Source organism: Rutilus rutilus (genome assembly GCF_951802725.1).
Source record: "Rutilus rutilus genome assembly, chromosome: 11".
Lineage (NCBI taxonomy): Eukaryota > Metazoa > Chordata > Actinopteri > Cypriniformes > Leuciscidae > Rutilus > Rutilus rutilus.
In genome coordinates, this window is record NC_140216.1 from 37,029,342 (window position 1) to 37,317,699 (window position 288,358).

The 288,358-nt window shown below is 39.0% G+C and overlaps 8 protein-coding genes, 4 long non-coding RNA genes and 1 pseudogene across 16 annotated transcripts; 9 read left to right on the plus strand and 4 right to left on the minus strand.

Moving 5' to 3' along the window:
• Positions 1 to 2,724: 2,724 nt before the first annotated feature.
• On the plus strand, positions 2,725 to 6,842 carry LOC311299500 (E3 ubiquitin-protein ligase TRIM39-like). The gene is made up of 7 exons (XM_084423089.1): positions 2,725 to 2,869; positions 3,444 to 3,997; positions 4,112 to 4,207; positions 4,526 to 4,759; positions 4,851 to 4,989; positions 5,803 to 5,838; positions 5,986 to 6,842. The coding sequence occupies exons 2-7, from the start codon at positions 3,446 to 3,448 to the stop codon at positions 6,366 to 6,368; spliced, it is 1,440 nt and encodes a 479-aa protein (XP_084279215.1). The 5' UTR covers positions 2,725 to 2,869; positions 3,444 to 3,445; the 3' UTR covers positions 6,369 to 6,842.
• A 24,192-nt stretch (positions 6,843 to 31,034) lies between these two features.
• LOC311299499 (E3 ubiquitin-protein ligase TRIM39-like) lies at positions 31,035 to 39,389 on the plus strand (the record flags this gene model as incomplete). Its single annotated transcript, XM_084423088.1, has 6 exons — positions 31,035 to 31,604; positions 31,719 to 31,814; positions 32,132 to 32,365; positions 32,457 to 32,595; positions 38,068 to 38,094; positions 38,247 to 39,389. 6 exons carry the CDS (start codon positions 31,035 to 31,037, stop codon positions 38,792 to 38,794), a joined length of 1,614 nt encoding a protein of 537 aa, XP_084279214.1. The 3' UTR covers positions 38,795 to 39,389.
• A 4,395-nt stretch (positions 39,390 to 43,784) lies between these two features.
• On the minus strand, positions 43,785 to 182,085 carry LOC311299515 (four and a half LIM domains protein 3-like; the record flags this gene model as incomplete). The annotated part of the gene is made up of 3 exons (XM_084423113.1): positions 43,785 to 44,101; positions 166,282 to 166,468; positions 181,993 to 182,085. 3 exons carry the CDS (start codon positions 182,083 to 182,085, stop codon positions 43,953 to 43,955), a joined length of 429 nt encoding a protein of 142 aa, XP_084279239.1. The 3' UTR covers positions 43,785 to 43,952.
• On the plus strand, positions 54,659 to 69,075 carry LOC311299523. Its single transcript, XR_014629140.1, has 4 exons — positions 54,659 to 54,979; positions 66,225 to 66,300; positions 67,477 to 67,578; positions 68,227 to 69,075. It is a non-coding gene; the product is annotated as an uncharacterized lncRNA (long non-coding RNA).
• Positions 70,633 to 75,052, minus strand: LOC311299525. 4 transcript variants are annotated; one of them, XR_014629144.1, is made up of 5 exons: positions 73,656 to 75,052; positions 72,825 to 72,926; positions 71,973 to 72,095; positions 71,719 to 71,815; positions 70,633 to 71,045 (listed from the first exon to the last, which is right to left on the minus strand). It is a non-coding gene; the product is annotated as an uncharacterized lncRNA (long non-coding RNA). The 4 variants fall into 4 exon arrangements; XR_014629145.1 differs by having other exon boundaries at positions 71,703 to 71,815; XR_014629146.1 differs by having other exon boundaries at positions 71,719 to 71,868.
• LOC311299347 (C-type lectin domain family 4 member F-like) lies at positions 85,793 to 115,974 on the plus strand (the record flags this gene model as incomplete). The annotated part of the gene is made up of 7 exons (XM_084422864.1): positions 85,793 to 85,859; positions 87,741 to 87,842; positions 90,369 to 90,416; positions 90,564 to 90,626; positions 90,773 to 90,930; positions 91,072 to 91,184; positions 115,517 to 115,974. 7 exons carry the CDS (start codon positions 85,793 to 85,795, stop codon positions 115,683 to 115,685), a joined length of 720 nt encoding a protein of 239 aa, XP_084278990.1. The 3' UTR covers positions 115,686 to 115,974.
• Positions 148,696 to 151,142, plus strand: LOC311299528. Its single transcript, XR_014629150.1, has 3 exons — positions 148,696 to 148,882; positions 149,611 to 149,712; positions 150,321 to 151,142. It is a non-coding gene; the product is annotated as an uncharacterized lncRNA (long non-coding RNA).
• Positions 152,701 to 155,926, minus strand: LOC311299526. Its single transcript, XR_014629148.1, has 5 exons — positions 155,794 to 155,926; positions 154,964 to 155,065; positions 154,171 to 154,293; positions 153,910 to 154,030; positions 152,701 to 153,117 (listed from the first exon to the last, which is right to left on the minus strand). It is a non-coding gene; the product is annotated as an uncharacterized lncRNA (long non-coding RNA).
• LOC311299520 (E3 ubiquitin-protein ligase TRIM39-like) lies at positions 159,488 to 162,982 on the plus strand (the record flags this gene model as incomplete). Its single annotated transcript, XM_084423119.1, has 6 exons — positions 159,488 to 160,039; positions 160,157 to 160,252; positions 160,571 to 160,804; positions 160,896 to 161,034; positions 161,956 to 161,982; positions 162,138 to 162,982. 6 exons carry the CDS (start codon positions 159,488 to 159,490, stop codon positions 162,683 to 162,685), a joined length of 1,596 nt encoding a protein of 531 aa, XP_084279245.1. The 3' UTR covers positions 162,686 to 162,982.
• A 46-nt stretch (positions 182,086 to 182,131) lies between the features above and the next one.
• LOC311299497 (E3 ubiquitin-protein ligase TRIM39-like) lies at positions 182,132 to 187,680 on the plus strand. Its single transcript, XM_084423086.1, has 8 exons — positions 182,132 to 182,431; positions 184,360 to 184,446; positions 184,603 to 185,138; positions 185,245 to 185,334; positions 185,424 to 185,657; positions 185,749 to 185,887; positions 186,701 to 186,727; positions 186,883 to 187,680. The coding sequence occupies exons 2-8, from the start codon at positions 184,380 to 184,382 to the stop codon at positions 187,419 to 187,421; spliced, it is 1,632 nt and encodes a 543-aa protein (XP_084279212.1). The 5' UTR covers positions 182,132 to 182,431; positions 184,360 to 184,379; the 3' UTR covers positions 187,422 to 187,680.
• Positions 187,681 to 203,576: 15,896 nt separating this feature from the next.
• Positions 203,577 to 209,191, plus strand: LOC311299494 (E3 ubiquitin-protein ligase TRIM39-like). The gene is made up of 8 exons (XM_084423083.1): positions 203,577 to 203,703; positions 205,781 to 205,865; positions 206,030 to 206,601; positions 206,716 to 206,811; positions 207,130 to 207,363; positions 207,455 to 207,593; positions 207,906 to 207,941; positions 208,097 to 209,191. Exons 2-8 carry the CDS (start codon positions 205,850 to 205,852, stop codon positions 208,642 to 208,644), a joined length of 1,641 nt encoding a protein of 546 aa, XP_084279209.1. The 5' UTR covers positions 203,577 to 203,703; positions 205,781 to 205,849; the 3' UTR covers positions 208,645 to 209,191.
• Positions 209,192 to 240,425: 31,234 nt separating this feature from the next.
• LOC311299508 (E3 ubiquitin-protein ligase TRIM39-like) lies at positions 240,426 to 257,393 on the minus strand. Its single transcript, XM_084423105.1, has 4 exons — positions 257,047 to 257,393; positions 241,744 to 241,983; positions 241,196 to 241,222; positions 240,426 to 241,046 (listed from the first exon to the last, which is right to left on the minus strand). The coding sequence occupies exons 2-4, from the start codon at positions 241,979 to 241,981 to the stop codon at positions 240,508 to 240,510; spliced, it is 804 nt and encodes a 267-aa protein (XP_084279231.1). The 5' UTR covers positions 241,982 to 241,983; positions 257,047 to 257,393; the 3' UTR covers positions 240,426 to 240,507.
• Positions 257,394 to 270,937: 13,544 nt separating this feature from the next.
• On the plus strand, positions 270,938 to 281,750 carry LOC311299522 (E3 ubiquitin-protein ligase TRIM39-like; annotated as a pseudogene). The gene is made up of 6 exons: positions 270,938 to 271,489; positions 271,604 to 271,697; positions 272,016 to 272,249; positions 272,341 to 272,479; positions 281,021 to 281,047; positions 281,203 to 281,750. The product of its transcript is annotated as an E3 ubiquitin-protein ligase TRIM39-like (transcript).
• The last annotated feature ends 6,608 nt before the right edge of the window (positions 281,751 to 288,358 follow it).

The window sequence follows — 288,358 nt, forward strand, 5'->3', positions numbered from 1 at the left end:
CTGTGGTGACTCTGACATTACAATGAACAAAGTAATTATGCAATTATTAAAATACAAAAATTTAGGCTAATAAGTGATAAAAACATCTAACATGGCCACTTCTAACGGATTTAAATTGTCTGCTACTTTTTGCCAGCCCTCTCTCCTGGCTTTTGTAGACTTTGAGGTGTTCCCTGGCGTTTTAATTAAACATTAAAATTCCGAATAAACTTTGACTATTAGTTCTTGCTCTGCTAAGGAGAAAAACTGTGCGCACTCTTTGGCCACGCCCACGCTGAGCAGCCAATAGCAGCGTTGCTGATCAATGTTTCTACTATCGATACATATCCCCTTTTAAACCAGCGCATGAACGCGCAATTATCTCAGATGACTCAATCCAGCTATACTAATCATATCCGGCAAGTGTGTTCGAAGAACCGAGTTAGCCAGATCATGATTAGCACAATGATATCATCTTGGATGTCTCATTTGATCTCGGATGTTTTAAGCAACGTACGAAGAACGGGCCCCTGGAGTTTGTTCAACTACCATCATGGTACAGGCCCCTGTTTTCTTGTTAATTACTCTAATCAGCTGTGTCTCGTTTCCCTGATCTGTTCTCTGTGTATTTAAGCCCTGTGTTTCAACTGTTCCTTGTCTGTCATCATTGTGTTTAGTAGGTTGTTCTGTTCATATTCCTTTGATCCTGTTCTTGAGATTTGAGTTTGTTTAATAAAGATGCTGCAATTAGAACCTGCATCCTCTCTGCTTCAACCTGCTTGTGACAATATGAACCATATTGTTTTTACCATGGACATGGTAGTGAGGTGCCATGTTTTACCTGTGCTTATCATGATCTAAATATGAAACCTATAAGACCAATGGTTAATTTGAATAAGAGTAGAGTTCAGTAAGAATAGCCTATTTAAACTTTACCCTTTAAAAATTAGGCTTTTACATATATATATATATATATATATATATATATATATATATATATATATATATATATTTTTTTTTTTTATTATTATTTTTTTTTACAGATGTTACCTACTGTCTGTGTTAATGAAAATAAATGTACATTTGTATCAGAACTGCTACTGTCAAGCTACTGTCAAATGTGCATTTCCAAGAGACAAAAAAATTATAGCTAATGCTTTTATATTTGTATGTTTCCTTTTGTTCTTCGATTGTTGAAAGGTGAGTAGAATAATTCTTTGTAGCCAGTTTAAAAAATATTAGCGCGTTCATAGAGCGAGGTCGGAAGTCACTGCTGCGCAAAGTGTCATGGGGCCTGTATATAGGAACAAGGAGGATAACTGATAAAAGCAGTCACTGTGGCCCCGAATTTCCACCAACTGCGGAACGGCTGCGGATCGGCTCCGTGCTCTGCTGTCCTTCAGTACCCACCAGGACCGGATTTGTTGCGGAACGGCTATACAGCCATGACTGACAGCTGAGATCTCGCGAATTCGCGTATGATCGCGCGATATAAGTAGGCTACTGAACTCCGCCGCCGTTCCGCAGTTGGTGGAAATCATAGATATCATATATAAACACTAGATGTCTTATGGCGCAGTCACTTCCGGCATCATCGTTCGGCCATCTTGTGACAGTGCTCTGTGCATTAAGGTGAATGATCAGCACGCACACAAATCCTCTTATCTCGCTGAAATCTTGACGGATTTACAAACGGTTTGGTTTCTTACAAACGTTATTAACGTGGCTATAATTCCGAATGCTTGAACATGTATGTTATAATTTTTCATATGTATGCAGTGTATGTATGCAGTGTCATAACTACATCTCTGACGTTTATAACAAACCAAACCGTTTGAAAATCGGTAGAAAAATGAGCAAGTTATGGTTATTTAAAAGTACATGCACCATTGAAGTAGTGAGCGAGTACACTGTGGCAAGATGGCCGCCACGTGCGGACGTCGACCTCCATTGGCCAGCAGTGCGCACGAGACATCTAGCCTTTATATGATATCTATGGTGGAAATTACCAGGCCGCAAGGAAGTTGACCGGAAGTTGAAGCCGGCCGCGTGCCACCATCTTGTAGAAGAACTTCACCTGCAGTTAGCATCCCATTGACTCCCATTCATTTTGGCGTCACTTTGACAGCGAATAACTTTACATCTGAGGCGTTTGAAGACTTCATTTGTGCATTATTTATTTCTAAAGAAACACGACAATGTATAAAATGCTCCATTACCTTGTAGCTTATGTTATGGCCCCGTAGAAGCAGTTTTTGTAAAAGTAGGCTAACGATTGCGTCATAACCACGCGACTCTGTCGCACAGTAGAGAGATTACCGTATGGACGGGAGGAGAAGCTCGCGGGCAATCGGGGGGACGTGGAATCAGAATACCTAGCAAAAGTTGCTCCTGCTCCTAGCTCATGGACAGCTCCTACTCACACTCTCCGTCTCTGCAAGATTCGGAAGGGAATGATTCAGATTTCTCTTGGCACAGCTACTAGAAGACAGACGGGTTGCTCACGTGGTCCGTGTAACGCTTTGCTCGGTTATTTTTTACAGGGTTTGAGTCTGCGCGTCAGAAACGGAAGTGCTAAAAATGGGCTTCACTTGTCTCAATTGAGTTCCAATGGGGTCGCTGTGTCCATTTCTTTTACTGTCTATGGAAATTACCAATGGTGAGAGAATGGCGGCATCTACTGGAGACTTCGGAAAAATACGGCTTCTTAATTTTAAAATGTTAATGTGTGAATACAGGAGCTCTGACATCACTGTAGTTCAGAGAGATTCAGAGAAAGTGAAACTAACTTGATCAACAGCAATATGGACTCCTGAAACGATCAACCTCTTTAAACTACAGAATATTTATTGATCCGTTCAAAGAGTCTTGTGGAGTCTGATCCTCACAGGTAAGAGATAGAAATATAAGAGAGATTGTGCTGAACAGGTTTCTAGTGGAAGTGAACTGGTTTAGTAGGTTTATGTCGAACTGGAATAAGTTGAACAGAACCAGGTTTAAGCATGTCAAATACTTAACTATTTTAGTTGTTCACTTCACTGAAATGGTATCAGAATTGTATTTAAATATGTCATTTGATTGTTTTTGATACAAAGATTGGCGTTTCTGTCATTTTGTCACAAAACATAACGACTAAAGAAACAGGAAGTACATGACCCGCAGCAGACAGACTGAACACAAAACTTCTAAACTGCAGATGAAAATCACATTTACATTAAACATTATTAAGATGAAAATTACTCTTGGCCATATAATATATTTTATGGAGAGCTTTATATAATTGTAAATATACGAGCCCGGTGCGTCGCGCAGGTGTCGCTCATTATCAATCACGCCACCGGCCTCGTCCTGCTCGCCACAATATATTTTAATATTATAAGAAACTTAAATGGAGTGTGTGTATCAAGTGTGTCCAAACTTTAGAATAGAAGTGGGTGATTTATCTTCATAATTTCTCTCTCCAGTGATGTCTTCCTCCAGCGGTCCACTGACTGAGGAGCTTCAGTGCTCTATATGTCTGGACGTGTTCACTGATCCAGTCAGCACTCCATGTGGACACAACTTCTGCAAGACCTGTCTGAATAAGTGCTGGGACAACAGCCAGACCTGCAACTGTCCATATTGTAAAGAAACATTCAAGCACAGACCCGATCTCAAGATTAACACCACACTCCGAGAGCTCGTAGATCACTATAAAAAGAAAAGTCCTGAGAAAAAACCTGAAGTTCTGTGTGACGTCTGTGAGGAAAGAAAGCTGAAAGCCCTGAAGTCGTGTCTGGTGTGTCAGAGCTCTTACTGTGAAACTCACCTGGAGCCACATTTGAGAATGGCAGGTTTAAAGAAACACAAACTGATCAATCCTGTGAGTAATCTGGAGGACTATATATGTCAGAAACATGAGAGACCTCTGGAGCTGTTCTGTAGAGATGATCAGACATGTGTGTGTCCGATCTGCACTCTAACAGACCACAAGAACCACAACACTGTTTTTATAGAAGAGGAGAGTGAAGAGAAGAAGGTAGAAGTTACTGACAAACTGATTTTAAATGGCTCTTATCATGAGGAATCACATGTTCTTTAATATAAATGAATCAGTTATGAAAACATATTGTGTGTTGTTCTCTGTCTATAGACTCAACTGATGAAGACACAGAAAGACACACAGCAGATGATCCAGGACCGAATCAAGAAGATTCAAGACGTCAAACACTCAGCAGAAGTCAGAAAAGTGAGTTTAAAATAATTAAATTAAATGAATTTTAATATCTATCATTGTTTATTGAATTGTTGTATAAAAGCAATTTCACACTCACAGTCACACTGTTGGTCTGAATATCGACACGTCTGTGATTCCCTGATCATTTAGTAAAGTAATAACACATCTCTCCTCAACAACACACATGATTTGAGGAATCATTCAGTGCAAACGGGGCAGAATGAGGGATTTTGAAAACCGCCTAAAAACACTGAAGTATGAGAAATAATAACACTGATTCTTCTCTTAACAAACGCCACTAATAATGTGTTGATTGTCCTGGTTGAGCAGAGAAACACAGAGAAGGAGAAAGCAGCCCGTGTGGAGCTCTTCACTGATCTCATCCGCTCCATTGAGAGATGTCAGACTGAACTGCTGGAGATGATGGAGGAGCAGCAGAAAGCAGCAGAGAAACAGGAGGAAGAGCTCATTGAAGAGCTGGAGCAGGAGATCACTGAGCTAAAGATGAGAAACACTGAGCTGGAGCAGCTCTCACACACTGAAGATCACCTCCACCTCCTACAGGTCAGTCAACATCTCTCTGATCAATGATAATGCAGTATATGACACCATAACACTCCCCATGCTGAAGGATTTCTCCTCTCTCCTGCTGTAGATTTACTCATCCCTGTGCAGCTCTAGAAACACCAGGAACTGGTCTGAGATCAGTGTGAAGACTGATGAGAGTCTGGAGACTCTGAGGAGAGCTCTGACTAAACTGCAGGACTCTCTACAGGAGAAACTCACGCTAACTGGTACAGCAATATCAAATACACCGTACAGATACATATATTTATCATCTTTTAATATCAGTAATGAAGAATGAGTCTGTTAAAGCTGAAATAAGAGAAGTGTGTGATCATGTGTGTGTGTGTCATTATCATCACAGTTCTTCTTGAAGAGAGCAGGTCATATTCATCTCTAATTTCAGGAAACATGCAGTAAATTCATCTTGTACTAGAAGCTTCATCACTGTAACCAGAACCTTGAGGCTTTAGTAAATCTGTGAACACTTTTAGATGAGAAACAACAGAAAGTAACATTCATTTTCTGCCATTTTCAGTCTTTTCAGCGGTTTCATCTAAATGTTGTGATTATGTGTCGGATCAAATCAGTTTAGCAGAAGAAAATCAAATCATAGACATCATGAATTTAAGATGCAAATTTGTTAATTTTTAGAGGAATATTTCTGACCTGTATCAAACAGCTTCGCAGTGCTGGGCTTCATTTTCATTTTCTTAAAGATAATTTTTTATAGTGTTGTCTTTGCTGAATAACCACAACACTAATACACTCCAAAACTGAGATGAATAACATTAGGCATACAAATATATCAAATAAAAATATCATAAAATGTTTCACAAAACATTCCCAAAGATGTTCTAAAAATGAGGAATATTTCGAGCTCAAACACAATAGGAGTTCAGGGATTCTCTAAATATCAGCAGAGAAACATTGATCAGATAAAACATGATGTTGTACACAATTCTTTAAATATAACCTTAAATCTTGTCTATAATTCCACACATAAACATGTCAAAGATCTGATGGTGTTTTATTGTCATTAGTCTCTACAGAACTGAAGAGGAGACAGCAGTATGCAGGTACAGTGTGCTGTCTGCACTACACTAGATTACATTCAGATACTCACAGCTTCATCACTGACCGACAGTATGATTAAACACTGATTACATATTACACACATCATCACTAAATATCTGTATTGTGAATTATATTCTCTGTTTTCTCAGTGGATGTGACTCTGGATCCTGATACAGCTCATCCTAAACTCATCCTGTCTGATGATGGAAAACAAGTGAGATGTGGAGATATTAGACAGAAACTCCCAGACAATCCAGAGAGATTTGATTACTGTGTAAGTGTCCTGGGAAAGGAGGGATTCTCCTCAGGGAGATTTTATTTTGAGGTGCAGGTGAAGGGAAAGACTGACTGGACTTTAGGAGTGGCCAGAGAATCCATTAACAGGAAGGGAAATATCACAGCGAGACTCAGTAATGGATACTGGACTGTGTGGCTGAGGAATGAGAATGAATATGAAGCCGGTGCTGATTCTCGTGTCTCTCTGTGTGTGAGAGTGAAGCCGCAGCGGGTCGGTGTGTTTGTGGATTATTAGGAGGGTCTGGTCTCCTTTTATGATGTGGAGTCCAGCTCTCATCTCTACTCTTTCACTGATCAGTCTTTCACTGGGAAACTCTATCCATATTTTTGCCCGTGGCCTAATAATGGAGGTAAAAACTCGACTCCACTGATCATCACACCTGTCAAATATAATAAATGAATTTTCTTCCGTAATATGAAATACACAATGAAAATGATTTATATAATTAAAAATCTAAACATGTTTTGCAATATTTTCATAATTAGTTTTTCATTGTTAAAATCTATAATTCTAGCTATAATTGCAAATTATATTGTGAAAATATAATGCTTGTTTAACTATTTTATTTTCAACTTTTCATAATTATTCATGCCATTGTTTTCTCCCATCTCAACCTGACAAAGTGAAAGTGTCTGTATTTTTGTTTTTATATACATCAAAATAAACCAAACTATGATAAAATTGATAAAGTATATCAAAGCTGTTTCTACCATTTCAATTACAAAATAATCTGTGATAATACTGAGGAAAATCAGATGGTAATTCCTCAACATATATCACTGTATGATTATTACCATATTCATACACAACACTATGGATCTTCAAAATTCCATGATATTATGATCATGGTAAAAACACATCAGATTCATTTAAATGCTAATTTTTTATTGATACAGTTATATACATCGTCAAATGAAATATAGGACTGTTAAATATCTGATGATGCTGATATGAAGTAGAGATACAAATATGAAACCGTATAAAAGATATTTTCCTTCTATCAGGACATAGTAGAGATTATTCTATTAAAGATGCCTATTTATATTGCTGTTTATGTTTAATGTCTTTTGATCTGTATGAAAATTGAGCACAGCTTCTTTTTACAGTAGATAGTGATAAAATAAGGTCATCGTTTTGAAGGAAGAAAATATATATATAGAAAGCTAGTCACACATTCTGGTCTTTTCACATTGTTCTGTGTCCTGAGAGAAAGAGTAGAAAACTTTATCTCTTTAAAGTAAACCAGTCACAGTAAAGAAACTCATACAGGTTTGGGGAGTAAATGATGACAGAATTATTATTTTTGTGTGAACTATCACTTTAAGATTATCTGAGGTCTCTGAGCTACAGCATTACTGTAGATAATGTTCACTAGGTGGCGCTATAGTTTCAAATCAGAAAATACAGAGAAAACAATGAGGTTCACACAGTCAAGGAAAACCTCGAAATATGTTATTTAAAATTTTTACATTTAATTTGTTTAGTGATTTGTTGGTTGAAATTGTTTTTTGTGAGTGCTATGTCTGGTAAATAATTTTTGATCATGCATCTTTAGTCCTAATTATGATTAATATATATATATATATATATATATATATATATATATATATTGTCATGATATTGAGCTGACAACTTGATGATGAGAGTTTAGTATAATATAAATCTTAAAGTCATACAGGTCAGCATCAGCTTTCTTCTGCTTTAGGAATTCCAACAGCAAGACTGATCGGAGGAACAGGAAGTTCAAGGAAGCGGAACGTCCTCTGTCACATCAGTGGCAGTCAGTAATTTAGAAATATATAATTAGAAATAATAACAAAGATATTAAACAATAATTAACCCTCTGGTTCTCCTCATTTGGGAGTTTAACTTGTTATATTCGCGGTCAGATGTGACCAGACACAGTAAAAAATATATATATATTTATATTTTAATGATACGTTTCGTATTTACAATGTTTATGCATAAAAATAAACATTGGGAATTTTATATCCAAATGCATAATGGTGAGCATTAATAGTAGACATTAATGACTGTTAACTGTTCTGACAGTATTGAGGCTATGATTACACGGAAACGATCTGAAGAGAAAACGCATAAGTGGCGTTGCGTTATCATTTTTTATTCTGTGTTTAGACGAGCGTTATGGGGGGGAAATCTGCGTGCATATGGTGACGCAAAAGTGTGTGAAATTCGATGTAGTATGCACTCCAGGCAGCTAGGTGGCAATGTGAAGCACTGCCACACAAGAACAACAAGTCCGCGCGCCTGCGTACAACCTTCCTTCTACTTCTCTGCCTAGTAGCGCGAAATCAAAACACAACATGGCGAAGCGAATGGAAATGTATGGAAATAATCTGACATGTTTGTTGTTATTTTCCTGTACTGGCGCATGTCTGTGACGTAAACGCGTACGCGACGAGAGCCACCGTGAGCAGAGCAGACGCGACGAGAGCCACCGTGAGCAGAAGGTGATCTTTCGAGAACAGTCACCTCATATTGCTTAGCTATACAGAGTGGGGGCGCCATGTAAAACGCCGCACTAAGTAACTGGTTGTCTACTGCGGCTAGAGATCCCTGAGCTCACAGAAACAAGCCAGAACCCAATATATATTGAAAAAGGCCAGACACTGTCGGGCCTGACAATATATATATATATATATATATATATATATATATATATATATATATATGTATGTATGTATGTATATATGTCCATACATCCATATCCAACCTAGTATACCAATAAGACCGGACACAGTCGGGTCTTTCATGTATAAGGGATATCTTAACCGGCCATAGGCGGGTTAAAAAATGAAATGAATGTGTGCTTATGACATTGACATGACATGTAGATAAGACCAGACACCTAACGAGTCTAAATCATACAGAAAGGACCTTTGCCTGCAGGGAAGTTACCTCCATATTATAGCATTTCACAAATGTAGAAGGTAAGGACCAGCCGGCCACCGCACAAATATCCTGAATAGGAAACCCAGAGGACCAAGCCCAAGATGAGGCCATGCCTCTAGTCGAATGGGCTCTAGTACCAATAGGGCAAACCTGACCCACTGAGGTATATGCCAGAGATATGGCATCCACTATCCATCTGGACAGCCTTTGCTTCGTGACTGGAGATCCCTTGGATCGACCACCAAAGTAGACAAAGAGCTTTTCTGAATGTCTAAAAGACGTAGAATGCTCCAGATATATTCTCAGTGCTCTGACAGGGCAGAGTAAATTAGCCTCCCCATCCTCTGCGGAAGGGGGAAGAGCTAATAATGTGATAACCCGTGCTCTAAACGGTGTTGAGAGCACCTTAGGTACGTAACCGTGCCTGGGTTTGAGGATGACTTTAGAGTCACCAATTCCAAATTCCAGACAGGAGGGGCTCACAGAGAGCGCCTGCAGATCCCCCACTCGCTTGACAGATGCCAGTGTCAGCAGCACGTGAGTAGTTTGAGATCAACCGACTGGAGCGGTTCAAATGGTGGTCCCTTCAGGGCCACAAGGACCGTGGAGAGGTCCCATGACGGTACAGACGGAGGTCTGGAGGGGTTCATCCTCCTGGCTCCTTTCAGAAACCGTACCACCAAATCGTTTCTTCCTAACGATTGGCCAGCCACCGGAGCATGATAAGCTGCAATGGCTGCCACATATACTTTGAGTGTGGACGATGACCGGCCCATGTCCAACAGCTCTTGTAGGAAGGAGAGTACCACTGGTACCTCACATGACCTGGGTTCAAAGTGTTTGTCCAAACACCAGCTGGAGAACACTGATCACTTCAAAGCATAAAGGCGCCTGGTAGACGGGGCCCTAGCCTCAGTGACTGTGTTCAGGACCTTTTCAGGAAGGTCCCTGGGTACCCGTTGAGGGGCCACACATGGAGGGCCCATAAGTCAGGTTGCGGATGCCATATCGTCCTGTTCTCATTGCTGTTTTCAGGCTAAAAACACCCTCCTTTACCCCTTGTATGAACTAGTGATTAATAAAAGACCCAGAAGCATTATTCTTAAAAATAAATAAAGCTGGGTTATGCAAACAAAAGAGAGAGGAATTCAGAATTAAGAAAATAGAAAAAAAAAATAATTACAGTAATTAAGACAGCATGTAATGTTACATAAATCTTTATTTAATATTTGCCTTTAAATATTATTGTAAAAATGCAGGTTATAGAAAAGACGTGTGTGGTTTCTATAGCAACAGACTGTAAATATATTGCTTTGAATCTCTGTGTTTTTTTAACATTAAGTCTTATATTCAGAGCATATCTATATTTACATCTGCAGATTACAACAACACCCCATAAATGTTCATAATCTCAGTGGCTTTCTGTCCTGCTTTTGGCGACGGGTCAGTCCAGTTTCTTCCCTATTCAAATCCATTCCAGCACAAGATCAGCCACAATCCACAAGCTTTAGGAGAACAGCAAACCTCAAAATACTTCATTTACCCGAGAGAATCTCACAAAAACTGTCAGAAATGACCAAGTTAAGACCATACTGTGTGCATATTCTCAGAAGCTGTTGTAGACCAGCACTATATGGACTAAATATGATCAAATCATTAGCATACTAATTAGCATACAAGGTATAAATTAGTGAGTCACCAACCCTACAACCTGTACCACATGCATTTAAAATCACAGACAAATCATTCATATACATATTAAAAAGAAAATGAGACAGAATTCCGCCCTGGCGAACGCCATTGGTCACTTGGAAGGGAGCAGACGTTACATTCCCGCATCTCACTCTCATTGTCGGATGCGAGGACCAATAAACCAAGATTATAATTAAAAAACCAGGGACCCCACTTTAACTCATGATTAACACGATCGAATGCTTCAGAAGCATCAATGAAGCACAAGAACATTGTGGAATTTTGCCTATTATATTTATCTTAAATTTCCTTTAGTGCAAAAATACACAAATCAGTGCCGTGCTTTCGTTTAAAACCAAATTGGTTATCAGTAAACAGGACGTACCACTCAAGTCTACACCTATAAAACTGTCCCAGCACTTTGGACATAACACTGGCCAGAGCTATAGGCCTGTAGTGAACTACAAGAAGATTTGTGTTAGTGAACTACAAGAAGATTTGTGTTAGTGAACTGATTGTGGCCACCGGCTAGCGGTTTCTTCTTTTTGTTTGTCTCACCCCCCTTCCGTAATAGCCTCGGTGTGGATTGGGCCCATAGGATAGACTAGCCCACCGGGATCTAGCCTGCTTTCCTCAGAGTGTTTCCCCCATTTGGAGCCGATGTGTGCAGTGTAATGCTGTGAAGTGTGTGTCTTTTGAAATAGCTCAAAGAGCATGGTTGCCGTGTTGTGTAAGCTGAGTTTGTAGTGTTCGTTCTACTCTAAAGTGGTGTGTTAGCTCACATGTGGTATTGAAACCTAGGCCTGGTCAACCTTGTATTCCGGTGCCCCCCCACCTGTGGCTTATCCCTATGTTAAATGATGGATTTGTGTGTTATTTATTGACAACCAAAAGCGACTCATTTTTAACTAAGATAAAATAAAGATTGTATCTTTTTACTTTGCTAAGCCAAGCCTGTGTGTGCGTCTTTGTACAATAGAGTCCCCTTGCTCTCGCCAGTCTTGTCCAGCGGGTGGCGTAGTCAGCACTGCCATAGACTTACAGGCGGCGACATAAGAAAGACATGCAATGGGAGCAGGAACTCTTCCATATCTTTCTCTCGTCCAACCAGAAGGTGCTTTCTCATTTCACACTGCCAAAAATCATATTTTCAACATGTATTGTAACTTTTTTTGTTTTTGTTTAAATATCTAAAAAATTATTGTGAAAAAACAAGAAGAGCAAGATAAACCAATTTAAAACCAATTTAAAAATAGTGCTTTTCAATTCAATCTGATCTTGTTTTAAATATTTTTACACATTTTTATTGAGAAAAAGGCCAAGTAAAAGAAATGCTATTTGTCTACAAATGTATTATATTATGGAGACATGTAGGTCTATTAAATGTTTTAAATGAGTAATGAAATACAGGCCAAATTACAGGCATTTTTTGTTAGCCTATAAGCTAGCCAATTTTTTTATTTACTTTTTGCATTTGTATTTATACTAAATCTGACTAAACACAATAAAGCCATTCATCAGAAACCATATGTGTGCCATGTGTGGTTTTACCTGTGGTTCTCATGATCTAAATGTATGATAGCTAGACCAATGGTTAATTTTAATAAGAGTATATTAAGAGTTCTAACTTATATCTCAGTAAGAATAGCCTATTTAAATTTTGCCCTTTAAAAACGAGGCTGTTATTTATTTTTTACAGATGTTCGCTTCTGTCTGTGTTAATGAAAATAAATGTACATCTGTATCCCAACTGCTATTGTCAACTCAAGCTACTGTCAAATGTGCATTTCCAAGAGACAAAACATGTAATATTATTAATACATGCTGTATCGTGTGTTGGTGCCACTGGTCTCAGATATTCTAGAGCCCTGTCCAATCTGCCGCCGTTAAAAAAAAGTCTGGACACCCCGACTTTAAAATTTAATTGTCTCCCCTTTTCACTTCTAATCCCAGTGTTTACTGGAATCTTTCTAACCTCCTGAGACCCGAGAGCTTGCCTGGTGTGCATTTTATAATTGTTCTTGCTATTTGGGATAAGTTGGACCTAATAAGTATAATAACTAAAATTTGTTTTTGTACTGGAAGTAGTTTTTGCAGAAAATGATGTCCTCATGCGAGGACAGTGGGTCTATGTTTTACCATATGATGTCCTCATGCGAGGACAGTGGGTCTATAATTTACCATTTTACTAGCAATTATGTGAAGTGTCAGTACAAATGAAGTGATAAACACTTGACAAAATCTGATTTTTATAATAGTACTGGTAATGGCCAGCAGGGAGCAGTAGAAGACCACTTATTGGCTCACTTTCATTTTGAAATTCTTGATTTTTACCAGTTTTCTGCACTAAAGCAAACCAGTTTTTCCATGTTAACTCAATAATTCATGCTCACACACACACACACACACACACACACACACACACATACACACACAGACAAATGTTGTTTTTTCAATGCTATTGTGATCCGTCTAAAAATTCCCAAGTTTAGCTAACCACATGGTAGAATAAATAACGTAATATAGTCCCAATGTCCTCAAACGAGTGCTTCACATTTACTGATGTCCTGGAGTGCTACTATTACTAAAATATGTCAAATTTTAATCCCCATATGATGATGGAGACAGTATTGTACATAAATACATTTGTTTCATTCATATAATTTGAATAGATTTTTTACCTGGGTCATTTTTCTTTCGGGAAGTGTTTTGCTGATATTTTGCTGATTTTCCAGCCATTTTCTTCTCACTGACATTGGTGTAATGTTGTTATATCACCACAAGATGGTGTGGGCAGTGTCCCTAAATGTGGCCAACATGTCTAAGATTTACAAATTTGACTATCATTGTGTCAAGAGGCAAAAATGTAATGTCCTCATATGAGGACACAGGGTCTCAGGGGGAAAGTAGGTAAATACAATATTGTCTATCAAAATGACTGAAATACCTTTGAAATATTATCACTCAATGCTAAAGTTAATGAACATTTCTAAGGCCTTAGAAATGTTCATTAACTTTAGCATTGAGTGCATATATATATATATTGTATATTAGCATATGTACATATTGTTGAAAGTAATTTTTAAAGCTTTTAAATTTTTATGTTTCCTTTTGATGTTCGATTGTTGAAAGGTGAGTAGAATAATTATTTGTAGCCAGTTTAAAAAAGATATTATTGCGTTCATAGAGCGAGCCTTTCACTGATTGTTAACAGTTTAACGGAAGTTACTGCTGCGCAAAGCATCATGGGGCCTGTAGGCGATATTTTTTTCCCCAGGATGGTAGGGGAAGACTCATGAATATTCATTCGGGAAGTCATCCCTGATTGGTCTTAACCCCAGTGACGGGTAGGTTTAGGGCGGGGTTAGGGGTCAGACCAATCAGGGATGACTTCCCTAATGAATATTCATGAGTCTTCCCCTACCATCCTGGGAAAAAAAATATCGCGGCCTGTAGGAAGAAGGCGGATAACTGATAACAGCTTCACTGTGAGAGAATGGCGGCCTCTACTGGAGACTTCAGAAAAATACTGCTTTTTCATTTTAAAATAGAAATGTGCAACACATTAAAGGTTTTATTTAAGAAGAACAAAACTTTACATACAAGAGTACATATAACCATACATGTCAGGGGTAAAGAAGAAAAAAAAAAGAGAGAGAAAAGGAAGGCGTTTTACAGAAAACACTGTACCTGTCAAACAGCTGTGCAGTTTTCCTAGCTTTTAGGTTTTTACTTTTGGATATTGTTTCTAAATATATTTTAACATCGATTTTAAAATGTTCAAAATTTGGTAGGCTATTTTTCCATTCTATTTGACTTTATGAATATAGTAACATTTCAACATAACATTAATTTCTTCAAAGTTAACAAGAGTCATAACTTTTCTTTGCAAGTAATTACTGAGTTCTTTCCAAAACATTTGAGTCTTGGGACACTCCCAAAACAGATGGTTAATAGTCTCAGGGGAAATTTAACAAAAAGCACAAATATCTTCCATGTTCACTTTAAAACGCTGTACCACAAGTGACTTAACTGGGTAAACTCGAGGAAAAATGTTATATGAAACCTCTTTCACTTTGTTTGTGATGCAATACTAATGAGGCGTCATCCGAACTTTACTCCAATCAATACGTTTAAATAAAGAATTCCAGCGACTCAGCGAGTAACAACAAGTACATTTAGATTGAAGAAGGGAACGCAGAAAAGTATTATTACATCCAGAACTTGTGAAATCCTTGCCCTGCAACTTAATACAAGAAGTAAATTATTCTACTGTTGTTTGTAGAGAATAATTATTATGACCTTCTAATAATCTCAACATTTCCTTGGGAATTGCATGTGTTAATGAAAAATTCATTGTTCTTGTGTCCATTCATTTAAAACTTGTTGATTTCACTTGAGTGTGTGTAAAAGCATTTCTAACAGCTGAATTGGGGGTAGGAAAGAGCAGATGTAATAAACCAGATAGCCCGGGGAGATAACAAACACCTAGGCACGAGAAAGAATCTTAGTCGAAGAATACAGGATGTCGTATAGTAGGGTCCCAGGCCCCCTCCTGAGGAAAGCAGGAGGTCATTTAGATTGTAAATGAAGGCCTTTTGGCTTCTCAGGGACAAAGAACAGCATGACCTGCCCAGGGGGGGGGGGGGGGGGGGGTAGAACCAGTCCATACTAGATGTCTTTAAGGAAATTTACAGAGACTGGGAAAGGAGGAGTCAAGAATGTCAGAAACCTGTATAAAATGTCTCAGTTTTATTATGTCAGGAGGCTTTCTGTTTCACATCTGGGTGGCTGCGGTTGCGAAAAGATTCCTCAAAGAATAAAGCCTTTTCTTCTATATTACAATTTTGCCTTTTGAGTGTTCCTTAACCCTGTGATGCTGTTTTTCCCAGTGAGATAAAAAATTGCTATTACAGCTGGTGTCAGAAGAGGGATCCTGTGCGGACGCTTCTTCTCCTGGTCCTGAGAACGGATTTGACGGGAAAGTGCACAACCTCGGCAGCAACAGGCAGCCGTCTCATACCTCGACGGTTTGAGATAGAAACTCAACAGATTACGAGAGAAAGAGCCAACACCGCGTTCAGGACCAGAAGGGGAAGCTCCCACCAGGACAATAAAGAATCCGCGGATTGCGGGAGAAACAGAAAAAAAGCATCTGGGTAAGAAACGGCAAAATTGTTTTATTGAAGTTGAGTGTAATTTGATAATTGTGAGTGAACGTGAACCATATTGGCTGAGTTTTGCTTTTGGTACGAGCGAAAAGGTGATTCAGATAATCACACATTTTTTGGGGAAGAAATTGATCTGACAGATTCGGATCAGTTCTACCACACTTAAGCTCGTTGGTGGACGGAAGTGCCACAGGTGATTCAGATAATCACAATTGCTGATTAATTAGTTTTACTCAAAAACTCTGTAACCTGAGGAAATCTCGTACAAGTGGACGGAAGAGCCACATCAAATCAATCGTACAAGTGGACGGAAGAGCCACATCGTACAAGTGGACGGAAGAGCCACATCAAATCAATCGTACAAGTGGACGGAAGAGCCACATCGTACAAGTGGACGGAAGAGCCACATCAAATCAATTAAGTGAATCAGAAATTAATCGAGCGCTAGAAAGTGCCTGTGGGAAGATTTTGAGTAGAACGTAATTACAGAAACCCGACCGATTTTGGGTAATGAAAAAAAATTGGGTCTGTTGAAGACGTTTGACAGATACTGTAAGACACGTGTCGAAATTGTGAAATCCAGAAGGGAGATTCAGCCAAAATGGGGTCATCTAACAGTAAAGTAGATCATTTTTATACACCAATTTTCTGTTAAAAGAGAAATAATGATGGTGGTAAATGTAAATGTATTTCCCCGAGGCGGGAACCTTGAGTAAGATAAGACTCAATGTCGTAAAAGAATCAATAGAAAAGAACGAGGGAAAACAGAATGGTTGTTGTGTGTGTGTTAAACATGTGTGTAAAGGACGCACACACGAATGCATACGCTGATTTAGTTTCTGCTACCTGCAATGAAAAAAAAAAAAAAAAAAAAAACCGTTGGAAATCTTTATGTGTGGCTGATGAAACTTTGAGCAAAGCTATGACTGATGATTTGAGCAGTGTTGTGAATGATGAGCATATGAGATTGTACAAAGGTAGCCTACAGGGTTTTCTGAAATGCGTAACTTATCCGTTACTAGTCAGAAAGGGTTGTTGAAGTTTGTTCATGAGTGTAAAACTGTGAACGGACAGTGAATTGTTGGATGGGAAAGAAGCAGATAAAAGAGAACAGAGTCGATGCAGAAGGAACTGACATGTAGGGAACGATAGAGTTCATGGAACTATTAAGTCAAATTAAGTTGAAATGGTACGAAAGGTGAGTTTTAGATGGAAATGGGGCGTTGAGTATGATTAACAGGGATTGGCATGATATAAGGATAAGGAATGTTTCATTAAGTAAAACGATTGTCTTTTGAACCTAAAGGGTCCAGCTATGCTGGGAGTACAGCAACAGCGCTTGCTTGTTCAAACCAGCTTCTGAATGTTAAATGTATACTTGTTTTGTAATCAGTGTTGTTGATGATAATATCAAATTAGAAAATGTCCAGAGATTGGATATTTTGTTGATATTAAGCCATTTAAGGAAAATATATTGTTTTATAAAGGAAATTATGGGTTGGAGATAATTTCCCCAGACACGTGTGACTAAAGTTAATCAGAAACTTTGTGAAACCCGTTTAGAATATTTAGATTTTCCGTGTCGCTTATGAAAATTAATGTTCTGCCAATAATGACGATGTGAATGCTTTATTGTATTAATGTTATGAAAACAAGGGTATTGAAGAATAGATTGCCATACTTTTGTAACAAGAGTTGAAGGTGCAAGCGGCTAAGATAGCTGTCTGTGTAATTTAGAGACTGAGAAGATTTAGAGAATCTTGTGATTTCTGTGGAACAGTAGAGATAAGTGGGACTGAATAATGATAATATTAAGTTGAATCTGCATACTAATCATTTGAATAAGCTATCAAACCAGTGTTAATGAAATTAATGACATGCTAAATTTCTTTATACTGTATGAAGAGTAACTGAATAGTCCTGATACAAAAGAGAGCAAATGCTGTAAGCAGCTCTGCTCTGAAGCTCTCAGTTTAAAGAGATTTGCAGATTATGTTTTTGTAAAAGTTTGATTCTGATTGGAAAGATAAATAGTAACTTGACTGGCTCCAAACAAAGAAAGTGCCAAACTAACACAAATTTAAAGAAAAGTCTGTGTTAATATGAGTTAGAAAGTAGATCAGTGTTAATATGATGAAGATTGTGATTCGGCTATTGTAATTGAATTTGCAGCTGGGACAGTGGGGGAAAATGCAGAGAACTTATCAGTGGCTCTGTTTGCATTTCCTGAATAGGAACGCTCTGCTTCAGGGGCGTAAAGTAGGGTGGAGATGTTAGAAAGATCACAGTGATTGTAGGTAGAATAACAGAGAGTGTTTTACTGCGGTCAGCGAGGTCATTCAGTGACTGTAAAATGACAACTGTATAACTGTAAAAGTAGATGAGGGAGAAAAGAAAGTTGATAGATAAACTTTTGAAAGTTGTTAAGAAGATTGAAAGATATTAAGTGTAAGGAATTCCTTTTGAAAGGAAAAGAACTATAAAAAGTACCGGTGGACGTAAAATTACAGATGAGCTAAATGAGTTGCAAAATATTTTAAAAGTACCGGTCACTAAAAGGATGATTGTGTTTTGAATGAAACGCTTTGATAAGGTTTTAGATGATATAGAGAGACAAATCTAACGAATGATTTATAGTGATAATCATAAAATGTATGACAAGCAGAGAGCGCAGCCTCAAAAGTTAGTATGAACCATAGAAGCAGATTGATAAACTCCTAGAGAAAACATTGAAGTCGGGCATTAAATTATGGTAATTGAAAATAAAATTGAAATGAAATTTGAAACGTTATTAAGAACTAGAATAATTATTATTCCTTTAAGATAAAATAAACAGAAGCAGTGTTACAGGATTAACAGTTGCTAAATGTAAAATGTGTAAAAGGCATTTGCTTGTTAATGTTGATTTTAAAAGATAAGAATGTGATTTGGCCAAAACAGGTTTGCTTATCTGAATCTGGCATGTGCTGTAACTGAAACTGCCACAGTTTCAGTACAACAGAGACTCATTCTGAGTGGATATTTGTAATGTCTAAATTATAATACATGTAATTTATGGAAAAGATGCCTTAAGATGGTAGATAAAGTCTGAAGTTAAAAGTTTATGAGAATGCAGTGTACCAGTCCTGAATGCCTCAAGAGTCTCTCTCTCATTCAATATCAGCTGAAAGCTGTTGTCTGAGCCTGTGTAAAGCACAGTGTTTCAGTTGAAAATCATAGACACAGAGATGTTAAAGGAAATCATTGCCATTCAAAGAGCAATTTGTACTTAAAACGTTTTAAAAGTAAAACTGAAAGACTTTAAAGAAGTCTTTAAAATAATACTGTTTTGAACTTGTATATTTTAGGACCAGTGACTTCGTCTCATTTTAGCCTCCACCATAAAACAGGGCTGATGGCTCCGGCTACAGAAGTAACAGTACACTGAATGTACGATTGTGATCTAAATTCACTGAGGATAATCTAAGCAGTTGCTGCCTTTAAAATGATTAATGAATTTAAGTGATTAAATACTGTTGTTATTAACTTGTCTCCCTGTGAACACTATTAGGTCCGAATGGCTCTGATGACTCTTGAATGCGCCTTTTCCTAAGCTCCAGAAAACAACAGATTATGTTGAAGAAAACGGTCACAGATTCTGTAATGGGGAAAAGCGGTTACCAGTGTGTACGAGTGATTACTTCAACGACGGGTACGATCTTTTAGGCCAAAAGGACAACCTAAGACAGAGGGGTCACGCAAAAACACTGGGCATTTCCTGATGGAGGTGTTTTTTTTATGTGAGAAAGGTATTAGAGTTGAGCGGTGACTGTGAGGCCAGCAGCATCAGCAAACCATTGAGAGGCGAGATGAGCTGTAAGAAGTTACGGCCGTCTGACCCAGAAAATGTGAGTTCCTCTATATACCACTCACCAGAAACCGCGTTGATTGAATGGCTTGTTTTTCTGACAAGTGTCTGCAACTATGCCAGGGGACAACACCCTGAAGAAAAGACAATTATAGGTTAAGAGCTGATCTGAATGGGCATTCAGGAGCCAGCAGAGACCATTGAACTAGTGGTTATCTGTTGTGGAGACAGCTTAAAAAAAAAAAAAAAAAAAAAAAAAAAAAAAAGTTGTAATGTTAGTTGCCTGATGAGCAAGGAAAACACAGAGATTTGTGTCGATGCTGAACTAATGTGTCAGTTCTGACTCCTGTAGATCATTTAGACATGACAAAGGACCACTATAAGACATGGTGGTGGCTAAAGATGACTCAAGAGAATTTTCTGGAAAACAAAGGTTAGGTAAATTGAGTATTTAAACTAAAGATAACCTTAGAAAAGATCATAGAACGATTGAATATGACTATGATTATTTTAGTTACAGTCCTAGGAGGCTGTTGAAAAGATTATTTGCTTATAGTGAGAGAGAAAGAGACTGCTTGGGATGGTACTCTGTCTGTCCTTCTGTTATCAGTCAGCCAAAGAAAGCTGAAGCAAAGTAATAATTATGCACCAAAACAATCCAGCTGACTTTTCTAAAATCAGATGAATAATGAACAGACATGCTTTGAAACTGGTTAAGAGGCCATAAAAACATTAGATAAAAGATACAGGAAAATGTAAGGTTAAAATGTCATTTAAAATTTAAATCTTTTTAGAGAAAAGATATGAATAAGAAATATGAGCAGTTCATAGTCAGGGATGAGTGTGAGTGTTAATTCATGTTTTGTACAGTATGTGTTAGTTTAGGACAACTGTTCTGTCTGAATAGTGTGTATAAATTTGTCATTAACCTCTGGAAAGAGTGTTTTAGCATTATAGATGGGTTAAGGCGAATGACAAATTTGAAAGTAAGCTGAGGATTGTGAGTCAATCTGATGAGAAGGCAACACAGAACAGGATGAGCTTTAAGTTGATTGATCATCGAGCTCTGTCTATTAATTATTATTTTGGTCATTCATGATGTGCAGTAGATTTGAATTACTTTCTGGACAGGTTTAAGTATTGATAAATTAGAATTGTGAAGTCATAGATAGCCGTCAGTCATGTTTTGAGAAAAAGTTATAAATTTGACAGCAACAAACACGTACAGTAGGCTAAGTAAATATCAGATTATCCAGAGAGCCCTTAACAGTTATGTATTGTAAAAAGGGGAAGGTTGTTATTCGACTGACGTTGACGAAGTGTACTGACGTTGACAAAGTGTACACGACCTGACCTGACCAATTGATGACCTGGAGAATGTTCGTAGATGACAGTTGATTAAGAGACCAAACAATAGGCTTGAAAAGCAAGAAACGCTGTGAGACTAGGGGCCGTTGCCTTAAAAAAAAAAAAAAAAAAAAAAAAAAAAGCAATTTGATAAGAAGATGAAATTGTGGCTTTAAGTAATATTTTTATTTCAGAGGCAGAGAAAGATGGGAAATTTGGCTGAAGGACAACGTTTGGGTTAGCAAACTTTATCCAAACAAATGTTACCAAATAAATATGAACAAATATTGCAGTTTTCTATAGCTCAAACAGTAGAGCGTTAGCGCTTGTAACGCCAAAGTCATGGGTTCAATTTCCGAGGGAAAGCAAGAATTGATAAGAATGTAAATGTGTACCTTGAAATGTAAGTCGCTTTGGATAAAAGCGTCTGATAAAAGTAAGAGAATTTTATTATATTAAATTTATGCACGAGATGGGTGTTGTGCATCAAGAGGAGGATGAATATGCTCATGGCGGGAACAAGAGAACGCACAGTAAAACAAGTGGTCAGATGAGTCTTTGAACTTTTTAGTATGGATAATTTGTATTCAGGCCACAAACAAAGACATTTCGGCCTCACAGGTGGGAAAACAGTAAATCCAGGGGGGAAGGGCTAAACCCATTGTCTTCACAGCAGGCTGAGAGGTTATCTAGCTTTGACCTCATCGGTATATGAGGACAGTAAAAGTCCAGGAGGGGTTTATTTGAAGAACTTTATTTGTATTAACCAGCTAGATCTGGTTTACTAAGGGGTTCACATTTGCTGAAAGCCATCGCACAGGTGGGAAGATAAATGTTGGGAGGACATTGGGTTTAATTGTGTGTATTGTTTGTATTTTAAGTGTGCTAATAACAAGAATTGTTTTGACAGGAAACGCCGGAGCAGATGTGGCAGCACAGCAGACAAAAGAAAACTATGTGACAATAACCTCAACATTTGTTTTTCTTTACAGAAGATGCAGACTTTTGCGCATGGCATGAGCAAAGTGAAGAAACAGTGCCTAACCCTGTGTAATGCCTAACTTAAAATTTTCATTTTGCAGGATGTCAGGATGGATTGAACCAAACAGAACTGATTCTGTATTGTTTTGTTAACATGAACAACATGGGTTGAATGTTTTTTTCAGGGGAACAAGGACCCTGAGTGCTATTCAATGAGCAAGAAATTATCCGGTGATATGTTTCAGGTTGAAAATTCCACAGGTCACACCAAAGGGACGACAAGACACGCGCTCACTAACAAAATCACTTAAGGCCTCCATTCGCAGGTGACAGTAGACAGTAAATGACTCATTCCAGTGGGGGTGCGATCGTGATCTAAGGGAAAATCTTGTAAGGATTTGAAAATGATTGAAGGATGTTAGACCTGGGTCCGAGCATCTGACCTAAACTATACCAACCAACATCAACAACCTCACACGCCAGCGCAAAGAATAAAGTAGGGGATCAATGATATGTGCTAGAAACAAATCTCCCCTGCCAACGTTGGAAAAAAAATCCTCTCTACGGCATGCAAAGTGTCATATTGGTGAAGATGGAACGTCCATGAGGCAACGAGATGATCAACATATCTGGAGAAAATGTTGACCAATTAATGGTTGAAGAAAAGTTTTGCGATTTTATTTGATTGAATCAAATTAGGGCTTAGTATTGATATACATGAAGGGTATAACTGTTCTTGAATTAAGACTTGAATTAATTCTATTCTTAAAGATTTAATAGTATAATGGGTTTGATTAGAAAACAAGAGTGAATTTTTCTATGTTGTTTATCAGAGAATGATAAAGAGGAGGAAATGTTGTGGAAAAATTCATCTTTTCTTTGTATTTTATTTTCAACGATTTAACAAACGAATGCCATGCGTTCTTTGGCTGTATTTTGAGTTTCTTTTATGATATTGATACAGCTGCAGGGTGTGTGTGTGTGAGATTTCAGAGGTAAGGAGATTCCCGTGCTGGGGAGGGGTCAAGGGGGGTCCCTTTTGTTCCTTGTGCTGTGAAGGGTTCAAGGGGGGGTCCCTTTTGTTATTTTGTTTAGTGGGGGCTGTAGGAGATAGCTTTTGAATAGAACACTATAAAGTAGCTGGTCAACCTCTGCTCTGAGTCTCACTCCGCCTGCAGCTGGACTGTGGATGGACTGGGAACATTCTTGCAAGAATAAATATCTTTTAAGGACAATTTGAATCCTGATGTCTCTTATGCCTGATGCTATTTTGTTAGTTACTTGTTTTTGCCTCAACAGTTATTTCTCCCGGGATTTTTCTCCCATAATTTGCATGGCCCAAACTCCTTTATGAATAATCGGACCAATATGTTTGTCTAATGTTGACCAGTTGCCAGATCTTGTATTAAATGCATTATATTCACACAATCCACACACCATATATAATTTCAACCCGTTTGTCACCTCAACCTGGCAACCTATAACCCAGTTGCGCAGTCGTGGAAAGTTTAACCCGAAAGCGAGCCGATAGACATGGCAGGTGACGGCGGTGTCCTCGCAAAGAAAACGAAGTACAGTTGTAAATTTATGTTTCCATTTATGGGTATTGCCAGAGTTTTTCCTGCATAGAAAATTATGAGGCGGCCGCCTCCGTCAAGTTTCGTGCCGCCTCCGGCTCTCGACAAAACTCGGACAGACAGTCACATGGTCAGATACACTTTTCCCACCGTGATGGTTCTGTTGCGGTTATAAAAATATTTAAAACAATCTAATTTAATACAGTTATCATTTTCAATGTAAATTATTTAATTTGATTGGTAACAGCCTAGTGTCTTATTATTTTAATTGGATATATTTATCACATTTAAGAATTTGAAATGAAAGATGGAGCATACAGTTAATACAATTAGGGGGAAATGCCCTTTATAAAGGTACAAAAAACTATTCTGAGTGTTTTCAAACAGTGATGTAATGAAAAATGGACAATTTTAAGTTTGAAGGGAGTAAAGCCTCTGTTTAGGCTATTAAGGAAATATAATTTTGCCAAAAGAATAACTTTTATTTTAAATAAATGTTCATTTTAAATCAGCCTATGTCAGTGTGATATGTTACCATATTATCATGCTTAACACTAAGAATTTGAATAATTGTAATGTGATGATCAGATGCAGATATCTAAATCAGAGAATATCATAGGTTCGGGCGGTTTGCGGGTGGATTATTTATTTTTAACAGTGGATTTGAGTGACTCAAAGTGCACCAGATTAATGAACTTACCTTTAAAATGTACAAAATTTTCTTACGGGGGAGCATGCCCCCGGACCCCCCTAGAGGTACCAAGTACACTTAACAGCATGCATGCACCAACACAAAAAGTCCCACAGCTGTCCCCCCCAATGTGTGATTGACAATTTCGCCCTGGTGTTCAGCTGTAATATGATCTCTCAATATTGCTTCAGCAGAAGTGATAACAACATCATCATTATACTCTACATTATCCACTACAAACAGATTACTTTTTACACAGTTTAACAGTTCATAATAATGTTTCCGCCATAACTGTGAGATTTCATCAGGACCACCACACCACATTAGATGGAAGAGATGTTTTGCAATTATTAATAGTTTTTATTTCTTTCCAGAAGATTTTTTTTGCAGCTTCTATGCCAGTGAATCTGACCTCATGTCATAGTGTTTTCATTTCTTTTAATATAGCAAAGTGCATATTTAAATCTAGCATTAGTGCATTTCTTATTTTCAAACAAGGGGCAATGCCTGCTTCTGCCTGACTCAGCCCATTTTTAAAAGCATTTCGGGCCTCTGCATGGAGCTCTTCTACATGATCCTTCCAACCTGGCTTAGCATTGCACACTTTTGTCCTAGGTTTATATAGAGGCCTACTCGAAATACGAGAGACTCCACTATAGCTTCATACAGGGAACATAAATCCTTACAGTGTTGTACATTCTTACAGTTCATTCATATCCCGACACAACAAGGCATCTTCTGGGACCTTGATATCCCAAAATATATCAATAATATCATCATTTGTTAAAGCTGTATTGTGTTGTTTTATTATGACCGCCGCTAGCGTAGCTAGCGAAAGCGGTCATATAGGGATTGTCAAAGTTTTTTTTTTTTTTTTTTTTGTCAATCTACTGAATTTTCCGTCAACGATACCAGGGACACCGAAACACCGGGGAACATGAAATTTGGTGAGCATGTAGCCCCACTAGACTTTTACGGAAAAATTTCGTTTGGTCCCCGGGGGCCACTCCCCCCCCCCCCCGCGCTGGGCCCCCCCCAAACCCAAAAAATGCAGTTTTTCCTAAATAACTACCTGAACTGTGGCACCGAGGATGAAGAAATTTGCAAAGTATGTTGGTCTTAAGGGCCCACATCAACCTAGCCCATAATCGATTGTCAAAGTTTTTTAGTTTTTTTTTCCCGTCAATCTACTGAATTTTCCGTCAACGATACCAGGGACACCGAAACACCGAGGAACATGAAATTTGGTGGGCATGTAGCCCCACTAGACTTTTACGGAAAAATTTCGTTTGGTCCCCGGGGGCCACTCCCCCCCCGCGCTGGGCCCCCCCCAAACCCAAAAAATGCAGTTTTTCCTAAATAACTACTTGAACCGTGGAACCGAGGATGAAGAAATTTTTATGGTATGTTGGTCTTAAGGGCCCACATCAACCTAGCCCATAATCACTCATTTGTGATTTGCGCCCCTCCCATAAAAAATGAAAATGCAATATTATTCTGCTTTAATCGCCCCTATCTTCAGTGGAGATGTTCAGAACTGCACCATATTTCATGTGTATGATTAACTTGACATCCTCTGGGGGTATGCTAAGTTTCGTAGAATTTCATCCATGGGGGGGTATAAAATAAATTCATTTATGTGCACATTTAGTGACTGTACACTCATCGGCCTGTAGATGGTGCTGTTGAGCGAAGGGTTGCTGGTTTAGGATGATACTGTCACACACACATGCAGGAATACAAACAAACGCAAGCATGCACACACACTGACATCCACACGCACAGACACACACACATACACATACAAATCCACATGCACAGACACACACACACAAACACACATGCGCACACACAAACACACACACATACACACACACACAGACAGACATGCACATACTACTACTTTTTTTAGGTATATACATAAACACGCAATACAGCCAAATTGCTCCACGTCATTTATTTTTGTGGAAAGCCAGTGCAGGCCTGAGCGGCGGTCATATTTTGTTCCGCCATGCGGTACATCTAGTTAACATTAATGACACAGGAAACAGTAGGAATATTAGGTGTGTGCTGTCACTTTAAGACTGACTGCACGTACTGAAAAACTCTTTCTCAACTGTTCACTTATGACTTATCCGAGAGAATACTTGCTGCGATGGGTATTTAGACATAATTTTCTGTTTATGTGTCCGTTCACGGGCAAGGAAACGCGAAAGAGGAATACATTTGTGTTCGAACGCTGTCTGAAACGCGTCTCTCTCTCTCTCTCTCTCTCTCTCTCTCTCTCTCTCTCTCTCTCTCGGCTGTGTGCGCAGATAACGTGCAAGTCCCGATTTTCGCCTCTTCTTCTGCGTTTAAAATTGTTTGAATGTGTAAATTGGCAAGACAAAACACGTCCAAATTATAAACTTTCCCTCTATGAGGGTTAAATTAGCAGAATCACATGCGTACTGAACCGCGGGGCCTGGGGCCTCATGTACAAAGACTTGCGTGGAATTCATACTAAAACATTGCGTACGGACAAAAAAAAATCAGATGTATAAATCTCTGCGTACAAAGGATCCCACGCATATTCTCTTTGTACATCCCAATTAACGTAAAATTGAGCGCACATGCACGAGCACAACGCCCCACCCAGTCTCCTCCCTTAATTAGGGCAATTTAAATATGGTAATGAGTCCACTTTGGCAAAAGAAAGCAGTAAGAAAATGGCTAAAGCAAGCGGCAAGAAACGAAACTTTACAGAAAGTGTGGAGGTGCTACTATCAGAGGGAACTATTTGGAACTTTGTCCTCCGGAATTAATAACAAAAGGAAAAAATATGAGCGGGAGTGTTTGGCTGATGCCGTCAATGCGGTATTATTATTATTATATAAATTATTTTATATATATTATATTATTATATATTAAATATATTATTATACATTATATTATATATATATTTATATATATATATATATATTAATATTTAATTTTGTATTAATATTATATTATATTATATTTGAAATTATTTTATTTTATATTTTATTTTATTTTATTTATAGACTAAGGGTTGTATCAATTTGCATATGCTTTTATATGTTCTTACTTAATTGCATAATTGATAGAATATTCCCATAAGGCTCGTGTGACAATATACCGGTATGTCAATTATTTTACAAATTGCAAATTAATCAATGCTTCCCTCGGTTGGTGGTGCGATAGACTTGTAGAACAATTCGTTGTGTAATGTTTGCAACTTCACTTCATTGCCTGTAAGAGTCGCCAACGGACAAAAACAATGAGAAATGTACGTACGCCAGACATGAAATTGGCGTGGAGGAACGCACATTCTCGCGTTAATTTCACTGTTAGTACATCCGACCGTGAGCGTGAAAGCTGGCGTACGCAAAGTTTTTGTGCGTACGCAAGATTGATACATGAGGCCCCTGGTCCGTACGGATCAACTGCGTTCCGTTGCACCGGTGATAGACACGGTACTTCCTTGAAAATAAATTCCAGCACAGCGTTACAACAACCATAATGAAATTACCCCTCACAATAGATGATGCTGTACAATCAACTTTGTTTAAGAGCAACATTTGTCATTTTTTTTGTTCAATAAAATTCCTCATTCACTTGTTGAGTAATAAAAACACCATCTCCACATCGCCTTTACAACATTTCCAATCAGTTCTCGCCATCTCCAAAAAGTCAAGCCAATGATGATTCTTGTTTTATTACGAGCTACATGTACGACATAGTGTACCTTTAAGAGAAACAGCCAATTTGATGATTGTTTTGCAAGATTTGTAAATTACTTTGATTCAGTGTATTTAGTGGCCTGATGTGTTAATCACTTTATGTTTATAAACTTTCCTTTTCCTCTGCTCATAGACGAGCCAGGCAGCGGGACAGAGAGCGACATGTCCCCGGACCTCCAGAACCAGGAAAACGAACCCAGCCAGGAAGACACAGAGGAGGCAGACGGAGCCTTACAGGACCTGAAACCCCAGAAAGCCGCTTCGTCTTCCTCTGGAAGCCACCACAACAGCCACAAGAAACACAAGAACAAGAACAGACACAGGTACCCGATCTCCAGCATGCCCTTGGGGTCCAGGATATAAGATGGTTATTTATTTAAGACCTCATTCCGGCTGATCCAGTGCTAATTCAGAACAGGCTGTGAAATTTTTGATGTAATGTCCTGTGGACTCCTCTGAGTGGATGTGGGAGCAGTTATAAATTGACATATTCATAGATGATTATAATAGGATTTTGGATTTTTTTTAATCATAGCAGTGTTTCTCAGAGCCGTCCCATAAAAATCAGATATGAGAGTGTAAAGACCACCCATTGGCCCAAAGACGTTCAGTTCTGACTTTAGTCAGTGGATGCAGGGTTTGCTTGGTTGCCTACTGCTCACTCATACAAAAAAAGTGTAGTTTATTTTAACCACTTCCATACAACTTGCTAAATCAGTGAAAGACAGAAATCAAAAGGTCTTCAGATGACGTGCCTACTGCTCCGTTCATATATGTGCCTTTAGTTTGACATATCCTGGACACAGAGCTGCGCTAGCACCAGCTCATTATCTACTAAAATAATGATTTCAGAAAACTTCAGAATAAATCAGGATGTAACATTTATTTGTCAGGTAAAAATGTATCATGTCAATTACACAAGTAAATGATTAAAAGCCAATTCAGAAATAATAAATACATTAAAAATCAATTACTCCAAGATGACTCTAAAAGTAAGCAATGCATTCCTGACAGAGACACACAGTGGTGTGTGAGTGTGTTCCAATGGGAAAACACTGAAACAGCACTGAATGGGGGATATTCCTGGTTACAGGTTCCCACGACTGCTCTGTCACCTACCCTTAAATACCCAGACCAGAACAAAACGATTATACCAATATTTTTTTTAGTTGTTTTGGGTCAAATCATGTTCCCCATGGTTTCGGGGAGATATCTTGAAGAGACATCACCCAAAGAGGAGAACAGGATTCTCCTCGGTTCTCAATCTTTCTCATTATTCCAACGAGCAGGAAAATCAGTTCTTACAAGAGCAACAGATTGACTAACGATTCTTATGACTTTATGAAACATCTATAAGTTGTGCAGTATTTGTCCTGGAAACTCTTCACAGATATCACCAAACAATCAAGCTTTTGTAAATCTGCTATTTTTCTTTTTCAGGACCTGACAGAAACATCAGTCCCAATACAAATAAACACATGAACCAAACACACCGAATACAGGGACAAATGTAAATGTGTGAATACAGGAGGAGCTCTGACATAACTGTAGTTCATAGAGATTCAGAGAAAGTAAAACTAACTTGATCAACAACAATATGGACGCCTGAAACGATCAACCTCTTTAAACAACAGAATATTTATTGATCCGTTCAAAGAGTCTTGTGGACACATCTGATCCTCACAGGTAAGAGATAGAAATATAAGAGAGATTGTGCTGAACATGTTTCTAATGGAAGTGAACTGGTTTAGTAGGTTTATGTCAAACAAAAGTTGAACAGAACCAGGGTCTGTTTGCATAAACTGCTAAGACTTGTCTTACAAGTTAATCAAATGTTTTTATTTAAGACTGTTCATAACTTTTTTAAGTCAGTTACATGAAAAAGTAGATTGGTCTAATTTGATAATGAAAAGTGAAAAGTCTCAAGAACTCCGGTAACTCCTAAATAACTGCGATTTAGTTCTTTAGACAGTCTTAACATAATAGTTTTATATGCAACTTCCCCGAGGGTTTAATCATGTCAGAAACTCACTCAACTATTTTAGTTGTTCACTGAAATGGTAGCTATCAGAATTGTATTTAAATATGTAATTTGATTGGTTGTGACAAAAAGTTTGGGCTTTCTTTAATTTTGTCACATAAAGACTAAAGAAACAGGAGCATAAATGACCCTTATACAGACACTGACAGAAAAACCTGCTGAACCGGTTACACAGTTTTGTGCACAAATGTGTCAAACACCTTATGAAGAGTGAAGAAAGTATGACTGAATGCAGACACACTTGACAAGATGAAATAATACTTACATCAGTTTATTTTGTGGGAAGACATTTTTGTCAGAAAACATTTTCAAAAGAAGTTTATGTTAATATTGTTTGTGTTTAATATCAACACCAAATGATTCGTTTTTTATGAAAACTCTCACTGTTTTGAAAGGAACTTTTCTCCTACAAATGTTTACTGCGCTAAAATGGTCTCAGAATTATTAATACAATTTGTTAATAGTTTTAATAAAATATTTCATTTAAAATAAACTGCAGCTGAAAATCACATTTACTTAAAGCAAAATTAAATGTCACTTGGCCATACAAAATGTATGTTAATTTTGGGGGAAAGGTTATCTGTGCTGTCCTTTAATGTAAACATTATTTCCTATTTAAGATTATTCTGTTGTTGTTTTCTTTTGCCTTGAAAAGGCATGAAGAGGTGAAAAAATGGCAGAATCTTTCCCACCATCAACAAAAAAACGAGAAAGGAAAGGGATTATGAGTGATCCTCCATGTGAGTCAAATAACCCACTCAAATTTATCTTATTTTATCTTGAAAATAGCCTCGCATTGGTTAGAATTAAACTCTGCACATTCTGGACATTCTCTCAACAAGATTTTGACTTTAAACTAATGCAGGTGATTTATCTTCATCATTTCTCTCTCCAGCGATGTCTTCCTCCAGCGGTCCACTGACTGAGGAGCTTCAGTGCTCTATATGTCTGGACGTGTTCACTGATCCAGTCATCACTCCATGTGGACACAACTTCTGCAAGACCTGTCTGAATAAGTGCTGGGACAACAGCCAGACCTGCAACTGTCCATATTGTAAAGAAACATTCAAGCACAGACCTGATCTCAAGATTAATACCACACTCCGAGAGTTCGTAGATCACTATAAAAAGAAAAGTCTTGAGAAAAAAGCTGAAGTTCTGAAAAACCCTGAAGTTCTGTGTGACTTCTGTGAGGAAAGAAAGCTGAAAGCCCTGAAGTTGTGTCTGGTGTGTCAGAGCTCTTACTGTGAAACTCACCTGGAGCCTCATTCGAGAGTGGCAGGTTTAAAGAAACACAAACTGATCAATCCTGTGAGTAATCTGGAGGACTATATATGTCAGAAACATGAGAGACCTCTGGAGCTGTTCTGTAGAGATGATCAGACATGTATGTGTCCGATCTGCACTGTAACAGACCACAAGAACCACAACACTGTTTCTTTAGAAGAAGAGAGTGAAGAGAAGAAGGTAGAAGTTACTGACAAACTGATTTTAAATGGCTCTTATCATGAGGAATCACTTGTTCTTGAATATAAATTAATCAGTTATGAAAACATATTGTGTGTTGTTCTCTGTCTATAGACTCAACTGATGAAGACACAGAAAGACACACAGCAGATGATCCAGGACAGAATCAAGAAGATTCAAGACGTCAAACACTCAGCAGAAGTCAGAAAAGTGAGTTTAAAATAATTCAATTAAATTAATTTTAATATCTATCATTGTTTATTGAATTGTTGTATAAAAGCAATTTCACACTCACAGTCACACTGCTGGTCTGAATATCGACACGTCTGTGATTCCCTGATCACTTAGTAAAGTAATAACACATCTCTCCTCAACAACACACATGATTTGAGGAATCATTCAGTGCAAACGGGGCAGAATGAGGGATTTTGAAAACCGCCTAAAACACTGAAGTATGAGAAATAATAACACTGATTCTTCTCTTCACAAACGCCACTAATAATGTGTTGATTGTCCTGGTTGAGCAGAGAAACACAGAGAAGGAGAAAGCAGCCCGTGTGGAGCTCTTCACTGATCTCATCCGCTCCATTGAGAGATGTCAGACTGAACTGCTGGAGATGATGGAGGAGCAGCAGAAAGCAGCAGAGAAACAGGAGGAAGAGCTCATTGAAGAGCTGGAGCAGGAGATCACTGAGCTAAAGATGAGAAACACTGAGCTGGAGCAGCTCTCACACACTGAAGATCACCTCCACCTCCTACAGGTCAGTCAACATCTCTCTGATCAATGATAATGCAGAATATGACACCATAACACTCCCCATGCTGAAGGATTTCTCCTCTCTCCTGCTGTAGATTTACTCATCCCTGTGCAGCTCTAGAAACACCAGGAACTGGTCTGAGATCAGTGTGAAGACTGATGAGAGTCTGGAGACTCTGAGGAGAGCTCTGACTAAACTGCAGGACTCTCTACAGGAGAAACTCACGTTAACTGGTACAGCAATATCAAATACACCGTACAGATACATATATTTATCATCTTTTAATATCAGTAATGAAGAATGAGTCTGTTAAAGCTGAAATAAGAGAACTGTGTGATCATGTGTTTGTGTCTCATTATCATCACAGTTCTTCTTGAAGAGAGCAGGTCATATTCATCTCTAATTTCAGGAAACATGCAGTAAATTCATCTTGTACTAGAAGCTTCATCACTGTAACCAGAACCTTGAGGCTTTAGTAAATCTGTGAACACTTTTAGATGAGAAACAACAGAAAGAAACATTCATTTTCTGCCATTTTCAGTCTTTTCAGCGGTTTCATCCAAATGTTGTGATTATGTGTCAGATAAAATCAGTTTAGCAGAAGAAAATCAAATTGATATACATCATTAATGTTGTCATAAAACAGAATGACACAAACAGGTAAAGTAATAGATGTTTTCATTTAAAGCACTTAGGAACAGACATGGCAGGTGAGTAGATGAATTGAAGAACGATTTAGATAACAGATGCAGATGTTGGATTTGATTGAGTCTCTTATCTGGTGCAGGTTTGGTGATGTCGTGATGGGAAGAAGATGAACGACTGGCAGAAGACTGGAGTATACACGATGCAGGTAAATCTTAATTAACAGTCTGGAGAGTACCCAAAGGAGAGTCTGGTTGACGAGGTAATAGCGACGAGACCAGACAGTGAACTGAGAGAACTGGGGTATCTTTATGGTGCAGGTGATGAGTGTGATGATTGAAGACAGGTGGTGATGACAGGTGAAGGTGATTAGTACTCAGGAGACATGGAACGAGTGGGCGGAGTGTTGAGGTCTGGTGCTGTTGATGGTGTTTCCGTGACAGTACCTCTGTAGATGGACGTGTGCTGAGTCCCAGACCCTCTCGCTCTCTTGAAACCAGTGGTGGACTACTGGAACGTCGGAAGGCTCTCCTGACCAGGGAAACAGGGTCGGTTCGTAGTCGAGTATGCACTGAAAGGGCGTCAGACCCATGGTGGATTGCTGTAGTTCTGTGCATACTCGGCCCAGGGTAGGTAGCGGCACCAGCAGTCCTGATGGTCATGGCAATATGACCGCAGGTACCTCCCGATCTCCTGTATCTTCCTCTCAGTCTGGCCATTCGACTGCGGATGATATCCAGAAGTCAAACTCACAGATACTCCCAGGAGGTTGAAGGATCTCCATACCCTGGATATGAATTGTGGACCACGGTCTGATACAATGTCTTCGGGTATGCCAAAATTTCTGAAGATTTGGTTGAAGAGAGTCTCTGCAGTCTCAAAGGCTGTGGGTAAACCAGGCAGAGGAATCAATTTGCAGGCTTTTGAGAAACGGTCTACCACAACCAACACACAGGTGTAGGAATTTGATGAAGGAAGGTCCATAATGAAGTCCACCCCGATATGAGACCAAGGTCTTGTGGGTACAGGTAGAGGAACAAGTTTTCCTTCTGGAAGCCGTCTGGGGACTTTATCCATGGCACAGACTGAGCAACTCTTTACATATCGGGAGAGATCCTGGGTCATATTGGGCCACCAGTAGCGTTGTTGGAGGAGCGAGAGGGTTTGTTGGCTGCCTGGGTGTCCAGAGCCCGGAGATGTATGGACTGAGTCCATGAGGGACAGACGTAGATGGGATGGTACAAAGGTCCGTCCCACAGGACTTCCTGGCGGAGCAGGTTCAGAAAGAGTGGCTTGAGCGATATAGTCATCCAAACTCCACTGGATAGGACTGACAATCATGGCTGGAGGGAGGATGGGTTCAGGATTATTAGCAATGGATTCAGGTTGGTACAGACGAGAGAGGGAATCAGCTTTTACGTTCTTTTCTCCTGGTCGATAGGTTACTTTGAAGTTAAACCGGGTGAAGAAGAGTGACCAGCGGGCTTGACGGGTGTTGAGTTTTTTTGCATCTCGAAGGTATTCCAGGCTACGGTGATCAGTGTTGACTTCAAAGGGGAATTTTGCTCCCTCCAGCCAGTGTCTCCAATCTTCCTAAGCCAGTTTTATGGCCAACAGTTCCCGGTTGCCGATGTCGTAATTCTGCTCCGCCGGGGACAGTTTCTTTGAAAAGAAGGCACATGGATGGAGTTTTGGAGGCTTCCCCTGCCGCTGGGAAAGGACTGCCCCTACCCCGGTTGTTGAGGCGTTAACGTCAACGAGAAATGGAAGATCAGGGTTAGGATGAACGAGGGTAGGAGCGGAACTGAAGGAGGCTTTGAGCTTCTCGAAGGCATTGGTGGCTTCAGTGGTCCAGGACAGAGACTTGGCCCCTTTTCTCAACAGAGAAGTGATGGGTGCGCTGATTTTGCTGAAGCCCAGTATGAATCGCAGATAGAAGTTGGCGAATCCTAAGAAGCGTTGAAGCTCTTTGATGGTTGACGGTAACGGCCAGTTGGAAACAGCCTCCACCTTCCTCTGGTCCATAGAGATTCCATGTTGGTTAATCACGTAACCCAGGACCTGGACCGTCTCTTGGTGGAACTCACATTTTTCCAATTTGAGAAATAGCTGATGCTCACGTAGCTGTTGAAGTACTAGTTTCACATGGTGGTGGTGCTCGGTCAGACTGGCAGAGTAGATGAGAATGTCATCAATATACACAATGACAAACCGTTGAAGAAAATCTCTGAAGATCTCATTCATGAATCCTTGGAAGACGGCGGGAGCATTGGAAAGCCCATAGGGCATGACCCTATACTCATAATGGCCTGCAGGAGGGATGAACACCGTCTTCCATTCATCTCCTTTTCGTATACGTACTAGGTTGTAGGCACTGCGAAGATCCAGTTTAGAAAAGATCCGGGCATCACGTAGTTGTTCCAGGGTGGCTGGGACCAGAGGAAGGGGATACCGGTACTTGACAGTGGAGGCATTGAGGGTGCGGTAATCAATGCAGGGGCGCAAGCCTCCGTCCTTTTTTGCGACAAAAAAGAAGCTGGACGCGGCAGGGGACGTTAATGGTCGAATGAATTCTTGACGAAGAGCCTCCTCGATATACTCCTCCATGGCCTTCTGCTCCGGGATGGACAATGGGTAGAATTTCCCACGTGGTGGAGTAGCCCCAGGCAGCAGGTCGATCTCACAGTCCCATGGCCGATATAGTGGAAGTTTTGTAGCCAGTTTTTTACTGAAAACATCCTGGAACGCCCGGTAGATGGTTGGTATCTCTTAATGTACTTTGGTGGCTGGACTCTCGACAGAAGTAGAGCAGATTGCCACTTCGGATACGGAAGTAGACGGTGGATGAGTTTTCTTGACAGGATACAGACAATAAGAAAAACTGTATTTTCCCCACTGACATATTTCACCTGAAGACCAGCAAATGTAAGGCGAGTGAAGTTCCAGCCACGGGCGTCCCAGGATGATGTCCGCTGTAGAGCCCTCCAGCACCAAGAATGAAAGTTCCTCCTCATGCAAGCATCCAATTCTCATTTTGATGGTGGGACTGCAATACCGGATCTGCCCACGACTGAGTGGCTTTCCAAGGATGGACTGCACGTGAAGGACTTGAGGAGTGGTTCTTTGGTGGACTCGTAGTTTTTGTAGTGTGGAGTGCGAGATGAAATTGCCTGCGGCACCGGAATCGATCAGCGCTTTCGCTGGAAGAGATCATTGAAGATACATTAACAGTACAGGAGTGAATTTCATGAAGGAAATTGATGTAGGAAGTCGAACTGTACTCACCGCTGGTCGTGGGGGATGGACTAGACAGGTGACCAGAAGATGACCTGCTGTACCACAGTAGAGACAGAGATTGTTGTGGATGCGGCGTTGACGTTCAGTTGATGATAGATGGGCAGAGTCAATTTGCATGGGTTCTGATGCTGGAGGGCTGGTGGTGGTCAAAGGGCTCGGAGGAGTCAGAGCAGGCTTATCTAGCTGGCAAGCAGTGCGTCGTTGAGACACTCGAATAGAGCGTTGGATAAGGCTTTCCAGGCCAATGATATCATCGTAGATAGCCAGTTGTAAGCGAATATCTTGGTTAAGACCATGACGATATGCAGTGATTAAAGCCGTCTCATTCCATCCACTGGTTGCTGCTAGAGTGCGAAATTGCAGAGCACAATCGGACATAATCGGACACTGAGGTTTGTCCTTGCCATAAACGAAATGATTGATCATGGACAGAGAGGGAATTAGATGCTTGTGAAAAAACTTTGCAGAAGTGGCCGATGAAGTTGTCAAAAGATTGAGTAACAGCTCCCTTCGCATCCCATAGCGCCAGAGCCCAGAGAAGTGCTCGTCCAGTGAGAAGGGATATGACAAACGCAATTTTCGCTCTTTCAGATGCGAATTGTGAAGCTTGCATTTCCATAAAGAGTTTGTACTGCAGAAGAAACCCACTGCACTCACCCTCCTCACCTGAGTACGTCGCTGGTCGGGCCATGGGACTGACAGAGGCAGACGAGGAAGAACAGATGACGGGTGGATGAATAGCACACTGAATTTCTTGTAATACTTCAGCGACTGTGACCAGGGTTGAATCGTCCTCTTCGCCGTAATCTGTTGGTTTGTGCATGTTGGTCTGGTCTTCTGTCATAAAACAGAATGACACAAACAGGTAAAGTAATAGATGTTTTATTTAAAGCACTTAGGAACAGACATGGCAGGTGAGTAGATGAATTGAAGAACGATTTAGATAACAGATGCAGATGTTGGATTTGATTGAGTCTCTTATCTGGTGCAGGTTTGGTGATGTCGTGATGGGAAGAAGATGAACGACTGGCAGAAGACTGGAGGATCAGAGTGGCTGAAGGATGCTCATGGACGCCAGGTGAGTATACACGATGCATGTAAGTCTGAATTAACAGTCTGGAGAGTACCCAAAGGAGAGTCTGGTTGACAAGGTAATAGCAACAAGACCAGACAGTGAACTGAGGGAACTGGGGTATCTTTATAGTGCAGATGATGAGAGTGATGATTGAAGACAGGTGGTGATGACAGGTGAAGGTGATTAGTACTCAGGAGACATGGAACGAGTGGGCGGAGTGTTGAGGTCTGGTGCTGTTGATGGTGTTTCCATGACAAATGTCTATTCATGCAGATTTGTTCTTTTTTTAGAGGAAAATTTCTGACCTGTAGTTCAAACAGCTTCGCAGTGCTGGGCTTTCATTTTCACTTTCTCTAAGTTTATTTTTTATGTTGTCTTTGTTGAATAACCACAACACTAATACACTCCAAAACTGAGATGAATAACATTAGCCATAACAATATCTAAAATAAAATTTTCATAAAATGTTTCACAAAACATTCCCAATGATGTTCTAAAAAGGAGGAATATTTCGAGCTCAAACACAATAGGAGTTCAGGGATTCTCTAAATATCAGCAGAGAAACATTGATCAGATAAAACATGATGTTGTACACAATTCTTTAAATATAACCTTAAATCTTGTCTATAATTCCACACATAAAAATGTCAAAGATCTGATGGTGTTTTATTGTCATGTGTCTCTACAGAACTGAAGAGGATACAGCAGTATGCAGGTACAGTGTGCTGTCTGCACTACACTAGATTACATTCAGATACTCACAGCTTCATCACTGACCGACAGTATGATTAAACACTGATTACATATTACAAACATCATCACTAAATATATGTATTAAGTTGTGATTTATATTCTCTGTTTTCTCAGTTGATGTGACTCTGGATCCTGATACAGCTCATCCATATCTCATCCTGTCTGATGATGGAAAACAAGTGAGACATGGAGACATTATACAGAAACTCCCAGACAAACCAGAGAGATTTGATCCATGTCCCTGTGTCCTGGGAAAGGAGGGATTCTCCTCAGGGAGATTTTATTTTGAGGTGCAGGTGAAGGGAAAGACTAAATGGGATTTAGGAGTGGCCAGAGAATCCATTAACAGGAAGGGAATGATCACAGTGAGTCCCAGTAATGGGTACTGGATTGTGGTTTTGAGGAATGAGAATGAATATAAAGCCGGTGCTGATTCTCCTGTCTCCCTGTGTGTGAGAGTGAAGCCGCAGCGGGTCGGTGTGTTTGTGGATTATGAGGAGGGTCTGGTCTCCTTTTATGATGTGGAGTCCAGCTCTCATCTCTACTCTTTCACTGATCAGTCTTTCACTGGGAAACTCTATCCATATTTTTGCCCGTGCAATAATGCTGGAGGTAAAAACTCAACTCCACTGATCATCACACCTGTCAATTACAATAAATGAATTTACAGCCTATTTTCTCACTGTTTATATGCTATTTTTTCATAATTTGTTTTTCCATGTTAAAATCATTTCTAGCTATAAGTGCAAATTAAAAATATAATGCTTGTTTAACAATTTTATTTTCAATTTTTCATAATTATTCATGCCGTTGTTTTCTCCCATCTCAACCTGACAAAGTGAAAGTGTCTGTATTTTTTTTTTTACATTAAAATCAACCATATTGTGATAACATTAATAAATTATCAAAGCTGTGTCTAATTGCTGTGATAAAAGCTGTGATAATACTGTGGTAAATCAGATGATAATACCTCAATATATATCAGAACTGTATGATTACCATATTCATACACTACACTATGGATCTTCAAAGTATACATAAAAACACCATGATATTATGATTATGGTAATAAAAAAATAAATAAAAAAAAGGAGAAGAAGAAGAAGAAGAAGAAAAAGAAAACTGTAACGGTCACCAGCTGGAGTGCCCTTGAGAGCCACCAGAGGGCACTCCACATCAGACTATTATCACTCCCTCACAAACTACATTTCCCATAACTCATTGCCCGGACTCATCATCACTGATTGCATTCACCTGTGTCTCATTACCCTGTTAGTCTCAGCCTATTTATACCATGTTCACTCATTCACTTACTGTGAAGTTTTTTATGTTGTTGAACTGCATTTCTGAGTGTTTTCCCTGGTTTCATGTCTCTTGGTTTTTGGATTTCTTGCCTGTTCCGTGTATTACTCTTTTGCCTCTGACCCCTGCCTGTTTTGTTTGTTTGTTTGTTTGTTTGTTTGTTTGTTTTGTTTGGACTGCCTACCTGTGTTTTGACCCATTGCCTGTACTTTGGATTACGCCTTTGGATTGCCCATAATAAAAGCAGAATTTGGATCTCACCTTCGAGTCTCGGAGCAGTTCGTGACGCAAAACTTCGCCACACCAAGACCCAGCAGCGACGACCGACCGACCTTTGGCTTTTTTCAATGAACTATGCCTAATGATATTTTCCCGTGGAGGGCTATCCAAGTCGTTCAGCTCCCTTATGCCACTTCATCACCCTAGCTGGACTCTGAAACATTATATTGACTTGGCCCTGCAACTGAGCTGCTCAACTTTTTCTGTGAGTTTGGTAGGGAATGATGGGAATGATGTCGTTCACTCAGAATTCGGACACCACTAAAAAATGGCCGACACCCTAAATAGTGCACTACATAGTGGATAGGGAGCGATTTCAGACACAGCTAGTGTCTCCGGTCAAGATGGCCGCCGCCGAGCCAGTGTCTCCGGACAAGATGGCAGCCACCGAGCCAGTGTCTCCGGACAAGATGGCTGCCGCCATGTCGCCTGAGCCCACAGCAGAGATGGGCGCCGCCACGTCACCTGAGCCCTCAGCAGAGATGGCTGCCGCCACGTCTGAACCTGAGTCCTCAGCAGAGATGGCCGCCGCCACGTCTGAACCTGAGTCCTCAGCAGTGATGGCTGCCGCCACGTCTGAACCTGAGCCCTCAGCAGAGATGGCCGCCGCCACGTCTGAACCTGAGCCCTCAGCAGAGATGGCCGCCGCCACGTCAGCTGAGCCCTCAGCAGAGATGGCCGCCGCCACGTCTGAACCTGAGCCCTCAGCAGAGATGGCTGCCGCCACGTCTGAACCTGAGCCCTCAGCAGAGATGGCCGCCGCCACGTCTGAACCTGAGTTCTCAGCAGAGATGGCTGCCGCCACGTCTGAACCTGAGCCCTCAGCAGAGATGGCCGCCGCCACGTCAGCTGAGCCCTCAGCAGAGATGGCCGCCGCCACGTCTGAACCTGAGTCCTCAGCAGAGATGGCTGCCGCCACGTCTGAACCTGAGTCCTCAGCAGAAATGGCTGCCACCACGTCTGAACCTGAGTCCTCAGCAGAGATGGCTGCCGCCACGTCTGAACCTGAGTCCTCAGCAGAAATGGCTGCCGCCACGTCTGAACCTGAGTCCTCAGCAGAGATGGCCGCCGCCACGTCTGAACCTGAGCCCTCAGCAGAGATGGCCGCCACCACGTCTGAACCTGAGTCCTCAGCAGAGATGGCCGCCGCCACGTCTGAACCTGAGTCCTCAGCAGAGATGGCCGCCGCCACGTCTGAACCTCAGCCCTCAGCAGAGATGGCCGCCGCCACGTCTGAACCTGAGTCCTCAGCAGAGATGGCCGCCGCCACGTCTGAACCTGAGTCCTCAGCAGAGATGGCGGCCGCCACGTCTGAACCTGAGTCCTCAGCAGAGATGGCGGCCGCCACGTCTGAACCTGAGCCCTCAGCAGAGATGGCCGCCGCCACGTCAGCTGAGCCCTCAGCAGAGATGGCCGCCGCCACGTCTGAACCTGAGTCCTCAGAAGAGATGGCCGCCGCCACGTCTGAACCTGAGTCCTCAGCAGAGATGGCCGCCGCCACGTCTGAACCTGAGTCCTCAGCAGAGATGGCTGCCGCCACGTCTGAACCTGAGTCCTCAGCAGAGATGGCTGCCGCCACGTCTGAACCTGAGCCCTCAGCAGAGATGGCCGCCGCCATGTCAGCTGAGCCCTCAGCAGAGATGGCCACCGCCACGTCTGAACCTGAGCCCTCAGCAGAGATGGCCACCGCCACGTCTGAACCTGAGTCCTCAGAAGAGATGGCCGCCGCCACGTCTGAACCTGAGTCCTCAGCAGAGATGGCCGCCGCCACGTCTGAACCTGAGTCCTCAGCAGAGATGGCCGCCGCCACGTCTGAACCTGAGTCCTCAGCAGAGATGGCTGCCGCCACGTCTGAACCTGAGTCCTCAGCAGAGATGGCTGCCGCCACGTCTGAACCTGAGCCCTCAGCAGAGATGGCCGCCGCCATGTCAGCTGAGCCCTCAGCAGAGATGGCCACCGCCACGTCTGAACCTGAGCCCTCAGCAGAGATGGCCGCCGCCACGTCTGAACCTGAGTCCTCAGCAGAGATGGCCGCCGCCACGTCTGAACCTGAGCCATCAGCAGAGATGGCCGCCGCCACGTCTGAACCTGAGCCCTCAGCAGAGATGGCTGCCGCCACGTCTGAACCTGAGCCCTCAGCAGAGATGGCCGCCGCCACGTCTGAACCTGAGCCCTCAGCAGAGATGGCTGCTGCCACGTCTGAACCTGAGTCCTCAGCAGAGATGGCCGCCGCCACGTCTGAACCTGAGTCCTCAGCAGAGATGGCTGCCGCCACGTCTGAACCTCAGCCCTCAGCAGAGATCGCCGCCGCCACGTCTGAACCTGAGCCCTCAGCAGAGATGGCCGCTGCCACGTCTGAACCTGAGCCCTCAGCAGAGATGGCCGCCGCCACGTCTGAACCTGAGCCCTCAGCAGAGATGGCCGCTGCCACGTCTGAACCTGAGTCCTCAGCAGAGATGGCCGCCGCCACGTCTGAACCTGAGTCCTCAGCAGAGATGGCCGCTGCCACGTCTGAACCTGAGCCCTCAGCAGAGATGGCCGCCGCCACGTCTGAACCTGAGCCCTCAGCAGAGATGGCCGCTGCCACGTCTGAACCTGAGTCCTCAGCAGAGATGGCCGCCGCCACGTCTGAACCTGAGTCCTCAGCAGAGATGGCCGCTGCCACGTCTGAACCTGAGCCCTCAGCAAAGATGGCCGCTGCCAGGGAGTCTGTTCCTGTCCCTGAGCCGGTGCCTGTGGGTCCCTTGATAGGACCATGGAGGCCGCGCCACCATGGTCCCACGAACTACCTGGTCCTCCCTGGCCGCCTGAAGGGTCGTCATCTTTTAGTTTTACATGCCTTTATTTAAGGTAAAAAAATTCTTTAAATAAATAAAATGTCCGAAATTTGGCATCTGATAAAAACGAGTAAATTAAAATTACAATTTAAAAACTTCACATGAAGGGTTTATTCATGATTAGAGATGTTTGGGTTGAGTATAGGCTATGCAGGATTTCCATAACCTTATATTCTTATATTAAACTGCATATTTTATCAGACATTTTGTCTTAGAAATGTATATGTACATGTATAGTTAAAAATAATAGAATTTTACTGAACCTCAAATATTTGAAAGAAGTTGTTTATTATGTAACAAATATTTTATGAAAGGAAACACAGGAGCAGTTTTACTGAAGCCATTCATATGTAAAAATACATCAAACATTTAAAAACAAAGTTAAAAGTATTCTTTTGAAAGCAACAGGATAGGAAGCCATCTGTTAAATCATAATTAATATGTTAATATTTCATTTGAGAATTATTAAAATGAATGGATAAAACACTAATTCATGTGCATTAAAATAGTGCACTGTAAAATTCACTGTTTAATACAAACAACATTTTCTGTCCACATTCTAATGCATCATTACATGATTCAATCCTGTCTCGCTGAACACACACCTCACATATTAACACTCAGTGTGTGTTTTGTTCAAATGTAAGTTTCATTGAGGAATGTTGCTGTTGGAGGGAATTTAAAGGCCTGATGTTAATGCAAACACATGGAAAATTACTCAACCGTAAAATCAAAACTGAGTCACTTTGGCACGAAACACGTTCGGTTCAAATTATTTGAGTTTATCATTTAAACTGTGAAATACATTTACACAATGTAAGAAAAAATGATGTGGACGTCGACGATCTCAAAAATGAAGTTTATTACAGCAGTGGCAAGGTACACAAAGCACCTTGGGTTCACCGGCGTCAGAATGAACACAGAACATCCAAATCTTAAACCTTTTATCCTGTTCTTCATGTAAATGAAGTTGCTCTTTTTGTAACAGCTGTGGTCTGTATGTTAATGAAGTTGTGACACCCCATTGTCTGAGAAGGTTCTCTGTGTCCCACACCCAGTCCCATTCTACAATTGACTACCATTTGCTCAGGATGTGATAAACCCAAATGATCAAGAAACAATATAACTTGACTGCCTTAATCGATAATTAAGCCATTTTGGGGATGAGCTCATTCTAAAATATATTTAGGAGTGGAATATGGGTCGAGGCAGACTACAATTTCTTACAACAATCTAATGTGTTGTTCTAGTTTAGAGATTTTTAACATACAGATTTGGGAGAATGTAACACCTAAATGTATATCATGTATCATACATGTATAAATGATGTCAAACGTTTCATAAATGTGTTTCTATTACCCAGCGCTCTGTTCTTCAGCACATCTACAGAAGCAGTTATGAATTATTTGGCATTGCAGTTTTTGCAGAGAATCTTTGTCCCGTCGGGGAAGAATCCAGCGCCGACCAGAGACACCGAACACTCAGAACACTTAAAACACGACTGATGCCACTGACGATCCTCAAACGACACACACTTCCCTTCTCCAAAACCTGACAAAAACATTGAGAGGAGTTTCATTTTGAGCAGCCGTTTCTAAAATCTCTAGAACAACATTATCATAATTTCATATAACATCATTTAATTTGTTAATAAACATTGATAAGGATGCACTCTAAGAAAAGTCTGTAAAAATATGGCACAATGTGTTAATGAAGGAATATTCCGTATTGATGTTTCACAGGTGTTTTACCCGTATTTTGAATTCTGCATTGTGTTGTGATGTGTGGTTAACAGAAAACTCCGTAAACTTAACTGTAAACAGAACTTTTCTGTTTTTTATGGATTTTTTTTTTACAGTGTTGTTCTGCTAAAGATGATTTACTCAATGTTGTTCCAAACTTATATTGCTTACTTCTGTGCAACAAAAGAAGTTCTTCTAGACATAATGAAAGTGAATGGGGACTGGGGCTGTTGAGCTTTTTATAAATGACAAAAAACAACAACATGGTTTATGCAACTTGTATGTTATGTTTAAGTCATGTTTTGCTTGACTACATTTGTCATTTTTTTATGTGTGGAGCTTGACAGCCCCAGTCTCCATTCACTTTCATTAAATGGAAAAGAGCAACACGGACATTCTGCGTAATATCTTCTTTTGTTTTCCATAGAAGAAGTCATTGGGGTTTGGACCGACATGAGGATGAGAAAATCTAAATAAATTGATGTATTATATAATACGAGAGCAAGAAATTGCATTGAGAGCAAAGGAAAGCGTTTTGAGAGAAACACTTTTTTATTTTAGAGAAAATGTTTTCACACTGATGGCAAAAAATATATATTTGAGAGTTTTTTTCAAAGTATTTTGAAAGAGTTTTTTTTCTCAGAAATAATTTAAATAATTTCAAATTTATATTTTTTTATGTTCTGTGAGAAAATACTTTTTCTCAAAACTTTTTTTAGTCTCAAATATTATTTTTTGCTATTGGTATGAAAACCTTTTCTCTCAAATATTATTTTTTTCTCTCATGAAATGCTTTTTTGCTATCAGTGTATCAAACTTTTTTTTTTTCTCTCAGATCATTTATTTTCTCGCATGTAATAAAGACACAATTCTAGCTCCATAATGAACAAGCAGAACTTTATTCAAACACACTCAACAGTGTGTTTACTGACTCACTTGTTCGATCTTGTTCATTAAAATGAACGAATCTTTTTTCGAGTCATTTCGTTCATTTAAAGCCCTAATATAAAATACACAATGAAAATGATTTATATAATTACAAATCTAAACATGTTTTGCTATATTTTCATAATTTGTTCTTCTTTGTTAAAATCTATAATTCTAGCAATAATTGCAAATTATATATATGTTTAACAATTTTATTTTCAACTTTTCATAATTATTCATGCCGTTGTTTTCTCCCATCTCAACCAGACAAAGTGAAAGTGTCTGTATTTTTGTTTTTATATACATCAAAATGAACCAAACTATGATAAAATTGATAAAGTAGGCCTATATCAAAGCTGTTTCTACCATTTCAATTACAAAATGATCTGTGATTATACTGAGGTAAATCAGATGTTAATTCCTCAATATATATCACTGTATGATTATTACCATATTCATACACTACACTATGGATCTTTAAAACACCATGATATTATGATCATGGTAAAAACAAAAAAAAATTGAAGAAGAAGAAGAAGAAGAAGAAGAAGAAGAAGAAGAAATTGTAGGTCTATTACCAAGATGACATGTCAAATGTTTAATGTTTAGAAAACTTTCTCTCTTTAAAGTAAACCAGTCACAGTAAAGAAACTCATACAGGTTTGGGCAGTAAATGATGACATAATTATTATATTTGTGTGAACTATTACTTTAAGATTCTCTGAGGTCTCTGTGCTACAGCATTACTGTAGATAATGTTCACTAGGTGGCGCTATAGTTTCAAATCAGAAAATACAGAGAAAACAATGAGGTTCACACAGTCAAGGAAAACCTGGAAATATGTTATTTAAAATGATTACATTTAATTTGTTTAGTGATTTGTTTTTAGTTTACTTGGTTAAAATTGTTCTTTGTGAGTGCTATGTCTGGTAAATAATTTTTGATCAAGCATCTTTAGTCCTAATTATGATTAATAATAAATATATATATATATATATTGTCATGATGTTGAGCTGACAACTTGATGATGAACTCAGAGTTTAGTATAATATAAATCTTAAAGTCATACAGGTCAGCATCAGCTTTCTTCTGCTTTAGGAATTCCAACAGCAAGACTGATCGGAGGAACAGGAAGTTCAAGGAAGCGGAACGTCCTCTGTCACATCAGTGGCGGTCAGTATTTTAGAAATATATAATTAGAAATATTAACAAAGATATTAAACAATAATTAACCCTCTGGTGCTCCTCATTTGGGAGTATAACTTCTTATCTTCGCAGTCAGAAGTGATTAAAAATGTTTAAATAAATAAAAATTGCATAATGGTGAGCATTAATAATTAATAGTAATTAATGACTGTTAATTGTTCTGACAGTACTGAGAGTAATCATAAACATATCAGGGAATAACTGCATTCTTTTGGTGCCACCATTTAATCAGATTATCAGGTTTGTTTGCATTTGCCTTTTTGGAAGAAAAACAAAAGACATGTCCTCTTTGTCAACTTGTACTTTGTCACAATGATACAAAACAAAATTATTTGAAATGATTTGATTTGAACGCACACATAAAATGACACCAAATACAAATTCAAGGCTTGAAGAATTCACAACACGACTCTCAGGTTTATTTGTAAACTGTGGGATATTGCATTTACATGATTTCTGATGTGTGTTAAAATTTGTCTATTATTCTATTCTATTCTTATGGTTAAACAAACCTAGTTTTATTAGGTAAAACACAATTTGCAAGACCTACAAACTTTTCACCCGGAAAGCGTACCTTCTATGGGGGCATCCATTGGCTAGCGGACCCCCACCTGCTGTTAGCATTCCATTGACTCCCATTCATTTTGGCGTCTCTTTGACAGTGAATAACTTTACATCTGAGGCGTTTAAAGACTCCATTTGTCCATTGTTTATTTCTAAAGAAACACGACAATGTATAAAAGGCTCCATTACCTTGTATCTTACGCTATGGCCCCGTAGAAGCCGTTTTTGTAAAAATAGGCTAACGATTGCGTCATAAGTAACCACGCGACTCTCTGTCGCACAGTAGAGAAATTACCGTATAGACAGGAGGAGAAGCTCGCGGGCAATCGGGGGGACGTGGAGGCATAAAGACCGATAAAGTCAAGGGAGAAGTCCATAGAGAGTCATAAAGTTTCTCCTGCTCCTAGCTCATGGACAGCTCCTACTCACACTCTCCGTCTCTGCAAGATTCAGAAGGGAATGATTCAGATTTCTCTTGGCACAGCTACTAGAAGACAGACGGGTTGCTCACGTCACATCTACGTGGTCAAGCTCAGTTTGAGTCTGTGCAGTACGCTCAGCCATCAGGAAGTGAGTGCTTCTAATTGACTTCTAATTGACTTCACTTGTCTCCGTTGAAATCTATTGCTGTGTTCGAAACCGCAGTAGGCGAGCGAAAAAGTATGAATCAGTATTCAGTATTCATAAAAGAGTAGGCGAGAATTACCTGGGTGACGTACTAATTCTCGCGAGATTCGGACATGAAAAGCCAGTCTATTGAAAATTGACTAGTGCATGAAAAAACACTTTTTTTTGCCTGTAGTGTCTTGCTGTAAAACAACACTTTTTTTCTCAGTGTAAATAATATTTTAATAGTCTTTTTCCATATCTATAAAGAACCTGACACCAGAGAGAAGTATCAGCAACCGGAGGAACAACACACTGTAACCTTCGCTCACTCTCTCCCTCCGTCTGTCCTCTCTGGTCTCAGACACACTTACTCCCGCTAATCATCTCATCATCATCAGACACTAACAGTGCAACTGATACTCTTTCTCCTCTCTAAAATCTTGCTTAGACTTCTGCCCCCTTTCCTCCAGGCCAGCCCGCGTCACCTCCTCTGCCCCTGGTCATGTGATGTTCTCCGCGAGCATCGGTCTAAACTCAGGGCTGCAGATCCCAGTCAACACGTGAGATCATGAGACCATTCTCATACAGTGACACTCACAGTGTGAATATTATATCAGCTCATTGTGAATTCAAAATGTTGAGCAGGATGAGAGGAGGAAGTTCAAATGTCGGTCACTGGGAACATTATAGTTCCTGTTTCTCAACTCTGGAAAAACGTGGACACTGCAGGATTTGTCAGCAAACCGTTTGTGCTGTACAGTTGTGTTCTGGACTCAGCGTGGAATTGTTACACTGGAGAAATGGTGGGTGGTCACTTTAATTGCATTTCACATACGCTCATATGATATTATAATGCTAATATGCACTGTGGCCTGGCCCTGTGTTAGCAGAGTACTGTCACATGACCAGGTACATGTGAACCATCCATCTTACCAGCTCATGTGTAGAGTCACCTGGCTTCAGAAATCACACCAGTAATCAAACATATTGCTCTCTGTGTTTCAGGATGTCAAGTTTTTTCAAGGGGAAAAAGAAATAAAGGTTAAGAAGTGAAAAAGAGTCACCAAAACCACACCAGAATCTGAATGCATCCGTCAAATAGAAATATTTGTGTCAAATGTCAAAACCTGAAAAGAATACAAAATAAACAAGAAAACTGAATTTTTGAAATACTTTGTTGATGGAAATAAAATATGAACTTCTACATGATGTTTGTGATATAACTAACCAATATTAGAGGAATTTTAGATCACAGTAAACTCACTAAACTAACAGAATGAGAGTTTAACACAATGACTTTACAGTTGTCTCTCATGCTGAGCTCACAGTTTGAGCGCACAGTGAGTGAGCTTTGAGGTTACACTTTTAGCTCACTGTGACCTCACATCGACCACAGTGAGTATCCTGGGATGGTGAGATCACATTGACCACAGTGAGTATCCTGGGATGGACAGATCACATCGACCACAGTGAGTATCCTGGGATGGAGAGATCACATCGACCACAGTGAGTATCCTGGGATGGTGAGATCACATCGACCACAGTGAGTATCCTGGGATGGTGAGATCACATCGACCACAGTGAGTATCCTGGGATGGTGAGATCACATCGACCACAGTGAGTATCCTGGGATGGTGAGATCACATCGACCACAGTGAGTATCCTGGGATGGTGAGATCACATTGACCACAGTGAGTATCCTGGGATGGTGAGATCACATCGACCACAGTGAGTATCCTGGGATGAAGAGATCGCATCGACCACAGTGAGTATCCTGGGATGGAGAGATCACATTGACCACAGTGAGTATCCTGGGATGGTGAGATCACATCGACCACAGTGAGTATCCTGGGATGGAGAGATCACATCGACCACAGTGAGTATCCTGGGATGGAGAGATCACATCGACCACAGTGAGTATCCTGGGATGGAGAGATCACATTGACCACAGTGAGTATCCTGGGATGGTGAGATCACATTGACCACAGTGAGTATCCTGGGATGGTGAGATCACATCGACCACAGTGAGTATCCTGGGATGGAGAGATCACATTGACCACAGTGAGTATCCTGGGATGGAGAGATCACATTGACCACAGTGAGTATCCTGGGATATGGAGAGATCACATCGACCACAGTGAGTATCCTGGGATGGAGAGATCACATCGACCACAGTGAGTATCCTGGGATGGTGAGATCACATTGACCACAGTGAGTATCCTGGGATGGTGAGATCACATCGACCACAGTGAGTATCCTGGGATGGTGAGATCACATCGACCACAGTGAGTATCCTGGGATGGAGAGATCACATCGACCACAGTGAGTATCCTGGGATGGTGAGATCACATCGACCACAGTGAGTATCCTGGGATGGAGAGATCACATCGACCACAGTGAGTATCCTGGGATGGAGAGATCACATTGTTGACTGGAAGAAGAAGTGGCGCAAATCGAAAGATCCCGCTGACCTTGGTTTGTATAAATCCCTCCTCTCGAGCTTCTCTGCTAATGTCTCTCTACTGCTAAAATAACTTACTACCACAACAAAATGAACAATTCTTCTGACTTTTCAAAACCCTCCTCGTCCCTCGTAACAGGGCACACAGTAAAACTCGCTCTTATCTGGGATGAACGACTGTCCGCCGATGGGCTTCTCACAGCCGCAACAAACACAACATTCCTCGTGCCACGAGCAACCTCCGTACTCCAGCCGCTTAGAGCCGGAGAGATCCACATCTGTTCAAACTAACTGTACAACACTTCATCTACAGTGAGAGAGAGCAAAGCAACATGACAAAACCATTTTAACTTCATGTAAGAAAGACAATGTAATGGGAGCAGGAGCTCTTCCACATTTTAGAATAGAATAGAAGTTGTTTTTTTTAAATAAGTTTGAATATCTAAACATTGTTGTGAAAAAACACAATGAGCAAGATAAAACAAGCTGAAACCAATTTAAAAATAGTGCTTGTTTTAAAGATTTTTACACTTTTATTGGAAATAAGTAAAAAAATACTATTTGTCTACAATTTAATTATATTATGGAGACATGTAGGTCTATTAAATGTATTAAATGAGTAATGAAATACAGGCGGCAAATTACAGACATTTTTGTTATAAGCTAGCAGTTTTTTTGTATTTGTATTTATACTAAATGTTTTAATAGACTAAAAACCAAAAAAGCCATTCATCACGTGTCACGATTTGAGCTTGTTTGCTATATTTTGAGTTTGCTTCTGACCTGTTTTCCTGTTCTGTGATTGTCTGTGTTTCTAGGTTGTTAATTTGATCCCTTTCACCTGGGGCCGAGACCATGAAGCCGGTTTAGGAGGCTAGCCAGCTGTGTTTCAGTTTAGTTTGCGCCAACCCTGGGTTTTAGGCACCATGAAAGTGGTTTGGCTTTTAGCAGTGTTCATCGCCATAGTAACTTTACGCTGCACGGCTAACCTGGTCCGGGGCAGGTTATGTTCCAGGTAAGAGATCTCAAACCGAACTTGGACCAATCAGCTGTGAGCGACACATGTCTGATGCGATAAAGTCACTCCACCTGTTTCTACTCCACATTAAAGGTCACTACATAGCAAATAATTTTTAAAGTCAAAATCGTATGGCTTTTAGTAACACTTATGTAGTAACACTTTACGCACAGTTTAAAGGAATAAATATATAAAGGTAATATAAATATGCTTTAGAACCAATAGATAAAGCTATAAAATGACTACATTCTCTCAATAGACCTACCTTTATCAACTGTAAAAACTCACAATATTTTACTTGCACTTATATAGCAAGACTTTTTCTTTTGTCCTCTTTCATAGACAGCTATTTTCTTCTTGCTGTGTAAATTTGTTTAAATTCGTAATATTTCTTTTAATCTCAAAATATTCTGCTGAAGAGAGAAGTGAATGACGCTGCTTCTCTCGCTAGAAATGAATCGCAGTTTCCCTCTTTCTCAGCATGTGATTGGCTGTTCGCTACTGATGTCACACCTAAACTCCTAAACTCAGGTTCAAAGCCTGAGCTGACAGAGAAAGTTGATGATCAGGTCATGGTACCAACAAAGCCTGGTTGGATTGGTTTGGTTTTGTCAACTCGAAACTAATCCTGTAACCTGGAGTTTGTCCAACTACCATCATGGTACAGGCCCCTGTTAATTACTCTAATCAGCTGTGTCTCGTTTCCCTGATCTGTTCTCTGTGTATTTAAGCCCTGTGTTTCAACTGTTCCTTGTCTGTCATCATTGTGTTTAGTAGATTTTTCTGTTCATATTCCTTTGATCCTGTTCTTTTTGATTTGAGTTTGTTTAATAAAGATGCTGCAATTAGAACCTGCATCCTCTCTGCTTCAACCTGCTTGTGACAATATGAACCATATTGTTTTTACCATGGACATGGTAGTGAGGTGCCATGTTTTACCTGTGCTTATCATGATCTAAATGTATGATATAGCTATAAGACCAATGGTTAATTTGAATAAGAGTAGAGTTCAGTAAGAATAGCCTATTTAAACTTTACCCTTTAAAAATTAGGCTTTTACATTTATTTTATTTTTTTACAGATGTTAGCTACTGTCTGTGTTAACGAAAATAAATGTACATTTGTATCAGAACTGCTACTGTCAAGCTACTGTCAAATGTGCATTTCCAAGAGACCAAAAAAATATAGCTAATGCTTTTACATTTGTATGTTTCCTTTTGTTGTTCGATTGTTGAAAGGTGAGTAGAATAATTCTTTGTAGCCAGTTTAAAAAATACTAGCGCGTTCATAGAGCGAGCCGTTCACTGATTGTTACCAGTTAACGGAAGTCACTGCTGCGCAAAGTGTCATGGGGCCTGTATCTAGGAACAAGGAGGATAACTGATAAAAGCAGTCACTGTGGCCCCGAATTTCCACCAACTGCGGAACAGCTGCGGATCGGCTCCGTGCTCCGCCGTCCTTCAATACCCACCAGGACAGGATTTGTTGCGGAACGGCTATACGGCCATGACTGACAGCTGAGATCTCGTGAATTCACGTATGATCGCGCGATATAAGTACTGAATTGCTGCGGAGCTCTCCGGCATCCGGCAAAAGTAGAAGCTCCAAGCTCTGCGTATCTGTTCTGGAAGGCTGCGGATCGCCGGAGTCGGAACGCAGACGTTCCGCAGTCAGTGAAAATACACACATTGACTTTAATGAAAACCTATAAGCTGTGTCTGAAATTGCTCCCTATCCACTATATAGTGCACTATTTAGGGTGTCGGCCATTTTGTAGTGGTGTCCGAATTCTGAGTGAACAACATTATTCTAGGGTGACCATATTTTAGTTTTCAGAAAACAGGGCGGGGGCGTGGTTTGGGAGGCGTGGTTAAGGGGTGGGGGCGTGGTTGGGGTGAATGCATCAAAAAATACTTGACAAATGCATTCACAACCTTGCAACTATGTTATTGTACTTTAATACATAAAGTAATACATCCTTTCCATTCAATGTTTGGCCCGCAACAATAGAATAGCCTACTATTTAAGGCGAGCGTTCGTAACCTTGCACGTAGAGAGCGCTCTTAAGAGCTAAGATACATCGTTATCGGGAAACCCGGCCCTGGTCGAGTCACGCTGCTAAAATTGAAATTCTGTGTCTGTGAACGTAAAGTCCGCCTACTTTGATTTGATTGGTCATTTCAAATATTGTGACATTGACGAGCAGTGTGACAGACCAATGAGGCTGAGATGAACACACACACACACACACAGGCCTCTGTATTCTGACATGCTCTCTGCTTGCCGCTGCGGATTGAGGAACGCGCTGATTATACGCGCCGGTTTCCTATGTTTTGTGTGCAAAGGCAAGCATGCATTTAAAGTACATGCTTAATGGCCCAATGAAAAATAATGAAAACCAGGACATTTTCAGCACTTTATAAAAAACAGACAGGACGGCCAGGACAGGACGTGAAAACAGGACATGTCCTGGGAAAACAGGACGTTTGGTCACCCTAATTATTCCCTACATTCGTTCACTACTTTTACCCACAATCCTCTCTGAATTCGAGTGTACATCCGATGTACACTTGCTGAGACACTATTTCCCACAATCCAACACGATAAGGCGATAGAGCGCGAATGAAAAATAAATATGGCGGACGGCAACAACGGAGGCGGCAACTTTTTTTTTTAAAAAAGCCGTTTTCTTCTCCTCAGGAAAAGAAGTTTCATCAGAATTAAAACGAACAGGATGGAGTACATTTTAAAGGCCATGTTGCAGGTTTTTTTTTTCATAGAATTTGTGCAGTTTACTTGTTGGTAATAAACATTTAAACTGTTATCCATTGTATTTTATGTTGTTGGGTATCACAAAACGCAATATAATACGAAAAAGTAGGCTATCTTACAGCGGTTTGCAACGATTCTCCTTTCCGCCACAATGCATTGCATTACGTCACGTTGGGGAGAGAATATTCCAAAGCCCGCCTTGAGAGCGTTGAGAGTGACTAGAGAGACTAGAGTGACTTATGAAGCTGGTTCATAATAGGGATGGGGAAATGAAGCCTCATGAATCACTGAGGCTTTCCCCTGACTGTTCCGGGAAAAGATTCAAAGCTTCGAGAGTGTCGAGAATAGCGCTGAGAACAGCGCCATCTGGCGCTTATTTAAAATAAAGCAGCCAGAAGCCTGTTTTAGAAGCTCTGGCAGATGAAGCAACCACAACACACTCCATAGTTTCAATGTTATGTGTACAAATAAAAGCCTTACATGTTTGTGTTTGATTTGTTCATTAAAAAAAATTCATTTTCCCATTAAAGTGTGACCATAAAAGATAATAGCTTATAAGCTTATATGATTCAATAAAATTTAATGTAGGCCTACTCTCTCTCTCTCTCTCTCTCTCTCTCTACACACACACACACACACACACACACACACATACACAATGAATAAGGACATTGTCTGATAGGATCATCCGTTATTAAATGTCAATTTCAATAATTGAAAATATCAACCAGACTGAGGCAACAATGACTCGTTAAATACGATCTGAAGTTCGAGCCTTATGACACCCGAAGCGAAACACGCACGTGACTGGACAGAAAGTGAGGCTTCAGGCTTGTTCGACTTCATGCAGCTCTGCGCAGACCGATCGGCGGCTGACTTGGCGGTTAGAAATGTTGTCCGACTTGATCAAATGGCGGCATCTACTGGAGACTTCGGAAAAATACTGCTTCTTAATTTTAAAATGTGTGAATACAGGAGCTCTGACATCACTGTAGTTCAGAGAGATTCAGAGAAAGTGAAACTAACTTGATTAACAACAATATGGACTCCTGAAACGATCAACCTCTTTAAACTACAGAATATTTATTGATCCGTTCAAAGAGTCTTGTGGACACATCTGATCCTCACAGGTAAGAGATAGAAATATAAGAGAGATTGTGCTGAACATGTTTCTAATGGAAGTGAACTGGTTTATAGGTTTATGTCAAACTGGAATGAGTTGAACAGAACCAGGTTTAAGCATGTCAAATACTTAACTATTTTAGTTGTTCACTTCACTGAAATGGTATCAGAATTGTATTTAAATATGTCATTTGATTGTTTTTGATACAAAGATTGGCGTTTCTGTCATTTTGTCACAAAACATAACGACTAAAGAAACAGGAAGTAAATGACGCGCAGACAGACTGAACACAAAACTTCTAAACTGCAGATGAAAATCACATTGACATTAAACATTATTAAGATGAAAATTACTCTTGGCCATATAATATATTTTATGGAGAGCTTTATATAGTTGTAAATATACGAGCCCGGTGCGTCGCGCAGGTGTCGCTCATTATCAATCACGCCACCGGCCTCGTCCTGCTCGCCACAATATATTTTAATATTATAAGAAACTTACATTGAGTGTTTGTATCAAGTGTGTCCAAACTTTAGACTAGTAAGGTGATTTATCTTCATCATTTCTCTCTCCAGTCAGTGGCGGAGCCAGGATTTTTTCATAGGGGTGGCCAGGCAAGGGCCAGCAACCAGTCTGGGGTGGCACAGAAATCTTAATTATTTTATCATAAAAAATAATTTGACTATAATGTATTGGACTGTTTTAGTGCCTACACAACTGAATAAAGTTATTTTGTACTTAATTGTAATTGAGATAGTAGTGAATTAGGAATCATGGAATACATGAGTGATTTTTTTTTTTTATTACCCACCACCTTATGTTAAAATTAATTAAATAGTAATAAAAGGGCACACACTATAACTAAAGTTCAACTTGCTCAGTTAGCTTGGTTCTGGTTCTCAAAATCTCTAATAGCTTGTTCTACATTGTTGCATCTTCATGGATGAGATAACGTGCAGATAATACTGTAGTCCAAATATTATTCAACCTTCAATACGTTTTATATAATCAATGAACTCTTCAACCAATTCTGAGTTTGTCAAAAAAATGTTTAACTTTCTATATTGGTTGTCAAAATAAATAATTGCAACAGTTCTATCATACCTAAATTAAAAAGGAAAACAAAAGTTCTCTATTGAATCCCCATGTGCAAGAATGTGAACAAGGCGGAAGTCAACAGCACATAATGTAAAATGTTATGTTTTTCATAATGTAATGTTGCCAGAATGTAAAATTAAGTTATTTTATGGATTTAAAAATTATCCATTTTTGTTTGTCCTTTACAAATTAACGCAAAATGAATGCCTATCGCACAGTGCTCACATTTATTTGGACATTAAAACATTACATATCTGTGCCTTATATTGTGATCTCACATAGCAGAATATTTTAATCCAGACAAATGTGAGCACTCACTATCAACAACCGTTGTCATTGTCAACAAGCGTCAACAAGCTTCCCCTTACTTTTTGACAAGCGTCCTTGACAGGGCGGCCAGAGCTTCTTTGCAGCTCAAGTCGGCGGCGTTGTGAACGTACAGTTACTGTTTCCTAACCTTGTTTTTTCTGATGCGTTGCGTTAAAAATATTTATTTTTTACTTGGCTTGGTTGAATTCCAATGTAGAATGCGGTCTGTTATTTCTTGATAACAGACCGCTGCGAAGTATAACATACCGTTGCCATGAAAAACAGAGCGTTGCTATGGACGCGGAATGGACTATTTTCTTTAGCGGGAGCAATACAATCGTTTTTAAATCAATAAACTCCTTTTTAAATCAATATTTTGTGTCAAATTATTTATTTATTTTGTAGGTAAATATATACTATATATTTATATAGTATATAAATACTATATTATATGCTTCACGTCGGGGTCCCGTTCAGCCTGTCGGGGTTGTTATTCGCATTATCCCTTACATAAAGTACAGTACTCACTCCAGCCCTGCTCATTCGCTCTGTTTGGTTTCATTACAGTGTGCTCCTTAGCACTGGGATCTCCCTCTGCTGTCCATAAGGGCCACGCCTCCTTATTTGCATACACCCCTCAATCCTCAATCCTCAAATGCCCAATCCTAAATCCCCAAATCCCCAATCCCCAATCCTAAATGGCTAAATGATTAAATGCTCAATCCTAAATACCAAATTCCCAATCCTAAATCCCTAAATGCCCAGTCCTAAATCCTAAATGGCTAAATGACCAAATGCCCAATCCTAAATACCAAATGCCCTATCCTAAATACCAAATGCCCAATCCTAAATACCAAATGCCCAATCCTAAAAACCAAATTCATTTTCGACTTAGACTTTTAGTTTCAAATTTAGACTTTTAGTTTTCGTTTAAGACTTTTAGTTTTAGACTTTTCGTTTTAAATCTGACCCAATAATCCCTCCATAGTATGTAGGCTACAGACGGTGAACCACATCCTTCTGCCATCTCAACACAGTGGTTCTCATTCTGCGGCTTTATTCTGATGAATCAGCTGACCGCCAGAGGTGAGCCATGCCTTCGTGCCGGAGGTTGTTGTGTGATGTGTTGTGCTTCACAATCTGAGGCAATAAGGGCTGGTGGAGTGATGGAGGGTCTCGTAAGGGCTGGTGGAGTGATGGTGGGTTTCGTAAGGGCTGGTGGAGTGATGGTGGGTTTCGTAAGGGCTGGTGGAGTGATGGAGGGTCTCGTAAGGGCTGGTGGAGTGATGGTGGGTTTCGTAAGGGCTGGTGGAGTGATGGAGGGTCTCGTAAGGGCTGGTGGAGTGATGGAGGGTCTCGTAAGGGCTGGTGGAGTGATGGTGGGTTTCGTAAGGGCTGGTGGAGTGATGGTGGGTTTCGTAAGGGCTGGTGGAGTGATGGAGGGTTTCGTAAGGGCTGGTGGAGTGATGGAGGGTCTCGTAAGGGCTGGTGGAGTGATGGAGGGGCTCGTAAGGGCAGGTGAAGTGATGGAGGGAAGGTGGAGTGATGGAGGGTCTCATCCATGGCACCATCTCCAGGATTCAGCTCTGTGCTCTTCATCCTCAGTGCTCACACCAGCCTGCTGACATTTCAGATCCTATAAAAATGCAGAAACATAACACAAAAGCAGTCATTTTAACAGCACAATGTCACTTGATTTCAGTATTATTTAGAAGACAAAAACGCTTTTTTTCACAAATGCCGTCACCATCTTCCCTTGCAGGTCCTGCTCCACCACAAAAGTACAGAAATCAAGAATCAGAAAAGTGCTGTAATAGCTCTGTTTGAAATTACAATAATTAAAATAAACTACAACTTAATATTTAAATAGATGTTGTTATTCATTTCTGTAATGTCACAAAGCCTTTGATGGCAGCATTCAGCTTCACGAGCCACTCTCCACCGGATAAACACACAAGTGTTCATCTGTCCCTGTAACATCCAGACAATTTATCAACAGTACTAATGGACAAATAAAATAGATAACGAATGTTTAGTTACTTTATAGATTTGTTCTACATAATAGCACACATACATCACTCAGATGTCTATTTCATATCTATTAGACGTAGTATTCTGCAATTCTTATAGAAGATTTTCTTGCCAGATATTAAATAGACATTTAGTAATTGTATTTAAGATGTATATGGTTTAAAATGTATGCAAATCCACTTTGGAGACGTATGTGTCCTTACTGGAGCTCCTCTGTTAGCTATACATAATAAAATGTGATTTACAGCAAAATCACAAATATATAGCGTCTTTACACCTTCAACAATTCAACAGTTTACTGTACAGTAGTTCAACACATGCGATCATTTGATTTGTAATACTCACATTTGAAAACAGTCTCGTCCGTCATCCTTTCCGTCACGTTCGAGTATGACCTATCCTTCAGGCTTGTTCGACTTGAACCGGCGCTGCACAGACCGATCGGTTTATGACATCAAAGTACCGCGAGAGCAATTCAAAAGCATATAGGAGCCGTCTACTTTCTATTCGCTCTCGCGGTACTTTGATGTCATTCACCGATCGATCTGTGCAGCGCCGGTTCAAGTCGAACAAGCCTTTCGTCTTCTTTTTTATGACGTATCCTCTCGCGTGGCCTCCTGGGATAGAAGAGTATCCATCAGTTGAGCACTCAAAAATCTGGGCGAAAGCAGTAAGCCATCCGGGAACTTCTCGCCTACTCTTTTATGAATACTGATTTTCGAACGTACTGCTTCCTTCACGTAGGGCCTACTGTTTTCGCCTACTATATAGTAGGAAAGTAGGCATATTAGAACGCACTTAAGTCTGAATCTCGCGATAATTAATACGTCACACTCACACAGGTAGCCTAATTCTCGCCTACTCTTTTGGATTCGTACATACTTTTTCACTCGCCTACTCTTTTTACCATACTAAATAGTAGGGAAGTATGCGGTTTCGAACGCAGCCATTGAGTTGCGTTGGAGTTATCCGTGGTCTCACCACAGATTCACTCCGTGCTCCTACCACAGATTTTAGTTCTGACTATAGCCAAGTGAGCAATAGGTGTAAAACGCCATCAAACTGGATTTTATGATGACAGGACGAGACAAAATGTCAAGTTAATTACATGCCATTGCAACACAGTCGACCTAAAGCTTATAAGTTCCTAAACTATGCAAATAATGCTGTGAATGTTATAGGCCTAAGTGAATGTAATGAAGTAGTTCAAATTCTAAAGAGCTGTTAACCAGGATCATTGATTGAAAGACATGTTTCTTGATTCAGTGAGGTTTTGACTGAAAGAGCCTTTGAGAAACGAAATCGTTCAGATCTTATAAAAACGTATGTATATTATATTAGGCGACGTAACCATATGTCTGCAAAGACTACTCACTGAATGCCATTGATGAGAAGAAATGCCCTCAGGTATGTTTCGTTACCCTTCAAACTCAGGGGCGGTTTCTTCATTAGGGTGATTGGGCGACGTACCCCCAGAAATGTAAAAGGGACTTTTTCAATCACATTCGCATTCAACCACAAAGTTACTCTAGCAGTCACTGTTGTTCTGCCTCTGGATATAGTCCAATTAGGGTCAAGTCACTTTCTGTGGAGTAGGCAGTCCTACAATTCCGTTTTTTTTTTTTTTTTTTTTTAAGCACCAGCCGCCACTGATTTTGAATCAAATTGCGAATTGAAAATACGGCCAATGGAAACACGTCAATTTCGCCAAAACTCCCTATAACGAGAAAAAAAAAAAAAAAAAGAAAAAAACAGGGGCAGAACTGGGCCCTCATTAAATTATGGAAAAATTGTTAAAAAAAATATATTAAATAGGCATATTTGTGGGGGAAAAAAATCTAATATTTGAGTTACATAAAAGCTTTTTATTTGTTTTCTTCCTAATTGTCCTTGAAATAGTGGTCAAGAACCCCGCCAAAGCCTTATTTGATCGGTGAGTGATGTAGAATAGAATGACTGACTGAATGAAAAGCGCCCCGGCCGCGCGCGCGCACTCTCACGTCTTCAAACAACACGTCGATCGCTGTCTTGCTCTCTCTCCCTCGCGCATTTTAATCAAAATCAATTGACACGATAGAGGGTTTTCACCTACGTCACGATTTGGTAAGTTACCCGGATGCGCAGCCATATTGGAGGTACTCGGATGTAAACAACAGCATGGATTGCACTGTTTATGTACTATTGAACACATTGTTACACTAATTTCTGATGTCTAAACCACGGGAACAACACATGGAAGCTGTGAAATCATATAGAGAAGGACTTAAAGCAGGAAAGAGCTCAACATTTTGACAAACTTAAGGTAATATGTGGTAAAGATCTGAACGAGCTAGCTTCTCCAACTAGTCCTTACTTCTATTTCGTATCCCGACATTGGCTACGTTCAGATTGTCAGTCCAAAAAAAAAGCTCATGAAATCCGTTTCAAGCTACATCCATATGTGGTTTAATATCCTATTCAAATCACATATCAGGAAATCCACCAGTCTGAACGCTCTTTCGCGTGGTTTATGTGACTTTCTCACGCCACGTAAAATATAAACATCAGACGTTGTTATAGGGAACATGCTGAAAGTCGCTGCCGAAACAAGGCTGTGTTGTTGCAAAGTGCCGGACAAGCAGAAAATTATTATTTTTGAAAAGTATTTTGAAACCGGCGCGGAAAAAGAGTTGTGCATACCAGCCTCCTACAGTTCTGCAGCTCGAGACGCAGTAGTCCAGCGCAGCGGCTACACATCTCCATATTGTAAAATTTAAATAAGAAAACATTTATATTGCAAATGCAAACCCCTCCATCAACGCAACATCATTGCCGTGTTGTCAAAGAGCTGCGTGGACACACAAATCGGACCTGAACAGTTGCAATTGAGAACTAGATGCGAAAGTTCGTCGAGACAAACTTTAAGTTGGCTTGAGAAAGTTTGGACCGGAAAGTTTTTTGCTAGGCGGTTGTTAGGATGTTATGGGTGGTCGCTATGGTGTTGCTAGGCGGTTGCTAAGGTATTCTGGGTGGTTGCTAGGCGGTTGCTAGGGTATTTTGGGTGGTTGCTAGGGTGTTTTGGGTGGTTGCTAGGGTGTTTTGGGTGGTTGCTAGGCGGTTGCCAGGGTCTTTTGTGTGGTTGCTAGGCGGTTGCTAGGGTGTTCTGGGTGGTTGCTAGGATATTTTGGGTGGTTGCTAGGGTCTTTTGGGTGGTTGCTAGGGTATTTTGGGTGGTTGCTAGGCGGTTGCTAGGGTGTTTTGGGTGGTTGCTAGGCGGTTTTGGGTGGTTGCTAGGCGGTTGCTAGGGTATTTTGGGTGGTTGCTAGGGTGTTCTGGGTGGTTGCTAGGCAGTTGCTAGGGTGTTATGGGTGGTTGCTATGGTGTTGCTAGGCGTTGCTAAGGTATTCTGGGTGGTTGCTAGGTGGTGGCCAGGGTGTTCTGGGTGGTTGCTAGGCTGTTTTGGGTGGTTGCTAGGGTATTCTGGGTGGTTGCTAGGGTCTTTTGGGTGGTTGCTAGGGTCTTTTGGGTGGTTGCTAGGCGGTTGCTAGGGTCTTTTGGGTGGTTGCTAGGGTCTTTTGGGTGGTTGCTACGGTATTCTGGGTGGTTGCTAGGGTCTTTTGGGTGGTTGCTAGGCGGTTGCTAGGGTGTTCTGGGGGGTTGCTATGGTATTCAGGGCGGTTGATATGGTGTTACTAGGTGGTTGGTAGTTATCACAGATGGTTACTATGGAGTTTTTATAGAGTTCTTAGCATGATCTTGGCATGATTTAACACTTAACTAATCGCTATTAGCATGTAGCTATTCACTGCTAGCATATGTAGCATGTTGGAAGTGCTGTTTGCTAGCATGAGTCAAAAGAGCCAAACCTCATCTCTATACGATGTTCTGATACAGAGATATAGGTCTTGCAAAACGGTTGCTAGGGTACTCAAGTTTGGTTGCTATGGAGTTGCTTGGGAGCTGGGAGCTTTAAACTTAAGAAGTTTAAATTGGTTTGAAGTTTTAAGTAGTTTAAAGTAGTTTGAAGTTTATGATAGATATATAAATAAGTTAGATAGATACAAACAAACACACACACACACACACACACACACACACACACACACACACACACTCACACAGACTACCTCGCTCACACACTCACTCAGACACACACACTCACACACTCAGAGTTTATGAGTTTAGAGTTTATAAGTGTACAAGTTTTTGAGTTTAGAGTTTATAAGTTTAAATGAGTTTAGAGTTCAGAATTTATTAATTTATGAGTTTAAGAGTTCATAAGTCTATGAATTCATGAGTTTATTAGTTAATTAGTTATTAAATTTAAGTTAATTAGTTTATAAGTGTATGAGATTAGAGTTTATTAGTTTAAATGAGTTTCATTGGCTAATATATATAGAATGGCAGTTTGAATTAGTTTTCAAGGGATTTAGATTTAAATTTTTGTCGGTTGGTGAGTTTGAATTTTTTTAGAATGCCCAATGTTAAGTCAATGGGAGTTTTTCCGAGTTTTGATCGTCATTTGTAGGAAAACCGTAAGTCCGATCAGTCTGAAAAGATATAGCACACTTGGTCAGATCAGTTTGAGTGTCTGAGCCGAGTTTGGAGTATGTAGAGTTAAAGCTCTAGGACGAGTTTGATATAGAAATTTTAGTCTCGGAATAATAATAATAAGTTTAAATAGGATTTCAATATGTTGGCTCTCTCAAGCCAACTTAATGAGGAGATGTCGTCACGCCACAGCGCCCCCGCCCTCAGAGACCGCGTCATCCTCCCCTTTCCGCCATTTTGGGAGGATACCCGCCAGCACCGGTCATTGTTTGTATTGGTAGTAGAGGAGGTTGTCGCACTATTTTAGAATGCCTGGAAAACACTGCTGTGTAAAAAACTGCTCCAGTGTCTCACACGATTGTCATGGAAACCGTAGGAACCATGTGTTACAGTTTTTTCGTATTTTAAAATTTAAAAAAAAAAAAAAAAAAAAAAAATTGTTTGGCATTGGTAGTAAGTTTCTCCCTGTAAGGACCCTTCTCTTTTGCCGCATTCTTCTCCATTTCTTCTTAATTTTCTCGTAATTTTTATTATAATTCCTCGAGCCGTCTTTCCTGCTCCGTCTCTGTATTGCTCTTGCACTGTTGCCCCTGGCAACCGATAGCGTATCCTCCCAAAATGGTGGACGGGCTCAATTCGTCACGTGACAGCAAGCTACCTATGAGTATGTCCTCATTCTCAATACAGTGTGGACATCATTTTAGATCATATTCCAATCGGATACAAAGATAATCGGATTGACAGTGTGTATGTACCCATAGTTAACTATTTTACGTCAAAATTTTAGCCATAGTTAACGCTTCATTTACACATGTGGCTGATGCTGTGCCTCTCTCAACCACAAACGCCATCTTTCATCAGTTTTTTGCACTCTTCTCTTTAACTTTCGGCAGTCTATAGAACTAGAAATGTTTTTTCTCGGTGCGACCGATGAGTACAGACCAAAACTTGACAATTTTTCAGAAGCAATAATCAGCCAAATTTGCGAGTCCGTTCAGTTCAATGGCACTGTTTACGTTCAGTGCCTCCAAAATGGCCGACTTCCGGATTGATGACGCGTCGTGAAAACCCTCTATAGTAAAAGGTCGGAAGACCGCAGTTTCACGTGGAGCATTTTGAGATTTTTTCTCCTGAATTACCGAGGGGTGTGAATTGTGCTAAAAAACGTTGCCTTATCTTCTCTAAAAACAGTTGAAGACGAGACAGAGTTCTTTATTAAACTAACAAAAGACAAAATAATTACGGGAATAAGTAACGAATAATTGACGAATGCCATTAAATTATAGGGACAAAAGTCCCTAATTATTTTTACATTATTTTTCAACAATTATTTTTGCATTAGGCTACTGATAGAACATTTCACTAAATAAACCAAGAGATATAGGCCTATAGCCTACATTTTCCTTTTTTTTTTTTTTTTTTTTTTTTTTAAGGAAACATAATGAGGTTTGAATTGAGGAACTGATTAAGCTGATAAAATACAGGGAAAAAGGCTTCCTATGTATTTTAAGAGAATTAGTTAAATGATGCTGTTTTATTTATAGACACCATTGTTAGTTACCAGCATGCTTTCCACATGGCTGGAAATGGAGAGTAAATATTGAAATTAAGCGTTATTTTATGTGTTTTTGAGTAAAGGGAAACTGTTATTGTTTAATGTCCAGTTTTTGTTTGACATTTGAAAGAGTTTCTATATGTTGAAGTTTTGATCGTTACCATTGTGCGAGGCTCATGCTTAGGTTGTGAATCACAGCATGCGTTAATACTTTGAAGCATGTTGCGTTCATTGAGCAATAACTTACTATATTGTGCAGTATAGATTGTTGCTGTGCTAGTAGCATGCAGTCTTGTATTTATACAATATAACTCGAAGTCAAATATAAATAAGTCATCTCTGATTTATAGAATTGTGAGAAAATTTAAATTATAAAGCATAGGCCCTACTTCACTGAAACAACCTGGTCTCACAGGATTCCGTGAAATGTCCACGGGCCCTTAACTCAAAATCCGTGGAGCCATCACGGAATCGCCCCAAATTCCGTGATGCCGCCACGGATATTACTCCAATGCAAGTCAATGACACTGACCTTCCGTGGTCCACACACGGATACCCGTTTCAATGACGGAGTACAGATGTCACTCAACGGACGTGCTTTCTCATTTGGAAACGCAACATTTGAAGTATTTGTTTATTTTCCAACATCAAATGCCATAATGACGTTAACCTGACTGTTATTGTAGCTATTGCAATGTCCTGTCATCATAAAATTTCAGTTTGTTTCAGTTAGCCTAATCAAAGTCCCGTGATGGCACCACGGACCTCAACAACCTGACCTCACTCGTGGACGTTGTAATGTTGCTGGCTTGTTTAGGAATTTATAAGCTTTATGTCGACTGTGTTGCAATGGCATGTAATTAACTTGACATTTTGTCTCGTCCTGTCATCATAAAATCCAGTTTGATGGCGTTTTACACCTATTGCTCGCTTGGCTATAGTCAGAACTAAAATCTGTGATAGGAGCACGGATTGAGTCTGTGGTGAGACCACGGATAACTCCAACGCGCAAGTCAATGACACTCATCTTCCGTGGTCCACACACGGATACCCATTTCAATGACAGAGAACAGATCTCACTCAACGGACGTGCTTTCTCATTTGGAAACACAACATTTTAAGTATTTATTTCTTTTCCAACACCAAATACCATAAAGACTTTAACCTCTCTGTTATTGTAGCTATTGCATTGTCCTGCCATCATAAAAATTCAATCTGATTTTGTTAGCCTAACTGAAGTCCCGTGATGGCACCACGGACCTCAACAACCTGACCTCACTCACTGGATGTTGTATGTTGCTCACTTGTTTAGACACTTGAAAGCTTTATGTCGACTGTGTTGCAATTTTGTCTTGTCCTGTCATCATAAAATCCAGTTTGATGGCGTTTTACACATAATTGCTTGCTTGGCTATAGTCAGATCTAAAATCTGTGATAGGAGCACGGATTGAGTCTGTGGTGAGACCACGGATAACTCCAACGTTCGTGATATGGTCACGTAATTTAATCTATTGATTCGTGCCACGGACACGTTTATTTCGTTATTTTTCGTCTTTCGTGATCACAGCTCGATTATTTCTGCCTGTCGGCTGCAGCAGATAAGCTGTTTAATATATTTTAGTTGTATTGAAGTTGTATTTTTTTTTAATGTTATTATTTCTGTCTTATTGCCAGGGAAGCTGGATTGCTTTGCTGTTTATTGATATTTTTTAAAATGATATTTTATCAGTAGGAAATCGCGCTGAAGAAGTCTCGTTCCGAACACATCGCGAGATTTGGCATCAGTTCACGTGTGTCAGCTGTTGGTAAGTAGTAAATAAATACCTAAATACGCTGTCCTAATAATGTGTGATATAATGTCTTTTCTGTTTGTCGATATTTATCTGCCATTTCCACGGAGACTTTGCGTTTCATTGCTTTCTAATTCAAAATAGGGTGATTAAACACTGCCTGTCACGTGACGTGCTATAGGCCTAGATATTCATATCAGATTAAAAATAGTACAATTAGTTCCAAAGTTGTATTTGTAGTAGAAGCACAGTAAAAACAACACTTACCATGCTTTTACCACAGTAACATTAGTTTTGCTGTGATAAGTGTAGTAAAAAGACAGTAATCACAAAACTTACCATGCTTTTACCACACTATTGGTAGTTTTAATGTGATACTTATTGTAAATGCACAGTAACCACAACACTCACCATGCTTTTACCACAGTAACCCTAGTTTTACTGTGATAGGGTGTGGTAAAAGGACAGTAACCACAAAACTTACCATGCTTTAAACCTCAGTAACCTTAGTTTTACTGTGATTGGTGTAGTAAAGGACAGTAATCACAAAATTTACCATGCTTTTACCTCTGTATTGATAGTTTTAAAGTGATATTTGTTGTAAATGCATATTAACCACAACACTTGCCATGCTTTTAATGCTTTATAATGTAACATCCAATATTTGTAAGGTAAATCAGTACTTTTTCCTTTAAATAATCCTATATATTATACATGAAAAGGAGTAGGAGGATGCTTAGGTAGCTAGCTTGAAGCCAATGGGGCTGTCAGTAAAAACAGGTCCAGTCTAGTCACTCTGATGTTAAGATCTTTTATTTTCCTTCCAAATCAGGTATTGGATATGGGTGTGTATGTGTGAGTGTGAGAGCGTGTGAGCGTGTGGTTTCTACAAAGAACAGAAATACAATGTTTTAGTTCACAATAAACATAACATGGAATCCACAGGAAATAAAGGAACTTAAACAATACATGAAGCCATCTACTCATAATATAATCTCAAATACATATGTAAATAACTAAAGAACATGCTTAAGCAGGAAATATAGCAAAATAAACACATTTAGGACAAACTTAATACAGAATAATAATTAAGTGTCAAAAAAGCACTTACATGGTCAAATACACACACGCAGGGAAAAACAAAGGAAGAACTCATGAACTCTAATGATATTTTCTTTTCTCTTTTTACAGCTGAAAAGACCAAAAGGGCCTTTCAGACTCAGTCGGCCCATTATTGTTTGAGGAGAAGTAAACGGAGGAGACGGAAAGCTGCAAAGGCAAATATTCACAATGGTATGTCTTGGTTTTAACCCTAAATCAAACATTTTATCAAGCATTTGTTGTTTCTTAAAACTTCTCTCACAAAACCCATAGCCCAATCAGTACAAACATAGTCTGCAAGTTTTAATAATTTACGAGATTTAACAAGTTGTCAAATTCGTATGATACTCGATTGTACGAGTATACAAATATGTATATTTGTATACTTGTACAATCCTGCAGCTTTTACTCCTAGTGCTGTCATTGGCTACTGCCTCAATTCCTGTACATATTTATCGCGATATTTGTAAATCAGTTGCGCCACTTCTTGGAAAGTTGTCGGATGTCCCACACACTGTCAGAAAGTTTATATTAATTGCAAATTGGTCTCCGTCTGTTTATGTTCCAGTGATACATGATGTTTCTCCACACCTCATAACCTACCTGTTTGCAAGAGTGCAAAAGCTTATGTGACTTGTCACATTTCATCAGATACTCGATTATTTTGTCATAATCAGATCAGTTACACTGCTGATAACTGTCCCGTTTGCATGTAAATCATGTTCATATGATTATTGCTTGCTATTAAAGACATACTTTTATTCATAGAAATGCCCACATATCAGTGAACTTATCAAATAAAAATGCTTTTAACATTTAATTATGCAACACTCTTTACAGAAAACATATCCCACGCTTATGGATAAACTCACAACGTCATCATCAAGTGCTGTGCTGGGCACATTGGGCAACAAGTGTCCTCCAACGTATTCGATCCGTGGCCAAGTTCTCCACATCTTCCCATAGGACTCTGACATTCTTCAGATCTTCGTGAAACATCTGTCTCCGTGTCTTCCTTGGTCTTCCCTGTCTCCTGCATCCTCCTGGTGGTGTCCACTTCATCACTGTGTTTGGGTGTTGTTGTTTGGGCATGCGTAGGATGTGTCCAGCGAGGTGCACCCTTTGCTCTGTCACAGTTTCTGAAAGTCTTCATGTGGAGTCCCATTCCTCCTCGTGATCTCTTTGATATATGCAGAACCAATATTGAATATAGTGATTTATCTTTTTCCATATTGTTAAAGCATTTTGTTTTCTCTTTTCAGCTTCATAAACTGTACTTGATTTCTGCCTAATGCCTTTATAAAAAAGGGTCAGTGCTCATCAGGTGTTTTGCTAAAGGACATATTCATTGCATAGTTACAATAAAAGTGACCAATAATCACAAGGATATAGATTAGAATGAAAGTTGAGAATGTAAAATGTTGCGCTTATGTTTTTGCCTATTTGTTCTTTAAAGCGACAAAACAAATGTATTTTCACATAACAAAGTTGAATCTCATCCTTTGGTTTGTAAATATATAACTTCATCATAGCAATTTTTTTTAACGTTAATGTATGTGTCACTATAATAGATTGCCCCTGTATCTGGATATTTTTAATTAACTGATTTTTATACTGTTGTGCAGTAGTTTTGGCGCTACATTTGTCTTTAAACAGTTTGACATTAAATATTGGAATAAGCTTTCAAAATTGTGTCCATTCATTGTGCTTTTGTTACATTTATTTGAATATAATTGATATATCTTTGACTATACATACACTGTAAATGTTAGAAACACTTTAGTAGGCCTACATGCAATTATCTTTAATTAAAATACAGCAAAACTACCCTGCTGTAGGACATTGCTTAGAAAAAAGTTTCTCTTTCAAATGTTTTTATGCATCAATCTAATCAAATGAGCAAATTTGTGTCATTGATCATGTGAACTCGTTTTTGGATGGTAACCACACAAAGGAGTCTTTTGTTTTTAAATATGAGCTTTATAATTTAATTAGAAATAATACATGTTTAACAGCCTAAATATTAAATATTTATCTATCCCTGCAGCCAGAACCAGAAGAGATCTGTCATCATTTGCCATAAATGGGCATGTAAGTGTGACGCATTTGTTCAGCTGGGTTTTTATTGGCTGTGACTTTATCGCAGAACTCGCTGTGATTGGACAATCGTTTAACCCATATAAACTGGCGCTTCATGTTACAAAGTATGGTTTGGTGTTATTATTACATTAGTTATACATTAAGCTAACTATAAAGTGTCTCTATAATGTGAGAAATTACTCCTTTACCGAGATCCTAACCCTAACCCTAAGCATGTCTGCACATTTCAATGAACTACAGGACAGTGTTTCCTGTTCCATTGATAGAATGACAGAGATATGTGGGTAATGTAGTATAAAACGTTTAGTAATAAAACAATAAATGTTAAATAAATAATATATTTAATGGACAACTGGATATCTTCATTGTGCAAACCTTTATGACATATATGAGGGACAGGCTAAAATTTGATATTTTACTGTGAGCACTTTAAAAATAACCTTTATGCCAGCTTTCCATATATATCTGAAAACTGTGGCCAACATTATTTATTATACATAGCATAAGCAGTCATCCTGCCGATTTTCTCTTTGATACACTAACTGGACTTTGAGTTACAGCCATTTGAAATGTGCATTTGTTTGCTCTTCTGGGGGCCATTGCTGGGCCATACAATCTACACAGATCTACACACACTATTACTATTACACAAGGGTAATGCACCATTCAGTAAAACAACAAAAAAACAGTGCCAACATTTCCTTTTCACCCCCTGATTGCTGCTTATATGCCTGACATCAGTGATATATGCTTTCATTCGAAAAGCAGTTGTAGATGTACTAGAATGATCAACATGGATCATCTTCAATTAAGCGTTAAGTATTTATAGCAAGATAGCCCACTGTAGCCTCTTGTTATTCACATAGCTTCCTTTTATTTCACTGCAAACTGGCATGCATGCAAGTACGTGCAACTTTTGTTGCATTGTTGTCCCAGATATCATTAACCAGATCTAAATGTTTTTATGTCCCAAGTAAAAGAATCATGGTCATTAATTATATGTAGTAATTTATAAGTTATTAATTATATGTAGGCCTAGTTATTTTTTAATTAATTAAACTAAAGAAATAAGAAATTTAAATTTCTCAAATAAAAATGTCTATTTACTGTACCAAACACCACTTTCAATACACAATAGTCACCATACTTTATTAAACAACACTTTATTGGAGGACAAAGCATAAAGTTAATAAAGTAGCATAAAGACAAATGAGATTCAAGATAAATAAAAATGTGTCTTCAAAAATACATTAACATCATAATAGTCCATTCACAGCTGCTGAAGCCATAAAATTAGTGCCAGAGAATCATATTTAGTCACCTACAGAAAACAGATTTGATATTGTGTTGGAAAATAATGATTCATTATCACAGCTAAACTGGTTTCTTGTTCTTCCCTGTACGTCTCTATCGTGTTCATGTTCTTCTTCTTCGTCTAAACAGTTTGTTCAGTTGAAGAACAGAAGAACAGAATATGTGATCACTGGTGTGGTGTAGCTTTTTCTCAACCAGAGGAAGAAGTCTCAATATCCCATTGTCAGGCGTTCTCCAGTCCTGGTCTGAAAGTAAAACAGAAAACAGAAACCATTCAAATGAAGTTGTTTAATGGATAGTCGGGTCAGCTTATGTCCTGCGTTATTTAAAGCAGTGATGGTTTACTCTGGCCCTCAGCGTCCACTGTCCTGCAGATTTAGCTCCGACCACAAACCCTCCTGCCTATTGTCTAGAAATAAACCTGAAGACTTTGGTTACAATTTTCAGATGTGCTCGATTAGGGTTGGAGGTTAACTCTTAATTAACCTCAAAAAGTAGAATGCAAAGGGCCAGAGTTGCCTGTTCCTTACATAAATTTACAAAGCAGCAGTCAGTACATTATATAATATACACATTGAAGTATTATATATATTGTATATATATATATGTATATGTGTATATATAAAATATAATATTGGAGCACATAATATAAGCTAAGTACTGAACAAAAACAGTTTTACCCATATCAACAGCAACCTATTTTAAAAGATTTTTAAGAAAGGCATTGTCTCTTTTGAGCCTTTGCCAGTGATGCTTGATTTCTTTCCAGACAACATAATCTTCTGTCACTTGTTTCAAGAGCTTCACTTGGTCAAAAACCAAGTGAAAACCTGTACAATGTAAAATTGTCAACATCAAATTATGTACTACATTTTACAGCATTGTTTCAATTCAAGACATACCAATGGACTCACGCACCTTTCTGTCTTCTTTGGGCACCAGATGTTCCTTCCTTACCCGAAACAAAGGACTTATTCGATTAGCTTGCGTTGATATAAGGACTGGTATTCCTTCTCTGCTGTAAAACAAGAAAGTCTCGACTTACTCTATGTGCAATTACTATTGTTCCTGAAACATAAATTAAGACAGTATTAAATAAGTTAATTTACCATATGATTCAGGAGAGAACATTTGATGAGTAAATACTGATTGCAATATTCTAGAAACTTCACCTGGGAAGGGCTGATCACGGCAAGATTCGCTGCGACTCACTAGTAGCTCTGGTAATGGTTGGCTCTTAAAAGAGCTGTTGAGTTTGATATTGTAGAGCTTTAAAAAAAAAGGACTAAGTAATCCTGCAAAACAGAAAGGAAGGTCATTTTAATACATTACTTGCAAATAGTCAGTTTATAACTGGTTAACTCTTTATGTTTTCTGTAAAGAGTGTTGCATAATTAAATGCTAAAAGCATTTTTATGTTATAAGTTCACTGATATGTGGGCATTTCTATGAATAAAAGTATGTCTTTAATAGCAAGCAATAATCATATGAAAATGATTTACATGCAAACGGGACAGTTATCAGCAGTGTAACTGTTCTGATTATGACAAAATAATCGAGTATCTGATGTCATGTGACAAGTCAAATAAGCTTTTCCACTCTTGCAAACAGAGGTAGGTTATGAGGTGTGGGGAGACATCATGTATCACTGGAACATAAACAGACGGGGACCAATTTGCAATTAATATAAACTTTCTGACAGTGTGTGTGACATCCGACAACTTTCCAAGAAGTGGCGCAACTGATTTACAAATATCGCGATAAATATGTACAGGAATTGAGGCAGTAGCCAATGACAGCACTAGGAGTAAAAGCTGCAGGATTGTACGAGTATACAAATATACATATTTGTATACTCGTACAATCGAGTATCATACGAATTTGACAACTTATTAAATCTTGTGAATTATTAAGACTTTCAGACTATGTTTGTACTGATTGGGCTATGGGTTTTGTGAGAAAAGTTTTAAGAAACAACAAATGCTTGATAAAATGTTTGATTTAGGGTTAAAACCAAGACATACCATTGTGAATATTTGCCTTTGCAGCTTTCCGTCTCCTCCATTTACTTCTCCTCAAACAATAATGGGCCGACTGAGTCTGAAAGGCCCTTTTGGTCTTTTCAGCTGTAAAAAGAGAAAAGAAAATATCATTATGTATAATAAATAGGATTATTTAAAGGAAAAAGTACTGATTTACCTTACAAATATTGGATGTTACATTATAAAGCATTAAAAGCATGGCAAGTGTTGTGGTTAATATGCATTTACAACAAATATCACTTTAAAACTATCAATACAGAGATAAAAGCATGGTAAATTTTGTGATTACTGTCCTTTACTACACCAATCACAGTAAAACTAAGGTTACTGAGGTTTAAAGCATGGTAAGTTTTGTGGTTACTGTCCTTTTACCACACCCTATCACAGTAAAACTAGGGTTACTGTGGTAAAAGCATGGTAAGTGTTGTGGTTACTGTGCATTTACAATAAGTATCACATTAAAACTACCAATAGTGTGGTAAAAGCATGGTAAGTTTTGTGATTACTGTCTTTTTACTACACTTATCACAGTAAAACTAATGTTACTGTGGTAAAAGCATGGTAAGTGTTGTTTTTACTGTGCTTCTACTACAAATACAACTTTGGAACTAATTGTACTATTTTTAATCTGATATGAATATCTAGGCCTATAGCACGTCACGTGACAGGCAGTGTTTAATCACCCTATTTTGAATTAGAAAGCAATGAAACGCAAAGTCTCCGTGGAAATGGCAGATAAATATCGACAAACAGAAAAGACATTATATCACACATTATTAGGACAGCGTATTTAGGTATTTATTTACTACTTACCAACAGCTGACACACGTGAACTGATGCCAAATATCGCGATGTGTTCGGAACGAGACTTCTTCAGCGCGATTTCCTACTGATAAAATATCATTTAAAAAAAATCAATAAACAGCAAAGCAATCCAGCTTCCCTGGCAATAAGACAGAAATAATAACATAAAAAAAATACAACTTCAATACAATTAAAATATATTAAACAGCTTCTCTGCTGCAGCCGACAGGCAGAAATAATCGAGCTGTGATCACGAAAGACGAAAAATAACGAAATAAACGTGTCCGTGGCACGAATCAATAGATTAAATTACGTGACCATATCACGAACGTTGGAGTTATCCGTGGTCTCACCACAGACTCAATCCGTGCTCCTATCACAGATTTTAGATCTGACTATAGCCAAGCAAGCAATAGGTGTAAAACGCCATCAAACTGGATTTTATGATGACAGGACAAGACAAAATTGCAACACAGTCGACATAAAGCTTTCAAGTGTCTAAACAAGTGAGCAACATTACAACATCCAGTGAGTGAGGTCAGGTTGTTGAGGTCCGTGGTGCCATCACGGGACTTCAGTTAGGCTAACAAAATCAGACTGAATTTTTATGATGGCAGGACAATGCAATAGCTACAATAACAGAGAGGTTAAAGTCTTTATGGTATTTGGTGTTGGAAAAGAAATAAATACTTAAAATGTTGTGTTTCCAAATGAGAAAGCACGTCCGTTGAGTGAGATCTGTTCTCTGTCATTGAAACGGGTATCCGTGTGTGGACCACGGAAGATGAGTGTCATTGACTTGCGCGTTGGAGTTATCCGTGGTCTCACCACAGACTCAACCCGTGCTCCTATCACAGATTTTAGTTCTGACTATAGCCAAGCGAGCAATAGGTGTAAAACGCCATCAAACTGGATTTTATGATGACAGGACGAGACAAAATGTCAAGTTAATTACATGCCATTGCAACACAGTCGACATAAAGCTTATAAATTCCTAAACAAGCCAGCAACATTACAACGTCCACGAGTGAGGTCAGGTTGTTGAGGTCCGTGGTGCCATCACGGGACTTTGATTAGGCTAACTGAAACAAACCGAAATTTTATGATGACAGGACATTGCAATAGCTACAATAACAGTCAGGTTAACGTCATTATGGCATTTGATGTTGGAAAATAAACAAATACTTCAAATGTTGCGTTTCCAAATGAGAAAGCACGTCCGTTGAGTGACATCTGTACTCCGTCATTGAAACGGGTATCCGTGTGTGGACCACGGAAGGTCAGTGTCATTGACTTGCATTGGAGTAATATCCGTGGCAGCATCACGGAATTTGGGGCGATTCCGTGATGGCTCCACGGATTTTGAGTTAAGGGCCCGTGGACATTTCACGGAATCCTGTGAGACCAGGTTGCAACGAAAATATGAAACTCATTGTATCACAGACTAAAAAAATTAGGGGATTTTACATGATTTATTCAGGTAGATTCCATGAAAAAAGATCAAGCCAAAACTTATGAAACATATCATGTGTAATATTGTTACCCTTTTTTTAAGCTTTTTTTATTTTAATTTTTTATTTACAGTGTACATAACCGAGGCGTTATGAAGTGTGTGTGAATTACCCGTCTGTGCATCTCTCAAAAGTGTCTCTGATAGCGAAACTGAAATAACTAATAAATCTTATAAATAGTTGTTAAAAGTACAGTAAGTAAACATGTATAGATCAATTGATAAAAAAAATCATTAACAAATTAATTGACAAAAATAAATATACAGAATAATTTATTTTTATTTCATTTACAAATTATAACTTGCATAAAAATAAATAATGTTTATAGAACGATTTTGTTTCATTTACAAATTTGTATTTACATAACCAAAATTGTATTTCTACCAATCCAGAAGAACAGTCTGTCTATTCTCTCCCTGCTCTCCTCTCAACAAATATTTTATATTATATACAAATAATGCATCATGTTTCCTTCTGGAGCAATAGTGTATGTATGAACCTTGTATAATACTTGCGTATGAGTCCCTCAATTGTCCTCAGTGTAAAAAGATGGATCTCAAAACCACACAGTCAGTCACTGCTGGAAAGGGTTCAAATATGCAAAAAAATTTGCAAGAGAATTTCTGAAGAACTGCAAAGGTCTCATTAACAACCATCATAAAACATCACAACCATTGTGGATCATCCAGGTAACAAAGTATTAAGAATCAGTACATAAACTTCTGAGCTGGGTCATTTTTATAAATTCAGCCATTTTTTGTCTTTTGGACTATATGTAAACATCTTTTATTTAAAATATCTTGTATTGTATAAACTTTTGAGCACGGTCTGTATTGATAATTATAATAAACATGACAGATCAGAAGACCCTCAATAAAGAAGTTGCTCTGAATAAATGGCTAAAGTTCTTCTGATAGTTCAGTGTCTGTCTTGTCTTTGCTCTCAGAGGCGTCTGTACCCTGCTGGTGCTTCTCACACATGATGCACGTCACTATTTTACTTCTAAACTCTTCTTCCATAAATGTGAGCTTTTGATATCTGTTTATTTGTGTTGCATCTGTTGCTTTTTTAAATTCAGATTTCAATGTGTCTGTGTCTGATCAGGACCACAATGCCTAAGGTGAGGTAAATACAGCAACCAGAAAATTTCACTTCTGATTTGTGTAGAGAATGAAAATAGAATAAAAGTCTGCACCAGTATCTGATCTTCACTGTGCTTCTTTGTTTTGGATGCAAATTACAAAAGATCAGTTTGATGCACTTCACAGCCAGCATGGTTTCCCACTACTTTCCCTAAAAACAACACAGGTTGTGCACTTTGTGCCGTCCACTGGATTCAAGGTCTAATTTGTTTAAAGGTTTTTTTTTTATACGCTGACAGTTAAGAATTTTATTATTTTTTTAAAGTGAATAATAAGTCAAAATTCTTACATAAAACATCCATGAAACCTTTAAACTGCACAAAAGGTTATTTATAGTGGGAGGTTGTTAAGATTATTAACTCTTTCCTCGACATTGATGGAAATTTCCAGCTTTCTGTGTTTGCACATCTTCTGAAAGAGTTCTGAATCTCCCGATAAAAATACATATGAAGATGATGCAGAAACAAGTGATAGCATGTAATCAGATGCATATGTAATATAATGTGATCAACAACAATAAACAGCATATAAATCAAAACTGCCTAATGTTACTGAATGAAATGTTGAACCAGGAGTCCAGGATGAGCTGTAGGACTGTGAAGCTTTGAGGGTGTTGATGGACTTAATCTCTTCCACTCCAAAAACACTTTTTCTCAGCCTTTTGCTCAAAATGTTGTTTTTTTTTTAATGAAACTTACCCACATTCAATTGTTAATTAAAAAAAAAAAAAATAATAATAATCCATGAAGCTAGAATAAAACGTTTTGGGGTTTTGTTTGTTCTGTTTTTTTTTTTGTTTTTTTTTTAAAGCAGAGGGTCTGTTTCTTGTGATATATTGCATATTCAGATATTCATACAACAAAATATTCTGGGGCCATGAAATGATCAAAAATGCTGGCGGTGGCTGGTAACTTTCTTTTTTTTAACGCTGGTGAGAAAAAAGTCAAATGTTCTTCAAACTAAGAAAAAATTGGATCACTATAAGGTTCTTTGGAGAACAAAAATGCTTCTATGACATCACTGTCAAAACCCTCTTTGGGAACATTTCATTTTAAGAATGTATATATTTATACTACGTGTAATGCATCCTTATTACACTTGATTTCATATTCTACAGTTAAAGATTGTATATACTGAGACGGACTACACATAAATATTTTCTATAGGCCTGCATTAAGACTTCTTTGCAATCATTGATGACATTTTAGCAATCAAAATGTTGCTAAACAAAATATGCTAAACATTACTGTAAATATTATTGGTCGACATGAAAAATGAACCCATTTTTACTTCCATAACGCAGCATATTTCTGAGTGAAACTGAATGAAAGGCAAATTATTTATTTGTTTAGAAAAGTTACTTAAAAATGAGTGACCTAACAAACATTTTATTATAAGAATTAACAATATTTGCAGTACATAATGCCAAGTATAAGCTAGATTATAAGATAAAGCAGAAGTTAAATGCAGAGTAGAGAATTATAGGAAGTTCAGCTGATTATGGTTGTGGTTTAGTTCTCTAGAAGAGTGACTTCAGCATTGTTTGAAAGCGGTTTTATGTTGACCTTAAATAGTGTAATTCTCTGCTCTGAACTATAAGCGACTTACATCTGATCTCACTGTTAAAACTGTTAATTTTTTTCTCCATCTGTATTTTCTTTCCTCTAAAGTTAAAGTGACACACTGGATTGGTCTTAATGATTTGGACACTGAGGGACACTGGGTCTGGGTGAACAACAAATGATTCAGCAGAGTAAGAGCTTCATTTATGTTTAAAATACAACCTTTGCATGGAAAAACATCCAATAGTTGTATTTAGTTTTTTGCTTCTGCAGATTCTGGATAAAGCGAGAGAATGTCAGAGAGCCTGATAACTGGACTAAATTCTCTAATTCAAGATTTTGAATCTTGAATCAATTTTCTCTCTAAGAAAAGATTTGTGTGTGAAGCTGCAGCTGAACATTCATTATGTTTTCATCACTTTGAATTGAAAAAAAAAAGTGCATAGGACCAGTTCATTTGTAATACACAGTGTCTGGTTCTATGCATTTATTTCCATTCAAATGGAGTTAAATGACATACATGTTTTCAGTAATTCACTGATATACCATTAATACTGAAAACATATATGTCAGGTGCCAGACATGATTAAATATATTGCTGTCCATTTAAAATGAAGATACATTTGTAGTCTTTTTAAAATTAATAAATAAGATTTAGAGATGTGGTATGAATAAAACAAGCACTAATGTTTTAAACTGCAAGCTAGCACATTCGGTAACACTTTAGAATAAGGTTCCTTCGTTAATGAATAACTACAAAGGAACAAATGAGTAACACAATATTTACAATCTAGTAACTAATATTAACAAGAAACTCTGATTAATGAATTAGTAAGTAATAGCACACAGATGAAAGTGTTAGTTCACTATTAACTAATCAATAACTACTATTTATTTAATCCTTCCCAGAGAACTACTGAAAAAGTTTCATAATTCATGCAAAACTAATCAATAATGCAGGACAAATGTCTAGCACTACATTAACATTTTAACTGCTATTGTAAATTAAGGTTATTTACATTATCAATATGTAATATAACAGCAGACTTATGATTTGAGAAAGCTGTCAATAATATATATATATATATATATATATATATATATGTGTGTGTGTGTGTGTGTGTGTGTGTGTGTGTGTGTGTGTGTGTGTGTGTGTGTGTGTGAATATCTTGTGAATGATTAGAAGATTCTACACTTTAGGATTGGCTTTTCATTAGTAACTACTGTAAGAATCATGGTAACTAACTAGTAATGACTCAAGTGTTACTGCATACTTCTATGGGAATTACTATATAAAACTTCACCAAAAACCTCAAAAGCTTAAAATGACTTCAGTAACTAGTTAGTTACCATGATCTTCACTTTATAATACGGATCCAAATAATTAGTAATTCCCATAGAAGTATGCAGTAACACTTGAGTCATTACTAGTTAGTTACCATGATTCTTACAATAGTTACTAATGAAAAGCCAATCCTAAAGTGTAGAATCTTCTAATCATTCACAAGATATTCTCTCTCTCTCACACACACACACACACACACACACACACACACACACACACACACACACACACACACACACACACACACACACACACACACACACACACACACACACACACACACACACACACACACACACACACACACACACACACACACTCACACACACACATACATATATATGAGCTAGCTAATTATTGCTATATGACAGCATAGGCTTTTTACTGACAGCTTTCTCAAATCATAAGTCTGCTGTTATGCTATTACATATTGATAATGTAAATAACCTTGTATATTCGTTTACAATAGCAGTTAAAATTTTAATGTAGTGCTAGACATTTGTCCTGCATTAGTTATTGATTAGTTTTGCATGAATTATGAAACTTTTTCAGTAGTTCTCTGAGAAGCATTAGAAAAATAGTAGTTATTGATTAGTTAATAGTGAACTAATCTGTGTGCTATTACTTACTAATTCATTAATCAGAGTTTCTTGTTAGTTAATAGTAGTTACTAGATTGTTAATATTTTGCTACTCATTTGTTCCTGTGTAGTTATTCATTAACGAAGGAACCTTATTCTAAAGTGTTACCGCACATTCTCATATATCCAGTTCAGAATCACTGAATCAAATATATGATTTGTTTACTTTTTATGTTATCTTCAGTGAGAGTTTGTTGTAATATTTGTGCACTTCAGTATTATTATCATTTTTCAGTATTATTAAATATATTCTAAAATCTATTTTAAAAAAAGTATTTTAAAATTATTTTTGAAGGCTAAAATTCACACATTAAGTCAGTTTAAAAAAATTAAAATAAAAAACTTAAATGTTACTACAGGAACCTTCTTAAATACAACCTTGGGAATAAGTAAGTATAATATAGTCTCAGCAAAAAAGAAATGTCCCCTCACTTTCAAATGCTTTTTTTTCCCATCAAATTTATATATTTCATTTCAAAATACTGAGTCTCTGAACAAACAGGAGGGATCATGCAAGCTTCTTCATAACTACAATTACACCGAGAACTTTTTACCAATCTTATTTCTTTATTCTCTTGAATCCCTTTTAATCCTTTAATTATTCAGATCAATGCACTCACTTCTCTCTTCCAGCTAATTAGGTGCCAAGACCTATATATCTATAATCAAAAGTTGTAAGTGTTCTGCACTCTAAAATTATTTATTAAGTTAAAGCAGGAGATAAAAACTGATCCAAACGTTTCGCCTGTCTAAATATTAGTTGCTAGATGTGTTCTTCAGACTCATTACTTCATTATTTCCTGTCTGTATAAATATGAATGGCATTGTATGTGACTTCCTTATTCTGAACAAACTCGAGCAGAACTGAAGTCTCAGCGGACACATCTTCTGTCAGGCTCATGAAATGGATTCAATCTATGAAAATACTGATTTCAAACTTAAAACAGTTTCTTCAGATGAAAACCGATCTCAATACAAAGGTAAGGCTGGGAATATCATCAGTATGCATTAGAATTTCTATTTCTAAGATTTAGCACTGCAGTTACAGTGTAAGTTTTTTTATTTTTTTATGTTCATTCAACAATTACACATTTGTCAGATGTTTTTGTCCAAAGCGGCTTACACTGCATTCAGGGTATTTTATCCATTCATGTGTTCCCTGGGAATCAACTCTATCATTTAACCCTCATATTGTGTGTGGAGTCAATATGATCCCGATCGACTATTCCTTAGTTAAAATAACAGGATTCCCTTCATCTCAGCATAATATTTTGTGACTTTTTCTACATTATCTATACACACCAAGGTTATTATGGTTTTGCATTTTTAAATTAGTTTTTATTTTAATATCATTTTCAATTTTGCTTTCAATTTCAGTTTAGTTTTAGTTAGTTTCATTAATGGTTTTGTTAGTTTTATTTTGTAAACACATTTCTATTTAGTTTTTTATTTATTTAGCTCCAGTTTTAATTATAGTTTAGCAGAGCAAACAGAACACTTCCAGTGTAGACCAAAGCAAGACGTTTAATTTAAGCTAAATTTAAAGCAACACCATGGAGTTTTTCAACCTTCATAATATATTTCCAAGACCCTTGTGATGGTACATCGACTTACAATAGGTTGAATGACACGTCTGCCATAGCCTGACGGGGTCTGTATTGCTTTTACTGCATGGCACTATGGAACTTCGGGGTTCGGGTAGTAACCCGAGCACAAAAAGAACTACAAAATTCGACTGCTTTATGGGATACTTCACTTCACCACCAGCCACCACCCCACATTTCCTCAAATTCGGACGTGAGAGCCAAACTAGCGTTTGTTTGCCGGTTGGTAAAGCGTGTATGTTGTTGTCATGGCCGAAGCAGCAACGAAACCGAAGAAGGCAAAGTTTTTGTCGGAGGAGACTAGGAAGAGAAAAAGGGAGAGTGACAAAATCTTGCAAGTAGATAATACATGATTAGACGGACAAAATCATATTTTAGGCTTAGTAGCCTAATGACTGCAGGCTGATAGTCATGTTTGTTTATTTATTTTTCTGGTGAAAGTGTCTTGCCATAGGCTACTATAATGACGCTGGCTTGTAAACGTGAGATGTGCACTACGCGATCTTTTGGTGTTTGAAAAAAATAAAACCCATGAAATTATATTCATATGACATGCTGAAATATATTCCACTGTACCTGGGATGAAGACATTTCACACACAACGCAGGCAGTCTGCCCAAGACATGAGAACTCATTCTGCAGAGTTCGGGGTTATCGGCTTGTCAACAAATGCACGTGTATCCCCTGGTGTAACCATGACAGATTTTACAACAGTAGTAGAAGACAAAACTGTTTCCCAACTGTAGGGGGACCCCGAGAGCAAAACTTACATAGTGTTGCTTTAATGTTTGCACAGATTACAGTTAACTTTTGTGCACATCTTAATAATAAAAATAAAATAATCATATGAAATTGAACAAAGCACCAAATAAATACAACTAAAAAGTAAGTAAAAATTTCAGACAAATTCATATTAAAGATGAAATCTTGTTAAACATGCCTAGTTTACTTTTTTTCAGCTATAGCAGTATGAACACTGGTACATAAAAAAAAAAACAGCTCTATTCATCTGACTACAGCCAACACAACCTGCTGTGAAGACCGTGTGATTAAATAATGAAGTATCTATGCAGTGTGTGTGTGTGTGTGTGTGTGTGTGTGTGTGTGTGTGTGTGTGTGTGTGCGTGTGTGTGTGTGTGTTTTGTCCTGGTATTCCCTATTTTGGGGGAATGTCTCCACATGGATCATAATATTATTAGCAGTAAATGTTTTGTAAAAAACAAAGACAATGACAGAACCTTTCAGCCTGTCAACCTTCATGAAATATGACATATCAAACCAGTGTTTCCCATAGGTTGAGAATTTACTTGTGGTGGGCAGGGTGGTGTGGCGCGACGCTTATTGAGTGGGTCCAGAATAAACTAGTCAAACAAAGGTTTATGAACTCTGTTTATTACATCACTGAAAAAAGGATTCGTTGAATTTAATTAAAAAAAAAAGATCGTAAGTGGTTGCACACAATTGATTTTAGCTACATTTAAACAAATGCATTAAGTTGAACTTAATCAATTTGAGGTCAACTTAATGCATTTGTTTAAATGTAGCTAAAATCAATTGTGTGCAACCACTTATGATAAAAAAAATATTAAATTCAACGAATCATTTTTTTTCAGCAGAAAATACTCAATACCATTAACAAATAATTTAGAAATACTGTAGGAATTCATATTACGCATAAATTTATATTTGTAAAATTTTACTACGCATGAACAAATATTTTCATAATGAAATCTTCAGATTTCCAAAACTATTTACAAAGTTGACCGTTTCTGTCTGAGCAATACATTTTTCTCTGCTTTGAAAAAAAAAAAAAACTTTCTAAGGCCTGCCTGATAGCTTCAGGGGTAAGTCCGTTTATACTAATCCTTAAGCATGCAGGTGCTCTCCTTGAAGTTTATTTCATATGTCAGTTTTGATATGAAATAGAAACAAACTTGCATAACCATTTTGTAAGATAGCACAAGAGAAAATTAACTGACAATTTTCAAATTGTGTTTTCTTGCAATATGGTTTAAAATCACTTACCCTGTTCATTGCTGATAAGTCTTGCTCACAATTTAATATAATTTAAGGCCATTTTGCGATTTCAGTCTATATATTGTTTAGTCTATGTTGTTTAAATGGATATCATATAGATCAGTGGTTCTCAAACTTTTTAGACTGGCATGCCCTCTAAGGCTCTTAACATCCTGCGTACCCCCACTCCTCAGTCTCACCTTTGACAATATTGCAGATGAAATTTAGCTCTGTGGCTAATTCTGGGACAGTTTCTTACTGTCCATTGTCCCTGTCAAATAAATAAAAAATGAAAATGAAATGAAATGATTTGCCCCCTTAAATCGATTTTCCAGTGCATTTTTTACCTTTACAAATACCTTTATAAAATAAATAATGCTTTAAAAAAATAAAAAAATTCATTAGAGAAATATGCAATGATGGTAAAAACAAAGTGATGCTTTTAAAGGGATAGTATAATGCCATTTTCACAAGATGTAAAATAAGTCTCTGATGTCCCCAGAGTGTGTATGTGAAGTTTTAGATCAAAATACTCCACCGATATTTTTATATAGCATGTTAAAATTGTCACTTTTTGAGGGTGAGCAAAAATGAACAGTTTTTGTGTATGTCCCTTTAAAAGCAAATGAGCTGCTGCTCCTGGCACAGAGGGCGTAGCTTCAACAGCTTGTGTCATTTTCCCTCACACATACATGCACTGAAAATGTCAAGAACTTTTAGCCTTTTATGTTCAAACCGGAGTCAGACAATGTTGGAGAGACTGAAGAAGAAGTGACAAAATGTAGAATGCAACAAGACATTTCTGAATGGTTAGTTGATGAATTTATGTAGCTTATGTGTAGTTATCTTCTAGTCATTGGTTAGCATATTCTGTCCTGATAATCTAAAAATAGCATTCCCGGGGGCGAGGTCTATGTACATTTTAGAGGAAGATTGTGTAGTCCCTACCAGCCATTTTTGTTGTAGTCCTTAAAAAGCAATTTCTTTAAAAGAAAATATCTCCCTTTGCTTTGAACTTTGAGCTTTGTAAATTTGCATATGTTGTTTATGCTAAAACAGCAACACTACACACTAACTAAAGTTAGGAAAGTGAAATCATAATCAACCACCCCTTTAAATTAAAACCACCAGTAAGTGGCGGCAAATCACAGTCTTCGTGAGTGAGTCATCGAGTCATTCATTCAGTAATGATCAAGCAAGTGGCTGTAATTATGAATGAATCATTGACTCTCACGATTTGACAGCCGACCCCATACTCCCAGAGCACCCTCCACAGGACGCCACGGGGGACACAGTCGAATGCCTTCTCCAAATCCACAAAGCACATGTAGATTGGTTGGGCAAACTCCCATGAACCCTCCAGCACGCTGGAGAGGGTATAGAACTTGTCCAGTGTTCCACAACCGGGATGAAAACCGCACTGTTCCTCCTGAATCCGAGTTTCTACTATCATGTGGAAATTACATATATGGACTGGCGACAAAAGGGGGACTAAGGGTGGCAAGGGATAGTGTCACACATCGCGCACCCTCTTGGGGACGCAGAGATAGAGGAAACTGCTCTTTGATTGAAAATTTGGGTACCGCTGGCAGCCAGTGGCGGAACAGAAACAAAACTGAAAAAAAGATTCTCCAATCAGCCTTCCTCTGGGGGAAGAGCAGCTCCGCCCATCTCTGGGTCACACGTCTCAGGGGTGGTGTTTCACCGACCGCTTAGAGGATTAGCAGCGGAGACGGGTGGCATTGTCTTCCTGCGGAGGCTTAACGTCACGGCTGAGCTGGCCATGCCGAGTGCTTTATTTTTTTTCCGCAGTGGAACAGACTGAGGGGCAGCTCACGATGTCCTAGTAGCATTTCGGTGCGGGCTCTTGATTGCCTCAGTCTGCTTCTGGACTGCCAAGAATTGCTGGGCACACTCCTCAGCAGCGTCGCCAAAAAGGCCACCTTGTGAGATGGGAGCATCGAGAAAGTGTGTTTTGTCGACAACTCACACCCTTACAATGTTTAGCCATGGGTTATTTCTGGGCCACCAAGGTGGACATCGTCCAACCAGATGACTGTGCTGTGACTTGATCACGGTCGGTCATCATGCGCAGTTCCTGCATCAACCCGGCTCAGAACGTTATTTATTTATTTACCTTTATTTTACCAGGCAATAATAACTACCCTCGTGTATTTGAGTCCTTAGACTTGCAGGGCGCCATTGCATGCAGGGCAGAGGTGGCCTAACCAGCAGCACTATAAGCCCTAGCAGCGAACTGCTGTTGTCTCACAAGTGCTGGATGTGAACTGTGGATGACCCCACCAGGTGGCAGCACATTGGGGGCATGGACAGCAACTGCACACTCCACCTGGGGATTCCCCACGAACCTACTGACCACCCCACCATCAAGGGTAGAGAGGAAAAACTTTTTAAGCACATTTTGGCATCTTTGGCGTTCAATTAATTTCAATTCACGTTTATTTGTATAGCGCTTTTCACAATACACATCGTTTCAATGCAGCTTTACAGAAAATTCATGAGTCCAGTTTAAAACATCTGCAAAGTTACAACGCTCAAAGTTCAAAGCAAAGGAAGATATTTGCTCTTAAAGAAATCGTTTTTTAAGGACTACAGTGCTATGCATAAGTTTAGACACCTATGCTAAAGTTGACAAAAATGAGGAATAAAAAATCATCTTTTGGAAATTGAACTTAATGCCTTAATTAAAAAACTTCAACCAAAAATCCAACCTTTAAGGACACCAATTTTCTTTGTGAATGAATAATGTATCGTAAATAAATAAATGTTCTTCCTTAAAATACAGGGTGCATAAGTCTGGACACCCCTATGTTAAATTCCCATAGAGGCAGGCAGATTTTTATTTTTAAAGGCCATTTCCCACTAAGCAAAATGATGTCCAAAACACGTCTTTTCAACGTCTTTGTCACAAAAGTCGGACGTTGAAAAGACGTCCACTGAGGAGCCAGAATGAAAGTTTTAATTACGTCTTTTTTTGACGTGTTCTGCACGTCCGATATCTAGACGTTCATCGAACCTTCGTACAAGGTTAAAACTAGTTCAGATGTGGCCATTGTGGACATATTTCAACATAATTTATGGTCTCATTTAGACATAATTTCTTTGACTATTGCTGTCAGATGATCTTAGTGAGAATTAACAGAGGTTTACATGTTGATATTTGTTTAATTTGAAGTGTCACCATTGTGGTGATTAGTGTTTGCTTTAGTTGGGCTCTTGGTCCCCGTTACTTTTACTTTAACTTTTCTTTGACTGCTTTAACTGTGTGTTTGTAAAACACAATTTATAGTAATTATAAGTATGATAGCAGTATGCACAAAATGTACTTAAACACAACTATAATTTGCGCTGCAATGCCTTTTTAAGTGTATTTCCATTAGAATGATGATACAATGCAATTGTACTGTAAGTGTGCTTAATTGCACATGAATCTTGATTTTCATTAGTGTATTTTAGTGCACTTGAAGATTAAAAAAAGTTGTTCCATTTTAGTATATTTACACTTGAAGTGTAGTCAAATAGATGTTAATTTGAAGTTAATACATAATTGAATACACTTAACTATACTTAAGTATACAAATAGTACAAAATGTTGAAAATATACTTAGTACACTTAATTAAAGTATATTTTTAATAGAATTCTTTTTCACCTGGTCCACATCAGCAACAAATTCATCAAACGTCCTGTTGCAATTCTACATGTTATCACATCGTCTCTCCATCATTGTCCGACTCCAGTTTAAACATAAAAGGCAGAGCCAAGCTCTTGAAGCTCCGCCCTCTGTCAAAAACTCAAATGGAGCCCAGAAAATGACAAGCACTGACAAGTATATAATATATATATATATATATATATATATATATATATATATGTGTATGTATGTGTGTGTGTGTGTGTGTATTTGTTTTACTATAGATATATTTATGTTCTATTGGTATAATGTATAAATCTTTTTAATTACTTCAACAATTTGTACGGAGCCCATCAAATAAGTAGATGAAAATATATATATATATATTGTGGCCAAAATTATAATAATTTGTTTTAGGTGCCCCCCAGGCCTAATAAAGATTGCTTATTCAGCTTTTTTTTAAATACAGAAAAATAACAATGTTTGTTTTAATGTTAAAAGGATCTGTAGTTGGCTTTTCAAGCCAAACTATTCTGCCAATTAAATATTTAATAAAATAATCAGCGTTGTACTATTGAATCATGCTGGAATTCAGTCATCACATTTGATTTCTAACCACAGGGAATCAAGTTACTTCCTCAAAGTGGACTAAAGTTCTTCTGATCGTCCTCGGTGTCTCTCTTGTTTTGGCTCTTGGAGGTCTGTGTGTTCTGGGGTTCATGTGTGAGTATAATTCTTGCTCTATTTGATCTTTGCTCTGATGAAAACAGCCACATTTAAGGCAGTTATACACTTATACAAGAGTTATGGTACAGCTTATTGATTTATTTCCTGTGGGTTGCAATTGTTAACACTTGACAGATATAAATCTGCTAAAAAAATACCCTGAGGAACAAACAGACTTTCATGGACTGTACTAAAACAACCTCTCATTTTTAATTTGTTGCTTTGTTTGTTAATGTCTTCTGTATCAGACTCTGAGAGAGAGCTCTTAGTACCAGAGAGTTAAAAACTGGCACTGTCATAATCGTTTAAATTCGAGTTAAATTAAATATTTAAATAGTGCATCCCACGAACGATAATCCATGAACCGCATTATTAGATCGTTTTCTAAGGCTGCTCAATACTGTATATTAAAACAATTATAATATAGCATATCATAGTGCAAACATTTATAAACCTACACTAACACATGATAAAACATCAGTATCTATATTTATCTGTATTTATTCTAAATATGTGAACTGTTGTTCAAAATAAAGGTTTAAACCCTCGCTCTGAGTTTGCATGTTTTGATGTCCACATGTTCTTGTTCAAGAAATTACAGTGACTGTAGCATCTCTATCATAAATAAGTCGTCAAATAGTAAAGATGAACTTGAATTAAATATTGTTTGGCCAATAAGAAACAAGTATTTGATCTTGCTGTAAAGTGTAACAACAATCACCAGGCCGCTGGCGGATTTTATAATCCATCACGGATTCAACAACACCATCCCTGCGTCTCAATGTCCATACTATCCATCCTAAACAGTAGGTGAGATTAAAATAAGAGTGTCCCAAAGCATAGTATGTTGAAAAGTGTATGCCAGAAGTCCCCGGATGGTTTACTATTTCCGGTTGATTTTCGAAGTGTGGATCCATGCTCAATCTGAAGTCTAATATTGCCCACAACCCATTGTGCTTTGGAGGAGGAACTACAACATGAGTAAAAAGTGGTAAAAAACTACAGAACATGGCTGATGTGCGCGACGACGGTGGGAGGTTTGGATAAAGGTTTGAGTGACTAATCAAAGTTTAACCTGATAAAAAAAAAAAATATTCAGTGTTATTCGTGTTATATTTCATATGCAATAACAATGTGGACTTTCATCAAGATCCGTTTGGCCATTAACTTTTAAATGAATCATTATGCATTAATATGATGATAGTCTCTGCATGAAATACCCCGACAGCAGATCAACGTGCTACTGCATTTCTCTCCGATATGGTAGGAAATTACATTAAATGTGGAGGATTTTATCTTTGACAAGATGATTGACAGGCCAGTTTACTGTGTCAGGAGCAACCGTTAAAGACGCAATTGTATGACGTGGTAGTATGTCCCAAAGCTTACTTTCTGCTACACACTCAAAAGTATCTACCTTTTCTTCACAAAAAGAGTAAATACTTTTAGGGCGTAGTACAAGTAGGCGAACTGAGATGCAGCACATCACTCCAGCCATTAGCACCAGATTACCACACTCCGCCCACTCGTTCTCAATCACCCGAGTTCTGATCACCTGCACGCCCTCATCAACACACCATGTATAAACCGTCATTCCCTTCACCTCATTGACTGGTCTTGTCTATGACAATCTCTGCAGACCCTACCTGAACTAGCCTACGTCTGCCATCTGTTACTTGTATCCTGTTGTGTTCTCTTGTTTGTCCGCCACCATCACAAGTCTTCACCTGCACAGAGAAACACCAGCTGTTTACACCAGATCATCATTTGCCTTTTGACTCGCCTGTGTCGCCTCCCCGCTCTTCTTCATTCTCTCCTGCAATAAAGCTTTATATTTACTAATTGCCTCGTCTGTCCTCTTCTATTTATGACAGTACATTTAAAAGTCGTTTGTTTGTATTAAATTGTTGTTGTTTTTTATCGGTGTTCAATAAAACCATAAAATGCCTGTTTTTGATCCTCTATGTAAACCAATTATTATGCGTCATTGTTATGTATTTTAAGTCATTTTAAAAGGTATTCACTTTTATCACAAAAAAATATTATCTGATTACTCGTTAATCGTTAGTGACAGCCCTAGATAAGGAAAATGCACCTGCATTGTTTTGCTTTTTGTAACTAAGTCCAAAACAAATATTATTTTTCCAGTCATATTTTGTCACTGAAGCTTTTTTAAATAAAGTGTTCTTAATGTCGTCTTGTTCCCATGAACCCAATATAGTGTATCATCTCATCTCGTGAGCAAAGTGTATCGTCACACCCCTAGCTCTCAGTAATCATTGTTTCTCACTGGCTCTTGTTTATAGTCTTAAAGGGGCTATATGTAAGAATTTTCATGTATTAATCACTTTTTTATTGCAAATATATCCACATTGCTATAATCAGATGCTTTCTTAACTGCTGCTTCTTACCACTGATTATTGAGAGGAAATCGTGCAGTTGCTGGCTTCAGTTCACTTAACTTTGCTAAAAACAGGGGTTTCTGAATTCTAAATACATCTGCAATTGTTTTTATCTAATCAGATGTCAGTGTTTCAATGCCACCGTCTGCCCTGGAGACCAACAGCACAAGTGAGTAAAATATATTCAATGCACCCAGTAGGCCTACAACATTTCATTAACAGTTTTTAAAGAGAAATCACTACTTAGTGATTTTGTCTTTTTTTATTTATTTTTATTTTATTTATATATTATGTTATTCATAACTTTCTGTATCAGTCATGGTGAAAGAGCTCACAGACAACTACACCAGAGTTAGAGACCAACTGTTATCTTACAAAGGTGAGCTATTTCTCTTCTAGACACATGACACAGGCTTAGACAAATTGTTTGAAAATTTTTGCACATTAAGCCAAACTTTGATTAACAAGATTGTTATGATCTGAAGAATGTTTCATTTTCATGTTTTTTTATTATTATTATTTCAGCATTCACAGCTCAGTTTTTGAACAGTGACATGAAGTTGAGAGATTGGGGTGGAAAGTTGTACTTCTTCAGCTCTGATCAGCTCACCTGGTCAAGCAGTCGTGCTTTCTGTGTTTCAAAAGGAACTGATCTGGTGACCATAAGCAGCCAATCAGAACAGGTAAGACAACTATACTGCATAATGTGATTTTGCACCAAATAAACAGGTACAATATACAAAAATGTTTTATTACAAAATCTCATCTCACCACTGAATTTTTAGCTTTATATAATTGTGAATTATGTGCCTTTTCTCTATTAGATGTTTCTGCTTTCTGAACTTGAAGCCGATTACTGGATTGGTCTCAATGATCTGGACACTGAAGGACGCTGGGTTTGGGTGAATAACCAAAGTCTCACTGAAACTGGAGTACAGTAAGAACTCTGTCTGCAATTGTTTGTTAAACAATGTAATACACTGTTCTACTACAGGAAAGAATATTAAACTATTTGCAATAATGGTATATTTTACAACAGCGGTTCTCAAATTGAGGTCCGTGACCAATAGCCAGGGGGTCCGTGAAATAATTTGCTACACCGTAGTTTCCGTATTATTATTATTATTATTATTATTATTATATTATTTTTTTATTAATATATTTATTGTTTTTCCAGATACAGTGTACAGAAGTGGTTCACTATAGAAGTTAATCTTTTCTAACAACCTTTTCTAATTCAGAATTAGAATACAATTGACTCATGTGTCTGTATTGTAATGTCCAGGGGTTTCACTGCTGATGCAAAAAGTAGCGGAGGCCAAGGACACCCCTGCCTGGTTCCTCTTGATAAAATTGTGAAGACAAATCGGAATTAGTTTGGAGAGCTGTAGATGGATTTTTAAATAACATATGAATCATGTCAAGAAATTGTGGACCGAAATAAATTTTTTGCAGAACTGCCAACAAGTAAAGCCATTCTACTCATAGCTTTTTCTGCATCTAGAGAAAGTGCAATCACCGGGGAGTCTACTTGTTTGGCAAAGAATATATTCATAAGCCTCTCTGTATGTTGTCAAAAGAGGACCTATTTTTAATAAATCCAGTCTGTTCCCCGACTGAAAGGGAACAAAATTGTATCATTAATGCTCAACCAGAAACACACCTATTTTACTCTATTGCACTGTCTTTGGGTGATCACAGGGCCGACCCTCCCTATACGGGAACTAAGCGGCTGCTTATGGCCCCCAAAATATGGTCCAACCATAGACCGTGACCTGTAACTCGACGTACGTTCGCATCACCTGCTAACGCAGAGGTAGAGTTACACTCACGGGACACTGCACTTATTCGCAATCACAAAAGTAAAACCTTAAAACCTTGCCGGTTAAACATGTAATTCGCCTGCTGTTCTAACGTGCGTTTTTTTCGAGCACCTACCTAAAGGCAAGTGTCCAGAGGCTCTGTCTCCAGACAGACAGGAAGTTGCCCAGACTGAAGTGTCCAATGTAAGTGACACCAGGTCAGGCCTTCCTGGTGGCATTTTGGGTGGTACGTTCCCCTGAAAATTGACTGGCTGGGGTTCTCTCGGGACCCCTTCTAATTTGAAGCTATGGTCCTAGGCCATTGAGCAGGCCCAGGTAGGCCTCTAATCAAACCATGTTTATTAAAGGGACACTTCACCCATGGGAACATTGATCTTCATTGAAAGTGGGTCATATATGTAGTCGAAATGTAAAATAAATTTTGAATTTGGTGCCTTCTTGACCGAGGAAAGAAAGAAAGTAACTTCAGGACGCATTTGTATGAAAGACAACAACTCCCACAATGCACCACATTGCACAGCTGCGCAAGCCACTCCCACTAATCCAGAACAGCATATGAATCACTCATCCGTCCATAAGGCTAGCTACCTACAACCGGAGCTTGAAATTCATTTCACACAAAATGTCTAACGTTAGTTATTTGGCGAACTCATTAATGAATTACTCCTCATTTGTATTTCTTTCGAAATGGTGAATTATTGCATGGTAACGTTACCGGGATGTTCAGTCAGATGCGGTGCGACCGTGCGAAACTAGGATGGTTCACAACACAAACGTCCGTGTCCTCGTCTGATTCAGAGATTTCGTCTAGGAGAAATTCTTTGCCGCAGACGGACTCTATCTCTGTGTTCGTAGCGGTTCGTAGTTGCATAGTGAGATCACCGGCGCCACCAGTCCGCCCTAACTCGAGCCAGTCTGGGCTTCTCGTCCGCGACAGGCAGGTCTTCCGCCTCGGCTGCTCTTCGCTATAATGTGGCTTGTAAAGGTAGCCACAAACACCCGATTCGAGCAGCAGACTTCCGAAATCCTCTTCTTCTACATCATATTGAGTAACGTTACCCTCCGCTATTGTCATATCTTCACAGCTGGCTCCACAGTGCCTGTTAGCTTAGCTTCCAAACAAGATGGAGGATATTGCTTTCAGTTTCAGAAAGTGAAGTCCCACCCACTGATCTGTAATAGGTCTGTAGCGTGAGCGGGTCCCGCCCCCTGGAATAATGAGGAGCTAGTGTTTGTAGTCTCTACACTTTTCAATGAAATGTGACTTCCTGCTTATTATGACGCAAAATGATGATTTTTACGTCATAATAAGCAGGAAGTAAAACACTTAAATCCTCATTTCTCCCATCTCAGGGAAAAATGAACGAAAAATCCACGTTTATTATAATATATGACTGGGTTTCTAACAATACAAAGCTTAATGCAAATGGGTGAAGTGTCCCTTTAAGGTTTTCCTGTGAAGCTTGTATTTTGGGCTGTGACCACAGGGAATGCTGTCACTGACAGCTCAGTGTGACCTGAGGGTGAGTGGTTCTGGCATTTCATTTGAACTTGCTGGTTCTGACAGTTGTCACTGCCAAATGGCATGCACTCCCCTTAGCATGGTGGCATTGGTATATCGTTCCCCTTAGCGTCAATCGACGTAGTGTGAGTTCCCTTTCGAAAGGGAACGACTAGGTTACGACTGTAACCTCCGTTCTCTGAGAACAGGGAACGAGACACTGCGTCTTTCACCATGCCTCTGGGCCTGCCTGCCAAATGGTCCATTCAGACGAAAAGGTGATTGTCATTTGTGCAAGGTGCCCTTATATACTTCCAGGTTGCACGTTAATGAAGTCAGCAGCTGTCGCCGGTCAATATGATTGCCGTGATTTGATTGTGATTTCAGACACCCGTCACGCCTGAGGCATTCCCCCTTAGCGTAAATCAACACTGTGTCTCGTTCCCAGGGAACAGAGGTTACAGTTGTAACCTAGACTGTCTTAAATGGTCAGTAGCCTAATAATAAACATGCTGCCGCTTGTTCTTAAAGGGATAGTTCCAAAAATGAACATTCTGTCCTGTTCATTCTGTACTCACTCTCCATTTATCAATTTCTTTCTTCTGCTGAACACAAAATAAGATATTTTGAAGAATGTGGCTAACCATAAAGTTTCTGGTCCCCATTGACTTCCATGGTAGGAAATATATACTATGGAAGTCCCTGGGGATCAGCAACTGTCTGGTTACCCACATTCTTCAAAATAAATTTTATGTTCAACAGAAGAAACTCATTCAGGTTTAAAACAACTTGACATAGAGTAAATAATGACATAATTTGAACTATCCTTTTAATCTTAATACATTTATTATTGTTATCTGATCTGTTCATTTTATGTCTTATTTATTTAATATTGCCCGTTTTGTTCAATTAAATTAATTTTTTATAAATGGTTTATTTATCTACTTTCAGTACACCACATTAAATATACACTTGTAATTACCACTACTGTAAGACTTTGAATATTAAAGTGCAAATTAACACCCGGTCACACTTGCTACTGTAACAATTTAAAACCGTAGAAGGGTAAAACATGCCAGGCAGACATTGATGTAAGCAACACAGCTACAACTAATAAAATTGATAATGGGTGTTTTGTAGTCTGCGAATAATCAAGCTTCGACAATAGTTAATCATATTGGCTGGTGCCAAATCATCATTTGGGGTGTCATCATCATCATCATCATCATCATCATCATCCTCCTCCTCCTCCTCCTCCTCCTCCTCCTCCTCCTCCTCCTCCTCCTCCTCCTCCTCCACGGGGCCCAAAATAAATAAAATAGGGCCCCATAAAGGTTTGAGCCAGCCCTGGGTGATCACCCTAATAGAGTCCATTATAAGTCCACAGAGTTCTTTGGGTATGTCATATGCTGGTATCTTAAAACACAACCAGATGAGCATGATGCTGTCGAAGATAAGTCTCTGCTGAGTTTTGGAACTAAAAGCTCTCTAGAAAGGTCTCTCTGGTAGCTGGATCTTCAGTGTCACAGGATTAAAAACATAACCCAAATGATATTGTTATTGCGAAGTTGTCTTTTGAGTGCACAAAATTCTTGCCGTTTTCTGAACAAAGTTGATGACATGTCACGGAATATCATTATGGTGGAGTTACCATAGGTGAGCTTGCCCTTTTCTTTAGACGCGTTGAAGATTTTGACTGTGTCCCGATGCCGGAGTAGACTAGCTCTACGTTTCTGCCAGTCGTCGCTGCAGAGTACAATGCGCTCCACTGGTTTTCTACATTCCACTCCCTCTGGAAATCCGACAAGGCGTTGGAAACTTTTCCAGCTCATCAATTTTGCCTTTCAGTTGTTTAATCTCTTCGTCATTAGCCAAACTGACATCCACAATATCTTAATGAAGGCTCGTTACTCGCTTTTTCAATCTCCATCTGTTTTGATTCCACCTCCACCATTTTCAGTTTCATTGATTGCTGTTCTTTTTAAATTTTTTCTATGGATTCTGCGATTTCAGATGTCCATTCACAAGTTCCTTTGCCCATATAATCTTTAAGCTTATAAGGTTAAGCGTATTTGGCTTGCTGTCTGCAATGGAGGGGCTCAAGGAAGCAGCTTCAACTCAAGATTAGATATACCCCCTAGTGGGACTACTAATGCTAGGATGAGGAGTATGGTAGCAAGATGCCTTAATTTTGTTGGTGGAGGGATGCCAAAACAGCTGATGCCAGATTAAGGTGAGCGGCTGCTTATGTGCTCCGGCAGTTAATTGAAAGATTAGATAGGTTCACTCCCTTCCTAAATTCCGTTGTGAAATTCACTAAATTAACTCCTAGATTCTCAAACCCTTTTCCATTTCTGCGTGAAACCATTTTCTTTTTATGTCCGGCATGATCATCAGATTGTTGACAAAAACGTTATTTTTTTATATTAAAGAAGGTGCTTACGTCGTATTGAATACATTTAGAGGAAATTATTTAGATGGAATTATTAGGGAGTTAAGTACACCACACCTCACTCTAGCGTCACCGTAACAGGTGTCTCAACCAGTTCTCAACCTTTTTTTCCACTGGGCTGCACTATGGTCCAAGTGCAAGTCTCATGGGCCGCATATCATTTACAGTACATTTGACCACCAATGCAAACCAATCAGATTTAATGTTATAGTATTAGCAAAAAATATTATCATTATGTAGCGTTTATACGCCCGTATAAATATAATTAATTATTATTCATAACGGATTATGAGCAATAATTAATAATTTAATTATTTTCAGAATTTACTGTAGCAGAATTAATAGATCATTTTATCAGTTTATCCAATGAACAGAAAGCATAAACAATTATTAACTCTAGGAAATATAATATCTTCCTGGCCAAGAAAGAATAATCCCCAGCTAACAGTAAATTAAGAAATAAATCAAGGGTAAAAGCATAGGTAACTTAGATCGCAGTTCAAGACAATAAATTCGTAAGCACATAACACAAGTAATACTTCTCTTTTCAAACACAAACAATACTTTATTGATTATATAGCCTACTAACACATAAAACTAATATCTAACACAAACACGCATACACACACATTCATACAAGTTGCTGAAAGAAAGAAAGAAAGTGTTTGGAAAGAATGAGTTTAAGAGTGAGATGATGAAATCTCAAGATTCTATGCACTTATATGACATAACCTGAACGAACCATCAAGCATTAATTCAACCTTTCTATCGTTTTAGGCAGGTTATTAAATTTATATCAATGCATCAGTTCAGTTTAAGAGTCTGGAGGTACTTGCATCTTTGCTTTTGGGGATTCCCTTCTGTCGTGGTAAAAGGGGGTTTCCCGTTCGTTGGCTGGTCTCCTCCTGCTAGTTCAGGGAGAACCAGTCACGTGGTGTGCTGGCGGATGGTTGAAGCGTCTTTGAAGTTGAAAGCGTGCGTTGCAGCCGTGAATCGTGGACCGGAACTTTGCAGCAAAACTTAACTTAAAACCGAGACTTTCAATGGAAAAGAAAGGAAAACTCAGAAAAGAAAGAAAATTGAGACGAGAGTAGTAAGATGGCTTGAATAAAGCTGTTGAACCCGTTCTTCTGATCTTAATTTGGGTTCGTTGTCTCTTCGCATCTACATGGTTACTAGTCTGATTTAGATCTTCATCTCCCGCTGCATTTTTGTTCTGCGCACCTACATGGTTACTATAACCATCGTCTGCCGTCTCCGTCTTTGTTCTGCCCAACTTAACGAACGCTCTGCGCTGGGGTTTTTTTAACAAAAAAAAGATTGTTACTCCTACAAATGGGAGTTCTGACTGCTGCTTTGTTTTCAAAGTCATGTGTTCCCTGTACTGGGGGTTTCAGTTCTATAGCTTTAAGTGGAGACCAGATACAACAGTTTAGGCATGATTTCTAATTATCAGAATACGAAACATTTTACACAGATTTAATTCCAGCCATCTTTTGAATTAAGAACATACTATCATGCTGACAGGAAGCACGACACACTTTCATTCACACACCTAATAGTTATAACAATTACATGAATTATATGGCATCTAAGTATATTAGATGCACACAAATATTGTAGAAACAACATAGAATGATGTAGTTGCATGATGTTTGATTATAAGTCCATTGAAAATTGTTCTTGAATGATTTTATGTATAGTTATAGGTAAAACCTCAGTTCTCGTGGTTTGAAGAGATTTTACTCTCTGTGTCATTCAGAGGTCCTTAAAGATGGGGTCTGTTTTGTTGCAGGGGTCAGGTGACCTCTTGGTAGGGCCCTGGGGTCTCATTTATAAAGCGTGCGTACGCACAAAACGGGGCTGGAAACGTACGTACGCCAGTTCCCACGCAAAGGTTGTGATCTATAAAAAACAAACTTGACGGGAGAATGTGCGCACCTTTAAGCAAACTTTGAGCCGTGCGTACGCACATTCTGGAGACAGGGAATTGGCGACACCGATGGTGAGCTGGAGTTAAGTGTCTTTTTGGTCACTTGTAGACAGAAAATCTAAAGAAAATTTAACATATAGGCCTACAGAAAGATAATACAAATATAATTTCACTCACCAAGCCTGTCACTTGAAGCAAATATCCATCCCTTCTTAAATGTCCGCGCCGTTTAGTGAAACTGATGCAAATAACAGTTTAAATAAATAAAATAATGATTTAAACTATGTTTTACTTTTGATATAAACATTTAGATTAAATATGCCATTCAAATTAATGGAGTTAAGCACTTAAACATGAAATCATTACTGAGAAGTTACAACATTTTTATATTCAAATTCAGTCAATAGAAATATTTGTTGTGGATGCGGTGTTTTTGAACACTTTTCCTGTGGCGTGCTGTGTTTTAATGTTTTAACCACAGATAATTGCTTATCATGATAATACCAGATTGTCTAAGAAAATAGTTTCATGCAAATAATGCCCAAGGCCTATCTGTTTCCATTAAAAATATCAATTAAAAATACAATTCGGCCAGTGGAAAAGAGTGAGAAAAACTTTCTCTGAAATGTATTTTACACTATTTGATTTATGTATTCAAAAACAAGGCAAGGATAGGCAACTACTTGATTTTTATTAATGTAATGTGTCTTGTACCGTTAAACGTTATCACGTGGCTGAATAATCATATGCAAATGATATGCAGATGAGGATCTGCATAGTAAAACTAGGCGTTGTAAGCTCCATATATGGTCATTTCGGGGTGGAGACGCATGTGCGCACAATCTTCCGCTGACTGGGATTTATAAAGTGAATTCTGCGCAGGTTCTGGCGTACGAACGGTTTTATAAATCCGGAAAAAAATTTGCGTACGCCATTTTTGGCTTTCGGGCGCACGTACACTTTTAGTAAGGTTCCTACGCACAGTTTTATAAATGAGACCCCTGAGCAGTACCATCTCTCGTGGGACCTTGGTCTCTGTCATTCTCTTAACCAGTCAGTGTTCAGCAACAAATCTAGCATTGTCCATTCATTAGGGCTGGGGGGCTCTTTTAAATAGCCAGAATGATGATGATCATGAGACGTTCTGAACAAATCTTCCCCCCCTTCATTCGCGAGAAGTGGAGAGTTTGAATTAATCTTCTGGAAGACGATTAGTCTGTGTTTGGTTCATCCTCGCAGTCGCTACAATTATTATACCTAGATGTTGAACACACAGAAGAGGCAGTGTTTTCTGGTGGCACATACAGTATTTTATTTGTCACACTCTGCAAAATCAACAAACACAACAAGAAATTAATTTTTTGTTTCACAGTGTGTTGAAATCAAAGTGAAACTCTCTTGTTCAATAAACTCACGTTACACAATACCTTGATGCACAGTATGTCACAGAAACAATGTTGTAGCAAAGTTAGATGTTATGGGAAGGGGGAGGTGGGAACTGGTGAACGTTCAAAAGATTTTAATAAAATAAATAAACAAATACAAAAACAAAAGTAAAGACGGCAGTCACTCAAGGTCGACTACCGCCACACATAATAAAACAAAACATTAAATAAAATAGTCCAGGCCTGGTCCTCTCTCGTCCTTCACGATCATCACTCCTCCTTTTATGCTTCCGTTCCTCTGTGAGAGATACGAGACCGGTGCGTCGCACAGGTGTCGCACATTACCAATCACGCCACCGGCCTCGTGCCGTTCTCCCAAGGCCCTCGGCCTCGTCTTGCTCGCCACATACCCCCATCGCCCCTCGCAGGCTGGGGTTACACCAGGCTGCGTCTCGACCGCTTCGAGTGTCCATGGCGACAGACTCTGCTCAGCCATGGCTTTTGGCATTGTACTGTAGGTTCTGCTTCATTTTTACTGACCTCCAGAGGCAGTGTAAACACTATGGATTATCGCAGCGCCAGGTAGATAGGTCGAGAGAATATTCCAACAAAGTCACGTGGCGTGACGTATGCTGAGCCCTGGAGGTTTATAGGCTACACTATCTCAGCACTCTACCTCTTTCGCTTTCTCGCCTGGTTGAGAGCGGTTGTATTTGGTTGAGTGATTATTCGCGCTGTCAAGTGCAGCTTACAAGAGCAGCGAGATTCGTCCTCACAAGCTGTGACAGCACGCGTCTACGAGGATTTCAAAGGATTTGGATTAAATTAACAGTGCTTGGTGAGTTTTGTTTTTCTATTTGAGTTCTATTGCTTTGTCGGTAACACTCTGTGCATCTCGGTGCAATCCGGTGGCTTGTGTTTTTCCGCGCCTATGAGTTAACGGTCTCCCGTTGACATATCTACTCACATTTTTTGTCCCTCGGTTCAATCCGCCGTCCATTTTAGACATTTTCTCTTTTTCGTGAGATATTTGTTGGTATTACCTGTCGGTTCACCCGAGGTAATTGTTTTATTTTATTTGTATTAATTTTTCATCCCGCTTAACTTAACCTTACGGTGCTATCCGAGGGTGTTTTTATCGAGTAACTATGTCTCACAGCTCGATCGCCTCTGGTTTTCCACTAACTTGTAAGCTGTGCCCTAATAATCTCCTCCCTGATGACGGTCATGATATCTGCCCATCGTGTTTGGGTGTTCAACATCTGCAAGAGGCTCTCACGGACCCGTGCATGCACTGCAGCCTTTTACCTATGTCGGAACAATGGCTCCGTCTTGCCGAGTTAGACCCTAATTCAACAGTGAAACTTGGGCAGTTAGATGTAGCCCCTTCGCGCACTCGGAAGCGCAGGACGTCGGCGGCAGCTGGTGCTCCCCTATCTGTCCTTCGGATGAGACGTAAAACCGAGGTCCTGACTCTCTGTGGTCATTAAAAATCCCAGGATGTCCTTCGAAAAAGAGTAGGGCCATTGGCCCCTGTCCATTGGCATTTGCCCATTGGCCCCTGTCCATCATGGCCTCCTAATCATCCTCATACACTGATTGGCTTCATCACTGTCTCCTCTCCACCAGTAAGTTGGTGTGTGGTGGGCGTTCTGGCGCAATATGGCTGCCGTCGCATCATCCAAGTGGATGCTGCACATTGGTGGTGGTTGAGGAGATTCCCCCGTTCCATATGTAAAGCGCTTTGAGGTCTCAGAAAAAGCGCTATATAAATGTAACAAATTATTATTATTATCATCTAAGAAGGCCAAATCGCGAGGTGATGAACATTCACATGTTGAGAAAAGTTAACTTTCTATGACGGTGTCGGCGCTTTCTTCAGAGATGGCAGAGCTGAAACGCCTGCTTCACTCACTTCAGCCTGTCACATCTGCTACACCTGTGAAGATGACACAGGAGGATGAGAATGTTCAGAATCAGGGAGCTGGGGAAGAGTCTCTTGATTCCCCTTTTTTTTCTCATCGTTCAGAGTTTGATGTGCTTTCTATAAGTGCTTCAGATTCCTTTTTTCATGATCATGGGGATACTATGGATGTTGCTGCACAACCATCACCTCAGGCTGTTTTCACTGGTTACCCAGCAGCGGAGGGGTCTAGTGGGGTGTCAGTTCAGTTGTCTGGACAAGCCCAGTCCTCATCCGATGATACTTTGGCTGTGCTTCAAATGGCAGTTGCTCGTCTAGGACTTGATGAGTCACCTGTCCAATCTGCCCAAACAAATGTGTTTTTTAGACAGACCACAGCTGCAACTTCTTTTGTCATGCCACCATGTAAGGATTTTGTGGCTGAATTCTCAAATGCTCTCACTGGTTCTGGTCCGCCTAAGCAGCGCTCAAAGATTGATCGAACACTAGCATCTATGGCAGATTCTATCGGGGTGGGTCGTGCTCCGGAATTAGAGCAGCCTGTGGCAGCTTTGGTGGTGTCTCCTGATGAGGCTCTACTAGGGAATGTGCGATGTCCCAGTGCGCAATGCGGTCATACAGATTCCTTGCTAAAAAAGGCATATGAGTCTGTTGCCTACATTACTCGAGCAGAAAACACAATCTGCCAGTTACTTCTTGCTGCCACCAGTACGCTGGAACCTGCAAATGTGGATCCCTCTATTTCACAATTTCTGCAAACTGCTCTGTTGGCAACAGGCCATGTGACCCTCGAGCTGGGTAGTCATACAGCCACGCTTCTGGCAGCCCGCCGCCAAGTGTGGCTTGCCCAAGCACGACTGCCGGAGGACTGTAAGAAAACCTTGAGAGATCTTCCATTTGTTCCCGGGCATCTTTTTGGTCCAAATGTTCCTGGAACTATTGGAAAAGAGGGTAAAGCTGTCTAAAGCCACTCGTCAACTGACACAGGTGCAGCGCAACCCTACCTTTAGGATGCCAGCGGTTTAGACCCGACATCACTATGCCACATCAGAGTAAAGTTTCTGCCGGCACGCTACACCTCAGTCACAGCCCCCTCAAAGACCTCATGTTCCTGAAGATGCGAGAGTTTTTCGCCCACCTCATCGACAGTTTCCAGGAGGACCCCGTCAGCGTCCCCCCGTGAACACTAAAAGTCTTACACATAAAGCCTGAGACAGTCGCCGGCCTGGCCGGCGGTAGATCGTTTTTCAATAGATCAACTGGAGTACTGGAGATCCAACACAGCAGACCCCTGGGTGTTGGCGACTCTGAGCAGGGGATATACTCTACAGTTTCGACGCCGGCCTCACAGATTTTCAAGAATTGTTCCTACGATTGTCAGAGACGCGGTTCGCGCAGTGGCTCTCTCTCTGGAAATTTGTTCACTGTTAGAGCTCTGTCTCCTCTTTGGATGAGAGGTATGTGTATTCTTCCTTATTTGGACGACTGGCTTCTCTGTGCCCCAACAGAGCAGCAGGCTGTACAAGACTCCAGACTGCTTTTGAGACATGTGCAGAATCTGGGGTTTTCTATAAACAAGAAAAAGAGCCGTCTGATTCCATCACAGACCACTACATGCATAGGAATGACCCTGAATTCCTGTCTAATGTCTGCCTCCCTGTCTCAGGAACGTGTGACGAACATTCTGCAACTTTTGGCTCGCTTTCGCCCGGGGGTGTCTTTGCAGTACGAGGTGGTCCTACGACTGATAGGGATGTTAACCGCAGCTACAGTGGTGATCCCCCTGGGTTTACTCCACCTCAGACCACTCCAGTTATGAAACAACAGTTTGCGGCTAGATCCCACCAGGCATCACCATCGACTGGTTATAATTTCTCACCGTTGCATATGTGCGTTGAGGCGGGGAGGACAGTTAGAGTTTCTGAAGGCAGGAGTGCCTCTGGGTGTTGTTCCCTCTCGTCGGGAGTTGGTCACGACAGACGCTTCCCTCACAGGATGGGGGGCAATGTGGAATCGGAGAGGAATTTGCGGGCGCTGGACACCGATCCAGGCTACAGAACATATCAACCTGCTGGAACTACGGGCAGTGTTCTTGGCTCTAAAGTACTTCATGTCGGTTCTGGCAGGCCGCCATGTTCTCGTTCGGTCCGACAATACCTCAACAGTGTTCCATCCGAACCACCAGGGCGGCACGAGATCCCGCAGGTCTCTATGGCTGACTCACGAGATCCTGACATGGTGTCAGCCACGACTCGCTTCACTAAGGGGCAGCTCATATTCCAGGAGCGTGCAACAAGACAGCGGATGCTCTTTCCAGGGATCAAGTACATCCAGGGGAATGGAGGCTTCATCCAGATGTAGTGCAGGAGATCTGGCTACGATTTGGAAGAGCAGAGGTGGATCTTTTTGCTTCAGAGATGACCACCCACTGCCGATTATGGTTCACAAGGACAGAATCCTTTTTCAACCCACAGCCGGAATCCTGAGTCCTTCGTGCCTGGTTTGAATAATGTGTTGCCCCAAATGGGCCTATACTGGAATAAAGAGTCAGCTATTTTCATGTACTCTCTAACTTCATACCATACTCTAATCATATTACAAACAATGGGGTGCGTGGTGACTGTTTTCAGTTGTTTAAACTTATTTGAATATATATAAAAGTTTAATGGCAACGCAAAACCACATGACTCCATATCCACCCAGGATGGTTTATTTCCAGAGGAAAAATAAAACATTATTGTTCTTAATTGTACAGCTAAATAGTACCAGTGCAGGTTGGGACATTTTAACCCTCCAGTGTCAAATGGAAGATAAAGAAGAGAGACGAACTCGAGGGCATTTCTTGTTCCAAATAAATTTCCTGAATAGTGAGTTATTCGAGAACACTCCAGCTGGTGGCGCCAAGGGGATATTTTGGAATAAATACATAAATTTAGGCAAAATATTCATCTTCAATATATTTATCCTTCCTATCAATGAAATTGGTAAAGATAACCATCTCTCTAGGTCTTTAGATGTTGATTCCATTATATCATTATAATTTGTAGAAATTATATTTTCTAATTGGGGAACAATTTTGATACCCAAATATGTAAAGTAGGGTGATATTTTCAAGGTAAATAAATGTGATGTATTTGGACAGCTATCTTTATTAAGCAGCAATAACGATGACTTTGATGTGTTCACTTTATATCCAGATATATTTCCGAATTGATTGATCAGATCTAAAAGTGCTGGTATAGAGGTGTTTAATTGTTTTAGGAATAACACTACATCGTCAGTGAATAAAGCTATTTTATGTTCCTTGCCACCCATCGTAATCCCTTGTATGTGATTGTTAGATCTTACAGCTATTGCTGGTTCGATAGCCAAAATGAGTAAAAGTGGGGACAATGGTGAGCCTTGAGGGAAACCTCTTGAAATATTAAATGGCTCAGAAATCATCTCATTGGTTAAAACTTCAGCCATTGGGTTGAAATGTAATAATTTGATCCAATATAAAAAGGAGTTTCCAAATCCGAATTTTACGATAACGTCAAAGAGATAAGCCCATTTGATTCTATCGAATGCCTTCTCCGTGTCGAGCGAGAGAAGAGCAGTATCCTTTTCCTCTTTTTGGCTATGCAAAATATTTAAAACCCGTCTTACGTTATGAAATCCCTGTCTGTTCTTAATGAACCCTTTCATCACCCACAATGCCCGGAAGCACCATCTCTAACCTTTTTGCCAAGATTTTACATATTATTTTGGTATCTGTGTTTATTAGGCTAATAGGTCGCATATTTCCACACTTTGTGTTCGGTTTTCCTGGTTTTGGTAAAATGACCAAAGCCTCTCTCATAGAAGTAGGAAGACAGGCACTATTATAACATTCTATATGGAGTGGCTTAACCATTTTATCACTGAAATATTTATATAGGTCGATGGGCAGGCCATCAGGCCCTGCTGTTTTACCGCCTTTTAATGTATTTATAGCCTCCATAATTTCAGCTGCAGTAATCTCACCATCTAATTTAATTTTTAGTTCCTTAGATATTTTAGGAATGTTGAGATTATCAAAAAACGCGGAGTGGGCATCAGTCGTGTCCTTATATTCAGAGCAGTATGGCTTTTCGTAGAAATTTCTAAACGCTTTATTAATTTCCATCGGATCTACAGTCATATTTCCATTTTCATCTTCAATACTTGTAATTGCTCTTTCTGATTCCTGTTGTTTTATATGCCAAGCAAGAAGTCTGCCTGTTTTTTCTCCCTGATCGTAAAATTGTTGCTTTAATCTTAATAAATTGGCCGCTGCTTTTTCATGTGTTTTTTCATTATATTGGGTTCTTAACAATAGCAATTCTTTTAAAACATTATCAGTATTTTGGCCTGCTTGTAAACTTTTTTTCCTCGAGAAAGTGCATTTTTGTTTCAAGTGTTTTAAATTTCTCCTGTTTCTCTTTTGTCTTCCTACTCGTATATCTTATAATTTGTCCTCGTATAGCTTAAAGGCTTCCCATCTGATTATAGCTGATGTTTGGGGTGGTGTTATGTTCAAAATAGTAATCAATTTGTTCCCCTAAGAACTCAAGAAATCTTTTGTCTTGCATCCAGTGTATTTGAAATCTCCATTTAGTACGATTATGAGTAAACTTTGGTTCAACGTATGTCAGAGACACAGGAGCGTGATCTGATATAAGAATACTACTGTATTGACAATTTCTGATACATGAAATTAGTTCAGCTGATATCAAAAAGTAATATATTCTTGAGTATCCTTTAGAAGTACTCGACCAACATGAATATTCCCTTTTTATTGGGTTTTGAGCCCTCCATATATCCACCAGGTTGAGTTCCTTTATAAAATGTTGTAAAGCTTTTCTAGACCTTACATGAGTGTTATCGATACCAGATGACCGGTCCTTACTGGGCTGCAAAACACAATTGAAATCACCTGCCACAATGTGTTTTCCGGGCACTGTGGAGATTCTCAAAAATAAATCATTAGAAAAATCTGCGTTATCATCGTTAGGTCCATATACATTAACCAGATTAATCCGAGTTGATAGAATGTTTCCCTGTACAATCAAAAATCTACCTTTGGGGTCTTTAGTTATTTTATCAATGCGCAAAGGAATAGACTTATGTATCATAGTTATAACTCCTCTGGAATTAGAACAGTAAGCTGAAGATAGTACCTGACCTGGCCATCTACGCTTAATTTTGATTATCTCATGATCTAACGTGTGTTTCCTGCAGGAACACAATTTTGGCTCTTAGCTGTTTTATTCTGCCTATTACTCGTTTTATTTTAGTAAGTTTACGTAGGCCTCAACAAATGACAGACATTTGACTGAATGTGTATCTTGGAATTGTAATGTCATAATTAACATAAAGAGAGGTAAATAACCTTAGTGCAAGAATGCGAAACCTTAGTGCGACCCACCCAAAACCCAGGCCTGACTCACTAGAACATACAAGCTCCCCCAAACCCCTAAATAACTTCCCTCCATTATCGGGAATAGGTCCACGCTATACTGAGGAACTATTCTCCTGTAAACCAAAACTCAGCTCAATTGCTTGTCTATGTACAAAAAAATAATCCAGATAAGCTAGTTTATCTATCAACTGAAAATAAAATGTGCGCCATACTACATGCACGTACTTTTCAACACTCACATACCTAATTGCACTTTTAAGAAGAAACCAAAAGAAAAAAAATCAAAAGAAAATATAGCTTTAAACAAGGCTTATTAATACTTTATACTAGTATTTTAAAAGAATCAAGTCTGTAAGTAGTACGGTGTCAATTTTCCAGCAGAATTAGGCCCTACATACCTCTTAGTTTCCAGCAGCCACTTCTAAAGAGATTGTAAGCTTAACAAGAGTTCTACCAAAAAGACTCAGGAGAGAATTATTGAATGCAATAGATTTATTTGTGAAAGATTACAGACGGAATAAAATTGATGCTCGACAAGCTCCGTCTCGGTTCTTTGGCGTGGGCTCTGTCCTCCGTCTGGGTCGGTGAGTTAGCCGGTAGGTCCTGCCTGATGGTCTGGACAGGGGCGGAACCTAAACCCCCTGACGGTTGGACAGGAGCCTATACCTGGTGGTGGTGGGGAGGATGGGGGAAAACTTTTCTACGACACCTACAGCAACGAAAGGGGGAGGTAAGGTCAGTCTTTTATATCTGATGTTGAACTGTGATTGGTAGTGCGAAATTACATATTAGTGACGTGGCAATAGAGTCTTTCTGGTAGAACTTACGCTGACGCTTCCATTTCTCATCAAAACACACTTAATTTAGTCATCCTCAGTCACTGGCTCCAGTTTCTTGATGTACTTGTTCACGTCCGCTGGTGTATTGAAGACGACAGTGCGGTCATCGTTTGTCAACAGGAGCCGTGCGGGGTATATTACCCGATGCTTGTCCAGACCGAGTTCCCGTAACCGCTTCCTCACGCCGTCGTAACTCCTCTGTTGCTTATACACCTCCGTTGGCAGGTCAGGAAGAAACCTTATTTTGTTGTTTTGGTACATCACCTCTTTCTGTATCCGCGCAGCTTTCAAGATGTTTTCTCTGTCCTTGTAGTTTAAACACTTGATAATGATGGTTCTCAGATACGTGGTGGAACTTTGGCTCGCTGTTATCCGGTGCGCTCTCTCCAAAACCGGTGGCGTTATCTTCAGAGTATCCGCTATCCACTTTTCCATAAAGGAACAGGTATCATTCATTGCCTTCTACTTTCTCAGGTATGCCCAGTACACGCAGGTTATTACGTCTACTCCTCCCTTCTAAGGCTTCGACTTTGTTATTGAGGTTTTTTGTCTTGCTCTCAAGTTTTTCGATAGTTTCTTTCAGGGTTTGTATCTCGTCTTCTGCCGTAGATATCCGCATTTCGGCCTCCATGATACGCCCACTACAGTTTTTCACGTCCGTTTGGACAATTCTTATTTCCGTCAGTACACCGTAAATTTTTGTGTTAAAGTCTTGTTTGAATGAGGTCATGGCAAACATGAGGTCCTTTGTTGATGGATTATCCATGTTTATGACTTGTTCGGCGTCCGCGGAAACATCAGCGTGTGCCTGCTCCGGTGAGCATGGCTCCCCTTCAAGTAGCTCCTGGCCTGCATCCTCACAGCTCTCCATCGTTTTCTTCTCCTTAGCCACTTTTTTTGGCATGTTTGAAGTAATTTACTCTTATGCTTACAATTTTGTCTCTTTATATGACCTCTCTCTGGAATATTATGCAGGATTTATTGAAAAGCAATTGAGCACGAGAAAAACGCGTCTGCTCACCTTGCCGCCATAACTGGAAGTCTCCATAGTAACTTTCTGAGGATGTGGTCTGATCTGTCTGACCTCCGTGCCACACGAGGATGTGCTGATCTCCTTTCTGATATTATTGATTTTCTCAGAGAAGGAAGCAACTCTCTACAGTAGCAAAAAGAGTGTGTGTGTTATTTATATTTCTGTTTATAATATTTGAGAAGAAAATCTGTCTAGCTTTGCTTAGTTCCACATTGAAAGCATGAAGGCTGTCTGTATAGATGTTATAATAAACTACAAGTTTTGTCTTCTGCCACATGCGCTCAGCTTTTCTGCATTGTCTTTTCATATTTTGCACTGCTGTTGAGTTTCTCCAAGGTGCTTTTTGTCTGCCACTTCTTCCTGACTTTCACAGGAGCAATATCATCAATTACACTCTGTACTTTTGAGTTAAAGGACTCAAGGAGAGAATCAACAGAGTCCGCAGATATGCTTGGTGTTAACCCTCTGAGGTCGACAAACGCGCCCGCGCGTTGTGCTGGATTTTTTTCAGTTCAGTTCAAAAGAAATTAATTTTGCTCTGTTGACTTTGATATTACAAGCAAATTTCATACATCAATCGATTCTGTTAAATGTGTATTATTTTTGTGTATACTCACAATAAAAACAAACTGTTGTGCTTTTTGCCAAATAAAGAAAAATAAACGTGATGCTAGTTCTGCCTTCTCTCTGTCAGTGAAGACCATTCTGAAACGCGTCCGAAAATGAACAATAACTCAGCAAATACTGAGTCAAACAGACATACAGACACACAGGCATGAAGCTTGAATTCTCTTCTTTAAAATGAGGTAATTTATATAAAAAACAAATATTCTCATCTTGTGAAATCTGTATTAAAAGAGAGCGATTCCAGTCGAGCTAATTAGAGCTCATTCAAATGTAATGTGAACCCGCCCACGGAGAGCGCGTGCTATTCAAACGCAAATTACTGAGGCAATCCACGCAAACCTGTGAACGCCCCCATATCAGCTCGAGAAAACACAAGTTTATTCAGATCATTGTAGCCTACGTGTTTACACCATCTGGCAGCGCTGTGAGGAATAATAATAACGGAAAATCTACCTCAGAGTGCGGGTATTGCAGGAGAGAGGATCCGAATATGTAGTAAGTTTTTTTTTCCTTCTCAAGTTAATCGCGTTTCTGTGAATGAATGAATGGCAGCCGCAGAGATGCACGCTGTTTATCACAGCTCGCAAAAAGACAGTTTAAATTTAAATTGCGTCTCTTTGTGAATGAATGATGATGTTTTAGCAAACTGTATTGCTATACTGAGCTGAGTAAAAATCGACAGAAATATGTTGAAATAAAATGTAGGCTATTTGTATAAGCAACGTATTAAACTGAAAATTAACATTTATATGCCCTAATATTTCATAAAAACAACGTTACAGTCAGGCGTTTCTGTTTGTGAATGAATGTTTCGGTTTTAGCAAACTGTATTGCTATACTGAGTAAAAATCGACTGAAATATGTTGAAATAAAATGTATTTGTATAAGCAACGTATTAAACTGCAAATTAACATTTATATTTCTTATAATAAAAATGAAAGACCTATGTTACAGACATATAAGACATAAAATATCTGCCAACTCAAATAAGCTTTTGTTTGCCAATATTTGCTCATGTTAAATATAGTATGTTTTGTCAAAAATAAAGTAATCAAATAATCAATCAAATCCTTAACTTTGAAATATGTATGATAAAATGTATACTTTCGTTTTTACAAAGAAAGATTACACTTGAATTGTTGTTGTAATTGTAACCTTTTTAATAAAAAAATATATTTACAAGGTAGATGTAAACAAACTATTAAAAGGTAAATATAAGCCTTTTCTTTAAATAATTTTTATTGTGTTTTATTAGTGACAAATTTGGGGAGAGGATAAATATTCCAAAACTGAAAATACAGTATGAGAATTAACTACACAATTACTAGACATGTTTTCCTTGGATATTATAGGCCAAATTGCAAGCACAATATGTGGAAAAATAAAACAAAAATTGAGATGCTTCCAACTGTTGCTCTTGCATTCTTGTGGCTCAGTGACTCACCTGAATGAATGGCTAATTAAGTATGCAGGCCCCATTGTCTCCTAAGGTGTGAACCACTAAATATGCATGATCTGTGACGCCCACTCCGCATATTGCCTTTCCAAACAGAAAGTGCTTTGCAAAATTCAAATCAATGTATTGTGTTATGTGAATGATTAGGCAGGGTGATTTTCACATCATTTTGAAGAAAAAACACTAGGCAATGACATCTATTAGACAAAAGTCTTATTGGCACATATTAAGTATGTGTTTTATGGCCTTATTTCAGATACTTTAGTTTTTAGTTTTTTCAATAACCACGCATAAACATTATTCTCTCAAAAATGCAGACATGTACATTCTTGTTGCTCACATATTATGGTAGTTTTGGTTATTTTTTGCCATTAATATGTTTATAAGCAACTGAAAAAAACACAAATGTCAGGGCATGTCAGAACATCTCAAGGACCCCAAAAACACCTTAGACCCCAGAGATTGCGTCCGTGAGCAGAGGTTGTTGTGGCTGCGTGGTGTTATCATTGTCCTTGTGTGATATGTCAACCGCATGTCCATTCAGGTGCTCAAGTGAAGTCCTTTGTTCATTTATACTCTTTCCAGGTGTGCGTGTGACATTCAGGTTTAGTGGATTGGCACTGCTGAAGGATGATGGAGGGAGAAGTAAATGTTGTCCTTTAGCACTCTTGCACCAAGTTTTTTTGGGTGGAGGCCATCCTGATGAAACAGTTGTCTCTGACTTCAGAAAAGATTGAAGTTGTCAATGAAGTTTACTTGTTTTATGTTGCAGGTTTTTTGCAGCCAAGTATTAAGCTCAAGCAACTGTGAAAACCGATTTGTTCCTCTTGCTGGAATTGGTCCACTGATAAACGTCTGAACTTTCAGTCTTCTAATTGTTTCAAAAAGTTAATTGAAGTCACACTTGAGCAGTTCTGACTGCTCTTTCTGTGTATCATTCTTCCCCACATGAATGATAAGTTGATTTGCAGACTCAAGTTTCATCAGAATGTTTTGAAGTTCCCTCTTTACATCATAAATTGTTGCTTGTGGAAGGCAGCACGCAGTTGTGTCCCTGCTACTAATGTTTCTGATTATGGAGTCCCCCACTATCAGAGTCCTCCTGTGCTCGGCTGCGCTCTGAGCTGAGAGCCGCTGTCTGCTCAACCTTGAGCGCCAGTTACCATCAGTTTTAGCTACTGGCTGACTCGGTCTGTGTTCAATCACATTCATTTCGTTTGGGGATTCCTCATCTACATTCACTGGTACTTCAAATCTGTTCTTAAGATGTGTAGGCAGTGGTAGGAAACTGTATGCTGAGGGCGTCCATGACAAAGCTTTGTTGTGTGGTCCGTCTGGTTTGGTAGTCCCGCAAGTAACTTTGTTTCAAGAACTGCAATCCTTTGTAAAAGTCTATGGCAATTTGTGCAGCAATAGATTCTTGAACTAGAAGAGGCATTTTCTTTCTTATCCTTTTGAATGTTAGCAGCTGTGTTTTCCCTTCTCCGGAATGTAAGCTGATTGGGAGGCTGGTCGGATAGGAAATCTACTTTTTTGTAGTAATCTTCCAGTCACAAAAGTTTCTAGTTTTAACGTTGATGCCAAGTGATTTAGCACTGTGCTGATTTGCTGAATTTAAAATTAGGAGATAAAATATAAAAGCAATAGAGCAAAGTGCGGAGCAGTAAGCAAGAGCGTCCAAACCGAAATTATACACAGAACGTATATAATTTCTTTATTTTATGAAAGCAAACATTTTGTTGTTATTTTGAATGTTCACTAAAATAGAACACAGTTTTAAATGATGTCTTACTATTATCTGTATGACCATAAATGACGGAGTTGTTTCAGCTACTATAAGTAAAACATTTTTTTTTTTTTCTATAAAATCCAAATGATCACGCCAGCGCCTCACACAAACAACATATAAGTTCTAGCATTTCTAGCTGTATATCACAGGCCATTCATCCATCCTCAAACAAAATTGATGTCATCCAAACATAGAAAAACTTATTTGGCTCAATTTAAATAGTCTGTTGTACAATATGTAGGCTTTGCCTCAGTGTGATGTAATTAAGCCAAATACTGTGACCAATCCGATCTCACGGCAATTCGTATGCATTTTATGAGGTGGCTAAATCGTACAACCTCACTCGTACAAATTCGTACGTATTAGCCACCTTGTAAAATACGTACGAAATGCCACGAGATCGGACTGGTATAAACCAGTGGTTCTCAACTCCAGTCTTCGGGACCCACTGCTCTGCACATTTTGTATGTCTCTAATCTGACACAGTCAGTTCATGGAGTCTCTTCTAACTAGCTGATGATCTGATTCAGGTGTGTTAAATAAGGGAGACATACAAAATATACAGAGGAGTGGGTCCCGAGGACTGGAGTTGAGAACCACTAGTATAAACTAGAACAGTTCTATATAAAACAATAGTGGGATTAACATCAAAATGTATTGTCTGATGTTAAAAAAGTATGTTTTTTTTATGTAGTCCTAACTGTTACGATTGGTTGCAGCAACAGAGGAAGCAGGATCTAAGTGCAGCAGTTTTTTTATTTAGCGAAATCATACAAAAAAAAAACCTCAGGATTCTCCAAAACTGAAACAAGGACAGAACAACCAACCTAAAGCAACAATAAGAACTGACAAAGAACAAGACAGAACACAGGGTTTAAACAGACAGAACTGATTAGTAAATTAACAAGACACACCTGAACTAAACTAATTATCAATCAAACACTAGAGACAAACAGAGGCTGAGGACAGATAACAGATAAACTAAACACAGTACAGAAATCAGAACAAACTGACATTGTGACAGTAACCTTCTCCCCTTAAATTGCTTTGTCAATTTAAGCGTAATTCATGCAATTTTATAGTATTTATTTGAAAGAATTAAAAGAGCAGTTTTGTGTCTATCCTTGCATTGTTCAACTGGTCAAGGTTGATATGGGATTTAGAAAGTATTTAGTAATAAGTAATTCAATACTTTTTAGAGAGAGTAATTAGTACAGTAATCTAATTACACTGTTGAAGATGTAATTAGTAACTAGTAATTGGGTGATTCTTAGACTATGGGCACTTTTATGTACTTTGGTCATATTTTTTAAAATACATAACATTTTGGACAAAATCCTCTTTCTTTTCCAAACTAACAATAAAACCTCCTTAAAAACTTTTTACTACCTTTCTATTATGATTTTTTCATACTTTTCAACCTCCTTATAGGTGTCAAAATCACTGTTTTATCCTTGTCGCACACCCAGACTTTTTAACTTCAACAATGAAAATACAGTTTAAAAGTATGACTTATCTGGTAACTATTAATATACCTAAATTAAGCACTAGTAAAATAATTAAAATACATTATAGTATTTAATGTGAGACCACCATCAGTATTACTTTTTATACAAAATATAGCTGTCGCACAGTATTGGTGTCATTTCCACCACAACACTGTAATGTCCCTTTAAAAAGTTTGTGTGAAAGATTGTTTAGGTGGTTTCTATGGAAATGTTCAGAGACATCAGAGCACATGTTGGACATGGAGGCAATTTTAAATTTTCATCAAGAACAAAATAAGAAAAATCAAGGTAAATGTTGCTTGATCAGTTAATATATTTATTCTACGTCATTTCCAAACATGCTGTACCTTCAAGGGTGTTTTTAAAAAGTTACAAATTTTAAGTTAAATAAGAGTATTTTGCATACATGAAATGCTAAGTATTAATTCAAAGCTAATCAGTGAAGCTATCTTCCATTTTTTCACAAAAAACTACAGAAATGTCATTTCCATCACAGTCATTTCCACCACACTGCCCTTTGTGGTGGAAATGACAGCATGTGGTGGAAACATGCTGTACCTTCAAGGGTGTTTTTAAAAAGTATTTTTCACAAAAAACTACAGAAATGTCATTTCCACCACACTGCCCTCTGTGATGGAAATGACAGCATGTGGTGGAAATGACATTTATGAGTACAAAGTACAATTGATATGGATTGCAAGAGTAGATTGACTTTGTAAATTGAGTTTACTGAGTGTGATGAGTTTAAGAGTTTTTCAGATAAATATTTCTCTAAATGTTTCTGTTTCTCTACATTCACGTTAATTCATTGTCATTTCCACCACCACCGTCATTTCCATCACCACACACATTTTTTAAAAACATTTAAAAAGTTCTCATCACACATTAAAACTGTATCCACAATTTACAAGATCATGCTCTACTTAATATAAACATTCAAGTTATTTATTTTCTAATAAGCTCTTGCCCAAACCAATATTAAATTTCAGAGTGTGACAGGTGTACAGTTCACCATTTGGTCCTTAGGGCAGTCAATTTATCTCATTGACAAATGTATAATTATTGTACATTGTGGAAAAACTGATAAAACTAGTTACAAAAATGATCTTAGATTATTCTTGAGTGGCATAAGTTATTCTGTTTTTAAATAACAGCTGTATATAGAGATGTGGTGGAAATGACATTTGTTCATTGCAGGTCGGAAAAAATTTAAAATATTAACAATTTCTCTTGTAATCTAAGTTTGTCCTCTTACAGACCTTAAAACTAGACAAATTATTTAAACTTATGAGACTGTGTTACGTGACTTTTGAACAAGTTTTTTTTATTCAACTTCACAAGCCTAAAAGTGCCCCTAGTTGAAGAAACGCCCAATTACTTTTTATAGATTAACTTACCCAACACTACTCCCACCCACATTAACTGAGGGGATCCTTGGAACATTTTCTACCCTATAAAGGGTCCCTGGCCCCAAAAACTTTGAAAACTCCTGTTTTACATAAACTAGGTTTTCTTTAAAATATTCTCGAAAGGAAGAATATGGTTTTAACACTGACCATCTGTTTCTGCTATTGAAGGTTTTGGATCCAGAGGAAGTCTCAGAAAAGTGAACCTGATAACTGGAGAGTAGACGATCCCAATGGAGAGAACTGTGCTGTTGTGACAATTTATTCCAACTATTTAAACAATTGGTCTGATGTTTCTTGCGATTATACGTATAAGTTTATCTGTGAAAAGACATTTTAATTTACCTCCTTCAGTGATGTGTAATGAAAGAGGTCTAGTTTAGAGAAAAGAAAAACATTATGTCTTGATTTGGATTTTCTTGCTTAAGTTGAAATGCTGAAAAATGTATTTTTAAAACCTAGAATCTCTAAACTGTCAAAGCAACCGCATTTCTGTAGCTCAAACTGTAAAGCATGGCGCTAGCAACACAAAGTTTATGGGTTTGATTCCCAGCAAATGCATGAACTGATAAAATGTATTACGTTGAATGCAATGTATGTTGCTTTGGATAAAAGCGTTTGCCAAATGCATAAATGCACAAGCAGCTTTTTATATTGAGTGCACTTATATCCCATCTTGTAGAAATTGTTATGCTCTTAAGAGCAGGAGTGAAGCATATGATTTCTGTCACATTTTAGACAAATACCTTTTTACCTAAAACAACTTTTTTTTCAAAACATTTTCAAATGGGGATGATGCTTCTGCATAAGATGAGATGTTCTTATAAAGTTCTTTAATATTCTGTGTGAAACTGTGCTGTGGTCAGCAGATGGCATTGTACTTCTGAGACGTTCCTACTGTATGTGCTAGCTATAAGTAGCCTATAAATAAATAAAAATATATATATTGACAAGATCTGTTTTGAGTATGTATCTAAAATAACTGTAAGAAATAAACATTTTAAAGTTAGAACAAAAACATTGTGATGTTTAAAACTACAGCCTGTGTCTAGGAAATTATAAAAGAAATTCAGCGACAAGTGGGACGAACATTTAAACGTCTCATTAGTTATATATCAATAGATTACATAGGTATTTTAACTCAACAGCACTTTCAATTAATCACTGATAACCCCTTCATTTGCCTTCATCTCATGCCTGAATTTAAACAGTGCCGTTTTACTGTTGCCTTTTTAAAGCCACAATGCAGGTGAAGGAATAGTGGCAAAACTGCAAAATATTTTCACTTCTGATTTGTACAGTGACAGAAATGAGAACAGAACTTACCAGCTTTTGAACATGGCTTTTCTGGAGATTCAAATGTGTCACTTCTTCTTCATTATATCATTTACATTTTGGGGTAAACAAGTGGTGTGACAGTGTCCTTATTTTTTAATTCATAATCAGTCTCTAAATTAAAATATATCCATTTTTATCATGAGGGCATGAAACATTTCACCTCTGCTTATTAAGCTTCAGGGCAGCTGTCAGAACTTTTGCACAGGCAAGGCTCTGATCCAAAACCTACTGAACTGTCTCACTGTCTACATAGCATCCTTATTGTCATGGAAGCTCCTAAGTAACTCATTTGGAACACTATAGGCAGCATGTGCAACACAATTAATGCTCACATGGGAGACTTGTAAGGTAAATTCTAAACCGTGTTTTTGCGCCCTTGCAGGAGACTTTAGGAAGGGGATGCAATTTGTTGAATAGTTTCAAACAAAAGTGAACACCAAAATCCCTTGACAAAGCGCTCTTATATAGGTCTGGGCGATAGAACGATAACAATATTTCTGCAATATAATTTTCCTCGATAAAATTATAACAAAAGTTCAATAAGTGTTCAATATAATGTTTATGCACAACGCAAATAATGCTGTGAATGTAATGAAGCAGTTCAAAGTCTAAAGAGCGTTTAACCAGGATCATTGTGATCGAAAGAGATATTTCTTGGTTCAGTGAGGTTTTTACTGAAAAAGCCTTTGAGGACTGAAATCATTCAGATCTGATTTTGAAAGTGTTCAACAGTAGGCTACTGATGATGTGGTTTTTCAGGCAAATCGAAAAAGGTTTAGTTTGCAACACTACAATGGAAACAGGTCATTCACAGGTCACCTGGTGTACGTAAAAGTAGATCATTCTTTAAAATTATAACACCCTTTACATCTTTAATGTTATAAAACATTGAATTTTTTAATGTGAATGTCACAGGTCGGGATGGGCCAAGCCGGACTGCGCCCACCCCTGAACCAGGACCACCCTGAGGAGCGTGTCAGAGACGAGACGGAGACAGACTTTAAAAGAATAACAGTTCTTTTTATTAAAGTTAAAAGTAATTTGAATAACCTAAACTAAATCTTCCTTTCTTCTTCCCAGGAATCGAGGCAATGCAGTAGTCTCCGGGGCCCACTCCCACGCCGGTGCAAGGTTCACAGGGACCTACGACGAACAGGTGAATTTCCACAGGTGAGTAGACGGTCGGGGCCTTTCCTCTTCCCACGCCGATGTAGGGTTCACAATGGTATGCGATGGACAGGTGAGTTTCCACAAGTGAGTAGATGGTCAGGGCTCTTCCTCTTCTCACACCGGTGCAAGGTTCGCAGTGGCCTGTGAGGGACAGGTGAGTTTCCACGGGTGAGTATGCGGTCGGGGCTGTTCCTCTTCCCACACTGATGCAGGGTTCACAGGGATGGTCAGGGCTCTGGAGCTGCAGCAGACTCGAAGTCCACAGGCTAAGCGGGCCTTCTTCTGGACAGGCAGTATCGACACTGGGAGCAGAGGATACAGGTTTCACGTGTGTTGCCGGGAGATGAACACTTTACCTCAGACAGGTGGACTATAAGGCTGCAGCAGACTCGAAGCCAACAGGCGGAGCAAAGTCTTCTAAGACAGACAGAGTCAATACTTCAAGCAGAGGATGCAGTCCTCACATGTAATACAGAGGGATGAACACTTCGCGCCAGACAGGTGGGCTATGGGGCTACAGCAGACTCAAAGTCGCAGGCTGAGCGGAGCTTCTCTAGGACAGACAGAATCAACTTCAACAGCAGTATACAGTTCTCACGTGTGTTGCAGGGGACAGATAACTTCACACCATGCAGATGGACTTGGGGTTGTAGCAGGCTCAAGTCGCGGGCTGAGCGGAACTCCTCTAAGACAAACAGAATCAACTTCAACAGCAATATACAGTTCTCACACGTGTTGCAGGGGACAGATAACTTCACACCATGCAGATGGGCTTGGGGTTGTAGCAAACTCAAAGTCGCAGGCTGAGCAGAACTTCTCTAAGACAGACAGAATCAACTTCAACAGCAATATACAATTCTCACGTGTGTTGCAGGGGACAGATAACTTCACGCCATGCAGATGGGCTTGGGGTTGTAGCAAACTCAAAGTCGCAGGCTGAGCGGAACTTCTCTAAGACAGACAGAATCAACTTCAACAACAGTATACAGTTCTCACGTGTTGCAGGGGACAGATAACTTCACACCGTGCAGGTGGGCTTAGGGCTGCAGCAGACTCAAAGTCAACAGGCTGAGCGGAGCTCCTGCTAAGACAAACAGAATCAAGATTGCAGATCGAGGTGCAGTCTCACGTGTGTTGCAAGGGGGGGGGCGAACCTTCTCACCATACAGGTGGGTTGACAGGCAAGTAGCGAACTTAAGTCAACAGGCTGGACAGAGCTTCTTCTAAGACAGTCAGAATCACTACTTCAAAACAGAGAGGTTAGTTTGACTCACAGATGCTATTCCTTCTAGTCCTCAACAGATGGGGCCGATCGACATTATTAAGCTCCAGTTACTGACAGTAGACCAGCATGGCACGTGGGGAGTGCACTGCAAGAGAGAATAAATCTTCCACACACACACGGCAATTTCACTCCAAACATGCAACGTGAGGGGGGAAACGTCAATTTAAGCACTGCAATCCACTTCAATAAGTGCAGATAAGGCCAGCACTCACCCAGAGGTCTCCGTGTCACAAGCAACGAGCTTCAATGTTGAGAAAGGATGTTTCGGGGTTTTCCTCCACAGACATAGACAGGATTCACATCACCGTTCCAACACGGGGGAAGAGGGTAAGAGATCGAACATGAATCAGTGTAATTTACTCAGTGACGTTTAAATAGCACAATCAAAACACTCCAATCCACCTTAAATTCAGTGTTGAAACATGCAGGTAAGAGATCCAATGGTCGATTACTTATCTCTCTCCCTTCCAAACAAACGGGGTGTTTTCACAACTCTTCCACGCTCCTCGAGTCCCCTCCAACAACACTTTCCCTTGCACACCACAATTCTTCTCTGCAACACTCAAATAGGGTATATGTCGAACGTCGCATGACGAAACCGGAAACCTGGTCTCATCGCATCCGCTTGTCATAGAAAGTGTTAACAGCCGTATGAACTGACGCCGATATCTATGGAATTTTAAGGTAATCAGCTAACCTACCCATCTCACTTTGTTATTGGCGTTTTATTCTATTTAAATATCTAAACGTTAGTGTGAAGATTTTTTTTTTTTTTTACTTTTAAATATCGATCTTCACATGCGAGGGACATTGGTTATGATCATCTTTGCTCGCTCCTTTTAAGTTATCTTGAGTAAAACAGTAAAAAAATGCAAGAAGCACATACAAAAGACCTGAACCGGAAGCGATGCGTTCTGTTTTCCGGTTTCGTAATGCGACGTTCGACATATACCCTATAGAACGACTTCTCACGGGGGAGAACCACGCAACAGTCTCTCTTCACTGGCTTTTTATATCCTTCTCAATGCCCACATGGCTTCGTCATGGCTCTAGATTAATTCCCCACACCTGATGTCGATTTCCTCATCCCAGTTGGCAAGGCAACAGATACACATTTACACGGGGGGTGGTGTGTCCTTGTTATTGTACCGGAGGGGACACAATTGCGGCGAACTTTAGTTCCGCCCTCTCATTTGTCACACCGTGACATGAACACCAATAGAATTGTCAGTTCACCACCATATCTGCATGGCGCCTGAGCGCTCCTGTGAAGCACACTATAGAGACAAGCTTTCTCCCAGGTGCGATCTTAGAAGTAAACTGACGCGCCAAGGGAACGACTCTCATTTTGTCTTTTATTGTTTTACAAGTACACAGTGCTTCACTGCCTGTGTGTCCTTTGCTGCCAGCCCTGATATCCCCTATAGTCTGAGGCCGGTAACAATGGTGTGTTTGGACAGAAGATGAGACAGAGTTCTTTATTTAACTCATAAAAGACAAAAGAATTACGGGTATAAGAAAGGAATAATTGACGAATGCCATTAAATTAATAGGTACAAAAGTCCCTCATTATTTTTACATTATTTTTCAATAATTATTTTTACATTATATTTCAGTAATTCAACGGCCCTGAGTCAATTATACCGCTAAAACTACGGTTACCACGCCTTCAAACACTGTTCATATGATGTATTTAAAGACATTTGTCAGTTTTTTGTCCTTAAAACGCTCTGTTGCTAATTTCAAAACGTAATTTTAGGGCTTAATGCAGTTATCAATGCATTTATAGAGCGAGAGAGAGAGTTCCCTTTCAGTTTATCAAGTTGGACGTCACATCGACATACTGACGAATTGAGATCCCAATTCTTTGGTGCATCGACGTGACGTCGAACGTGACCGACTGAAAGGGAACGAGGGTTACATTTATAACCGAGGCGTTCAAGTGTGTGTGATTTACCCGTCTGTGCATTTCTCAACAGTGTTCGTCAGCAGCGTCTCTGATAGCGAAACTGAAATAATAACTCTTGTAAATAGTTCTGTATTTAAAGTACTGTAATTAAAAATGTATAGAACAATTTATTTTGTTTCATTTACAAATTAATTGACATGACAAAAATAAATATACAGAATAATATATTTTATTTCATTTACAAATTATAACTTGAATTACAAAAATAATGTATAAAACAATTTCTTTGTTTCATTTTGAATTTTAACTTGCATTACAAAAAATAAACAATGTACACAGAGATTGCTTTTTTGTTTCATTAACAAATTATAACTGGCATAACAAAAATAAATAATGTACATATAGAACGAGTTTGTTTCATTTACAAATTTTAATTTACATAACCAAAATTATATTTCTCTACCAATCTCTCAAGAAGAGAAAACAGTCAATAGTGAATAGGTCCCACCACCTGTCAAAAATGATTGATTGACAGGTGCCACGCCCCTTCCGGTGACATGTCCCACCCCTTCCGGTGACAGGTGCCCGCCCCTTTTGGCATATGATCAAAGGGATCAAAGAAGATCAAATGAGATCAAAGGGTTAATCTTTGACCCGGTTAGCCCTTGATCATGTTTTTGACAGTTAGTTTTGACAGTTAGTATTGACAGGTTGTCCCCTCCTAGCCCTTGATCATGTGGTTATTGACAGTTAGTTTCGGGTTTTGATGCCTTTTGATATTGACAGAAGGTTTTAATCGCCACTGTTATAACAATCTGACATGGTATCTGACAGAAAGTCTGATTGTTTGAAGCCTTTTGATATTGACAGAAGGTGTTATAATAATAATTCATGGTATCTGACAGAAAGAAAGATACTGATAATATACAGCTGTGTGTGTGTGTGTGTGTGTGTGTGTGTGTGTGTGTGGAGATCAGACATCAGAGGAGATGTGACCATATGTGTGTGTGTGTGTGTGTGTGTGTGTGTGTGTGTCACGGGATTCCCCTCCCACCCTTTTTGAGCTCTGACATCTGAAACGTACTGTTCAGACACTGTGATTAAACAATTTCATACAAAAAAAAAAAAAAAACATTCTATCCTTTAAAATAATTATCGTGCCAATTAAACTAAAGTTGAAAAAACATACTGTTCTCATGCTAATTTAACTATAAGGTTGAAAAAACTGGAAGTTTATCTCACACAAATGTTGAAAAACATTCTGTTCTTTTAAAATAATTTAAATGATTATAAAATAAAGATCTTACTAAAACCTCTATCAAAAAGTTGAAATAAATGTAGAACTATCCACTGAACCAAGCATTTCAGTTTAAATAAAATGGATTCACAACCAAATTGGGTAACCCTTTATTTTACAGTCCCCTAATTAGGTATTACTATGGAAGCTTGTTTCCGCCACTGAATAAAACATTTTAAAAGATAATTGCGACTTTTTATCTCACAATTGCGAGTTTACATCTCGCAATTCTGACTTTATTTCTCAGAATTGCGAGATATAAAGTCGCAATTGCGTCTTATAAAGTCAGAATTCTGACTTTTTTTCTCGCAATTGCGACTTTATATCACGCAATTCTGACTTTATATCTCAGAATTCTGACTTTATATCACGCAATTCTGACTTTATAACACATAATTGCGAGTTTATATCTCGCAATTCTGACATCTTTTCTCGGAATTGTGAGATATAAAGTCCAATTCTAAGGGGGAAAAAAAAAGACGGACTTTTTTTTATTTTTCAGAATAGTTTATATCTCAGAATTCTGACTTTATAACACGCAATTGCGACTTTATATCATGCAATTCTGACTTTATATCTCCCAATTGCGTGATATAAAGTCAGAGTTCTGAGATATAAAGTCAGAATTCTGAGATATAAAGTCAGAATTCTGAGATATAAAGTCAGAATTGCGTGATATAAAGTCGCAATTGCGAGAAAAAAAGTCAGAATTCAGACTTTATAACACGCAATTGTGACGAATTCTGACTTTATATCTTAGAATTCTGACTTTATAACACACAATTGTGACTTTATATCTCGCAATTGTGAGAAATAAAGTCAGAATTGCGAGATGTAAACTCGCAATTGTGAGATAAAAAGTCGCAATTATCTTTTTTTTTTTTTTTTTTTGTGGCGGAAACAAGCTTCCATAATTTACCTAGTAAATACATGGTAAGTTATAGTTGGTTATTGGTAATTACCACAGGTAACAAGTATGTAAATGCAGAGAAACTACAAACTAACTACTAAGTATTTACCTGGTAAGCATATGGTAAATTATAGTATTTTAGTGTGTAATTACTTAAGGTGATTGGTATGCAATTACAGAGAAACTACCAGGGAAAAAAACACCACTGTTAAATATCAACACAACAAAGTCCTGTGTACTTGTTACCTGTTTAGGTTGGTAATAACTCCGATTTAATTGTGTACTTCCTCAGAATGTAGGCAGACTATTTTTAGAAAAACCTCCAGTATTACTCATCAATTCAAGTTAGGTTTGTAGTTATCCTAGGGTTATGTTGGTAACAGTCCATGTTTATTTATTACTATCTTGAAATTAAGACGTAGTTTCCAATAAATTACATTGTCTTACATAGTTGTTGTTCATTGCTACACCCATTTATAGAGGGTTTATCAAATAATTTACCTTACACTTACCTGGTAACTACCCCGCAGGAACAGTTTTCCCTAATGTCATGGCACATCTTAAATACTGGGTATGTTCTTGCAGATGTTTTTACAATTTACTCAGTAAGTAAAGTGCAACTGTACTGTAAAATTAAGCCTTGTTTATTTCCATGGTATTACCGGAATTGTACCATATAACTTGATCATTCCCTTTTCCATATAGTCACACTTTTTTACCTCATATGTCCTGCAACGTTACCAAGGAAAACATGACAATTTACTCAGTAAGTAAAGTGAAACTGTACTGTAAAATGAAGCCTTGATTATTTCCATGGTATTACCGGAATTGTACCATATCATTCCCTTTTCCATAGTCACATTTTTATTTATTTGTTTTCCTAGTATGTCCTGCAACGTTACCAAGGAAAACATGACAATTTTCTTGGTAAGTAAAGTGTAACTGTACTGTAAAATGAAGCCTTGTTTATTTCCATGGTATTACCAGAATTGTACCATATAACCTGATCATTCCCCTTTTCCATATAGTCACAATTTTTTACCTCGTATGTCCTGCAACGTTACCAAGGAAAACATGACAATTTACTCAGTAAGTAAAGTGAAACTGTACTGTATAAGGAAGCCTTTTTATTTCCATGGAATTACTGGGATCTTACCCCATAATCTGTTATAGCTACGTAACTGTAGCTATTACAGATTATAGGGTAAGATCCCAGTAATTCCATGGAAATAAAAAGGCTTCCTTTTACAGTAACGTTCCAGTTTCACTTTACTTACTGAGAATGTTCAACGTGATCTCATGAGAATACGTGTGCATTTTTACGTAAAGTGTAATTCTACCATACGTACATTTACTTACGTTTTATACACACAGAAACGTATAGTATTTACAGCACTAAAACGTAAAATGTTTGCATTAACAGCACAAAAACATAAATTATTTACATATGAACAACTCTATACCGACGTATTTGTACGCATTCTTATTTATGCATATTAAAATCGTGGCATTAATGTTTTGACTCTATTCATTGCATTCAAATGTCTTATCAATTACGTTTTCAGTCGCATTTATGCAGTTTACTCAAGAAATAGACTAATAACATTTCGCTCTGTTCGTGCCTTCTGCTGCAAACTCGTTTTGGAGGATTAGCATGCAGTTAAACAAGAATACACTTTAAAACCTTAAAAGTACCTTATTTAATCGTTTTAAACCTTATTTAAAGGGACACTTCACCCATTTGCATTAAGCTTTGTATTGTTAGAAACCCAGTCATATATTATAATAAATGTGGATTTTTCATCCATTTTTCCCTGAGATGGGAGAAATAAGGATTTAAGTGTTTTACTTCCTGCTTATTATGACGTAAAAATCATCATTTTGCGTCATAATAAGCAGGAAGTCACATTTCATTGAAAAGTGTAGAGACTACAGACACTCGTTCCTCATCTTTCCCAGGGGGCGGGAACCGCTCACGCTACAGGCCTATTACAGATCAGTGGGTGGGACTTGACTTTCTGAAAACTAAAAGCAATATCCTCCATCTTGTTTGGAAGCTAAGCTAACAGGCGCTGTGGAGACAGATGTAAAGTTATGACAATAGCGGAGGAGAGTGCTCAATATGATATAGAGGAAGAGGATTTCAGAAGTCTGATGCTTGAATCAGGTGTTTGTGGCTACCTTTTCAAGCCGCATTATAGCGAAGAGCAGCCGAGGCAGAAGACCTGCCTGCCGCGGACGAGGAGCCCGGACTGGCTCGGGTTAGGGCGGACTGGTGGCGCCGGTGATCTCACTATGCAACTACGAACCGCTACGAACACAGAGAGAGAGTCCGACTGTGGCAAAGAATTTCAACAATGACAACTTCTCCTGAATGAAATCTCTGAATCAGACGAGGACACGGACGTTTGTGTTGTGAATCAGACGAGGACACGGACGTTTGTGTTGTGAACTATCCTAGTTTCGCACCGCATCTGACTGAACATCCAGGTAACGTTACAATGCAATAATTCACCACTTCGAAAGAAATACAAATGAAGAGTAATTCACTAATGAGTTCGCCAACTAACTAGACATTTTGTGTGAAATTAATTTCAAGCTCTGGTGGTAGCTAGCCTTGTAGACGGAAGAGTTATTTCTCTTAGGCAGATATGCGCTTTCTGGATTAGTGGGAGTGGCTTGCGCAGCTGTGCAATGTGGTGCATTGTGGGAGTTGGTGTCTTTCATACAAATGCGTCCTGAAGTTACTTTCTTTCTTTCCTCGGCCAAGAAGGCACCAAATTCAAAATTAATTTTACATTTCGACTACATATATGACCCACTTTCAATAAAGATCAATGTTCCCATGGGTGAAGTGTCCCTTTAACCATTTTAATATTTAGTTTATTTACAGTGAGACACAAAATGCGTTTTTTCCAATAGAACAATAATACACCAAAACCCAACATAAATTCACAAAAGACATCAATTTTATTATAGCCTACTTGATATAATCCAAATCTTTAGAATCCATACGTTTGCAAGAAAGATCGAGATCCAAACTCAGCCCTTTATCCAGTGAGTGATCTTCATCTCCATTCCATAGGCTTTAACAACAGAGCGCAGTCTGTAACTGTCAAATCCCGCGGACCCGCGCTCGTCGTTGATGAATTCAAATTCAAAAATTGCGCCCTCAAGAAGCGTTACGACATGTTTTACGGCAGTGATATCAAACGCTCATTGGCTCTCGCCTGTTCGTCTATGTTCGTCACAGATTGCGACATGTCGTATTTCAGTCGGTAAACTATCAAGGGTCAGAGACTAGAGCTGTGTCTGAAATCGCTCCCTATCCACTATATAGTGCACTATTTAGGGTGTCGGCCATTTTGTAGTGGTGTCCGAATTCTGAGTGAACGACATCATTCCCTACATTCGTTCACTACTTTTACCCACAATCCTCTCTGAATTCGAGTGTACATCCGATGTACACTTGCTGAGACACTATTTCCCACAATCCAACACGATAAGGCGATAGAGCGCGAATGAAAAATAAACAAAAATGTCACCATGGCAACGGCGCACGCGAGATAGAAAACAATCATTTATAAGACCAGACGCCTGGTTATTTATTTATATATATACCTTTATATCTATATTTGAATAAATATTATTTTCACATATAAATGTAAAAAGTAAATAAATTGTGTTTTTATTATCTTTTTTTATCAAATAACGCAATAAACGTGAAAAATACATACATACAATTGTTAGATACAATTCATACAGCCAAAAAAGGAAATATTAAAGATGGGTAGGTAATGTTTATGACGAAATTGTCCGAGCTCTCTGGCGCGTGATAATTATGTCAGCGTCCGAATTCGCTCACTCGTTTTCGTTCACTCTTTGCTGATGTAGTGCACTCAACTGCCATTCACTATGTAGGGATTAGTGAATGAGTGAACGAGTGAGCGGTTTCAGACACAGCTTAGGGCTGCGTCCGAAATCGAATACTTCCCTACTATATAGTATGCGAAAAACAGTACGCGAGCGGAGTAGTATGTCCGAAATCATAGAATTCGAAAAACAGTAGGCGAGAAGTACCCGGATGACCTACTACATCCGGCGAGATTCCGAAGTGCGCATACGATGGACACTTTACTATCCCATGATGCCACGGGAGAGGAGTTGTCGTCGTTATATTTGAAAATGGCGGAAAACGGAGACGCGGCTGTTTTCAAGTGTAAGTACTTTACAACACACTTTTTGTTTATTTGTGGTTAAATTGTATTCGTTTAACATCATATAAGTAAACGATTGACTTGTTAAAAGTTTAAATAATGTAAATCGAGGGTACAAGTTTGTGAATTGGCTGCAAAATGACAATTTTATCATTATTATTATTACCCAGGGGGGAAGGAAGTCGACCGGAAGTTGAAGTCGGCCGCGTTCCGCCATCTTGTAGCAGAACTTCACCTGCAGTTAGCATCCCATTGAGTCCCATTCATTTTGGCGTCACTTTGACAGCGAATAACTTTACATCTGAGGCGTTTAAAGACTCCATTTGTCCATTATTTATTTCTAAAGAAACACGACAATGTATAAAATGCTCCATTACCTTGTAGCTTATGTTAAGGCCCCGTAGAAGCAGTTTTTGTAAAAGTAGGCTAACGATTGCGTCACAGCCACGCGACTCTCTGTCGCACAGTAGAGAGATTACCGTATGGACAGGAGGAGAAGCTCACGGGCAATCGGGGGGACGTGGAGGCAAAATGACAATATAATTAATCAGAATACCTAGCAAAAGTTGCTCCTGCTCCAAGCTTATGGACAGCTCCTACTCACACTCTCAGTCTCTGCAAGATTCGGAAGGGAGTGATTCAGATTTCTCTTGGCACAGCTACTAGAAGACAGACGGGTTGCTCACGTGGTCCGTGTAAAGCTTTGCTCGGTTTGAGTCTGCGCGTCAGGAAAGGAAGTGCTAAGAAATCGCTAAAAATGGGCTTCACTTGTCTCAATTGAGTTCCAATGGGGTCGCTGTGTCCATTTCTTTTACTGTCTATGTTATTACCGAACAGAACGAGCTAATGCCTGTCAGCTAAGTTAACATTAGTTAACACTGTTTTATTTGAACAACGACGTTGTTTCTCAGTTAAATGAGAGGGTTACAAAACTTTTATTTTTTAATTTTACAACGATTTTATTTCTTTTACCAGTGTTGATGTAGTATGTGTTGGCTACGTAGCAAGCTACTGTTATCAAGTGTACCTCAACTTGTCCATGTAACATTAATATTAATTTAATAATATAGATTGACCATGGTTCATCACTAATGTTAAATTCTGTGTTGATTTTGCAGGGGGCTGATGACCACACCTGGAGAGTGGCTAATGAAAGGGAGGAAAGAAAAGAAAGAGCGACGAGAGAGAGGAAAGATTCCTTCAGCTTTTAGAAATAATTGCTAAAAAACTAATTATAATAAAGAAAACAAATGTTGCACACTCTCTTTCCATTTATTTGTTAGTAAGTTCATTTTGTAATGCTGTTTTAGCAAGTTTTATTACAAAACACTTAATTCCCAGGGATTTACAGTAGTTAGATTGTCAGTTGTAAAGTGTTTAATATGTGGCATGGAGTAATTAATGTTTTTAAAGGGTGTTATGTGTGCACTTATTTTGTGGCAGATTCCAGATGTTTTTTTTGAAAAGCAAATTGAAAAATATGAGTGCCACACTGAAGAGAAATACCCACACACCCCAGACACCTTTAAAATGTATTTGCTTTATTTTTGTATATTATTTAACTTTTAAATGGATACAGAATACAAAAGTTTAAAACAAAATCACAAAACTTTGGCACAAAGTAGTATAATAGAGCTTAAAGCACCACCAAAAGCAAAAGTTTTAAAACTTTTTTTATTAAAGTATCATCTTGATGGAAGAAAATGAACTTCAGCAGCTTCAGTAAGGTAACCTTCACAGGTTTCTAAAATATCTAAAGGGACTTTCTTACTAACAATCTCATTTGTTTGGCATCACTTTAAAATAATTTAAAATCTGTGTCTTTAAAAGCATGTGTACAAGATGAGAACTTTACACCTTGGGTAATTTTTGAATTTCCACTTGTATTTTTCCTACCCAAATTTAAAGTAAATAATTTGTAAAAAATTAAGCTCAAATATGTGATATGTAGCTAGAACACCAGCACCTCAATGGCCTTTTTTTCCACCCATGGTCGCAATCAGTGACTGGATGGACTACCGTGAAAGTCAGAGGTCGGGGTGGAGGTCAGCTCCATCTTTAAAATATATATGAAGAATTGGAGCAGTAGGTTGTAGGGCTCACAATCTGTAAACGTGTTCATAGTTTATTTTAGAATACAATTTGAATCGACAAGACACTTGTTTTCAGTGTTGGATTATTTATAAATATAATATGTATGTATGTATTATATGTATATGATCCATTTCTTATGTATGTGTGTGTGTGTGTGTATATATATATATATATATATGAATACTTAAGATGTAAAAGCCTCTAAGTGCCATCTGGAATTTTCTTCTAGTTTGATTATTTTTATCAAGCTTGTATGTTTATGTTCAGTTATTTCACTTTAATGGCAATGAAAAGGACCTATTAATTGTCATTGAAGTGAAATTACTGAACCTAAATAATACAAGCTTGATAAAAATGCTCATTTTAGAAGATTTTTTTTCTTTTACGTCTTAAGTCTTCATATATACACGAATGAATGTGTGTGTGTGTGTGTATTGTATCTGACCTCAGTGTGTTACCCTACAGTTCACTGTGTGTGTGTGTATATATATATATATATATAATATATAATATATATATATATATATATATATATATATATATATATATATATACATACATATATACACACACACACACACACACACACTGTGATATTGCCATCCATGAATGAATCGACAGAGATAAACACACGCATACTATTGATTCATTCATGTTTATTCACTGATGGTAATATCACAAGCAAATAAATTACTTTTTCCTTACCAAAAATCAACCTCTGTCATTGTTCACAGGTTTGTGTGTGTGCGAGCAACTGACCGACGACTCTGAATTGTGAGCACGAACGACGTAAAAACGCAGACGAAAGCGGAGAGAAGAACTAAAAACATTGCAGTCAGTGGAACGGGCTCTTTAAATTTTCGCGCAGATGTGACCACGCATGTTATGCTATGATGTTACGTGACAATACCAACATGGCGCATGTAGTACGTCCGGACTCCATTCATACTACCCGTATTCATACTATATAGAACGTACTTTTTTAACGGTCGCGAAGTACGTTCTAATTTAAATGTAGTACCTACTCACAAAGTACGCGATTTCGGACGCAGCCCATCTGTGTCCCAAAGTGAAGGCTGCGTCCTTCGAAGGCCGTATTTGAAGGCCGGATGGCCGTATTTGAAGGCCGATTGCGTCACCGCGGCGCGACGAAGGACGTCCCAATTCAAAGGCTGCATCCTTGGAAGGTCGCATTTGAAGGCCGATTGCGTCACCGCGGCTCGATGAAGGCTGTCCCAATAGGCTTGTTGCATAAATAGAACGTTCGATATTTCCGGGTTGTCACGGTAGGCCGCACGACTTCCGGTTACTCCTGTCAGAGCGAGTCTGACAGCGAGCAGCTGCTTGTCAGAGCGAGAACGTTAACGTCAACTTTAGTCAACGAGGAAGATGGAATTTTACACACGATGCTTGCAGGACCTGCCAAGGATAACCGTAAACGATGTACATAGGATTATACAATCCTCAACATCAGCCCCAAAGAGCAAGCGGGAGAAGGGGTTTAAAATGTATATTTCCAGCTACATTGACAATTACGAAGGTAAGTTAATTTACTATGCTTTGTATTAGTCTAGCCTATGAGCTATCTTGCTAACCGGTAACGTTAAACATTGAATGAGCCTGACGAATATTATCTTGTTTTAAGTGTTTTGAACATGACATTATTCTTAACTCAGTGTCAAACAAAGAGCCAGAGACAGGGAGAGTGAGTGTCCGCGCTACCTGCCATAGGTCACTGAGGAAGAATGAGAAACCTCACGACCTCAGAGTAGGATCAAAGATAGTTCAGTTGTTCCAGCCAGTTCTGCTCCAACCATGTCCTGGGGATTTTGTGTCGCTAGGATAGGTTCTGTATCAGTAAATTCGGCAGAAAGTAGCACTCAAATATCTAACCTAGCCCACATGAAAACTCCAGGAACTGGTTGTGACGGCTGTTATGTATTATAATTTAAGTTTGTGTGTTAAGTTGTAAGTTAAGTTGTAAGTTAGTTGAAGTTTAAGTTATCTGTATGTTCAGTATTCATGTAACGTTTTTGACTTGTAATAGCCTACTAACATCTCACATATGTAATACTAACATAATGTTTAAAAAAACAGAACTAAAAACGACTATTTTTAGTCATTTGTTAACTAATATGACTAATATGATATGGTTAAGCCTACCATGACTAACAATCTGAAATGTTGATTTACTCGTCTCTAGGCACTTTTCTTTGCATTCTTTAATTTCAGCGGCATTAAACTCAACAGCCTTGGAAATCTCTGCGATCATGACACTGTTTCTCCGCATTTGCGTCGCCATTTCTTCTAGTTTTTCATCTTGTGCGTCAAACCGAGCGGTCAGTGAAGTGATAGCTTTTAGCAGCGTTGCATTAGTGATGTCTTCGTCGCAGGACCTTAATTTTTTCAAGGTGTTTGCTTTAGTAGGGGTTAAGTGAGACGAGTCACGACGTTTACCTTCAGGGTCGGTCTGTACCTCCATCTCTGAAACGACCGAGACTGGAGCTGGATTCGAGCCATGAGCTGGAGGGATGATAATCTTCGGGTGAGTAGCTTGCTGAGAAGATTTCCGCATTTTGAGGACAGCAAGCGCACGAGGAGTAATTAAATTGTATTTTAGGTAGGTGTAAATGAGATTTGTGTACTTTTTAAAACAGAATGGAGACTAACTAGGCAGCTCGGTAAAAACGCATGTGTTCAGCCGCCATCTTAGCCGGAACCTCCAATTCTCCATCCTCCAAAGGCCGTATTCGAAGGCCGGTTGCGTCATCGCGCCGCGACGAAGGCTTCCCTGATTCAAAAGCGACGCCAAATGCACCCTTCGTTTCCCCGTGAAAAGAAGGATACATAAATGGACACTTAGCGGCCTGTTCTACCCCATAAGTCATTGCGTGCCGTTGACGACAGCATTTATTTATTTATTTTTAAAGGCGGCCGAGACTAGAGATCGGTGGTGGACAGCAAATTCACATTTAAATGTAAGTATTATGTTTTCATTTACTTAAATAGCTAGCGAAACCAGAGTTAAATTTTCTTATAAACTTCTTAACTCCTTCGTCACCATTGCATGGCTTCATTTATCAGGTAGTTTTAGGCAAAACTTGTGGTAATAACGTTATTAGTTTAACGACCTATTTGTAATATTTGCACTTGTGTATTATAAGAAATATCACTCACCCAATAAAGCCCAAAACAATAAGAAAAGCAGTAGATAAGGCAATGGGGTTTCACTTTTATGTGTTTTTGTAGTGCTGTCATGCAAGCTATGTGGTTTTAACCAAATTTTAGTATACAGAAATATGATTTCTTTAGTATTTTGTATGCATGTCTTGATGTGTCATATTTTGCACTGTTAACAATACACTTAAGATTGCTCCTCTGTGTTAAGTACCCTTTTCTGCTTTTTTAGAACAATTCAGGAAAAAATGGGTCTATATATAAAGAACAGTAATACACACATCTTTGCTGAAATGTATTGTCCTGTTGTTGTTAACAAGCCATGGTTCATTTGCTCTGCCTTTAGGATTGCAAGTGTCCTGGGACAGGAGAGGGTGTGAGTGGGAAACCCACTGCTGCAACTTGGCCCTGGTTTGTCCTTATGGATGAGGTGTTGGGACAGATGCATTGCACCAACCCCCCTGTCCTCATCGCCTCAATCCCTGAGGACACACCAGGGCCGAGTTCAGTAGTGGGTGCCCACGGTGAGGAGGAGCCAGGGGCAGCAGCACCAGCACGAAGGCGGCGAGACAGGACGAGTTTTTGGACTTGATCAGAGAAGAAATGCAACTACAGAGGGAGGCAGAGGCGAGGAGTGCACAGGAAAGAAGGAAGAGGATGGACAGGCTGTTTTCTCTTCTTGAGAGAATGATTGAAAAATATATATATTTTCTACATATTCTTGTTTAACTTTTTTCACTTTTATTTTTTAAAAGAAAAATTATGTACATTTATTTTTATGCAACTTTAATTGTGTAAATAAAAGAGAATGAATTGTTCTGGACATTATTTATTTTTGTAATGACAGTAATACTTTCTGCATGAAACAAATTCTATACCTTTTTATTTTTTCAAATAAAATTGGTAAATGAAAATCATTTGTTCTTTAGGCTACATTAAAGTACTTTTTCCAACTATTTACAAAATACGTTAAACATATCAAAATCAACATAAACATTTAATTTTACAATACATAAAATAAGAAAAAATTGATGTAGACTCTATTGAGCTGAGCTGCTGGACCGGGATGGGCTGCCCCTAAGGCCTCCTGCTGGTGGGACATCATCTGGGATGGTCTCCAGAGTGTTAAAGGGATACTCCACTTTTTTCGGAAATAAGCTCATTTTACATCTCCCCCAGAGCTAAACAGTTGAGTTTTACCGTTTTAGAATCCATTCAGCCGAACTCCGGGTCTGACGGTACCACTTTTAGCATAGCTTAGCATAGATCATTGATTCTGATGAGTCCAGTAGCATTTCTTTCAAAATGACCAAAGAGTTTCAATATTTTTCCTATTTAAAACTTGACTCTTCTGTAGTTAAACCGTGTACTAAGATCGACGGAAAATGAAAAGTTGCGATTTTCTAAGCCTATATGGCTAGGAACTACTCTCATTCCAGCGTAATAATCAAGGAACTATGTGGCTGTACCATGGGTGCAGCAGGCGTAATGATATGACGCAGCGCCTGAAAATAGTCCCCAGCTCGGTAACTTCTTCCAACGTGACCGGGACTAAGTTTGTCTAACCTATTAGACCTATTTTCAGGCGCTGCGTCATATCATTACGCCTGCTGCACCCATGGTACAGCCACATAGTTCCTTGATTATTACGCTGGAATGAGAGTAGTTCCTAGCCATATAGGCTTAGAAAATCGCAACTTTTCATTTTCCGTCGATCTTAGTACACGGTTTAACTACAGAAGAGTCAAGTTTTAAATAGGAAAAATATTGAAACTCTTTGGTCATTTTGAAAGAAATGCTACTGGACTCATCAGAATCAATGATCTTTGCTAAGCTATGCTAAAAGTGGTACCGTCAGACCCGGAGTTCGGCTGAATGGATTCTAAAACGGTAAAACTCAACTGTTTAACTCTGGGGGAGATGTAAAATGAGCATATTTCCGAAAAAAGTGGAGTATCCCTTTAAAGTGCATATTTCCACTATCCACTAAGCTGTCTACCAACAGGTTTGCAGGGCTGATTCAATCGACGGCTTTCTGAAAAAAGTACTTTTAATAACTACTGCATTTATATTAGGCTATTACTGCGTAGGCTATGTTGCAGTTTACTTCTGTATATTTTCAATATACAGTAATATCTGGTTGTTACATTATATACTTTTGTGTAGTGTAATGTAATCACATTGTGATGTGAGGGAAAAAAGTACTTAAGGTTACTTCACATTTGTAAGTGAATACGAAAACGAAATATGCAGTTCCGAAAATTAAAGTAACAAAATGTAGGCTTATTGTCACAATATTGACAAATTGTTGCTAACTACAGCAGCGTCCCATATCAAAGGGCGCATCTGAAGCGTTCGGACCGGTCTAGCCTACGGAGGATTGTTCTTGTCGCCTGGCAACCGTGACAGCTGCAGATGACGAGCGCGAGAAATACTGGACTTTTTATATTAAATTGGGTTTTGTATTCAAACAGGGCTAAACCGAAAATACATGATCCGGCAGCGCCGGGGCACACCATGACCTCCAGTAAAATATAAAACATAAAAATGACAATAGCCAATTCTGGCTCCATAGCTGTTTACTCAGTTATCAAAATGAATGATCAGGATAGCAGCTGTCCTCTCGCACCGTTGCTTGGCGCCAGGAGCGGTGATCGGGAACACCTGGTTGCACAATTAGGAAATCCTAGGAAGGCTACATGGTGCGTCCTTCAGAGGACGCATAGGCTGCATCCTTGAAGTCTGCGTCCTTCGAAGGATGCAGCCTTCAACATTGGGACACAGCTAACGTCTAATAGGAAGAGAATTGGCACTCTCTGCTTACTTCCGGGTTCTGGATTGGTTGCAGTAACACGTCTCTGTCCATGCGGGGGCGCTCGCTCGCGAGTGCAGAATGAATGGAGGTCTATGGCGAAAAACCCTCAAAATCCACTTTTCTCAGGATATAATTTTTTGTCTAGTAATTTGAATGTTGTATTCGAAAGGAGATGCAAAGAAATTACACATTGCTGGGTGTTAGATTTTTTAGAGCCACTTATTTGGTTTAAAAAGTCTTTTAAAATGTCAATGACGTCAGAATGCTGACGTCATTAGCAGAATGCTAGCGTGTTATGGGCAACAACAACTCAACCTGTAAGAAATCGAAAAGAAATAAGTACTTGTTCATTCAACTTTCGATCTATAACCTATGTTGAACTTGCAAAGCCTACAATAAAATCTGAGATTTCTCAACGGCAATCGGGTGAAAGAGACACATTTAGCCGTATAGCCCCATTGACTCCCATTCATTCTGCACTCGCTCGCGATCACCCCCAGTGGAATTCTAATGGAACTGCAACCAAAATCAATACAATGGGGCTGAATAGGGAGTGCCAAGGCTCTCCGTAGACGGGCTCTGCAAGGGTGCAGGGATTTGTATTATTTTGAAGTACCCCCGGACGCCGCCATTGGCTAACGGAACCCCACCTGCAGTTAGCATCCCATTGACTCCCATTCATTTTGGCGTCACTTTGACAGCGAATAACTTCACATCTGAGGCGTTTAAAGACTCCATTTGTCCATTATTTATTTCCAAAGAAACACGACAATGTATAAAATGCTCCATTACCTTGTATCTTACGTTATGGCCCTGTAGAAGCAGTTTTTGTAAAAGTAGGCTAACGATTGCGTCACAGCCACGCGACTCTCTGTCGCACAGTAGAGAAATTACCGTATGGACAGGAGGAGAAGCTCGCGGGCAATCGGGAGGACGTTGAGGCAAAATGACAAAGTAATTAATCAGAATACCTACAAAAAGTTTCTCCTGCTCCAAGATCATGGACAGCTCCTACTCACACTCTCCGTCTCTGCGAGTTTCGGAAGGTAATGATTCAGATTGATCTTGGCACAGCTACTAGAAGACAGACGGTTTGCTCACGTCACATCTACGTCGTCGAGCTCAGTTTGAGTCTGCGCAGTACGCTGGACCCCCAGGAAGTAAGATTTTCTAATTGGCTTCACTTTGTCTCCGTTGAATCCAATGGGGTCGCTGTGTCCATTTCTTTTACTGTCTATGTAAACTATATTTGAAATGGAGAAGCGCGCGCGCCTTCACACAGAGCGAAGCCGGATTAACATTTTCATGGATTAATCATTTAAATTCTGCTCTGTAAATTACCTCATTCAAAATTATTATATACTGAAAGAGAGGGCTGTGACTGCAACACATCGTCATGTGAACGACTTTTGGTACCGGTTTTGACATTTTCGCAATAAATAAATTATTGTGATTACACGTATGTTGTTTTTCTTCATAACTGTAGCCTATGTAGTGTTCTATCTTTGAAAATTACGTGTTAATACTACGTATTAACAATGAGACCAGGCTGGAATGTTTTAGTTAAGTTGCAGAACACACGGTAAAAGTTTGTGATTTCAAAAATGTTTAAGCAGTAGCAAAGGATGTGGTAAGAGTCTGGTAATACCATGGAAATAAACAAGGCTTCCTTTTACAGTACAGTTGCACTTTACTTACTGAGTAAATTGTCATGTTTTCCTTGGTAACGTTGCAGGACATATGAGGTAAAAAATTTGACTATATGGAAAAGGGAATGATATGGTACAATTCCGGTAATACCATGGAAATAAACAAGGCTTCATTTTACAGTTTCACTTTACTTACTGAGTAAATTGTCATGTTTTCCTTGGTAACGTTGCAGGACATATGAGGTAAAAAATTTTGACTATATGGAAAAGGGAATGATATGGTACAATTCCGGTAATACCATGGAAATAAACAAGGCTTCCTTTTACAGTACAGTTTCACTTTACTTACTGAGTAAATTGTCATGTTTTCCTTGGTAACGTTGCAGGACATATGAGGTAAAAAATTTGACTATATGGAAAAGGGAATGATATGGTACAATTCCGGTAATACCATGGAAATAAACAAGGCTTCATTTTACAGTTTCACTTTACTTACTGAGTAAATTGTCATGTTTTCCTTGGTAACGTTGCAGGACATATGAGGTAAAATAAAAATAAAAATGTGACTATGGAAAAGGGAATGATATGGTACAATTCCGGTAATACCATGGAAATAAACAAGGCTTCATTATACAGTACAGTTTCACTTTACTTACTGAGTAAATTGTCATGTTTTCCTTGGTAACGTTGCAGGACATATGAGGTAAAAAAAATTGACTATATGGAAAAGGGAATGATCAAGTTATATGGTACAATTCCGGTAATACCATGGAAATAAACAAGGCTTCATTTTACAGTACAGTTGCACTTTACTTACTGAGTAAATTGTAAAAACATCTGCAAGAACATACCCAGTATTTAAGATGTGCCATGACATTAGGGAAAACTGTTCCTGCGGGGTAGTTACCAGGTAAGTGTAAGGTAAATTATTTGATAAACCCTCTATAAATGGGTGTAGCAATGAACAACAACTATGTAAGACAAGGTAATTTATTGGAAACTACGTCTTAATTTCAAGATAGTAATAAATAAACATGGACTGTTACCAACATAACCCTAGGATAACTACAAACCTAACTTGAATTGATGAGTAATACTGGAGGTGTTTCTAAAAATAGTCTGCCTACATTCTGAGGAAGTACACAATTAAATCGGAGTTATTACCAACCTAAACAGGTAACAAGTACACAGTACTTTGTTGAGTTGATATTTAACAGTGGTGTTTTTTTCCCTGGTAGTTTCTCTGTAATTGCATACTAATCACCTTAAGTAATTACACACTAAAATACTATAATTTACCATATGCTTACCAGGTAAATACCTAGTAATTAGTTTGTAGTTTCTCTGCATTTACATACTTGTTACCTGTGGTAATTACCAATAAACAACTATAACTTACCATGTATTTACCAGGTAAATACCTAGTAATTAGGGGACTGTAAAATAAAGGGTTACCAAAAATTGCAATGAGTTAAATGTTTATAGAGAGTTGAAGAAAAAACATACAGCTCATGAAACAACGCAATGTATGAAACGGGTTCACAAAAAAAAAAAAAATTCATCTTACATGTTTAGAAATCATGGCCCTCTGGCCTCTCTTTACACCAGCGTTTGACCTTGACCGACCATAATGCTTCCCAAAGTAAAAGCCAGAGCACATCGTATTCCAGAGAGCATCAAGGCACTGTGATTAAACAATGTCAAAAAATTACAATCAGTTAAATGTTTAGAGAGTTAAACAAGTTTATGAATGGGTTCACAAAAATGCATTAAATATAAAATCACATAGTGGTTCTCTCTCTCTCTCTTTCTCGCTCTCCCTCTCTCAGCACCGGCTGTATCTGAGCCAGAAGAGATAGTGTGTGTGTGTGTGTGTGTGTGTGTGTGTGTGTGTGTGTGTGTGTGTGTGTGTGTTTGTGTGTAATATTTGACCTCTGACATCTGAAACGTGCTGCTCCTCCAGAGCACAGTGAGAAAGGGGTTTTCCTAATCATGTTGTATATATCAGACTAACTAAAGTTGAAAAACATTCTTTAAAAGTGTATAAATGAAATGTTTATAATATAAATATCTTATTGATCCAATTGTTTTAGCTGAAAAAATAAAATCATCTTACATATGATAAAACATTCTGTTCTTTTTAAAAATGTTTTAAATTAAATTCAATAAATTATTAAAAGTTGTAATACAAAAGACTTTATTTAGTTTTTTCCTGAATGCCTCTCTAGCGCGGTGCGTGTGTCTCTGTCTGTGTGTGTGTGTGTGTGTGTGTCTGTGCAAGCGCCCTCTGACATGAACCCCCTCCACATTCCTGAGGTAACAGTGAAAGTGAGAAAGAGAGTTGTCCTAATCATGTTTTATATTTCACACAAAAGTTGAAACCCATTCTGTTATTTAAAAGTATATAAATTGTATAATATAAATATCTTATTGAACTAATTATTTTAGTTTTAGATAAACAAAAATAAAAACAAAATCATTTTTAGAGAGTCACAAAAGTCATCTCACACCTGTGAAATGTTCAATAATTCCTTAAGATGTATCTGTGAGAAAATGACCACATAGGCCTATCTTCAGAGAGAGAGAGCAACAATGAAAACATTTAGAAACTGTGAAGCCTCAGGCTGTCTTATTGGTAGGCTGCTTATAAGGTCCTTCCGATCAGCGCTGCGTCTTCTGAGGAAGAAGTAACTTGACAATAATGTTAGCTTCAGGAAATAGGGTGACAGATCGTGTCACATCGTATGTAATGTTAGTCTGCTAACGCCTTTCCAGAGTCAAAGTTTTGTTCACACTAAATTTATTTCAAAGCATAATCGTAAAAGTTTAAATGTGATCTTTTAAAATGAAAGATTGTTTTAGTCTGAAGTTTAAAGTTCTTAACTTTCTTTCTTAAAAAAGTCTTTAAAGTTTGAATACATTCATATCTTCTATTTATCTTTTAGAAGATTACTGTAATGATTTTGTTTAACAGTGACCCTAAAGTATAATTGTTATTAAACAATGTCTGTTCAAAAACTTTAGATGGTTGAAAAACGGTACTTAGTCGTCTTAAATCTCATTTATATGAAAAGATTCAATCAGGATTTTTTGTCCATGCTGGGGTTTCAATTTTTATGGTGGTGGCTTTCCATAGCCATAATGATTTTTGTACCGTAACTGCATATTCGATCATGTACACCTAAACACGACCATCACAAAAAACGTCTCGGGTTACGTATGTAACCCTCGTTCCCTGAGTAGGGAACGAGACGCTGCATCGATACTCGATACTTTGGGGAATGCCTTCGGCATGAAGCGTCTGAAGTCTACTTTACAACTATTTCAATCTGGATTGGTGCAACGTCACCCGTGACGTCGCATGTGACGGTGATCCGGAAGCTACAAAAGGGTCACAGGAACCAGGAAATGTTAGCTTCTAATTGGTCAAAGCAAGTCGTTCTCAGGGGCGCGAAAAGTGTGGCCGAGGGTTACATACGTAACCTGAGACATTCCCTTTCGTAAAGGGAACTCCCGCTGCATCGATACTCGATACTTTGGGGAACGAATACCCACGCCGCCACACTGAGAGAAAAAACGCCCTGGTATAAAGCATCTGGTACACTCACGGACGATAGAATGAGTAGAGGGCAGATCCAAACTAGCTTGTCATAAGATCTGGTGCAAGAAGGGGAGGTCTGGAGCAGGAGGCTCGACTGACCTCATGGATGGGAGCCCCAGACAGTAGAAAATATTAGATGAGAGGTGAAGGCAAAAGCGCACCTTGTACTTCAAATATGAGTGGTTTTAGATATCCAACTGTACTCTTAATAAAGGGAATAGCTCCTAACCCTTGATGCATAACTAGATGGGCTGACTCCTCTCAGCCTGAGGCCTAATGTAGGAACCTCAAAGGCTACGACCTTGACCATCCGACACATGCGATGGAGGATGGAATACCCGAAGAATCTTAACATTGCCTAAAGGTACTTCAGTACCGGGCAAAAATAATGTTGAGTGGCTCCCACGCTAGCAAGTAAGAGGGGGCAGCACCACCGCTCTTCCAGGGAGTAAGACGAGCAGGAAGCAGACTCAATAGATTCTCCTATATATACTTATATATCTCAAATATATATTCGTATACCTCATCCACAGGACATGATGGGTGCCAGGGATAACCCATCAGCCTGATGCCAGTAGGCTGGATGAAAAGGATTCATCCTCCAATCTACAGGAACATGGAGTTTCAGTGGGAACGTCCTTTCGAGAACACCCTTAGAGGCTTGCAGAGGGCACTGAGGCCGCCACAGAGGCCCTAAGCATGAACAGGAGATCCTGTTAGAGAGCGGGATGGAACACCAGTACTGAAGCCAGTGGGCAGTGATAAACTGGGTTCAATGCCCTCCCTAACTTAATTGTTTAGTTCCTAGTAGAGTGGGGTTCTAGTATGGATGTCCTGACCACCTCGGTGGAAAGGGCAACCTAATTATGGGTGGGACCCCCTCAGGGGCCAGACCCATAGTCTCCATAACTCTGGTCGGGGATGAAATAATGTACCATCAGCCTGAGACAGAAGATCTCTCCTAACAGGAATTTTCCATGGAGGACTCTCCAAGAGACTAATAAGGTCCGAAAACCAAATTCGGGCCGGCCAGTACGGAGCTACAAGGAGTAATCTCACACCATACCTCCTGACCCTTACTAGAACCCCAGGGAGCAGAGCGATTGGGGGGAAAGCGTACAGACGTGACCTCGGCCACATCTGTACCATGGCATCCAAGCCCAAAGGAGCTGGATGTGAGAGAGAGTACCAGAGCGGGCAATGAGAGTTCTCATGAGAAGCGAACAGGTCAACCTCCGCCAGGCCAAACTCTCTCCATATAAGCTCAACCTCTTCGGTGTGGAGCCGCCATTCCCTGGGCCTCAGCCCCTGCCTCGACAGGATGTCTGCTCCCAAATTTTCAACCCCAGGAATATAAATAGATCTGCTACAGAGAGAAATTTAACCTGGGACCAAAGAAGAATCTGATGCGCCAGTCTACAAAGAGGGCGAGATCTCAAACCTCCTTGGCGGTTGATATAAGAGACCACCGACATATTGTCTGTCCTAACAAGAACATGATGGCCTCTGAGGTCCACAAGGAAGTGCCTCAGGGCAAAAAATACAGCCAACATCTCCAAGCGATTAATATGCCATGAGAGATGATGGTCCTTCCAAGTACCTCGGGTGTAACGGCCCTCCATAACCGCACCCCAGCCCGTGAGGGACGCATCCGTAGTCAAAGTCCTTCTCTGACATGGTGCTCCCAAAACTGGGCCTTGAGACAGGAACCATGGTTTCTTCCACATGACAAGAGAACGAAGGCATCTGCGCGTAACTCTGATCATGCGAAAAGGGTTTCCCAGAGGAGAAACCCCTTGTTCCTGAGCCACCACTGCAAGGCCCTCATATGGAGCAGACCAAAGGGTAATACCGTGGAAGCTGCAGCCATATGACCCAAAACTCTTGAAAGTGTTTGACAGTGATAGCCTGGCCTAACCTAATACTCCTCATTGTGTTTAAGATAGTATTAATACGAGCAGGAGACAATTGTGCCCGCATCGTAATTGAGTCCCACTCTACTCCCAGGAACATAGTCCTCTGAAGAGGAGTTAAGGAACTTTTCTTCACATTGAGTCTCAATCCCAAGCACCTCAGATGACACAAAACAACATCTCGATGTTGAATTGCCAGTTCTTTTGACTGAGCTAAAATGAGCCAGTCATCTATATAATTTAAGATACGGACCCCCTGAAGTCTCAATGGAGCAAGGGCCGCATCCGTACATTTAGTGAAGGTGCGAGGGGATAAGGCTAGGCCGACTGGAAGAGTCCGGATCTGATGCGCTTTTCCCCCAAAAGCGGATCTCGGAAACTTCCTGTGATGGGGTTAGAAGGGAACGAGGAGTTAAGGAGCTTGTGGATCTATCACGACAGACCAGTCCTCGGAGCTGGTCTGACTGACAGTCGGTATCTTGAATCTGAACCCCCTCAGAGGTCGATACAGTACCTTGAGATCAAGGCTTAACTCCCCTCCCCTCACAGGAACTATGAAGTACCGGCTGTAGAACCCGGGCTCCCGTAACCAAGGAAGAGCCCACTTTGAGGTTTCCTGTGTTAAGAGGGACTAGACTTCCTGTTCCAAGAACCGACCCTGCTCGGGGCTGGCCAACATGTGAACCACCCTTAGTAGATAATATTTGTATATTAGCTCCACTTTAAGCAGGACCCCCTAGGCTATATTTTGAAAACTCCTCGGGGTGTCTAAATATGCCATTATGGGGACCAGTCCCTCAAGACTGGCCTCGGCTATAAATTTCTAAATGGCTTCGGTGACCTGAAGCAGCTAACTGGCAGGAACTAACCGAAATATGCTCTCTACAGACCTGAGAGTCTTTTTGTCTTTCTCCCCGATCCCCAAGCGATTAAGCCATAAATGTCTCTCTGAGACGACTAGTGCTGCCATAGAACGGCCAATAGCACAGGCCTTCTCTTTAATAATATGGAGAGAAAAGTCAGCTACTCTACGAAATTCAGAAATACCATTGAGTGAGACCTCCCAGTTATCATCCACCTGCTTGAGGAGGTCAGCCAGGTATGCCTGTAATAACCCCATCATGTGTGGGCATGCACTGGCTCGACCACCGCCATATATGCTTTCCCTAACAAATTCGATGTATGAGATTTGGAGGGAAGTGTCTGAGCTATCAGGGGTGACGCAATGTCGGGGAGAAAATATTTCACAAAATATTCCTCAACCCGAGCCATCACCTCATAACCATTTTCATTAGATTCCCTAATGGATGTTAAATATATACATGGGGGGAAAATAATTGAGATGAAAATGTATTTTTCCACGATCTTGATACCTCAGTATGGAGATCAGTGAAAAAGGGAAGGCTCTGACACGAAGATTGTGACTGGGTCTGCAGGAAGCGCTCATTCATTTTATTTTTCTTAGTCGCTTCCTGCTTATTATATGGCCATTAAACATTTAATTTAACCACTGCCCTGATTACAACCTCCAGCAACTCCTCACTAACGGGAATATGGGGTGGCAAATCCCCATATCCACGTGATTCAGTGTTGATAGATAATATCTAACTCCTCGGAGCCAGATAAATGAAACGCTGTGTCTTTAACATGGTCGGAAGAAGCCGCAGCGCGGGCTTCCGAACCGTGCGCGAGACCAGTGGAGCTGGTTAATAAACACTGAGAAAGGGTCGCAACCGTCTCAGTATCATATGCCAGCCCCACGTGCGAATCCCATGCACACAAGCGGCGCGATGCCTCAACAGACGCGGGACCTGATGCACTGGAAACGCGAGCCTGATCTAATTGATCGAACAAGCTCAAACGGGAGCGGAGCTTTTTCATTGAAAACAGTTTGCACAGACAGCGCCCTCGAGCACCGCCCGTGCATGCTCCACTCCCAGACAAACTACACAAAGCGAGTGTGTGTCACCCTTGCTTAAATAACGTGGGCAAGGGGACGCACACTGCCTGAATAGCTTCTCTTTATTCGCCATAAATAATACTCTTTTCACGGGACAAACAACACCAAATAGAACAGACAAGATGACATAGAGCGCTTGCTGAAGACCAGATGCTAACATTTCCTGGTTCCTGTGACCCTTTTGTAGCTTCCGGATCACCGTCACATGCGACGTCACGGGTGACGTTGCACCAATCAAGATTGGAATAGTTCCATAGTTGACTTCAGACGCTTCATGCCGAAGGCATTCCCCAAAGTATCGAGTATCGATGCAGCGGGAGTTCCCTTTACGAAATGGAACTACATTTGTACATTTTTCATAAATGAAATAAATAAATAAAGCAAAAAGTATGCTTAGGCATCTTAGATCTTATTTATACAAAAATATTTCAAACAGTATTTTTGTCCATACAACATGTTGTCAAAGTTTGTCACAATGTTTTGATGTTGTGTTGTTTTTAAGAAATCCGAGGACTCTACATTGCTCTTATTTACACTAAGTCTGTATCATTTGGAAAATCACCACACAATTTCAGAGACGCGATGTGCCTCTGTGGTCCATGACGCGGCATAAGTCAAGTTGGCGAATATTTAATTTTACTCGTCTTAATTCAAATCATGATCTTACTGGTAGCTATGATCTATTACACGTATAAGATCATTTTTACTTGTAACTCCCAAACTATCCTTAATCAGTGTGGAAACACACAAGGTGAAACCCTTTACTGAGAATATACTATCGGTTATCTACTCAAAATATATGTAGAAGTTTAAATCCGGTGTTTAAAATCTGTCTGGTGGCCGTATGAATAGACTTTGGGGAGAGTTGATGATACTATAGCAGGAAGCATGCCCTTTGACCTCCTTGATTTTGGAGACTTTTTTGTTAAAGACCCTACAAGTTAGTTCTCCCAAAAGAATTTCTCCCATCTAGTGGTGACATTGTATTTTGCATTTTAACGAATAGTGCTCTCTAGCGCCTCGCTTTTCAAATCCGTATTGCAACTACGGTAACCATTATGTGCCAAGAAGCTATGACAACATGTCTTCCAATTGCGCTTCATCGAGTTTAACTGTTCATGTTCTACTGTTATGCTGCCTAAAAAATATTTTACACAACCAAGCAATGAAAAAAGCTTGTCATTTAGACCGTAACTTTGACTTACCTGTCGAGAAGAAAGCAGGCAACTTCCCTTTCAAAGTCTTTCTCCTTCATTAGCTCTTTCCACCTGGGAAAAGCTATCCCGATATTTATTTACATCCCGGTAAATTACATTTTTGCTTTTTGGCCACGAGGATTCCTTCTCCTGTGGCTCTGCATAAGTATGATCCTGCATTATATTGTCCCGTGCAGTGCAGCCTTTCAAATGTGCCGGGGCAGTGACAAGCGCCTCTCACTGATCTCCTTGTCCACTTTAGCTGGTCTCAGGCAGCCGGCTCTGAACGAACACGCGTTGATGATGAAACGTGTTGAGGTAGCTAGTGCTTTTTTTTTTGTCCCTCTCTGTCATTATAGTTTTTCAAGATGGCGGAATGACATGGAAGCTTCCATGGACTTACCCGTCCCATGTAAGTAAAGATATTTTTCGCTTACAAGGATAAGTCAGATCATTGGCAGAGGTCATTTTACACCAATGAGGTATTTTATTTATTAATATTATGGCTTCATGTTGATTTAAAGTTTTTTATTTGTTTGTTATTAACTAACACTTCAACATCCAGCACAAAAGTAAAGAGATGTATGAGCTAAGGATGTTCTTTGACCCCAAATAAATAGATAATGGAATGTTCACAATCTACAATATAAAGTTAGATATTCTCCTGCTTAGTATGTGTGTAAGTAGTTGTGCTTAAATCTTTGGATGTATTTTTACACACCATAGTGATGCAAAGTTCCACACTCTTGTAAAGCCTATGGACTAACTTTAAAACATAATCTTTATACAGGAATCACACGTCCTTACAATCCATGTAAGATTCAAAAAACCAAATCACTAAGAATTTGTGATACACAAATAAATACACAAACGTTTCAAAATTATGGTTTTATTACTCCACTAGATTTAGTCATCTTGTTCAGATAGCAGACGACACTGTTTCACATTTTGTATGTTGGACTGTATGTGTTTTAGGTGAAGACGTTTCTTTGAGAGCCGTCAACATTCAGTGTTTATAGAAATAAATGACGATTAAGAATTTAAGTGATAGTCTTTCTGTTTGACTACATTGATACTTTGCTTAGCTTAACTTTCCCTCTATCTACGAATCACACAAAGTATGAGTAACAAAGTTACACTTAAACTATTACAACATAATCACATCTGACTATTGCACCGAGAGATGCATACTCATCAAAGCTTGAGGCTGTTAAACAAAGTTCCACACCCTATGGACCAACTTTAAAAAAAAAAAAAAAAACCCATACAAGAATATATATATCATACACAAATCATTTCTTAACTAAGCAACTGTTTCTTAAATTATCAGATGTTAACATCATACACATACTGCCCTACAAAGGCAAAAGACCTTAACTCACCAGAGTGTGAAACTGAGAAAAACGACTTTAAAGTTTTTTTGTTGTCCTGCCAATTGTATGATAGGTAGGACACTGAAAATTTGCCAAGTAGTTGTCATAATGAATATATTTATCTACATAAAAAAAATTTGAGCTCAAACTTGACCTTTAACCCTTATTCGGAAGTTACTGCATTCTGCCTTTGCATTATCTGCAAAACAATAATGGCTCATACAAAGGCAAAGTACCTTAACTTCTAATTTATTGACCATTTTGACTTTTATCACTCTATAAAAACATTTCTATGATAACAATGATAGTCTTAAAATAACATTTAGTGAGTTCTGTTTAGAAGGCTTAATATTACATCAATAGAATATTACAAAATAAAAAACAATGAGAAGGCTACTGGGTAACACTTTAAAATACGGATCCTTCGTTAATGAATAACTACACAGGAACAAATGAGTAACACAATATTAACAATCTAGTAACTACAGTTAACTAACAAGTAACTCTGATTAACGAATTAGTAAGTAATAGCACACAGATTTAAGTGGTAGTTCACTATTAACTAATCAATAACTACTATTTTTTAATACTTCACAGAGAACTACTGAATTTTTTTACAGATTTAAGTGGTAGTTCCCTAATAACTAATCAATAACTACAATTTTTTAATACTTCCCAGAGAAATAATGAAAAAAATTCACAATTCATGCAAAACTTAATAACTAATGCAGGAAAAATTACTAGCACTAGATTAACATTACTGCTAGATACTGCAACCCTGTATCACATGAAATACGTTCTGAGGAAACTATTTTGCAAATCGCAATTACGTTACATGCCAACATATAAGCAGTGCTATTACGTTGGTCCTTAACCTAATATAAGCAGTGCTATTACGTTGGTCCTTAACCTAATATAGCCAATCTATTGCAGTGCTATTACGTTTGTCCTGAACATAATACATCCAAAGCAGGTTTCTTTTCACACGTAGCAGCTAATGCTGTTCATTTTGTTTTAATTATTTACTCCCTTTTTTCTCATTGGGCTACAAAATATTATCTATGCCAGGGCGAGTCAAATGGCGGCACCCAGATCATTTTTATCTGGCCCTCCAACTGGTTTTTGATGTTTAAAACCCCTCGCAATCTGATATCAAAGTCCCCGCAAAGGTTTAGCGCGTTCAGCGGTGAGTTTAACAACGCACGTGATCATTCAGCGGTGAGTTTAACAACGCACGTGATCTCACGGCAGTTCGTGATATGGTCACGTAATTTAATCTATTGATTCGTGCCACGGACACGTTTATTGCGTTATTTTCGTAATACCAGCACGTTTTTTAAACTAATGTATTTTCAATGGGAAGCGTCTTTCGTGATAATAACAGCACGATTCTTTCTGCCTGGCTGTCGGCTGCAGCAGAGAAGCTGTTTAATCAACATTTATTCACGAGATCTTATGTATTTTTATGTATTTTTTAATGTTATTATTTCGGTCTTATTGCCAGGGAAGCTGGTTTGCTTTGCTGTTTATTGATTTTCTAAAATTATATTTTATCAGTAGGAAATCGCGCTGAAGAAGTCTCGTTCCGAACACATCGCGATATTTGGCATCAGTTCACGTGTGTCAGATGTTGGTAAGTAAATACCTAAATACGCTATCCTAATGTGTGATATCATGTCTTTTCTGTTTGTCGATATTAATCTGCCATTATATCTGCCATCTCCACGGAGACTTTGCGTTTCATTGCTTTCTAATTCAAAACAGGGTGATTAACACTGCCTGTCACGTGACGTGCTATAGGCCTAGATATTCATATCAGATTAAAAATAGTACAATTAGTTCCAAAGTTGTATTTGTAGTAGAAGCACAGTAAAAACAACACTTACCATGCTTTTACCACAGTAACATTAGTTTTACTGTGATAAGTGTAGTAAAAAGACAGTAATCACAAAACTTACCATGCTTTTACCACACTATTTGTAGTTTTAATGTGGTACTTATTGTAAATGCACAGTAACCACAACACTTACCATGCTTTTACCACAGTAACCATAGTTTTACTGTGATAGGTGTGGTAAAAGGACAGTAACCACAAAACTTACCATGCTTTAAACCTCAGTAACCTTAGTTTTACTGTGATTGGTTTAGTAAGGACAGTAATCACAAAACTTACCATGCTTTTACCTCAGTATTGATAGTTTTAAAGTGATATTTGTTGTAAATGCATATTAACCACAACACTTGCCATGCTTGTAAGGCTTTATAATGTAACATCCAATATTTGTAAGGTAAATCAGTACTTTTCCCTTTAAATAATCCTATATATTATACATAATGATATTTTCTTTTCTCTTTTTTCAGCTGAAAAGACCAAAAGGGCCTTTCGGACTCAGTCATTCCATTATTGTTTGAGGAGAAGTAAACGGAGAAGACGGACAGCTGCAAAGGCAAATATTCGCAATGGTATGTATGTGTTGGTTTTAACCCTAAATCAAATATTTTATCAAGCATTTGTTGTTTCTTAAAACTTTTCTCACAAATCCCATAGCCCAATCAGTACAAACATAGTCTGAAAGTCTTAATAATTCACAAGATTTAACAAGTTGTCAAATTCGTACGATACTCGTACATATTTGTATACTCGTACACAATCCTGCAGCTTTTACTCCTACTGCTGTCATTGGCTACTGCCTCAATTCCTGTACATATTTATCGCGATATTTGTAAATCAGTTGCGCCACTTCTTGGAAAGTTGTCGGATGTCACACACACTGTCAGAAAGTTTATATTAATTGCAAATTGGTCTCCGTCTGTTTATGTTCCAGTGATACATGATGTCTCTCCACACCTCATAACCTACCTCTGTTTGCAAGAGTGGAAAAGCTTATCTGACTTGTCACATGACATCAGATACTCGATTATTTATATAACTGTCCCGTTTGCATGTAAATCATTTTCATGATTATTGCTTGCTATTAAAGACATACTTTTATTCATAGAAATGCCCACATATCAGTGAACTTATTACATAAAAATGCTTTTAACATTTAATTATGCAACACTCTTTACAGAAAACATATCCTACAGTTATAAACTCACAACGGCATCATCAAGTCCTGTGCTGGGCACATTGGGCAACAACTGTCCTCCAACGTATTTGATCCGTGGCCAGGTTCTTCACATCTTCCCATGGGACACTGACATTCTTCAGGTCTTCGTGAAACATCTGTCTCCATGTCTTCCTTGGTCTTCCCTGTCTCCTGCATCCTCCTGGTGGTGTCCACTTCATCACTGTGTTTGGGTGTTGTTGTTTGGGCATGCGTAGGATGTGTCCAGCGAGGTGCACCCTTTGCTCTGTCTCAGTTTCTGAAAGTCATCATGTGGAGTCCCACTCCTCCTCAGGATCTCTTTGATATATGCAGAACCAATATTGAAAATAGTGATTTATCTTTTTCCATATTGTTAAAGCATTTTGTTTTCTCTTTTCAGCTTCATAAACTGTACTTGATTTCTGCCTAATGCCTTTATCAAAAAAGTGTCAGTGTTCATCAGGTGTTTTGCTAAAGGACATATTCATTGCATAGTTACAATAAAAGTGACCAATAATCACAAGGATATAGAATGAAAGTTGAGAATGTAAAATGTTGTGCTTATGTTTTTGCCTATTTGTTATTTAAAGCGAAGAAACAAATGTATGTTCACACAACAAACTTGAATCTCATCTCTTGGTTTGTAAATATATTCAACTTCATCATAGCAATTTTTTTAACGTTAATGTATGTGTCACTATAATAGATTGCTCCTGTATCTGGATATTTTTAATTAACTGATTTTTATACTGTTGTGCAGTAGTTTTGGCACTACATTTGTCTTTAAACAGTTTGACATTAAATATTGGAATACGCTTTCAAAATGGTGTCCATTCATTGTGCTTTTGTTACATTTATTTGAATATAATTGATATACCTTTAATATACTATACATACACTGTAAATGTTAGAAGCACTTTAGTACATGTAATTATCTTTAATTAAAATACTGCAAAACTACCCCTGCTGTAGGACATTGCTTAGAAAAAAGTTTCTCTTTCAAATTTATTTATGCATCAGTCTAAGCAAATTTGTGTCATTGATCATGTGACCTCATCTTTGGATGGTAACCACACAAAGGAGTCTTTTGTTTTTAAATATGAGTTTTATAATTTAATTAGAAGGAATGCATGTTTAACAGCCTAAATATAAAATATTTAAGGTATCTATCCCCGCAGCCGGAACCAGAAGAGATCTGTCATCGTTTACCATAAACCAGGGCATGTAAGTGTGACGCATCTGTTCAGCTGGGTTGTTATTGGCTGTGACTTTATCGCAGAACTCGCTGTGATTGGACAATCGTTTAACCCATATAAAACGGCGCTTCATGTTACAAAGTATGTTTTGGTGTTATTATTACGTTAGTTATACATTAAGCTAACTATAAAGTGTCTCTATGTTGTGAGAAATTACTCCTTTACCGAGATCCTAACCCTAACCCTAAGCATGTCTGCACATTTCAATGAACTACAGCACAATGCTTCCTGCTCCACTGATAGAATGACAGAGATATGTGGGTAATGTAGTTTAAAACGTTTAGTAATAAAACAATAAATGTTAAATAAATAATATATTTAATGGACAACTGGATATCTAAATTTGTTCACTGTGCAAACCTTTATGACATATATGAGGGACAGGCTGAAATTTGATATTTTACTGTGAGCACTTTAAAAATAACCTTTATGCCAGCTTTCCATATATGTCTGAAAACTGTGGCCAACATTATTTATTAAACATAGTATAAGCAGTTGTCCAGCCGATTTTCTCTTTGATACACTAATCAGACTTTGAGTTACAGCCATTTGAAATGTGCATTTGTTTGCTCTTCTGGGGGCCGTTGCTGGGCCCTGGGGGTGGAAGGAGAGTATAATCTACACAGATCTACACATACTATTACTATTACACAAGGATAATGCACCATTCAGTAAAACAACAAAAAAACAGTGCCAACATTTCCTTTTTACCCCCTCTGATTGCTGCTTATATTCCTGACATCAGTGATATATAGAGTATACTAGAATGATCAACATGGATCATCTTCAATTAAGCTTTAAGTATTTATAGCAAGATAGCCACTGCAGCCTCTTGTTATTCACATAGCTTCCTTTTATTTCACTGGAAACTGGCATACATGCAAGTATGTGCAACTTTTGTTGCATTGTTGTCCCAAATATCATTAACCAGATCTAAATTGTTATGTCCCAAGTAAAAGAATCATGGTAATTAATTATATTTAGTTATTTATAAGTTATTAATTATATGTAGTTATTTTTAAAGAAATAAGAAATTAAAATTTCTCAAAAGAAAATTTCTATTTACTGTACCAAACACCACTTTCAATACACAATAGTCATCATACTTTATTAAACAACACTTTATTGGAGAACAAAGCATAAAGTTGATAAAGTAGCATAAAGACAAATGAGATTCAAGATAAATAAAAATGTGTCTTCAAAAACACGTTAACATCATATGAATCCATTCACAGCTGCTGAAGCCACAAAACGAGTGCCAGATAATCATATTCAGTCACATATGATACAGAAAACAGATTTGATATTGTGTTGGAAAATAATGATTCATTATCACAGCTAAACTGGTTTCTTGCTCTTCCCTGTACGTCTCTATCGTGTTAGTGTTCTTCATCCTCGTCTAAACAGTTTGTTCAGTTGAAGAACAGAAGAACAGAAGATGTGATCACTGATGTGGAGTAGCTTTTTCTCAACCAGAGGAAGAAGTCTCAACATCCCATTGTCAGGCGTTCTCCAGTCCTGGTCTGAAAGTAAAACAAAAGACAGAAACCATTCAAATAAAGTTGTTTAATGGACAGTCGGGTCAGCTTATGTTCTGCGTTATTTAAAGCAGTGATGGTTTACTCTGGCCCTCAGCGTCCACTGTCCTGCACATTTAGCTCCGACCTCAAACCCTCCTGCCTATTGTCTAGAAGTAAACCTGAAGACTTGGGTTAAAATTTTCAGATGTGCTCGATTAGGGTTGGAGGTTAACTCTTAACTAACCTCAAAAAGTAGAATGCAAAGGGCCAGAGTTGCCTGTTCCTTACATAAATTTACAAAGCAGCAGTCAGTACGTTATATAATATACACATTGAAGTATATATATATATATATATATATATATATATATATATATATATATATATATATACACACACACATACATATATATATATATATATATATATATATATATATATATATACATACACACACACATATATATACACACATATATATACACACACATATACATATATAAATATATATATATATATATATATAAAATATTGCTAATTGCTAAGCTAAGTACTGAACAAAAACAGTTTTACCCATATCAACAGCAACATATTTTAAAAGATTTTTAAGAAAGGCATGGTCTCTTTTGAGCCTTTGCCAGTGATGCTTGATTTCTTTCCAGACAACATAATCTTCTGTCAATTGTTTCAAGAGCTTCACTTGGTCAAAAACCAAGTGATTACCTGTACAATGTAAAATTGTCAACATCAAATTATTTATTACATATTACAGCATTGTTTCAATACAAGACATACCAATGGACTCGCGCACTTTTCTGCCTTCTTTGGGCATCAGATGTTCCTTCCTCACCCGAAACAAAGGACTTATTCGATTAGCTCGCGTTGATATACAGTAAGGACTGGTCTTCCTTCTCTGCTGTAAAACAAGATAGTCTCGACTTACTCTATGTTCTTGAAACACAAATTAAGACAGTTATAAATAAGTTAATTTACCATATGATTCAGGAGAGAACATTTGATGAGTAAATACTGATTGCAATATTCTAGAAACTTCACCTGGGAAGGGCTGATCACGGCAAGATTCGCTGCGACTCACTAGTAGCTCTGGTAATGGTTGGCTCTTAAAAGAGCTGTTGAGTTTGATATTGGTAGAGCTTTAAAAAAAAGGACTAAGTAATCCTGCAAAACAGAAAGGAAGGTCATTTTAATACATTACTTGCAAATAGTCAGTTTATAACTGTAGGATATGTTTTCTGTAAAGAGTGTTGCATAATTAAATGTTAAAAGCATTTTTATGTAATAAGTTCACTGATATGTGGGCATTTCTATGAATAAAAGTATGTCTTTAATAGCAAGCAATAATCATGAAAATGATTTACATGCAAACGGGACAGTTATATAAATAATCGAGTATCTGATGTCATGTGACAAGTCAGATAAGCTTTTCCACTCTTGCAAACAGAGGTAGGTTATGAGGTGTGGAGAGACATCATGTATCACTGGAACATAAACAGACGGAGACCAATTTGCAATTAATATAAACTTTCTGACATCCGACAACTTTCCAAGAAGTGGCGCAACTGATTTACAAATATCGCGATAAATATGTACAGGAATTGAGGCAGTAGCCAATGACAGCAGTAGGAGTAAAAGCTGCAGGATTGTGTACGAGTATACAAATATGTACGAGTATCGTACGAATTTGACAACTTGTTAAATCTTGTGAATTATTAAGACTTTCAGACTATGTTTGTACTGATTGGGCTATGGGATTTGTGAGAAAAGTTTTAAGAAACAACAAATGCTTGATAAAATATTTGATTTAGGGTTAAAACCAACACATACATACCATTGCGAATATTTGCCTTTGCAGCTGTCCGTCTTCTCCGTTTACTTCTCCTCAAACAATAATGGAATGACTGAGTCCGAAAGGCCCTTTTGGTCTTTTCAGCTGAAAAAAGAGAAAAGAAAATATCATTATGTATAATATATAGGATTATTTAAAGGGAAAAGTACTGATTTACCTTACAAATATTGGATGTTACATTATAAAGCCTTACAAGCATGGCAAGTGTTGTGGTTAATATGCATTTACAACAAATATCACTTTAAAACTATCAATACTGAGGTAAAAGCATGGTAAGTTTTGTGATTACTGTCCTTACTAAACCAATCACAGTAAAACTAAGGTTACTGAGGTTTAAAGCATGGTAAGTTTTGTGGTTACTGTCCTTTTACCACACCTATCACAGTAAAACTATGGTTACTGTGGTAAAAGCATGGTAAGTGTTGTGGTTACTGTGCATTTACAATAAGTACCACATTAAAACTACAAATAGTGTGGTAAAAGCATGGTAAGTTTTGTGATTACTGTCTTTTTACTACACTTATCACAGTAAAACTAATGTTACTGTGGTAAAAGCATGGTAAGTGTTGTTTTTACTGTGCTTCTACTACAAATACAACTTTGGAACTAATTGTACTATTTTTAATCTGATATGAATATCTAGGCCTATAGCACGTCACGTGACAGGCAGTGTTAATCACCCTGTTTTGAATTAGAAAGCAATGAAACGCAAAGTCTCCGTGGAGATGGCAGATATAATGGCAGATTAATATCGACAAACAGAAAAGACATGATATCACACATTAGGATAGCGTATTTAGGTATTTACTTACCAACATCTGACACACGTGAACTGATGCCAAATATCGCGATGTGTTCGGAACGAGACTTCTTCAGCGCGATTTCCTACTGATAAAATATAATTTTAGAAAATCAATAAACAGCAAAGCAAACCAGCTTCCCTGGCAATAAGACCGAAATAATAACATTAAAAAATACATAAAAATACATAAGATCTCGTGAATAAATGTTGATTAAACAGCTTCTCTGCTGCAGCCGACAGCCAGGCAGAAAGAATCGTGCTGTTATTATCACGAAAGACGCTTCCCATTGAAAATACATTAGTTTAAAAAACGTGCTGGTATTACGAAAATAACGCAATAAACGTGTCCGTGGCACGAATCAATAGATTAAATTACGTGACCATATCACGAACTGCCGTGAGATCACGTGCGTTGTTAAACTCACCGCTGAATGATCACGTGCGTTGTTAAACTCACCGCTGAACGCGCTAAACCTTTGCGGGGACTTTGATATCAGATTGCGAGGGGTTTTAAACATCAAAAACCAGTTGGAGGGCCAGATAAAAATGATCTGGGTGCCGCCATTTGACTCGCCCTGGCATAGATAATATTTTGTAGCCCAATGAGAAAAAAGGGAGTAAATAATTAAAACAAAATGAACAGCATTAGCTGCTACGTGTGAAAAGAAACCTGCTTTGGATGTATTATGTTCAGGACAAACGTAATAGCACTGCAATAGATTGGCTATATTAGGTTAAGGACCAACGTAATAGCACTGCTTATATTAGGTTAAGGACCAACGTAATAGCACTGCTTATATGTTGGCATGTAACGTAATTGCGATTTGCAAAATAGTTTCCTCAGAACGTATTTCATGTGATACAGGGTTGAGATACTGTACACTAATTATCAATATGTAATAGCGTAGCAGACTTATGATTTGGGAAAGCTGTCAATAATTAGCCTATGCTCTGCTGTCTTTTAGAGAACTATTCATAAACTAAATAATTTTTAAGAATTGTTTTTATAAATGCACTTGTCTGGAACACTTACCCTGTGGCCGATTTTCCGGCATTCCTCTGGACTGGCTTTGAATAACTAGACTCATCATGGTGAGTACTGGAACATACTGAGTCATCAGCCATCCAAATACCAGTTATTTTATTATAGCTTGAGTCATTTGAGACACTTGAGTCATTACTAGTTAGTTAACATGATCTTCACTTTAGAATACGGATCCAAATAGGGGTATGTAGTAACACTTGAGTCATTACTAGTTAGTTAACATGATCTTCACTTTAGAATACGGATCCAAATAATTAGTAGTTCCTATAGAGGTATGTAGTAACACTTGAGTCATTACTAGTTAGTTAACATGATCTTCACTTTAGAATACGGATCCAAATAGGGGTATGTAGTAACACTTGAGTCATTACTAGTTAGTTAACATGATCTTCACTTTAGAATACGGATCCAAATAATTAGTAGTTCCTATAGAGGTATGTAGTAACACTTGAGTCATTACTAGTTAGTTTACATGATCTTCACTTTAGAATACGGATCCAAATAATTTGTAAGTCCTATAAAAGTATGCATTAACACTTGAGTCATTACTAGTTATCATGATTCCATGCTGTAGTTACTAATGAAGAGCCAACCCGAAAGGGTAGAATCATCTAATCATTCACAGGATATATATACACACACATATATATATATATATATATATATATATATATATATATATATATATATACATATGAACAAAGAGACATACATAAAAACAATTTTGAGAGGTAGGTTAAATAATAAAATAACTGGTATTTGGATGGCTGATGACTCAGTATGTTCCAGTACTCACCATGATGAGTCTAGTTATTCAAAGCCAGTCCAGAGGAATGCCGGAAAATCGGCCACAGGGTAAGTGTTCCAGACAAGTGCATTTATAAAAACAATTCTTAAAAATTATTTAGTTTATGAATAGTTCTCTAAACGACAGCAGTGCATAGGCTAATTATTGACAGCTTTCCCAAATCATAAGTCTGCTACGCTATTACATATTGATAATTAGTGTACAGTATCTAGCAGTAATGTTAATCTAGTGCTAGTAATTTTTCCTGCATTAGTTATTAAGTTTTGCATGAATTGTGAATTTTTTTCATTATTTCTTTGGGAAGTATTAAAAAATTGTAGTTATTGATTAGTTATTAGTGAACTACCACTTAAATCTGTAAAAAATTTCAGTAGTTCTCTGGGAAGTATTAAAAAATAGTAGTTATTGATTAGTTAATAGTGAACTACCACTTAAATCTGTGTGCTATTACTTACTAATTCGTTAATCAGAGTTACTTGTTAGTTAACTGTAGTTACTAGATTGTTAACATTGTGTTACTCATTTGTTCCTGTGTAGTTATTCATTAACGAAGGATCCGTATTTTAAAGTGTTACCGGCTACTGTACTGGATCATTTTAAAACTTTATCGGTGTCAGAGAATGTCTAATATGGCGAGAAGTTTCACTCTCACTACACTTCCGGCTTCTGAACTGGTTGCAGTTCCACTCTGATTCCATATGAGGGCGCTCACAGGACGAGTGCAGAATGAATGGAGGTCAATGGCGGTATACCCCTCAAAATCCACTTTTCTCAGGATATAATTTTTTGTCTAGTAATTTGAATGTTGTATTCGAAAGGAGATGCAAAGAAATTACACATTGCTGGGTGTTAGATTTTTTAGAGTCACTTATTTGCTTTAAAAAAGTCTTTCAAAATGTCAATGACGTCAGAATGCTGACGTCATTAGCAGAATGCTAGCGTGTTATGGGCAACAACAACTCAACCTGTAAGAAATCAAAACGACATAAGTACTCGTTCATTCAACTTTCGACCTAAAACCCATGTTGAACTTGCAAAATCTACAATCAGATCTGAGATTTCTCAACGGCAATCGGGTGAGGGAGACAAATTTAGCCGTCTAGCCCCATTAACTCCCATTCATTTTGCACTCATGGCGAGCGCCCCCAGTGGAACTCTGGTGGTACTACAACCAAAATTCGGTACAATAGGGCTTAATAGGGAGTGGACAGGCTCTGTCGGTGTTCTTAATTTAAGTAAAATAACACTTTAAGAAGTTAAAGTAACCTTTCACAAATATGAGATGAACACACACACACACACACACACACACACACAGGCCTCTGTTTTCTGACGTGCTATCTGCTTGCCGTTGCGGATTGAGGAACGCGCTGATTAGCCGGTTTCAAATGTTGTGTGTGCAAAGATAAGCGCCAGTAAATTTAAAGTATATGCTTAACGGCCCAATGAAAAATAATGAAAACCAGGACATTTTCATCACTTTATAAAAAAAAAAAAAAAACAGCCACGACGGCCAGGACAAGACGTGAAAACAGGACATGTCCTGGGAAAACAGGATTTTCATGGATTTTGAGTTTGACCATGTTAAAAAAAGGTAAGCTGCAATCTAAGTTATATCTGCTGGGTTGGTTTGTTTGTTTGTTTGCGTGGTAATGTTTTCTCCTCCCCTTACTTATCGTGAGGCGTCCCCAACCCACTCGCGTTGTTTTCTGTCAGTGAGTGCATCGACTGTCAGATTGGCTGGATGGATAGTATCCAGGCTTTGATTTATGGTGTCTTACAGCTGACACACCATCTATTATGTAACATTAGGCTATTTTTGGATCAGGAATAGTTGTGTTTTGTGTGTCAATGTCTTCCTCCAGCGGTCCACTGACTGAGGAGCTTCAGTGCTCTATATGTCTGGACGTGTTCACTGATCCAGTCAGCACTCCATGTGGACACAACTTCTGCAAGACCTGTCTGAATAAGTGCTGGGACAACAGCCAGACCTGCAACTGTCCATATTGTAAAGAAACATTCAAGCACAGACCTGATCTCAAGATTAACACCACACTCCGAGAGCTCGTATATCACTGTAAAAAACATGAGGTTCTGAAAAAAGCTGAAGTTCTGTGTGACTTCTGTGAGGAAAGAAAGCTGAAAGCCCTGAAGTCGTGTCTGGTGTGTCAGATCTCTTACTGTGAAACTCACCTGGAGCCTCATTTGAGAATGGCAGGTTTAAAGAAACACAAACTGATCAATCCTGTGAGTAATCTGGAGGACTATATATGTCAGAAACATGAGAGACCTCTGGAGCTGTTCTGTAGAGATGATCAGACATGTGTGTGTCTGTCCTGCACTGACGGAGATCACAAAAACCACAACACTGTTTATTTAGAAGAGGAGATTGAAGAGAAGAAGGTAAAAGTTACTGACAAACTGATTTTAAATGGCTCTTATCATGAGGAATCACATGTTCTTTAATATAAATGAATCAGTTATGAAAACATATTGTGTGTTGTTGTTTTCTGTCTATAGACTCAACTGATGAAGACACAGAAAGACACACAGCAGATGATCCAGGACAGAATCAAGAAGATTCAAGACGTCAAACACTCAGCAGAAGTCAGAAAAGTGAGTTTAAAATAATTCAGTTAAATTAATTTTAATATCTATCATTGTTTATTGAATTGTTGTATAAAAGCAATTTCACACTCACAGTCACACTGCTGGTCTGAATATCGACACGTCTGTGATTCCCTGATCACTTAGTAAAGTAATAACACATCTCTCCTCAACAACACACATGATTTGAGGAATCATTCAGTGCAAACGGGGCAGAATGAGGGATTTTGAAAGCCGCCTAAAAACACTGAAGTATGAGAAATAATAACACTGATTCTTCTCTTCACAAACGCCACTAATAATGTGTTGATTGTCCTGGTTGAGCAGAGAAACACAGAGAAGGAGAAAGCAGCCCGTGTGGAGCTCTTCACTGATCTCATCCGCTCCATTGAGAGATGTCAGACTGAACTGCTGGAGATGATGGAGGAGCAGCAGAAAGCAGCAGAGAAACAGGAGGAAGAGCTCATTGAAGAGCTGGAGCAGGAGATCACTGAGCTAAAGATGAGAAACACTGAGCTGGAGCAGCTCTCACACACTGAAGATCACCTCCACCTCCTACAGGTCAGTCAACATCTCTCTGATCAATGATAATGCAGTATATGACACCATAACACTCCCCATGCTGAAGGATTTCTCCTCTCTCCTGCTGTAGATTTACTCATCCCTGTGCAGCTCTAGAAACACCAGGAACTGGTCTGAGATCAGTGTGAAGACTGATGAGAGTCTGGAGACTCTGAGGAGAGCTCTGACTAAACTGCAGGACTCTCTACAGGAGAAACTCACGCAAACTGGTACAGCAATATCAAATACACCATACAGATACATATATTTATCATCTTTTAATATCAGTAATGAAGAATGAGTCTGTTAAAGCTGAAATAAGAGAAGTGTGTGATCATGTGTTTGTGTCTCATTATCATCACAGTTCTTCTTGAAGAGAGCAGGTCATATTCATCTCTAATTTCAGGAAACATGCAGTAAATTCATCTTGTACTAGAAGCTTCATCACTGTAACCAGAACCTTGAGGCTTTAGTAAATCTGTGAACACTTTTAGATGAGAAACAACAGAAAGAAACATTCATTTTCTGCCATTTTCAGTCTTTTCAGCTGTTTCATCTAAATGTTGTGATTATGTGTCAGATAAAATCAGTTTAGCAGAAGAAAATCAAATTGATAGACTTCATGAATGTCTATTCATGCAGATTTGTTCTTTTTTAGAGGAAAATTTTGATTAGATTAGATTAGATTAGATTAGATTAGATTAGATTAGATTAGAAAAACTTTATTGTCTGTCACAATACATGTCTGATTACATGTCTGTCATTTCTGACCTGTATCAAACAGCTTCGCAGTGCTGGGCTTCATTTTCACTTTCTCTAAGGTTATTTTTATAGTGTTGTCTTTGCTGAATAACCACAACACTAATACACTCCAAAACTGAGATTAATAACATTAGCCATAACAATATCTAAAATAAAAATGTCATAAAATGTTCACAAAACATTCCCAAAGATGTTCTAAAAAGGAGGAATATTTCGAGCTCAAACACAATAGGAGTTCAGGGATTCTCTAAATATCAGCAGAGAAACATTGATCAGATAAAACATGATGTTGTTCACAATTCTTTAAATATAACATTAAATCTTGTCTATAATTCACACATAAACATGTCAAAGATCTGATGGTGTTTTATTGTCATGTGTCTCTACAGAACTGAAGAGGAGACAGCAGTATGCAGGTACAGTGTGCTGTCTGCACTACACTAGATTACATTCAGATACGCACAGCTTCATCACTGACCGACAGTATGATTAAACACTGATTACATATTACACACATCATCACTAAATATCTGTATTGTGAATTTGTGAGTTATATTCTCTGTTTTCTCAGTGGATGTGACTCTGGATCCTGATACAGCTCATCCTAAACTCATCCTGTCTGATGATGGAAAACAAGTAAGACATGGAGACATAAGACAGAAACTCCCAGACAAACCAGAGAGATTTGATTACTGTGTATGTGTCCTGGGAAAGGAGGGATTCTCCTCAGGGAGATTTTATTTTGAGGTGCAGGTGAAGGGAAAGACTGACTGGTATTTAGGAGTGGCCAGAGAATCCATTAACAGGAAGGGATCAATCACAGAGAGTCCCAGTGATGGATACTGGACTGTGTGGCTGAGGAATGAGAATGAATATAAAGCCGGTGCTGATCCTGATGTCTCTCTGTGTGTGAGAGTGAAGCCGCAGCGGGTCGGTGTGTTTGTGGATTATGAGGAGGGTCTGGTCTCCTTTTATGATGTGGAGTCCAGCTCTCATCTCTACTCTTTCACTGATCAGTCTTTCACTGGGAAACTCTATCCATATTTTTGCCCGTGCCTTAATGATGGAGGTAAAAACTCAACTCCACTGATCATCACACCTGTCAAACACAATAAATGAATTTACAGCCCTAATATGAAATACACAATGAAAATGATTTATATAATTACAAATCTAAACATGTTTTGCTATTTTTTCATCATTTGTTTTTCATTGTTAAAATCTATAATTTCTAGCTATAATTGCAAATTAAAAATATAATGCTTGTTTAACAATTTTATTTTCAATTTTTCATAATTATTCATGTCGTTGTTTTCTCCCATCTCAACCTGACAAAGTGAAAGTGTCTGTATTTTTTTTTTACATCAAAATCAGCCATATTATGATAATATTAATAAGAAGAAAACATTGTAGGTCTATTACCAAGTTACCATGTCAAATGTTTAACCATAACAATATAATAGAATAATAGACAAATTTCAACACACATCAGATTTATTTAAATGCTCATTTTTTATTGATACAGTTATATAAAAACAAAAACAAATTTAAAAACAAATTCCAAGTGCTGCAAAACAATGTTATTCGGTACCTATTAAAAGCACCCTCCCGTACTCATATAGGTAGGGAGGAGTTTACAAGAGCTGGTCTACTACCTGTACATCTAAGAGTAGAACAACTTAAGTTGACTCATATGTTTAACATTGTTAATGGTCATGCCCCCAAATATTTATGCTCTAATGTAAACATGGTCCATACGCAGCATGGCTATAATACTAGGGCCAGCATCCGCTCCTGCATAGTTCCTAGAGCTACAAATGCAATTAAAATGTATTTTTTTTATACTGGTATCATGGCATGGAATAGTTTGCCTACTGCTACAAAACTCCTATCATCAAGAGGGATTTTTAAAACACAGGTCAAAAAACATTTATGGAACAGGGTGAATTAGTTATTGATAATTTGGAGAGTCTTTATAGTGTTTTTATTTTGTTTTATTTTGTTTTTATGTGATGTTTTCTCTTTTACCCTCTTCTCCATATTGTATGGGTTTGTTTTTTGTTTCTTTATTCTTGTCCGTTGTGTTTCTGTTTTATTGTTTTACTGTGTGTAACATCAAGGACCGTGCTGGAAATAAGTATTTTTACTTTAGCACATTATCCTTTTGGATTACTGTCTCTTTTCTTTTTGTACCGGTTTGATCCAGAAATAAAATCAATCAATCAATATACATCTTCAAATAAAATATAGGACTGTTAAATATCTGATGGTGCTGATATGAAGTAGAGATACAAATATGAAACTTTATAAAAGATATTTCCTTCTATCAGGACATAGTAGAGATTATTCTATTAAAGATGCCTATTTATATTGCGGTTTATGTTTAATGTCTTTTGATCTGTATGAAAATTGAGCACAGCTTCTTTTTACAGTAGATAGTGATAAAATAAGATCATCGTTTTGAAGATAAATATATATATAGAAAGCTAGTCACATATTCTGGTGTTTTCACATTGTTCTGTGTCCTGAGAGAAAGAGTAGAAAACTTGATCTCTTTAAAGTAAACCAGTCACAGTCAAGAAACTCATACAGGTTTGGGGAGAGTAAATGATGACAGAATTATTATTTTTGTGTGAACTATTACTTTAAGATTCTCTGAGGCCTCTGTGCTCCAGCATTACTGTAGATAATGTTCACTGGGTGGCGCTATATAGTTTTAATTTAATTTAATTTAATTTGTTTAGTGATTTTGTTTTATTTAGTTCACTTGGTTAAAATTTGTTCTTTGTGAGTGCTATGTCTGGTAAATAACTTTTGTGCATCTTTAGTCCTAATGATGATTAATAATGATGCCTGCACCACTCATTAATGGATGAATATATTGGATCCACATTTTAATGCTCTGTTCACGAGTTCACATCTACATATAATTAATACAATAAGTTTATGCGTATTTGGCGTGCTGTCCGGGGGGAGGGCTCCGAGCTCGGAGTTAGGCCCGAACCCAAAGTACTCCCCCCAGTTGGTAAGTGTAGATGGAACTGGAAGTGAGGAGATGGGGTGGAGGAGGGATGCTGACAAACTTTCAATGAACAGAGATAGGTCTGCTGTGAATTTATACTCTGTCATTGAGTTGATTACTGATTAATCTCCAGCTTTGCATAATTTGGTTAATTATCTGAACCTGCTCCTTCCGAACTTTGTTAATAAAACATCATTTTGTGTATTGAGTGTGTGTTTCAGTATTTAACACATGATGGATTGAGTGATTGAGTGATTGAGTCAGCTACTGTTCGGACGCTCTTGCTTACTGCTCCGCGCTCTGCTCTATCGCTTTTACATTTTATCTCCTATATTTTTATATTTTATTTCCTTTTATCACCTAATTTTATCTTCAGCAATCAGCACAGTGCTCAGACAACAAAGTTTGGATTACTACAAAAACACAGAATTATTTTACCCGACCAGCTTACATTCCGGGAAAGGAAAACACAACTGCCTACATTCAGGATAAGAGAGAAAATGCCTCTTCAGGTTCAAGAATCTACTTGCTGCACAAACTGCCACAGACTTTTACAAAGGATTGCAGTTCTTGAAACAAAGTTACTTACGGGACCACCAAACCAGACGGAGCACACAACAGAGCTTCGTCATGGACACCCACAGCATACCGGTGAGTCCCATGAAACTAGTGCTCCTCGACAGGTAGAGAAACAAGCCGATCGACTTACAAATCGATGGCACAAACAGGGAGCGAGACCCAAAGGCACTCGAGACATCAGATTGTCACGAGCATCACATATTGCCGCAGTAGCATGCTCTACCCCAGATACAGCTCCGACAAGGATTGCAAACACTGGTCTGCTACCACCACCTATACATCTTGAGAACAGATTTGAAGTACTGAATGTAAATGAGGAATCCCCAAATGTGATGAATGTGATCGAACACAGACTGAATGGGCCAGTAGCTAACACTGATGCTAACTGGCGCTCAAGGTCGAGCAGACAGCGGCACTCAGCTCAGAGCGCAGCCGAGCCCAGGACTCTGATAGTGGGGGACTCCATAATCAGAAACATTAGCAGCAGGGATACAACTACGTGCTGCCTTCCACAAGCAACAACAACTGATATAAACAGGGAACTTCAGAACATTCTGATGAAACATAAGACTGCAAATCGACTGGAATCGACTGGGGAAGAATGATATTCATAAAGAGCAGTCAGAACTCCTTAAGAAGGATTTCAATGAACTTTTTGAAACACTTAAAAGACTGAAAGTTCAAACATTCATCAGTGGACCACTCCCAGTAAGAGGAACAAACAGGTTTTCACGGTTGCTTGGGCTAAATACATGGCTGCAACAAACCTGCAATATAAAAGGAGTAAACTTCATTGACAATTTCAATCTTTTCTGGAGTCAGAGACAACTTTTTCATCGGGATGGCCATCACCCAAACAAACTTGGTTCAAGAGTGTTAAAGGACAATTTCTACTTCTCCCTCAATCATCCTTCTGCAATGTGTGCCAATCCACTCAATCTGAATGACAAGCAGAACAAGCAGAACTTTATTCAAACACACTCAACAGCCTCCAAACACACGACCCTGTTTATGTGACAACTGTCTCTTGTTTCTGACAGTGTTTCTGTTCTCAGCTGAAGGAACTGCTAATGAAGAGCGCTCTTGTTATAAGGACACATTAACACACACTCACCTGTGATGGGTTTGTCGCAGGCGGCACATGTTTGGGCGTACAGGTTACTGAAGCACTTCACACAGAACGGATCTTCACCCTGCGTTGTGAAAGGCTGTCCGGCCAGCTGGACTTTACAACCCGAACACAAGAAACATTCTTTATGCCAGGGCTCGTCTCTGTACGTAACGCCACCCTGAACCAAGATCTGGAAGAGACGAGACCAAACACACTGTCATTCACTGCGTACAACTTAACGAGGTTAGCAGTGAAATAAAAGCAGAAATACTCAGTTTTAGATTAATCTTCAGATGTGTGTAGTTTACACTCTTAAAAGTAAAGTTTCCAAAGGGGGTTTTCACAGTGAAAAGAAGAACATTTGCCAAAGAACATTTCAGTGAACAATTCTGAAGGCAAAGACACATAAATAGGGTAAAATTTTAACAATAATAAATATCACCATACTTCCTGTGTTGATTGATTACATCAATAATTCCAAACATTTGTGTAAGTTTTTTTTTAAATATAATGTTTAAATATGCAAATGAGGCATTTTCTAATTAACTATGCATTTGCATAAACTCCAAAACAAAAATCTGAATATTTGATGAAGTCAGGTTCAAAATTCTTGTTTCATTTTGTTGACATATTAGAATTAAAGGTTTTTAGAGAGGGGATTTATCAATAAATACATTTTCACCATGTTTTTAGGAATAAATTGTTGTAACATATCAGGCAAATGATATATGAACAAACCTCTCTGTAAAAACCTTCAGAATATAGATATGAATAAAACTGTAAAGTTTGGTGTGTGTAAGTGCTACTGAACTGGAGGAGAAAAAAAAAAACTCATTTTAAAAAAACAACCTTTAAAGATATGAATTGTAATTTAAATCTAGAGATGCAAATATATATAGTGCCATAAAGTAAACACTTAAAAGTGTATTTTGGATTTTTTGTTTCCACTAGTCTGAAACAATAATGATATGAAAAGCCAGTCTATTGAAAATTGACCATTGCATGAAAAAACACTTTTCTCAGTGTAAATAATATTTTAATAGTATTTTTCCATATCTATAAAGAACCTGACAGCAGAGAGAAGTATCAGCAACCGGAGGAACAACACACTGTAACCTTCGCTCACTCTCTCCCTCCGTCTGTCCTCTCTGGTCTCAGACACACTTACTCCCACTAATCATCTCATCATCATCAGATACTAACAGTGCAACTGATACTCTTTCTCCACTCTAAAATCTTGCTTAGACTTCTGCCCCCTTTCCTCCAGGCCAGCCCGCGTCACCTCCTCTGCCCCTGGTCATGTGATGTTCTCCGCGAGCATCGGTCTAAACTCAGGGCTGCAGATCCCAGTCAACACGTGACATCATGAGACCATTCTCATACAGTGACACTCACAGTGTGAATATTATATGAGCTCATTGTGAATTCAAAATGTTGAGCCGGTTGAGAGGAGGAAGTTCAAATGTCGGTCACTGGGAACATTAGTTCCTGTTTCTCAACTCTGGAAAAACGTGGACACTGCAGGATTTGTTAGCAAACCGTTTGTGCTGTACAGTTGTGTTCTGGACTCAGCGTGGAATTGTTATACTGGAGAAATGGTGGGTGGTCACTTTAATTGCATTTCACATACGCTCATATGATATTATAATGCTAATATGCACTGTGGCCTGGCCCTGTGTTAGCAGAGTACTGTCACATGACCAGGTACATGTGAACCATACATCTTACCAGCTCATGTGTAGAGTCACCTGGCTTCAGAAATCACACCAGTAATCAAACATATTGCTCTCTGTGTTTCAGGATGTCAAGTCTTTTCAAGGGGAAAAAGAAATAGAGGTTAAGAAGTGAAAAAGAGTCACCAAACCCACACCAGAATCTGAATGCATCCGTCAAATAGAAATATTTGTGTCAAATGTCAACACCTGATAAGAATACAAAATAAACAAGAAAACTGAATTTTTTAAATACTTTGTTGATGGAAATAAAATATGAACTTCTACATGATGATTGTGATATAACTGACCAATATTAGAGGAATTTTAGATCACAGTAAACTCACTAAACTAACAGAATGAGAGTTTAACACAATGACTTCACAGTGGTCTTGCATGCTGAGCTCACAGTTTGAGCGCACAGTGAGTGAGCTTTGAGGTTACACTTTTAGCTCACTGTGACCTCACATCGACCACAGTGAGTATCCTGGGATGGTGAGATCACATTGACCACAGTGAGTATCCTGGGATGGAGAGATCACATCGACCACAGTGAGTATCCTGGGATGGTGAGATCACATCGACCACAGTGAGTATCCTGGGATGGTGAGATCACATCGACCACAGTGAGTATCCTGGGATGGTGAGATCACATCGACCACAGTGAGTATCCTGGGATGGTGAGATCACATCGACCACAGTGAGTATCCTGGGATGGTGACCTCACATCGACCACAGTGAGTATCCTGGGATGGAGAGATCGCATCGACCACAGTGAGTATCCTGGGATGGAGAGATCGCATCGACCACAGTGAGTATCCTGGGATGGAGAGATCGCATCGACCACAGTGAGTATCCTGGGATGGTGAGATCACATCGACCACAGTGAGTATCCTGGGATGGTGAGATCACATCGACCACAGTGAGTATCCTGGGATGGTGAGATCACATTGTTGACTGGAAGAAGAAGTGGCGCAAATCGAAAGATCCTGCTGACCTTCACTGTTAGAAAAATCTGTAGAAATTACAGTATTACTGGCAGCTACTTGCCAGTAACTTACTGTAGATTTAAATTTATGTTATTTACTGGCAACAATTTGTTCAAAATTAAATGAACATTAAACATTAACAAGTCTTTATCTTTACAGAATAAAACTAAAATAACAGCCTCATGCAAAGCATTCTGGGAACCAAAATCTGAAGGAAAAAAACAGAAAAAGGTTGATGAAGATTTCTGGTTCCCAGAATGCTTTGCATTAGATTGTTATTTTATAATTTTATTCTGTAAAGACAAAGACTTGTTAATGTTTAATGTTCATTTAACTTTGAACAAACTGTTGCCAGTAAATAACATAAATTTAAATCTACAGTAAGTTACTGGCAAACAGCTGCAAAACTACAGCAAATTTTTTACAGTGTTGGTTTGTATAAATCCCTCCTCTCGAGCTTCTCTGCTAATGTCTCTCTACTGCTAAAATAACTTACTACCACAACAAAATGAACAATTCTTCTGACTTTTCTAAACCCTCCTCGATGGGCTTCTCACAGCCGCAACAAACACAATATTCCTCGTGCCGCGAGCAGCCTCCGTACTCCAGCCGCTTAGAGCCTGAGAGATCCACATCTGTTCAAACTAACTGTACAACACTTCATCTACAGTGAGAGAGAGCAAAGCAACATGACAAAACCATTTTTAACTTCATGTAAGTGTGCAGGTGCTGCTTTTAAGACATTTTTCCGTGTTGTTTATTTTTTTTCTTTTCTTTTCCCGCTAGCCGGTGGGCTGTAGTTAGTGAACTACAAGAAGATTTGTGTTAGTGAACTGATTGTGGCCACCGGCTAGCGGTTTCTTCTTTTTGTTTGTCTCACCCCCCTTCCCTAGTAATAGCCTCGGTGTGGATTGGGCCCATAGGATAGACTAGCCCACCGGGATCTAGCCTGCTTTCCTCAGAGTGTTTCCCCCATTTGGAGCCGATGTGTGCAGTGCAATGCTGTGAAGTGTGTGTCTTTTAAAATAGCTCAAAGATCATGGTTGCCGTGTTGTATAAGCTGAGTTTGTAGTGTTCGCTCTACTCTAAAGTGGTGTGTTAGCTCACGTGTGGTATTGAAACCTAGGCCTGGTCAAGCTTGTATTCCGGTTGCCCCCCCACCTGTGGCTTATCCCTATGTTAAATGATGGATTTGTGTGTTATTTATTGACAACCAAAAGCGACTCATTTTTGACTAAGATAAAATAAAGATTGTATCTTTTTACTTTGCTAAGCCAAGCCTGTGTGTGCTTCTTTGTAAAATAGAGTCCCCTTGCTCTCGCCAGTCTTGTCCAGCGGGTGGCGTAGTCAGCACTGCCATAGACTTACAGGCGGCGACATAAGAAAGACATGCAATGGGAGCAGGAACTCTTCTTTTTCTCTTCGTTTTTTTTTGTTTAAATATCTAAAAAAATATTGTGAAAACACAAGAAGAGCAAGATAAAACAATTTAAAACCAATTTAAAAATAGTGCTTCTCAATTCAATCTGATCTTGTTTTAAATATTTTTACACATTTTTATTGAGAAATAGGCCAAGTAAAAGAAATGCTATTTGTCTACAAATGTATTATATTATGGAGACATGTAGGTCTATTAAATGTTTTAATTGAGTAATGAAATACAGGCCAAATTACAGGCATTGTTGTTAGCCTATAAGCTAGCCAATTTTTTTATTTACTTTTTGCATTTGTATTTATACTAAATCTGACTAAACACAATAAAGCCATTCATCAGAAACCATATGTGTGCCATGTGTGGTTTTACCTGTGGTTCTCATGATCTGAATGTGTGATAGCTAGACCAATGGTTTGGTTAATTTTAATAAGAGTATATTAAGAGTTCTAACTTCTATCTCAGTAAGAATAGCCTATTTAAATTTTGCCCTTTAAAAATGAGGCTGTTATTAATTTTTATTTTTATTTTACAGATGTTCGCTCTGTGTTAATGAAAATAAATGTACATCTGTATCCCAACTGCTATTGTCAACTCAAGCTACTGTCAAATGTGCATTTCCAAGAGACAAAACATGTAATATTATTAATACATGCTGTATCGTGTGTTGGTGCCACTGGTCTCAGATATTCTAGAGCCCTGTCGAATCTGCAGCCGTTAAAAAAAAAAAAGTCTGGACACCCCTGCTTTAAAAGTTAATTGTCTCCCCTTTTCACTTCTAATCCCAGTGTTTACTGGAATCTTTCTAAAGCAGGGAAATACAATATTGTCTATCAAAATGACTGAAATAACTTTGAAATATTATTACTAATGCTAAAGTTAATGAACATTTCTAATAGAGTCCTGTGTTTCATGGCCATTAATATTAAGCTTTCTAATAGATGTTTACTCTCCATTCCTTTTCTCCAAATTATAAAAGTATCTGGAATTAGTTTCCCCTTCCTCTAACCAGCGTCTTCGTGATCTAACAAATGTTCCTTTTGCCTTGATTATATATAATTGATCTAACTCAGCCTGCAGATTCATTAACACATTAGAATTCCCATCAGTATTATTATTAGTGATGTTACAAATAGCTCTAATGATTTCCTCTTCCTTTGACTTGTTGGACTTTGCAACTTCTTTGCCTTTATCTGAAACTTCATAAACTCCCAATTTTTACAGTATAAATTTGTTCGCTTAGCTTGATTCCAATATGTTTGTATTATCTTCTTAATTTCAAGTTGAAAACTATCAATTTCCAATAATCTATTATTAAGTTTCCAATAAGAGCTTTTATATGAAGTTTTGTTATTCCTTTTAATGAGAAGATAAATCACTTTGTGATCAGACAATATCGATGGTTCAATTGATACTCTGGTTGTATTTTGTTCTAATGAATTAGAAATTAACCAAAGATCAATTATTGACTGTTTAGATTTATCCCTATTACTCCATGTTTACTCTTTCAAATGTGTGTGTTTATATCTCCATATATCAATTACCCCTAAAGTTTCACAGAATATAGATAGCTCTGAATCGCCTGTAGATGATCTTATTGGAATAGGAATTCTATCCTTTTTTAAGGAAAAGACTATAAAGACTTCTCAAAAAAGAATACATTTCATGTAATCAAACATTTTTTTCTTGATGAAGGTAAAGATTGACGAGTGTCTGACGCCACCATGAAACACGTCTAAAGTTTAGCTGCCAGCCACGTGGTTCTTCCTTTATTTTATGAGACACCCCTCACTACAGCCTGTAGAACAATGACGTAGCTGGATCAGATTCAATACGTTCTGGATGGTGGCAGAGAATATATATATCGCAATACAAAAATGCATCAATATGTATCGTGGAGAGTGACAATATGTATCGTGGATAATTTACCCAAAATAAAAATTACTGTGTGTGAAAAATTACTAGTTTTAGTGTCAGTACTACATTAAACTACTAGGCCTATATTATATAATGTTGAATATAATGTATAATAATGCAATGGGGGAATATATGTGGGTCCTGATAGTGATAATGCCAAATGTATGATGTTACCAGTAAAAAGTGGCCTACATTATTTTAAGTATATCTAGTCAATGACAGAGTGAAAGCATATTCGTTTTAAAACAATTCTGTATTTCAGCTTCAGAATCATGAATATTGTTATTCTGGTGTTTATCCTGTGCATTGGGTTTCAGCACCAGACACGACCTAGCTCATATTGTCAGCCCGGCTATTTGTAGCCCACTTATAGTCGAAACTGATTAATTGTAGTTTTAATTAATTGTTGGGCTGGCAACGCATGGTATGGTTGATATCCTATCATGTTCGCATTGGTAATAATATCTACAAGGTCGACATGGTCGATCTGTAGTCACTGTGTTATTTTGCTTAGTCTTATAATAAGCAGACGAGGAGTGATTGAAGGTTTCTTTATCTTTACTAGACAACTTGCACATCAACACTGTACCGTGCTACCCATATATCCCCATGCTCTCTTCCCGCATGGGCTTCTGCGCATGCCCCTCACTAGTGTGGCATGCTGGGTAATGTAGTTCCTAAACTAATGTACTCGTAACATCACATCTTAACCCCTATAAAAAAACAATATTTACCCCTGTATAAACATAGCCATCTTAAAGTGCTCTTAATTATTATTATTATTTTTTTAATAGACAACAATAAAGTGCAACCTGTCTAAGCATAAAAAAAAAAAAACTTAGAAACATGGCAACATTCAGTTTTCTTTTTTTCAAAGATATAGACTAACTTAAGGTCCATGTTGCTCTTTTGTTCAGCAAAACAAACTAAAGAGACTTTAGCAACTCTCAATCAACCTCTGGGGTGACTGAACATGTCTCTTAGGTCTAGCCTGTCTTTCAGCAGCTGGCGATTTCAACAGTTCGGAAGGTATCACAGCAACTGGTGACGCAGACGCTGCTGTCAGACCACTGTCAGTTAGCTCTGTAGAATCAGCCGTGTCCTGTTGAACCGTCTCCTGAGCTGTAGTGTCCTTTTCAGTCGGCTGTAGTTGAAGATCCGTGCGGTTCCTCCTCAGAGACAATCCATTCTCTGTCTGGATCCTGTAGGAGCATGGAGCAAATTCCTCCTCTACCTGTCCCTTTTGTCTCCATGTGCCTGTAGAGATGTCCCTGAGACGCACCATGTCTCCAGGCTTCAGCCTTGGCAGGTGTTTTGCCGTTCGATCATACCGCTGTTTTTGTTTCGCTTTTTGTTCCACCTTTACTTTTCTGACTTTGTGTGCACTTTTGGGCGTAAGCAAGTCCTCATTGACTGGTAGGTTAGAGCGAATGCGTCTACCCATCAGCATTTGAGCTGGTGATAGTCCATTCTGTAGAGGTGCACTCCTATAGATCAGTAAGCTTTTCTGAAAGTCATCTCTGTCCTGTGCTTTTTTCATTTTTTTTACTGTTTTCACAGAGCTTTCTGCCAAGCCGTTGGAATTTGGATAGGTTGGACTCGACGTAGAGTGCTGAAACCCCCATTCTTTGGCAAAACCAGCAAACTCACAGCTGGAAAACTGGGGCCCATTGTCCGAAAACAGTTCACATGGGACGCCATGTCTGGCGAAGACAGTCTTGAGGTAACTGATGACTGCCTTGCTTGATGTTGACTGTAGCGCTCCAACTTCTGGATAGTTTGAAAAGTAGTCGGTGACCACTATGTAACTCTTTCCATCCCAGTCAAACAGGTCAGTTCCCACCTTGTAATAAGGTCTGTGGGGCACCGGATGAGTCATCAGCGGCTCAGCTTGTTGTTTTGGCCTGTGAGTGCGACAAAGTTCACATGATGCTGTTGTCTGGCTGATATCTTTGTTGATTCTTGGCCAGTACATTACTTCTCTCGCCCGTCGTTTACACTCGACTTCTCCGAGGTGGCCTTCGTGTATCTTTTGGAGCATTTGTTTACGTAGTGATGATGGAATAACAAACTTGCTCCCCTTCAACACTATGTCATCCACCACGCTGAGCTCTGCTCTGCAGTTCCAGTAGTCTTGTATTTTTGTGGGGCAGTCCTTTTTGTTTTCAGGCCATCCTGTCTGTACTGCGCGCTTGAGTTCTTTCATTGTTTCGTCTGCATTTGTCTCTCTCCGTATTTGTTCTGTTCTATCAGCTGTTACTGGCAGAGACGTCACAATCATGTCCACATATGCCTGTATTTCTGCAGCGTTCTCGCTGTCCGCACGTTCCTCCTTATCCACTGCTCTAGACAAGGTGTCGGCAGTGTACAGTGTACATGTATTTCCCTTGTGTATATATCATGTGCACGTCATATTTTTGCAGCCTGATTAGCTGCAGAGGTTTATGGTCAGTTTCTACTTCAAAAGCTTGACCATAGACGTATTGATGAAACCGTTCACATGCATACATGCTCGCTAACAGCTCCTTCTCTATTTGAGTGTACCTGGACTCGGCACTGGTCAAAGCTCTGGATGCATAGGCGACAGGTAGCCACTGCTCATCGTGTTGCTGCAGCAGCACCGCTCCCAGGCCATACTGTGACGCATCTGCTGAGATTCTTGTTCTCTTCTCTGGATCATAGAACTTTAACACGGGCTCCTGTGTCAGAGTCTTTTTCAGTTTCACAAAACATTGTTCCTGCTCGTGGGACCAGATCCATTCATTCTTTTGTTCGAGAAGACTCCTTAGAGGTGCTGACTGTCCTGACAGCTGTGGGACAAACTTGGCAAGATAGGTGACCATTCCCAGAAAACGTCTGACCTCATCTTTGTTGTTTGGTCTTTCCACGTTGTTGATTGCTGACGTTTTTCTCGGGTCGGGTTTCACCCCCTCTTCACTGACAACATCTCCCACAAAGGTAAGTGTTTTCACTCCAAATTCACATTTGCCTTTGTTAAGCTTCAGATTCACTTCCCTTGTCTTGTCTAGCACTTGTCTCAGTCTTTCGTCGTGTTCTTCTCGAGTCGACCCCCAGACTATGATGTCATCCATCATTGTCTCTACTCCTGGTATGTGCTCGAAGATCATCTGAATAGTCTTATGATAGACTTCAGGCGCTGATAAAATACCATACGGCAGACGAAGAAACCTGTACCTGCCCTCAGGTGTGTTGAATGTGCACAGCTTCGAACTGTCCTCGTCCAGCCTCAGCTGCCAGAAACCTGACGAAGCGTCTAGTTTACTGAACCATTTAGCTCCAGCAAACTGTGCCATGATTTCTTCTCTGGTTGGTAACTTAAAGTGTTCTCTTTTGATTGCTTTGTTTAGGTCCCTTGGGTCCAAGCACGTTCTCAGAGCACCTGTTTTCTTTTGCAGAACAACCAGCGAGCTGACCCATTCAGTTGGCTCATCTATTTTCTTGATGACCTCTAATTTTTCCATGCGCGCTAGTTCCTCTTTCAGTTTTCCACGCAATGCAAAAGGAATTTTCCTACAAGGATGCACAACAGGAGACACACTTTTATCCACACAAATTTTGTGTTTTCCAGGTAGACATCCAAGTCCTTCGAAACAGTCTTTATACTCCTCCATGAGTGAGTCATGATCATTTGCAGTATCTGATGATGTCACTACAAACACCCTTTTGACCAGATTGAGCTTTGTACATGCCTTTAGTCCCAGGATTGGTTGTGCACTCGTATCCACGATCAGCAGCAACGCTCTTATCTGCTGGCCTCTGTGTTTGAAGGTTGTGATGCATCCGCCTTTAACAGGAACGCGTTCTCCAGTGTATCCTGTCACTTTTGTTTTTATAGGATGAATTTTGCTTTTCACAGTCAATGTTTTGTAATCTTCAAAAGATATCAGGTTTACATGAGCACCTGTATCTAATTTGAATGGTATTAATGTTTCATTTACCTCGATTGGCACGATCCATTCCACTTTTTCAGTTGTACGAGCCTGCACCACATCCACAATGAACTCCTCATCATCCTCTTCTTCCTCATCAACTGCGTGAACTTTCTGCTTAGAGGCTGATTTGCAACATCTTGCATAATGATTGCTCCTTCCACCGTTGTTACAGGATTTTCCATATGAAGGACATGATTTTGGCTTGTGGCTGCCTCCACATTTACCACATTTGAACTCTGCAGATTTCTCTTTCTGATCTTTTTGTTTGGTAAATGTTTTCTTTTTTCTCTGTTCTTTATGTACTGCATGCACTGTTGTTTCACCTCTCCGAAGCTCTTTTGCTTGTGCTCAAGTGGTTTCTGCTCATTGTGACACACTTATCTAGTGTAAGTCCAGTCTCTCTGAGCAGTCTTTCTCTGAGTGCATTGTCCACTGTGCCACAAACAATCCTGTCTCTTACTAGTGAATCTCTCAGAGTGCTAAATTCACATGTTTTGCTTAGTGTGTAAAGCTCTACTAAATACTGATCGAAAGGTATTCCTTGCTTTTGGTCATGAGTGAAAAACTTTTACCTCTCAAAGGTCACGTTCTGACTAGGCACAAAGTACTCCTCAAACTTTAACATTAGCTCTGCTAAAGTCAGATTAGCTTCATCCAGCTGAAAGCTATTATATATATCTAAAGCATTTTCTCCCATAACATGCAAAAGGATGTGAGCTTTCAGTTTTTCATCATCACCCCCTGCTCCACTTGCTGCTAGATATATATTAAATCTTTGCTTAAAGCGCTTCCAGTTATCTGCAAGATTACCAGTCAGTAGCATGGGACTGGGTGAACTTAGCCTCTCTCTATTACTGCACAACGGGGTACCAGGACTTCCCCAGACCTTTCCTGTTGCTGGTCGTCCTCTGATTCGGGCACAAGATCCTCTTCTATTTGTTCGATCTGTCCCTCGTCCCCCCGCTTCACTTCCACTGCCACTTGTAGCCATCACATGCCATACCAAACTCTTTTAGCATGTTGCGTTGTTAGCACGTTACCTTCACACGACCGAAGACTTTTCTTTTTTTTCTTTTTTTTTCGTGGCTCACCCGCAGTGTTTGGAATAACGCCGTTTAAAAGAACGGCGTTAGGTAACGACGTTATTTTTTCAGTAACGGGGTAATCTAACTAATTACTTTTCTCGTCATTACAACGCCGTTACCATTACTGGACGTTAAATGCGGTGCGTTACTATGCATTGATTGAATAAACTGTGTAATCCGAACGCACCCCTGGCTCGCACAGCGAGTGAGGAGGTGGGTTAATAACGAGGTAAGCGATTATGATTGGCTAAGGCAGGGTCATGTGTTTCATGGTAGCCAATCAGAGCCAGTGTTTTTACACACACGCCAGCACACGCGCCACACACACACACACACACCAGCTAAACAGAGATTCGATGAAGCAGCAGAGAAGGCGAGTCAGTAGCAGTCTATGGTCAGGAGCAATTCGATGAAAAGTTGGCATTTTCAAGGTGAAGATAAGCACTACTTCAAATTCATTGAGGTCAAAGGCTAGAACTAGGAGTGGAACGGTACATGTATTCGTATTGAACCGAAAGAGAGAGAGAGACTCGCGGGCGCGATTGAAAAGTTGCAAAGTGATTACATTTGTGTGTGTGTGTGTGTGTGTGTGTGTGTGTGTGTGTGTGTGTGAGAGAGAGAGAGAGAGAGAGAGAGAGAGAGAGAGGCGCGATCGAAAAGGCGCAAATTGTTTACATTTGTGTGCGTGTGTGTGTGTGTGTGTGTGTGTGTGTGAGGCGCGGACGCGATCGAACAGTGGAAACAAAAACATAATCCGTAATTTTGTTTATACAGGACATTCAAACTGCAAATAGTGTTTAAGTTACTGCTAATTAAAATTTTAAGGAAAACAAATATATTAATCTTAAATAATGTGCACAGTCAGTGCACTACAAATAAACTGGTTCAATGCCTGTACTTTATTAATAAAACTTTTAAATAAAAAGTTGAGAGGTTGATTTAATTTGCAGAGTTAAATGCACTTTATACGGTGTAGGCCTAACTGTTTACTTTTCTTACAAAGAATGCTTGAGGTGCAGGAAAAACCTCTTGCTGTCTGTCGACGTGCAATAAATATCTAAAGTTAAACACCTGTCTGTTCTACTCATTTCAACTGACTTGTGAAAACTGCTTAAAAAATCCAAATTCTTTGACATATAGCAACTTTTTTTTTTTTTTACAGTAACGCAAATAGTTACTTTCCCTGGTAACGAGTTACTTTTATTATAGAGTAATTCAGTTACTAACTCAGTTACTTTTTGGAACAAGTAGTGAGTAACTATAACTAATTACTTTTTTAAAGTAACGTTCCCAACACTGCTCACCCGTGGCAAATCTTCTCTCCGTAACTGCTCACGGCCACTTCTGACACCATGTGTTATTTTGCTTAGTCTTATAATAAGCAGACGAGGCGTGATTGAAGGTTTCTTTATCTTTACTAGACAACTTGCACCTCAACACTGTACCGTGCTACCCATATATCCCCATGCTCTCTTCCCGCATGGGCTTCTGCGCATGCCCCTCACTAGTGTGGCATGCTGGGTAATGTAGTTCCTAAACTAATGTACTCGTAACATCACAGTCACGATTCAGCTCTGAATTGGACGGTGGTCGCTGGTCTGCTGGTCAACGTTTAACGGCTTGGCTATAGCCCTGATTTAAACCAGCGATTAGTATAGCCAAAATAGTCTTAAAATAGTTTACATGTTTTTCGCCCACGCAGCTTCATGTTTGCTGTCACACATTCATAAAAAATCTACGATATTATTTGACTGTCTTTCATTTTAAATAAAATAAAAATGCAATTACATTTCTCAACCACTAGATGGCAACAGCCCTACTGAGACATGACTACTGGCAACGCAAGACTTGATAGTTAGTAGAGACAGAGAATGTCTAATATGGCGAGAAGTTTCACTCTGAGGACACTTCCGGCTTCTGAACTGGTTGCAGTTCCACTCTGATTCCATATGAGGGCGCTCACAGGACGAGTGCAGAATGAATGGAGGTCTATGGCGCTATACCAATAAAAATCCACTTTTCTCAGGATATAATTTTTTGTCTAGTAATTTGAATGTTGTATTCGAAAGGAGATGCAAAGAAATTACACATTGCTGGGTGTTAGATTTTTTTGAGTCACTTATTTGCTTTAAAAAGTCTTTTAAAGTGTCAATGACGTCATACACATGTACGACCAGAGATACTGCTTAACGGCAATCCTTCACTCACTCTGGTGCGTTCGCGCTCTGCACTTTCTTTTCACTCGAGGCATCGACAACACAGCTGACACAGGTAAACACACGTGCTAGAAGAGTTTTTGTTTTGTTTGTTTCTGGTCCCGCTGCGGATGACACGATGCCATCAAGCGGTATCTCTGGTCGTAATTAGTCCTTCACTGACCAATCAGCGTTCATTAGCAGAATGCTAGCGTGTTATGGGCAACAACAACTCAACCTGTAAGAAATCGAAAGGACATAAGTACTCGTTCATTCAACTTTCGACCTATAACCCATGTTGAACTTGCAAAACCTACACTAAAATCTGAGATTTCTCAACGGCAATCGGGTGAAAGAGACAAATTTAGCTGTCTAGCCCCATTGACTCCCATTCATTTTGCACTCATGGCGATCGCCCCCAGTGGAACTCTGGTGGTACTACAACCAAAATTCGGTACAATAGAGCTTAATAGGGAGTGGGCAGGCTCTCCGTAGACGGGCTCTGGTAGAGATCACCATTCTCGCGATCACGTGATAAACATTTCCAGCCATTTTGAAACATTTTAAACGAGCCAGAGCATTGCATTCAGCTGTCGGTCAAAGAGAACAGGTAAAAGACATTCCTACTTTTGTCTTGTAAGTAGGCCTATCTGTGTTTTGGTTTTGACATGGGCTCATTTTTTAGCTGGATTATTTGTTATCATGTTGAATCGTGACATTTTAGTGGGTAACAGTGTATCATGGTACATTCACGTGTACTGTAACCCCATGTTTCCATGTGCTCTTAAACTGGAATTATCTAAATCCAAAGGTGAAAACATGAAACATGTGCAAACAATTATAGAGTGTTATGAAAGCCACAAATATATTTTACTCTTTTCTTTAGATCATTATGATATGAAAATAGCATTTCCTCACTAAAGCTCTCATCTTTGACAAAGTCCATCATTGATTTGAACTATAATATTGAATTTGTCTGAACAATGGCTTGTTACAAACAGAGAGAGCATTTCTAATAGAGTAGAATCATTTGTCATTGTCAAGCACAATAAGATGAAGTTTCATTCAAAATGCCTTCATTCATTCAAGTTTGAAACTTTCAAATTAATTTTATAATACAGCATAAAAAACAAAACAAATGATTGGCTATATAAAATTAGCAATTATAAAAAAATATCTGGCAGTATATCAATAATGCAGATAGCTCAGATGTGCATTAAAACCTAAACTGAACACACACACACACACAGTAGTACAGGTGAATGTATTAGTCCATGCACACTTGAGGTTAAACTGTCAACAATGATTTTCTTGTGCAAATAAATTTTTTCTTATTTGGCAGATGCTGTGACGACCAACTTCCCAGCAGCAACAGAGTTTTATATTTTATTATCTTAAGTTGTTGATGTTCCTTTTTTTTTTATATCTATTTTTTACAAATTATTTTTTCCATATATAAATTATTTTTAATATTTGATTTGGTAATTTTTATGTTTTGATCTTTTTGAAAGTTGTTAATGTTCTTTTTCTAAATAAAACCTTAATTTGTTTGGATGGATTGTCATTTATGAGAACCTGTTATATTTGAGTGAAAAGAATCATTTAGCCATTATTTTGTTGTCTATTACATGTATATGTAGTCATTTAATAGCCATCTAAATGATAACCATCTTGGGCTATGGTTAGACGTCTATTAGATTTTCACTGACAGGCCAAATTCAGCCTTTTAGCCTAGACCCATATGCACTGTCTATTAGACGTATATATGTAGTCGTTCAATAGCCGTCTAATTGATGACTAGTCTATTCTTGGGCTATGGTTAGACGTCTTATTCTTGGGCTATGGTTAGACGTCTTATTCTTGGGCAGGGCTGGACTGGGACAAAAAATCGGCCCGGGCATTTTGGCCCAGACCGGCCCACTATGATCATAAACACCACCCATCTTTGCACGCCCTTAATTGCATACCAACTCCTATTCATTAAAACCACTAATGCCATGTAATGAGTGAGTATAGGAACGAGTGAGAGTTAATAGATGAAATAAGTAAAAATTTGACATTTATTAATACAGTCGAAGTATAGGCTACTCCACAGTGGTGAATCCTAAAACAAACTATAAGCGGCTCTGGCATAGCAATACAAGTGTTTCTTACAGGATTTTTGGTAAAACTGTGGTGGGTGGATGGTGGGCTATGGTTAGAAGTCTATTAGATTTTCACTGACAGCCCAAATTTAGCCTTGTTTTAGCCTAGACGTCTGGGCTGTGTTTTGACGGCTATTAGACATCTTTTAGATGCAAAATTGCTTGCTGGGTATTTTTAAATTTCGCGGTCTTTCTCCTCTGCTATTGAAGCAACTTGAGATTTTAAATAGTATTAGCTAGAATATACACAATTTACATATACAATATATAATTTAATTTAATCTTACCTTGCATATAGCAGCGGGATCTAAGGATTTCATCTCTTCAAAATGACCGGATTGTTCACCACACGGCTTTCTTTTTCTTCTGAGTTTTCCCATAGACAGTATAAGAAGAGTTTTCCCGGCGTCCGGCCAGCTGTTCGAAACGTCATCACACTACAAGGATTCTGGGTAATAGCCTATAGCAAAGTGAGCTCTGATGCGCACTTGGGAAAGGGGTGCATTAAGTGCGCTGATGATCACCCCTGGAGAACACCATTAGAGGATCGGGGCATCCTACGGTCTTGCGAGAACGCGCATTGAGGGGCACAAGGGCGCAAGTGCGGATATTGGGGCAGGGCATAACTTGATCAACAACAATATGGACGCCTGAAACGATCAACCTAACTACAGAATATTTATTGATCCGTTCAAAGTGTCTTGTGGACACATCTGATCCTCACAGGTAAGAGATAGAAATATAAGAGAGATTGTGCTGGACAGGTTTCTAATGGAAGTGAACTGGTTTAGTAGGTTATGTCGAACTGGAATAAGTTGAACAGAACCAGGCGCCGTTTGCATAAACTGCTAGTCCTTAGTTAATCAAAGGTAATCAAATTTTTTATTTAAGACTGTTCATAACTTTTTAAAGTCAGTTACATAAAAACGTAGATTGGTGTAACGTTAATTTGAAACCGAAAAATAAGAGCGATCAGATGACTGCTATTTAATTCTTAAGACAGTCTTAACATAATAGTTGCAACTTCCCCGAGGGTTTAATCATGTCAAAAACTCACTCAACTATTTTAGTTGTTCACTGCAATGAAATAGAAGCTATCAGAATTGTATTTAAATATGTCATTTTGATTGCTGGTCAAGCAAAGTTTGGGCTTTCTTTCATTTTAGTCACACGACATAAAGCCTTAAGAAATAGGATATGACCCTTACACAGACACCGACAAACCTTTGGAGAAGGACCTGGCTGCAGTCTGCAGATCGCGGCGGGGCTACACGTGTGATTTATTTCTCATTTTGATTATTTCATATCACCATATGAGAAAGGAAATGTAAAGGGCGTATCAATAACAATGACAAGACATAGCCTAGCCAATTTATAGTTACAGAAGGTGTTATTGGTCATGCAGTTGTATGATAACTAAACACTGCGATAGGCTAAAGTGTCTGTGTAGGCCTATGAAGCTTTCAATTTCTTCACTACATTGCAAAGCATGATATCAGACTTTTGCTACACTCTCTTTCAGAAAAACAATCTGTTCCTCGTTATCTTAAAGTGACGGAATTTTAAACTTTTTATCTGTAGGCTACCTGCCATGATGTGGTTATTTCAGCAAACAGTTTCATAAATTCAGCATTAAGTGACATTTTTATTTATCATTCAACTGAACTGTGCTCACACATTTTAGACACTTACATTATGTTTTTGCTAAGTCCATGCAATAAATGCACGTCCTAGAATAAGCAATGTTTTACTTCTGTTTCCGTTTCAGGTACGGTCAAAATTAGATTTGAAAACATCACATTTCAACTGAATTTTAGCTCATGTTGTATCCAATAAAATCCAGCCCACGTCAAATATTGTGATTCACGTTATTGGGGGTCGGGGCTACAGTAGAAACAAAAATATGTCACGTAATGCTGTAAACAGGTTACAGAGAGAGCCCTGTCAGATGGTATTATTATTAAAGTCCAACTGAAATCAAAATGGACCCTATTTACTTTGTTAGCGCATATTACTAGTCTTGTGGTGAACAATTAATCCGTGCAAGTTAAAACACGGAAAAAAATGTTTTGGCTTCGTAATCTTTAATCAAAATCTGAAAATGCCCCTCCTCTCTGCCTTGGAGGACCTTCTCTGATGACGTATACTTGACGGCTTGGGTTGAGAAAGGCTTAACCACTCCCCTCAAACCGTTAGTCTGTAATGAGCGAGAGATGGAGAGGAGGAGCACTAGAGTAAAACCCTGCCCTCTGTTCAATATTCCTTTTCACTGGGAAATACGTCACAGCACTGGAGAAAAGTCGTTTGCAACTTCCGGTTCACGCGGACTTTAAAGGTTAAAAATAACAACTCAAATTAAATATTATGCGAATTTTATTATAATAACAACATTATAATAGGCTATTTTAATGATTTAAGTAAAAATATAATAAATATGTAATATAGTGCACATATAAATAAATACTCCCATGTAGCTCATTTTGAGGTAGGCTAAATGACACATCATTGTTCTCGAGCTGTTTTATTTACCTCTTTCCGCGGTTGAAAAACACTGAGGTTATCTGGGGGTTATCTGTACTTGTCCTTTAATGTAAACAACATTTCCTATTTAATATTATTCTGTTGTTGTTGTTATTTTCTTTTGCCTTGAAAAGGCATGAAGAGGTGAAGAACAATGGCAGAATCTTTCCCACCATCAACAAAAAAACGAGAAAGGAAAGGGAGTATGGATATTCCTCCAGGTGAGTCAATAACCCCCTCAAATCTATCATATATTTTATCTTGAAAATAGCCTCGCATTGGTTAGAATTAAACTCTGCACATTCTGGACATTCTCTCAATAAGATTTTGACTTTAAACTAATGCAGGTGATTTATCTTCTTCATTTCTCTCTCCAGGGATGTCTTCCTCCAGCGGTCCACTGACTGAGGAGCTTCAGTGCTCTATATGTCTGGACGTGTTCACTGATCCAGTCACCACTCCATGTGGACACAACTTCTGCAAGACCTGTCTGAATAAGTGCTGGGACAACAGCCAGACCTGCAACTGTCCATATTGTAAAGAAACATTCAAGCACAGACCTGATCTCAAGATTAACACCACACTCCGAGAGATCGTACATCACTATAAAAAGAAAAGTCCTGAGAAAAAAGCTGAAGTTCTGTGTGACGTCTGTGAGGAAAGAAAGCTGAAAGCCCTGAAGTCGTGTCTGGTGTGTCAGAGCTCTTACTGTGAAACTCACCTGGAGCCTCATTCGAGAGTGGCAGGTTTAAAGAAACACAAACTGATCAATCCTGTGAGTAATCTGGAGGACTATATATGTCAGAAACATGAGAGACCTCTGGAGCTGTTCTGTAGAGATGACCAGACTATCGTGTGTGTGTCCTGCACTGACGGAGATCACAAGAACCACAACACTGTTTCTTTAGAAGAAGTGAGTACTAAGTACTAACAATACTAAAATATTTCACCTATAAATTAAAATTGTCATTATTACCCTTACCATGTCATTCCATCAATCAAATTTTCTATGTTCATAGACTCAGTTGATGATTCAAGACACACAGCAGATGATCCAGGACAGATTCAAGAAGATTCAATACATCAAACACTCAGCAGAAGTCAGAAAAGTGAGTAATTGTGGTTGTTTGCTTGCTGGATGTCTGTACTCTGTAATATGAATACAGCTAATAATGTGTTGATTGTCCTGGTTGAGCAGAGAAACACAGAGAAGGAGAAAGCAGCCCGTGTGGAGCTCTTCACTGATCTCATCCGCTCCATTGAGAGATGTCAGACTGAACTGCTGGAGATGATGGAGGAGCAGCAGAAAGCAGCAGAGAAACAGGAGGAAGAGCTCATTGAAGAGCTGGAGCAGGAGATCACTGAGCTAAAGATGAGAAACACTGAGCTGGAGCAGCTCTCACACACTGAAGATCACCTCCACCTCCTACAGGTCAGTCAACATCTCTCTGATCAATGATAATGCAGTATATGACACCATAACACTCCCCATGCTGAAGGATTTCTCCTCTCTCCTGCTGTAGATTTACTCATCCCTGTGCAGCTCTAGAAACACCAGGAACTGGTCTGAGATCAGTGTGAAGACTGATGAGAGTCTGAAGACTCTGAGGAGAGCTCTGACTAAACTGCAGGACTCTCTACAGGAGAAACTCATGCAAACTGGTACAGCAATATCAAATACACCGTACAGATACATATATTTATCATCTTTTAATATCAGTAATGAAGAATGAGTCTGTTAAAGCTGAAATAAGAGAAGTGTGTGATCATGTGTGTGTGTCTCATTATCATCACAGTTCTTCTTGAAGAGAGCAGGTCATATTCATCTCTAATTTCAGGAAACATGCAGTAAATTCATCTTGTACTAGAAGCTTCATCACTGTAACCAGAACCTTGAGGCTTTAGTAAATCTGTGAACACTTTTAGATGAGAAACAACAGAAAGAAACATTCATTTTCTGCCATTTTCAGTCTTTTCAGCGGTTTCATCTAAATGTTGTGATTATGTGTCAGATTAAATCAGTTTAGCAGAAGAAAATCAAATTGATAGACATCATGAATTTAAGATGCAGATTTGTTCTTTTTTGTAGAAGAAAATTTCAAACAGCTTCGCAGTGCTGGGCTTCATTTTCACTTTCTCTAAGGTTATTTTTTATAGTGTTGTCTTTTCTGAATAACCACAACACTAATACACTCCAAAACTGAGATGAATAACATTAGCCATAACAATATCTAAAATAAAACTTTCATAAAATGTTCACAAAACATCCCCAAAGATGTTCTAAAAAGGAGGAATATTTCGAGCTCAAACACAATAGGAGTTCAGGGATTCTCAAAATATCAGCAGAGAAACATTGATCAGATCAAACATGATGTTGTTCACAATTCTTTAAATATAACCTTAAATCTTGTCTATAATTCCACACATAAACATGTCAAAGATCTGATGGTGTTTTATTGTCATGTGTCTCTACAGAACTGAAGAGGAGACAGCAGTATGCAGGTACAGTGTGCTGTCTGCACTACACTAGATTACATTCAGATACTCACAGCTTCATCACTGACCGACAGTATGATTAAACACTGATTACATATTACAAACATCATCACTAAATATCTGTATTGTGAATTTGTGATTTATATTCTCTATTTTCTCAGTGGATGTGACTCTGGATCCTGATACAGCTCATCCTAATCTCATCCTGTCTGATGATGGAAAACAAGTGAGATGTGGAGACATTAGACAGAAACTCCCAGACAAACCAGAGAGATTTGATAGATGTGTAAATGTCCTGGGAAAGGAGGGATTCTCCTCAGGGAGATTTTATTTTGAGGTGCAGGTGAAGGGAAAGACTGAATGGACTCTAGGAGTGGCCAGAGAATCCATTAGCAGGAGTGGAGTGATCACACTGAATCCCAGTAATGGACACTGGACTGTGGCTCTGAGGAATGAGAATGAATATTGGGCCTTTGCTGGTCCTCGTGTCTCTCTGTGTGTGAGAGTGAAGCCGCAGCGGGTTGGTGTGTTTGTGGATTATGAGGAGGGTCTGGTCTCCTTTTATGATGTGGAGTCCAGCTCTCATCTCTACTCTTTCACTGATCAGTCTTTCACTGGGAAACTCTATCCATTTTTTAGCCCAGAACCTAATAATAGAGGTAAAAACTCAAACCCTCTGATGATCACACCTGTCAAGTAGCCTACAATAAATGAGTTTACACACCTAATTGGAAATACACAATGAAAATAATGATTTATATAATTAAAAATCTAAAAACATGTTTAAAACAAAAAATGTTTTTATTGTTAAAATCGAAAATTTCTGCAAATTGTAATGTAAAATATAATGCTTGTTTAACAAATATTTTATTTCAACTTTTCATAATGAAATGAAAAAAAAAATTTGAATAAAAAAAATAAATAAAAGTTTTACATGAAAATAAACCAAACTATGATAACATTGATAAATTATATCAAGGCTGTTTTTATGATCGTGGTAATACCAAAGTATGTTTTACCATGAGAATACAGAACAAATTAGATAATATAGCTGCGGGCAGTGATTGCGGGCCCAAGCCGGTGGCTGGGCCCTCCATCGCTGCTCGCAGCTATATTTACGTATATATATATAGGCTACGTAATATACAGTATATATAGATATATATATATATGTATGTATGTATGTGTATATATATATATATCTATATCTATATATATATATATATATATATATATGTATGTGTGTGTGTGTGTAAATGTTTTTTAATATATAATATATAAAAAAAATTATTTATTTTATATATATATATATATATATATATATATACACACTTAAAAATAATATATATATAAATATATGTATATATACAGTGAGGAAAATAAGTATTTGAACACCCTGCTATTTTGCAAGTTCTCCCACTTAGAAATCATGGAGGGGTCTGAAATTGTCATCTTAGGTGCATGTCCACTGTGAGAGACATAATCTAAAAAAAAAAATCTATTTACTAAAAAACTATTTATTTGTATGATACAGCTGCAAATAAGTATTTGAACACCTGAGAAAATCAATGTTAATATTTGGTACAGTAGCCTTTGTTTGCAATTACAGAGGTCAAACGTTCCCTGTAGTTTTTCACCAGGTTTGCACACACTGCAGGAGGGATTTTGGCCCACTCCTCCACACAAGATCTTCTCTAGATCAGTCAGGTTTCTGGGCTGTCGCTGAGAAACACGGAGTTTGAGCTCCCTCCAAAGATTCTCTATTGGGTTTAGGTCTGGAGACTGGCTAGGCCACGCCAGAACCTTGATATGCTTCTTACAGAGCCACTCCTTGGTTATCCTGGCTGTGTGCTTCGGGTCATTGTCATGTTGGAAGACCCAGCCTCGACCCATCTTCAATGCTCTAACTGAGGGAAGGAGGTTGTTCCCCAAAATCTCGCAATACATGGCCCTGGTCATCCTCTCCTTAATACAGTGCAGTCGCCCTGTCCCATGTGCAGAAAAACACCCCCAAAGCATGATGCTACCACCCCCATGCTTCACAGTAGGGATGGTGTTCTTGGGATGGTACTCATCATTCTTCTTCCTCCAAACACGTTTAGTGGAATTATGACCAAAAAGTTCTATTTTGGTCTCATCTGACCACATGACTTTCTCCCATGACTCCTCTGGATCATCCAAATGGTCATTGGCAAACTTAAGACGGGCCTTGACATGTGCTGGTTTAAGCAGGGGAACCTTCCGTGCCATGCATGATTTCAAACCATGACGTCTTAGTGTATTACCAACAGTAACCTTGGAAACGGTGGTCCCAGCTCTTTTCAGGTCATTGACAGCTTCTCCCGTGTAGTTCTGGGCTGATTTCTCACCTTTCTTAGGATCATTGAGACCCCACGAGGTGAGATCTTGCATGGAGCCCCAGTCCAAGGGAGATTGACAGTCATGTTTAGCTTCTTCCATTTTCTAATGATTGCTCCAACAGTGGACCTTTTTTCACTAAGCTGCTTGGCAATGTAAGAACTGATTTTCCTGCTAAAACAAAACGCACCCTGCAATAAAGCCATAAAATGCACCCTGGACAGCAGATAGCAAAGATAGAGCACAGAACCTTGTCCTGCCCAAACTTACCTCCTTGTCCCCTTGTTTGACTTCAACTCATCCCCCCTCTCCCTACTCAAGGCACTGAAAGTTCATTAAGAATGTCTATATAACACATATGGTGTATCTTGTGAATATGTTGTTTTTCCTTTCCATGTTTGGTAAGTGTCGCAGTGCGATTGGTAAAATGGTCTTAATTTCATTGCAGTCATTGGTTTAATGAGAAAGATTGAGAACTTAGGAGAATCTTGTTTCTCCTCTCTGGGTGATCTCTTTACGATATCTCCTGAAACCAGGTGCTACCCCCCTGGGGTACATGGATTGGCCCAAACAACTCTAAACAACATTTGTATAACCCCTTTTGTTCTGGTCTGGTACTTAAGGCGAGGTGACAGAGCAGACTTTGGGACTCTTTACCAGGATCATCCCCCACAGTGATGTTTCAGTGTTTTCCTGTTGGAGAGCCCTGACACATCACTGTGTGTCTTTGTTAGGAAAACATTGCTTACTTTTAGAGTCATCTTTGAGTAAATTATGTCATATATTTTCTGAATTGGCTTTTAATCATTTACTTCTGTAATTGGCATGATACATTTTTACCTGACAAATAAATGTTACATCTTGATTTATTCTGAAGTTTCAGAAATCATTCATTTTAGTAGATTAATGTGTAGTCTGGTGTTTCCGCAAATCTTTGTCCAGGATAGATCAAACTGAAGGCACTATGAATAGCCGCTTTCCGACCAAGTAGTTACAGGAACTTAGTTCTAGGAACTGTCCACTTCTAAACAGTTCTAAGAACGACTCTCCCCCAAACTCAGTTTTGCTGTTTGCGTTCGCACTGGCCAAGTGGCCATAGGAACTGGTAGGAGGGGTAAGGGCGTGACACAAGCACGGTGACTTTTATTTTGACGGCGCGACGGACCTTTATTTTGGCGGCGCTGAGAACGCCAGAGCAAACAATGCTCGCATTCTCTGTGTTTATTAGTTAGCGATCTGTCTAACAGTACTGTTTAATATGTTATTAGATAGAACTGTTATAGAAAGTAGACAGTATATGAAAAAAAGGTTATTAGCCTATGCCATGTGGTTGATGTCCAGTGTTGCTAGCTGGGCAGATAAACATAATCATGTTTGGCTTGGTCCCCTCAAAGTTGCGTTGGATTTTCTCTTCAGCATAAAGGTTTAGAGACCCATCTATCACTGTTTTCCATGTTTGTAAAGTTAGTTTCTGGAGTAAATATATAGGCTATAATCTGTGTGTTTACATTCTAGCTGTTTTAAAAATGGCGGGTGCTGGTGTTTTGCGTGTGTTCGGTCAATCAGCGTACACTAACGTCACGGGTAGTTCCTATAGTGCTGGTTTAGACCCTACTCTGAAGTAGGACCTAAATTAGTTCCTCCAAATGGAGTTCCTAGAACTAAAATCGTTCCTTGTTCCTGCGGTGCGAACACGCCGACATCCGGGTACTTTAGCCAATAGTTCTAGGAACTGTGAAAAGGTTCCTCCGGTCGGAAAGCGGCTAATGGAGCATGGGGCACATCTTAGGAAGACCTTCTGATTTCTGACTATCTCCTGACTTAGCATGTTGTACGCTGCAAATATTATAAAAATTACACTTATGGGTCTGCAGTGAGTGGGTAAAATACTTGCACTGCACCCTCTGACTATTTCAGGACGCATAGAGCTAAAGTAATACTAAAACTAAGTTCCAATAAATTAAGTGAACTTCACTGGAGCGCTGAAAAGACATACACGTATTAAAAGATAGATTTTACATTTTTTGGATGCTAAACTATTGTTTATTATAGGCTTTGTACTTCATTCACGTTCCATTATTGAAGGGAAAAATTATCCTCTTCACATGCGCAAAAATGTGCTTGGAAACATCACAGTTGAGCGGTGATTACTGTGAATAGTATGAATTGTACTACTGACTATTTAAACAGAGCAGTGTAATTTTTATATGTTAGGTTGACTATTTTATTATTATATTTTATTAAGGCTATAATGAACAGACTGCGATGTCAAGATTGCAATGCTGGAGTGTGTGTGTGTGTGTGGCACGCAGGCGCTATTGAACAGTGGACACATAAAAAGATACTCCGTCATTTTGTTCATACAGGACATCATTCAAACTGCAAAGTGTTAACTTATATTTGTGTACAGTCGAAATACAACACAACATTGTGCTTTTGTAAAATAAATTCAAGCAATCTGCCCCAGAAATGGCGCTAATTTTAAAATTAAACTAAAATGCTCACGGCTGCACGGGCATTCATAACGGTGCGCGTCCACGGCGAGGAACGAGCAGAACAAAGTCAATGGTTTTTAGTTCATTCCTACTTCCATAGGAATTCATTGAAAACGCTCGCTCTGCACCATTATCAATGTCCGTGCGGACGAACATATTTTACTTTCGTTTTTAAGTTAGCGATTCAAAAGCCCCCAGGGGTGTCACACGTTGATTAACCGGTGTTAAAATATTCTCACCGTCACATACCTAGTATATTTTTATATAGATACAATAGGCCTACCTGATTTTGAACACAAGAGGGCAGTATAGCACTTTGAATGACATTATTTATTTTTTGGACTAAAAAAAACATTCTGGATGTTTTTAAACTTAAACAATTATTAAATTGAAAAAAATAAAATAAAATGGGTTTAGTTCTGATATCTGTATAATTTTATATAGAAATAAATGGTGTATAATTAAATTTTTAGAAGATATGAGGCTTTTAGTGTTTCCTTTTTTGACATTACTTTAATCCCTCGCCCTAGCAAAACCGTTTGAGATATTTATTGTCTGTTTACAATTTAGCATCTTTAATGTATTTTCATCATGTTGAAAAAGTTTGGTGGGAATAAAATAAACCACTTAAGAGGAGTGGGTAAAAAATCAGAGGCTGATTTTGCAAAGAAATCCACATTCAAACCAAAATATCTGACTTCCTGTTGCTCGGAGCTAATGACTGTAAATTAGAAAATTGTTCGCCTCGATGAGACCAATATGCGTACTGATTTGTGTGACTGTACATAAAATTAACCCCCCCACTTTTGTCAAAAGCATTTAGAAAGTGACACACTTCCTGCTGCCAGTTGGTGGCGCTATAACTTTATCTCACAATAGTTACATACAAGTGATCGGCCTCTTACCACGAACACACTGCTCAAGTTTCATCAAGATCAGTTAATGTATGCAGAAGTTATAACACTTCGTTTTTATCTTTTCTCGCCATAAATTCGTTTCCTCGCCACGGCCAAACCGTTCGAGATATCAAAAATTTGGATCCTCAATTTCTTTACTTTTTGCTGACCGAGTTTGGTTTGGTGGCAATTGAAAGAATTGCCTAGGAGGATTATTTCAAAATCCAGAGCAAGCGTTCTCCAAACAACCTATAATAGCCGACTTCCTGTTGGGCTGGCGTAAAACTTGACCAAGGGAAAGTTGTTCGGCCCGATGAGATCTATACGTGTACTGAGTTTCATATTAATTCATGCAAGCGTGTTTGATCTATGGACCAAGTTTTCAGACCCCGTTCAAGGGTGAAAAATCCCCCCCCCCCCCCACCCCTCACACACACAGAGACAGAGAGAGAGAGAAAATTCTCCAGAAAAATCCACATTCAAACCAAAATATCTGACTTCCTGTTGGTCGGAGCTAATGACTGTAAATTAGAAAGTTGTCCGGCTTGATGAGATCAATATACACTCACCTAAAGGATTATTAGGAACACCTGTTCAATTTCTCATTAATGCAATTATCTAATCAACCAATCACATGGCAGTTGCTTCAATGCATTTAGGGGTGTGGTCCTGGTCAAGACAATCTCCTGACCTCCAAACTGAATGTCAGAATGGGAAAGAAAGGTGATTTAAGCAATTTTGAGCGTGGCATGGTTGTTGGTGCCAGACGGGCCGATCTGAGTATTTCACAATCTGCTCAGTTACTGGGATTTTCACGCACAACCATTTCTAGGGTTTACAAAGAATGGTGTGAAAAGGGAAAAACATCCAGTATGCGGCAGTCCTGTGGGCGAAAATGCCTTGTTGATGCTAGAGGTCAGAGGAGAATGGGCCGACTGATTCAAGCTGATAGAAGAGCAACTTTGACTGAAATAACCACTCGTTACAACCGAGGTATGCAGCAAAGCATTTGTGAAGCCACAACACGCACAACCTTGAGGCGGATGGGCTACAACAGCAGAAGACCCCACCGGGTACCACTCAACTCCACTACAAATAGGAAAAAGAGGCTACAATTTGCACGAGCTCACCAAAATTGGACAGTTGAAGACTGGAAAAATGTTGCCTGGTCTGATGAGTCTCGATTTCTGTTGAGACATTCAGATGGTAGAGTCAGAATTTGGCGTAAACAGAATGAGAACATGGATCCATCATACCTTGTTACCACTGTGCAGGCTGGTGGTGGTGGTGTAATGGTGTGGGGGATGTTTTCTGGGCACACTTTAGGCCCCTTAGTGCCAATTGGGCATCGTTTAAATGCCACGGCCTACCTGAGCATTGTTTTTCTGACCATGTCCATCCCTTGATGACCACCATGTACCCATCCTCTGATGGCTACTTCCAGCAGGATAATGCACCATGTCACAAAGCTCGAATCATTTCAAATTGGTTTCTTGAACATGACAATGAGTTCACTGTACTAAAATGGCCCCCACAGTCACCAGATCTCAACCCAATAGAGCATCTTTGGGATGTGGTGGAACGGGAGCTTCGTGCCCTGGATGTGCATCCCACAAATCTCCATCAACTGCAAGATGCTATCCTATCAATATGGGCCAACATTTCTAAAGAATGCTTTCAGCACCTTGTTGAATCAATGCCACGTAGAATTAAGGCAGTTCTGAAGGCGAAAGGGGGTCAAACACAGTATTAGTATGGTGTTCCTAATAATCCTTTAGGTGAGTGTATTTCCAAGACTCTTGTGATGGTACATCGACTTACAATAGGTTGAATGACACGTCTGCCATAGCCTGACGGGGTCTGTATCGTTTTTAATCGTACTTTTAAACTTCGGGGTTAGGGTAGTAACCCGCGCACAAAAAGAACTACAAAATTCGACTGCTTTATGGCATAGGCTACCTCACTTCCCCCAACACGTCCTCACATGGTGTTGGACTTGTAAGTATATTGCTTATATTGTATATCACTCGGACAAGCTTTCACTCGTTGGTGTGAGCTAAAAAGCACCTGGCGTTCTTGTTGATGGATTAGTAACTTAGACATCTTCGGAGGCTAGCTGTGCTTGTTCGATGTCCGACGATTTGTAACGCGTTGTGTTTATTCCTCAATCGAACTCGTGTAACTGTCTGTCACACGTTCTACCGTCCACAGCATTACTTGATAGAAAAAATAGGACAAGAATGAGCATCAAACAGAAACAACCCACTTACGGGGTGTTCGAGTCGCACATACAATACAGACTGCCGACAGTTAAACAGGGCGCGCGCAGCTCTTAAAGGGGACACACCTTATTTCCACTCGTTACAGCTTCCATCCGACTGAACAGGGACCGGTATACAGGGGGGAGGGGATCAGGCCGTGAGTGAAGAGACTGCTCTGCGTGAGTGGTATTTACGACAGTAACGTTAAATACAAGTAGTCCACAGCGACTCTAGGGGTCGTTGTTTGACCAAAACAGAATTCCTACCTAGTGGGGCTTTAATGAGAGATATATCAATAATTGGGAGGGTAGTATTGTCAAAGGCTGAAGGTATTTCTATAGATATACATCTTTATCATTAGATGTGCCTCCTAAGGTGATTAAGGAATTAGACAAGATACTTAATGACTTCATATGAAGTCCGCATTATTTAAAAAAGGAAGTAATATGTAACACCAAAGAGCAAGGGGGACTTGAGGTCTTAGATTATAGTACACTTAATGACACTTTCAAGATTAAATTGATAGAATTTTTGAAGAATAGAGAAAGTCTTTGGAACGTATTTGCTAATTACATATTTAATACTCTTGGAGGCATAGATTTTTTTGTTGAAATGTAATTTTTCTGCTGACAAAATTCCTGTAAAATTGGCCAGTTTTCACAGACAAGCCCTTCTAGCATGGAAATTGGTATATAAGCACAATTTTTCACCACACAACTATTTCATATGGAATAACAAAGACATACTATGTAAAAACAAATCACTATTCTGTCATACTTGGTTCAATGAAGGGATTATATTAGTAAGACAATTGGTTAATTCCAATGGATATTTGTTATCATATACTGAATTTCTACAAAAATGTAATTACCAGTTAAACCAAGAGAGTTTGCTATTGTTCTTGACGCGATTCCAGAGAGTGGGATGTTACTCTTAAAAACCCTGATTCAGTGGAAATCAACATGGACAATCTTTGTGATAAAATTTTCATTGATAATGTTGATGTTTTAAAACAAAAATGTAGCAATAAGATTATAAGGAATGCTCTTGGTTCTGTGTCTTTTCCTGCAGCAAGATTCTTTTGGTCTTCTTTATTTGGTGATATATCTCTTGGGTTAAAGCATGGAAATTGCCAAATAAGTTTTGTCAATAACAAAATTAAGGAAGTGTCTCACAAAATACTTCACAGAATTTATCCTGCTAAGCATGTTTTGGAAAGATTTAACCTTAAAGCCCATGTTGCAGGTTAGAGTACCCAGTAAGCCAATGTATAGAAAAATAATGTAGGAACTAGATTTAAATATAAACATATACTTATAAAACGCTATTTAGGCTTCTGGAGTCGTTTTTGTGAGAAATTTTTACTTCCGCATTTGAAAATCGCTTAAACTGCCGAACCTGAAGTGACGTAACATGAGGTAGAGCGGTCAAAGCAGAGCCATATAGATGGCTCTGGGTCAAAGTAAATCAACTAGCGAATAGGAAAGCAATGGATGACAGCTCGGAAAGGGAATTGTAGCCTAAATGTTTACTCGTATGATATATATATAATTCATTTGTAATTGATATATATGATGATATCATATAATTATGAGCCTGATATGAAGCCAAGTGAGCAGGACAGGCCAGGGTTAGACAGAACAACGGTGAGTTGTGGTGTGAGGAGAACAGGGCGAGAGAACAGTGTTAGCTAGATGTATTCACGTTAGCCGACGATATGTATAACACTATGCTCAGATCACAATACTGTACATATTATTATCATCATGTATCAGGCAATAGCAAAGCTAGTACTTAGACCCTTACCTGCATGTGTTGTGTGTGTCAGCCATTAGAAGACAGTTTCCAGAGGAAGGGGGACTTTATAAAGGCTTTGAATAGACCTTTCTCACAATAACCGGAAATACGTAATCGTTGTGGAAGCGGAGTTCCTGTCAAGCGTCAACACACCAGAAAAACATAAACGCGGGCAAGTTTAAAATGGATCAAAGAGTCTTCACAACTTCATTAACGGATTTGCCAAATATTACATTTGCTGATGTGACGACTCGTAGAGGAAAACTCCATCACCAAAAAGAAAAAAACGAAATAAAGGGTAAAAAAAATTCCACACGGAATTTGCCCATAAATATCAAGGTAAGTAGAGAGCGAGGCTAACTGTTACTGAACTGGTAATTAAAATGACACATCATTAGCGTGTCAATAGCTCTTGCTAGTTGCTTGCGCCATTTGTTTATGTTGCTTTGACTGCGGAGGAAGTAGATTACCACGACGATTGCGTATTTCCGGTCACAAATACGGAAGTTGTGAGAAAGGTCTATTGACCCATTTGGTGACGATGAATAAAAAAATTTATCACAATCACAACTGTCTTACTGTATAAAAACTTTATATGTAGAAACAGCCAACACAAACATTAAAGTCGGTTTGTACAGATTGAAAATGAATTATAGAACATAATATATTATATTTATAATAATAATAATAGTGTCGGCTGCAGACTAATAACAAACACATAAATGCATTACATTACAAGTTTATGTAGGATATGTTAATGAATTAAATTAAGACAAGGCACATTTTGTAAAACAGATGTACAATAAGTGATCTCTGACGGATCCGTCAGCGTCATGTTTCCCGCCGGCGGCCGAACCACATGCTGAAGGCGGACCGTCATCACCGGGCGACCCGATGAAGGAGCTGGGACAGTGTGCACATATCGCCGGGATTATAATCATTCGGTCTATAGTGAACGCTACACACTACCGCGTTTTTCAAAGCAGAAGCAGAAGTGAAGTCCCGTCTCTTACCCGGCACAAAACGCACACTGGCACGAAAGATTGCACCGTCCTTTTTCTTATTCGGAAACCTGTGGACTCGATGTCCTGACAGGCCATAATTCACAATCATTTACCACGACGATGATTAATTGAAATACAATAAGCACAGAAAACACACTGAATCATGACCGCTCCAACTGAATACCAACCTATCTCTGCACTGAGCGCGAACGCAGAGCCAAACGACTACCTCATGTGACGTCATATGACGCGATGGTGAAAAAAAGCGCTTTTTCAACACGGTCAAGGAAACGGTCACGTTTTCCATTAAATTTGTGCCCTTATGTCTTGCAAAACAATTTTTAATCCTGCATTTACTTTTCATATGGTATTTTCATACAAGGTTATATTAATAAAAAAATAAATAAAAAAAACCTGCAACATGGGCTTTAATATACTTGTGAATTTTGTGCTTTTTTATACTCAGAATGACAATTTGGAATGTAAAGAACAACATATTATACAGTTATTTATTTTATTAGGAAAATACCATATACATAAAAAGAAGTGGGCTCAAGGTAAACCAAGTTTTCCACATTTTATAAATGACTTTACATTATATGTACATCTTTTGGAACAAGCTAAAAACAAAAAAGCAATGAAAACATGTAATGCTTTGAAAGCACTGGATTTTGTGTAAAACTGTTTTTTTTTTTTTTTTTGGCAGCTAATGTTAATATGATATTGTGAATATGTAATTCCTCTTGTTCTTGTGGCATTGAATAAAATAAAATAAATAAAATAAAAAGATCATTTAACATTGCACTTTATTAAAAATGTCACTGGGTTTAACTTAATAGCCCACATAATTTGCCGAACAAAACGAGGTGCTCCAGTGATATTTGTTTGTTTGCCACATGTTTGTTACGGGTTCTCATATACTTCTGTTTTAAAGTTGTATAACGCCTATTACTGCACTACATCAATATACTGCTTTTACTGTAGTTTGCTGTGCTCATTTTTATGCACAAATTTATTTAGTCCGATCTCAACGCGTTATTTGTATTAGCTTAAATTAAAACAATTCTAAATTGATGGTTTTCAATTTCCTTAATGGTTCTTTCTATTCACTCACTTAACGTTAGAGGGCTAAGAAACCTTACTAAACGTAAAGCTATATTTTTGTATCTTAAACAGTTTAATTCGGATTTTTATTTTTTACAAGAATGTCATTCAGTCAAAGAAGACTTTAGTTTTTGGAGATCACAATGGGGCTTGGACATGTGGATGTCCCGTGGAACATCAAGTTCAGCTGGAGTTTGCATTTTACTTCATTGTTTTAAGGGGAAAATTCTGTTTTCTGACTGTGATCCGAGTGGTCGGTATATTTGCCTCCTACTTAAAAACTCAGATATGATGTTTATTGTTACCAATCTTTATGGACCTAATCAACAAAAAGAAAATGAAGATTTATTTTATCGACTGGAAGAACGTATACTTTTATTGTTAAATAACTACCCCAACTCTTATTTGGTTTTCGGAGGAGATTTCAATGTGGTTATGGACAATAATATTGATAGATGGCCCCCAAAATCTAATAATTCTAATTCATACTTAAAGATGTTCATGGATGTTCAAAGATTTTATTTGATTGATAACTGGAGGGAATCTCATCCATCTTTACATGGAATAACAAGTCTTTCTCCTGCCAGTCTCGCATTGACCTATGGCTTGCTTCTAAAGAGCTGCATAATATTTCAACTGATATTATACCTTCACCTTTATCTGATCATAAATGTATTTCTATTTGCATCCCTCTTTCAACTACTGTTAATTCATATAGTACTCCCTCCTATTGAAAGCTTAATAACTCAATTCTTGCCTCTGATGAAGATAAAAACAAAATTGATGAAACACAAATGTAAGTTTTCAAATTGTAAACCAATTTTTTTGGTATTCTTACAAGAGTTAAAACATTATTTGATTATACAATTTAATCCTCCCTTAATCCAAAAGCACTCAGAACATGTACAATTTGCAAAACCTACAAACTTTTTACTGTGAAAAATGTTTAGATATCTTTTCATTTAAGTAATGCCCTCTGTCTTTCTTTCTTTCTTTTTTTTTTACATCACTGTCTAACTGTTTTTTGTTTTGTGCAATGATGTTGTTGAATGTTTTCTTCCACTATTTTTGTATTTTTGTTATTCTTAATAATTATTGTTGTGTTCTAATTCTGTTATTTCACAATGTAAACTGAATGTTCAAATAAATCATAAAAAAGAGACTAGATTAGCGCCAACTGTTGAGAGAAAATAAAACAAACATGTCATGTCATGTGTTGCCACTAGATGCCTGTATAGCTCTCTATGGAGAGGCTAGTGAATTCTCTAGTAGTTTTTGGACAAAATTACTTACTTTTAAGATGTGGATTTGAAAGTAATTTTTTTTTTGGAAATTCTCAAATAATACTTTTTGTCACGGTTTATAATTTTCCCTTTTTTTTTCTTTTTTTTTTTATGTAAAGTGAACACATTTTTGCATTATTATTACTACAGTCAAACCTGAACACAGAGAAAGCATTTTGTTACACGTAACATTAAAATTCAATAAAAAGAAAGTACAAAAATAAACAGGATTGCTTATTACAGCTTAATCCATCTGGATCTGATCTCATTTCAACCTCTTATTTCAGTCTTCTGACTCAATTATGCTGTATGGTAATAGCCCTACCAGTTCATTTGTGTTTATAATTGTGTATGTGTGTGTGTCAATGTGTGTGTGTGTCTTTGTGTCTGTTTTGCACTATTGATGATTTAGAGTTTCACCCCTTCATTGCTGAGCTTTTCTTTTTTTTTTATGCTGTTTTGGTCCAGTTCAGACCTATAAGAGGTTTGATTAGAGAATGAAACACTCAAATGAAAGCGTTTGAATCTGTGTTTGTATTAGATGGACAGAAGGAAGAGTTTTCAACGTCTCACTGAGTGCAGAGGATATACAGCCCATTTCCTTACTGTATTTATAGATGATTTATGGAAAATTACTATGGATTGGAAGGTTTAATATTAACTGGGTCTAAAATGAACCTCAAATGTGATTTTCACAAGTAATTCTTGTTAGTTGGCCTGTAGCTTTTATCGTTTTTATTCTATATTTTAGAAAATGCACAATATAATATATTAACTATTTTCAGACCCTTTCAAATTTTTCTTTATTGTTGTACAAAATAAACTCCATTTGCTAATATAATCCTATCATTAAGCCACAAAAATGATGGTGAATCTTGATAATGTTATGTGTGGTTTGCTTTGGAGCAGATGAAGTTTGCATCCAGGATCGTTTCCCATTAAATAAGATGAGCACTAGTTAGGGTCTGATATTCACTGATGCCCTATATAGGATGCTTTAGTGTCTACATATAAACCCAAGTGTTGACACCCTATCTAGTCCACTGTGGGATTGATGTGCTGGTCGTCTAGTGCACTAACCTCTGATGCTCCTCCTTCCTAACGCTGCCCCCTTCAGCCCCTCTGGCATGTTTGATTATGACTTTGAGTCTCATTTTTACTTCCCTTTTCTCAGTCGCGTGTCTTCTGTCCGTTAGCTGCGTAGGGCCGTCCACGTCGTGTGGATGAATGCTGTGATGCTTGCTTTTGCCTCATCATTCGCAGATGTTGCTGCAGTTTTGTTTTGGTTTTGCATTTATTTTTCAGCTGCATGCTTGTGGAGTTCATAGACATGTTGGGTTTTTTAGTTAGTTGCATGCAGGGTTTTAAACTGGTTCAATAGTTGATCTGACCATGATGGGGTTTTGTCTCCTTACAGATTTGACATGAAGATTAAGAAACCCAGTGTGGTAAGTGCAGATACTTCTCTCGTACACATGTAAATAACTTAAAATATTTGCTGTTAAATACAATATTATATAAACTAAAGTTTGAATGTGCCAGATCATGTACAGACCAATCAGTGATGACAGTATTAGCATATTCTGATGTTTTCCCACTGCTTAATATATTGGGAAATCTTTTGTTAATAAAATAATGTAAATTTGAATTGTCGAAGCTTTCACACATATTAGCTCATCTTTTTCTCCAGAGTGTAATAGTGTGATTTGTGTGATTCTGCAGGATTACTCCTAACGGATCCCCTCAGTCTCACTCACAGACATTCACACAAACCAAACCTCTTCAGTCAATCCTGATTCTCTCCGGTCCAGAACGTCTGGATCTTCTCCTGCTTTTCTCCACTTGTGTTTGCTTCTTTCCTGACCGTAGTGAAGCTCTTATGTGAATTATAGTCTCTATGGGATTCAGATCCTGTTATTGCATGATATATATTGCAAACCTGAGGTTCCAGAACTGCTCATATGCTGGAATCTTTTTATTTATTACGTTACAGATGATGCATCAGTGGACCCAAACCGTTGCCTCTTGCTTTTGGATGTCCATCACTTTTTTGTTAAACTTGTGTAGTGCTAATGTAAAAAATTGGTCATGTCATTATTATTATTTTATTTATTTTTTACCATCTTGTTTTGAACAAAACTGAGACAATGTGTTGTTTGGTGGCCAATTCTTGAATTAAAAACTGGACTATGTAAGCATCTTGATAAATGTTATTAAAACCATTTATACTAGTTGTTCAAACACTGAGATAAATCTTTGTCGAAGAAACTCGTTTTACTTTCTTTTGTTTGAGACATTATAAACCTTTTAATTTGGATTTTGTAAAATCATAAGTGTTTCTCAGAGCCGTCCCATAAAAATCAGATATGAGAGTGTAAAGACCACCCATTGGCCCAAAGACAGAGTCCAACGGTCTGGGTGAAGGTATAATGTGTGTATGTCTTTTCAGCGCTCCAGTGAAGTTCACTTTATTTATTAGAATTTTATTTATTAGAATTTTAGTTTCAATATTACTTTAGCTCTACGCTTACTCTGACTCCAATTTCAAATGATAATCAAATTTAGATTGTGTTTCTTATTAGAAAATAATCATAAATATTGATTATGATTTAATTTAGATCTTTGATTATTCTGAGTATCCATATTTTCAATTATTCTTTCATTATGGACGCAATGCCGCACAGAATCTCACGCCCCGGGTTTACGTGGATCTCACGGACACAAACTCGTCAGTTCTGACTTTAGTCAGTGGATGCAAGGTTTGCTAATACCTCTTAAGTCGGTTGCCTACTGCTCACTCATACAGAAAAAGTAGTTTATTTTAACCACTTCCGTACAACTTGCTAAATCAGTGATAGACAGAAATCAAAAGGTCTTCAGATGACATGCCTACTGCTCCGTTCATATGCGCCTTTAGTTTGACCTATCCTGGACACAGAGCTGCGGTAGCACCAGCTCATTATCTACTAAAATAATGATTTCAGAAAACTTCATGTAACATTTATTTGTCAGGTAAAAATGAATCATGTCAATTACACAAATAAATGATTAAAAGCCAATTCAGAAATAATAAATACATGAAATCAATTACTCCAAGATGACTCTAAAAGTAAGCAATGCATTCCTGACAGAGACACACAGTGGTGTGTGAGTGTGTTCCAATGGGAAAACACTGAAACAGCACTGAATGGGGGTTCTTCCTGGTTACAGGCTCCCAAAGACTGCTCTGTCACCTACCCTTAAATACCCAGACCAGAACAAAAGGGTTATACCAATATTTTTTAGAGTTGTTTTGGGTCGATCTTCTGTCCAGGGTGCGTATTATTGCTTTATTTATTTATTGCTTTATTGCAGGGTGAATTTTATCTCAGCTTTTGTTTTAGCAGGAAATTCAGTTCTTACAAGAGCAACAGATTGACTAACGATCCTTATGACTTTGTGAAACATCTATAAGTTGAGCAGTATTTGTCCTGGAAAATCTTTACAGATATCACCAAACAATCAAGCTTTTGTAAGTCTGCTATTTTTCTTTTTCAGGACCTGACAGAAACATTAGTCCCATTACAAATAAACACATGAACCAACACACCGAATACAGGGACAAATGTAAATGTGTGAATACAGGAGGAGCTCTGACATCACTGTAGTTCAGAGAGAGATTCAGAGAAAGTGAAACTAACTTGATCAACAACAATATGGACTCCTGAAACGATCAACCTCTTTAAACAACAGAATATTTATTGATCCGTTCAAAGAGTCTTGTGGACACATCTGATCCTCACAGGTAAGAGATAGAAATATAAGAGAGATTGTGCTGAACAGGTTTCTAATGGAAGTGATCTGGTTTAGTAGGTTTATGTCACACAAAAGTTGAACAGAGCCAGGGTCTGTTTGCATAAACTGCTAAGACTTGTCTTACAAGTTAATCAAATATTTTTCTTTAAGACTGTTCATAACTTTTTTAAGCCAGATACATGAAAACATAGATTGATCTAATTTGATACCGAAAAGTAAGACCAGTAACCCCTAAATAACTGCGATTTAGTTCTTTAGACAGTCTTAATATACAGTGAGGAAAATAAGTATTTGAACACCCTGCTATTTTGCAAGTTCTCCCACTTGGAAATCATGGAGGGGTCTGAAATTGTCATCGTAGGTGCATGTCCACTGTGAGAGACATAATCTAAAAAAAAAAAATCCAGAAATCACAATATATGATTTTTAAACTATTTATTTGTATGATACAGCTGCAAATAAGTATTTGAACACCTGTCTATCAGCTAGAATTCTGACCCTCAAAGACCTGTTAGTCTGCCTTTAAAATGTCCACCTCCACTCCATTTATTATCCTAAATTAGATGCACCTGTTTGAGGTCGTTAGCTGCACAAAGACACCTGTCCACCCCATACAATCAGTAAGAATCCAACTACTAACATGGCCAAGACCAAAGAGCTGTCCAAAGACACTAGAGACAAAATTGTACACCTCCACAAGGCTGGAAAGGGCTACGGGGAAATTGCCAAGCAGCTTGGTGAAAAAAGGTCCACTGTTGGAGCAATCATTAGAAAATGGAAGAAGCTAAACATGACTGTCAATCTCCCTCGGACTGGGGCTCCATGCAAGATCTCACCTCGTGGGGTCTCAATGATCCTAAGAAAGGTGAGAAATCAGCCCAGAACTACACGGGAGGAGCTGGTCAATGACCTGAAAAGAGCTGGGACCACCGTTTCCAAGGTTACTGTTGGTAATACACTAAGACGTCATGGTTTGAAATCATGCATGGCACGGAAGGTTCCCCTGCTTAAACCAGCACATGTCAAGGCCCGTCTTAAGTTTGCCAATGACTATTTGGATGATCCAGAGGAGTCATGGGAGAAAGTCATGTGGTCAGATGAGACCAAAATAGAACTTTTTGGTCATAATTCCACTAAACGTGTTTGGAGGAAGAAGAATGATGAGTACCATCCCAAGAACACCATCCCTACTGTGAAGCATGGGGGTGGTAGCATCATGCTTTGGGGGTGTTTTTCTGCACATGGGACAGGGCGACTGCACTGTATTAAGGAGAGGATGACCGGGGCCATGTATTGCGAGATTTTGGGGAACAACCTCCTTCCCTCAGTTAGAGCATTGAAGATGGGTCGAGGCTGGGTCTTCCAACATGACAATGACCCGAAGCACACAGCCAGGATAACCAAGGAGTGGCTCTGTAAGAAGCATATCAAGGTTCTGGCGTGGCCTAGCCAGTCTATAAACCCAATAGAGAATCTTTGGAGGGAGCTCAAACTCCGTGTTTCTCAGCGACAGCCCAGAAACCTGACTGATCTAGAGAAGATCTTTCATATAGATTTAGATCTTTCAAAACTGCTGAACCTGTTATACAGTTTTGTGCACAAATGTGTCAAATATCTTATGAAGAGTGAAGAAAGTATGACTGAATGCAGACGCACTTGACAAGATGAAATAATACTTACATCAGTTTATTTTGTGGGAAGACATTTTTGTCAGAAAACATTTTCAAAAGAAGTTTGTTAATATTTTTTGCGTTTATCAAACATCAAATGTTTAGTTTTTTATGAAAACTCTCACTGTTTTGAAAGGAACTTTTCTGCTACAAATGTTTACTGCGCTGAAATGGTATCAGAATTGTTAATAATATTTGTTAATAGTTTTAATAAACTATTACATTTAAAATAAACTGCAGCTGAAAATCACATTTACTTAAATCAAAATTAAATGTCTCTTGGCCATACAAAATGTATGTTAATTTTGGGGGAAAGGTTATCTGTGCTGTCCTTTAATGTAAACATTATTTCCTATTTAAGATTATTCTATTGTTGTTTTCTTTTGCCTTGAAAAGGCATAAAGAGGTGAAAAAATTGCAGAATCTTTCCCACCATCAACAAAAAAACGAGAAAGGAAAGGGAGTATGAGTGATCCTCCATGTGAGTCAATAACCCACTCAAATTTATCTTATTTTATCTTGAAAATAGCCTCGCATTGGTTAGAATTAAGCAATAATGTGCTCTGCACATTCTGGACATTCTCCTAACAAAATTTTGACTTTAAACTAATGCAGGTGATTTATCTTCATCATTTCTCTCTCTAGCGATGTCTTCATCCAGCGGTCCACTGACTGAGGAGCTTCAGTGCTCTATATGTCTGGACGTGTTCACTGATCCAGTCACCACTCCATGTGGACACAACTTCTGCAAGACCTGTCTGAATAAGTGCTGGGACAACAGCCAGACCTGCAACTGTCCATATTGTAAAGAAACATTCAAGCACAGACCTGATCTCAAGATTAACACCACACTCCGAGAGCTCGTAGATCACTATAAAAAGAAAAGTCCTGAGAAAAAAGCTGAAGTTCTGAAAAAAGCTGAAGTTCTGTGTGACGTCTGTGAGGAAAGAAAGCTGAAAGCCCTGAAGTCGTGTCTGGTGTGTCAGAGCTCTTACTGTGAAACTCACCTGGAGCCTCATTCGAGAATGGCAGGTTTAAAGAAACACAAACTGATCAATCCTGTGAGTAATCTGGAGGACTATATATGTCAGAAACATGAGAGACCTCTGGAGCTGTTCTGTAGAGATGATCAGACTATTGTGTGCCTGATGTGTGGTGTAACAGACCACAAGAACCACAACACTGTTTCTATAGAAGAGGAGAGTGAAGAGAAGAAGGTAGAAGTTACTGACAAACTGATTTTAAATGGCTCTTATCATGAGGAATCACATGTTCTTTAATATAAATGAATCAGTTATGAAAACATATTGTGTGTTGTTCTCTGTCTATAGACTCAACTGATGAAGACACAGAAAGACACACAGCAGATGATCCAGGACAGAATCAAGAAGATTCAAGACATCAAACACTCAGCAGAAGTCAGAAAAGTGAGTTTAAAATAATTAAATTAAATTAATTTAAATATTTATCATTGTTTATTGAATTGTTGTATAAAAGCAATTTCACACTCACAGTCACACTGCTGGTCTGAATATCGACACGTTTGTGATTCCCTGATCACTTAGTAAAGTAATAACACATCTCTCCTCAACAACACACATGATTTGAGGAATCATTCAGTGCAAACGGGGCAGAATGAGGGATTTTGAAAACCGCCTAAAAACACTGAAGTATGAGAAATAATAACACTGATTCTTCTCTTAACAAACGCCACTAATAATGTGTTGATTGTCCTGGTTGAGCAGAGAAACACAGAGAAGGAGAAAGCAGCCCGTGTGGAGCTCTTCACTGATCTCATCCGCTCCATTGAGAGATGTCAGACTGAACTGCTGGAGATGATGGAGGAGCAGCAGAAAGCAGCAGAGAAACAGGAGGAAGAGCTCATTGAAGAGCTGGAGCAGGAGATCACTGAGCTAAAGATGAGAAACACTGAGCTGGAGCAGCTCTCACACACTGAAGATCACCTCCACCTCCTACAGGTCAGTCAACATCTCTCTGATCAATGATAATGCAGTATATGACACCATAACACTCCCCATGCTGAAGGATTTCTCCTCTCTCCTGCTGTAGATTTACTCATCCCTGTGCAGCTCTAGAAACACCAGGAACTGGTCTGAGATCAGTGTGAAGACTGATGAGAGTCTGGAGACTCTGAGGAGAGCTCTGACTAAACTGCAGGACTCTCTACAGGAGAAACTCACGCTAACTGGTACAGCAATATCAAATACACCGTACAGATACATATATTTATCATCTTTTAATATCAGTAATTAGGCATAAAAATATCTAAAGAAAACATTTCATAAAATGTTCACAAAACATTCCCAAAGATGTTCTGAAAAGGAGGAATATTTCGAGCTCAAACACAACAGGAGTTCAGGGATTCTCTAAATATCAGCAGAGAAACATTGATCAGATAAAACATGATGTTGTTCACAATTCTTTAAATATAACCTTAAATCTTGTCTATAATTCCACACATAAACATGTCAAAGATCTGATGGTGTTTTATTGTCATTAGTCTCTACAGAACTGAAGAGGATACAGCAGTATGCAGGTACAGTGTGCTGTCTGCACTACACTAGATTACATTCAGATACTCACAGCTTCATCACTGACCGACAGTATGATTAAACACTGATTACATATTACAAACATCATCTCTAAATATATGTATTGTGAATTTGTGATTTATATTCTCTGTTTTCTCAGTGGATGTGACTCTGGATCCTGATACAGCTCATCCTAAACTCATCCTGTCTGATGATGGAAAACAAGTGAGACATGGAGACATTTTACAGAAACTCCCAGACAAACCAGAGAGATTTGATAGATATTCAAATGTCCTGGGAAAGGAGGGATTCTCCTCAGGGAGATTTTATTTTGAGGTGCAGGTGAAGGGAAAGACTAAATGGACTTTAGGAGTGGCCAGAGAATCCATTGACAGGAAGGGAGAATTCACACTGAGTCCCAATAATGGATACTGGACTGTGCGGCTGAGGAATGAGAATGAATATAAAGCCTGTGCTGATCCCTCTGTCTCTCTGTGTGTGAGAGTGAAGCCGCAGCGGGTCGGTGTGTTTGTGGATTATGAGGAGGGTCTGGTCTCCTTTTATGATGTGGAGTCCAGCTCTCATCTCTACTCTTTCACTGATCAGTCTTTCACTGGGAAACTCTATCCATTGTTTTGCCCGGGCTTTAATGATGGAGGTAAAAACTCAACTCCACTGATCATCACACCTGTCAATTACAATAAATGAATTTTCTGTCGTAATATGAAATACACAATGAAAATGAATTATATAATTACAAATATAAACATGTTTTGCTTTATTTTCATAATTTGTTTTTCATTGTTAAAATCTATAATTCTGGCTATAATTGCAAATTATATTGTGAAAATATAATGCTTGTTTAACAATTTTATTTTCAACTTTTCATAATTATTCATGCCATTGTTTTCTCCCATCTCAACCTGACAAAGTGAAAGTGTCTGTATTTTTGTTTTTATATGCATCAAAATAAATCAAACTATGATAAAATTGATAAAGTATATCAAAGCTGTTTCTACCATTTCAATTACAAAATGATCTGTGATGATACTGAGGTAAATCAGATGGTAATTCCTCAATATACACTCGCCTAAAGGATTATTAGGAACACCATACTAATACTGTGTTTGACCCCCTTTCGCCTTCAGAACTGCCTTAATTCTACGTGGCATTGATTCAACAAGGTGCAGAAAGCATTCTTTAGAAATGTTGGCCCATATTGATAGGATAGCATCTTGCAGTTGATGGAGATTTGTGGGATGCACATCCAGGGCACGAAGCTCCCGTTCCACCACATCCCAAAGATGCTCTATTGGGTTGAGATCTGGTGACTGTGGGGGCCATTTTAGTACAGTGAACTCATTGTCATGTTCAAGAAACCAATTTGAAATGATTCGAGCTTTGTGACATGGTGCATTATCCTGCTGGAAGTAGCCATCAGAGGATGGGTACATGGTGGTCATAAAGGGATGTACATGGTCAGAAACAATGCTCAGGTAGGCCGTGGCATTTAAACGATGCCCAATTGGCACTAAGGGGCCTAAAGTGTGCCAAGAAAACATCCCCCACACCATTACACCACCACCACCAGCCTGCACAGTGGTAACAAGGCATGATGGATCCATGTTCTCATTCTGTTTACGCCAAATTCTGACTCTACCATCTGAATGTCTCAACAGAAATCGAGACTCATCAGACCAGGCAACATTTTTCCAGTCTTCAACTGTCCAATTTTGGTGAGCTCGTGCAAATTGTAGCCTCTTTTTCCTATTTGTAGTGGAGATGAGTGGTACCCGGTGGGGTCTTCTGCTGTTGTAGCCCATCCGCCTCAAGGTTGTGCATGTTGTGGCTTCACAAATGCTTTGCTGCATACCTCGGTTGTAACGAGTGGTTATTTCAGTCAAAGTTGCTCTTCTATCAGCTTGAATCAGTCGGCCCATTCTCCTCTGACCTCTAGCATCAACAAGGCATTTTCGCCCACAGGACTGCCGCATACTGGATGTTTTTCCCTTTTCACACCATTCTTTGTAAACCCTAGAAATGGTTGTGCGTGAAAATCCCAGTAACTGAGCAGATTGTGAAATACCAACACCAACAATCATGCCACGCTCAAAATTGCTTAAATCACCTTTCTTTCCCATTCTGACATTCAGTTTGGAGTTCAGTAGATTGTCTTGACCAGGACCACACCCCTAAATGCATTGAAGCAACTGCCATGTGATTGGTTGATTAGATAATTGCATTAATGAGAAACTGAACAGGTGTTCCTAATAATCCTTTAGGTGAGTGTACACTCTAAAAACTCCTGGGTTATTTCTTCAACCCATTTTCTGGGTTATTTGTGTTGGGTTAAAATTATGGGTTATTTTTTCGGAGAGTAACCATTTTCTGGGTTATAGTAGGGCTGTCCCCGACTATGGATTTTCATAGTCGTATCAGAATCGTCATGTCTTGCCTATAGTCGACTAATAGTCGAATCATGTGTATGGGGGCGGGGCTTTAACGTTTCAAAGCCGCGATGTACAGAAAATCACACAAAGATATAGAAGAAAATGTATAAAAACATTTTGGATCAATAAAACTAAGAAATACCATAACTCCAGAAAGGCCACACTGCAGACAGGATTTGCATTTCACATGCAAATCAAATTAAATCGGCTAAATTACCTGTGCGAGCAGGCCAGCCTACAGCACAACATCGATGCACCGAAAAAATAAACAATTAATTTACTAAAATTAAATTAGAACAGAATAGGCCTATACCTTTCTAATAAATAAAAAATACAAAACGAAATAAATTAGAATCAAGTCACAAGATGAGGAGCAAATGTGTGCAAAATGCCTAAAGTGCTGGGGAACATATATTCAAAACACAAGCCACAAATAGTTAGATTAGATAACCCTGACAGATTAATAAATAAAATAAAAATAAAGAAATTATTAAAATAACGATAGTAGCCAGAATTTTCAACTTTGTCTTTTTAACTGCAGAAACAACAATAAATAAACTGGAGGCAGTCTTTTTAGCTAAAAATGTTCACAGCATCCAAAAATCAAATTATAACCGGCTGAAAAGTTTTGAAATCACTTGTACCCTACCTGATCGAGAGAACAAATCCAGTCTTTCACTCTGTCTGTGTCCGTTGGAGTCTTTTCAAATTGTGCGCGCAGATAAAATACATTCTAACGTGAAACCCAGTCTATGCGTGAAACGTGTTAACGTTGGCCGGCAGAAGTGCGATAATGGTTTTCATGATGCTAAATCCAGCCTTGGAGAATATCCTTTCTGATGGTGTACATCCACACTTTAGATTTTCTTATCCCAGACATTGTTAAAGATTTAAATCCTTGCCGCGAAGACGCTCCTCTGTCGGTCACGGATCGAAAGTGAAACTTAAATCTGTCACGGGGTGTTTGGATTTATTCACGCACGTTAAAAAATATTTATTAAAAGCTTCTTTCTTTGCACATTTTTATATACAGCATTATCATAATAGGCTGAATATTAACGTATTGACATAAAAGCTAGTTCTATGTGAAATTGAGCGCCCTCATATAGCCAAAGGGGCATGATCCTCGTTTCATAACACCTCTGCGAAGATTCGACCATGAGATCGGTAGTCGAATCAGGCTCCTCCTATCGAAGCATCGAATCTTCGACTATTCGGGGTCACCCCTAGGTTATAGGGTTAATATTTTGACCCAATTCATGGGTTGTTTGGGTTTCTGGGTTATTTTTCAAAGAGTAACCCATGTTCTGGGTTATAGGGTTGGCTTTCTCTCTCTCTCTCTCTCGCCCGCCCGCAGTTGTTCTGGAATTTTCTCACAACAACAGTCGTTAACCGTCGCTTTCGCGCTCGATCTGTTTTGGCCTGTGCTTCATCGGTGCAACTTCATCTATATTCAAGGTAAGAGAGTATTTTCAGTGTTGATGTAATGTAAACTTTTCTGTGTTCATGTCCCTGTTGCTAGTTTAGCACCATTTGCTGAAAAAAAAAAAAAATACGTTGAGACTAGCGTTAGCTGCATGTGGTAATTCTGTGGTTGGCATGTAGCCGCGGCTATCACGACAACATCTAGGACAACTCGAGGTAACGTTATCACACACCGGACGCGATTTTGAAAACGGTCCTGAGCCGTCGCTGGGTGTCGCGGACAGACGCCGGATGGCGCCGCCGCGGCACCGCCGGTGTGTGTAGGCTACACTCATAGAGAATAATGTGTTCGAATTTTAAAGACGCGGCACTGCGCTTCGCGTCCGGTGTGCAAGCCCCTTGAGAGACTGCACGTCCGGTGAGCGATACCTCGAGTTGTTCTAGACGCGACGCTTCTCCTCCGGTGTTCGAGCCCCATAGCCGCGGCTACAGAGCGACGAGGCAACACAATAGTTGAGTTATGTTTTCCAGCTGTGCCGTGCATCATATTATACAGTGCTCTACTGGCTGAAGTAGTGAGAGTTAAAGAAGCGGGTCAAGTCTTCAAATTGTTGCTAACCTCTATATTGCTATGTTTTCTCCAGGTCATTTTGAATGGACAGTTTTGTCGCTGATAAGCTAACTGAGTGGCAGCTGTCTGAGCTGACAGAGAATTTTAGAGGTGAGCATTTTACTCTTATTGCCCTTATATCATCTCTCTATACCTACATTTTTTTTAATAAGACTTAAATGTGTCAGTGCAAGATTTTGTGAAAGTCACAAATTCTTCGCCAGTGGGGTATGCACAACCCTAAAAGATTATTGTGCCTTGTCTTTAAGCTGTTATGCATAAGAATGGGCAAGATATTCACCTTTGCATTAATGTCATTACACTTTTTAATGAAAGAAAAGATGTCATTCACACAAAATGGGTAACGTTAATGCTGCAAAAGAACCACATTAGCAATTTGGGCCACGTTAAAAAAGAAAAGAAAAAAAACTTAAAAAGTGATTATTTGTTAGTTTGATTATGAAAGAGTGTCTGGTGAGTGGTTCACAATTGTCTTAACTTATTAACAATACTCATGTTGTCTTGTTTTCTGTCTTTCAGATGAAGACATAGATGAGGAGGCATTTCTTTTCTTTGATGAGGACATTATCAAAAATCTTGTCCCCAAAGTTGGCCCCAGGCTTAAATTCCTGAGGCTCTTCTGAGAATTGTTGTTTATTTTTCTATTTTTTATTTCTAATATTGTTATTACAGTGTGACCTAAAATAAATAGGAAAATAAACATGTCCAAGTGTGTGTTTTTTCATATAGATTTTAATTTAATGCAATAAAAATGTAAAAGTGCTTGAAGTGTGTAATATAATATAAAACAAAGTTTTATTTTCTGAAATAAGGCATACTGGGATAGTGACCCAAGTTAGGTTATTTTTGACCCAACTCCTGGGTTAAAAAAGGATCAACTAATTTTTGGGTTATTTCTACCCAGATGTTGGGTTTTTTAAACCCAACATTTGGGTCAGGTATTTAACCCAGAATTTGGGTCAAAAAGCATAACCCAATTTTCTGAGTTGAAATAACCCATAAATTAGTTGGTCCCTTTTTAACCCAGGAGTTTTTAGAGTGTATATCACTGTATGATTATTACCATATTCATACACAACACTATGGATCTTCAAAACACCATGATATTATGATCATGGTAAAAACAAAAAATTTAAAAAGGAGGAGGAGAATAAGAAGAAGATGAAGACGAGGAAGAAGAAGAAGAAAAGAAGAAGAAGAAGACACTGTAGGTCTATTAGCCTACCAAGTTACCATGTCAAATGTTTACCCCATGGAAAAACTAGGTTTGTTTAACCATAAGAATAGAATAGAATAATAGACAAATTTCAACACGCATCAGATTCATTTAAATGCTCATTTTTTATTGATACAGTTATATACATCTTCAAATAAAATATAGGACTGTTAAATATCTGATGGTGCTGATATGAAGTAGAGATACAAATCTGAAACCGTATAAAATAGTAGGCCTATCTTATAAAATTAAACCATATAAAAAATATTTTCCTTCTATCAGGACATAGAGATTATTCTATTAAAGATGCCTATTTATATTGCTGTTTATGTTTAATGTCTTTTGATCTGTATGAAAATTGAGCACAGCTTCTTTTTACAGTAGATAGTGATAAAATAAGGTCATCATTTTGAAGGAAAAAAATATATATAGAAAGCTAGTCACATATTCTGGTCTTTTCACATTGTTCTGTGTCCTGAGAGAAAGAGTAGAAAACTTTATCTCTTTAAAGTAAACCAGTCACAGTAAAGAAACTCATAAATGATGACAGAATTATTATTTTTGTGTGAACTATCACTTTAAGATTCTCTGAGGCCTCTGTGCTACAGCATTACTGTAGATAATGTTCACTAGGTGGCGCTATAGTTTCAAATCAGAAAATACAGACTGAACAATGAGGTTCACACAGTCAAGGAAAACCTAGAAATATGTTACTTAATGTTATTCCATTTCTTAAAATTTTTACATTTAATTTGTTTAGTGATTTGTTTTTAGTTTACTTGGTTAAAATTGTTCTTTGTGAGTGCTATGTCTGGTAAATAATTTTTGATCATGCATCTTTAGTCCTAATTATGATTAATTATATATATATATATATATATATATATATATATATATATATATATATTGTCATGATATTGAGCTGACAACTTGATGATGAACTCAGAGTTTAGTATAATATAAATCTTAAAGTCATACAGATCAGCATCAGCTTTCTTCTGCTTTAGGAATTCCAACAGCAAGACTGATCGGAGAAACAGGAAGTTCAAGGAAGCGGAACGTCCTCTGTCACATCAGTGGCGGTCAGTATTTTAGAAATATATAATTAGAAATAATAACAAAGATATTAAACAATAATTAACCCTCTGGTGCGCCTCATTTGGGAGTATAACTTGTTATCTTCGTGGTCAGAAGTGACCGGACACGGTAAAAAAAAATGTTTTGTATTTTTAATGATATGGTTCATATTCCCAATGTTTATCCATAAAAATAAACATTGGGAATTTTATATCCAAATGCATAATGGTGAGCATTAATAGTAGACATTAATGACTGTTAATTGTTCTGACAGTACTGAGAGTAATCATAAACATATCAGGGAATAACTGCATTCTTTTGGTGCCACCATTTAATCAGATTATCAGGTTTGTTTGCATATGCCTTTTTGGAAGAAAAACAAAAGACATGTCCTCTTTGTCAACTTGCACTTTGTCACAATGATACAAAACAAAATTATTTGAAATTATTTGATTTGAACAGACACATAAAATGACACCAAATACAAATTCAAGGCTTGAAGAATTCACAACACGACTCTCAGGTTTATTTGTAAACTGTGGGATGTTTCTTTTACATGATTTCTGTTGTGTGTTAAAATTTGTCTATTATTATATTCTATTCTTATGGTTAAACACACCTAGTTTTACAATGGTAAAACACAATTTCACAATTTGCAAGACCTACAAACTTTTCACCCGGAAAGCGTACCTTCTATGGGGGCATCCATTGGTTAGCAAGCCATCACCTGCTGTTAGCATTCCATTGACTCCCATTCATTTTGGCGTCACTTTGACAGTGAATAACTTTACATCTGAGGCATTTAAAGACTCCATTTGTCCATTGTTTATTTCTAAAGAAATACAACAATATTTAAAAGGCTCCATTACCTTGTATCTTACACTATGGCCCCGTAGAAGCCATTTTTGTAAAAATAGGCTAACAATTGCGTCATAACCACGCGACACTCTGTTGCCCAGTAGAGAAATTACTGTATAGACAGGAGGAGAAGCTTGCAGGCAATCGGGGGGAAGTGGAGGCATAAAGTCCGATAAAGTCAAGGGAGAAGCCCATAGAGAGTCATAAAGTTGCTCCTGCTCCTAGCTCATGGACAGCTCCTACTCACGCTCTCCGTCTCTGCAAGATTCAGAAGGGAATTATTCAGATTTCTCTTGGCACAGCTACTAGAAGACAGACAGGTTGCTCACGTCACATCTACGTCGTCAAGCTCAGTTTGAGTCTGCGCAGTACGCTCAGCCATCAGGAAGTGAGTGCTTCTAATTGACTTCACTTGTCTCCGTTGAAGTCTATGGGGTCGCTGTGTCCATTTCTTTTACTGTCTATGGGATTTATTGGCGGGTCGCATACCAGCTTTTACCATACCGCCACCTCCTGTACTGGAGTGTGAAGAGATTTCAGTCTAGGCAAATTATGAGATCTATATTCTATTCTTAAAGGGTAACTAAACCCTAAACCAGCTTTTTTTTTAGTTAATGATCTGTAAGAATGGGGCTTTATTAGTGCTGTTCATTGATTCGAGTAACTTTTTTGACATTTGGGTATAAAGTGTTTTAATTCTACAATATATGGTGTAAAAACGTCACTGAGTGCTGCCCTCTTCAGGTTGAACGGTGGCTACTGCAGTTGAATTTTCCTATTGGATGTTTGCGGTACTACGTGACGTAAGCGGTACTGTGTGACGTGTTTATTTAATAAAATCTAACCAGAAAAGTTTTATAATTTGATCATTCGTTGTTTGAAATTATCCCTGACTTTTCCATTACATACCGTCTTTTTTCTTATCACCATACTTCACATTAATTAATAGATCTTCTACCTGAAAACACATTTTTCTTTGCACAAGTCAAATTATTAGATTTATATCAATACTAAGCCCTAATTTGATTCAATCAAATAAAATCACAAAACTTTTCTTCAAGCATTAATTGGTCAACATTTTCTCCAGATATGTTGATCATCTCGTTGCCCCATGGATGTTCCGTTTTCACCAATATGACACTTTGCATGCCGTAGAGAGGATTTTCCACCGTAGGCAGGGGAGATATGTTTCTAGCACATATCATTGATCCCCCCCACTTTATTCTTTGCGTTGGCGTGTGGGGTTGCTGACGTTGGTTTTGTAGTTTAAGGTGAGATGCTTGGACTCAGGTCTAACACTCTTCAATCATTTTCAAATCCTTACAAGATTTTCCCTTAGATCACGATCGCACCCCCACTGGAATGAGTCATTTGCTGTCTGCTGTCACCTGTGAAAGCAGACCTTAAGTGATTTTGTTAGTGACCGCTTGTCTTGTCGTCCCTTTTGGTGTGATCTGTGGAATTTTCAACCTGAAACATATCATCTGATAATTTCTTGCTCATTGAATAGCACTCAGGGTCCTTTTCCCCTGAAAAAAACACTCAACCCACATTGCTCATGTTAACAAAACAATACAGAATCAGTTCTGTTTGATTCAATCCATCCTGACATCCTGCAAAATTAAAATTTTAAGTTAAGCGCTGCGCAAGGTTAGGCACTGTTTCTTTCTGCCACAATAATAGCCCAGGCTAGGATGTTTAGCTGTAGCCATTATTTTATTGGGCACATTCTGCCCTGATTTTGTCGGCTGTCATGCCGTGGCCTTTGTTGCCACATCTGCCCTGGCGTTTCCTGTTGAAACAATCTTTGTTATTTGCACACTTACAGACAGATCCCACCTGTGCGGTTGCTTTTAGCAAATCTGAACCCCTTAGTAAACCATATTTGGCAACTGTTATCATCCTCCTCTTGATGCACGACCCATCTCGTGCATCATAATACAATTCTCTTGCTTTTATCAGACGCTTTTATCCAAAGCGACCCACATTTCAAGGTACACATTTACATTCTTATTAGTTCTTGCTTTCCCTCGGAAATCAAACCCATGATCTTGGCGTTACAGGTGCCAAACTCTAATGTTTGAGCTAAAGGAAAACTGCAATATTTGTTCATATTTATTTGGTAACATTTGTTTGGATAAAGTTTGCTAACCCAAACGTTGTCCTTCAGCCAAATTTCCCATCTTTCTCTGCCTCTGAAATAAAAATATTACTTAAAGCCACAATTTCATCTTCTTATCAAATTGTTTTTTAAGGCAATGGCCCCTAGTCTCACAGCGTTTCTTGATTTTCAGGCCTATTGTTTGGTCTCTTAAGCAACTGTCATCTACGAACATTCTCCAGGTCATCAATTGGTCAGGTCAGGTCGTGTACACTTTGTCAACGTCAGTACACTTCGTCAACGTCAGTCGAATAACAATCTTCCCCTTTTTACAATACATAACTGTTAAGGGCTCTCTGGATAATCTGATATTTACTTAGCCTACTGTACGTGTTTGTTGCTGTCAAATTTATAACTTTTTCTCAACACATGACTGACGGCTATCTACGACTTCACAATTCTAATTTACACATCAATACTTAAACCTGTCCAGAAAGTAAATCAAATTTACTGTACATCATAAATTACCAAAGTAATATCTAACAGACAGAGCTCGATGATCAATCAACTTAAAGCTTGTCCTATGTTCTGTGTTGTCTTCTCATCAGATTGACTCACAATCCTCAGCTTACTTTGTCATTTGCCTTAACCCATCTATAATGCTAAAACACTCTTTCCAGAGGTTAATGACACATGTATACACACTATTCAGACAGAATAGTTGTCCTAAACTAACACATACTGTACAAAACATGAATTCACACTCACACTCTTCCCTGACTATGAACCGCTCATATTTCTTATTAATATCTTTTATCTAAAAAGATTTAAATTCTAAGTGACATTCTAACCTTTTCCTGTATCTTTTATCTAATGTTTTATGGCCTATTAACCAGTTTCAAAGCATGTCTGTTCATTATTCATTTGATTTTAGAAAAGTCAGCTGGATTGTTTTGGTACATAATTATTATTTTGCTCCAGCTTTCTTTGGCTGACTGATAACAGAAAGACAGACAGGGTACCATCCCTTCCTCCACTCATGCAGTCTCTTTCTCTCTCACTATAAGCGAATAATCTTTTCAACAGCCTCCTAGGACTGTAACTAAAATAATCATAGTCATAGTCAATCCTTAATAGTTCACACATGTCAAAATACAAATGTTTGACTCAAATTAGAACCATTACAACAATCTAAAATACATTATGCTATGATCTTTTCTAAGGTTATCTTTAGTTTAAATACCCAATTTACCTAACCTTTGTTTTCCAGGAAATTCTCTTGACTCATCACAAGCTGTTCTCATCTTTAGCCACCACCATATCTTATAATGGTCCTTTGTCATGTCTAATGATCTGCAGGAGTCAGAATTGACACATTAGTTCAACATCAACACAATCTCTGCATTTTTTTTTTTTCCCCTTGCCCATCAGGCCACTAACATTACAGAAGTTTTTTGTTACGGTCTCCACAACAGATAATTATTAGTTCAATGGTCTCTGCTGGCTCTTGAATGCCCATTCAGATCAGCTCTTAAGCTATAATTGTCTTTTCTTCAGGGTGTTGTCCCCTGGCATAGTTGTAGACACTTGTCACGATGAAAAACAAGCCATATAATCAACGCGGTTTTCTCGTGAGTGCATAGAGGTTACTCACATTTTCTGGGGCAGACTGAACTTCTCACAGCTCATCTCCCCTCTCAATGATCTGCTGATGCTGGTGGCCTCTGCCAGTCATTCAGCGCCACTCTCATACCCATCTCACATAAAAACACCTCCATCAGGAGATGCCCAGTGTTTGTGGCGTGACTTCCCCTGTCTTAGGTTGCCCTTTTGGCCAAAAAAGGTCTTACCCGTCTCTGGGGTAATCACTTCGTACACACTTGGTTACCGCTCTTTCCCATCACAGAATCTGTGACCGTTTTCTTCAACATAATCTGTTGTTTTCTGGAGCTTAGGAAAAGGTGCATTCAAGAGTCATCAGAGCCATTCGGACTACCTACTAGTGTTAAACATAGGGAGACAGATTAATAACAACAGTATTTAATCACTTAAAATTCATTAATCATCTTAAAGGTAGCAACCTAGCTGCTTAGATTATAGTCAGTGAATTTAGATCACAATCGTACATTCAGTGTACATCTACGTCTGTAGCCGGAGCCATCGGCCCTGTTTTATGGTGGAAGCTAAAATGAGAGCTAAAAGTCTCTGGTCCTAAAATAAACAAGTCCTAAACAGTATTATTTTAAAGACTTCTTTAAAGTCATTCAGTTTTACTTCTAGAACATTTAGTACAAATTGCCCTTTGAATGGCAACGATTTCCTTTAACATCTCTGTGTCTATGATTTTCAACTGAAACACTGTGCTTTACACAGGCTCAGACAACAGCTTTCAGCTGATATTGAATGAGAGAGAGACTCTTGAGGCATTCAGGACTGGTACACTGCATTCTCATAAACTTTTAACTTCAGACTTTATCTACCATCTTAAGGCATCTTTTCCATAAATTACATGTATTGTAATTTAGACATAATATCCACTCAGAATGAGTCTCTGTTGCACTGAAACTGTGGCAGTTTCAGTCACAGCACATGCCAGATTCAGATAAGCAAACCTGATTTGGCCAAATCACATTCTTATCTTTTAAAATCAACATTAACAAGCCTTTGTTTAATCAAATGCCTTTTACACATTTTACATTTAGCAACTGTTAATCCTGTAACACTGCTTCTGTTTATTTTATCTTAAAGAAATAATAAGAATTATTCTAGTTCTTAATAACAATTTCATTTCAATTTTAGTTGTCAGGTTTTCAATTGCCATAATTTAATACCTGACTTCAATGTTTTCTCTAGGAGTTTATCAATCTGCTTCTATGATTCAACTTTTGAGGCTGCGCTCCCTGCTTGTGATACATTTTTTTTTGATTATCATTATAAATCATTCATTAGATTTGTCTCTCCATACCATCTAAAACCTTATCAAAGCGTTTCATTCAAAACACAATCATCCTTTTAGTGACCGGTACTTTTAAAATATTTTGCAACTCATTTAGTCTTATCCGTAATTTTATGTCAACCGGTACTTTTTATAGTTCTTTCCTTTCAAAAGGAATTCCTTACACTTAAATCTTTCAATCTTCTTACAACTTTCAAAAGTTCCAACTATCAACTTTATTTCTCCCTCATTTACTTTTACAGTCATACAGTGCGCATACAGTCACTGAATGACCCAGCTGACCGCAATAAAACACTCTCTGTTGTTCTGCCTTTTATCTTTCTAACAGCTTCACCCTATTTTGCACTTCTGAAACATTGTGTTGTATTCAGGAAATGCAAACAGACCCATTGATAAGCAGTTCTCTGTCTTTTCTTTTACAGTCCCAGTTGCAAATTCAATTTCAATAGCTGAAACAATCTTCATCATATTAACATTGATCTACTTTCTAACCCATATTAACACAGACTTTTCTCTAAATTTGTGTCATTTTGGCACTTTCTTTGTTTGGAGCCAGTCAAGTTATTGTTTATCTTTCCAATCACAATCAAACTTTTACAAAACATCATCTGCAAATCTCTGCAGCTGCTTACAGCATTTGCTCTCTTTTATCTCACTATTTATCAGGACTGTTCAGTTACCACCCTAGACTGAATGTCTGGCCTATCCTAATTCAGTCAGCATAACAGTCTATTGCATTGCAAATTGCATAGACGAATCATTCGTGTGCTAATCCCATCAGTCTGAGTGATACTGGGACTCGAAGAGCCATTAAAGACAAAAGGTGTGTCTTGGGGCTACTGGCTCGAGCCATTAACGACAATAGGGTGAATTATAATAGAGAAAACAGCCTAACAGAAACTGTTGATACCATTATCCTAACCTAACCTTAAAATGCTAACTTCAATGTACTCAACTTTTACTGTTGCAAACTAAATTAAACATTTAATAAATTTGTAATCCAACAATACAGTATTAAAACTTCAACGTGTCATTAATTTCATCAACACTGGTTTTAAAAGCTTATTCTTCTATCAAATGGTTAGTTTGCAGATTCAACTTAAATCACAAGATTGTACAATTATTCAGTCCCACTTATTCTACTGTTTCACAGAAACCACAAGATTCTCTAAATCTTCTCAGTCTCTAAATTACACAGACAGCTATCTTAGCCGCTTGCACCTTCAACTCTTGTTACAAAAATATGGCAGTCTATTCTTCAATACTCTTGTTTTCATAACATTAATACAATAAAGCATTCACATCGTCATTTTTGGCAGAACATTAATTTTCATAAGCGACACGGAAAATCTAAATATTCTAAATGGGTTTCACAAAGTTTCTGATTAACTTTAGTCACACGTGTCTGGGGAAATTATCTCCAACCCATAATTTCCTTTATAAAACAATATATTTCCTTAAATGGCTTAATATCAACAAAATATCCAATCTTTGGACATTTTCTAATTTGATATTATCATCAACAACACTGATTACAAAACAAGTATACATTTATCATTCAGAAGCTGGTTTGAACAAGCAAGCGCTGTTGCTGTACTCCCAGCATAGCTGGACCCTTTAGGTTCAAAAGACAATCGTTTTACTTAATGAAACATTCCTTATCTTTATATCATGTTAATCCCTGTTAATCATACTCAATGCCTTATTTTTATCTAAAACTCACTTTTCATACCATTTCAACTTAATTTACCTTAACAGGCGTTCATAAATAGTTCCATGAATTCTATCTCTTACAGTACATGCCAGTTCTTTCTGCATCGAACTCTGTTCTCTTTTTATCTGCTTCTTTTCCATTCAACAATTCACTGTTTGTAAATTCTATCAAGAAAAACGTTCTAAAAACATTCTATCTTTCCCTAAATGCTAATCCTTTCTGCATTTATTTTCGTTTTCTTCTATCTTCTTCAGTTCAACAAACTACTGTCTGTTCACAGTTTTACACTCATGAACAAAAACTACAACAACCCTTTGTTTAACAATTTTCCGTTTCCCAATTTCTTGCATGCATTTCTGGCTGTAATTTTTCCCCATTTTACAGAAAAACTGGTGTAGCCTATAAAATTTTGTTCAAGCTTGCTTTGAGATGACCCCATATTGGCTGATTTCTATCTCTCCTGGATTTTCCTTCGACGCGCGTCTAATAATCTGTTAAACGTCTTCAACAGATCCGATTTTGTCACCTCAAATCGGCAAGGTTTAGCAAATATGCTTCCTGTAATTACGGTCTACTCAATCTTTCCGTGAGCACTTTCTAGCGCTCGATTAATTCTGGTTCACCTAATTAATCAGGTGTGGCTCTTCCGTCCACTTTTACAAGACTTCCTCAGTTTACAGAGATTTTGAGTAAAACTAATTAATCAGGTGTGGCTCTTCCGTCCGTGTGGCTCTTCCGTCCACGTTTACGAGCTAGTTTTCGGCATAAAATTTGACTTGACTTTTGTGTTTGTGAAGCTGCTTTGATACAATCTGTATTGTGAAAAGCGCTATACAAATATACTTGACTTGACTTGATTTGACAATCTCCCCCTCGAAAACCTTCTCTGCCCGTACCAAAGAGATAGTTCCAGCCACTATGGTTCACCCACAGTTATATCAAATTACACCACACAAATTAAAATAATTTTACTGTCTCTTACCCGAGATGCTTTTACTGCCACCGAGTTCTTTCTGATTCCAGTGGGTTCCTCCTGGCCCTGATAGCAGTTTTGGCTCTTCTCTCTCAATTCGGCGAGGTAAGACTAAAGCCTTTTGTGCTTTAGGGTGATCAGTCCGTCAATTCGCTTTCTCAGGACCAGAAGAAACCTCATGGAGTCCGACTTCTGACACCAATTGTTGTGGCAAAAACAATAACTAACAAAACAGCATCAGGCATAAGAGACATCAGGATTCAAATTGTCCTTAAAAGATATTTATTTCTTGCAAGAAATGTTCCCAGTCTACCCACAGTCCAGCTGCAGGCAGAGTGAGACCTAGAGCAGAGGTTGACAAGCTACTTTATAGTGTTCTATTCAAAGGCTATCTCTTACAGCCCCCACTAAACAAAATAACAAAAGGGACCCCCCCTTGAACCCTCCCCAGCCCGGGGGTCTTCTCACCTCTGGAGTCTCACACACACCTTCCAGCTGTATCAGCATCATAAAAGAAACTCAAAATACATCCAAAGAACGCATGGCATTCATTTGCTAAATCATTGAAAATAAAATACAAAGAAAAGATAATTTTTTTCCACAACAACACACAACACGTAAAGACACGTGACATCGATGTGACTTGTAATGTCTCAGCAGCATCTTAAGTTTGCTTATGAGCTGCGATCTCTCTCTCTCAAGAAACCACGCTTGTGCATTTTTTTCTCTGATTCAATCATAAACTTGTGCATTACGTACCGTTTCACAGCTGGCGAACAATCCCGGCTTCAGCGTCATCACTGCAACATGGCATTATTACGGCTTTTGTTCACATAGCGCGCGTTCCGGGACTGAACACGGCAATGTTACTAGGTCCCCAACCCGGCATCGATCCCGGCATCAGTCCCAGGTCGTGTTTGCGTTCACACAGAAGGCATTCTGGCAATTTCCCGGGAACATTGCGCTGTGTGAAAAGGGTTTTAGAGACAGATAGAGAATATTAAAAGGTTACAATTAAAGGGAAAATAGATCTGTGTGTGTGTGTACTACTTACATTTCAGAAATTCCACTGTTAATCCATCACTTTGCTGGGCAGAGTGGCAACATGTGGGTTCACTGCAACCTGTTTCTTCTGTACCATTTGCCCTGTTGTTTTAGATGGCAATTTTTCTCTTGATTTCTTTGTTCCTCTTTCCGGATTAATACATACAAAGCGCCTAAAGGGTCAGGAAACAGACAATATGTAATTAAGATTGGTTTTAAGTTTTTGAGGCTTGTAATCATGTTTTTGAAATTGGACCATATATTAGAGCAGTGTTTCTCAACTCCAGTCATGAGGACCTCCCAGGAAGTTTTATATGTCCACTAATTAAAACACCTGATTTAACTCATAAGCTTGCTAGTGTTAAAGATGAAGACATCTAAATCATTCACCCTAAAAATTCTCTCTGCTCGAGTTGAGAAACATTGTGTTAAAGGGATAGTTCGGCCAAAATTGATATTAAACCCATGATTTACTCACCCTCAAGGCGTTCGAGATGCATATGTCAATATTTTTCAGACTAACACATTTTCAGTTATTTTAGAAAATGTCTTAGATCTTTCAGTGGTTATAATGTCAAGTTATGGGATCCACCTCCTTCAAGTCCCAAAAATGTGTATGCATCCTTCACAAAAGTAACCCATCCGGCTCCAGGGGGATAAACGAAGGCCTTCTGAGGGTAATCCATGCGGTTTTGTCGTAAAAATATACATATTTAAAACTTTATAAATGAAAATAACTGGCTTGAAGGAGTGGACCCCATAACTTCACATTATAACCACTGAAAGATCTAACACATTTTCTAAAATAACTGAAAATGTGTTAGTCTGAAAAATGATTGACATAATGCATCTCGAACGGCTTGAGGGTGAGTAAATCATGGGTTTAATATCATTTTTGGCCGAACTATCCCTTTAAAGGCCTCAACAGAAAAGGCAAGTTCTGATATTGAATAAATGTGTAAAATGCAGGTTCTGAGGTTGTTAAGAATTCAATCATTACCTTTGAATGAACTCCAAGGTACTGCCTCCTCCTGATTGAATATGTAATATGCTGTGAACAGTATGGGAAGGCCAGACAGGAAGCTGTGCTGAAAGCCCTCCTCACACACACAACTTGGCCTTCCAGTGCCCACTTGTCTGTGTCTCCTAAAACAATACAACATGTGACAATAGTTATTTTTAACTATACCATTTTTATTTTTCGTTTTTTTACATTTAAACTATAATTTAGTATTCAGAGTGCAGGAACTCTTTCTTTTAAATAAAGTTAAAAACGGCATTACAAACAAACAATAAGCAAATTTCACACACAGAGTAGGCTACAGCTAAAAAAAAAACACATTTCGTACTGAAATGTAAGCCAACTATGGATTTTTACACCGGCATATTAAACGTGCAACAAACCTGGTAACTTATTACAGCATCATTTATAATTTATATGACACGCATCCTCCGTGAGTCTGACGCAAGGCTTTAGCAACGGCGTTTTCATTTCGGCGCCCATTTTAACAGATGACTTGATTTTGATTTGATTTACACCATAAAATAGTCACGACGAAGTGTGCTAATCAACACGAAGCTCGTGTGAATACCGACAGTTGTCATTAAAGCATGTAATTCTTAACACAGGAGCCCATAGATTTTCTGCCCATAGCCGCTGTAGCGCCGGGGTGAGATGTGTAAAATACTACCGTGTCCGCGCTGCTGAAGCCCGGCGCAAGTCTCCTTCGCGCCCCGCGGTCGGAGGATGTGTGATCCGGGGTTACCAATATGAACCGCGAATATAACGTTACCTTCATAGTCTACGAGTTACCAAACATTGAAAATAAGAAACTGAAATAATAAGTCACTTACCACAGAGTTGTGAAGCACTCCTCTTGCGCTACCCGAAAGTCGACGACACGACCGTTGAAGATCACAAATGCCTCTGAAGATTTGAAATTTACAGCAATATTCTGTATTTTTAATTAAACCGCCTAGCGACCCCAGAATGCATTGCAGTTTACAGCAATATGCTGTATTATTAGAAAACAGCCAGCTGCTGTAAAATAATGCTGTAATTTTTACAGCAATTCATTACAGTGTATGTAACCCTCGTTCCCTGAGTAGGGAACGGAGACGTTACGTCGGATGACGACGAATGGGGTTTCGCTTAGAAATCCTATCACCTTCGAGTATATAAAACGAGCCAATGGCAAAGAAATGCCATGGGTCTGCGGAATTTGCATAGCGTAACTCCGCCCCACCCTGGGGGTATATAAGGAAGTGCGCTGGCAACATGCAGATATGTCTTCGCTGAGGAGCCGAGACTGAACTCAGGCGTTCCAGCGGTACAGCGGAAGTGGCAGGGAGACGTAACGTCTACGTTCCCTACTCAGGGAACGAGGGTTACATACGTAACCGAGACGTTCCCTTTCGTAGTCACTCCGTGTTACGTCGGATGACGACGAATGGGGTTCCCAGTGTAATCCCACCACCTCTCGACTGTCTTCCAGTGCCCTGCGTAAGTCTGAGCTCCCTGTCGTGAGACTAGCACGGACGAAGGAGTCCTACTTAACACAGGAATACCAAGGTACACTGGGAAGCATATCCAGTGTAAATATGCAACAATGCCCAGCCCGAAGGGGGGGACTTGGGATACACATATGACCCCGAAGGGCTGCATATGGAGAATCACTGGGGTGTCCAGCCGCAGGTGGAATATTTCAACCCCAGGGGTGGCAAGGTGGCTTGCCAAGGGAAAGACACATGCTCAAGAGGCTTACAGTGGAATACACATGTGGGGGTCACCCAGAGGGGGGACCATGCACATGGAGGCACCTAGCCAAGCGCGAAGCTGCTCAGTTGCAAACTCTGCCGTTGACGTCGTCAGTGCTGGAGGAGACTCAGGGCTTATTAGGCTCACATGAGGAGAATATCGCACGTATCCCGTCCGTGGAGAGGAATGGCGAGCAAGTGAAGACACCTGAGCAGAATATAGTACCGGCTAGTTGAAGCGAGTACATGGGTAGAAACTGGCTCCACTCGGAGGTTGTAGAACCTGGCGAATGTGTTAGGTGTCGCCCAGCCTGCAGCTCTGCAGATGTCTGTTAGCGAGGCGCCATGCGCTAGAGCCCAAGAGGATGCCACACTCCGAGTGGAGTGGGCCATCACACCAAGGGGGCATGGTCGACCTTGCTGCTGGTATGCCAAAGCAATGGCGTCCACTATCTAGGGCTGTGCCGGTAAACTTGACAACCGCACCACCGCGGTTGTAAAGCGCCACCGCGGTGGCTGAGGAGTACCGGCGGTGGTTTGCAAAAAAAAAAAAGTTTGTATGTGAATGCTGTTTTACATTAATATTATGACACACAAAGCTTTGTTTACAAAATAAATAATAGGTTTGCAATTAATTGTTATATTGCAGGCGCAGCCATGGAAAAGTTTGAATTCATGACGAATGAGAGAGTTGTGCGTGAGTCCATAAATTTAAACTTTGTCGGCTTTGAATTCTGGTTTGCGATCTTCACCCGATAATCACCGAATTTAAAAATATTCCATTAATTATTCCATATAGAAAGTTGAATTGTCTACTTTTAAACAAAACAATTAAAAACGAAAATAAACCGACTAGCATGTTTATGTTCCGTATAGTGTGCAACTGCGAAGATGACGAGTGAGCATCGTCAACTTCATCTTTGCAGCCCGACACTGACACAAAAAAACCCCACTTTATTAATAAACAATTCAAATGTCTCCTTGCTATATTTGACACGTTCATAATCATTACTTTTGCCGGTTTGTGACAGCTGTTATGTGCGTTATTGGCAGCGTCACCCACATGAACGCGTCAACCACATCAGCACCAGAACATGGAGATTTTATTTTAGAGAATGATCGCACAACAGACATTAGAACATAATCAAATATTCAAAAATCGTGACTCATCCCTGCATGGAATCTCTTTTTTCTTTTCCCATACCTTCACTCGCGTCTCACCCATTTCCAAAGGGGATTATAAACGTTTCTTCCTTTGTTCGCTTTTAGGTCGATTATTTTCGTATTCTTTACTGTGGAAAAGTAGAAAAAACGTTGTAGGACAGATATAGCTATACATTTTTTACATGTACGTCAAATTCTTTTTAACACAGTTTGTGCTTGTTATTAGACATATCAGTAAGGCGCGTCAAGTTCATTTGTAAAGCGCATTTCACACGCGCGGGTGATTTTAGTTTGGCTTTCTCTGGCAGCGCGCAAACATAGCTTAAATGTCTTGCCCATGTGGAAGATAAAATTCGCTCTTCATACCTTTTACAAGTAGAAAACATGAAGATATCAGAAAAGAGATCGATGGTCTCTTTCCTGCTCGTGTCACATCCCTCTCAATACGCAGAGTGGTAGGTGTGGAAATATTAAACAAAAGTTTTTTTTTTTCTTAAATAGATTAAGATTTTTTCTTAAATAGAATAGATTTATTATATTATACAAGTTACCAGTATTTACATTTATTGCAATGCTTTAGAGGCTTTATTGTGTTGTTTCTTTGTTTTTATTTATTTGTTTCAAAACAACCCCCCAAAAACCGCAACACCGCCGGTATTTGGGTCCATTACCACCGCGGTGGTAAAAAACTGCCACCGTCACAGCCCTACCACTATCCAGTGAGACAACCTTTGCTTGGAGAGAGCCTTTCCCTTCAGCTTCCCACCATGACAGACAAAGAGCTGGTCTGAGGTCCTGAAACACTGCGTTCTGTCAACGTAAGCACGGAGTGCGCGTACTGGACAGAGCAGTGCCAAGGCTGGGTCTGCCTCCTCCAAGGCAGCGCTTGCAGGTTCACCACCTGGTCTCGAGAGGGTGTGGTGGGAACCTTGGGCACATATCCAGGCCGGGGTCTCAGGATCACGTGAGAGTTAGCCGGTCCGAATTCCAGGCACGCTTCGTCAACCGAAAATGCCTGCAGGTCCCCTACCCTCTTGATGGAGGCCAATGCAACCAGGAGCGCTGTCTTCATTGACAGGAACTTAAGCTCCACTGATTGCAGAGGCTCAAAGGGAGCACTCTGCAGGGCAGTTAAAACCACTGAGAGGTCCCAAGAGGGTACGAGGGGAGGACGAGGAGGATTTAGTCTCCTGGCTCCCCTCAGGAACCTGACGATCAGGTCGTGTTTTCCCAAAGACTTACTATCAACTGCGTCGAGATGTGCGACAATGGCGGCAACATACACTTTCAGGGTGGAGGGAGACAGCCTTCGCTCCAACCCTTCTTGCAGGAAGGAAAGCACGACACTGATGGGGCATTTCGTGGGTTCTAGATTTTTAAAAGAACACCAGTTGACGAAGAGGTTCCACGGTATGTCTCGTGGACGATGCTCTAGCGGAAGTGATGGTAGCCACCACCGCTGGTGGTAGGGTACTCAAACCTGCCTCGTCCCGTCCAGGAGCCTCATGTGGAGGTTCCAAAGATCGGGACGAGGGTGCCATAAGGTGCCCCGTCCCTGAGAAAGCAGGTCCTTCCTCAGAGGAATTGGCCAGGGAGGTGCTGTCGCGAGGAGTACTAGTTCTGAGAACCAGGTGCGGTTGGGCCAGTACGGGGCAACCAAAATTACCTGCTCCTCGTCCTCCCTGATCTTGCGCAAAGTCTGCGCAAGAAGGCTCACTGGGGGAAACGCATACTTGCGGAGGCCCCGAGGCCAGCTGTGCGCCAGTGCATCCGTGCCGAGCGTGCCCTCGGTCAGGGAATAAAACAGGCCGCAGTGGGACGAGTCATGGGAGGCAAACAGGTCTACCTGTGCGTCCCCGAACTGGTCCCAGATCAGCTTGAGCGTCTGGGATGGAGTCGCCAATCTCCAGTGAGAGGCCGAAGCCGAGACAGCTCGTCGGCCGCCTGGTTCAGGTCTCCCGGGATTTAAATGGCACGAAGCGACCTCAGATGCTTCTGACTCCATATGAGGAGATGGCGGGCGAGTTGTGACATACGGCGGGAGCGCAGACCACCTTGACGGTTGATGTACGCTACAGTCGCGGTATTGTCTGAACGGACTAATACGTGTTGACCCCTGAGCAACGCATGGAAGCGGTGCAGGGCAAGACGTACAGCCAACAACTCGAGGCAATTGACATGCCAAAGGCGCTGGGGTCCTGTCCAGGAGCCCGCGGCAGCATCTCCATTGCACATGGCGCCCCAGCCCGTGGTGGAGGCATCTGTTGATACAACAACATGCCTGCAAACTCGTTCCAAGGGCACTCCGGCCCGAAGAAAACTGAGGTTCGACCACGGGGTGAAGGTCTGACGGCAGGTCGACCTCATTTCGGCTGGAGTGACGCGACCCGGATGGAGGCTGCTGCTGGGGCCGTGCGGGAGGGGCGGGAGCCGTAGGAGGGTGCCCTCGGCGGCGAGCAGACTGAGGCACCTGTGCCGACGGCTGGGTGGAGGCAGCAGCGGGCCGTCGGGGCAGGACGTGTTTGAGAGCCTCAGTCTGCTTCTGGGCGGTCGAGAACTGCTGGGCAAAGTCCTCAACCGCCCAGCCGAAGAGGCCAGCCTGGGATATGGGAGTGTCGAGGAACCGGGTTCGCTCGGCCTCACGCATATCGGCCAGGTTGAGCCACAGATGTCTCTCCTGGACCACGCAAGTGGACATCACCTGACCCAGGGAGCGTGTGGTCACCTTCGTCGCTCGGAGAGCAAGGTCGGTGGCGGCACGCAGCACATCAAAGAGCCCTGGGTCAGTCCTCCCCTCGTGCATGTCACGCAACATCTGGGCCTGGTAGACCTGGAGTGTCGCTATGGCATGCAGTGAGGAGGCCGCCAGCCCCGCAGCTCTACAGGCCTTCGCCACAAGGGTGGAGGAGAACCTACAGGCTTTGGAGGGGTGCTTTGGGTCACCGCGGGAAGAAGCACTCTGAGGACACAGTTGCATCGCAACAGAGCGTTCAACCTGGGGAACCCCAGTGTACCCTTTGGCGGCCGCCTGATTGAGAGGAGGCAAGGCGGAGGAGGTCGCCGAGCGATCACGGGAAGACAATGGTGCCTTCCAGGACCTCGTGACCTCCTCATGCACATCCGGGAAGAAAGGCATTGAGGTCGCGCGCTGACGAGGATCAGCGGCGGCACCCAAAAACCAATCGTCCAGCCGCGAGCAAACCGGACCAGGTGGCGGGGACCACTCAAGACCGATGGCCGCGGCTGCCCGGGAAAGCATGGCAGTCATCTCGGGATCAGACTCGGGCAATGCTGGCACACCCGAAGTTGGCAGCACAGCCGAATCCTCACTTCCCAAGGACTCTTGCCCACCTTGTGATGCAGCGATCGACATCACATCTTCCTCTGGAGCGCCGAATGAGACCCGCGGCAAGTCAGAGGACTGTACCGCGGGCTCATTCGAAACACTCGCGGGTTGCACGGCGCTAGAGGAACGGTGTGGAGCGTGGAATAGTCGCCGCTTTGTTCCACACCGTAACCCTCAGGTCACCCTGGCCGCCAGCCGAAGTACCAGCTCTCGTGGAGCCAGTAGATCGGGGTGCGGATGAGGGGACTCTACCATGAAGGTCATTGAGTCTCGACCGCAACCGTGCGATGGGCATGTTCCCGCAATGGGAACATGACTCATCCACAAACGCTGCCTTAGCGTGCTCTACACCCAGACACACAAGACAGCGATTGTGCCCATCAGAGTCAGAAATGAGAAGACCGCAACCAGAAGTGCACGGGCGAGGCATCTTTAAAAAGACGTGCCACGTGCAAGCTCTTTTAGAAAGGAGATTTCTCCACAAATGCTGAAGCCACCAGGGAGAGAACACACACACACTGGCAAATCACTGCACAGATAAGCAGGGAATGTGCACTCGCTGGAACTCGCTGTCACACCAACACTTGGAGAGAGGCTCGTCTCGAAGAGAATGAAGAGATGAATCTCAGGATTGGCTGTGGAGTGAAGTACATCAACTTGGCTCCGAAGCGAAAACATATCTGCATGTTGCCAGCGCACTTCCTTATATACCCCCAGGGTGGGGCGGAGTTACGCTATGCAAATTCCGCAGACCCATGGCATTTCTTTGCCATTGGCTCGTTTTATATACTCGAAGGTGATAGGATTTCTAAGCGAAACCCCATTCGTCGTCATCCGACGTAACTCGGAGTGACTGCGAAAGGGAATGAATGTTTCTTTCTGTTGTTTCTCATCTAAAAGTGTTCACAGATTTACTAAAGCCTCAAGGTTCTGGTTACAGTGATGAAGCTTCTAGTACAAGATGAATTTACTGCATGTTTCCTGAAATTAGAGATGAATATGACCTGCTCTCTTCAAGAAGAACTGAGATGATAATGAGACACAAACACATGATCACACACTTCTCTTATTTCAGCTTTAACAGACTCATTCTTCATTACTGATATTAAAAGATGATAAATATATGTATCTGTGCGGTGTATTTGATATTTCTACCAGTTTGCGTGAGTTTCTCCTGTAGAGAGTCCTGCAGTTTAGTCAGAGCTCTCCTCAGAGTCTCCAGACTCTCATCAGTCTTCACACTGATCTCAGACCAGTTCCTGGTGTTTCTAGAGCTGCACAGGGATGAGTAAATCTACAGCAGGAGAGAGGAGAAATCCTTCAGCATGGGGAGTGTTATGGTGTCATATACTGCATTCAGTGGCGTACCGCACATCTCTGAGGCCCCCCCGCAAAGAAGGCGACGGGGCCCCTCCCACCAGCAGCGATGCTATGCATATCAGTGATGCGCGGGTCAATGTACAAACAACCCGCACCCGACCGACGTTTTAAACTAACCCGCCCGCAACTCGGACCGCAAAAAAAAAGAAAAATAAAATATTGTACCCGACCCGCTTCCTGACCCGCATTTTTTTAAAGTAGTAAATGCTCTTCGTTGCGTCGTTGGGAAAAAAAAGAATATAGCCTAGGCTATTCTAATTTTGTCAAGAATTATAAAAAATCTTCAATAAGCTCATAATTTGTAAATAGTCTAAATGTTTAGTTTTAACAACAATTTTAAAAAGCTGGCTATGTCTATTTTGATGTTTCTGTGCAAGTTCAGCAACCAGTGAGGTTCGGGTTTGTTCCGAGCTCGTGAGCGGAGAGCTGAACCTATTCCGCTCCGCTCACTCATTCCGCAGGGTCGCTCGCTCAACCCAGAATGGCCTGCTGGTTCGAAAATATGTGGAATAAGGGCTACCTCCGACTAAATATTTTTTTTTCTAGTCGACTAGTAGTTGTTCATTTAAGCCATTCGTGGACAAATCGCCCCTTTATATTAATTTAATTAGCCTACTTAAATAGGCTATAGCCTATGGATAATAAGCGTTATGACCGCACGCATAAAGCTTGCCACAAAGAACCGGTTAAAGTAATGATTATGAATGTGTCTAAATTAGCAAGGAGACATTTAATTGTTTAGTAATAAACTGGTGTTTTCTGTGTCGCTGCAAAGATGAAGTTGACAATTCGGACTCGCCATGAACGCCAGAGAGAAATGCACATTTCATTTGGATTACATAATCAGAGAGTAGCCTATTTATTTTGGTTTGAATATTTTCGTTTAAAAGTAGACAATTGATTGATAAAACATTGATCAAAATTAAGATACAATTTATACAAAACGAAAATCTTTTAAAAAGAGTTTTCAATAAAACAAAACGTCGTCAAAATCATGTTTTACCAAAAACAGCGCCGTTGGAGGGCGCCAGCGCCTCTGCCTCTCAGCAGCTCTGCCTCGCGAGTGGATGATGATAGCCCTGAAGACGCCTAGCAATGATAGCCTATACATTAGTGGTAGTATACCTTTAGTTAAGTTATACCTTAAGAGTCTTCATAGCGCGCTAATAGACAATATTTTCGGAAAATGCAGCCCAGGTGCATAATGGAGATTCCAAAGCGCTCTTCTTTGAACCATGGAGAGTGATCGCGGATAGGTCCATCCTATGCACCGAAACTTTTAACAATGCAACAAAATATTTAAAGAGCATCAAGCTATTAAAATCTATATTATGTATACGCACGCACAGATAATAACAGCTATATTAGTCAATATTTTTTTTGTTATTAAGTTAAGCAGTGATTGGATAACGTTTTTTATTTTTTTATTTAACGTTTTTAATTTAAGGCCCACCCATAATTGGTCTGGCTTATCCAAAACTGAAATCCTGGCGCCGTGCCTGGTTGGTCGTGCCAGTTTTGTGGCTATCAAATGTGTAAATAGCATCGCAAGAAGTACACATGACAAAACCAGCACTTTGGTCATCATCTTTCATTATTTCGGCAAATGTCTCCCACACTCCCACAGCTTCCACTCCCCAGTCTTCACCTTTTCTCTTGCCGCCTCCATCTCTACCTGCAGACTGAGCTCGTGCGTCATCGTACTTCTTGCCAGTTATTCAGCCAATAAAGTGTAGACCTATGTATTACATTGAAAATAGTGTCTAGTAATATATAAATTACAAAGGTTTAATTGGCATCTTTATTTCAAACGACCCGACCGACCGCGACCCGAATATCATTAAAAATATTTTTGGATGACTCGTAACCGCGGGGGACCGCAGGCACCCGCTCATTTCGGATCAACCCGCGCATCACTGTAGGCTATAGTGTTAATGACAAGTCAAATGTAAGAGAAAATTGATTTTCCCTGATTGCTGTTTTAGAAAATTATTTAGCATTATTAAGAGTTTTTCACGTACTTTTTCAATCATTGCACTACCTTCACGCTTTGCGTGCCGTTTCTCCAGCATGACACGGCATTCTAAATTCATCTCAAATTCATTTGCCGCGTCTTGAGTTTTTCAAAGCAAAAACACGTTCTATCCTATGTGGTGTGTGAACGCCTTTTAGAAGGGCCTGGGCGGGGCCCTCCAAAGAGGCGGGGCCCCCACGCACCGCGGGGGCTGCGGGGGTGTCTGGTACGCCACTGTTAAAGGGGTGGTTGATTATGATTTCACTTTTCTAACTTTAGTTAGTGAGTAATGTTGCTGTTTGAGCATATCAACATCTGCAAAGTTACAACGCTCAAAGTTCAAAGCAAAGGGAGAGATTTTCTTTTAACGAAATCGCTTTTTTAGGACTACAACAAACGGCTGGTAGGGAGGGACTACACGACATTCCTCCCGGGTTAGTGACATCACTCACCATAAAATTTACATAAACCCCGCCCCCTGAACACGATTTATAGATTATCAAGACTGAATAAGCTAATCAATGACTAGAAGATAACTACACATAAGCTACATAAATTCATCAACTAATCATTCAGAAATGTTGTCTACATGTTGTCACTTCTTCTTGAGTCTCTCCATCATTGTCTGACTCCAGTTTGAACATAAAAGGCTAAAAGTTTTAGAAATTTTCAGTGCATGTCTGTGTGAGTGCAAGCTCTTGTAGCTCCGCCCTCTGTGCCAGGAGCAGCAACTCATTTGCATTTAAAGAAACAGACACAAAACGGTGCGTTTTTGCTCAACTTCAAAAATTGACAATTTTAACAGGCTATATAAAAATATCTGTGGGGTATTTTGAGCTAAAACTTCACATACACACTCTGGGGACATCAGAGACTTATTTTACATCTTGTGAAAAGGGCATTATACCACCCCTTTAATAAAGCTGGATTATGCTAACAAAAGACAGTGGAATTAATGACAGATAATTCACAAAATCTGGCCTCTGTATGTGCCAGGCCCATCATCATTAGGGTCTTTGCCCGTTTAAGACGTCATGTCAGACTTGGCCCTTGCTTTGGACCCTTGTTCAAGCATCCCAGCCTGGGTCATAGAACATGTCATTGCACTTAACATAGCATGGCGTGATTGGATTGGTTTAACTTCATATGCTTCAATTGTATCCTCTCCCCATTTGATTATTGCAATGGATTATTTAGAAAGTTATGAAAGCAGTGTATTATTAAAGTTAAATAAAGTGAGCATAGCAGAGGCTATTATTAACAAACCGGGCAGGCTTTCACGACTATTTTGGAAAAGCACAAGTATTCTACATAATTTTTTCTCCATCTCCCATTAAAATGGAAGTTTCAGGAACAGACAGTGTCTCATATTTCATATATGCTTTACCATATATTCAATTGCAGTGAAAATTGCAACCCTATCTGCTTTTGTTTATGCCTAAATATACAAATTTAGCCGACAAGACAAATCGAAAGACAAATCGATTTTTACAAATGTAACAATTGTGGTCTCAGATAAATAAAAAAATGTTTACTCTTACTCTATTGAGGTCAGATATGTCTGAATCTCTGGAGGATATCTTACGTAGACATTGTAATGTTAAACATCAAAGTAGCTATTAAATAAAATAGGTTTATGTTGAACTATTTTAATATTGAACAAACTAATAACAAATAAATATTTTCTTGAAGTGTCTTTAAACCATATTGACAACTCCCAATATTACAATTTTTGGCAGCCATTTTTTTTTTTTTTTTTTTTTTTTTAGCTGTAGTTTACATTATTCCTGACATAAATGTTCTTAATATGACAGTATTTACTTTTTTGGACTTGTAACATTTGTTTGAAATGTAAATTAATTATTTTAATTATGTTATATAAAACTTTCAGTAACAATATTTCATATTACAGTAAAGGATAGGTTTTTTTTTTTAAGTTTCTAGAATATCCTATTATTGGAGCACTAGGAGTTGCTCTACAATTCAATCCACAGGTGACCCCCAAAACTCACAGAAACTCTTATTCTCAACATAACAGAACATTATTTACAAACAAACACAAACAACAAAGATACATAAATAGGTCTTAAGTTCATAACATTTATGCAAATATTTTAAACTGTAGATTCACAGATTACAACAGTTTCATATATAAATGCATACTGTATATGTATAAATGGATGCATGTGGATTGTTTGAATAAAGTATTATCAATCATGAATGAGAGTATGAATGCAATCTGAATGTACTACATCCACTGCCATGTTAGCATTGTCATGTGAGCTATAGAGTGAATTGTGTAGTTTTTCTGTCATTCATGACTCTCCTCCCATGGCCAATGGATAGCAAAGTATCTGTAAACTTCAGAATTTTGGCAGAAGAAGTAGGTCATCCATCTACTTTTTACCTACTGTTTTATGAATACTGTGAATTCAGACATAGGCTACTGTAAGTCAAAGACCCTGAACCAGATTTGATGAATGAAGACCCAGAGTCAGAATTATAATAAATTAAAGAAAGGTTTGAAGATAGTTTGCAGTTTCATCAGCAGAAGTCAGCTTCAAAATTCACACTGGAGTTTGTAGGACGCCCCGCTTACAGTTACAAAGATCACAGCAATTATACCCTACAACAAGGTCTAAGCTATGTCCTTGATTCAAGTTGCAGTTTCTGATTGGCTAAGAACACATATATAGTCAAGCAAATTTCCACACATGGATAGATAGGAGAGTATGTCGCCATTATAATGGCGACATACTCTCCTATCTATCCATGTGTGGAAATTTGCTTGACTATATATGTGTTCTTAGCCAATCACAAAAGAAACATATTTGAAATATATTTTCAGGATACATTTTGGAATATATGCAAATATTTGAAATTGGCCCAATAAATATATTTCATACTTATATTTCATATATTTTTGTTATATTTCAGAATATATTTCAATGTATTTGGAATATATGCCACATATATTTTTGACACTTTTGGGGACCCATACAGAAAAAAATACATTGAAATATATTCTGAAATATAACAAAAATATATGAAATATAAGTATGAAATATATTTATTGGGCCAATTTCAAATATTTGCATATATTCCAAAATATATCCTGAAAATATATTTCAAATATATTTCTTTTGTGTAAGATAGTTGTCACACGATTCCTAGATTTAGGTCTGCGGTGACCTCGGAGGTCAGAGAAAAGCGTCTTCAGGTCTGTTGTTGCATGCCAAAGTGTCCCATAGCTCCCACAGGACCTACAACATCCAACGCACACACAAAAGCACTAGGGAATCGCAGTTCCTCCAAGGTTAAAGAGGGCCTGGGGCCGGTTTCACAAAGATAGACTTTGACTATGGCTTAGATATAGTAGATAGTCAGACTTCAGATAAACATCTAAATCAGACCGTTGCACAAAGCACTTAAGACTCTGGCTATCTTAAGTAGGACTACACTGTAATGCATTCTGGGTAAAATAAGACACTTTTCAAAACAAAAAACATGGCGGATCGAGTAAGCGCATTCAACCGCTCAGTGCAGTTTACCCCAGCGGAGAATATGTGTTTGTTGGAGGAGTATAACAGTTACAAGGACATTTTACTTGGTACATTTAGCGGAGAATGTAGTAACAAGAAGAAATGTTTAAATTATGAGCCATTTTCCCTTTTCTTTTGGCTGTTTGTAATGTAACTGATTGTTACTGCTGGTTGCCAAGGTAACAGAGTCTTAGACCTAAGTTAGCCTGGGGGTTAGGTGTCTAATTTTTTTGGTCTAAATTAAGTCAGTCTTTATTTTTGTGAAACAGTCTAACTTGCATTAGCCTAGTCTATGAGCAAATTTTAGACTTGTCTAACACTATAGACCGGTCTAAAATAGCTTTGTGAAACCGGCCCCTGAGCTCACTATTATCAGGACAAACTACCTCAGGAAGAAGTACAGATAATATTCACTTTATTCTCAAGAGAGATTCACATGAAAGAGGTACAATTCTGTAAATCAGGTGAAGTCACGTATAGTTTTTAACCTTAACTCGTCAGCTAGAAACAGATATAAGTGTGACACATGTTGAGGATCTTTCTTAACAAAACAAAACATCTTTCCATATTTCATTTCTGGAAGCCGGGCTAAATGAGCAAGCACTGTTAATGCATTCAGATATCAGAAATTAGAGAATACATGAAAAGAACATTTCAGTAATCATACTGGTAACTTTTATAACAAAGTAAAATATCGTAAGTCTAGAGAAGTCATTCAACTCATTTCATATTTAGAAGGAAAAATATTCATTGGAAAAAGGAAAAATGTTAAATCATTAGTGTTAACTAAGTTAACTACATTGAAGCAGCAGTGGATTCCATAATCCACCCCTTCGTGCCTCCGGACCAGGACCAGCAGACTAAAGAACAGTTTTTTCCCCAGAGCTGTCTCTTTATTAAACTCTAACCCTCATTGATCCCACTCCCCTTATATACTGATTGACTCTCCTCTCCCTCCTCACACCTGCCTCCATTTTGTTATTTGCAATACTATAATGTTCATTTGCACTGCTGACTGTTATTACAGTAACAACTGTTTACATATGCATCTTGCACTACTACCTTGACTGGAATATGCTCATTTGCACTGCCGACTGTTTATTTACAGTACCGACTGTTATATATACATTGCAATATCGTACCTTAACTGTAATATGCAATTACTTTCCACTGCACTCACTCGGATAGCTTCTGTCCAAACTTTATTTGCACTACTTTAAATCCATTGTTATACTGCTCATTAGCCTAACTTATACATATATCTATTTGTAAAATTCTGTTTATAGTAATATCCATCTGTATATTATGCTCACATTCTGTTTATAGTAACAGCCATCTGTATATATATTCATAGTACATATCTATCTGTAAAATTATGTTTATAGTAACAGCCATCTGTATATTATATTCAGTACATATCTATCTGTAAACATTCTGTTTATAGTAATAGCCATCTGTATATTATTATATTCAGTACATATCTAGCTGTAAATTCTGTTCACAGTAATAGTTATCTGTATATTATATTCATAGGACAATCTATCTGTAAATTTTTGTTTATAATAGTATTCAACTCTATATTTATTCAGTACATATCCATGTTCTGCACTTATGAACCACTGTATATCCTGCACTTGCTGCTATTGCACTTCTGGTTAGACCTAAACTGCATTTCGTTGCCTTGTACCTGTACTTGTGTAATGACAATAAAGTTGAATCTAAATCTAATCTTCACTGCTACACATTTACCATACTTTCACATACATTCTACACAAATAAATGCAGAATATATGAGAAAAAATAGATTCTTATCATTTGACTAGCAGCATATACCTATATTGTTTTTAGATTTGTTATTACAAAATTTTCAAAGTACATTTTTACATCATACTCGCAGGATAGGATCATTTATTTTACTTGAATTTACTCAACAGGTGTGATGATCAGTGGGGTAGAATTTGTACCATAATAGTTAAAGGATGGGCTAAAATATGGATAGAGTTTCCCAGTGAAAGACTGATCAGTGAAAGAGTAGAGATGAGAGCTGGACTCCACATCATAAAAGGAGACCAGACCGTCCTCATAATCCACAAACACACCGACCCGCTGCGGCTTCACCCTCAGAGGCAGAGGAACTGGGGGATTGGAGATAGCTGCATATTTATTCCAATTGAACAGCCACACAGTCCAGTATCCATTACTGGGACTCAGTGTGATATCTCCCTTCCTGTTACTGGATTCTCTGGTCACTCCTAAAGCCCAGGCAGTCTTTCCCTTCACCTGCACCTCAAAATAAAATCTCCCTGAGGAGAATCCCTCCTTTCCCAGGACACTTACATAGTAATCATATCTCTCTGGTTTGTCTGGGAGTTTCTGTATAATGTCTCCATGTCTCACTTGTTTTCCATCATCAGACAGGATGAGTTCAGGATGAGCTGTATCAGGATCCAGAGTCACATCCACTGAAAAAAAATAAAATAAAAAATAAAAACCTGGAGAATGTTGATTAAGAATGTTGTTTTAATATTGAGTTGTTAATCATACTGTCGGTCAGTGATGAAGCTGTGAGTATCTGAATGTAATCTAGTGTAGTGCAGACAGCACACTGTACCTGCATACTGCTGTCTCCTCTTCAGTTCTGTAGAAACACACGACAATAAAACACCATCAGATCTTTGACATGTTTATGTGTTGAACTACAAGCTTTAAGGTATTATTATATATTTTACATTAAATATATTAAACTACATTAAGTTGTATTAAATATTTTATGTGTGCCCCTATCAAGCTCCCTCCACAGTTTGAGAACCACTGGATTAGACCTTAAGTAGGTTTAAGACACTCTTTAATATAAGTGTTATTCTGAGTGCAACAGGAACCAGACAAACTTAAATTTGTGATTTTTTTCTTTTTCATATTGCAGACAGAAATCCTCTACTCATGCAATAAATATACTTTTAGCCTTTTTTCTTCCTCATTGTATCTCTATACTTAATGTTTGTGCTGCATCATGCTTTTGTCTTGAATTTTGGGAAAAACAACCGTATGATTACAAACAACATTCCACGTATGTTTTAAGAACCAATAATGTGGTTCTTAAATAACAAATATTAAACTTTTACAGAATAGCATGAAAGTGTCATTCCTGTTCTGCAGTACCTTTCATTTTAAAATAATCTACGAGCTCTCGGAGTGTGGTGTTAATCTTGAGATCAGGTCTCTGCTGGAATGTTTCTTTACAATATGGACAGTTGCAGGTCTGGCTGTTGTCCCAGCACTTATTCAGACAGGTCTTGCAGAAGTTGTGTCCACATGGAGTGCTGACTGGATCAGTGAACACGTCCAGACATATAGAGCACTGAAGCTCCTCAGTCAGTGGACCACTGGAGGAAGACATCACTGGAGAGAGAAATGATGAAAATAAATAAAGTTTGGACACACTTGAAACAATAGTCGTAAAGACTTTGTGATCTATTTTCTACTGTTTATAAAGAATCCCATGATGCCCTAGACTAGAATCCCATAGAATCCCTAGACTGAGACAAATGATGGCGACTTTGAAGAACCAGATCATTACTGCAATATGAACCCAGACCAGCTGATCAGTCCCTAGTGTGAAGCTAATTATATGATCAATTACCAAATAAATAAACACATGAAGGAGCAATATTGATTTGAATTATTTAAAAATATTTTATTGTCTGCTACTGTCCATTCCTGAACTGTACATATTAAATATGAGAAGAGTGAAAGTCATTCGCACACTAATTCATTCTTGTTCTTGTATTTTTTTTTTTTTTTTTACTTATATGGACGTATATACTCAACACTCCGACTCGTGGTTTTTCTTGCTTTTGTTGATGTTGGTGAAGATTCTGCTATTGTTCTTCCCTCTTCGTTTTCAAGAAAATGTATTTTATTGTATGATGATCAATAGACTGATAAGAAACATCTAAGCCAATTTGCTTCAAATAAGTGTGTATTTAGTCACTGAGTTTTAAATGATATCTTACCTCGAGTCAGATTTAGTTGTACTTTATATTATTTTACATCAGAAAATTTCAAAGAGCACACGGTTCATTCACTCTTCACTGTTAATGACGTTCAAGTTATTTTAATATATTTTTTCTTTTTATCAGACTTAAAAACAAATTAGATAATCATGACCATTTATATTTTAATGTTAATCATGACCATTTATATTTTAATGACCATTTATATCTTAATATTTTAAAACCCAATATTTTTCAATATTTATATTAAATTGGTTAAATCTATAAGAATAAGAACTGATGAGGGAAACACAATCATTCCTATGAAACGAGAGACTCAAACTCACTGGTCTTTGACCTGCTGTTTAGAAATTACAATTGATATATTTTCCAACAAAAATATATCCAAACCTGTCAACACTCACATTCCCTTTCGAGGCGGTAACTTCGACATTACGTCGTGTGACGTATATGGGAACTCCTCCCCTTCTCCACTTTTGCTGAAATCTTACAGGCTAACGCCAGCTGGAGACAGCTGGCCAATTGACTCGAATATGCAAATACTGGCAGGACCGCGGGCAGTATAAATTGCATGGCCGCGACAATTACGTCAGAATCACGGCTGAACGCTAAATAGCCGAACAAGCGAGCACGGCGGCTAACGTAATGTCTCGTTCCCGCCTCTCAGGGAACCGAGGTTACGATAGTAACCGGAGACGTTCCCTTTCGAAGCGGTAACTTCGACATTACGTCGTGTGACGTATATGGGAACTGTATAAAATCCCGCCGTCAGAGCAGTGAGGTAACCCAAACAGAGTCAAGCTACACCACTCAAGACAGACAATTCCTACAGCCAATAGCTGCGCAGCTAGGAAAACTTGTATCTGATAGGCGGAAATAGGCCAATAGCATGCCTGCTTACACCTTGTCAAAATTTGCATATCTCAACGCAATGAAATAGGAAGGCTGCACTGAATGTTCAGGGCAGACACAACACAATAGAATGAGTTAACACAGTGTCGACGGCATTGCGGTGACAGCTGCATAAGTATAACACAGAGTTAGCAATAAGGTAACTACTGCAAGCTTAACACATGAGGAAACCTCAACTCCTCGAAAGCACTTGAGACGCTACAGAGGGTACATCCAACTTATAAAACCTGGCGAATGTGTTCTGAGAAGACCAGCCAGCAACAAGACATAAGTCCTGTATAGACATACCTCTAGACCAGGCCCACGAAGAGGCGATCGCCCTCGTCGAATGAGCTTTGATGTTAAGAGGACAATCTTTCCCCTGGCAACTATAAGCCAAAGTAATAGCATCCACAATCCAGTGAGCAAGCCTCTGTTTAGAAACCCCACGTCCCTTGTTCCCTTGTACATCCGTAAAGCCCTGACGGGGCAAACAACTCTGAGTGTCAGGTTCATGCGAGACTGATGGTTCGGCAGATAAGGCAGGCAGGAAAACAACCTGTGCTCTGAACGGTGTGTTGATGGACTTCGGGACCTAGTCTAGTCTCGGCCGAAGAGTGACGCTGCAGTCGTCCGGTCCGAAACAGATGCAGTCGTTACTCACCGAGAACGCCTGCAGGTCACCAACCCGCTTGAGAGCGAGAAGTAAAGCTGTCTTCAGGGAAAGCTCCTTAATCGCGACCGAGGCTAGCGGCTCGAACGGTGGAAGAGACAGGGCCCTCAAAGCCAGGGCTAAGTCCCACGGCGGTACTGAAGGCGGCCGTGAAGGGCATAATCTCCTAGCTCCTCTGAGAAAACTGATCACCAGTGTGTGCTTACCGATCGACAGCCCGTCAACCGGGGAATGAAAGGCAGCAATAGCGGCCACATAAAACTTCAGCGTGGACGGCAAACTCCCCTTATTCATTCTGTGCTTAAGGAAGCGCAGAACATCCGACACGGAACAGCTACCCGGGTCGACACCGACGTCCTGGCACCATTTCGAGAAAAATCCCCATTTCAAAGCGTAGAGATGCCTGGTAGAAGGCACGCGCGCCTCCAAGAGAGTGCTCAGCACTCGTGAATGCAGGGTGTCTCGCTCGATAAGAGTCCCCGCAGTGGCCAAATATGAAGGTTCCACAGCTCGGGGCTGGGGTGCCATTTCGTGCCGTTCGCTGGAGATAGCAAGTCTCTCCTGAGGGGGATTTCCCATGGGGGGGCCATCAATAACTCCCTCATGTCCGCGAACCAGGGCTGATTCGGCCAGTTCGGGGCCACGAGGATCACAGACACTTTCTCCTCCCTGATTTTGCATAATACCGTAGGCAGAATCTTCACTGGAGGGAACGCGTAAAGCCTGGTTTCCAGCCAGCGCGATGTCAGGGCATCCCCCGCCAGAGGGGAGTGAGATAGTGAGAAGAACTTCTAACAGTGCGTATTCTCGCTCGTTGCGAACAGATCGACTTCTGCCCTCCCAAACCGATCCCAAATCATTTGAACCAATCCAGGGTGAAGTGTCCACTCTCCTTGATGGATCCCATTCCTCGAAAGCATGTCCGCTCCACGGTTCAGGAGACCGGGGATGTGCGCCGCTCTTACGGAGAGAAAGTGTCGGTCTGCACACAGCAGAAGACTCGCTGCCTGTTTGAACAGAGCTCTGGAGTGCACGCCGCCCTGGCGATTTATGTACGAAACCACAGACGTGTTGTCGGTTCGAATCAGTACATATTGCTGCTCCAACTGTGACCGAAAAGCTTCGAGGGCCAAAGATACCACCTTCAACTCCAGACGGTTTATGTGCCACTTTTTCTGCGACTCTGACCACAGACCTGAGGCAGGCATGCCCAAGCACACTGCTCCCCAGCCTGAGGTTGACGCATCCGTCGAGACCACGTGCGTTGTGTCACGATACCCAGAGGGACTCTTGAGCTAAACATCTCCGGGTTGCTCCACGGTCTCAGAGTGCAGACACAACTGTGAGTAACCATAATGCGCTTGTGGCCGGAAGACCACGCCTTCGGAGGGACTCGAGTTTTCAGCCAAAACTGCAGCGGCCGCATATGCAGCAGACCCAGATGGCACACTGAAGAAGCTGCTGCCATCAGTCCCAGTAGCCTCTGATATTCCCTCAGTGACACAGACCTGGCCGGTCTGAAACGGCACAGTGACGATGATATTGACTTCATGCGCTCTTGGGAGAGACGGGCTCGCATCGTCACCGAGTTCAAACATACACCCAGATATGTTGGTCTGACTCGGTGTGAACACGCTTTTCTGCACGTTTACACGCAGTCCCAGCGTAACCAGGTGGCGAAGCAGCGTTTCCACATGACAGATAAGCACATCTCTTGAGTGGGCTAGAATCAGCCAGTCGTCCAGATAATTTAGGATACGTATTCCGCTCGATCTGAGGGGAGAAAGCGCCGCGTCTACACACTTCAAAAAGGTGAGGGGAGCCAGAGCCAATCCAAACGGGAGCACTGAGTACTGATAAGCCGTGCCTTCGAAAGCAAACCTCAGGAAGCCCCTGTGGCTATTTGGATATGAAAGTACGCGTCCTTTAAATCCACCGAAGCGAACCAATCCCCACGACGAACCTGTGCCAGGAACTGCTTCAGTGTTGTCATTCTGAACGCGCGCTTGTGAAGCGCTCGGTTGATGGGTCTCAGGTCCAGAATCGGACGGAGTCCCCCATCCTTCTTTGGCACTACAAATTAACAGCTGTAGAATCCGCTCTCCTGCTCGTTCGGAGGGACAAGCTCTATCCCTCCCTTCTCGAGCAAACTGTGAACTTCCTGTCTCGCCGTGGAAGCGGGGCGGTCTGCATCTAACCTGAAGAGAATAACCGTTCTGAATTATGCCCAGTACCCATGGCGAAATCCCCGGGATAGCCTTCCACGCATCCAGAAAGTGATACAGCGGGCGCGTTAGCTCTGTGGCCGCCGCTATTTCTAACGGCGCCGTGTTTAGGCTGGAGCCCCGCGGCTCGCGGAGGGCTGTGTGTAGTGTTGGCATTCTCGTGCCCACGAGATGCCATTATAGTTATGGGCTGTGGCTCCGTGCTGCTCTGGGGCAGGGCGGTTGACACAGAGTGAGGTGTAAGAGGAAGAAAAATCTCCCTTTGTGAAGGGATACATGTTTTTATTGCATTTCTCACAAGAACAGGAACCACATTCACAAACATATTGCAATCGTCGCTCTAAGTAACATGAGGGACCTGATGCAACAGAACAAGGCGATTTGGGGCGGGACCTCCAGCGCGCTCTCTCTTCCTCTTGCCCGCTCTGTCAGGTAGACGGCTTGGATGCCGAGGAAGATGCGCTGATCTTCTCACGGTGCGGGCTCCTTCTCTGTCCCTGCTTCTTCTTCCCCGGTCCCGGCCACTGCCTGTTCCGGCCGAGCGTCTGGTTCGGTGCGGGGCACTGCAGCGGGCTGTCTAGCGGGACCTCGAGGTTGGTGAGAGCCAAGGTAGAACGGGATCTAAGCTGTGTTGGCGGCCCGTGCCGCAGCATCAAATGGCTCATTGCCTTGGCGCACTTCTGCGTCTCCGAATAACGCTCCGTGACTGACTCCACGGAGTCACCAAAGAGGCCGGAGGGAGTAATCAGAGTGTTCAGGAGCATCTTCCGGTCCGCGTCCGTTAGGTCAGCTAATGTGAGCCATAGGTGCCTATTAAGGACGACCAGGAATCCCATTGAGAGGCCAATGGCCTGCACGGAGCGCTTGGTGGCCATCAGCACGAGGTCCGTTGCCGAGCGGAGATCCCGGATAACGTCAGCGTCCACAGAGGCGACACCATCTAGGGACTGGAGCAGCTTTGCCTGGAATAACTGGAGTATAGCCATGGCATGGAGAGCTGAGGCTGCCTCCCCTGACGCTCCGTAGGCCTTATCTGCCTGAGGGGCCGTAAATCTGCATGGCTTGGATGGCAAGCTGTGGTCCGAAGCTCACGTCCGTGAAGCTGACAGCGTCGAATTCCTTGTCCGTGGCCAGCGTGGGCCCTTCCACGTGGGCCCAATCTCCGCTGTTGCTCGAGCCATTTCCCTCCTGGCTCGGAGGGCGTGCACTGGCAGATCAGCGGAGTGGGCGCACGTGGGATCCTCCATCAATGCCGCCTCGGCGTGGGCGAGGCCCAAGCAAGCGACACAAAACCGATGGGTGTCGTGCGGTTCAAAAGGGCCCGAACAGATCCGACAAGTAGAAGCCATCGGTTGCTGAGAAGAAAGGTAAGGATCTTCTAATTGCACCTTCTACGATGACTAGAATTCCGTAATTGAGTTGTAGCACGATGATTTAAGCGTGAAGAAAGAGATTCTGACGTAATTGTCGCGCCCATGCAATTTATACTGCCCGCGGTCCTGCCAGTATTTGCATATTCGCGTCAATTGGCCAGCTGTCTCCAGCTGGCGTTAGCCTATAAGATTTCAGCAAAAGTGGAGAAGGGGAGGAGTTCCCATATATGTCACACGACGTAATGTCGAAGTTACCGCCTCGAAAGGGAACACTTGTCCCACTGCCTAGAACGCAACTGAATGCTTTTTCAAGCGTCTCCATACTTGAAAAACTGCGGGAAACTACTTTTAAACAGGAAATGATGGAATATTTATGTACATATTAGGCTTGTTTGAGATGAGCAAAATCTGTGCAGAACCGATCACCGGTGATCAGCGCGAGATGCATGCCGGTTAGAAATGTGTCCGAGTGCGGTCCGCCTTGCTCTGATGTCATGCTGACATATGTCAAAAATCTCTCACGAGCTCAAGGCGGACGTGTCGGATTCTGCAGTCGAGCGCAGTTGCTCTCCACCAACTGCGCTGATCAAAAGCACGATGGGAAACGACTTGCTGACGACACAGCTTAATGCTCATTGGTTTAAACAACCATGATGTATTGTTCTCTTTTAAAATATTTGATTTTAAAACTCTAATATCATGTTTTATGTGTATACGTTATGTGTGAATATTCCCAAACTATCTGAGAGCGCGATCTCTATGGGTTATGCAATGTAATTTATATATATATATATATATATATATATATATATATATATATATATATATATATATATATATATACAGTGAGGAAAATAAGTATTTGAACAGCCTGCTATTTTGCAAGTTCTCCCACTTAGAAATCATGGAGGGGTCTGAAATTGTCATCGTAGGTGCATGTCCACTGTGAGAGACATAATCTAAAAAAAAAAATCCAGAAATCACAATGTATGATTTTTTAACTATTTATTTGTATGATACAGCTGCAAATAAGTATTTCATCAAATAAGTAAATTCAGCTTTGCATCACAAAAATAAATTACATTTTAAAATATATTAAAAAAGAGAACCATTATTTTAAATTGTAATAATATTTCATAATATTACTGGTTTTTTTTTGTTTTTTTTTTGTTTTTTTTAACTGCAGGCTTGATGAGCATAAGAGACTTCTTTCAAAAACATTAAAAATAGTAATGTTTCCAAACTTTTGACTGGTACTGCACATATGTATTAAAGAAAACATGATTGATAAACATGTATTTGGAATGGAATTAAATAACAAGTAGTAGTAGGGTAGGAAGGGGGGGTTCACCTGCACCCGAAAGGTATATTTTTTTAACCTAGTTTTTTGTAATCCTTAAGGTGTCTAGTAAAGGAATTTTGATGTTCCCCACGCAAATTATTGTCCCATATGTGATTTTTTGTATCATCTTTTGTGTCCGTGCTTGATTTTCGGCTGTGAAAAATGAAAACTTTAAATCTACATAGAATCTGAACAATACATCCTACAGACACAATCCACCCCATTTTCTATTCGTCTTTGCATGAGGAATTGATAGATATGAGGATTGTCATGATTAGATGATGTATGGTGCATTAAAACTCAAATAAACGCAAAAAAATGTAAAAAACTCCTCCCCTATGGACCCTATTGATATATGTTTTCTAACTTTTGTATTTTTATAGTCTTTATGATGTCTAATAAGCAAATGTTGATGATCCCTACTTGAAAAATTGTCACATGTTGGTCCAAATGAACATCTCCCATAATAAGGAGTTACTATTCAAACCGTTATATTGGTATTATATTTATTGAAACAAAACAGAAAACCACTCATATAGTCAAATGTGTGTATATATAGGGTATAACAAATCCCCATTAGAATAAACTGAAATAGAAAAAAGTGATTCTAATCAAAGGTCAAAAGGTCAAGGGCAATGATGTCCATTCATCATACAGCAGGTCTTCATAATCGACCTCTTGCTCCTCGTCTTCTTCACCATCTCCATCCATCTCCTCGACTGTTTCCTCCAGCAAATTAGTGAGTAAAGTGGGGAGGATAGGTCCACAAGGCCACACTGGTTCCAGGGTACCCTCTTCAGTCTTTTCCCAGCCTTGGCCAGGATCATGGGGCTTGGGACACCAGAATATCGGTGTGACTGCTCTCTTGTAGTTGGCCAGACGGTGGTCGACACAGTTGATGTGTGGGACCAGGTTGTCTCTCCTGGGCGGGAGCCGGGACTGTTTGGTTCCGGTTTGTCCAAAAAGTAAAGAGAGTTGCATGCATAAATCTCTCGTCCAGCATCCTTTTTTATACACAACAATTGGCGACGAGGATGGCTGAATTTTCTCTTCCTCCTGCACCTCCTTTCCTCGCACTTCCCGGTGAGCCTACAATACCGTGGAATCACTGGCATCAGTCTTTTGAAACATACCTACAAGCTACGGGACTAGCTGACGTGAGTGCAGTTCGGAAAACAGCATTGCTGAGGCACTGTTTAGGAGTCGAGGGACAACGGGTACTGGAGACGTTAACTGGCAACGGGACAAATACAGACTATGCAGGGACAGTGAAACTTTTAAAAGACCAGTTTGCTGCCCCACAGAGTGCTTTATTGAGACGGTTTATGTTTAGACAACGACACCAACTACCAGGGGAGTCCATCCATCAGTACGTCTCCAACCTAAAAGGTTTAGCCAGCCATTGTAAATTCAGCGCATTGACAGATGAGATGATACACGATCAACTGATTGAGCACACTACACAGGCTAAAATCAGGGAGACGTTGCTACTCGAATCAGACGACTTAACACTAGCTAAGGCTGTTGCCATTGCATTCCAAATTGAAAGTGCAGCGGAATGTGCATCTACACAGACAGAATCATCATTAAGCCAAGCAGTATGCATAAGAGCACAGTCACATGACCAGCAACAGCAGCAGCCATCTAGCTCTGGTTTGGATGTACCAGACACAGCCCCAGACCCAGTCATGCATCTCACAAGACAACAAGGGCCAGCGTCAAAGGCAGTTTTCCTGCGGTAACTGTGGATCAAACACGCATGCCACCAGAGCCCGGCACTGTCCAGCTAATGACCACACATGCCGTAACTGTGGCAGGAAAAATCACTTTGCAAAAATGTGATGCTCTGCCCCCTCCAGGTCGGATGCACACACTCCCCGTGGTTCACCCACCATAATTCGCCATGTAACATCGGGGGCCCATGCAATTCAAGTCATGTACAGTGAATATAAACACAGTGTGTATTCCCCTGCTGCTAGACACAGGTGCAAGTGTCTCCCTTCTGAATGCCAGTACATACCATAAGTTCTTTCATTCCTGTCCACTGTCCACGCCCACTGCTGTCCTACATGGGTATGGTAACTCAAAAATGGACTTGTTGAGGTCCATCACAGTGACTGTTAGCTATGGCACTAGGGTCTTGCCCTCCTTTGTCTTCAATGTGGCCTGACGAGGGGTGAATTTAATGGGGCTGGATCTGTTCATGGCATTGGGATTTTCACTCATTGACACAGGGGGGGGCTGCCATTATGACTGTCGCTGCCGGACCACATCAGAAGTGGTCATCACTGTTTGAAGGGCTGGGCTGTCTGTCTGCTTTTGCCCATCAACCCCTCATTGACTCCTCGGTGACGCCAGTCGTCCAGCCACTGCGCCGTATTCCACTGGCCCTGAAGGGATGGAGTGTCTGTTGAGCTGCAGCGGCTGCTGGATGCCAGTATCATTGAGCCGGTTGATGCTTCACCATGGATTTCAAATTTGGTTGTGGTAAGAAAGAAAACAGGGGCTCTGCGAGTCTGTGTGGACCTCCGCGCAGTAAATAAAGTAGTCATCCCAGACAGATACCCATTGCCCACGTCGGAGGAGCTCACGGCACAATTTCACGGCTCCACTGTCTTTTCGAAACTGGATCTCAGAGAGGGCTATCTCCAGGTGCCCCTCAACCCTGAAAGCAGAAACCTGACGGCCTTCGTTACACACCTCTGTGTTTTCCGCTACATGAGGATGCCGTTTGGCCTTAGCTCCACCCCCTCCTGCTTTCAAAAGGTCATGACCTCAGTACTGGCAGGTATACCAGGTGTTGTTATTTACCTTGATGATGTGGTGGTACATGGTGCTACTACGGCTATCCATGACAGTCGCCTGCAGAGTGTTTAGGCCATTGAATATGTAGGCTTCCGACTTTCCACTGAGGGCATCTCTCCCCTTCAATCTAATGTGGAGGCCATCCTCTCCGTTCCTGAACCGACCTTGGCTGCCCAGCTCGCTTCATTCCTGGGCATGACAGGCTACTACATGAAGTTCATGCCTCACTATTCAGCCATAACAGCCCCACTGCGCCAGCTGCTTCGGAGAGATGAGCCGTGGGTCTGGTCGTTAGAATGCACCAAGGCAGTGCAAACTCTTAAAGCTCAACTTACCTCACCTCCAGTGTTGGCACATTTTGACATATCCAGTCACACCCTGGTCACCTGTGACACCTCGGCCATGGCGATAGGGGCTGTACTGTCACAAGTACAGAATGGCGTGGAGAGGCCTGTTGCATTCGCCTCCCGAGCTCTGAACCAAACCGAACAAAGATACTTAGTTGGGGAGCGGGAGGCACTCGCTTGTATGTGGACTTGTGAGAGATGGCACCTCTACCTTTATGGCCGCCAGTTTACGCTGAGAACAGACAACCAGGCCTTACTGGTTACTCTACCAGGCCTTACTCTACTGGCACCGGGCACAGGCCGCTGAAACTGCAATACAACTATACTCTACAGTTTACCCCGGGCCGGGATAATGTCGTTGCAGACCTTCTCTCTCGGTCAGTTCCTGCCCAGGCCCTGCCTACCAGCGTCAACCACATCGAAAGTGAGATTATTCTCACGCTACACACTCTGCTCGAGTCCACGATCACTCTACAGGAACTGAAGGCAGCCTCAAAACAGGATCCAGTTATCTCCCAGCTCTGCATCTACAGTCGTCAGGGATGGCCACGGGAATTACTAGAGGAGCTGTTAGCATTTTCTCTGGTCAAGCAGGAGCTCTCTTGTTGGAATGAGACATGTGTGGCGCGTGGGTTTTGCACCGTGATTCCAGGGGCCCTTCACGCCCGTGTGCTGGACATGGCACATGAGGGCCACCTGGGAATAGTGAAACTTAAACAGAGATGCCGCGACCTGGTGTGGTGGCCAGGCATAGACAAAGACATTGAGGCCCTTGTTAAAGAATGCCCAGCATGTCTTGAAAGTGGAAAGACTGGTCGTCGACCCCCGCCACCTCTGCAACCCCTGGCCTGGCCCTCAAAACCATGGGAGCATCTGCAATTAGACATATGTGGCGAGATCCACGGTGCCCCCCACTATCAGCGGTTCTTGGTCGTAGTGTATGGTTTACACTCCAAATGGCTGACCACTACCGGCTCCGTCACCTCCCAGGGGTACGTTTCCCGTACAACTATATAGCTCGCTGCTTAACTACCATAGTACGATGCATCATTGGAGAAATCAACTAGCTAGTCACGACTGTTTCCCGAAACCATATGTCGCAAAGTATCATTCAACCACGTTGGTTTATGACGTCTCGCACGTGGTGGACTAATAACTTATTTTAATTAATCTGTTTGAGATCAAATTAATGCTAGATTTTGTCATATAAGTTACAGACATGGCATCTGAAGACCATTTCTAATTTTTCTCAGTTATTTTGCTTTATTACCAGACTCAATATTTGGCTCGTTCTTACATAGTAGAGCACGTCCGCACATGCGCAGTCTTCAAAAACGGTGCTTTAAATCTCTTGACAAACTAAAAGACGTAAATTACATTTGTATGTATTCTAATTAAATAACACGGGTTGTACTGAATGACAGCTTGCTTATTTTGCTAAAGATAAGGATTTATTCAGTCTACATCTCATGTAAACTAGAAACTATGCTTCTAACCACAGCTCGAGAGCTGTCGTTCCAACCACACAAGTTTGCGATGCTGTTTGCGAACGTTCGTTGGAATGATGGTTTCGGGAAACACCAAATCGTTGAACTATGCTGATAACGACGGAACTTGCGACCATAGTTGGCTAACGATGCTTTCGGGAAACGCACCCCAGGTCATTGTGGACTTTCTGGAGTCTCTCTTCTCCCGCTGGGGCCTTCCACAAACCATTACCACCGACAATGGTCCACAGTTTGTATCTGTGGAGTTTACTTCATACCTGGAGAACAGGGGGATTCGACACATCCGTACAGCCCTGTATCACCCACAGGCAAACGGCAGGGGGGAACGCTTCCATCAATCCCTAAAAAATGACATCAGAGCACATCAGGCCCAGGGCTGTTCCTTTAAACAAGCCATACGTCTAACACTGCTACACTACCGTGCTACCCAGCATTCAACCACAGAGGTTTCCCCAGCCTCGCTCATGCTGGGTAGGGAGTTACACCTACCACTGGACAGGCTCCACCCCACCGCAGTCCAGAACACACTCACACCAGTCAAAGCCTCAGTCACCCGCTGTCAGAAGTGGATGAAACAGTGGTTTGACAAGAAAAAGAAGGTCAGGATACCAGATATCGCTGTGGCAGACTGGGTGAGAGCTCGCCAACCGCACAGGGAAAACAAGATGGCATCATTTTGGTCCACTTCACAGCAAGTGGTCCGCCGACTGGGACCAGCCACATACCTCCTAGATGATGGCACCCACTGGCACGCCAGCTGCCTTCAGAAGGTGCCAGCACCTCCTGCAATGTTAACTCAGAACAGCGGGGACATAATGCAACCCAGAGCGGAGCAGGAGGACTCCATACCACAAGCAGCCGCACAGCCTGAAGATACTCCCTCGTTGTCACACCCAGTGCCCCCATCATCATTGTCGCTGCCCCTTTCCCCAGCCTCCCTACCACTGTTCGCCTCACCTTCAGCTGTGTTCTCCACAGCCAGTGCGCGCCAGGGCACGGCCCGATTACCTGAAGGACTTTGTGTCTACTTTTCATAGTTGAACCCCCCAGAGAGGGGAAAATGTTATGTCCGCTCAGGACGAATTAATCTGTGTTCGTTTGGTAACACCTCGCTGCATGTTTAGGTTGCAGCTGTTTTGGTCTGAAATGTTTGGTTCCGGTTTGTCCGAAAAGTAAAGTGAGTTGCATGCATAAATCTCTCGTCCAGCGTCCTTTTACAACAGTCTCATCCTCTCCAATAATATTTGTCAGCATGATGCTGCGCACGTTGTTCACAGATTTTTCGTGGGCCTGGCCATACATTACACATGTAAATGCCTCAATGTCCTCCACCACATCTGGCTCCACAGACCACTGATCACCAAGTTTTGTATTGCAAAGTCACAATGTATCAATACCTATGTTAAGCATTAATTGCCATTACATGCTACAGGATATCTGACTAAAATACTCACTTGAAGGCTGCATGGTACTTTGGATTACTCTGCAGCTTTTTCAGAGGCCCAACCTTCCCTTTGCCTCTAAAGGTACTTGTAACGTCTTCTCCTGTGAAGACATATAGGCAGAGTATTGTTGTGCAGTAGTCTGCCCCCTTACATTCTGCCAGTTCGCTGACATTTAGGATCCGCCTGTGCTTTCCGGTCCCAATGTCGACGTACTAATTATTTATGTCCTCAGAAAACTTGGTGATCAGTGCTCTGTGGAGCCAGATGTGGTGGAGGACATCGAGGTATTTACATGTGTAATGTATGGCCAGGCCCGCGAAAAATCTGTGAACAATGTGTGCAGCATCATGCTGAAAAAAATGATTGGAGAGGATGAGACGCTTACCACCAGATTCAAGGTGGATTTGTCCCGGCTCCCGCCCAGGAGAGACAACCTGGTCCCACACATCAACCGTGTCGACCACCGTCTGGCCAACTACAAGAGAGCAGTCACACCGATATTCTGGTGTCCCAAGCCCCATGATCCTGGCCAAGGCTGGGAAAAGACTGAAGAGGGTACCCTGGAACCAGTGTGGCCTTGTGGACCTATCCTCCCCACTTTACTCACTAATTTGCTGGAGGAAACAGTCGAGGAGATGGATGGAGATGGTGAAGAAGACGAGGAGCAAGAGGTCGATTATGAAGACCTGCTGTATGATGAATGGACATCATTGCCCTTGACCTTTTGACCTTTGATTAGAATCACTTTTTTCTATTTCAGTTTATGGGGATTTGTTATACCCTATATATACACACATTTGACTATATGAGTGGTTTTCTGTTTTGTTTCAATAAATATAATACCAATATAACGGTTTGAATAGTAACTCCTTATTATGGGAGATGTTCATTTGGACCAACATGTGACAATTTTTCAAGTAGGGATCATCAACATTTGCTTATTAGACATCATAAAGACTATAAAAATACAAAAGTTAGAAAACATATATCAATAGGGTCCATAGGGGAGGAGTTCCAGTGATCCAATGTCACGGATTTTTTACATTTTTTTGCGTTTATTTGAGTTTTAATGCACCATACATCATCTAATCATGACAATCCTCATATCTATCAATTCCTCATGCAAAGACGAATAGAAAATGGGGTGGATTGTGTCTGTAGGATGTATTGTTCAGATTCTATGTAGATTTAAAGTTTTCATTTTTCACAGCCGAAAATCAAGCACGGACACAAAAGATGATACAAAAAATCACATATGGGACAATAATTTGCGTGGGGAACATCAAAATTCCTTTACTAGACACCTTAAGGATTACAAAAAACTAGGTTAAAAAAATATACCTTTCGGGTGCAGGTGGACCTTCCTACCAGACTATAGCCTATACTTTGGATGTCTTGTTCATTATATTTATTTTCATATAAAAGCAACAGAACTTAAATTACATCCAGATTATTAGCGTGCACGAGCGTGAATCCCGCGATATTCATCTTTGATCTCACAGGTGTCAGATCCACTGCGAGAAGAGAGAACTGTCCGTCTTGCCTGCGCTTTTTTCACTCCTCCCCTCACTGCAACCGCCTACTCTCGCATACATTTCAGGCGAGGCAAGGCGCATCTCAAACAAGCCTATTTACAGCGGGTCTATTCGTTTTTTCTGACCTTTTTACTGAAGGTAAAAGTCGCTGTAATCTTTACAGACATCCGTATAATGATTAATGAAATGGCACATTCGGACGGGACTAAAATCACTGAGAAGCTCTGGTAAAAAAAAAAAAAAAAAAAAAAGACTTTACCCCACCTCTCCATGTTAAACTAGTCCCGTCCGAATAGGCTTTTTACCTGTGAGTATCAGATGTGTCTCTTTAAACGGATCAAAAAATATTCTGTTGTTTGAAGAGGTTGTTCATGCGTCCATTTTGCAGTTGTTAGTTAGTTTCACTTTTTCTTTAAATCCGTCTCTGAACTACAGTGATGTACTTAGGTAAAGTTGGTTTTATATTCGCATATTCGCACATTCGCGGACTTCCGCGTTCAATAACTCGTGAACTAAACGTTGTTGCTACACAAAACACCTATCACATATAACTACAGATTAAACACCAGAAGCTACAACATAATTTTCCTCAAAACGATCTTTCCTTCGCACTGGACAAAATACATTGATCTCTATGCGCAGGCTGCTAAGAAGGGACCATCTGCAAAGTGCAAACCCGAAGGAAAGCTCGTTTTAAGAAGAAGATTTAAATATTAAAACAATGTTATTTGTGTAGTAACAATATTCAGCTCACGAGATATTGAACGCGGAACTCCGCGAATATGCGAATATAAAATCAACTTTACCCAAGTTGCCAACTTGGGTAGAAATAGTTTCAGGTTTGATATTTGCTGCATATTTTTACTTTTGTGTAGGCTACTGTACATACAGTACGCAAATATGTTTTATGTAAAAGTTACAGTAATTCACCAAAGGGATTTTTTTTCATGTTCCAAAGGTTGTAGTATGGTCCTACTGACCAGACTGACTTACTACATGTGAAATTTTGACAATACCTCCCTTACTGTACGTTCAGTATACAAATATTAATTAAAAAATATTACAGCAATTCACCTAAAGTATTTTTTCCTGTTCCAAAGGCTGTAGTGCTTTCCTAGTGATCAGACTGACTTACTACAGGTGGAATTTTGACAATACCTCCTTTACTGTACGTACAATAAACAAATATGTTTAAAAAAAAATTACAGTAATTCCCCTAAAGTATTTTTTCCTGTTCCAAAGGTTGTAGTGCTTTCCTAGTGATCAGACTGACTTACTACAGGTGTAATTTAGACAATACCTCCTTTACTGTACGTACAATAAACAAATACGTTTAAGAAAAAATTACAGTAATTCCCCTAAAGTATTTTTTCCTGTTCCAAAGGCTGTAGTGCTTTCCTAGTGATCAGACTGACTTACTACAGGTGAAATTTTGACAATATCTCCCTTACTGTAAGTATAGTACAAACATATTATTATTAAAAAGTTACTGTAATTTCTCCTTTTTTCATGTTCCAAAGGTTATAGTATGTTCCCAGTGATCACTCTACTCAATTAACTTGGATAAATGTATTAGGTAAAAGTATGTATTAAGGCCCTTTCACACCGGATGCGTAACGAAAAAGCGAATAGTTCGTGTGCGAATAGTTCGCGTCAAAACCCATCACATGAGCCGCGTAAACACGGTCTCTATCTCTGTCTTTGACGATTAGCTTTCTATCCCAAATGTAGTTTAGCCTGCTAGCCTACACAGCACAGGACTATACAACAACTAAAACTATCACACAACATACTCACAGTCGTGATAACCGAGTTGGTTGGCAATGCTATGCCACACAATCATTGTCCTTGTAGTATGCGATTGGCTGAAGCCTTTTCTGTCGCCGCAAAAGAAAAAAAAAATCGACATCGAAACGAAAAAAATAAAATTCGTTTTTTCGCCGCAGCACATTCGCGTTCGGTGTGAAAGCACTCATTACACAAACAGCTGATCAAAAAATAAAACCATAGCGCGAATTATTCGTGCGTCAAAATCGCATCCAGTGTGAAAGGGCCTTTAGAACTGCTGTTCCTTGTACAACACAATTCTTTCATTGATTAAAAAAAGCAGATATTTTAGGTTAATAATATTTTCAATGTTATAAATAAGCAACACCCTTATTGTAATTATTCAAGTTAAGTTTTTGTTATGAAGTCCTGAAGAAGTGGATTCTGGAACACACTGCTGCTTCAATGTACATCTAATGAGTGATTATAATCAAGGTATTAATCAATAGTTTTCCTTCTATATATCAAATGAGTTGAATGAATTCTCTAGGCTCATGAGATTTTACTTTGTTATAGAAATTATCAGTGTGATTATCGAAAATGTTATTTCATGTATCCTTTAAATGTCTGTATTTGATATCTGAGGTGTAACGTATGGGTCTGGCCCATGCCAGGAATGCAGTAACAGTGCTTGCTCATTTAGCCTGGCTTCCAGAGATGAAATATGGATTTCTTTAACAGGTGTCACTACATCCATCTGCTTTTCTAGGCTACCCTGATAGCAATGGTCTCAGGAGTCATTGAAACCTATAGTTGAGAGACCATTTCTTAGTTAAAGTCTTTACTTTACAGTTAGATTTAAAGTATCCTCTCCTTGAGATAAATAACATGTTATATTAATGTTTTGAGAAGACTCTCCTCCTCACCAAATCCAATCTTGAAGAAACTGTGTCTGTGTGTGTTAGTATTTTGGTTACATGTTAAGGAACAAGTGGAAATATAGCTGCAAGCAGCGATACGGGGCCAAGCTGAAGCAGCAGCAAGAGCAGTAATAGTAAAAACAGCAGAAATTGAAGAAAAAAGAGCTGGTTTAGAAGTATAGGTGAAAATGAACTCAAAATGAACAGAAGTTCAGATGAGAATGAACATATAATGAACAAGACATACATTAATCCAAGAGGAAGAAAGATTAGTACAACGTTGAATAATAAAGGAATCGACATGACACAATTTTTTTTAAATCATCCCACACGGGGCTCAAACCCATTATCTCTGGGTCAGATACCTGTCACTCATATCATTGCGCCACTGGGAAGTTGCGTTTTTAGCAAGATGAAGAAGGTCCAGTAGTTCAAGTGAGAAGCAATTCAAAATGAATAATTTTTGTATAAATTTGCTGCATGTTGTATTTATCGAGTTCGCTCACATATAGACACCATGTCTGGAACAGAAGCAACTTTTACACCACAATACCTCTTGCGGTCTGGGAATGTGCCACACAGGATTCAAACCCACAACCAGAATGGTTCAGGGCTCGTGGCACGTGGTTTAGCAGCTTGCGCCACTCAGTTGACGCTGTCTTACCAAGCTGCCGAGGAGAGGCTTAAGTGTAAGAATGAGCACACAAAGGCATGTTAACCAGATTAGTTAAGTTAGCAAGTAAAGTTAGCTTAATGCTAATGTAGTTTATGGTTAGCCTTATAGCTGAAGAGCCACATTAGAAAGAATGGCATCAGGTTAGCATGCTAACCAATTAGCATGCTAAGCTAACTACCATAAGGCAACAAATATGGGTCAAATTTGGATAAAAGTAGCGAAAAGCAGGAACGATAGCAAAAATAAAAAATCTGTTCAGTCACTTCTGTGTGGCTTGGTCCAAAGATCATCTGAGCCAATTTTTGTAAAAATTGAACAAAATTTGAATGAGGAGTAGCACAAAAAAATTGAACACTGTACTTTTCAAAATGGCCACTACTGTAATGGGCAGAGTCTTAATGTAAGATATTGATTGTGATCACCATAATGAGTGGAATCAGGTGTACTAAGTGTCATTTTACATCTATTTACATTCACATCTAGATCAAAGGGTTCAAAAGCTATAATCCTTTTAATGTTGAATTTTTGAACTGGTGGTGGCGCTATAGAGTTGGTCCTAGACTGGAGACTCAAAAATTGGTCCAATTACTATTCATTACAATCACTACAAGTGTGGAAGGTCACGACGTGCCTAAATTCAGGGTCCGAATGTCAGCCGCATAATTGATGGAGATATGCTTCAGTCTATCTATGTGTAGAAAATGTGTGATTATTTATTAGCCAATCAGAACCTACTTTTGATCACTGGTTCTGATTCTTGACTTCTGCCTGATAATAAACTGCAAACATTCTTCAGTAAAATTTCCTTTAATTTATTATAATTCTGACTCTTGTCTTAAATTGAGTGCACTTCTAACTCCTGGTCTTAATAAATCATATCTGGTCCATGGGTCTTTAACTGTAAGTCCCAAAATACAGATATACAATGGTAATCCATATTGCAACAAGGACAATAAAGCAGAAGTTTCAACAGATATTCTTTAATGATGTTCCACTGTTTAAGGTACACAGTGAGCACAACCATTGGGCATCTTTTTCAGGTAGCTTGTCTGGTGATAGTCCAATGCAGCATACATTGGGTACCATCTTTGGCACTGTTCACGTTGGTAAACATGACAAGGATTAACAATGTAACAAACCACTAACAGTTATAGTTATGTGTGTTAACCAATTACATAATGCAATGAATAAATATTAAATAACATGTTCAATTGCTTAAATATTTTTGTTTACCCAAAGTAGTCCTGACTGGAAACATTTGAAAAAAATGTATTCAAACACACACATTTGTTTTACTTAAACTTTTACATCACTTCACTAAAAGAAAATATAGTAAAGTAAAAAGTACTTGACAAAACAATCAATTAAAGGGTTTATGATAATATAAGAACAACTTAAACCAAGAGAGGATCAACAACAGCAAAATTTTGAAGAGGTGATATTGAAATATTACTCTAACCACAAGGAATTAATTACAACTTTTATGTATAATCTCAGTGGAACAATTAGAAAGATAATAGAAATAAAACAGTGCACTGTACAGTATCTTGAATGCCTCCATGATCTTGCTGTTCATTATCTGTCAGATTTGCTGCACCAATGCGTACTGGTTCAGTCACTACTGTTAATAATAATGTAGCCCCTATTAATGTACTACAACCTTAAACAAACAAAACCCCTTTTAGTGAATTACAGTTATTATATATATTATTATGTAAAACAGTATTATTAGGTATTGTCAAAATTTCACCTGGAGTAAGTCAGTGTGGTCACTAGGAAAGCACTACAATCTTTGGAATATATATATAAAAAACACTATAGGTGAATTACAGTCTATTACATAAACATATGTAATAAACACATGTAATAATGTTTATTACATAAAAATATTTGATAATTGTACAGTAAAGGAGGTATTGTCAAAATTTCACCTGTAGTAAGTCAGACAGGTCACTAGGAAAGTACTACACCCTTTGGAACGCGGAAAAATAGTTACGGTCAATTACAGTAAATTTTTCATAAACCTATTTGATAATAGTATATACAGTAAGGGAGTTATTGTCAAAATTTCACCTGTAGTAAGTCAGTCAGGTCACTAGGAAAGTACTACACCCTTTGGAACACGAAAAAATACTTAGGGTGAATTACAGTATTTTTTTAAAAAACATATTTGTCAACTGTACGTACAGTAAGGGACTTTTTGTCCAAATTTCACCTGTAGTAAGTCAGTCTGGTCTGTAGGAAAACACTACAGCCTTTGGAACACGAAAAAATACTTAGGGTGAATTACAGTAATTTTTAAAAAAATGTATTTGTCAACTGTACGTACAGTAAGGGAGTTTTTGTCAATTTCACCTGTAATAAGTCAGTCCTTTCACTAGGAAAGTACTACAACCTTTGGGATATAAAAAAAAAACACTATAGGTGATTTACAGTTTATTTCATAAACATATGTAATAAACATATGTAATAATATGCTCATTACATAAACATATTTGATAATTGTACAGTAAGGGAGATATTGTCAAAATTTCACCTGTAGTAAGTCAGTCTGGTCACTAGGAAAGCACTACAACCTTTGGAACATGAAAAAATACTTGGGGTGAATTACAGTAATTAAAAAAAAAAAAACATGTCAACTGTACGTACAGTAAGGGAGTTTTTGTCAATTTCACCTGTAGTAAGTCAGTCTGGTCACTAGGAAAACACTACAGCCTTTGGAACACGAAAAAATACTTAGGGTGAATTACAGTAATTTTTTAAAAAACATATTTGTCAACTGTACGTACAGTAAGGGAGTTTTTGTCAAAATTTCACCTGTAGTAAGTCAGTCTGGTCCTTAGGAAAGCACTACAGCCTTTGGAACACGAAAAAATACTTAGGGTGAATTACAGTAATTTTTTTAAAAACGTATTTGTCAACTGTACGTACAGTAAGGGAGTTTTTGTCAAAATTTCACCTGTAGTAAGTCAGTCTGGTCCGTAGGAAAGCACTACAACCTTTGGAACATGCAAAAATGATTTAGGTGAATTACAGTAATTTTTTCATAAACTTATTTGATAATTGTACGTACAGTAAGGGAGGTATTGTCAACATTTCACGTGTAGTAAGTCAGTCTGGTCACTAGGAAAACACTACAGCCTTTGGAACACGAAAAAATGATTTAGGTGAATTACAGTATTTTTTTAAAAAACATATTTGTCAACTGTACGTACAGTAAGGGAGTTTTTGTCAAAATTTCACCTGTAGTAAGTCAGTCTGGTCACTAGGAAAACACTACAGCCTTTGGAACACGAAAAAATGATTTAGGTGAATTACAGTAATTTTTTTAAAAACATATTTGTCAACTGTACGTACAGTAAGGGAGTTTTTGTCAAAATTTCACCTGTAGTAAGTCAGTCTGGTCCGTAGGAAAGCACTACAACCTTTGGAACATGCAAAAATGATTTAGGTGAATTACAGTAATTTTTTCATAAACTTATTTGATAATTGTACGTACAGTAAGGGAGGTATTGTCAACATTTCACGTGTAGTAAGTCAGTCTGGTCACTAGGAAAGCACTACAGCCTTTGGAACATGAAAAAATTATTTAGGTGAATTACAGTAATTTAAAAAATATATATTTGTCAACTGTACATACAGTAAGGGAGTTTTTGTCCAAATTTCACCTGTATTAAGTCAGTCTGGTCACTAGTAAAGCACTACAGCCTTTGGAACACAAAAAAATACTTAGGGTGAATTACAGTAATTTTTTAAAAAACGTATTTGTCAACTGTACGTACAGTAAGGGAGTTTTTGTCAATTTCACCTGTAATAAGTCAGTCTGGTCCGTAGGAAAGCACTACAACCTTTGGAACATGCAAAAATGATTTAGATGAATTACAGTAATTTTTTCATAAACTTATTTGATAATTGTACGTACAGTAAGGGAGGTATTGTCAACATTTCACGTGTAGTAAGTCAGTCTGGTCACTAGGAAAACACTACAGCCTTTGGAACACGAAAAAATGATTTAGGTGAATTACAGTATTTTTTTTAAAAACATATTTGTCAACTGTACGTACAGTAAGGGAGTTTTTGTCAAAATTTCACCTGTAGTAAGTCAGTCTGGTCACTAGGAAAACACTACAGCCTTTGGAACACGAAAAAATGATTTAGGTGAATTACAGTAATTTTTTTAAAAACATATTTGTCAACTGTACGTACAGTAAGGGAGTTTTTGTCAAAATTTCACCTGTAGTAAGTCAGTCTGGTCCGTAGGAAAGCACTACAACCTTTGGAACATGCAAAAATGATTTAGATGAATTACAGTAATTTTTTCATAAACTTATTTGATAATTGTACGTACAGTAAGGGAGGTATTGTCAACATTTCACGTGTAGTAAGTCAGTCTGGTCACTAGGAAAACACTACAGCCTTTGGAACACGAAAAAATGATTTAGGTGAATTACAGTAATTTTTAAAAAAACGTATTTGTCAACTGTACGTACAGTAAGGGAGTTTTTGTCCAAATTTCACCTGTAGTAAGTCAGTCTGGTCACTAGGAAAGCACTACAGCCTTGGAACACGAAAAAATACTTAGGGTGAATTACAGTAATTTTTTTAAAAACATATTTGTCAACTGTATGTACAGTAAGGGACTTTTTGTCAAAATCTCACCTGTAGTAAGTCAGACTGGTCACTAGGAACATGCTACAACCTTCGGATAGTAAAAAATCCTTTTGGTGAATTAATGTAATTTTATTCTAAAAATATGTATGTACATTATGTATAGTGAGGCAGGTTTCCTAAATACAATCATTATAATTCACTTTTTATTGTTGCTAAAGTACAATCAATAGCATTAGAAGACATAATGTGAGAGATATTTGCTGGTACATCTGTACTTTGCAAAAATGTAGTTGTCTGTTTGCACACAATGAAAAATAATAGAACTTTTTAGACGGTCCCTATCTTGTTTCCCACACTACATTGGACATTCAGTGGACATTCGCAACTTTGTATGCCATTAAAACAATATTTGCCCATTGTGATCGATTGTGGAGAGTGTTGTAGTTCACCATCTTTGTCCTAAAGATCATGTAGCTGCTTTTATTTTGCAAAAATGTGCTTTATTGCGCTTGTTATTGAGACAGTTTTTAAGCAAAAAAGTGTGAATGTGCGAATATAAAACCAACTTTACCTAAGTCAGTGACGTCAGAGCACCTCCTATATTTAGCTACACATTAACATTTGTCCCTGTAGTCACACATTTACATTTGTGGGCATTAAGTGTTTTGGGACTGATTTTTCTCTCAGATTAATCTCAGCATTTGTATATAACCAATGCAAGTGGTCCAAAGAAGAAATATTTGTAGCTACACATTTCTCAGGCGAGGCAAGGCGCATCTCAAACAAGCCTAATATTAGTGCTCGCTACTCAAATCGCAACTCGTTAAATGGATTATTTTGAAAAAGTATTGAAGTTTCAATGTTAAGCATTAATGCAACAGTTCACATTTTCAAAACAATGTATAGTTTGTGTAATATAAATCGTCTGAGCTGTTTTACCTGATTGATTATTAGTGTAACGTTTGATCAGGCACCAGTCCATCAGAGGGAGCCACCACCTGAATATTGAACTCTGTTACTTCCTGTTCCTGCCACATCATTTTCTGTCTTGTCATTTCCTGTCACCCTGTATTTAAGCCATGTGCTATCACTGCCTTATTGTGAAGCATTGCCAGTTCTCTGCCTTACTAAGCATTCTCCAATTCTCTGTTGATGATTACAGTTATGACCATTGGTTTGCCTTTTGATTGCTGTTTGTTGGATTTGTCTGACATTGGATTGTTTTACCTGTGCTTCGACCAAGGCCTGTGACCTGACTACGAGTTGTGACTATTGTTTGGATTTTATGCTCAGATCTTTTAATAAAGACCCGCTTATACATCTTCCTCACAATTAGCCTACAGGCATTCAGATAAATAGGTGGACACAGCAGAGGCAGAGCAAACAATATGCGAATAACCCATTGGCTGGAAGCTTACGCTGCTATTTTGAACCTAATCGGAACAAGAGGCAGTTGAAGAATGACGTATATAATTAAAATATTTATCTGACTCCAATATAATTAATCTGACTCCATTAAAGTTGTTGTTATTCTTTAACCTCTTATTCTTTAAAGGTAAATGTTACGACCGTCTAGGGGTCTGTGTCGTAACTAAAAAAAAAGAGTGAAATGAGTCTCACTACCAGAGAGATTAGGAAAAACGTATTTACTTTTATTTACGGGCAAAAGGAAACAAATTCCAACTTCAGAGGATGACAAGGCCAAAATAATAAACAAAAACCCCCTTCGTGTTAGATAAACTAAATTCCTAAACCAAAAGAAAAGAAAATGAAATACACAATCCTTCCCTAACTCCCTAAATAAAAAACAGAGTGCAAAATATATACATAAAAAGAAATGGCGTCAAACCTCCTACAGCCCTTAATACGTTGACAGCAGTGGCGGAACTAGAGTTTTATACATGGGGTGGCCACTGCTACTTTCGGGGGTACACAGTACACACACACACACACAGTGGAAAAGCTTATGGAAGGAATTGGGTCACTCTGTTTGTGTCTATAAGTGTTGAACATCCAAAATATTTGCAGAAAACAAAGCTTAAGCACCAAGGAGATAAGATACCGTAGCATGTGTCTGTTATGTACTGCTGCGTTTATTTACAAAAAAGCTCACATTTACAAAATAAAACCTGTTTTTTTAATTGTACTTGAAAAATGTAAACAATTGTATTGCCCATCAATATAAAATCTTATCCTAGGAAGATTTAATACAACATAATTCTTTCTTTATAATAATTCTTTCTAATTATAATTATTTTTTTGTGTTCATTTTTGGGTGAACTATCCTTTTAATCTGGCAAAATCATCTCAACTTAAATTCCTGAATTGGGTATGTGATTGACTGCCTGTGTCTGGTAGATGCTCTGACCTGTTGCTGGTCCTGAAGTCTGACCACACTGACTCTGACTAGCCAGTGGTGATGCAAGGGCTGGGGTCTGTTTGCACCTGATCTGCCTGTTAGTCATTTTAAGCCAAAATGGGGGTCAACCTTGAACAAATTGCAACAGAAGCAAACTCAACAGAAGCAAGAGATTGGGTTTGGGACTGGGTCTGTGTGACTGTTTCTGGGGGACGAGTCTGAGGGAAGAACAGGAGACAATGGTAAGGAGAATGCAAAGGACAAAAGGTAAAATAAAAAGTGAATCCCCAGAAACAGTTTTCGAAACTTTCCCCTAATGGGATTCTTCTGGACTTTTTTTCCTTACTCAGGACATATTGAGGATACAAAATTATTTGAGTTTGCTTCTGTTGCAATTTGTTTAACCTTTTTTCATAAAATGACTGGACTATGTTTGTGCTTATTTAAAAAGTACTCTGATATCTCTCCCTTTCTTTTCATGTTTAATTGACCCTGTTCAAAAATATGACAAATTTAAAATATGATTCCATTCATATTTATATTCTAATCATCATCCAATTACCAACATTTTTATCTTAACTCTTTCTCGCAGTAGCCTATTAAAAAAAAAAAAAAATGGTGTTTTTGGTAATTTTCACAATTTCATGGCACCCCAGAATATTTTGTTGTATGAATATCTGAACATACCAAAAGAATGAACAGACAAAAAATTGTTTTATTCTAGCTTTGTGCGTCTTTTTTTATCAACACTTGAATGTTGGCAAGTTTCATAAGAAGCAACATGAGCAAAAAGCTGAGAAAAATCGCATTTTTATCAAAGACTACATCTAGATCAGATTCAGAATGATGATCAAAACACAGTAGATCGAGTCCATCAACACCCTACACCCATAAAGCTTCATAGTCATCGCATTATGATATCACTTGTTTCTGCTCTTCTTTGCCTCCGTTTTGATCTCCTATCCTCACATTAGCTAGAACATTTGTATACTGTAACGTACACACGGCAAGGTACTGCATATGCGTGTATTAGGCCTAATATAGGCTATTCGGAGCAAACCACCCTGATGCTAAACCTTAAAAACTTACTTCAAATATGATGTTTTCTTATTCGGTGAAGTTCGGTATCTTGCAATCATCTCTCGTCCTCTGCTCGTCCGTTTGAAAACTGCGCGCGCGCCGCGCTGCCTGCGAACGGAAATTTTTTTTTTTTAAATCAGCAACTGCCAGTAGCAAATAAAAATTTTGGACCCCGGACCCCCCTCTGGCTCCGCCACTGGCACAGTACAAATCACCCAATATTTACATAAGGTAATTTAGACAATACAGATTCATATCAATAGCAGGACATAGCATTAAACGAACTCTTTCTCTCTGGCAAGATACTCGATCCTACGAAGAGCGAATTAAAAGGCAGCGACGCAAGCACGCGGTGGCACAAAGGGCATCTGGAAGGTGTTTGGGGTGGTCCTTTTATTCTGGTTGGTTGTGGAGACGAACCAATCGCCGCGTCCGGTGAATTATCTGGAGGAACACCCATCTGAAAAGCAAGCAAAATACCCAGAAGGGACACCAGAGGGCAGAATAACACACAAACTCCTAACAGTAAAGGTCTTTCTTAGAACTGATAGGAAAACGTAGGATTTAACCTGAACGTTTAGATAACGATTAGATAAGTTATAATCAGTTTAGCTTTAAACATCATCAGTGATAAAAGGAATGATTCTCAAAGCCTTTAAAGCAGGCAAAGTTATTTATTAAGTTACATGTTTAAATATACAGACATGCACTGTATGAGGTTACGCACTGGTGTGTGGGAGTGGCAGGGTTAAAGCCTTTCTCCCAGATCAACAGTTCTACCACAAAGACTCGGGAGAATAAATACCGTAACAATTATACATTTATTAACAGCCCAGCAAGCAATTATGATATAAAGTTCTTTGGCGTAGGCCCTGTCCGTAGCTCGCAATCCGAGGGTCCGGACTCTGCCTGAAGATGAAGGCAGGGGCGCAGCCGACCCTCTGTGAGGTATGGACAGGACCATCCTGTTGATGGCGGGGAGGATGAAGGTGAATGAAAGCATCAGCATCTACGAACCCAGACATGTGTAAGTACCGATCTTTTATACTACAAGTATTAGAACATAATTGGATAGATGAGAAGGTAATAAGTGACTTAACAATTTAGTCTTCCCAGCAGGTCTTACACTAAAGCTTTCATTTACCTTTCCTTCTTATACCCTGAGCAAAGCATTGTTAAACATGAGTGGAATACCAACACCGAAACCGACCGACAGGAAACCAAAAGATGAGGCAAATGGGTGGTGATCAAGAGGGGGAGAAGAACATTAACATATTCTCCTTAAAGGGTAACTCTCGCCAAATTGAACCTATAGGCTATTTTTTTATCTACCCGAGTCAAACATTCGTGTAATAGCATAATTAGAATGGAAACGTCACTTTTAAGATTGACCGTATTTTCGTTTTCGGTCAAAATACCTTTTGAATGGGAGTGCTAGGGGCACTACTATGATAGCATCAAAATCGCTATTTTTAAACATGTGTAGCTAATGTAAAAAGTTGGTCATGTAATTATTTTTTTGTGTTGTTTGGTGGCCAATTCTTGAGTTAAAAACTGTGTAAACATCTTGATTAATGTTATTAAAACCACTTATACTAGTTGAAACACTGAGATAATGTTAATAAACTCGTTTTACTGCTGCTTCTTTTGTTTGAGACATTATAAACATTTTCATTTGGATTTTGTAAAATCATAGCAGTGTGTCTCAGAGCATGTTCCCACAGATCGACTGAACCCATGAACGTCCCATAAAATATCAGATATGAGAGCAACAGATTGACTAACGATCCTTATGACTTTATGAAACATCTATAAGTTGAGCAGCGTTTGTCCTGGAAACTCTTCACAGATTTCACCAAACAATCAAGCTTTTGTAAGTCTGCTATTTTTCTTCTTCAGGACCTGACAGAAACATCAGTCCCAATACAAATAAACACATGAACCAAACTCACCGAATACAGGGACAAATGTTGATGTGTGAATACAGGAGGAGCTCTGACATCACTGTAGTTCAGAGAGATTCAGAGAAAGTGAAACTAACTTGATCAACAACAATATGGACTCCTGAAACGATCAACCTCTTTAAACTACAGAATATTTTTCAGTTCAGATTCTGGTGTGCTGATACTTGTGTGCAGCCCAACTTGCCCATCCTTCAAACATTGACATTACATTCACTGCATGTGCAAACTGTCAAAACCCATAAATTACATATTACTTAACAATTAGTTAATAGTCATGTGCCTTAACAAGTAAAGTCATAACATAATGATACATTTGCAAATCATTAGTTAATGATTAATTAAAGCAGACAACTGGAAGTTGAAGTACATTGCTTTGACCAACTGTGGTAATTAACGCATTCATTTACACTTTTACTTAATAAAATAAGTTATTAAGGAATTAATACATTATGACACATTTAATTAATAACAATTCATATATTACTTAATCTATTAATCATTTAGAATCTTTATTAGTTGCTGATGCAGTAATCATTAATTAATGGTTTAGTTCTTCATGAGTCATACATTAACACATGATTATCTGTGCATTAGTTAAGCATGAATTAATGCTTATTAGTGCACCCGTATTGTAAAGTGTTACCGGGATTCTTTATAAACAGTATTAAATGAGCCCATTTATAATAATAAGGCTAATAATAATAATTATTGTTATTTAAGTCCTTCAAGCAAATGCCATTAAATCAAAAAGTCAAATGTGTTTCCAAACTTTAGACTAGTAGTGAAGGTGATTTATCTTCATCATTTCTCTCTCCAGCGATGTCTTCCTCCAGCGGTCCACTGACTGAGGAGCTTCAGTGCTCTATATGTCTGGACATGTTCACTGATCCAGTCAGCACTCCATGTGGACACAACTTCTGCAAGACCTGTCTGAATAAGTGCTGGGACAACAGCCAGACCTGCAACTGTCCATATTGTAAAGAAACATTCAAGCACAGACCTGATCTCAAGATTAACACCACACTCCGAGAGCTCGTAGATCACTATAAAAAGAAAAGTCCTGAGAAAAAAGCTGAAGTTCTGTGTGACGTCTGTGGGGAAAGAAAGCTGAAAGCCCTGAAGTCGTGTCTGGTGTGTCAGAGCTCTTACTGTGAAACTCATCTGGAGCCTCATTCGAGAGTGGCAGGTTTAAAGAAACACAAACTGATCAATCCTGTGAGTAATCTGGAGGACTATATATGTCAGAAACATGAGAGACCTCTGGAGCTGTTCTGTAGAGATGATCAGACATGTGTGTGTCCGATCTGCACTGTAACAGACCACAAGAACCACAACACTGTTTCTCTAGAAGAGGAGAGTGAAGAGAAGAAGGTAGAAGTTACTGAGAAACTGATTTTAAATGGCTCTTATCATGAGGAAACACATGTTCTTTAATATAAATGAATCAGTTATGAAAACATATTGTGTGTTGTTCTCTGTCTATAGACTCAACTGATGAAGACACAAAGACACACAGCAGATGATCCAGGACAGAATCAAGAAGATTCAAGACGTCAAACACTCAGCAGAAGTCAGAAAAGTGAGTTTAAAATAATTAAATTAAATTAATTTTAATATCTATCATTGTTTATTGAATTGTTGTATAAAAGCAATTTCACACTCACAGTCACACTGCTGGTCTGAATATCGACACGTCCGTGATTCCCTGATCACTTAGTAAAGTAATAACACATCTCTCCTCAACAACACACATGATTTGAGGAATCATTCAGTGCAAACGGGGCAGAATGAGGGATTTTGAAAACCGCCTAAAAACACTGAAGTATGAGAAATAATAACACTGATTCTTCTCTTAACAAACGCCACTAATAATGTGTTGATTGTCCTGGTTGAGCAGAGAAACACAGAGAAGGAGAAAGCAGCCCGTGTGGAGCTCTTCACTGATCTCATCCGCTCCATTGAGAGATGTCAGACTGAACTGCTGGAGATGATGGAGGAGCAGCAGAAAGCAGCAGAGAAACAGGAGGAAGAGCTCATTGAAGAGCTGGAGCAGGAGATCACTGAGCTAAAGATGAGAAACACTGAGCTGGAGCAGCTCTCACACACTGAAGATCACCTCCACCTCCTACAGGTCAGTCAACATCTCTCTGATCAATGATAATGCAGTATATGACACCATAACACTCCCCATGCTGAAGGATTTCTCCTCTCTCCTGCTGTAGATTTACTCATCCCTGTGCAGCTCTAGAAACACCAGGAACTGGTCTGAGATCAGTGTGAAGACTGATGAGAGTCTGGAGACTCTGAGGAGAGCTCTGACTAAACTGCAGGACTCTCTACAGGAGAAACTCACGCAAACTGGTACAGCAATATCAAATACACAGTACAGATACATATATTTATCATCTTTTAATATCAGTAATGAAGAATGAGTCTGTTAAAGCTGAAATAAGAGAAGTGTGTGATCATGTGTGTGTGTCTCATTATCATCACAGTTCTTCTTGAAGAGAGCAGGTCATATTCATCTCTAATTTCAGAAAACATGCAGTAAATTCATCTTGTACTAGAAGCTTCATCACTGTAACCAGAACCTTGAGGCTTTAGTAAATCTGTGAACACTTTTAGATGAGAAACTACAGAAAGAAACATTCATTTTCTGCCATTTTCAGTCTTTTCAGCTGTTTCATCTAAATGTTGTGATTGTGTGTCAGATAAAATCATTTCAGCAGAAGAAAATCAAATCGATAGACATCATGAATTTGTATTCATGCAGATTTGTTCTTTTTTTTTTTTTAAGAGGAAAATGTCTGACCTGTATCAAACAGCTTCGCAGTGCTGGGCTTCATTTTCACTTTCTCTAAGGTTATTTTTTATAGTGCTGTCTTTGCTGAATAACCACAACACTAATACACTCCAAAACTGAGATGAATAACATTAGGCATAACAATATGTAGCAGGTATTAACTCACTATCGGACCAGAAAAATAAAATCAGAAGACTGCACGGTACGTAAAAGGAGGTAGTGGTGATACTGAGTAACAGGCAGAGACAGAAGGTAAGTTGAACCAATAACACTTTACTTTAAGTTCAGTGATTTTCTTTAGTGTTATTTTTTTCTCAATCACATAAACAAAGTACAATATAAAAACAAACAACCAAGACAAATAACTATACCCTGGGTGCACCCTCTGAATACATTTTCATATCAGTAATCACAATCAATGTATTCAATGGAACACAAATTGGAGAAACAATCAGCAGTGGTTTTACATTTAACCCACTGAATTCAGTACTTCAAATTCAAATGAAATAACAATTTGAATATTGATCAGTCTTTTACTCTCAATTGGGTTCTTGAGATGTTTCAGTCCCAACAAAAAAAATATATATATCAGTCTCTGTCAGTGGCGTCATGCCCATTCAAAGTGAGGGGGCACGTGCCCCCTCAGATTTTTCCTCCCTGATAATTTTTTTGTCACAACTTTATTCCTATTATGCTCCATAATATACCAGAGCCTATAACGACTCAAATGTATTCTTCTGGATGTGTAATAAATCGGTCAGCATCAGCCCGCCCCTTTTTCCTAATATGGTGTCTGTGTATATTGCTGTGTATGTTCAAGCAACTCACTCGTCTCGCACGTTGAGCTGGCAATGTTTTACAGATGGTCTTGAAGTGGTAAGTGGGCAAAGCAACAAATCGGCATTGAATTAGTTATCGGATGATATTAAAAGGTAGTGGGATTATTTGTGGTTGACCTGGAAATTTTAACTTGATCAAAAAGTTATGGATTTGATATTAGCTGCGAATTCAGAGCATTAACTTAAGTTGTGTCAGTGTAACGTTATCGATAGCTAGCCTAGTCTAACCGTAAACTAGTTGGCTAACGTTACTGCCATACAAAGCCATAGTAACGTTATCTGATCGGTTTTGAAACATCTGTTCTGTTTTGTCTTGTGTCAAAGTCTTCAGCTGGTTCAATTGTTTTCAGTTTCATAGAAACGAGGGTGTTAAATTTGTTGTAGGCTAACTGCAAAATCCAACCTAACGTTATCAAGGCATCGACTTGATGTTTCTCCCATAGACTGATATTCACGGTTCTTCACGGATCAGGCAGCTAATTCAAATGCAGTGAAAAAAGATAGGCTACCCGTTCGAAAGCTACAGCATAGTTGTTATACAGATCGCTATGACCGTGATGTAGGCTTAAAATGCACGAAAGTGTAGCAGTCAGCCTCTCTCTCATGTGCTCATAACTTCCGTTATTATTATCAGGTCACTTTACTTGCTCATGATTCGCAAGTAGCAACTTACAAATGAGGTAGCCTACTACATAAACTTACAAAATAGATACTTTAACTTAGTCCTCAGATAGAGGAGGGTTGCTGCTAGCTCCGTTAAGGTATTTCTGTCCCTCCCAAACTGCATTGAAATGGTATGTTTAGCAGCCAGAATTTAAAAAATTTCAGGGGGAGAAACCCCCTGACCCCTCCTAACATGATCCATATCACCCGTCAGAAAACAATTGCAACGTCTCAGATTGTGCCCCCCCAGAATTTTGGCTTGCATGACGCCCCTGGTCTCTGTAAATGGGTTCTCTTACTTATCTCAGGAAGACATAATAGAACTGAAACGGTCCATTCCTCTAAGTTCGTGATCCTTTCAATCGAAGTGGGAGGCTCGCCATCAATTAATGAAATCCATCTCGAACAAAAAACATTCACACAAAAAAAAACCTGGCCTGATCACAGGCCAGAATATGCATTCAATATTGTATCTTAATAATGAGTTACATTTAAATATAACACAGAAAACAAATACAATACATACATGAATACCATCATCATAGTAAATGACATTATATTCAATTACCTGTTCATTCACGTCTTTCTTTTTTTTCCACAGGCACGCGCACTCAAAATGGCGTCAGTGGTGAACACTATACACCATGCGGTCTGACACAACCACACTGCAAATAAACAATCCAACCCATATAACATGACAATATAACACAATTTTGTATCATATGCATAAAACAAATAAACCATTATCACATCCAATGTGTTGTCATTCGTTTTTTTAAGGCTAATTATAACATTTGGTAAACTCACCGAGTCAAAATGTAACCTCTGAAACGCCCGATCGGCACAATCACACTGGATCCTCCAATATCTCGTGGTTACCCTCTGATTTATTTTTGTGAACTTTGAACAGTTTAAAGAACATATGTTTCTATTTTTTGCACTCTCGCGTCAGATCACATTTCTCCGTCACTCTGCATTTGCTTTCTAACGGTGTGTGTCCACTGGCACGGTGCGAGCGGAGCGGAACGAGCGTTTTCAATTCATTCCTATGGAAGTCGAGCTTCACGCTCGCGCAGTGCATTTTGGGATTGACAGCGGACCGGAGAGAAAGCGTTGAGAGCGACCGAGAGCGTCAAAAGGTTGGGCAGTTCTCGACTTTATGCAAATATCAAGCGAAAAACGCGGTCGGCAGCCAATTGCTGTGAGGTTCTGGATGTGACGTCTGTCTTGAGAGTTTAAAAATATGCAAATTGTGCCGGAGTTTATGCTGGATTTAGTGCGTAAATCATTTTGTTTACAAATTAGACGCTTTGCAGTTGTTATATATAGATTTTATTTTGGATGTGTTCATTGTGATTATATTGGCTGCATGGGTTTGTAAAAGTTTATAAAATTGAAAGGATCTTTGCTTGGTGCATTTGAAAACAAAGCTTGTCTATTTCTAAATGTAATCGCGTGCATTGCTGATGATTATACTGTCCGTGTGTTGAAAAAAACTTAGATTAATATGGCGAGTGGATAATGCCACGGATAACTTACCGAAGTCTACAGTCGTGTACTTTTACGTGACAGAAGGGGTACGCCGCACCACAGACGGGTGAAACCAACGCGTGACTCCAACGTCGCATCACAGCACGTCGCACCACTGACGCGTGACTCCAACGTCTCACCACAGCACGTCGCATCACAGACGCGTGACACCAACGTCTCACCACAGCATGACTCCAACGTCGCATCACAATAAAATATCTATTTCCCCCCTAGCTTTTTTTATCTTTCCTTTGTTATGTTTCTAATCAATCATTCTTTTCTTGTATTCTGATGACATTGAAAATATCATTGATACAAATTTTGTATTGTATACAAAGTTGTGTATGTCATCAATGTCATCTCTGAATGGTTTACGAACATAGTTTTTTTTTTTTTTTTTTATAATTCACTCACTTTCTACTGGATATGAGGGCTATGCAAATTATACACCATCAAAGTCACATTTTTTTGCACAATTATTAACAACAACTTTAAAGTTGAACAGATAAATTCATTAATTGTAATCTATAAACATAGTATTCTGGAATGTGTCAGTCTGAGTTTTTACTTTTGAAGGTGGTAATAATTTTAATTTACACAGTTGACCATAATGGGTGAATACACAATATGAAACTATTCACGATATTGTTTACAGGAGAAGGTGACAAGAAAATATTTTAATAGCCTATTATTTTCAAGAAATCAACAATGAAAAAATAAGACAGGGAAATAGTCGTTTAGTCACAAAATGCTAAACAATGTAGGTTCATGGTCAAATGTTCAAGACTAGGGCTGTCAGTGTCGACTATTTATTTAGGCTATATATTTTTTGGTCATAAAGATAGATCTGAAGTGAACAATAGCCTTTAGTATGACTTAAATACATAATTACAAATGAGGCAATATAATTGGTTCAAATAAAGTAGGGTATTAAAAGTAATTAATTATTTTATTTTATTTAACAACACTATTAAAATACATGAAGAAATATATAAACAATGAACATATGTATATTATGTACAAATGCCAACAGAGGGCGCAAGAGGATAACTGACGATAATTGTTACACTTTACATCAAGAGCAGTACTACGGTGACGCATAGCTGCTGCCACATACATATTATTGTTTCCCCTCAATTATGTTGTAATAACGAGATCTTATGTCGTTTTAACGTCATCTTTTCTCGTAATAACATGATCTTATGTCGTTAAAACGACATATTTTTCTCGTAATAACGAGATGTCACGACATCTTTTTTTTTTTTTTTGCCTTTATAATCCACATAAAATTGACAGCCTATCCTTTTTCACACTTCTACGTTCAAAAAGCTTATGAAAATAGTAACAGCCCCCAATCAGGCAAAATGAATCAATGAGGCCCTTTTTAAAAATATATTTTATATAGGCCTATAAGTTTTTTTTATATAATATATTAATTATATATAGCCTAAGATTTATTTTTGTTAATAGGCTATATCTTCATTACCTATAGATAATTAAACAAAAAGTAGTCAAAACACATCTAACAGAACATAGCCTAAGTTGTTTATTTTTAACAACATTGTGTTCTTATTTTGTTAAATTAACGAAATGTCAATCTTCATCTTTATAACAGAAGATACAATACAAAAATCTTCAAGATACAGCCATATACAATCTTCACATGTATAACGGATTGTCACCTTATAAACAGTCCTTTGTGTGGTGGAATAAGCAATGCTATATAGAAATGTTACCGGTATAATTTAAACTTTATTTTATTATTTTATTTGTTCATGAACTTATTATGCTAACTCAACTATTTAATGTAAAGAGCTTGATAAAATTACTAATTAAATAATGTCAAATATTAAATGTAGGCTATTGATTAGAATTGCCATAGACTAAAGGATTTTTCTAGACTAGTAGTAATTTATTTAAGCAATTAGGACTAATCACACGTTTATATTCAATCCTGGGTGTATATAGCCTATGGCTATTCCGCGCTCAAGCGCATAAAACTTGCCGCAAAGCACCGGCAAAAGTAGGCTAATAAATGCGCCTTTCATACGGACAGGATCACATAATCAGATGGTAGCCTACCGTATTTGCTTTCGATTGGATTTTTTTTTCGTTGGTGGACATTTTTATTTTATTTATAAACTTTATATAGATAGTTATATTTCTCATGTCTGTGAGGCTAACTGTTTTTCGGTTCATTTTTTAGATGCGCTCCAATTCACAGAGATCAAGAAAGCGCGTTCGTTTTCTTTTATTTTACAAAAGCACAACGTTTTCTTGTTGTTGAGAGTTTACACAAATAAAGTTGCGACTGATGTATTATTCTTTTCTGTATGACCAGAAATGGAGTATTTAAGTTGTTTCCACTGTTGATAGGAAAATGCGAGTGATGGCACCGGCGCGTCCATGTGTGCCATGCAGTGCGCGCTCCACACTCCGCACAAACACTCGGATATGCGCTTAATAATAGCGAACATTTATCTAGGTTAACGTTAGAGCGAGCGGCCATGCCAGACTGATAAGTCCTTCATGTTTAACAAATCAAATTCTGTTGCATTTTATTGCGCCAGTTTGAAAAGGGCGGCTGAAACACTCTACAGATAAACGCCCAATGCTGTTTTTTTTTTTTCTTTAAACAAATTCGTTTAGTCTTTAAAATAAATATTGTTTGTGGGCTAATTAATGCCACAATAATTTGTTTATTTTATTGGCTACTTTTATTTTTCATTTTTGTTTTGCATTGAATACCATTTAAAGGATTTGCTGTGCACCGCAATGCCATCCTCCCATAGAAAGAAACGTTAAGAAGAGCCACCTTTATTTTCTTTATAATAAAGGGTTTCTATCGGAAAACGCTTAACGTGTAATTAAATGCATTGCGTTCATATTCTGGGCTCATCTGCTTTTCTGTAGGATAGTATGGTTTATTAATAAGGTGTGTACAGCATTTGATCTTTATCACTGAAGTAGCCTATTAAGCCACATTAAGCTTTTTCTTTATGCTTAGCCTAATATGCAATTAAACCTATTTTTTTACAGTCTATGAATTAAACACAATGTTCGTATTCTGGGCTCATCTGCTATTAATAAGGTGTGTACAGAATTTGATCTTTTAACATGAATGTCCGTTGGGGGCTGCTATTTCTTCAGCTTTTTGAACGTATGATAAAGACATGATTACATGGCTATCAATTTTATGTGGATAAAGGCATATTTTGTGCATGACTACACACGTCCTTATAAGGCCAAGAAAATGTGTCGTTTTAATGAAATAAGATCTCGTTATTACGAGAAAAACATGTCGTTAAAACGACATAAGATCTCGTTATTACGACATAATTGAGTGGAAAAAATTATATGTATGTGGCAGCAATGCGTCACCGTAGTTTTTCATAAACTTCGATTTAAGAATAAAGAATTTTCCAAGCAAAATGATTAAGTCGACTATATATTGTATAGAGAAATTTGAGTCAGAAAAGTAAAAGAAGATATCAAAATTAGATAAATGTAGGCTATGTTTGAGCCAAGTTGTTGAAACATTGTTGTTGCCATTAATGAAACATTGGCTATATCATTCCACAGAGAAGAGCTATGTGAGCAATTATAGAATAAATTGTCTAACGTTTCCGTTTCCATAAAGCAAAAGCTGCATTTTTCGTCTACGGTAGGCTATAAATTTAGAGATAATCTTGTTACAGGGGTAATAAATTATATTTCTTTTAATTTGTTTGTAATTAAAAATGTATGTGGGTTACTCCATGCTCTATTCCAATTAATATTTTCATACAAGGGGGACCATTTGTATCTGGAGGCAGGGATAGATTTTGCAAATAAAAGATTTTTATTACTTTGTTGTTAACTTTTCTGTCTAGAAAAGATAGACCATTTATTGAAACACTGCTGTAGAAAGACCAACAAGTTAGAGCCTGTTTATGGAATATTCACTTCTTTTTTTTATTAAATCCAAGCAATTGGGTGATGACACATTTAAAATTAAGAGGCTTTAATATTAAACAAAAATTCACTTTAAAGAAAAGCTTCCTACAAAACAAAACAAAAATCATGTCTCCCGATATAGCCTATTGCAAATCCAATCTTACTCATGCTATTCACTTTTCGTTATCAACATCGGAAAAATAACATTAGATTGGGATGACGTGTGTATCAGGCGTCTTATTAGGCGACGTACTGAGGGACGACGTGTGTATCAGGCGTCTTATTAGGCGACGTACTGAGGGACGACGTGTGTATCAGGCGTCTTATTAGGCGACGTGCCTGGTTCAGACGTTATGATTTTTTATACATTTCTCACGTACGCCGTCGCCACGTCGCCGTAAGGTATACGTTACTACTGTGACGCCGCCGTGACGTCGCCGCCGGTCTGTCGTCTGACGTCTCTATCAATCCCATTCAAAAATAGACACGGACTGACGGCGACGGAAGGGTAGACTGCTCCTTCGCCTTCTTCAGGGTAGACTTAGAAAAGGCATTATCCGCTCGCCATAAGATTAACACACTCGCAACAGACACACCCCAAAGCGGAGACGTTACAGCGTTGCCAGCGGCACTGAGCGGACTTTTGCCGCTGTAGTGGACACGCACCGTAACGTGATCTGCGCGACGCGATCAGTAAGCAAGGAGGCGGGGCTAACAACCCAGCGCTCTGATTTGTTGTTACTCACTTCTGAACTCCAATCAAATATACATATATTTATATAGATGTATTTTTATGTAGAGTTTCACATATATGAATAATCATATCATATTCAAGCAGCATACAAATAAATAATATTTGTAAATCTTATTTAACCAGGGTTACAAATATCTAAAATAAAAATTTCATAAAATGTTCACAAAACATTCCCAAAGATGTTCTAAAAAGGAGGAATATTTCGAGCTCAAACACAATAGGAGTTCAGGGATTCTCTAAATATCAGCAGAGAAACATTGATCAGATAAAACATGATGTTGTACACAATTCTTTAAATATAACCTTAAATCTTGTCTATAATTCACACATAAACATGTCAAAGATCTGATGGTGTTTATTGTCATGTGTCTCTACAGAACTGAAGAGGAGACAGCAGTATGCAGGTACAGTGTGCTGTCTGCACTACACTAGATTACATTCAGATACTCACAGCTTCATCACTGACCGACAGTATGATTAAACACTGATTACATATTACACACATCATCACTAAATATCTGTATTGTGAATTTGTGATTTATATTCTCTGTTTTCTCAGTGGATGTGACTCTGGATCCTGATACAGCTCATCCTGCTCTCATCCTGTCTGATGATGGAAAACAAGTGAGACATGGAGACATTACACAGAAACTCCCAGACCAACCAGAGAGATTTGATACATGTCACTGTGTCCTGGGAAAGGAGGGATTCTCCTCAGGGAGATTTTATTTTGAGGTGCAGGTGAAGGGAAAGACTGACTGGACTTTAGGAGTGGCCAGAGAATCCATTAACAGGAAGGGAGAGATCACACTGACTCCCAGTGATGGATGCTGGACTGTGTGGCTGAGGAATGAGAATGAATATGAAGCCTGTGCTGATTCTCCTGTCTCTCTGTGTGTGAGAGTGACGCCGCAGCGGGTCGGTGTGTTTGTGGATTATGAGGAGGGTCTGGTCTCCTTTTATGATGTGGAGTCCAGCTCTCATCTCTACTCTTTCACTGATCAGTCTTTCACTGGGAAACTCTATCCATTGTTTTGCCCGTGCCCTAATGATGGAGGTAAAAACTCAACTCCACTGATCATCACACCTGTCAATTACTATAAATGAATTTTCTGCTGTAATATGAAATACACAATGACAATTATTTATATAATTAAAAATCTAAACATATTTTGCTATTTTTTCATCATTTGTTTTTGATTATTAAAATCAGTAATTTCTAGCTATAGCTATAATATAAAAATATAATGATTAACAATTTTATTTTCATCTTTTCATAATTATTCATGCCATTGTTTTCTCCCATCTCAACCTGACAAAGTGAAAGTGTCTGTATTTTTGTTTTTGTTTTTTACATCAAAATAAACCAAACTATGATGAAATTGATAAAGTATATCAAAGCTGTTTCTACCATTTTAATTACAAAATGATCTGTGATAATACTGAGGTAAATCAGATGGTAATTCCTCAATATATATCATAGAACTGTATGATTACCATATTCATACACAACACTATGGATCTTCAAAGTATACATAAAAACACAATGACTCTAAAAAATCTTGTTTGGGTCAAATATGGACAAACCCAACTGTTGGGTTAAATTTTCAATTAAAAAAAAATAAACCAACGGTTGGGTTTGTCCATATTTGATCCAAACAAGACTTTTTTTAGAGTGTATGATCATGGTAATATATCATGGGAGGAGAAGAAGAAGAAGAAGAACCATAAGAATAGAAAAATAGACCAATGTAAACACACATCAGATTCATTTAAATGTTCATTTTTTTATTGATACAGTTGAGTACATTTTTAAATGAAATATAGGACCTTTAAAATATCTGATGGTGCTGATATGAAGTAGAGATACAAATATAAAACCTTATAAAAGAGTATCTTATAAAATGAAACCTTATAAAAAAAAATTCCTTCTTTCAGGACATAGTAGAGATTGTTCTATTAAAGATTCTATCTATCTATAGATAGATAGATATGTTTCATGTATTTTGATCTGTATGCAAATTGAGCACAACTGATTTTTTACAGTATAGTGAAAATATAAAATTATAGAAAGCTAGTCACATATTCTGTCTTGAGAGAAAGAGTAGAAAACTTTATCTCTTTAAAGTAAACCAGTCACAGTAAAGAAACTCATAAAGGTTTGGAGCGAGTAAATAATTAATTTTAATTTTTTGTGTGAACTATCACTTTAAGATTCTCTGAGGCCTCTGTGCTACAGCATTACTGTAGATAATGTTCACTAGGTGGCGCTATATAGTTTCAAATCAGAAAATACAGAGAAAACAATGAGATTCACATAGTCTCGGAAAACCTGGAACTATTATGTTATTTAAAAATGTTCAATTTAATTTGTATAGTGATTTGTTTTTAGTTTACTTGGTGAAAAAATGTGTTCTTTGTGAGTGCTATGTCTGGTAAATAATTTTTGATTGTGCATCTTTAGTCCTAATGATGATTAATAATGATGCCTGCACCACTCATTAATGGATGAATATATTGGATCCACATTTTAATGCACTGTTTCTGTATTGAGTGTGTGTTGCAGTATTTAACACATGATGGATTGAGTGATTGTTAAGTTCTGATGGTTTTAACAGAGACGGCAGGACAAATGTTCTGTCCACTGAGGTTTAGGACACAAGATGAAACCAAAGACCCCAGAGAACGGCTTTAATGGGACCCGGACTCTCTCCTGGGACAAAGACACAATTTTCATATTTCCATAAACAGAGTCAACTGCATCTAACGGAAGAGTCATGAGAATTTCTTAAACCAATGGCTGCAGATTATGTTTATAAAGGGGTTTGGAAAGATTATTTCTGTTTTGTGATGTTTTTAATCCTCTTCTTTTTGTTTCTGGTCCTTTTTATGTAAAGTAGGTCTATTTGTACTTAAAATGTATCTGATAATCATTGATAAAAATGTCAAACCAAGCTGCATTATCAGCATTAAACCTCAATATCACAGACCTTTTGAAGAACTCAGTGTCTCCATCAGTCTATCTTTTCCACTGGATGTGTGTGGAAAGTCTGATCACAGTGAGAAACATGTAGTAATTCTGCCATCAATAATTTTACCAAAGTACATAGTCATCTTTTAGTTCTGCACTGCAAAAAAGATGCTTTTCTTACTTAGTATTTTTGTCTCGTCTTGTTTTGTCTAAAAACTCTTAAATCAAGATGCATTTACTAAAGTAGTAAAATGCCATACGATATTATGTCTTGTTTTCTGGGGATATAAATTAAAATTAAGTGAGTTTTTGCATAAAACAAGCAGAATTATCTGCCAATGGGGTATGAAAATAATCTTGTTTCTGTCTGAATTAAGATTATTTTTCTTACCCCATTGGTTTTTTAACAAAACACTTAATTTTCATTTATATCCCCAGAACAGCAGACATAATATCTTGTCAGATATCTTATCTTTTATTTGTTTTTAAAGTGAAAACATAATTTGACTTAACCTGAAATGATATTTGAAAGTTGTTGTTTATTATGTAACAAATATTTTATGAAAGGAAACACAACACAGGAGCAGTTTTACAGAAGCCATTCATATAAAACAAAGTTAAAAGTATTCTTTTGAAAGCAACACAAACAGGAAGCCATCTGTTAAATCATAATTAATACGTGAATATTTCATGTGAGACTTATTAAAAATGAATGGATAAAACACTAATTCATGTGCATTAAAATAGTGCACTGTAAAATTCACTGTTTAATACAAACAACATTTTCTGTCCACATTCTAATGCATCATTACATGATTCAATCCTGTCTCGCTGAACACACACCTCACATATTAACACTCAGTGTGTGTTTTGGGCCGTCCACACGGAGACGCGTTTCGCTGTATACGTATAATTTTTTTATCGTAGGCTATTGGCGTTTCGTCCACACGGATCCGGCGTTTTCGGAGACTGAAACCGCTATTTTTTTAAACGGGGTCCCAAGGTGGATAAATCTGAAAACGCCGCCCTTGCGTTTTCGTGTGTACGGCCAATCCGTACATTTTGTGAAACGATGATGTCATCACCCCACGTGTCGACTAGTCAGACACCGCACGTAACAGCAACAACTGCGGACGATATGCTAGTATAAAAATATACTATAATGCTGCAGAAGAAGCTATAGCCTACTGAGCCTATTTTATTCTTTTATTTATTTACATATAGGCTAGCTATTCTTATTTTACTTATTTATTTCTATTTTCTTCATTATATGGTGCTGGTCTGTTGTCTGATTAAGACATTTCATATTTTGTAGGGATGCATTTCAAGCGAAAATATTATTCGACGATCGCTGGGAATTATTCAAAAAACGCACTAACCAGCAAAACATTCCACTCCGACATTAAATTTATCTGTAGGCCTACTTGTAGCCATTAAAGAAAATGTATTTAGTTTCATATTTATGCTTAAATAATGTTATTTTTTAATTTCATCAGTGTTGAAAAGTGAATGAGTAATCATAAGATATATCGGGAGACATAGGCCTAATTTTGACCCCATTAAGTTTAGTTTTGTATAAAGCCTTTCTTTAAAGTGAATTTCGTTTTGTATAAATTGTATCTTAATTTTAATCCATGTTTCATCAACGAATTGCCTGGATTTAATCAATAAGAAGCAAATAGCAGACAATCAAGACATGGACGTGCCGGCGCCATATGTCTTGCATTGCTCGTGAACTGGACTCGCAAATGAACCGAAACTCAGAAATATATATATATATATAAATAAATAAATAAATAAATAAATAAATATATATATAGGCGAAAGCTTGAAATAACTTTTAAACATAGAACAAAAATTCAAAATGAAAAGAAAGTTAAGAAACATACAGCTATGTAGGCTAATCCGTATCAAGTGTGCATTTCTCTAAATGTCACGGTCATAATACTGCGAAGGTGGCGAGTCAGCATCGTCAACTTCATCTTTGCAGCCACACAGAAAACACTAGTTTATTAATAAAAAATTAAAATATCTCCTTGCTATTTTTGACATTCATATTTGATAACTTTTGCCGGTTCTTTGTGCAAGCTTTATGCGTCCGCTATATGTCATATTGCGTCCGTTCATATTGTTCAATATTTTCAATATAAGTTATAGGTAAAAAAAGACCTATAAAAGAAAAGAAGCAGCTACTGTGCCTAATATTATTGTATACAGTGCGCACGGTTTATCCATAGGGTTTATGCCATTGAAAGTAGGCTATAAGAAAGATTTATGCCTTATGCGCGTGCTTCTTCTCCGCGTCTTTTGCCATCTCTGTGGCAGAATTAAAGCGCCACATACTGGACTGGCATGTATAGTACATCGTTATGAGTCGGTTTCAGTGGTTTCGTGTGTACGCAGATATTTCTTGAGACGACGCCGTGTTTACGGATTTTTTTTTTTTGAACGAGGAAAAAAAAACATCGGATAGCGAAAGCTCTGGCTTCGTGTGGATGAGTTTCATTGAGGAATGTTGCTGTTGGAGGGAATTTAAAGGCCTGATGTTAATGCAAACACATGGAAAATTACTCAAACGTAAAATCAAAACTGCCTGCAAACAAGCCAGCACTGGCCCTTTACGGGCCCACTTAGGGCTAGCCTAAGGGCCCCCAGCGCAGGGCCCATGAGAATTTGCTCATTGGCAAAACGTTGGCCCCTTAGTGCTGGCCCTGCACGGGCAGCCCTCACTAAGCCCACACAGGGCCCGCACTATTAATCTACAACAATAAATCTGTTTCATAAATGCTTTTCAGCTACTATAACGTATTCTATACATCTGAAATGGATGCAGTCACCACATAACTAATGTCTGAATTGTCAAAAAATGTACAGTAGTCAAAGGGATTTCAAATCAATGTATTTATTAATTACAAAATATAAAACATTCAATTCAGGTTAATTCAGGTTAATAAAGCTAATTTAACAATCTGAAAGGGACTAAAAATTCTCTATACAAAAATAAAATAATTCAAATCAATGTATTTATAATTACAAAATATAAAACATTCAATTCAGGTTAATACAGGTTAATAAAGCTAATTTAACACTCTGAAAGGGACTAAACATTCTCTATACAAAAATAAAATAATTCAAATAAACATAAAAATAAAAAATACTGGTAACACTTTATAATATCGTTCAGTTGTAAGTCATTTATAAGCGGTTAGTTAATGATGAACTAATCATTTACAAAACATTCATAAATGATTAGTAAATGATTAATTCATTATTTATGAAACATGACTGCGTTCATAAAACGATTAAAAAGTGATATGTTAATTATTGTATGTATGTTTTGTAGATTCAGGTACAAGTCATTTACATTTGATTAGTTAATGATTAGCTAATCATTTACAAAGCATGAATATGCGTTTCATAAATGTTTAATAAATTATGTTATTTTTTTGTATGTATGTAGCAATTAGAGGGAGCAGAAAGTGTTGTAAATGCCTTGTATACACATACAGATCATTTGTAACAGGTAAGTAACAGTGTTCAACACAATGATGTGTAAACGCATGAAGAAATCATTTACAACACTTTCTGCATCCCCTCATCTAAAGTGTAAACTATTCATCACTTGTAAATGTGTTACACATTATTCGTAGATTACCACTTCAAGAATCATTAAGGCATAAGATCATCGAATCGCATCTACGAATGATGTGTAACACATTTACAAGTGATGAACAGTTAACACTTTAGATTAGGGGATGCAGAAAGTGTTGTAAATGATTTATTCATGCGTTTACACATCATCTATAACAGGCGTTGAACACTGTAGTGTGTAGTGCAGTGTAGAGTGTGTACTGCAGGGTATAGACAGCTGTCTTCTCTGAAACACATGGAGTCTTTAACCACTGTGCACCTGATGTGAGCAAAACATACACAAAAATGTAACAATTTATTAAACATTTATGAAACGCAGTCATGTTTTGTAAATGATTAGTAATCATTAACTAATCAAATGTATATGACATAACTGAATCGAAAAAACATACATAAAATAATGAACATATCACTTATTAATCATTTATGAACGCATAGTCATGTTTCATAAATAATTAGTTAATCATTTACTAATCACTTGTAAATGACTTGTAACGGAATTTACAAAACATATATAAAATGTTAGTATATCATTTGCTAATCATTTATGAATGTTTTTGACCGTTGCCGAAAATATGTTTGGTGTGCTAATTATTCATTGGCAAAGGTCACTCTTCCCCCGAGGTCTCTTGACTAGTCAGCAGACGGTGATAGTGCTCTTCCACCCGCTCTGTCTCTTGAATTCTGCAGCCACACCTTTATCTCACTCTCAATTTCAGAATCAGGAGGACTTGGCTGAAAGGAACATTTTCTTACAGCCTCTGAAAAGCAAATAGGCATGAAGACTCACTGGTTGAAGGTGGCTCGCTGGTTGAAGGTGGCTCGCTGGTGGAAGGTGGCTCGCTGGTGGAAGGCGGCTCTCAGGTGAAAGGCGGCTCTCAGGTTAAAGTTGACTCGCTGGTGAAAGTTGACTCGCTGGTGGAAGGCAGCTTGCTGGTTGAAGGCGGCTCTCAGGTGGAAGGCGGCTCTCAGGTGAAAGTTGACTCGCTGGTGAAAGGTGACTCGCTGGTGAAAGTTGACTCGCTGGTGGAAGGCAGCTTGCTGGTTGAAGGCGGCTCTCAGGTGGAAGGCGGCTCTCAGGTGAAAGTTGACT

Bases quoted from the DNA above. Each gene is read 5' to 3' on its own strand.
- LOC311299497 (XM_084423086.1), top strand. From the start codon at position 184,380: ATGGCAGAATCTTTCCCACCATCAACAAAAAAACGAGAAAGGAAAGGG. The intron at 184,447-184,602 runs GTGAGTCAATAA...TTCTCTCTCCAG, and splicing joins GAGTATGGATATTCCTCCAG to GGATGTCTTCCTCCAGCGGT. The intron at 185,658-185,748 runs GTCAGTCAACAT...CTCCTGCTGTAG, and splicing joins ATCACCTCCACCTCCTACAG to ATTTACTCATCCCTGTGCAG.
- LOC311299500 (XM_084423089.1), top strand. From the start codon at position 3,446: ATGTCTTCCTCCAGCGGTCCACTGACTGAGGAGCTTCAGTGCTCTATA. The intron at 3,998-4,111 runs GTAGAAGTTACT...CTCTGTCTATAG, and splicing joins AGGAGAGTGAAGAGAAGAAG to ACTCAACTGATGAAGACACA. The intron at 4,208-4,525 runs GTGAGTTTAAAA...CTGGTTGAGCAG, and splicing joins ACTCAGCAGAAGTCAGAAAA to AGAAACACAGAGAAGGAGAA.
- LOC311299508 (XM_084423105.1), bottom strand. From the start codon at position 241,981: ATGTCTTCCTCCAGTGGTCCACTGACTGAGGAGCTTCAGTGCTCTATA. The intron at 241,223-241,743 runs GTACTGCAGAAC...GTGTTTCTACAG, and splicing joins AGATTATTTTAAAATGAAAG to AACTGAAGAGGAGACAGCAG. The intron at 241,047-241,195 runs GTACAGTGTGCT...ATTTTTTTTCAG, and splicing joins GAGGAGACAGCAGTATGCAG to TGGATGTGACTCTGGATCCT.
- LOC311299494 (XM_084423083.1), top strand. The intron at 207,594-207,905 runs GTACAGCAATAT...TATTGTCATTAG, and splicing joins GGAGAAACTCACGCTAACTG to TCTCTACAGAACTGAAGAGG. The intron at 207,942-208,096 runs GTACAGTGTGCT...CTGTTTTCTCAG, and splicing joins GAGGATACAGCAGTATGCAG to TGGATGTGACTCTGGATCCT.